The sequence below is a fragment of the Dipodomys spectabilis genome, unplaced genomic scaffold (assembly GCF_019054845.1).
Source record: "Dipodomys spectabilis isolate Male_0828 unplaced genomic scaffold, ASM1905484v1 ptg000002l, whole genome shotgun sequence".
Lineage (NCBI taxonomy): Eukaryota > Metazoa > Chordata > Mammalia > Rodentia > Heteromyidae > Dipodomys > Dipodomys spectabilis.
Genome location: NW_024870679.1, coordinates 1,620,901 through 1,907,906, shown reverse-complemented (window position 1 = coordinate 1,907,906; position 287,006 = coordinate 1,620,901). Strand labels below are relative to the sequence as shown.

General features: G+C 41.5%; 4 protein-coding genes, 1 long non-coding RNA gene and 1 other non-coding gene across 16 annotated transcripts; 3 read left to right on the top strand and 3 right to left on the bottom strand.

Moving 5' to 3' along the window:
- Nucleotides 1–1,705: 1,705 nt before the first annotated feature.
- Nucleotides 1,706–38,744, bottom strand: Adora3 (adenosine A3 receptor). 8 transcript variants are annotated; one of them, XM_042683313.1, is made up of 7 exons: nt 38,664–38,742; nt 14,482–14,588; nt 11,807–12,154; nt 8,754–8,820; nt 7,764–7,864; nt 6,472–6,539; nt 1,706–2,127 (listed from the first exon to the last, which is right to left on the bottom strand). In XM_042683313.1, the coding sequence occupies exons 1-7, from the start codon at nt 38,693–38,695 to the stop codon at nt 2,089–2,091; spliced, it is 762 nt and encodes a 253-aa protein (XP_042539247.1). In that variant the 5' UTR covers nt 38,696–38,742; the 3' UTR covers nt 1,706–2,088. The 8 variants fall into 8 exon arrangements, with proteins under 8 accessions (XP_042539247.1, XP_042539274.1, XP_042539297.1 ...); XM_042683340.1 differs by lacking the exon at nt 38,664–38,742 and adding an exon at nt 14,933–15,216; XM_042683363.1 differs by lacking the exon at nt 38,664–38,742 and adding an exon at nt 25,348–26,037 and having other exon boundaries at nt 1,752–2,127.
- On the top strand, nt 5,822–5,949 carry LOC122112972. The gene has a single exon (XR_006148347.1). It is a non-coding gene; the product is annotated as a small nucleolar RNA SNORA40 (small nucleolar RNA).
- Nucleotides 38,745–122,110: 83,366 nt separating the features above from the next.
- LOC122110742 lies at nt 122,111–140,820 on the bottom strand. Its single transcript, XR_006147910.1, has 3 exons — nt 140,634–140,820; nt 129,724–129,954; nt 122,111–122,243 (listed from the first exon to the last, which is right to left on the bottom strand). It is a non-coding gene; the product is annotated as an uncharacterized LOC122110742 (long non-coding RNA).
- Nucleotides 140,821–152,765: 11,945 nt separating this feature from the next.
- On the top strand, nt 152,766–226,517 carry Rap1a (RAP1A, member of RAS oncogene family). Of its 4 annotated transcripts, none has more exons than XM_042675284.1 (8): nt 152,766–152,858; nt 201,140–201,223; nt 208,840–208,908; nt 212,100–212,156; nt 214,607–214,747; nt 217,138–217,281; nt 222,107–222,222; nt 225,828–226,517. In XM_042675284.1, the coding sequence occupies exons 2-7, from the start codon at nt 201,167–201,169 to the stop codon at nt 222,191–222,193; spliced, it is 555 nt and encodes a 184-aa protein (XP_042531218.1). In that variant the 5' UTR covers nt 152,766–152,858; nt 201,140–201,166; the 3' UTR covers nt 222,194–222,222; nt 225,828–226,517. The 4 variants fall into 4 exon arrangements, with proteins under 4 accessions (XP_042531218.1, XP_042531227.1, XP_042531236.1 ...); XM_042675293.1 differs by having other exon boundaries at nt 152,777–152,854; XM_042675302.1 differs by lacking the exon at nt 152,766–152,858 and adding an exon at nt 186,223–186,233.
- A 12,325-nt stretch (nt 226,518–238,842) lies between these two features.
- Nucleotides 238,843–253,334, bottom strand: Inka2 (inka box actin regulator 2). The gene is made up of 2 exons (XM_042682489.1): nt 253,163–253,334; nt 238,843–240,616 (listed from the first exon to the last, which is right to left on the bottom strand). Exons 1-2 carry the CDS (start codon nt 253,196–253,198, stop codon nt 239,777–239,779), a joined length of 876 nt encoding a protein of 291 aa, XP_042538423.1. The 5' UTR covers nt 253,199–253,334; the 3' UTR covers nt 238,843–239,776.
- Nucleotides 253,335–273,427: 20,093 nt separating this feature from the next.
- Nucleotides 273,428–286,340, top strand: Ddx20 (DEAD-box helicase 20). The gene is made up of 11 exons (XM_042681859.1): nt 273,428–273,866; nt 274,333–274,427; nt 277,631–277,799; nt 278,765–278,879; nt 278,979–279,121; nt 279,255–279,393; nt 279,481–279,539; nt 281,072–281,154; nt 281,478–281,583; nt 281,705–281,806; nt 284,848–286,340. The coding sequence occupies exons 1-11, from the start codon at nt 273,575–273,577 to the stop codon at nt 285,996–285,998; spliced, it is 2,454 nt and encodes an 817-aa protein (XP_042537793.1). The 5' UTR covers nt 273,428–273,574; the 3' UTR covers nt 285,999–286,340.
- The last annotated feature ends 666 nt before the right edge of the window (nt 286,341–287,006 follow it).

Genomic DNA, 287,006 nt, shown 5'->3' with positions numbered 1-287,006 from the left:
AAGTCATAAAACCCTGAGTTTGAATCCTCAGGGTTTCCAAAGAGAAAAGCAATCAATTTATTTTTCACTAGGTAAGTTTAATCTAAAATTCCTAAAATAATAAGAAATCAAATCCAGGAAAATTCATAAAGAGAAGTTTGTAATAAATAAAAGTAATATGGGAAGGCTAGCCCTAACAGCTAACTAAAATTACCTGTTTTCCTAAACATGATTATTTAAAGCAACATGTTTATGGGACATGAATAAACAAATCTATGGAATAGAATAAAACAGCTAAAATAGATCAACACACAAAAGGAAATGTAGAGTATGATGAAGATGGCATGTCAAGTAACTTGGAGGAGGTTGATTTATTCACTAAATGGTGTTGACATTTTTAAAAATGTAGCTAGGAGACCATTCACTCCTATCTCAAAATAAATTCCAGATACCCCAAAATATGGTTTGATTATGAAATGCTTCCAAAGCTCATGTGATCTGGCCTTGGTTACCAGCCGATGGGCTTTGAGGGAAGCAACAGATCCTGAGAGCCCCAACCCAATGAATGGATTAATCTCTACATGGATTTATAATTTGATTATGTTTTTGGAAGATGAAAGAAAGTGGAAGATGGAACTCAGCTGGAAGAATAAGTCACTGGAGGTTTGCTCTGCAAAAATATACCTTGTTCCCAATTCCCTTTTCTCTTTGTTTCCTGGCTGCCATGAGGTGAACAGCTCAACGTCATACCCTCTCTACCATGATGCTTTGCCTCACCTTAGGTCCAAAACAGTGGATCTGGCTGATCTTAGATTGAGACCTCTGAAACTGTTAGCCAAAATAAACTTTTCCCTATTTAAAGTTATTTGTCAACAACAACAACAAAAACTAACCTAAAAATTTAACTATAAAACCATTTAAGTACTAGAAAATCATGGGAGAATTTTTTTAAATAATTTCAGCATAGAGCATATCTTTGCATATATGACACAAAACCTGGAAATCAGAAAAAACTAACATGACATAAAATATCACTTAAAAAAGGCAAGTAAAAAGCATGGAAAACATTTACTTCATCTCATAAACAACTCATTTTCTTTTTTTTTCTGGGTCCAGTCGTGGGGCCTGAACTCTGGGCCTGGGCGCTGTCCCTCAGCTCTTCAGCTCAAGGCTAGTGTGCTACCAATTGAGCCACAGTGCCACTTCCGGCTTTTTCCTTTTTTGCTTATGTGGTGCTGAGGAATCGAACCCAGGGCCTCATGCATGCAAGGCAAGTGCTCTACCACTGAGCCACCTTCCCAGCCCAAACAACTCATTTTCTTAATACATTTTTTAAAAAAGAATAGGAAAAAATATCATAACTCAATAGGAAAACAGAACAATGAATATCAATGGTTCTTAAACATATGAAAAGCTTCATTCAGAGTAAGTGAAATAGTCATTAACACTACAATTAGAACTACAATTTGATGATGTCTATCAAAAAGTTTGCCAACAATCTGCATTTAGGGCAAACCAAGATACATACTGTACAGGGCAAGGCAAGTTGGTTCAACTACCATGAATAGCAGTTGAGCAATAGTAAACACTTTAAATTCTATTTCCAAGAATTTCTAAAAAATCTAAGGATTTATCCTACTTACCAATATAGAAAGGTACTATCTAACTTTAATGACAGTGTTAATCAAGTTAGCTGAAACTTAGACTTGTAGGCATCAAATCATGAGCCATGTATTTACACAATCATCACAGAATACCCTGAGCTTAAAATTAGTTTCAATTTAGGTACAGAAATAGAGGCACAATGAGGTTAAATAACTTATCCAAGTTCACTCTACTAGATGTGATAGCAGTAGAACTTTATTCCATTTGAGTGGATGCTATAGTTCACACATTTACCCATCATGCCCAATTATCTATAATCGCAAAAGACTTGAGGATCTCTCAATGTCAGGTGATAGGGATTGGCTCATGGAGTACAATGTAGTCATTAAAAAAGAATGACGACACGCAATATATTCTAACAAAATAAGCTCTCGTCCGGTGTGATGGCATATACCTGTAATCCCAGTACTTGAGGTTAAGACAGAAGGATTACTCACACAGTCTTCAGAGCATTGGCTTCCAGTATTGAATTTGAGGGAGAAGCTAGTGAAACAGAGTTGGATAAAGGCACAGACTCTGCAAGACTAGTTTAGAGAAATAATCCCACAGAAAGGCTGCAACATCAAAGAGAAGCCAGCCCCAGGAGGGCAGCAGGGCCCTATGCTCTTCTCCAGTTGGCTGACTCCAAGGAGCACAAACTCCAAGAGACCTACCAGTTTTGCCAGCATCAAATAGTTCTGCCAACTCTGGTTCTGGAAGCCACTTGAGGTTTCCAGTTTACAGCTAGAGCCTTACAAACACAGCCATAGGAGCATGCGTATGCATGAGTACTAAGGCTTTCCACTTGTATGTGGAACATCCAAACCCATTACTCTCCCCTCTTTGGCTTGAAGTTGCCCCCCTCCCTTTTTTTAACAGCACATGTCAATTTTAGTCTTCAGATTTTCTGTCTCCCAACCACAAGAACTGGTATGTAGCAGGAATTACTGGAGGAGAAAAGGAGTAATTAATCCATCACAGACTCAAAAAGTACTTTGCTAAGGAAAAAGAGGGAGAGGAAAAAAAAAAAAAAAAGCTCTTGAATCCTGGATCATGGCAGCAGAACAACCTGAGGATTTCTCAGGAAAACGGTTGCATGGACAGTGTAGGTAAGAATCTATCAAGACAACTAAAGATGTCTGTCTCTGTCATGGAAATCTGCCATCCCATCTTGTCTACTAGGGTGTCTTGAGCACAAACTGAAAAGCTGAGTGCAGAACCAGTGGATGGTGGCCCCTTTGTGGAGATTCTTTACATGGCCACATGGAGGGATGGATGAGAGTTGTTTGGGGGCAGAAGAAAAGCAAGCACTTTGTGTGTGTGTGTGTGTACCCATGCATGTGTGCCAGTAGTGGACTTGAACTCGGGGCTTGGGCACTGTCCCTTAGTTGTTTGGTTGTTGTTTTGTTATTTTTGTTCTCAAGGCTAGTGTACTACCACTTGAGCCACGCTTCTGCTTGCTGCTTTTTGATGGTTAATTGGAGTTAAAAGACTAATGGACTTTCCTTCCTGAGCTAGCTTTCAACTTTGAACTTCAGTCCTCAGATCTCAGCCTCCTGAGTAGCTAAGATTACAGGTATAAGCTACCAGGGCCCGGCTGAGTGAGCACTTTTAATGCTGAATGAACCTCAGGTAGGGAAGGTGGTCATATAGAAACATGCACTAGAGCCTGGATGTGGTCCAGAAAGACACACAAGCAGAATCTTATCAACAGCCTTTCTCCTTGTCCTACCTCTGCTCAGACTAGAGGGCCATTGGATTTAGCCAGAAACCCCATTCAAGAGCAAGATTCTGATTGGGGCAGTGGATACAAGGTTAGAGAAGGCCTGGGGTCTCCCAGAAACAGAAGGAAGGACACTATAGGAAGAAAGGAAAACAAATTATGCAGATGAGGACATGATTTTTACCCTTTCTCATTGCATATTACCACCAATGCCCTCATCTCATGTTGGTAATTCTGGCACCAATAACAATGTATTGCATATATCTGTGGCAGATGTCTTGGTCTTCATTTGTGTTTCCTGATTTGGATGGATATTGCCACTTGTTACCCTTTCATCAAAATTGGCATCTATTTGCTCAGATGGCAGTTTTGACAATGTCGTTAATGAGCCAGTCTTCTCTCTAAAGGAATCTGAAAGCCATACTATTTCCTTTCTTTTGGGTAGGACAGCATTTAGGACTAATTCAGACATGAGTTAGACTATTTCACTTTTTTTTTTTTTGTCAGTTGTGGGGCTTGAACTCTGGGCCTGGGCACTGTCTCTCAGCTCTTCAGCTCAAGGCTAGCACTCTACCACTTAAGCTATAGCAACACTTCCGGTTTTTTCTGTTTATATAGTACTGAGGAATCAAACCGAGGGTCTCATGCATGTGAGGCAAGCACTCTACCACTGAGCCACCTTCCCAGCCCAGATTATTTCACTTTTTAAGGAACTTTAACAATACTATCCTGGGAGAAGTTAGTCATAACTCTGGAGTTTAACATTGGTCAGGAATTTATTAGTTAACAAAAAAAAAATACATGTTATTTCTGACCCAGATTCTGCACCTCTTCTTCACTCCTGGCCAATCAAATGCCAGCCAGCTAAGGTCTGGAGATGTTATTTGGTGGCGGCCTTGCTCAGCGTGGTCTGTCCTAGCTCTTCTGACTACCGCTGCTGTTGTTACCTGGCTTCGAATGAGGCTGGCAAGGTTTAGAGGGTCCTTCAGAGAGCCTGAGAGTTCAGAATCAATCCCTGAGATTTCTGGCCAGTTGTCATAGTGATTTTGCTCTAGCACCGTACTTAACTTATGAACTAAATAAAAGACATCTTCTGTTGTACATGGGAGGAGCTTCATGGTTGCCTACTTTGTTGGGGAATAGAAAGGAAAAGGTGAGTTGAGATCTATTGCCTGAATGTTTCTTCAACAAAAACTACACACTCTCTCCTATGGGCTTCTTGGGAATATACACCAAGGTTGTTTTGAGGGGCTGGAATCAGATGCCCAGAGTTTACCAGTGAGTTAGTAAGAATATTTGGGAGACAGGCTTACATTCACCGCTCACCATATTTTGGTGATAGAAATGCAACTTGATGTCTTCCCAAACCTATCGTGCTGAAGCTGTCAGGGACCTTGCTTTTCATTGGCCTGTGTGTGAAGAAGCAGGCCACAGCTAAAACAACTGGCTGTACAACCCCTGGCTATAATGAATAGAGTTGGATTTCACTATTGTATTTTGCATTGTACCCACTGGCCTCTCCTTTATTTAGGCTAATTTGATCATTTTACATTTGTGTTTATGTGTGATAGTCTAATCATACCTTGGTTTATGTCCTACACTTGCTTTTCATTGTATTCTTAGTATCTAGTATGTTCCTTGTTTGTGGAATGAATGAATGGGATGAATAATTTATGGAGAGGAAAACAGGCTCAGAAAAGTTCAGGTTGACCAAGCTCATGCCTTAAAGCAGTAGACAATGGTCTTTGTAAAGACAGACACCATAATTGTGTCCAGCAGGGAATGATCTCTAGCAAACCTGAGAAAGGTGTTGCTTTGTCTGCATCTTTCCTCCTCCATAGTTCCCAAAGTTACTAGATGACTGAGGCTAAGAATGCTACCAGAACCACAATTTGCTTTTCCTGGGGGTTCCTGACCTGGTCCCAGAGCCAAAGCATCACCGGGAAAACATGAGACTTCCCAGCCTAAGTTTGCATCCCAGCTTCTCCCAGCCTTTGGACCTTGTGTTTCTCTAAGACATCTTTCGGGGGGGGGGGGGGGTGGTCCTTAGGTTTCTTTCCCCCTTTCTGTGAGATGTTCTTTTGCTACAATTTTCTATCTAGAGGTAATAGGAATCTATTTCATAGTTATATTTACTGACTCTTCATTCCTAAGATGTTTTCTACAACATTGAAGCATTGGCATCTTTTTTTTTTTTTTTTCGGTCGGTCATGGGGCCTGAACTCTGGGCCTGGGCGCTGTCCCTCAGCTCTTCAGCTCAAGGCTAGCGCTCTACCACTTGAGCCACAGCACCACTTCTGGCTTTTTCAGCTTATATGGTGCTGAGGAATGGAACCCAGGGTCTCATGCATGCAAGGCAAGCACTCTACCACTGAGCCACCTTGCCAGCCCTGGCATCTATTTTTTTAAAAAGCAAAACCAAAAGACAGTGCTTGAGTGCATGCATGTGTGCATGCATGCACGTGTGTGTGTGTGTGTGTGTGTGTGTGTCTTTGTTTAATTTGTAACAAAGCCATATAGACAAGTACAAATCGTAAATCCTCTTTTGCAAGCCAAAACTCATTGTTGAATATGAGATTTTGGTATTTGTAAGAAGGAATATGATTCCTACAATAGTTGGCAATGGGGCTAGGAAGGTGGCTCAGTGGTAAAGTGCTTGCCTTGCATGCTTGAGGCCCTGGGTTCGATTCCTCAGCACCACATAAGCAGAAAAAAAAAGCCGGAAGTGGCGCTGTGGCTCAAGTGGTACAGTGCTAGCCTTGAGCTAAAGAGCTGAGGGACAGCGCCCAGGCCCAGTGTTCAGGCCCCACAACCGGACCCAAAAAAACCCAAAATAGTTGGCAATATGTGGGGGGGGGGGGGGGGTTGTTAACTCACATAGGTTGGCCCTGGAAATAAAGTTGATGTAAAAAAAAGAAAAGAGTGCTGCATTATATTGAACAGCAGTCCTGCTGTTTAGCGAATTCTTCAGGATTTAGCAAAATTGTCACATGGCAGCCTAGAGTTCTCTCTCATGCCACTAGCAAGTCACTTGGCAAAGCCTTATTTTTAAAAAGGGAGCCCTTCAGAAAGGACTTTGTGGGACACAGCATCCAGGACATAGTAGAATCAAGGAGGGAACTTACCAGAGGCGTGGGAATCACAGAAGCTTGGTTGATCTGGGAGCTTCTACTGAGGACTTTACCTGTAACCACTCAAGAGGAAAAGGAGACACACAGCTAGGCACCACACCCTTATCTAAGGGCAATCCCAAGGCTGAGGCCTGTGAGCCTGTTCTCGCACCCTGACCCTTTCAAGCTTTTGTTTGTTTGCTTGTTTGTTCATTTTTTGGTCAGTCAGGGGACTTGAATAGGGCCTGGGCACTGTCCCTGAGCTTTTCCCTCAAGGCTCACACTCTACCACTTTGGGTTACAGCTCTCCTTCTGGTTTTCTAGCAGTTTCTTGAAGATAAGAGTCTCACAGACTTTCCTGCTTGGGCTGGCTTTGAACTGTGATCCTCCGATCTCAGCCTCCTAATAGCTAGGATTACAGATATGAGCTACCAGCCACTAGCTCATGAGGATATTTTGATGCCTGCTTACCCAGGAATCCCAGAAGCTCCTGCCTTTGACATGAGCCTTGGCCCCAGTTCTTCCAGGTGATCAAACTACCTCATTCAAGGAAGAATCAGTTGGGGAATCAGTTGGCTCTGCAGATATCTATATCTCTATCTATCTTATGATAGATAGAGAGAGAGCGAGATAGATAGAGATATAGATATCTATATATATCTGCATATATATAGATAGAACGATATAGATAGATATCCATATATATATATATAACCTGCAGGGTAGTTTTTCTCTGGGCTTTCTTTCACTGTTTGCACAGTGAAACTGTGCACAGTGTTTCAAGGTTTTGTTTGTTTGCTTGTTTGTTCATTTTTTGGTCAGTCAGGGGACTTGAATAGGGCCTGGGCACTGTTTGCACAGTGACACTGTTTCACAGTTTCCATTTACAAAAGCTGTAATGTAGCCAGGCACCAGTAGCTCCTGACTGTAATCTTGCTACTTGGGAGGCTGAGATCTGAGGATCAGTGTTCAAAACCAGCCCAAGCAAAAAAGTTCATGACATTCTTGGATCAAGTGGTAGATAGAGTGCTATCCTTGAGCAAGAAATCTAAGGGGCAGTCCCTAGGCCCTTAGTTCAAGCCCCAGTACCAGAACACAAAAAATGGTACAGGGTTCTTTCGGTCACCTCTCACCAAGAGGTTGACTTTGTCACAAAGAGGTTGTTATCTTCACCAGCACGTGGTTTGGCAGCTTTGGTCTCTAAGTGACAAGGCAGTAAGAGGAGGGTCATATTCACTTGTTTGAAATCTGCTCCAGGCCTCCTCTCCCTAATTCCTGACCACCCTACCATCCACTGTGGCACTTACCTCGTCTATTCCTTTGAGTTCTCCTTCTTTTGGACAAATGACTGGTGATAGAGATGATTCCCAAACCAGTGATCAGTATGCAAATGATAAGAATGGACATCCTAGAAGGAATTACAGAAAACTGCAAGTCCCTTGGAAGGAAAACACTTGGTTTCTCTGCTCTGGCTCTCTCTCTCTCTCTTTTTTTTTTTGGGTCCAGTCCTGGGGCCTGAACTCTGGGCCTGGGCGCTGTCCCTCAGCTCTTCAGCTCAAGGCTAGCACTCTACCACTTGAGCCACAGCGCCACTTCCAGCTTTTTTCTTTTTGCTTATGTGGTGCTGAGGAATCGAACCCAGGGCCTCATGCATGCCAGGCAAGCGCTCTACCACTGAGCCACCTTCCCAGCCCACTGGCTCTCTCTTTCTGAGATCAACATCCCACCACTCTCAACCCAGTTGCAACCCATCAACTGTCTTTCTCTAGTCTACAGTGACCACATCGCTTTGACCTGGTGAGCATCTGATTGAGCTGGGCCAATCAGAGTACTGACATACTTCTTTGGGACTGGAAGTGAAAAAATAAATCATTTATTTATTTATTTTATTTGGTGCTAGTCCTGGAGCTTGAACTCAGGGCCTAGGCACTGCTAGCTCAAAGCTGGCACTCTACCACTTGAACCACAGCACCAAGTCGTTTTTCTAAGTAGTTCATGGGATATAAAGGGTCTCACAGACTTTTTTGTCCTTGAATCATTATGCTCAGATCTCAGCCTCCTCAGTAGCTTGGATTACAGGTATGAGCCACCAGTGCCAGGCTCCCTTCCCTCTTTAATTAAAGAAGCTACAAGCTACTTTTGCTGCTTTCAAATCAGAATCTCCTTTTGAGAGAAACATATTCAAGTGGGCAAATACCATGCAGCTGGAAATAATGAGTACAAGTGAATCATCTATTGGGTTAGGACCCATCCTACCCCATTACTGCCCTCCCAAACAGACCTGTTTCCTAACTCACCTGGAGCGATCTGCCTTGTGGACAATTTTGGAAGCCCTGCAACTTCTGTTCCTTTGGATGGATGGGTCTAAATCAGAAAGAATTTGCTGAGAGAAAGACTCATCAGGGACCCTTCCTTTGCCTTTCAGCTGCCTCTCTTCTGATCATTCTCTCTGTCTCCAGAAAGTGAGTACATTGTTGCTTTCTGACTAAGACAGAGGCATCCAACTGTTATATAAGTGTGCATTACACAAGGAACATGGATAAGGAACAAGTAGGATCTAAAATCCAACCTGCTGTCAATTTGCCACAGTGCCGCTGAATTCCATGCACGTGGAGGAAGGAAGATCTCCGGATTTTCACAAAGGCCCACAGGCTATAGTTCCAGGCTGAGAGCTACTCCCATAGGAAGGAATGCCTCCTGCATTCCTGCAGATGGCCAGTCTCATGCTTACAGAAAGAACCAATATGTGATCAGTTGCCACATCATGCTTCTGACAGCCACCAACCCAAAGGGAGGTCTTACCCTGGCCCCCACCGTGCCTCTACTGATACGAACTGGGAGAGGTCTTATTTTACTGAAAGGATGGATGGAGCACATTGAAGTGGAACTTCTTTCTTTCAAAGCCTAAAACTCAAGATTGGTTCTTATGAAATCTTAAGTCCTACATGTCTAGAACCATGGAGAAGTAACAGGCTGCAAAAAACATAAACAAAGCCAGCCTGTGCAGGAAGTTCCTGAGACTCTTTTCTCTTTTTGGGTCCGGTCGTGAGACCTGAACTCTGGGCCTGTGGGCCCTCAGCTCTTCAGCTCAAGGCTAGCACTCTACCACTTGAGCCACAGTGCCACTTCCAGCTTTTCTCTTTTTGCTTATGTGGTGCTGAGGAATCGAACCCAGGGCCTCATGCATGCAATGCAAGTGCTCTACCACTGAGCCACCTTCCTAGCCCTCCTGAGACTCTTATCTCCAAACTACTCAGAAAAAAAACAGAACTAGCCTTGAGTACAAAGAGGCTCAGGGACAGCACCCAGATCCTGAATTCAAGCCTCGGGACCAGCAAAAAAAAAGACCAACAACAAAACAAAACAAAATTCAAGTTCCCAGAAGCTTTCAACTTAAAATTTTTAATAATTTGCATGCTCTCAATTAGCTTTTTTTGCTCAAGGCTGGTGCTCTACCACTAGAGTCACACCTCTACTTGTATCTTTTTGCTGGTCAACTGAAGATAAGAATCTCTGAGATTTGTTTGCCTGGGTTGGCTTTGTGCTTGGATTCTCAGATCTCAGCTTCCTATGTAGCAAAGATTATAGGCGTGAGCCACCAGCTCCTGGCTAAGCACCCAGTTTTCCTTGTAAGGAATTGAGTCTTCTCTAAGAGGCCATTAGGAGTGTGGGGTTGTGACCAGAGCCTGCAGGATGACAGCTATATAAGCCAATCAATTGTGACTTCCAACCAGAGCTAACTGCGAAGATCCTCAAATACTCACATGCTCCTTCTGCTGAATGTTGGAAAGTGTGTGAGTGAGAGAGGTGGGGGGGGGGAGAGAGAGCTGGGGCTTGAAGTCAGGGCTTAAGCACTGTCCCTTAACTTTTTGTTAAAGGCAAGCATTCTAGCACTTGAGCCACAGCTCCACTTATGGCTTTTTGGTGGTTAATTGTAAGTAAGAGCCTCATGGTCTTTCCTGCTCAGGCTGGCTTTGAACTGTGATCATCAGCTTGCCTCCTGAGAAGGTAGGATTACAGGCATGAGCCACTGACACCTAGATCTGCAAACCTTTTGTACCAGAAAGCCTCTGTGTTTCCTTCAAGCAGTCAGCTCATGGAAGGGCAATATGATAGTTCATTTCTGCTTCTCATTGTTTCCATTTCTAAAAGCGAACTCCTTTTCTCTTACTATCCAGAGCACAATGCCAATTGAAATTGAGGAGACTCATACCCAGTCCACCTCCCCACCCCCACTCCACATTCCCCCACTCCCTCTACTAGAGCCTCATACTATCACATTAGGCCAACTGGAAACTGATTCAGCAAACTTCTCACAGAGCCCAGCACCCTATTAGCACCCCATTGCTTCTGCTTGGTGGTATGATACTCCTGTGTGTGTGTGTGTGTGTGTGTGTGTGTGTGTGTGTGTGTTAGAGAGAGAGAGAGACAGAGAGACAGAGAGAGAGAGAGCGCGCACATGCATGCCAGTACTCAGGACTTCACACTGTCACTTGGCTTTTTTGCCGCTTTCTTCCATTCATGCTTCTGTTTTGGTTAGAAGTCACGATCAACTGGCTTAGACAGCTGTCATCCCGTAGGCTCAGAGCCCAACCCCACACTCCTAATGGTCTCCTAGGGAAGACTTCCTTACAAGGAAAAGTGAGTGCTTAGCCAGGAGCTGGTGGCTCATGCCTATAATCCTTGCTACACAGGAGGTTGAAATCTGAGGATCGGTGTTCAAAACCAACCCAGGCAAACAAATCTGAGAGATTCTTATCTTCAGTTAACCACCAAATGATACAAGTGGAGGTATGGCTCTAGTCATAGAGCAGCAGCTTTGAGCAAAAAAGCTAATGAAGAGCAGGAAACCCAGAGTTTAAACCTTAGTACCACCACACACACACACACACACACACACACACACACACACAAAGAGTGCTGGTCAGCTCAACCACAACATTTAATCCATGTAAATTATTAAGATATTTAAGTTGAAAGTGTCTAGGCACTTGAGTTTTGTTTTTGTTTTTGCAGTCTCAATCACTTCTTCCAGGCTGATTTCATAAGAACCACAAAGCCTTTCCTTATCACTAACACAAAGATGTCATGTCTGTGAGATCCCACTGGCTTCTCCCAACGTCTGTGGGTCAGACTGCTGTGAAGAAGTTCTGAGAACACCCTAGGGCCCCAGATTCATCAATGACTATCAATCATCATCTTATGGGAGGGGGGTGTTAACCTCATAGACCTGAGGGGTAACCTGAGTTGGAGATCACTGGCCTCAGTGAATTTTTACATCATCAACAAGCAGCACCCACCACTGTGGGGTTACTCCCACAAAAAAAAAGACCCCTGAGAGCCTCTTTACCTTTCCCAGACCAGAAGTCATTGGCATCGCCTTCTGTATTGTCATTCACAATCAACTCAGTAAAATCCATGTCATCCCTGGCAAAATCTCTCTGGATGCCACACCAGTACCAGCCCATGTCCTCCTTGGTCAGGCAGGACACTGTGACAATGAGTTGGCTTCCTGTGTCCGTCAGGGCCACACGATTGGTGCTGTTGGGGGTGAAGGCAATGATGGTGCAGTAGTCCCGGAAATAACCCCGGCACCAGTATTTGGTGTGGTGTTTATACTGGGCATCATAATTACAGACAGCTGAAGCTGTGTCCAGCACGAAGCTTGCTTTGACCTTCTCATCCATGACCATGGCATCTGTGAACACAGGAGAGAGAGACACACACACATACATGCAGACAGACAAACGTATGTACATGGTTATTTCCAACAATGTATATATATATTCTTGACTTCCTTAAGGATAACTATCAAAGAATCAGAGACTGGTTTTCAGCTGTTTGGAGGTGATATGTGTTAGGGGATCAACTGTATTCCCTTAAAAGTCTTAACTTCCCCCTCCCCATCCATATCTCAGAATATGACCGTATTTGGACATAGGACCGTTAGCAAAATAAGTTAAAATTAAATCATTGGGGGTACTCCTTAATCAGATATGATGGTGTCATTATTTAAAAAGAGAGAGATCAACAGACCAACAGTGTGGACAGAAGGATGACAATGTAAGGCTAGAGCAAGAACGCCGCAAACCAAGGAGAGAGGCCTCAGAATGAGAACAATTCTGCAGAAACCTGGATCTTAGGCTTTGTGATGGTTAGTTTTGATTGTCAACCTGATTGGGTTGAATAGTAAAGCACACTTCTGGGTCTGCTTATGAAATATTTCCAGAGAGGATTTGTTAAAGGAGGAAGACTGAACCCATCTTGAATGTGAGGATGCCATCCCATAGGCTGGGGGCCCTGATGGAATTAAAGCAATAATGGGAAAAGCCTCAGGATAGGCCTTCCCTTCTCTGCTTCTGGGCTGCCAGAAGGTGAGCAGTTCTGTCCCCCTCCCCCACTCTTCTGCTAAGACATTATGCCTCATTATGGCCCCCAAACAAAGAAGCCAGCCAGTGATGGACTCTGAAACTGTGAGCAAGGTAGATTCTTCTTCTCTAAAATGGTGTCAGACATTTTGTCACAGCAATGACATACTAACTTCCATGACTGTAAGTAAATGAGCTTCCGTTGTTCAGGCTACTGAACTGTAGTGTTTTATTATGACAGCCTTAGAAAAGTGATGCAGCAATCCAGAAGTACTTTTCTCTAGTCTAAGGATGTATGAATGTAGAGGTAGGGAGCTTTAAAGAGCCTTTGGCTTACCATCAGTAGATCTTCTGTCCCCAGCTCCCCATCCCACCTTGGTAAACTCAAAAAGAAAACGAATGGGTAGAAGGCCACCTAGGCTCTTAGCTTCTGAGAGCTAACAGCTTCTATTTCCTCCACACAGGAGCAGCACAGATACCTCTATCACATCAGGATATTGCATAAGGAGCAAGATATGCACACCACACCCAGCTTGGCCATGGCTAGAAAAGGGACCAAAGAGAAGAGATGAGGCAGAAGAGCTCATCATCTCCTCTTAGCCTTCCAGAGGTGGAGAGGAGGTAGCTCCATCTTATGAAGCAAGTTTACCTCCCACATACCATTTTGTTCTAACCCCACATCCACAGGGCAGATCGTGAGATTCCCCAGTTCCTAGGCATGGATGCTGACCTAGAGGGAGGCAAAGCAACTCTATCGGTAACACAGCTGTGGGGTACTGGAGATTGGAGATATGATGAGCACAGTCCTCTGAGTCCCATCTTTGGGTGTCAGGCAGAAAGGGGATTGTAGTGTCCTATGTCCTCTTATGTCAATACAAACCTATCTAAGGGAAGAACTGAGAGGAGAGGGGGAACTGGGAGAAACTGAAGGAGAAAATGTAGAACTTTCTTTTTAGTCAAGGACTTCAAATTCCCCACAAGCTCTTATCTGAGATAAAAACAAAGACTAAAAAAGACCTCCTTTCTTTTCTTTTTGTCAGTCGTGGGGCAGCTCAAGGCGAGCCCCCTACCACTTGAGCCACAGTGCCACTTCTGACTTTTTCTGCTTATGTGGTGCTGAGGAACCAAACCCAGGGCCTCATGCATTCGAGGCAAGCACTTTACCACTGGGCCACCTTCCCAGCCCCCAAAGGGCCTATTTTCAACGCCAGGAAATGGAAACAAAGGGCTTTCTCTTCATTGTTGTTTTTGTTTTATTCTCTTTTTTGTCTTGTTTGTTCATTTATCTGTCTTTGGAAGGGTAAAGGGAAAGCAGAAATGGAGGGACAAAGAGTGAACAAATGTAGCAGTGGTATTCACTAGACACTATGTTGAAATAACTTGTGGGTGGAGATGGAAGGAAAAAAGTGACATTTTCCAAAAAGAAATGTACTCACTACCTGATTTATGAAATAATAACATCTTTGTACATCACCTTTATAATAACAATTTAAATTTTTTAAAGGGCCTATTTTCACCACCGTTTATTTTCCCATCCACCCTGCTTAGGGAGTATACATCAATAAGCAGGAACTCCATGTAGGAGAGAAGAAAACTACCGGCTGGGTAGGAATGTCAATGGCTTAGAGCACCAAGACGTTCCTTCCGCACATCTTACCTGAAAAGAGAGCCAAGGAGAGCAGAATGAAGAGCCCCATGAGGCGAATGAAGGGGACCTTCCACTGGAAAGACTGGAAGACCCGAGTTATCTCAGGAATCCTGGAACTGTTTAAGGGAAACAGATATGTTTGAACTTAAGATGGAGTTACACTGTTGTGAGAAACCCATGTAGAAGGAAATGGCCAGTTATCCTAAGCAATACTGTTGTGTGTGGCTGTCCAGGTTGCACACTGCACACTGCTTCTTGAAAGGGGCGTCGTTCATGGACATAAACTTACTTACGGGACAACTGAGAAAATCTGAGCTTCCCACAAGAGCCCCAAACAGCAGGGAAGATCTCCTTCCTGAATAAACCCACAGTGGCCACATAGACGTTTTAGACACTAGCAGGATGTACACACATGCACCCCCTGGCACACGTTCAGGTGTGCAATGGTGCCCTGTCTTACCAATGGCTCAGGTACCGTCTTCCATCATGCTTAGAGACCCAACTCTCATTCAGATGGAAAGAATCCCAGCAGAGAAATCCCTAATTCAATGTGGAAGTCGCAGCAACACCCATTGAGTGTGGCATGGTGAAACACACCAGCTGTTGCTTCAACATGAGCCTGTAATACAGACCATGTAAGTTTTGAGTATCAGAAGGTACAATAGTTGTCTTCAGATTTCCAGAAAGCTTTCCCAGGTAGGGTTCAGACCAGTCAGGAAGGGCTGCCCGTGCTGTTGCTGTAAGTTAAGGTCTCCTGGTTCGTGTGTTCTGACCACTAGCTTCAAAAGTTTGAATTCTCAAATCACCTTAAACTCTTGCTACTTATCAGAACCCAGAGATAGCACTTCCCATACCAAGGGCAGATGTGTTTTTCTAGATTGCAAAATAATGTTCTCTTTTGAGAAACAGTAGTTTCCTTTTTAGTGGGTGTGCTTGTTTCCACAGCACACATTCTAAAATTGGATTCGTAAACAGAAAGGGGAGCCATCCCATAATTCACATCAGTTCAGCAGACTGACCAGCAGCAAGCTTGCTTGCATCATGACAGGTGTAAGCTTACATTGTTGCATTTATTCCTCATCAAAATCTCTTCTATTTGGGTACTGGTGGCTCATATCTGTAATCCTAGCTACTCAGAAGGCCAAGAACTGTGGGTTTGAAGCCAGCCCCCACAGAAGAATCTATGAGACTCTTATTTCCAATTAAACACACACACAAAAGCTAGAAGTAGAGCTGTGGCTCAAGTAGTAGAGTAATAGCCTTGAGAATAAAAGGTCAGAGACAGTGCCCCAGGCCCTGAGTTCAAGCCCCAAGGACTGGCACAAAAAAAAAATAAATAAATAAGTACTCTCTCCTCTAAAGGAGAACCTATAAGATGAGGCCTTAGAGACAGAGTGAAAAATTGCAATACATGGAACTTACCTTGGTCCTAAGGAAAGCAAACACTTCAGAACTATTCAACAACAACTAGATAGTTGATATTACTACGAAATAATAGTTCCTTTTAATATGTGATACTAGTATTATCGTAGTTCTCAAGATGGGTCTTGGGGACCTGCTTGTATGTATCTGAGACTAAATTGGGGCTGTCCTGTATGATCAATGAAATATGGCAGAAATGATGGTGTGTGTGCATTCAGAGGTGGGGTCATAAAAGGTGTGCAACTTTACCCTAGCTTCTTGTACTATTTCTCTTGGGAAAGTAGGCTAGCACATTGTGAGAGCTCTCAAGCCATGGAAAGATCCATGGGAAAAGAATCACTTTGCTACACATGCAAGAGCCACCTTGGAGGTGGATCCTTGGGTCCCAGTCAGGCCTTTAGGTAACTGCAGATCTTGTAAGCTTGTAAGAGACCTTGGGCATGAACTACCCTAACAAGATGTACCCTGAGTTCCTAGCCCATGGAAAACACAGGAGAAAAGAAAAGTTTGTTGTCTTAAGCTTCAGAGGTTTGGAATTACTTGTTATACAGCACTGGAAAATCAATACAGACTGTGTGGTCATACTTGTTAAAAAACAAAACAAAGCCTGGCGTCGGTGGCTCATGCCTGTAATCCTAGCTACTCAGGAGGCTGAGAGCTGAGGATCACAGTTCAAAGCCAGCCCAGGCAGGAAAGTCTGTGAAACTCTTTTTTTTTTGGTCTGGTTGTGGGGCCTGAACTCTGGGCCTGAGCACTGTCCCTCAGCTCTTCGGCTCAAGGCTAGTGCCCTACCACTTGAGCCACAGCTCCACTTCCAGCTTTTTTCTTTTTGCTTATGTGGTGCTGAGGAATCGAACCCAGGGCCTCAGGCATGCAAGGCAAGCACTCTACCACTGAGCCAACTTCCCAGCCCCGAGTCTGTGAAACTCTTATCTCCAATAAACCACCAGATTACCAGAAGTGGCACTCTGGCTCAAGCAGTAGAGAGCTAGCTTTGAGCTGAAGAGCTGAGGGACAGCACCCAGACCCAGAGTTCAAGCTCCATGACCTACACACACACACACACACACACACACACATATACACACACACAAAAAACCAACAACAACAGTGCTATATCTGGGCATGGTGGTCTACACCCATAATCCCAGAATATAGGAGGCAGAGGAAGGAAGATAGAGTCCAAGGCCAATCTCAGGTATATAGGGAGACCATATCTCAAGAAAACAAATAAATAAAAGCAATCCTTGTCTTGGTCAATGCTGGATGCGAAACATTAGGGAATGCTTCATAAAACCAAAGAAAAGGCCAGCAGAAAGAAAAAAGGATTGTGCACAGAGAGACATCAGCAAAGCATCCAACACGTGGAAAAGTAACCTTCTAAAGCAAATTAAGAGCCAGGCATCAGTGACTTAAGCCTGTAATCCAAGTTATTCACAGGAGACTGAAATCTGAGGATCTCAGTTCAAAGCTAGCCCAGACATACAAACTGAAAGACTCTTCTCCCCAATAAACCAATAAAAAGCTGGAAGTGGAGATGTGGCTTAAGTGGTAGAGCACCAGTTTCAAGCAAAAAAAGAGCTGAAGGAGAGAAACCCTGGCCCTGAGTTCAAGTCCCAGTAACAGTACAAAAAAAGAAACAAAAAACTCCACTTAAGTGGAGGTCTTTGTTGACTTGAGTTTCTACATAGACAAAAGTATGACTCAACATATGTCAATAGCCAACACTTGTAATTAATCAGAAACTGCAAAACTAAGTCCTTATTGGGGGCTTACCATTTTAATCAATCAAATATGTTTTATTTGCCTGTTTCCATGAACATCTTATAAAAGTCCCCAGAACCCCCAGACCCCCCACAAATTCTCAGTGCAGAGCTAAACTACTTGTGGTCTGGTGCTACTGAACCCACAAATCATTGACTGCTGAAATAAACTTGTTAACATTTTAGTACACCTAGAGGATTTGTTTGTTTCTTGAAATGAAATGTCCAGGCTGGTCTCAAACCCACAGTGTTTGAATAGAGTTGAGTTGAGTCGGAGTTTTGGAGTTGAGCTGAGCTGAGCAGAGTTGAGTTGGTAAGTAGCTGGGATTATAGGCATGGCCCACCATACCCAACTTCCAAGTTTATCTTGTAACACCACTGTAAAACTTTCCTTACTGTTGTGCCTTGCTGTGAGCCAAATGCCAGTGCCAGAGCCTACTCCTCTTGCCACAGCAAGCACAGATTAAGTAGTTTCTGCTTGTTCTTGGTACATTACAGATTTCCACACAACTTAGTAAAACATAATAATAAAGCAATCACTTCATTTAACATCCACCTTTGTGTCTCAGCTTCTGTATATGGAGGAGGAGAAAGCTGTCCTCAGATTTGTCTGGGTGGTCTTTTTCAGAGTAAAAGACACTTCCTTTTCTACTTGCTGAAAGGGAGCTAACCAGAAGTGGGGCCATGGGTCAGGGGATTTCTGCCATTGTCATCTGCAAACCTGAGACTTCTAGCCAAACTTCTCACCAATGACTTTTGGTTCATCTTTTTTGAGTTCACTCCAAGTGCTTCTTTTGAGCTGGCAGGAGGGGTACACTTTGCAAAAGCAAAACCACACACACACACACACACACACATATACAAAATGCAATTCTCTGAAATCCACCAATCCATTAGTCATTGGGGGTAGGGGTGGTGTGTGGGGAGAACCAGGAGCAGAGAGATAAAATTGTAAATCAATAAGTGAGCTCCCTATGGGTTAGCTCTTCCAGTAACATTGACGGGCCCAGGGCAGTTCTTGACTTGAGGGAAATGGACACTTTAAATCAAGTTCCCCCCCCCCAAAAAAAAGTCAGGAGCTGAGAGTTGTTATAGCAACTGGGTTAGAGATTGAAAATTAAGAGGTATGGTGTGCAGGAAACTGAGAGCCCCACAGCACTTCCTCTTCCTGTTCCCAAACAGGGCAGAGGTCATGAAACCTTAAAACAAATCCAGGATCTCTTCCTGGAGCTGTGAGTCAACTAACGGTAAAAATGCAATAAAGGAGAAAAGCTTTGAAATTCTTGATTCTTTTTGGGAGAAGAAATAAAGATCCTTTGCTTCTAGGAAATGTTAACATGGGTAAATGTGGTCGTCAGGTTGTGGCCTAAGATTAGGTTTAGAATATACTTTTCAGGAATGGTGAAGCCTTCATTTCATACACCTTGTCTTTGTGTAATAGTAATCTCTACTTTGCTACATGGGCTCAGAAGTGAGAATCCATACACAGATGCAAATATGGATGGGCCAAAAGAGAGATGTCACCTTGAGTGTCTGGAGCCACAGTCAATACTTGAATGATGTGACACTCAGCCTTCTCAGTATTCTGATTAATGATCAGTAATAGTAGCTAAGGAAAGCCACAGGATCAACTTGGTTTCCCAACAACCAATAAATGGATCAAATGGATCAAGAAAGTATGGTAATTATACATAATGGAGTAAGGAAAATGGATGGAGCTTATTACCAATTGTGTTGGGGAGATAAGTCAAGCTCAGAAAGAGAATTATCAGGTTTTAACTCATATACGCAATTTAGACCTAAAACAAAATTAAAGGACATGATTGTAAAAGAGGGGCTGGTAGGACGGGAACAAGTAGGAGGAAGGAATGGGAAAGGAGACAGCAATAGGGTGAATTTGTTTTTGGGTCCTGGGGCATGAACTCAGTACTTGGATGCTGTCCATGAGCTTCTTTCACTCAAGATTAGTTCTCTACCACTTGAGCTGCCGCACCTCCTCTAGCTTTTTTCTAAGTAATTTATTGGAGACAAGAGTCTTATTGACCTTAACTGCCTGAGCTGGCTTGGAACCTCAATCCTCAAATCTCAGCCTCCTGAGTAGCAAGGGTTACAGGTGTGAGCCACCAGTGCCTGGCTTAGGGGTAGATATTACCAAAGTATATTATGTGTGTGTGTGTGTGTGTGTGTGTGTAGGTGTGTGTATGTCTGTGTATGTCTATGCAAAAAAATATAGCATAATGAAACTCACTAAAAACTTATAAAGAGAGGTGTTAAGAAAGGGTACTAGAAACTGAATGCTTCTATTACTGAGAATTATTAATTATTTCTGAGATCTGAGAATTACGGTTTGAGGCCAGTCAAGGTAGACAAACTCGAAAGACTCTTCCCTCCATTAGCCAGTAAAAGGCTGAAAGTGGAGGTGTGGCTCAAGTATTAGAGTGCCAGCCTTGAGGGGAAAAAGCTGAGCAAGAGCAAGAGGCTCTGAGTTCAAGCCCCAGAATTAGCATCAAAAACAAAAATAAAAAGAGTAATATACTTGGAGTGAACCTGATCACAGTACATTATATGTATGTACGTAAGCACCACAATGAAACCTCTTGTACAATTAATGTATGCTAATTTAAAATGTGAAGAATAAAATAGTAGCTAACATAAAAATCTCAAGGTCACACGCAAGTTTGAACCCTTTTGTGTGTTCATTGTCCAGGAGGGGTGTGTGTGTGCGTGTGTGTGTGTGTGTGTGTGAGAGAGAGAGAGAGAGAAACAGTTCAGATTTTGAAGTCACAAGCCCCTCCTTCTTGTCTAAGAATAAGTGGCCAAAACTTTGGAGAGCCCCATAATGCAGAGTGAAACCTAAATCAACTACTTGCTGGTCATGTGAGCTATAGACAAGTTACTTAACTTCTCTATGCAAAACGGAGACAAAAAATAAGTATAGGCTGGGCGCTGGCGGCTTATGTTTGTAATCCTCCCTACGCAAGAGGCTGAGATCTGAGGATTACATCCAACACCAGACTGCATAGGAAAGTCTGTGAGACATTTCTTTCTGATTAACTAGCAAAAAGCTGGATATGGGATATAGCTTAACGTGTCAAACACTCCCCATGTTGTCAGGACCAAAGGGAATAGAATTTGCAAAAGGCTCCGTGAAAAGGAAGCGTCCAACAAATAATAACTATCTGATCTCTTTTTGCTTTACATCCACTATTCCTCTCAAAATGAGTACCCTTCTCCCCAAAAGTGATTAGTACTGGTTCTCTACCAACAGATGAATGGTTCATAGAGCAAACAAATGTTTTCTCATCATGAGCCCAGGAGTGAGGAGCAGGGGGTTCTGGGATACTATCTGGCATGCTATCTGGCTCTGATAGCAAACAGGCCAAATCTCAAGAGCGTCCAGCTGGGTTTTCAAGGCCCAAATGACTAGCAAAGAGCTACTCAACAGTTTGCTATCATCTTTTATTTAATCAAAACACAGGTGACTTGAGTAGCCTCAGGGCCCCCCTTAAACCATTCCCACCATCTCCCAAGACTCTTCCAAGAGTGGATTCTCTGCTGAAATCAATTCACCATCACATACACTTCTAGCCCAACTTGAGCCATTTCAACAACAACAAAAACAAAAAACCTTTAAGATTCCATGGCTTCTCCTTCTGTTTTGGGAAGAAGGAACACAATCAGCCCCGAGTCAAGCTTTTAGAAAATTCAATTAAAGAAGAGCAAGAGACCAAGGCCAGGCACTGGTGATTCATGCTGATAATCCTAACTACTCAGGAGGTTGAAATCTGAGGATTGTGGCTAGAAGCCAGCCCAGGCAAGAAAGTCCATGAGAATCTTACCTCCAATTAATGACCCAAAAATCTAGAAGTGGAACTATAGTTTAAACAGTAGAACACTAGCCTTGAACAACAACAACAACAACAAAAAAAAGCTCAGGGACAGTGCCCAGTTCCTGACTTCAAACTCCTGGACAGTCACATGAATAACAAAACAAATTTGATAGAAGGAAAGAGTGGTAGTGAAGGTATGATTGTAAGCAACTTGTCAAATGCTCCCCACCCAGGCAATAGGAATCAAGGTCTGATAAGGCCCACGGTGTTTATTGACACTGAATCTGAAGGTTAAGGAGACAGAAAAGTCATCGTTCATAGGTGACTACTCAGAAATCTGCTCAATGCTTGAATCTATGCAATCAGAGGGTCGGCAGCTTCTACAGGCTTTAAGGATTAAAATGTAGGTCTCCTTGAACTTCTTGATTTTGTAAGCGTAGACAATAGGATTCATCATGGAGTTGGTGTGGGATAGCAGGATGCCCAGGAATATCACAAACTCTGGTACTTCAACTTCAAAATAGAGAACACAGTTGATGATAGACAAAGGTAACCAGCACAAAGCAAACAAGAAGAGAACCAGAAACAGGGATTTGGCTGTCTTGAACTCTCGCCCATAAAATGAACCTGGCTCTTTGAAACCAGACAGGTTCTGACTGAGTTTGTTCCGAATGATATAGAAGATGTCCAGATAGATGGCGCACATGACCAACAAGGGAATGAAGATCCAGGTGAAGAAGCTGAAGAATACCATATAGTCCATGCTCATGACGGAGGGGAAAGTGCATTTAATGGTGGTGACATTTTGGAAGTCACTTGAGGTCCTTTTCACATGCCAACCAAACATAGGGGTCAGTCCCACCAGGAAAGATATCAGCCAACAAAGGCCCAGGGCAAGCCATATTCTTCTTTGAGTTGTGACCCTTCTGTATCTGTTTGAATACAAAAGAGCCAAGTGAGTTCACAGCAGGAAATACTACATCCAGGAGCTGATGCTAGTGGAAAAAAAAAAAAAAAGAGTCAAAGAGCCAGGTGCTGGTGGCTCACGCCTGTAATCTTAGCTACTCAGGATGCTGAGATCTGAGAATCTCAGTTCAAAGCCAGCCACCAGAAAACTAGAAGTGATGCTGTAACTCAAGTGGTAGAGCGCTCGCCTTGAGCTGAAGAGCTGAGGGACAGTGCGCAAGCCCAGAGTTCAAGCCCCATGACTGACAAAAAAAAAAGAGTAGAAGAAAATAACAGAGCATACTCTCCAAATTTCTGCTAAGAAGAAAGGAGTGCATCAAGAGTCTACAGTGATTATGTCTGAATGCTGCTAGATATTTAAATAAGATGAACAGATAAAGATGAGAGAAAAATCCAGAAACTTCTCTGGGAGACACAGAATGGATCCAGAATGTGTGGCCAAGAGTTAGCTGCATGGGGCTAGGAAGGTGGCTCAAGTGGTAGAGTGCTAGCCTTGAGCACAGAGAGGCTCAGGGACAGTGCCCAGGCCCTGAGTTCAAGCCCCAGGACTGGCAAAAAAAAAAAAAAAAAGAGTTAGATACATGTTCTCTACTAGGACTCCATTTCCAGTTCAAGAATTCCTCAGTTCCTAAATTAAAGCATTAAACTAACTCTCCTAGGATCATTTACATGGGGAGACACACATTCCTAAAGCATGATTGCCTGCTCTACTCTGCTTTCTCTGCCCCTGGTGTGAGTCTCAGGAATTACACCCCTTCTCCCTTACCTCACCTGTACCTGAGCCTGCCCTTTTTGCCCAATGGGCATCGATTCTTGGCACCTGAGATAATGAATCATTGAGGTTGGAAGAGCCCTTAAATGACTCTCCCAGTGGAAGCCACCATTTGCCCTTGAAGAAGACCCTTCTTGTCAACAGCCAACACAAATGGCAAAAGTAGGGAAATAACTGGAAAGTACTCTTACTCAGAAAATTTTATTTCAATAAAGATATTTTATTGATAATCAGCTGGAGATATTTTAATGATGATCTCCATTTTACTGATGGCAATGAAAAACAATAATGTAAATACCCAGGGGCCAGTGGCTCATGCCTGTAATCCTAGCTACTCAGGAGGCTGATATATGAAGAATATGGTTCAAAGCCAGTCCAGGAAGGAAAGTCTGTGAGACTCTTATTTATTTATTTATTTTTTGGTTGTGGGCTTGAACTCTGGGCCTGGGCGCTGTCCCTCAGCAATTGAGCTCAAGGCGAGCACTCTACCACTTGAGCCACAGCGCCACTTCTGGCTTTTTCTGCTGAGCAATCAAACCCAGGGCCTCATGCATGCAAGGCAAGCGCTCTACCACTGAGCCACCTTCCCAGCCCCAAACTCTTATCTCCAATTAACCACCAAAAAAATCTGGAAATGGAGCTGTGGCTCAAGTGATAGAGTACTAGCCTTGAACCAAAAAGCTTAGGAGCAGTGCCCAGGACTAACAGGCATGTGTGCGCGCACACACGTTGCAAATATTAACAATTATAGCAACTATTTTTTATATTGCAGGAATTTTTCTAAGAACATTGCATGTGTTAATTCATTGAATCTTGTGAGGAAGGTATAACTATTATGGCCAAGCAGACCAGGTAAATACATACACGCTACAAGTGGTGAAGTTACCATTAAAAGAAAGGATATAAAAGGAAGCTTCTCAGGCCAGGGGCCAGTGGCTACTCAGGAGCTACTGGCTCCTGAGCTACTCAGGAGGCTGAGATCCTGAGGATCGAGTTTCAAAGCCAGCCCGGGCAGGAAAGTCCATGAGAGCCTTATCTCCAATAAACCACTCAGAAAACCAGAAATAGTGCGGTGGCTCTAGTGGTGGAGCACTAGCCTTGAGCTGAAGAGTGCAAGGACAGCACCCAAGCCCAGAGTTCAAGCCCCACGACTGACAAAAAGAAGAAAAAAAAGAAAAGATAAAAAAAACCTTCTCATACACTGACACAGATGAGAAAATGGAAGCAATAAAGGTTAAATAACTTGCTTAGGGTCATATCACAAGGACGTGAACCCAGACTTTATTGAAAGCTTCTTTTTAGCTTCTTCACTATGCTCTTTTCCCAAGTGCCACTTAGGACACTAAGAGATCTGAGTCCTCTCATCATAAAAAGAATAAAAAGAAACACTGAGAATTCTTATTCTTTCCAGGTGCAGGTGGCTCACATCTGTAACCCTAGCTACTCAGGTATCTGATGAACATTCTCAGCCCTATCAGAAAAGTGACAAACAGGCCCAGACAGAAAAGTCCATGAGACACTGATCAAATTAACCAGCAAAAAGTTAGAAGTAAAGATGTGGCTCAAGTGGTAGAATGTCAGCCTTGAGCAAAAAAAAGGCCAAGAAAGAGCTCAAGGCTGAATTCACGCACCAATACCAGAACAAGAATAAAAAAAAAATAAAAAAAAAAAAGAAAAGCAAGATCCTCTTCCTCAACATTGGGGCAAGCACAGACCACGGAAACAAGATTAAAATACTAAAAATCTACTTTTGCAAAGCAACGCTATCATGTTTACCTCTTATTCTTACCTTCCTGCTCCTGAAGTATGATCTCTTATCTAGTAGATTTCTATCATTTTTACCCTCTTTAGAACTACGCTCTTGAAGAACTATGCGCTTGAAGAACCATGCTCCATGGTCAGTTGGAGAAGGGATCAGAGCACTTTTCTGGTTCTCATTCCTGAGTCTCAGCTCATCATTGCTAAATTGCTCTCAGACTGTGGGTGAAAAGGCATTGAGTTCGCTCTTTGGACTTCAAGGGTCAATTCCGAGTCATTTCTCTCCTGGAATCTGAACTTGGTTAACCCCTTTCCCTGGCACCTCTATCACTGCCCCCACCCTAGCCCTCTTCAGGTAAGTTACCTGATGGTGAGCTTGACCCGCAGGTAGCGGTCTATGGCAATGGCCAGCAAGGACATGATAGAGGCATGGGTGAAGCTCAGCAGCACGGAGGTCATGAGCAGACAGCTGTAGAAGAACATTTCAATTCCCAGGCTGACCACAATGGCCACAGGTATGACCAGCAGCCCGACTGCAATGTCAGCCAGGGCGAGAGAGACAATGAAATAGAAGGTGGTGGTCTGTAGACTGGGGTTCAGCTTGACCACCCAAATGACCAGCACGTTACCCACGGTGGCAAAGAAGCCGATGAAGATCTCCATGGTAATGTAGATCATTCTCAGCCACAAAGGAGCAATGCTACTGGCTACCATACTGTCCCAGAGGAGAGTCCCAGGTGACAAGTGAAACCAGTAGGATTCGCTGGAGCCTAGTGGACCTAGCTCTTGGCAGACATCTTCTCAGAGCAGTGGCAGAAATTCACAGCTGGTTCTCTCTGCCTTGTCTTCGCTGGTGATTTCTTAGAGACCCTTCTCCTTAGAGAGGGGTCCACCCCAGGGTGATCACCTGCAGCCCTTGTGGGCCACACATTCTGGGCATGTAGGCTGAATCTGAAAATGTCGCTTCTCTTAGTTCCCCCAGACAGATGCAATCAAGGCCTCTGCCTCCCCCTGTCCCCAGAAGTCTTTTCGAGCTCCATCGAGATAAGTCTCCCTCTTTGGGGTGTTTCAGGAAGTGAGATAGGCCAAGAGGAAGAGAGAGCCAGGGGCGCTCAGCCAAAAGATGGACAGAACAGAAAAAAGGATGGCCTGAGATGTCCAGCAGAAAGGTCAAGATAACATTAGGTGTCAGCAGCTGAGAGTGTAGGTTTGGGTGGAAGAGGAGCTAGAAACCTGGCTACGTGATATCCTTGTTTTCTGCTTGCCAAACACAGATTCCATGATAAGGAGAAATAGAGGAAGAAGAATTAAGAGTTTGGTAGCAGCCGCCTAGTCTTAGCTGGAACTTGACTCCTACTTAGAGCAGAACAGCACTGAGGATTCCGCTGCAGAAGGAGACACTGTGGAGCCCAGCTGGAACCCAGCCTTTACATCAAAGATCCTTTGGCAGACCACTGGTGCCTCACACCTATAATCCTAGCTACTCAAAAGGCTGAGATCTGAGGAGCAAGATTCAAAACCAGCCTGGGCAGGAAAGTCCATGAGATTCTGATCTCCAATAAACTGCTCAGAAAAAGCCATAAGTGGTGCTGTGGCTCAAGTGGTAGAGCTCTAGACTTGAGCAAAAGAAGCTCAGGGACAGTGCCCTGAGTTCAAGCCCCAAGGACTGGCATGTGTGCACATGCATACACATACACACACACACACACACACACACACACACACACACAAAAGGTTCATTTTAAGACAAGCAAATATTCCCTGCTCAAGGTTTTACAGGCATTCACATACAGTGAGACCAAAGCAGGACACTCTCTTAGGAAAGGAAGAGAAAGGCACAATGCCTATGTGCATCTGATCATACAAAATAATATTTATGAACATGAACTCCAGGAAATAAAAACAAGAGTTTTCTTTTTACTGTTTTTGTTTTCTTTCCTTATTGTCTAGTTCGTTTGTCTGCGCATCTTTTGGGAGTGTAAGGGGGGGGAAGCACAGAAATGGAGGGCTAAAGGGTAAACAAATGCAGCAATAGTACTCATTGGACACTGTGTTGAAAATGAACTGTCCAATTTGTGGGTGGGATATGAGGGAAAAACAGAGGGAGAATGAGGGAAGGGGTAATATTGTATTCTTTGCCTGACTAACATAAGCATTTTCAAATAAAAATAAGGGGCTGGGGAAGTGGCTCAGTGGTAGAGCGCTTGCCTTGCATGCATGGGGTCCTGGGTTCGATTCCTCAGCACCACATAAGCAGAAAAAAGCTGGAAGTTGTGCTGTGGCTCTAGTGGTAGAGTGCTAGCCTTGAGCTGAAGAGCTGAGGGACAGTGCCCAGACCCAGAGTTCAGGCCCCACGACTGACAAAATAATAATAACAATAATAATAATAATAGAGTAAAGATACAGCACCACTTGTACACATCTCATTTGTTTTGTTTAGCTTCCATCATCAACTTCCCACAACTCCAGTAGTTCCACGTACTCTCCTACTAGCAAGTGGCCATGTCAGACCTCTTTGAGGAATAGCCAGAAAACAGTACAAACAGTTATACAGGAAGGAAAGATCATTTGTATACTATCTGCCACGCTCCCTCCCCAGATCCGAGCCTCCATCCTACTCCAATGGTCAGCAGCTTCTGAGATTCACCAACACTTGAACGCAATCATATTGGGTTCAGATGCTTCTTGGTGGCACCCACAGTGGTAACCTAAATCAGGCATGTTAGAAAGTCATCCAGGAGAACCACTAAGACCTGTGCCCACAAAGGCGACAAAAGGGCTTAACTGCTTTACCTTAAGCACAAATCTATGTATGATCCAAACCCAAATTTGGCAGTAACAACTGTTGTGATTCCACTTCTGGCTTTCTGCTGGTTAACAGGAGATAAGAGTCTCAGGGATTTTCCTGTCCCTGCTGGATCGGAACTGAGATCCCTCAGATCTCAGCGTCTTAAGTAGCTAAGATTACAGGCATGAGGCACTGGTGTCCAGCAAGCCAACACTTTTTAATGGGGTAGTTGAAAGATGCTTGAACATGGGGCTCTGCTGTACCCCAAGTTGGTCAAGTCCAAGGAATCTCATGCTCATTGGCCCTACAACTGTCACTAGTCCCTGAGCAAGTACCTCAGAGAGTAAGGGACACTCCTCCTTGGTTATATTCCCTTTGTTCCAGCATTTTCCAATGTTAGCTATGCCGGCATCCCTGTATTGAAGAATATGGAAGCTTTGCCAGCCTCGATGTAGCCTTTCTTGAAAAACTGCTCTCTTTATCTTTCCTTCAGAGGAGGAAATTACTGAGAGTACTTTTTTTGGCCAGTACTGGGTTTGAGCTCAGGGAATGGTGCTGCCCTTCATCTTTTTTAGCTTGAAGGGAGTCATAGCTCTGGTTCCAGCTTTTTTAACTTTGGGGGTTATGTGGGGTTAAGGATCTCACAGACTTTCCTGTCTGAGTTGGCTTTGAACAGCACTTCTCAGATCTCAGCCTCCTGAGTAGCTAGGCTGTGAGAGTAATTTCTACCACACTGCAAAGAAAAAAAAAAGCCTTTCTTATCAAAACACAATCTGAATCTTGCTTAATTAATATTAGAAATTCCTCACACAGGTAAGGTCCATACCTATAATCCTAGCTACTCAAAAGGTTGAGATCTGAGACTCTTATCTCCAATTAACTACCAAAAAGCCAGAAGTATAGCCTGGGAATGTGGCCTAGTGGTAGAGAAGCCCTGGGTTTGATTCCTCAGTACCACAAAAACAGAAAAAGCTGGAAATGGCGCTGTGGCTCAAGTGGTAGAGTGCTAGCCTTGAGCAAAAGCAGTTCAGGGATAGTGCTCAGGCCCTGAGCTCAAGCAAAAAAGCCAGAAGTGAAACTGTGGTTCACATAGTAGAGAGCCACCCTTGAGCAGGAAAAGCTAAAGGAACTACTCCCAGACCCTGAATTCAAGCCCCAGTACTAGCACCAAAAGAAAAGGGGTGGTTAATTCCATTTTTCCCCCTAGACACCCAGTACCACCAAATAGGTGAAAGAAAGACCTCTCTGGATAGAGAGAAATCAAGCTGCTAGGCGGTGATAATGATTGCAGGTAAAGGGCACTTTGCGGAAGAGTTTGACATCCACATACCTTCTTAACAGTCCAACCTAGGGAGCCACATATAGATCAAGTGGCATGGTGTCAGGGAAGAGAACAGGCTTTTCTCTCTGTTTAAGGAAAGGCAAGGGGAAACTCCTATATGGAGAAAGAAAAAAACGGTAGCCTGTGTGTAGCTTTGGTCCAAAAGCTGACGGTAGGAAGGCTGGGAACAATGGGTCCCATCTACCAGAAGTAGCTTTGCATCCTTAGGTATATGTGTATTCAGTTTCTTTTTCCTGTCCTTTACAACTTGGGTGAGTTGCCACTCTTCTATCTTAGCTAAATTAAAGACACCAAAGAGCTGGGAAGGTGGCTCAGTGGTAGAGTGCTTGCCTTGCATGCATGAGACCCTGGGTTCCATTCCTCACTACCACATAAGCACAAAAGCCAGAAGTGGTGCTGTGGCTCAAGTGGTACAGAGCTAGTCTTGAGCTGATGAGCGAGGGACAGTGCCCAGGCCCAGAGTTCAGGCCTTACAACCAATCAAACACAACAACAACAACAAAACAATTTATTTGCTGGGTGGCTCACGCCTATAATCCTATCTACTCAGGAGGCTGAGATCTGAGGATGGCAGTTCAAAGCCAGCCCAGGAAGGAAAGTCGGCGAGACTCTTATTTCCAATAAACCACTAGAAAACTGGAAGAGGCACTGTGGTTCAAGCAGTAGAGTGCTAACCTTGAGCTGAAGAGTACAGGGACAGCGCCCAAACCCAGAGTTCAAGCCCCATGACCGACAAAAAGAAAAAAGATGGGGCTGGGAAGGTGGCTCAGTGGTAGAGCGCTTGCCTTGCATGCTTGAGGCCCTGGGTTCGATTCCTCAGCACCACATAAGCAAAAAGAAAAAAGCCGGAAGTGGCGCTGTGGCTCAAGTGGTAGAGTGCTAGCCTTGAGCTGAAGAGCTGAGGGACAGCGCCCAGGCCCAGAGTTCAGGCCTCACGACCAGACCCCCCCCCCCCAAAAAAGAAAAAAGACAAAAAAGGCACCAAGATCAGGTTCCATCACTGTATGATTGTGGGACAAGAGCGCATAAACAGGGGACACATTTGCTAAAACCACACCCCTTCTTCTCATCTGGGAATTCCACTTCTGCAAGTTTTGCGTATCCCTTGGGGGTTTCTTTTCTGCAAACAAGAGAAACCTTTCCTTCTTGTTTTCTAGCTAAAGAGCCATCACTGCTGGAATGAGATGAGGAGGGGAAAGTCTTTCCCAGTCACCATATTGTGTCTACGACATATTGGGCCCAGTGTTCTGTTTACTCAGATAAAAATTGAATCGGAGTGAGGCATCTATCATGCTTAAACTCCTAGCTACGTGGGAGATGGAAATTGGGAGGATCTCAGTTCCAGGCCCAGGTTAAAAAGTTAGTGAGAGCCTTGTCTCAACGGAGAAGCTGGGCATTGTGGTGTGCACCTGTCATTCCAGCTACTGGAGGGATAAAGTAGTCAAATGGACGTTAAGGCCAGCCCAGACAAAACCACAGACTCTATCCTCAAAATAACTGAAGCAGAAAGGCTAGGAGCATAATTCAAATGATAGAACCCTGGCCTAGCAAGCATAAAGTCCTGAGTTCAAATCTCAGTACCACACACAACAAAACTCTGAAACCCTGAGAAAGAAGACAGAGAAACCAGGGCAGAAGGTCACATCATTTACCTATTCTCATCCTGTGCCTCAGTCCCACTTGGCTCACTTGCCTTGCCTTGTCCTATCTTCTCCACCCATCTCTGTGCCACTAGTTCCTAGCCCATGCCCTGAGGCGATCGGCATGCTCCTGCTGAAAGGCAACCTCTGCTTATACAGGACGGCCTGCTCCCTTCCTAAAAACTGGTTATTCTTAGTCCTCACTGCTAAAGTGCAGGCTCTCCTTGGAATGGTCCTCATCAGGCACCCCAAGGTAATGGGGTCATTCAGACTCTTCAGGCTCCTGCTACCTGTCTCTTCCATGGAAGCCATAAGAAAACAGGTGCTATAAACTTTCCCCTGGGTATATAATGACAACGTAAGGCAGCTGGGCCCTGCAAAGGTCCATGATACCAGCTCTCTGATGTTCTCTGGTGCAAAAGACACTTTGAGTACTGTTGAGTTAGCTGAGCATCAGAAGAGTTAAATAATGTGCCCAAGGTTGCACAATGAGGAAGTGGCTAGCTGGCATGCAAATCCAAACTCCTAGCCAGGCGCCAGGGGCTCACACCTAGCTACTCAGGAGGCTGAGATCTAAAGATCACGATTCAAAGCCAGCCCAGGTAGACAAATTGGAAAGACTCTTATTCAAGTGGTAGAGTGCCATTTGAGTGAAAAAAAAAAAAAAAACTAAGCAAAAAGCACTCAAGCCTCAGTACACACACACACACACACACACACACACACACACACACACACACACACACACACACACTCCAGGCTCCTGGCCTCAGAGTCTAGGTTCTGAATGTCAGCTTCAGTTAAGTGGATGAGCAAAAGAACAACCATACAATGCTTTCACAAGTACCAAGACCCCCGAGAGTGATATTGTCAGATTACCAATATTAGTAGGGGATCCGTATCTTTTTTTTTTGGGGGGGGGGTCCGGTCATGGGTCCTGAACTCTGGGCCTGGGCGCTGTCCCTCAGCTCTTCAGCTCAAGGCTAGTGCTCTACCACTTGAGCCACAGCGCCACTTCCGGGTTTTTTCTTTTTGCTTATGTGGTGCTGGGGAATCGAACCCAGGGCCTCAGGCATGCAAGGCAAGCGCTCTACCACTGAGCCACCTTCCCAGCCCGGGGATCTGTATCTTAAGATCTGGAAAAGTGGCCAACAAGACAAAGCATAGGTGTAGAAGCAGCAGCAGCTCAGAGTTTAGATGAGATGGCAGAACTAGAAAGACAACTGCATAAGCAGGATGTTGGTGGGGTTGGGCTCAGAGCTGGGAACTCTGAGCCAGAAAGGAAACCATTCATGGGGCCAGGGTACAGTACGGCATTAGTACAGCATTATTTTCAATAGTGAAATAAATTATAAGTCAGCTGGGATTCAGGAGATATCCCTCCTCCCAAAAGAAGGCCAGAACTCTTTTCAGTTCTAGTAAAAAGAATGTGAACTCCATGGGGGAAGAGGCAAGAGTCTGGGAGGGCTCATCATCCTGAATTTTAGGAAAAGTGACTGGAGTCCTGGGAAGGAAAGTCCTGGCCTGTTCCAAGCCCTGACTGAGTGTCTCCTTGGGCCTGATGCAACAGTCATAGGCCGCAGCCCAGGACATGCTGTCTCATATTTGGAGACACTATTCATTGGATCTTCTGCAGCTTCTCAGAAAACCTCAGCCACCAGCCTTCAAGGTTAGCAAGATGCAGTGTTAGCAGGAAACCCAAGAACGCGATTGTTGGAGGCCAGAACCCATCCCAGCAGCTCTGGAGACAGGATGTCAAACCGCCAGAAGATGGTAGCTGCCACCCAAATCTCGCACTGACTGGACTGCTGCTTGTAGACTTGCACAAAATCAGTCTTGCTCACTTCCTCTTGGTCTCATCACCACTTCCGCAAAACCTTGGTATTTTTATAGACCTTTATGGTTGCAAGCCAACAGCAGAGACTTAAGAGGAACTAGTTTCAGAGTTGCCTTGAACGTGGCTGGTGCTTGGGCCCCTCCCTTACCACCCTCTTTCCTCTCCTTTCTGTCTTAAACTCCTCTTAAGCTGAGGCCAAAATGCCATGATGTCTCCCAACATCTCCAGTACATGGAGGGTTACTTAGTGTCAAGGGGAGAAAGATAGCAAACTGAGATCTGGGATGCCAGGACAAGGTTCCTTTATCCTGAGTTGCAGGAAATCCTGCCTGCGGTAAAGGAACTATTCTAAGTGCCCCTGCCTCGCTTGCCAGACCCACACCGGTTAAGTCAGATCTCTGGGCTCAAGTGGAGAATCAAGGAGGTAGAGTAAATGCTAACCTTCATCCAGATCCTAGTTACTCGGGAAGTGAGGAAGACCTTCAACAGCCTGGTCTTAGGGACAAGAGTTCCCAATACTTGACTTTTCTGTGTCTTTGCTGAGGTGGTTTGCTTAGCAATGACCACTAGATGGCAGCACATTCCTACCGCCACAATAGACTCATGCGACCACAAAGAAAATGACAAGAGAATTTAAGAGTGGGATTCAGCCAGCTGTCTGCACAGACACTGCCTACAAGGAAAGAAGCAAGAACTAAGGGAGGGGAAGGGAGACAAGAATGGACAGAAAATGCCCACACTCAGTCTAATCCTATAGAAGATTCCTTGGCATACCAAATCTCATCCTATGTACTCAAGAGATCAGGGGGCAACTTGTCCCTTTCAACCCAAGCATGTGCCAATACAGCGCAAAACACCTTTCATCCTCCATGGTTAAATTCACACAACCACCCCTATGAGGCAGGTCCCCAAATCTGCAGCTCACAGAGAAGGAAAATGAGCAATTTGAGCAGACTAAGTTGCTGATGAGAATCAGCTAGAGCCTTGCAGCCCCAGCCCTGAACTCTTGGACTTTGCGGGAAGAATAGAGAAGACTCAAGAAGGGTTTTGTTGATCTTATCCTTGACATTTGCCAGTCCTTCACCCATCTTCCCATTTTCATGGCCATTATTTTCCTGGCTTTTTAAGGTTAGTTGAGATCTGGGGATCAAAGCTCAAAGCCAGCCTCAAAGGATGCAAACAACTACATCCATTGAGCACTGGCTTCTACATTACACCACTTGAACTTTTTGTGCACATTTCGGTATTATTTACTTATATGACTGCTTCTCCCGGTAGCTAGTCATCACCTTAAATAAAGTATACATTACTTATCTTTGTCTCTCCTTCCCACTCCCATTTCTTTTTTACAAACACCTAGAGCTTAAAATAGCAGTTAGTACAGAGGAGACCTGTGATAAACTCTAGGCGCAAATATGTAATGCACTATTCCCAGGTCTGTTTTCTTTCCACTTGCAAGAATGGCAACCATCTCTCTGTGTGTTCAGTGAGGAATCGGGAGGGATCTGGGGGACTTCGCCCTCAACAAAAATGGATTGTTTTTTTTTTACATCTTGTAATTTCCATCCTAAACCAGTACAGGTAGGAATACACCATGGGGTGTATTTGAGTCTAGCTAAAGGGGCCCTCCAGGAGAATATCTTGCTTTTACATGGCATTCAGTGACTTCTGCATTTTTACCTAGTGTGGCTCATTTCACTCTCTGTGAGTTAAAATGATGCCTTGCCAACCACCAGTGGCTCGTGCCTATAGCCCTAGCTACTCAGAGGCTGAGATCTGAAGATTGAGGTTTAAAGCCAGCCCCAGGAGACAAGTCCATGAGCCAAAAATGCTGGTGGAAGTATGGCTCTAGCGGTTGAGTGCCAACCTTGAGCAGAAAAGCTAAGCAAGAGTTCAAGGTCCTGAGTTCAATCTCCAGTACCAATAGAGAAATAAAAAAGTGAAATCAAGTAATTCTTCCTCACACATGCAGGCACATGCACATACCATCCTCTTGCTCTGCTAATTTCTGTTAGGCACTTTACAATCAGAACTCATTTATTCATTATCTCGCCCCTGCTTTCCTTTCTTGTCTACTCCATGCTTTAGCTGCAGGACCTGGAACCAGCCCTGGCCCTGGTTGACTGCTTAGCTTGACATGTTGTCCCTCATCAGTGCTCAGGTTGGGTTTCTCAGGACATAGTGGATTTGGAGAGGGAAGGAGTGCCAGAGGAAATGGATGCTCCAGCAGCTGGTTTAAGGTCAAAACTAGAACAGCTGCCAGGTTTCCTGGCTGGCTAACTCCTTCCCTGGCTCATTTCTATTTCTGGTCCCCATCAGTCCAGATTCCCAGCTGAACAGCCTGAAGTGTCCAACCAAGAATTCACTCGATGAGTGTTTCTTTCTGCATGATCATACTTTCTCCTTGGCCAATCGGTCTGACGGTCTATGCAAATAAACCCAGCAGTCGGGTCACTCCACATTGGCAGGGCCTTTTTAAATTGACAGCATCCAGAGTTATGGCCGTTGTGCACAGCTACAGTGAGATGCTTGCCACTCTTGCAAGCACACTAGTGCTTCTCCCTCCAGGTGTCAGGCCTGCTCCACTCTGCACTCACCAAGACACGTGCCGGGGAGGAGAAGTCACTCTCCCTCTGTCCCCAGCCAGCTGTCTCAGAACCTCTTATTTCCAAATAGATAACCTTGGCCATGTTGTTTAATTTCCTAGTGTCTTCAAGATAGTTCTCTGAGGATGGAGTGAAATAGCCCAGGCCCACGGCTGCTGTGGAATCCTGTGTCCCCCTTGGGTAGTCACAAGAAGAGACAGGGACTCTCCAAAGATAGCCATGGAGAGGATGCTTCCATACATGCTGAGCTCAAAGACAATCCCATCAAACCAACCACCCTGCCCCCAACCCTGCAGTCCTCTGTGGGAAGAGATCTTTATTTTTTTCCCCTTTCTTTCCTACTTCCTTCCTTCCTTCCTTCCTTCCTTCCTTCCTTCCTTCCTTCCTACCTTCCTTCCTTCCTTCCTTCCTTTCTTTCTTTCTTCCTTCCCTTCTTCCTTTCTTCCTTCCTTCCTTTCTTTCTTTCTTTTCTTCTTTCAGTCTTCTTTCCTTTCTTCCTTTTCTTTCTTTCTTTTTCATTCTGTCTCTTATTTTTCTTCCTTTCTTATTTTTTCTTGTGTATGTGTGTGTGTGTGTGTGTGTGTGTGTGTGTGTGTGTGTGTGTGTATGTGTTAGGGCTTGAACTCAGGGTCTGTTGTTGTTGTTGTTCAAGGCTAGTGCCCTACCAGTTAAGCCCCAGCTCTCCTTCCAGTTTTTGGTAGTTTATTGCAGGTAAGTCTCATGAACTTTCCCTGTCTAGGCTGGCTTTGAATTTGATCTTCTGATCTCAGCCTCCTGAGTGACTAAGATTACAGGTGGGAACCACCAGTGCCCACTGGAGGAGATCTTTTATGGTTCCTTATTTCCCAACAGGGCTCCTGGCTTCAGAAACTGGACACATCCCACAAAGACAAAAGGAAGTGAAGGCTTCCTCTCCCTCATCCCCAGTTGACTGGGCGAGGCTGATCAGCGGGAGAAGGGCTGCAGGCCTGGTTCCCCAGTAGCATTCTCCCTTCTTTGTAAGCCCGGGGTCTATCATTGGGCAGTCTCTAGGTATGTAAGCTGCTTGGCCACAAGCGCTACTCAGAACAACTCAGTTGCTGCAAGTGAGGCCTGCAAGCGAGGGCGGGATCTCAAGAGTCTGACTATTCAGAGCAATAATTATAGTTTCTGTTTCTCCCTCGTCACTCATTCTGCCGCGCTTGCCAGGTCAGTCAGCATTCCTCGCGGCTGTGAAGGGGCCTCCTCCTGGGCAGGGTGTGAAGATTGCCAAATAACAGCAACTGAGGCTATTACTGTCAGCTCCTGCCAGAACAGCTGCTGTGACAAGCGGGGGACGTGCAGGCCATAATTTCACTCATCTTGGCTCTTGACCTTCAATACCAGACGTCCCCTCATCACTTACTAACCCAAGAATCATTCCTGATTTCATAGGGGCGACGCAGTAGAGTTTTCTCTAGCTTGAGAGGGTGGCCTTGTGCTGGGCTATGAAGCCAGGCTCTCTGATCACACGCAGACCTCCCAGAGAACCCCTGTTCTGACCTTGTCTCTCCCTCATGGATGAGTCAACTGGCCTGTTCTGGTCATTCCCAGACACGGCCTCTGTGACCCATGACTTCGGCAGGGCCGACAGAAGTTTGGATCCACACAGATGGTTCAACCCATCCTCACTCTGCCCCAACCCAGTGCCCATGACTAGGTCTTTTTGTGTTGTCCTGGACTTGGCGCACTCTGTTTCCTGCCAATAATGCTTGCTGTTGTTTCTGAGCAGATGGAACAAATGACCAACGTGAACCCCATGCAGTCTGCAACTGGAAACATCTGCAGGGAGGCAGGGGCAGCTGCTGACTGGGGGTGGAGGAGCGGCAGGCTGCTAGAGGGGAGCTGTTGGTAGGGGCTGTGGGAGATGAGCAGAGGATGAGGGCACTATAGAAAGCTACTACCAGGTATAGTACAGGACATATGTAGGTCCCAAGACCACTCTGGGCTTCCCAAAGCCCCTTCTCCTTTTACTTACTGGCTGGAAGAGAACTCTTCCCTGTGTTGACCAAAGGGAAGGTGCTAAATATTATGTTAGCTGCTAAAATCTGTGTAGTCTAGTTGGCTGGATCTTAGAAAACGGTTAAGTCTTGCTGGGCACTGGTGGCTCATACCTGTTAATCCTAGCTACTCAGGAGGCAGAGATCTGAGGCTTGCTGTTCAAATCCAGCCCAGGCAGAAAAGTCTGTGACACTCACCTACAGTTGACCACTAAGAAGCTGGGAGTAGAGATGTGGCTTAAGTGGTAGAGTTCCTGCTTTAATTGAAAAAAGCTAAGCAAGAACATGACTTCCTGAGTTCAAGTTCCAGTACTGGCATGGGTAGGGGAGCAGGCAATCGAGAGAGAAAGGGAGCAAGGGAGGGAGAGAGACTAACTCTCTATTTCACAGAAGATAAACAAACACCTAACAAAGACCTAAAGCAAGTATAGAAAAAGATTAAAAAATCAAATTCAGCCAGGTGCCAGTGGTTCATGCCTGTAATCCTAGCTACTCAGGAGGCTACAACCTGAGGATCCTGGTTCAAAGCCAGCCTGGGAGGAAAAGTCCGTGAGACTCTTATCTCCAATAAACTATTCAGAAAAAAAACTGGGAAGTAGCGCTGTGGCTCAAGTGGTAAGAGTGTTATCCTTGAGAGAAAGAAGCTCAAGGACAGCACCCAGGCTCGGAGTTCAAGTCCCAGAACCGGCACACACACACACACACACACACACACACACACACACACACACACACAAGCACCAGTGACTCAGATCTGTAATTCTGGCTACTTAAGAGTCTGAGATCTAGGGCTGGGAAGGTGGCTCAGTGGTAGAGCGCTTGCCTTGCATGCCTGAAGCCCTGGGTTCGATTCCTCAGCACCACATAAGCAAAAAGAAAAAAGCCGGAAGTGGTGCTGTGGCTCAAGTGGTAGAGCGCTAGCCTTGAGCTGAAGAGCTGAGGGACAGCACCCAGGCCCAGAGTTCAGGCCTCACGACTGGACACCCCCCCCCCAAAAAAAAGAGTCTGAGATCTGAGGATTGCAGGTCAAAGCCAGCCAGAGAAGGGAAATCTATGAGAATCTTATCTCCAATTAACCACCAAAAAGCCAAAAGTGGAGTAATGACCAAGTGGTACAATACTAGCTTTGAGCACAAAAGCTCAAGTACAGTGCTCTTGTCCTGAATTCAAGCTCCAGGATCAGCAAAAAAGAAAAAGATAAAAGAAAAATTAAAGAGTATAGAACCCAGTACCTTCCCTACCCCACTACCCCAATGCGAAAGTGTGCTTGCAGGACACACACACACACACACACATACAGCACTGCCTCCCTTAGAGTTATATTATACTACATTTGAGAGTCATATCTGTCCTAAAGCTAGAGGCCATTCTGAGGACATACTTCTGTGGTGACAGGATGATCATAGCACTCTGGCACAATGCTGGCACGCCATCTACTCCTTTCACTAACCTTGGAACGACCTTCACCACCTTTCCCTTCATCCTTGAAGCAGCCCGATGGCAGAGCTTGTTGTTATTGTCACATCTACTGCTTTTGCAGACAAGGAACTGACATTGAGTAAAGTTATGCAGGGTGCTTCTATGTAGAGCCAGTCTGGCCAATAGGGAGTCACAGGTCCAGCCACTGTGCTCCACAGCCCGGAACAGCTCATTTCATCCAACTGTAACTTTGAGAACTGAGTAATCTTGTTTCCTACAGATGAGGGACACAAGTGCAGAGCTTAGAGTCTTAAGCTCCTAGAGTCAGCTCTTCCACTTCAGAGAAGGGTCCAATCCAAGCATCACCAGTGTGGTTATTTTGGTTACTGTGGTTATAGCTACTCCTGCCTGATGTCACAGAGGCCGCTCTACCAGGAGAGAACAGAGCCTGCAGAGAACAGAGTCTGGTGCTCTGTGCCTTGGAGAGGAAGTACCAGTGTTTTAAACTGTATTCTGGCAGGCCTCAGGCCCCTGTGTTTGATGAGCAAGTAAAAGACCTAAGAGAGTGGGAGAGGACGGGGCTTTCCAGATCTCTGACAGGAATTGAGGACCCTGACCATCTCCTTCCTGAAGTTGACAGCGAAGGAAGTCCCTGCCAGGAGCTAACTGTCCCTTGTATCACAGGCCCTAGCTTAGCTGCCCTTGGGGCCCCTTCCCTGTGGGCTAGGGACCAAAGGAAGCCAGAGGCGACAATGCATAGGGCCTGTGGCTGGGACAGTCCCCCAGAAGTCTCAGCGACGCCAGCTCCTCTCCCCTGCTCTACTATAGTGGGTGGAGGAGGAGAGAGACAGTTGCTGTGAGTCATCCAGGACACAATTTGAGGATGCTGGTGGAGCACCGGCCAGACATGGTCCCCCAAGCGCTCCCTGTGCTGAGGGACACAGGAAGGAGTGTCCCCACACACCACAGAGGTCAGCACATCCCAAGAGCTCCCTGGATGACTGGCTGGGAGACACCTCAACAGCATTCCTGTATTCATCTGGGAGGTGTAGATTGGGCCACAAGACTCCTGAATGACTGATCTGCCTAAGTCCTGTCTGAGGCCAGGACCTGGGCCTGGGGCTCCGAGTTCTCTTATACAGAAGACCAATGGGGTGCATGCTCTGTCTGCTCAGACAATGCTTCTGACCTTTCCTACCCTCACAACCATGTGGTGAGCCATGCCACTATCTACCTGCAGCCGGTCCTCACCTCCTAAGGCCTAGCAGCCCACACCTCTGCAGATCTGGCCTAGGCAGGAAGCTGCTGCTCTCAGGGCATTGGAGGAAGGGGAGTAGGACGCAAGCTGAAAGGAAGTCACAAACATCTGCTTCAAAATAACCCCCTGCGCTGTCTCAGTCATGAGGAGAAGCTTGCCGAGGAGCCAAGTTCTGCTGGTGAGGGTTCAAGGGGATGTCAGCAAGGCTCCGAAGGAGGTGAGTAGAGGCTGAGCTTGGAGCCCACCCTGTGTTTTTATCAGCCTTGGCAAGCCACTATCCAAAACCCTGCTCGCCTTAGAAACTTCCGCCTCAGCCAGCATCTGTTTCCGCTCCTATATTTAAACAACCAGGTTAGTGAACTCTCAAGAGCCTTTCTTCCTGGGAGGAGCAGAGCCTCCTGGCCTTGTGGCCCATTCAGTGCTTCTGCTCAACTTCTGGGTTAGTGGGAGCCTCGGGGGTTCCTGAGGAGACCTTACGACCCATCATTTACGCAGAAAGCATCCAAGTGGGGCCTGCGTGGCCTCTAGGTTGAGGGCGGGAGGGTGTGCAGCTGGAAAGTCCACCCAGATCTTGTCCTAGTAGAAGCAGCATGGAACATATTCCCACACTGGACTGAGTGGAGGGGACCCACAGGATACTCTAGGTGTGTGACGACCCCTGTTTCAGCTCCGGGCCTGAGGGTTGAAGGAGCTGCCTCCGTGTGCAGCGAGGCCTGAAACACATTTAGGCCTGCTGTCTGTTTCAGGCGCCATTCCTACCCTTAGCTGTCTATCTAGAACCAATTCTGATTCTATGGCCTCCTCTGTCCTAGGCAATTGTGATTCCATCTCAACAGACACAGATACAAGCATGCACACATACTAGCCTCAGGAGACATGTGAGGAGAAGAGGGGCGAATCAAAAACCTTTTCGAAAATCTCTCCTTGTGGTGAGTAACCTAATAGCCCATAGCAGCTCCAGGGGTCAGGCCTCAGACATTACCAGGAAATGATCTCGATGCCTGGCCCTGTGCCCCTGTGCTGCATGGCACTGCAGGGTGACTTCTCTGGGTCCAGCAGCCATTACTGGAAGAAAACAGAGAGAGAGAGAGAGAGAGAGAGAGAGAGAGAGAGAGAGAGAGAGAGAGAGAGAGTGTATAGGGAAGGCAATACACCATCTGCGTCCTGTTTCTGTCTCATCTCCACGTACTTGGGCTGTTTTGGCCAGGCAGGAAACAAAGACTGCTTTACACTTATCTTCCTGCTGGGCACTGGTGGGCTCACACCTGTAAACCTCCATACTCAGGAGGCTGGATCTGAGGATGGTCTGGGCAGGAAAGTCTGTGAGGCTCATCTCCAATTAACCATGGAAAGGCTGAAAGTGAAGCTTAGCCTTGAGGAAAAAAAAATCTCAGGGACAGCACCTGTTCCCTGAGTTCAAGCTCCAGCCCCAGCACAAAACAAAACAAAACTTAAAAAAGACTCAAAAATACCTCAGTTGTCCTCATTGCATTAAACACACAGAAATTTTCAACTAATTGAATGTTATATTTTGGGAATTTGACCTGAGTAAATATTTCTGAATTTCAGCCCATGAAATCACAGACTCCAAACCTCAGCCCTGCCACTCAGTGGCCATGTAAGTTAGAACGCATTGATTCAGGGCTGGGAAGGTGGCTCAGTGGTAGAGTGCTTGCCTTGCATGCATGAGGCCCTGGGTTCAATTCCTCAGCACCACATAAGCAAAAAGAACACATTGATTCAGCACCCATGTATTTTATGCCATAAATTTGTATGCAGTACTTCATTGTTTTTATTGTTTTGCAGTCCTGCAGGGCGTCATTCTTGCTAGGTAAATGTTCTACCACTTGACCCATGTTCTAGTCCTTTTCTTCCTAAGTGACCCTTAAGCCATGTGTTTATTAGGCACGTGCTTTATCACTTGAGCCATGCCACCAGTCTGTTTTGCTTTGGCCAGGCTGGCCTCAGTCTGATTCTCCTGCCTGTCTATCTCCTGTGTAGCTGGGATTCTAGGTGTGTACACTATCAGGCAAAATCTGTATACATTATCTATGCATTAGGATTCCTCAACTTTGGCTTCATTGACATTTCAAATTCTTTGGTGTGAGGGACTTTTTGTGTTCTTCTTCATGAAAGCTAGCACTTGGACTGGCTTCGAACCATGATCCTCAGATTTCAGCCTTCTGAATAGCTAGGATGACAGGTGTGAGCCATCAGGGCCCATCTCTATTTGCTCTTAAGCAATAGTATCAATACACCCAGGTTTCCCTCCCCCAAATTGCTCAAATTCTGGATTTACAGCCTCTGGCTGCTACTTACCAGAGCTCAGACTAGAAATAAGACTTTTGGAGCTGAATCAATGATGATCTAGGCCACCCAGCCTAAGCTAAGAATTTAGGGTTTCATTTACAACCCTGTGTCCCAAGAGAGTGTCGCAAGGCTGGGTTTGAGCATGCTCTGTGTTGTTTCTACTGGAACAACTGGGAAAGCCAAGGTCTTGGGGAAAAAAAAAACCCAGCTCTTCAATTTCTCATCTTCACATAGAGCAAAGGCCAGAAGCACAACTCAAATTCTGCCTGATTTTCATCTTCTTTTGGTTCCAGGTTTAATAAAATCTTTATGGACATAAAATGGACCTAATTTGCAAATTACACCACCCCCTGTGACATGGCGGAGAGATGTCTAATTGGAGAAACCACCAGGCACATAATTATCAAGTTGCATTCAGGAACACTAATTCACTGCAGAATTGAGAGTCTTCTAAGCCCAGGCTTCCTTCATCATTTTTCTTGTTCTCTGCTTCCTTCCAATAACTTCATGATTTCCTTCTATTTTTGTTGGGGCCTGTTGTACATGGGTATAATCAGCACAGCTGTACAGTAGCAAATAGGATCTCCTTTCCACCTGTTCTTCAACATATGGACAAAGCTACAAGGTCAGTTCTCTAGGAAACGACTAAGTGCTCACTAAGGTGGGTTTGCTCATAGAGCTTCCTTTTATGGGAGGGAACGGAAGCTAATAGCTGCTGCTCCCGTGTTAGTGAGTCCAAAGACCTTGGCCACCCTTAGTAGTATGTGCAGTCAGCAGTCGGGGAGCTGCTCGCTCAGTGCTCCCCAACGTCACTCATAGTATTTCCCCTGACCGTCGTCATCAGAGAATAATTTTCATAAAAATCATAAAATCAAGCTAGGAAGCTCAGATCTGAGGATCATGGTTCAAAGCAAGTCTGGGCAAGAAAGTTTAAGAGACTCTTATCTCTAATTAACTGTGTTTAAAAAGCTGGAAATGGAGTTGTAGCTCAAGGGGTAGAACACTAGCCTTGAACACAATGCTCAAAGACAACACTGAGGCCCTGAGTTGAAGCCCCAGGACTGGTGTACACATGTGTGGCCAGCACACACACATGCAATGCACACATACACACACAAAATAATTTTAAAAATCCCAAAGAATTAAGGTAGATGTGATATAGGGGTGTATATAAGTGTCAGTCTCCAATCTATGAATTGAATAGATTGGGATTTTGGCATGCGGGGGGGGGGAGGAGGAGGGCGAGAGGGTGCTGGTGCTAGGGTTTGAATTCAGAGCCTAGAGTTCCTTTTTAGCTTTACCACTCAAGGCAGATCCTACACTAATTGAGCCATACCTCCACTCTGGCTTTTTGCTGGTTAAAGGTAAGAATTTCACCTTTGTCTGCCTGGGTTAGCTTTGAACCATGATCTTCAGATTTCAGTCTCCTGCCAGCTCTGCATGGCACTCTGTTTTACAATAAACTCTGTCTCTGTCTCTGTCTCTGTATGTGTGTGTGTGTACTGATCCTGGGGCTTGAACTCAGAGCCTCAGAGCTATCTCTGAGCTTCTTTTGCTCAAGGCTAGCACTGTACCACTTGAGACACAGTGCCACTTCCAGCTTTTTCTGGGTTGCTTATTAAAGTTGTATTTTCCTTTCTATATATTGTTAGATTCAATTTGGTTAAATTTTAAGGAATTATTTTACATTTGTTTAATGAAGAATATTGGTCTATAATTTTTTCTTATACTGTATCTGATTCCTATATCAAAGAAAGGTTGTTTCCACAGAGTAAGTTTGAAATAATATTTTTTTCTGTTTTCTGGAAGAGTTTGTATGGACTTGACCATATTTCTTTCCAACTGAAGTAGATTTCTTTGGAGGCAATATATAAATGATTGATTTTTATCTAACCTGACATTCTCCACATTTTATTTAATATTTAATGTAATTAATCGATATGGTTGGGCTTAACACCTACTACCATGCCAGTTTGTTTTTACTTGTTCTATGTTATTCCTTTCTTTTCTTCCTTCCTCTTTACTGGCAGATACCAGTGGCCTATGTTAATAATCCTAATTTCTCAAAAGGCTGAGATCTGAGGATTAAGGTTTGAACTCAGTAGTTCAGGAAGGAAAGTCCATGAGATTATCTCCAATTAACCACCACAAAAGCTGTGGCTCAAGTGATAAGAACAACAGCCTTGAATGAAAAAGCCGAATGAGAGCACAAGGCCCTGAGTTCAAGCCCCAATAACAGCACTTCCAGCCCCAGTACACCCACAGTGAAAATAAATAGCACATTTCCATGAGTAATGTAGTTTCCATTCATGGAAAAAAAAATACCAGTTTTGGAAAACTACCTCCCTTACAGAATTCTAACTTGTCTTTTCAAGGGATGCAGTAACTTATACCAAGATTGAGCTTGAATTCAAGTCAGTTAAATAATTAACATGAGGTACAAAAGACAAAGAGAAACTGAGCCTAACTGCCCAGATCAGCTTTACTGTGGGAAGATACCATCAGCAGAGAAGCAAGTCTCAGATGCCAATCAGCCATGAATGACAGTCAATGATTCTTTTTTTTTTTTTTCCCAAGAACTGAGTTGAAAGCACAAGGACAGTGTTTTCTTGCCTTCTTCCTGGGTGACAGGGGGGGGGGGGGGGGGGGGAAGGGACAGATTTGTGTGGCTTATTCTACAGATCTTGGAATGCAATGAAAGAAATCCTCCTTCCTGCTTGAGCTAGACCTAGGCATTAATGAGTAACCTCTAGGAGTTCTTGATATTTAGTAGCTGAGTAAATTCAGCTTCTAAAGACACAAGTATAGTGTAAGAAAGATGAACGGGCTGGAAGGTGGCTCAGTGGTACAGTGCTTGCCTTGCATGCATGAGGCCCTGGCTTTGATTCCTCAGTACCACATAAGCAGAAAAAAGCCGGAAGTGGTGCTATGGCTCAAATGGTAGAGCGCTATCCCTGAGCTGAAGAGCTGAAGAGCTGAGGGACAGTGGGCCCAGGCCCAGGACTGGACCAAAAAAAAAAAAAGATGAACAACTAAGGCATTAGGTTTTACAAGGTTAAACTGTTTTTTGTTTTTTTTGGTCCAGTTGTGGGGCCTGAACTCTGGGCCTGGGCGCTGTCCCTCAGCTTTCAGCTCAAGGCTAGTGCTCTACCACTTGAGCCACAGCGCCACTTCCAGCTTTTATCTTTTTGCTTATGTGGTGCTAAGGAATCGAACCCAGGGCCTCAGGTATGCAAGGCAAGTGCTCTACCACCGAGCTACCTTCCCAGCCCCAAAGTTAAACTGTTTATTCCATGGCTCTGTTCACCTATTAGGAGGTGTTTGATTAGATAATAGTTCCCATCTGGTTGCTGTCAGTTTACATCTATAATCCTAGCTACTCAGGAGGCTAAGCTCTGAGGATCATGGTTTGAAGCCAGCATAGGAAAGAAAGTCTTATAAGACTCATCTCCAAGTAACCAGCAAAAAGCCAGAACTGGATCTGCAGATCAGCTGATAGAGCATCAGCCTAGAACAAAAAAGCCAAGTAGGAGTACAAGACTCTGAGTTCAAGCCCCAGGAAAGAACAAAGAAAGGAAGGAAGGAAGGAAACCATACTTTCAGGTGAAAGGTCAACCTACGATAAAGTATAATTTTTATGTCTGAAGTCAAACAAACCTGGGATTCAAATCACCCTGATTCTCAGTCTTGTGCATTCACCAGATGGTAATAAGCCCTACTGCAGCATTTGTTGAGAGAAACATTCAACATGGTATTGGTACATAGTATTCACTCAGCAAGCATAGCTATGATAGCTGTGTGGGGAAGAAACAAGGGACCACAGATAGAAGATCTTCATTTGTTAAAATGAAAACTTGCCATTCTAAATAAACTTTCATTCTAAACAGAAGTCTTCCAAACCTACTAAAACTAAAAGAATATTTGTGCTTCAGAAAATCAAAATAATCACAATTAGTCTAACTGAAGATGGCTGTTTGTGACCTAGCTGACAATTCTTTGAAGTCTACATTTTTTTTTGGTGCCAGTACTGGGGCTTGAACTTAGGTCTGGGCCTGCACCATAGTTTTTAGTTCAAGGCTGACACTCTGCCACGTGAACCATAGTTCCACTTCTGATGTTTTGCTGGTTAATTGGAGATAAGAGTCACACAAGACTTTCCTGGTTTGGCTAGCTTTAAATCATGATCCTCAGATCTCAGCCTCCTAACTAGCTAGGATTACAGGCGTGAGCCACTTGCACCCAGCCAAGTCTATCCCTTCTTCCATAGCTGACCCTGGTAAATAGGAGTGAAGGTTTCTTTGTACTGCCTAACCACTGTGTATTCCAAGAAGGCCTTGATAGGAAAGGAACAGCACAGTTCTGCCTCTAGAGTCTCAGCCTTGTTCAAAAGTAAAGTGGATGAGCTATAGCAGACCTGGTAAAGGAGCCAATGGGATGGGCCGTGATGGAGCAACCAACTCAGAGAGGCCTGTCAGCAAGCCAGCAAGGTATCTCAACAGCTAAGAGGTGACCCTCATCCTTGCAGGCCACTGTGGCTGTGGGCAGCCCTGTTTATCCATATGCTCAGCGGAAGAGGATTGATCTGTATCTTCCTTTTTCTGAGCCAGAAAGCCTGCTGTTGCTTAAGAACAGTAACCTCCTCTCCAAACTAGAATTCTCAACTCCAGGATGGAGCCAAGAATGTCATGACAGGAGGTTAATAGGAGACACGTGGGAGCTCTGCTTCTGGTTCAATTCATTAAGCAATTAATTTGACTAATCATTGGACATAAGAGTTTTACAGACTCTTCTCTTCAGCCTACCTTTGAACCACGATCCTCAGATCTCAGTTTTCTGAGTAGCAGGAATTACAGGCATGAATCACCAGTGCCTGGCCTTACTGGTCAACTTTTATGTGTTCCTCTCTAAACATGGTGTTCTGCCAGGCTCTTGGAAAGGAAAACTTCTACTTCCTGCCCCTTCCCACGACCTGGAGTGGGAAGAACTGATCCCTCAGGGCAGGTCTATGTATAACCTGGCAGGGGAGGAGCCTGCGGACCCGTGTGTGTGTGTGTGTGTGTGTGTGTGTGTGTGTACTCAGTGCCATGACTTTACCCTTCACTCTCTACTTTGTTTACTTTCCCATTACTTTTTTTTTTTAATTGTGAACATACTGTACAGAGGGGTTACAATTACATGGGCAGGATAATGAGCACATTTCTTATCAAGCATTGTAGCCTCCTCCTTTGTTTCCCCTTTCCATCCCATCCTCCCCCCCACCCCACCCCCCCAACCCTCCTCCCCCCACCAAAGTTGTAAAGTTCATTTTTGACATAACAACTTGTACATCTCATTGTTGCAATGGGTCCACCTGTATCCCTATTTAAACGATTTGTTTTTTCCCTTCCCCTCCACAAATTATAACAACATCAAATACAGTGAAAGCAGGGGAGGGACATACAAAGCAACAAAGAAATAATCTTATAAATGTGTTAGAAACAATCGCATGAAAGAAAAAAACATTTGAATACATATCTTAGGGTTCATTTCCCTAACTTATCTGACCTTTTCTGCTTGACTCAGACATATACTAGTTATTGTAAATAAGGGACCTATGTTTCTTTGGGCCTGGCTTACTTCACTTCATATAATTTTTTCCAAGTCTTTCCCCCATTACTTCTTATTAATGCCTGGACATCCACATGAAATCAGTGAGTGATTAGGAACTATATTCAGAACCAACACACACGTAGGTCATTGGGAAATCAAGAGGCATAGAAGTTAGGCAACACTGCTCACAGGAATTTAGTATGATATCTGGCTACTGTAAGTACCAAACTTAGAGCAGGTGCTAGTGACTCACACCTATAAAGCTAACTACTCAGGGCTGACATCGGAGGATTGATGTTTGAAGCCAGGCCTGACTGGAGAGCCCTCAAGACTTTTATCTCCAATTATCCAGCAAAAGGCCAGAAGTAGAGCTGTAGCTCAAGTAGTAGAGTACCAGCCTTGAGTGAAAAAGCCAAACAAATGTGCATGAGTCCCTGAGTTCAAACCTCAGTACTAGCGCGCGTGCACGCACGCGCACACACACACACACGTATGCGCACACATATCAGATTTAGAAAACTAATCTAACCACCTATTGGCTTCATGGTTTAGCCTCTTCATGCCTCAGTTTCCCCATATTTAAGGTGACAAAGGCAATATAGTGTCACACTGAAGATTAAACGCATTCAATTTAAAAAGGACTTCTAAAGACACTGCACACAGTGTCAACCAAATGTCAAATTTACTATCTTGTTATCTAAATGCATTTACCCATCCCCACCTCTAAGCCTCCATTTTCTTTTGCATCAACATGTTTAACTTTTAATCTGTTAAAAAAAAACAAAAGAGCTACGGCTGAGGTTTGGGGCGGGGGAGGGAGGTGAGGTAGGGAGAGCCGGGATTTATCACTCTAGGAATTGTTCCCAAAGAGAGGGTTAGAGCCAATTCAGGAACCGTCTGATTAAATCCTGTAAGCAGTAGGCACTGATGTCCCTCTGGACTTTGAAAATCAGATGGGCATTTATTCAACACGTTCCTGTAGGGGGTAGTTTACAAAATTAAACTAGCACAGCAAAAGGGCCCAGAAAAAAAAAAAAAAAGTCCAGGAACTTACCCACCTAAAATGGTCATCAGCAGCAGGGCAAAGATTTAAAGGGAGGAGAATGTGATTAATGACCCCTTGTCTTACTGGAAGTCTTTAGTCTTGTATTGCTCCTTGACTCACTGAGGCTGTGGGCTAATGAGGGCTGACAACTCCTGCTCCAGAGCATTCTGTTTCCTTGACTTTACAGCATGACCAACTAGAAATATGTGTGTCCTGTAAGGTAGGTCTCCAACAGAGAATCAAAAAGGAATCAAACAGACATTGGCCACTGAGCCCTAGAAATGCAGCTGCCGGCTCCCAGCCTCCGCACACACAACAGCTTCATTGTGTGAGGACAGAAAATGGAACTGAAGCTTTCTTTGCAAGCATATTTGAACTTGGACCTCTTGTGGACAGCCTAGCAGCCAACTCCTGGCCTGAGGAACCCCCTCTTCTCCTCTCCCCTCCTTTCTATCTTTGCAAGAGAATTTAGCTCCATTTAAGTCCAGGAGACATGGTACAACAGCAGCACTGGAAACACCATTTCCATTTATGGCCACGGAACACTCCTGAGCGATGAGGCACACAAGTCCTCCAGATCGCTGGGTCTCATCCATCTGTCTGCCTGCTCACACTGCAGGGAAAGGATGGGCCTGAAGAATTGGTGGTTATTAAGTTGTTCGTGAGAAGGAACATCACTATCAGTAAAAGAATTGTCACCATTATTAACATTACAAGGATACCGGCCAGCCACATTTACCTTCTCCATCTAAAAGCCCACACAGCACTGTGAGAAGTTTCCCTCAGATAAACCATTTCAGGTTGAAATCCAGGCCCTCCTGCCTCTAATTAATGTCGCTATTAGCTATATAGACGGTACTGGGGCTTGAACTCAGAGCCAGAGCACTGTCCCTTAGCTTTTCTTGCTCAAAGCTGGCATGCTACTGCTTGAACAGTACCCTCCAGGTTGGGCCTTTTGCTAATTCATTGGAGATGAGTCTCACCAACTTTCCGATCAAGTCTAGCTTCAAACAAACCTGAGACTTCAGCCTCCTAAATAACTAGAGGATTGCATGTATGAACTACTATTAGTTTCTTATTCATGTGTGGCTCCTACTGGATTCTTATTAAAATTTACAGATAAATTTCAGTATATTAAGTCCTCTACTCAGGAGGAGGAGCAAAACCTTGTCCCGTGGGACAGTTGACAGTGACTGGCTATTTGCCATCGAGTCAGCCTCTGCAGGCACACTACCACTAAGCCATGCTCCCAGACCAAGTACAATACATTTTGATCCAATTTGCCCCATCCGTTATTCTCCCCGATCTTTCCCAACTCCATTCATCCCCTCAAGGTACCTGGTTTTAATGTGTCTGTCCTCCCCCCACTATGAAGTTCCCACCCTTCATGGTAATAATGCTTTAGATTTATGCTGTTAAGCTGTAAGTTCATTGTGCAAAGGAGTTATACCACTGCAATTCTCCCCTGTATATACCATACTAGGCTTGGAACCTTGACCTCAGCTTCCTGGGTAGCTATGGTTGTAGGTGTGAATCACTGGTAACCAGCTTTATCCCTTATTATTACATCAACAACTCCTGTTACACATTTTAATAACATTTTCTCAGTAGACCTGTGTTTGTCTCTTCCATATGCCAACCACCATCCCTTCTTCTCCTCTCGATTCCTCCTTTTATCTCCCAATCCCACTCTATTACCTTCCATTCAGCTCGTGTTGCCAGATCTAGCTGGAGGTGTCTGTCACCAACATGTCCTGTCTAATTGTCACTGGTCATATCTTCTTTCTACTCCTCAGTCTACAGTTGATTGCTTCCTATTACTTATCAACTTAGGTTCAAATTCTCCCCGTTGTTCATATTTTTTGTATAATTACCTCAACTGCCCAAATGTATAGTCCCTACTACTGTCATCTGTTTTGTTTATTTATTTATTTTATTCCAGGCTAGCCTGGTCACAAACTCACACGTCTCAGCTTTTAATAAATAAATAAATATATACATATATATGTAAATATATGTATGTATGTATGTATATTTTGTTGTTATTACTAAGATATTATACCACAGAGGGGCTACCATTTCCTAGGTCAGGTATTGAGTGCATTTCTTTTTTTGGACAACGTCACCCCTTCTTCCTTCACTTTCCCCCAGTTCTGTCTCAGCTTTTTTTTTTGTTTTTTTTTTTTTGTTGTTGGTTGTGCTGTTCCTCAGCTCTTCAGCTCAAGGCTAGTGCTCTACCACTTGAGCCACAGCGCCCCTTCTGGCTTTTTCTGCTTATGTGGTGCTGAGGAATGGAACCCAGGGCCTCAGGCATGCAAGGCAAGTGCTCTATCATTGAGCCAGCTTCCCAGCCCCTGTCTCAGCTTTTTGAGTGCTGGGATTACAGGTATGTGCTACCAGAGCCAACTTAAAACTCATTTTTTAACTGACAAAATTACAATCATCACTTGGCATTGGTGGCTCATGCTTACAATCCTAGCTATTCAGGAGGCTGAGATCTGAGGATTGTGGTTCAAAACCAGCCAGGGCAGAAAAGATTCTTATCTCCTATTAACTACCAGAAGACCCGAAGTGAAGCTGTGACTGAAAGTGGTAGAGTAGTAGTAACCTTGAGTGAAAAAGCTCAGGGTCAGTGCCCAGGCCCAGTCCAAGCCCCAGGACCAGCACACACACACACACACACACACACACACACACACACACACACACACACACATTCTTCAAGGCCTGGTAGTGTCCATCACCTACTGTCTGTTAAGTCCTTCCCTTCCCCAACTGTAGCCCCTAGTTTAAGACTGCTAAACCTTTTGCATGCTACTTACTCCTAAACTTACCTGGAATTGGAGCTTTTTGAATAGAGGGACCATACTCTCCCAGCAGAGTATAGATACTCCATGAGTATCTTCCATTGGATTAGCCAATAGCTTGTAGCACAGAACTCAGTTTTCCACTGGTGCTTGACCAACATTTGCTGAGCACATGAAGGTAATTTGACATCAAAGTCTCATCCTGTGATGCAGACAGGTATGCAAGCAGCAATTATGACACAAAAATATGGTCATAAAGCATTGTTTTGTTTTAAAGGGGAAAATTCTTATTTGAGGAAACCAAAGCCATAGAGACCAAAAGTCAGAGCAGCCCTTTGAACCCTGCCTTAGGACAAACTATAATATTGTCTTAACAGAAAGGTCTCACAGGGTGCTGGTGGTTCACAACTATAATCCTAGCTACTCAGGAGGCTGAGATCTGAGAATCTCAGTTCAAAGCTAGCCTGGGAAAGGAAAGGCGTGAGACTCCTATCTCCAATTTACCACCAGAAAATCAGAAGTAGCTCTGTGGCCAGCCTTGAGCAAAAGAGCTCAAGGATAGAACCTAGGCACTGAGTTTAAACTCCATGACCAACAAAGGGGGGCGGTCTCAAGATATCAAAAAAGAAATCTTTTTGGCACATCATTTTTAATATATTTTTTATTGTAAAGATACTGCATAGAGGGCTTACAGTTACATGGGTAAGGTAATGAGTACATTTCCTATCATGCGTTGTTACCCCCTCCTTTGTTTTTCCCCTATCATCCCTTCCCTCCACACCTCCTCAACTCCTCCCTCCCCCCTCCCTGAAATTGTAAAGTTCGTTTTCAGCATAGTGCCTTGTACATCTCATTGTTACAATGGATCAACCTGTATCCTTATTTCAGCATTTTGTTATTTTCCTTCCCCTCCTCAAATTAGAAAAATGTGTATACAAGATGCAGGGCACTGGAATTAAATACAGTGACAACAGGGGTTATACCATGGGGGAAGTACATACAAAAGAAACAAAAAAATTCACATAGTACATTATAAGTACATTAAAAACAACAGCAACGAAGATAAAACCTCTTGTGTCCTTACCATGGGGTTCATTCACTTATCATCATTTTATATGGTCTTATGTGCATAGCTTTTGAACTTTTCTGCTTGTTCAAGACGTATACTAGTTATTGCAAATAAGGGAAACCATGGGACCTATGTTTCTTTGGGTCTGGCTTACTTCACTTAATTTTTTCTAAGTCTTTCCATTTCCTAACAAAAGGGGCAGTGTCATTCTTTCTGATGGAGGCATAGAATTCCATTGTGTGTGTGTGTGTGTGTGTGTGTGTGTGTGTGTGTGTGTGTGTGTGTGTGTGTGTATCACATTTTCTTGGTCCATATCTTAGCTGTGGTGAATAATGCTACAATAAACATAGTTGTGGCACATTATTTTTAAAGAATTAGAAAGAAGAGACTCTGAACTCACATATTGCTAAAAGTACTATAGTTCCAAAGAAACCATCTTAGCATGTCTACTAGAAAAATAAGTCTGGGTTTTTAAGAAAAGAAACAGCATCATTGTGACGTGAAACACATTGGGTTTGTCATGACCAAGGTGAAAATAGTTGTGATCATGTTCTACTGGGCTACTGTAATCACTGATTATCTGTACCTGTGCAACCAACTGTCTTCTTACTACTTACTTTCCTTAAATTCCTAAGCATTTAAGATTTTAAAGGACTCATTTGATCTTAGTTCATATAAGATTCCACAATGTTTTTGTTTTTCAAGAATGATTGGTACAGGGCTGGGAAGGTGGCTCAGTGGTAGAGCGCTTGCCTTGCATGCCTGAGGCTCTGGGTTCAATTCCTCAGCACCACATAAGCAAAAAGAAAAAAGCCGGAAGTGGTGCTGTGGCTCAAGTGGTAGAGCGCTAGCCTTGAGCTGAAGAGCTGAGGGACAGCACCCAGGCCCAGAGTTCAGGCCCCATGACCGGACCCAAAAATAAATAAATAAACAAGAATGATTGGCACAAAAGAAAAAAAGAATGATTGGTGAGCACTGGTGGCTTATACCTATAATCTTAACTACTCTGAGGATTACAGTCAAATCTGTGGCAAACAGATTCACAAGACTTTTATCTCCAATTAACTAGCAAAAAACTAGAACCAGATGTGTGGTTCAAGTCATAGAGTGCCAACTTTGTATAGAAAAAGCTAAGCAAGAGCATAAGTCCCTGTGTTCAAGCCTAAGCCTCCAAAAGAGAACGATTGGATCCAACAACTGAACATATAAAGATGGTACAAGGCACTAAGAGGTATACTTCCAAAAGTGAAAAGGAGGGAGGAAGGGAAGGGATAATGGTGGGGGAGAATAAAAGAAAGAAGGAAGGGAGGAAGGAAAGAGAAAGAAAGAGAGGGAAGGAAGGAAGGAGGAAAGAAAGAAAGAAAGAAAGAAAGAAAGAAAGAAAGAAAGAAAGAAAGAAAGAAAGAAAGAAAGAAAGAAAGAAAGAAAGAAAGAAAGAAAGAAAGAAAGGAAGAAAGGAAGAAAGAAAGAGAAAGAAAGAAGAAAGAAAAGAGGGAGGGAGGGAAGGAGGGAGGGAGGGGAGGAAAGGGTTGGGGGAGGAAGGGTGGGAAGAAGGAAGGGAGGGAAGGAAGGTTGGGATGGAAGAAGACAGCAGGCAGGAGGGGAAGGAAGGAGAGAGAAAGAGAGAAGGAGGGAAGAAAGGAAGGAGTGGGAAAGGAGGGAGGAAGAAAAAGAAGGAAGGAAGGTGGGTGAGTAAGCAGGCAGGCAGGTAAGCCAAACCTATCAAATGTATATGAAGACCAAGCAAGTAGTAGCCAGGGGAATTTTTTTTTTTGGTCCAAGACCAGGACTCCAATTCAGTATCTGATACTCTCACTCATTGGCTAGTGCTCTATCAACTGAGCCACACTTCCAATCCCCTGAGGGAATTCTTACTCTCAAATTTAGCATGTATGGAAGGAGGATTTGATTAGAATGTTTGTCGTTTGGTACTTTCATGTGTCTGCTCCTTGCTTGGGCATACCACATGTCAGTTTATGATTAACAGAGGTTGCTGGTAAGAAAGTCTATCTTTTGTCCTGGCTGCTGTAGCAACCTGCTCCCTTTCTCTGGCCATTATGGTGGGTGTCTATCATTCCTCATTCTTTCCTATGTTCATCTGTTCATCTTGGATGGCCCAGGAACCAAGCCCACTGCGACCCATAAAACAATGGCAGTATCTATAGTCATACAAAGACATTTGAAGAAATACTCTCAAGAACTCAGGTTTCATAAAACACGTTTCCATCTAAATGCACTGTAGAATAAAATAAATAAATAAAAAAGTCCCCAGGGCCTCTGGCATTCTTCCAGGAAAGGGCCACTATTCCACAGAGGAATTGGACTTTTGCCCAGTGGCCTTTGGAATGACTTGAACTGTACATACTTTTTTGAATAGAAGCCCTGTGTTTTGACCTGGTAGCAGGGGAATTTTCCAAATCTCCTCTGTAGAAGTCATCTGATACTTGGATTTCTCTATAAATGTTCCTATATTTCATGAGTCTGATACCCAGTATCAACATTAGAGGATCTTCCAATTAAACTTCTTTTTGCCATCCTTAGGAAGCAGGCCCTCCTCTGGAAGACACCAAATGCCTTTCAGGTCTAATTCGAACAGATGTTATCTACATATTCTAAACTGTGTTTGAACAAAGATCAAGTTCCAGAGTATGAAGAGTATATAGAAAACTACTATACAATACATCTTAACCAAACAGCATGAAACAGGGACCATTAGAACATAAATAAACAACAAACAAAAAAACCCCCGTAGGATCTTCATTCATCTAGCCCCTCCCCAGGGCCTCCCCCACATACATACCAAATAACAATTTTCTGGTGTTCATGTGTTAGCCTGTGACTTTTTCTAGCCTGTAAGTTATATCATTTGAATTCTCCCCTGCAAATACCATACTTCAGTTGATGTTTATATATACATGATACTACCCCATATGTGTTTACTTGTACATTTATAAATTAGATCTAACTTCTAGTTATGAGGAAAAATATGCATAGACAAATGAAGCAAGGGAGCGTAGGGAGTGAACATAATCATCATATTCAATGAAAATGAATATAAAATAATCCTATGAAACTAGGAAAATTGAAGGTATGGGTGGATGAGAGAGAAAGATAAAAGGAGTTATATTGATCAAGATGTGTTGTACTCATAAACTGACACAGAATGGTAAACCTAAAAAAAAAAAAAAAAAAGGAAAAGATAGATCTTACCCTACCTGGATGTTTGGGGAAAGATTCTTGGACAAAGGTAACATATCATCTAATTCCTGAAGGAGCAAGTAGAAAAACCCAATCACAAAACAAGTGGGAAGGGTGTTTTTGGCAGAGAGAACAGAATAAACTAAGGTTCAGCAGCATAGTGAGAATGAGCTGTGGTAAGAAGTACAATTGTAATTACAGCTGGCTCATGAGAGTATAGTTCTCGCTACTCAGAAGGCTGAAATATGAGGATCAAACATAAAATCAGGGGCTGGGAAGGTGGCTCAGTGGTAGAGTGCTTGCCTTGCATGCATGAAGCCCTGGGTTCGATTCCTCAGCACCACATAAGCAAAAAAAAAAAAAAAAAAAAAGCCGGAAGTGGTGCTGTGGCTCAAGTGGTAGAGCATTAGCCTTGAGCTGAAGAGCTGAGGGACAGCGCCCAGGCCCAGAGTTCAGGCCCCACGACTGGATCCAAAAAAAAAACCAACATAAAATCAGCCCAAACAGACAAATCCAAAAGACTCTTATTTCCAGTTAACCAGCAAAACATCAGAAGTAGAGGTGTGGCTCAAGTGGTGGAGTGTAAGCCTTTAGTTAAAAAGCTAAGCAAGCAAGAGTGTGAGGTCCTAACTTCAAGTTCTAGTACCAGCACACATGCACAAAAATAAGTACAAGTAGTTAGGCATCAAGGAAGAAATCAGAAATAAAGGCCAGACAGAGAACAAAGGGCAGCAGTCAGAGTAAATCTGGAGAACCTTGTCTGACAGGTAACAGAATATAGGCATTACTCAGTGCATGGTGTGCTCATTGGAGAGTTGTGATTTGCTTATGTAGGGGAATGTTTGACAGTGCAGCATTCTACTGAATTTGTCTTATAATGTTTTGTTACCAATAAAATTAACATTTATTTTATTTAAAATTATTTTTAAATCACAAAGAAACCTTTGGGAATAGCAATCCTGAGTAGCTAAATTAAGCTTGAGAAAGGAGCTTTTAGATCCCAATTTCAAAACTACACAAACCACAATACTCAAAACAATTTGAGTACTGCTCTCAAGACAGACAGACAGCAGACCAATGGGAAAGAATGGAGAGCCAGGAATAAATCATAACATATATGATTAGACCATTCCTTCCTTCCTTGCTTCCTTCCTTCCTTGCTTCCTTTCTTTCTTCCTTCTCTCCTTCCTTCCTTCCTTCCTTCCTTTCTTTCTTTCTTTCGTTCTTTCTCTCTCTTTCCTTCCTTCCTTCCTTCCTTTCTTCCTTATTTCCTTTCTTTTTCTCTTTTCTTTTCTTCTTTCTCCTTCCTGCCTTCCCTTTTTTTTTTTTGCTGTTACTAGGGCCTCACACTGTCACTTTTTTCTTCACTCAAGGCTGTCCCTCCACCACTTAAGCTCTACTTCCAGCTATTTTTTTTTAACTGAACAGAAGAGTGCCACAGCCTGAACCACAACCTCAGATCTCATTCTCCTGAGTAGCTAGGGTTAAGGAAGTGAGCCACCAGCATCTGGCTTTGTCAGATTATTTTCAACAAGTGTTCCAAGACTATTGAATAAAAAAATATTAGTTTTCAATAAATGGTGTTAGGAAACTGAATATTCACATCCGAAATGTAAAGTTGGAGCCTTGCCTATATCATGTACACAAATTACCTCAAATGAATCAAAGGTTTAAAAACAAAGAAGCTAAACATACAAAACTTCTTAGATGAGAACAGAGTGAAAAATTTTTGTGGTGTTGTATTTGGCAATGACTTCTCAGATATGATACCAAAGTCATAGGCAGCAAAAGGGAAAATAGACAAATGGTAAACAAGAGAATTTTAAGCTTTTATGAATCAAAAGACACAGTGTAAAAAGCAACTCATGGAATGGAAGAAAATATCTGCAAAGTATAGTATTGGTTAAAAATTAGTGTCTCATGCCTATACTCCTAGCTACTTAGAAGATGGATATCTGAGGATTGCAGTTTGAAGCCAGCTAGGGATAAAAAGTCCATGAAAAAAGTCTATGAGATTCTTATTTCCAATTAATTAGTAAAAAAGCCAGAAGTAGAGGTGTGTCTCAAGTGATACAGTGCTATCCTTGAATGAAAAAGCCAAGCAAAAATTCAAGGCCCCAGTATTGGGGCGCACGCGGGTGTGTATACACACACACACACCCATGCACATGCAATTAAGGACACAGTATTGGATAGGATCTAATAAAGGATATTTCAAATGTATAAGGATTCTAACAACTTAACAATAAATGCAATTTAAAAATGAGCAGAATACTTGAGTAGACATTTCTCCAAAGACCAACTTTAATGTCTGGTAAAAACATGAACAGATGCTCAACGTCATGAATGATTAAAGTAATATAAATCCAAGTTATAATGAGGTATCACTGAACACCCAATAAACAGCATTTTGAAAGTGGAATGATATTGGATTATATATATATTATTATAAATATATTATATATAATCCAATATCATTCCACTTTCAAAATGAATGAAATTCTAGCATATAGTTACTATTGACAAACTTGAAGAACCTTTGTTAAGTAAAATAAACCAGTCCCAAAAGGGAGGAATATGGTATATTTCTACTTGTAGGTATCACCTGCAATCAACAGACAAACTCTTAGGACAAAAAGGAGAATGGTGGACATCAGTGACTAGGAGAGAAAGAGAATGGGAATTTATTGTTGAATGGAAACAGAGTTTCAGTTTGTACTGATAAGGAAAAATCTGAAGGTGATGATGGTAAGGATTTCATGACAATATGTACATACTCAATGCCTAAACTAAACACTTAACCATGTCTGAAATAGTATCAGATAATTTCTATTTGGCCAGATTAAAAAAAAAAAGGTTGGGCATTAGTGACTCAAACCTGTCACCTTAACTACTCAGAAAATGAGGATCTGAGATCTAAGGATCAAAGTTCAAAACTTTCCCAGGTTAAAAAAAAAATCCCTGAGACGCTTATCTGCAATAAATCAGCAAAAAGCCAAAAGTAAAGGTGTGGGTAGAGTGCTAGCCTTAAGAAAAAAAAGCCAAGGGGCTGAGAAGGTGGCTCAGTGGTAGAGTGCTTGCCTTGCATGCATGAGGCCCTGGGTTCGATTCCTCAGCACCACATAAGCAAAAAGAAAAAAGCTGGAAGTGGCGCTGTGGCTCAAGTGGTAGAGTACTAGCCTTGAGCTGAAGAGCTGAAGGACAGCGCCCAGGCCCAGAGTTCAGGCCCCACGACCAGATCCAAAAAAAAACAAAAAAGAAAAAAAGAAAAAAGAAAAAAAGCCAAGTGAAAGTGCAAAGCTGTGAGTTCAGACAGTTTATACAATACCCCCCTACTCGCAGTCTCCATTACCAAGCAGCAAATTCTGCAGTAGTGAATGGCAAGATGCAAGACAGAGCTCCATTTGTGTATGAATTAGTTTTCTCCAGAGGTAGAAAGAATGATGAAGAGAAGTCCAAAGGCTGTTGAGGTCTCCCTGAGTAGACCTCCTCACCCCCGAGCAAGTGGGTACTAGGACAGATGCATGGAGGAACAAAATCAAAGTTCTAACTGGAGCCCAGGGAAAGAGCCAGGGAGTTGGTTAGGGCAGGGTGAGGGACAGGGGATCCTAAATCCAATACTCATACCCACGGCCCTACTCATCTGCAGCAGCAAGTGCCTCACAAGAGGGTACTGAGAGCTCTCTGACAACTCTAACTAGCAAGAACTCCCTGGCAGGAAGCAGCTGGCTGGAGAAGACCCTAAAGGGCTGGCATTCTCCCACCTAAGGATCAAGCAAAGTCAAAAGTGGCCAGTTTGTAAACCACAGAGGGAAGATGGGCTCTTCCCTTAAGTATAAAGTAGAAAAGCCAGAGTCTGGGGGGGACACCTCCTATTCCTCAGGGACAGAGTGCTTGCCTGGCCTGAAGTCAGGACAGACTTCTGGTGGGGTCAGCAGGGGGAGCAAGCTACTAACTCAGCTCTTTAAGAAAGTTAACACAGCCGCTTTTGTCCACATGTAGTCAGAACAACAACAAAAATAATCCCTTGGAATTGGGACTGGGGTATATCGAATGACAGAGTGGAGCCTCCAGCCTAGCAAGCCTGAGGTGAAACCCCAAATTAAAATTTACTAACAAATTAAATCCATAAATAAATAGGCTTTCCTTAAAATGGACTTAGAAAGTCTGATGTGAGACCCTGAGTCAAAAGCCAGGACCACCAATAAGTGAATGAATGAACAAATGAATTTCTAACTTGAAGTTTTGAATCTTTTAGTTTGCCTGTAGAATCATTTAATTAAAAATTAAGAATCTGAGTGTGGGGGTTTGCAATTTATCACCATAATCAAGATGACTATTTCTCTGGGCAAAGGTGTCTCCTGCCTGTAAGCCTAGCCACTCTGGAGGCTGAGATCTGAAGATCTCAGATCCTCCAAGTTTGAAGCCAGCCTAGGCAGGGGAAGTCTGTGACTCTTATCCTAGCAAAAAGATAGATATAGAGGGGTGGCGTAAGTGATAGAGTGCCATCCCTGAGGAAAAAAAAAAGCAAGTGAGAACACGGGGCTCTAAGTTGAAGGCTCAATACTGGCATCTCCACCCCCACCCCCATCCTCATCCCCCCCCCCAAAAAAAAAGACTCTCAGAATATCTATCTTGTATGTTCCTGGTTAGGATGAATCATGTGAGACACTATGGCTACTGCATAGTGTTTTACTGAGAAGGCTAGCAAAGGAAGCACCTTGGCTGGGGTGGCAGTCAGTCCTGCAGCTGCCCCATCTCCTAGATCTTGCTCAAGCTTTTCTAACTCCAGATCCAGGCAAGCCCTTAGCTACAAGACAAAGCGTGCCATCAACTCCTGTGGACATCACATCTAAATAGTGGGAGGCAAGCCTGACACATGCTCCATCCATCTTCATGCGTTCCAGCTGGTGCTCCTGAAATCCAGCTCATTTCAGCCTCCCCCACCCCACTTTACAGCTCTCTTCCCTTCCTAATTGCCTCCCTTACAAGTACAACAGCTTCACAGAGACTGCTAAAGGGCATCTCAAAACTATGGAGAGTCAAATTTCTAATGATTTTCCTTCTTTCATTGAACTCTGATAAGGAATTTCACATTGATAAGGATTTCAAGGGCATACAATCTTCTCTTTTTTTCCTCTCTCTCTCTCTCTCTCTCTCATACTCATTCTCTCTCTCTCTCTCTCCCTTGTTTTTTCCTCTCATCTGTCATGTTTGAACTCAAGGCCTAGGCTCAGCTCATACAAGGCTGGTGCTCTACTACTTGAGCCATACCTCCACTCCCAGCTGTTTGGTGGCAAAAGCAGATAAGAATCTCACAGACTTTTCTGCCTAGCTGAATAGTTAGGATTATAGGCATGAGCCACTGGCACCCATCTGGGTATAAAATCTTAAGGATGAGTAAGTTCTCTAAACAGGATCTGGTTATTTGGAATTCATTTTCTGATACACTAGATTTAAAGATGTTCATGGCCCTGTCTCATATGGGTAAGGGCCACAAATATTACACAGAACATAATGGTAAAACAATCATACATATCTCATATAGGTGTCTTTTGTCAAACATCTATAGAACAAGATCAGCAATGTTTTTCTAGAAAGGGTGAGTCACATGGTCTGTGTTACAACTACATAATTCTGTGATTGTATCATAAAAGCAGACAATTGGCATATGAATGGATATGGCTGGGTTCCATTGAAGTTTTACTTACATAAATGATTTGGCCCAGGAGGCATAGCTTGCTGAATTCTACCATAGAAGGTAAGGCCTTAGAAGAATAAGTACGTACTGCTGTACAATATTTTAGTGGAAATACAAACGATAATGAGATTGATTCATTGCTGCTTAGGGTGCTGGACAACTTGTGGCAAGCAAGTGAGCAGCTCAGAGTTTTATATTCTTAGCTCAAGATCCATCCATATAAGGAATCTGAACTCTTCTAGGCATAGCCTGGGAGTCCTGCCCGATACAGTGATGACCCAAATCAATGCATGATTTGAAACATGGGAGATATATTGCTTGAGGAGACAACTTGGGCTATTCTGAGTTGGGTCAGCCAACTAGAGATGCTTCTTTAGTAGGCAGTAGGATACATAGTCTCAAAGTTCTGGGAGAATGGTTCATTTGCAAACCATACACATGTACATGATGATCACTAAGAGGCTAAGGGAGAATCAGGAAAAGGAGACAGGGGGAAGAGCAGTGGGGCTAAGGTAGACTCTGTGGACATTCATGTCTCAAAAACAAACAAGCCAGGCACCTGTGACTCACACCTCAAATCCTAGCTATTCAGGAGGTTGAGATCTGAGGACCACATTTTGAATTCAGCAGAAAAGTCCCTAAGACTCTCATCTTCATATAACCGCCAAAAAGCCAGAAGCAGAAATATGGCTCAGGTGGTAGAGTTCCAGCCTTGAATAAAGCAGCTACGTGAGAGTGGAAGGCCCTGGGTTCAAGACCCAATGCTGGCACCAAAAACAGAAAATCTGTTTTCAGCAACAGATTGTCCTCCAGTCTGTCTTCCACGCAGCCAGTCTGGTCTCTTAGAAACATAATTGGGTTACATTTTTCTTCTGCTTACAACCCCTGGTGGAGAATGTTCACCAAAATATTAGCCCCATTGGTTCCTGATGTCTTATTGCTTCAGGAAAATGAAGAGTAGCGTCTCTAATGAGATAGTTGGACACTGCCTTATGGAGAAGGAGTGGAAAGTAGCCAAAATTTTATTTCCAGCCTGAATTCTCAGTAGACATATATTAGAAGTCACAATTACCCACCAAATGTCATCTTCAATTTGAAGCCAATATGTTCAACATCAATTGTGCCATTTCTCCTCAAAAGTCAAGATCTGAATTTATTCATCTCTGTCAATCAGATAGGATTTTTCAAAATTAACCCTGCTGGAAGCCCAAAGTTAATTCACTCATCTTTGGTCCATTGTTTTCCTACCCCCTACCTCTCCATTTTTGAGGCTAGGTCTCAATATGGAGCCCAGGTTAGTCTTGAACTTGAAACCCTCCTGCCTCTGCCTTCCACACTCAGCTTGTGGAAATCCATATATAACATAAAAATCACAATTTGTAAAGTGTACAAATCTGTATTTCTTAGTATATTCACAGTGTTGTGTTTTGCTTTGTTTTTATGCAGGAACTAGGGCTTGAACTCAGGGCCTCTGGTTCTTGCTTGGCTTTCTCACTCAAGGCTGATACTCTACCATTTGAGCCATACCTTCACTTCCAGCTTTTTACTACTTAATTGGAGATAGGAGTCTCATGGATTTTCATGCCTAGGCTAGTTTCAAACTATGATCCTCAGATCTCAGTCTCCTGAATAAACATGAGCTAGAGGTATTTTGGCCTTTTATTTTAAAAAACAAGCAAACAAATAAGCAAGCAAGCAAGGAAAAACAAAGATCTGGGATTTAAGTCAGCATTCCCAGAACTAGGTACATGCTAGGCAAGTACTCTACTACTGAACCATGTTCATATTGCTGTACAGCTATCTTCACAACTTGATTCTAGGATATCTCCAGATCCCCAGGAAGCCAAGTACAGACTAGAGCCATAGTACCCAGCTTAAAGTTGATGTATTTTCGCAGTGCCAGATGATTAGACTATTTCTCAACACCACAGAAAGCAGAGAAGTGTAAGTTCTTCAAAAGTCTGAGATGAGAAATAAGTCTACCTAACAATGGAAACTTGTAAAAACACGCGTGCATGCACACACACACACACACACACACACAAATCCTTTCTTTCAACTTATTTTCTGCTACTGGAGCTTGGGCCTTGTGCTCTTACTTGGCTTTTGGGCTCAGGACTGATATTCTACCACTTACGCCACACCTCTACTTTCAACTTATTGCTGGTTAGATGGAGATAAGTCTTCTCTCCAATTTGTCTGTTTGGGCTAGTTTCAAACTGTGATCCTCATATCTTAGTCTTCTGAGTAATTAGGATTCCAAGTGTGAGCCATTAGCACCTGGCACAATTTAAATCTTATAAAAGTAAAGGAGGGGAAAAAGAACTACAGATAATTAAAAACTACAACTTAGTAAATGGAACAAATTTCTAGAGGATTTACTTTAAGTAGTAGGGTAATATCAGAAAAAAAGTTTGAAATAACAGAACAAAACAAAAAACAAATAGTATGGAAAGTATGTTGGCAATTTTAAAAACAATTGACCACATAAAAACAATGATGACAGCAACTAATTTATGGAATAAGAAATAAATTAGGCAAGGAGGGTAGCGAGGAATGGAGAGGGTAAATTAGGACGAATATTACCAAAGTGCTTTATATGAATATATATAAACACAGAACAATAAGACCTGTTGACATTGTCAAAAGAGGGGGGGAGGGGTATAAAAAGGAGCATGACAGAGGGATGGAGGTTGATGGGGTACAGTGTGTGTATGTTTGAAACCCCCTTATACAACCAATGTATGCGAACACATCTTTTCGTAAAGATTCTTGGGGGAAATTAAAACAGGATATTGAAACATGAATAATTTAGCTGATTGTTCTTTATTATGGCCATGTGACAAAGTAAAAGATGGCCTAATCAGATCTGGACAGTCAGCTAAAAATATCAAAATAAGCTAATCATTGGTGGCTCATTCCTGTAATCCTAGCTACTCAGGAGGCTGAAATCTGAAATTCACAGATACTGGACAGGGAAATCTGTGAGACTCTCATCTCCAATTAGCCACCAAAAAAATTGAAGTATTGCTGTGGCTCAAGGTAATAGAGCACTAGCCTTGAGCAAAAAAGAACTCAAGGAGGGCTGGGAATGTGGTCTAGTGGTAGAGGGCTTGCCTAGCATGCATAAAGCCCTGAGTTCAATTCCTCAATACCACATAAACAGAAAAAGCCGGAAGTGGCGCTGTGGCTCAAGTGGTAGAGTGCTAGCCTTGAGCAAAAGCAGTTCAAGGACAGTGCCCAGGCTCCAAGTTCAAGCCCCAGGACTAGCAAAAATAAAGATCTCAGGGACAGTACTCAAGCTTAGTTCAAGCCCTACAACCAACAAAAATAAAGTCAAAATGCCTACCAGATTATGTGAAATGTGGAGTCAATGATGAACTTGACCCTAAATGTGCATTGTGCTTTGAGATACTAATAATACCAATTCATGTATCAAATTTATAAATAAATTAATATGACTAGTTTTATATATAACAATTTTGAGTAGTGATATTATATGAGCTGGGGGAGACTTATCTGACTAACACTCTAAGCTTTCATTTTTCTTTTTCTTTTTCTTTTTTTCCTGTCATGGAGCCTGAACTCTGGGCCTGGGTGCTGTCCCTCAGCTCTTCAGCTCAAGGCTAGCACTCTACCACTTGAGCTACAGAGCCTCTTCTGGCTTTTTCTCCTTATGTGGTGCTGAGGAATCGAACCCAGGGCCTCATGCATGTAAGGCAAGCACTCTACCACTGAACCACCTTCCCAGCCCCTCTAAGCTTTCTTATATTGCAGAAGGAAAGAGAATCTCAGGTCTATCACCCTAGCTAGTAATGATGCTGAGATCTGTTGATCATGATTTGAAGCCAGACTAAGCAGAAAACTATATGAAGCTCTGACCTTCAATTAACCACCAAAATGCTAGAAGTAGAGCTGTGCCTCAAGTAGTAGAGTGCCTTGAACAATAAAGCCAAACAAGAGCTTGAGGCCCTGAGTTCAAGCCCCAGTATTGTCATGCACATACATATACACAGAGAAAGAGAGAGAGAGAAGAAAAAGAAAAGGAAGGAAGGAAAGAAAGAAAGAGGAAGAAAGTGAGGAAGAAAGGAAGGAACGAAGGAAGGAAGGAAGGGAGGGAGGGAGGGAGGGGGGGGGAGGGAGGGAAGGAAAGGGAGGGAAAGGAAAGGAAAGGAAAGGAAGGAAAGGAAAGGAAAGGAAGGAAAGGAAAGGGAAGGAAAAGAAAAGAAAGGAAAGGAAAAGAAAGGAAAGGAGAAAAGAGAGGAGGAAGAAAGAAGGAAAAAGAAATCTATCAATTAGTATCAACTAAACTACATCTGCTAATGTTCTGGGATAGTTTCTAAGATAATCATTACAGAATGGAACATCTACTAAAAGGGAAGAAATGGAATAAAGGACAAAACTCCAAGACAAAAGGAAGAATAAGGATAAGGAAGCAGTAAAAGTAGTAGAAATAGAAATTCAGAGAGTAGAAATCCAAATTCAGAGAGCAGAATCAAATCTAAACATTACAGCAACTACAAGACACAAACTAAACTCTTTAGGTTAAAGTCAACATGAGAGCCAGTATGGTAAGAAACACATGGAATCCCAGCAACTCAGGAGCCTGAGGCAGGAGGAACATAAGGCTCCATGGAAACCTGATTTAAAAAACAGAACAAAACAAAACAATAAAACTACTAAACAAAACAGTCCATATGGATCTTGGGTAGAAGGATGTAGCTTAGTGGTAGAATGTTTGCCTAGTATGCATAAAGCCCTAGCACCAAATACACAAAGAAGCCAATATGAAAGGTGTTTTAAAAAAAGTTTCAAAAGTCTGTTTTTGACATTTCTGAGCAGAGCACTCAGAACACAGAGACAAGGAAAGGTTCAGACTTAGAGTATAGCAATGCAGGGCTGAAGACAGAGCTCAGAGTAAAGGGCTTGCCTAGGGTGTTCAAGGCTCTAGATTCAGACACCTACAAGCCCCAAGGGATATACTCACTGAATGAAAACAGGTATAGCTTTACTAATATCCCAAGAAAACTTACTAAGTACATGGTCACTCCTGAATCAACAAAGTTTCACTGTCCCTGCCAGGTTTAGCAGGCTCATGTTGTTAATCCTAGTTACTCAGACCACTGAGATGTTCAAAGCCAGTTCAAAGCCAGCTTGGGCATAAAAGCCTGGTTAGACTCATCTTCAGTTAACCACTAAAAAGCAGAAATGGAGATGTGGCTCGAGTGATAGAGTGTCAGCCTTGAGTGAAAAAGCCAAGTGCAAGTGCAAGGCCTTAAGTTCAAGCCCTAGTACTGGCATGCACACAGGCACACACACACATTCACGCACACACAAATTTCCATCCCATTTGTTATCACTCTTTGATACTTGAGAAGTACATCGGCAGCTGGACTTAAACATTTTCTTCTTTTATTTCCAAATATGTGTGTGTGTAGGTATATACATGTATACACACACACACACACATATTCCTTTAATTGGCTAAAGGCATTAAGGCCTTGAAGTGGGTTTATCTATAAGGTGATTCAAATACAGTGAGAGAGAGAGAGTGTGTGTGTGTGTGTGTGTGTGTGTGTGTGAGAGAGAGAGAGAGAGAGAAAGGGGGGGAGGGAGGGAGGGAATTCTGGGTCATGAACTCAGGGCCTATGTGCTGTCTCTGAGCTTTTTTGCTCAAGACTGGTGGTTCTACTTGAGCTACATCACCACTTGTTGCGTTTTGGGGCTGTCTTCAAATCAAGATCCATAGATTTCTGCCTCCTGAGAAACTAGGATTACAGGCGTGAGCCACTGATGTCCACCCGACAGTGACTTCAGATCTTCATGCTGGGAAAGGCTGAGTGTTTGGTCACCTGTTGCTTTGAAATCAAAGATACAACATAAGTCACTGAAGCTACTCTCCTAGATGCCTTGTTCTTCTGTACCTTTGATCACTGGAATTTTCACAGTGCCACAGTAGACTTCTCAGTTTTCCTGTCCATCACTTAAGATCAAAGATTCTTGCCACATCAGACATTGAGTTAAAAATGGCCTCTCCCAACACACTGGTGTTTTATTCAACACTCTTTTACTGAGCATTTCTTAGGCTGAGCACTGGAAATTCAGAGAGTACAATTTAGTAGACGAGGTTGAAAGAATAGCCTAGTACTCTCTCAACATAACCACATGAGAATCATCCCAGATAACACCCCGCTCCCACCCAGACCCAACCAGTTCCTACTATAGTTAAACTAACAAAGAGAACGAAGACAGAGGCCAAGGTGCTGCTTTTAATACTTATTCCTAGGGGCAGTTATAGTTTCCAATACAGATTAGTTAAGTATATATGCATATTTATAGTACAATCCAGAAGGTCTGGGCAGCAGACACATCTTAACTGATAAATTCTTGGTTCCTTTGGAGTCTAAAAAGATGGATTGTATCTTCCCCTCATCCTTCCAAACCCTTGTCAGGCCCTTCTCTCCTACCTCAGGACTCCTGGGCCCAATCAGCTCCATCTTTGCTTTCCTCCTATGAGAACCACACTGGATCTCTAGCTAGTCCAGAAGTCAGGTGAAAGCCCTATCACCAGCGAGCACTCATTCCATATAAAGCTGAGCTTTGTCATATATCCAGTGACTAAGGCTGACTTGAAAAACCCAAGCCTCAAAGGAGAAAAGCACAGGAGTTTGGTTAATTTTAGCTGGATGATCTGGTGGCCTGCTGGCCATGATTACTAACTGCCTATCTATCAGGGAAGCAGATGGTGTATTTGGGAGAAGAATGGAGGGTGGGTGGCACAGAGGTGTAGGCTTCATTCACATCAAGCCCATATGTTCAGGTCAGACAGAGCAGATGGTCAATCATAAGACACTGCTATTTTCTCCTCTGCTAACTACTGTAGAATTTTTCTTTTTTTTGCCAGTTCCAAGGCTTGAACTCTGGGCCTAGGTGCTGTCACTGAGCATTTTTGCTCAAGGACAGTGCTGTCTAGCCCTTGAATCACAGCTCCATTTCCAGCTTATTGATGGTTAATTGGAAATAAGACTCTCATGGACTTTCCTGCCTGGGCTGGCTTCAAATCATGATGTTCAGAGCTCAGCCTCCTGAGTAGCTAGGTTTATATGTGTGAGCCACCAGTGCCCAGCTTATGTAGAATGTGTGTGTGTGTGTGTGTGTGTGTGTGTGTGTGTGTGTGTGTGTGTGCGTGTGTGAGTGCTTCCTCCTCATTTCTAAAAATCTCCCTTAATCTGGATGCTGGCAAGTCATGCCTATAATCCTAGCTACACAAAGAATACCAAAAGACCAGAAGTGGAGTTGTGACTCAAGTGGTAAAATACTAGCTTCGAGCAAAGAAAGCTCTAGGAAGTGTCCATACCCTGAGTTCAAGCCCCAGGACTGACACATGTCTGTGTGTACACACACACACACACACACACACACACACACACACACACACACACACACACACATCATGTTGAACTAAATATCCCATGTTTTTGTGAATTTGTGGAAACTAGATCTAACACGCACATACATACATACATAGGAAATGGAGTTTCCTTCTCATATATAATCTGAAAAGGGCTCTAAATCAAGTCAATTACATCAGAAATGTTTCTAAAATTGTCCTCTCTCTATTCCCTTGAACACAGTTTTAACTCAAAACCAATCATCCTTAGCCTGGACACATTTCATGTTCTTCTCAATGTCCTCTCTCTCCTGGCTTTTCCCTACTCCATTTCTCCTTCACTGCTACCAAAAGTACCTTTAGAATCCCTAAATGAACATCCTGCAAAAGATCTATGTTGACTTCTTAGAAAAGTTCTACACAAGGTAGAAGTCAAGATCCTCCACATTGTGAACTCAATTAGCTTCCCAGTTTTCTTCCCCTAACAACACAACACCTGTGGCCAGTATGTATCCACATGCACTTGCAGGTCTTTGCTTCTGCCGATTCCTCCCCATGAAATGATCTTGTCCTATGGACAATGTGGCAAAATCTTAGCAACCCTCCAAGTCTACCATTACCTATATGAGTTTTGTACATAACCCTTAAATAATGCATTCAGCTTTTTAATACAGTTGTTTCTCCCCAATCAAAGCTTGAGGAAAAGGTAGGTATAGTGGCTTACACCTGTAATCCTGCTATTTGGGAAGCAGAGATGGAGAGAATCGAGAATCAAGGAAGGTCCACACAAAGTTAGCATGACCCCCATCTCAATCAACAAACCAATATAGTCGTGTTTGCTTATGATCTCAGCCATGCAAGAGGCCATAGGAAAGAGGATCAAAGTCTGAAGGGGTACCCACGGCATAAAAAAGTGAAACCCTCAAAATGAATACCAAGAAATGGAAACATGATTTTTAGGGAGGAGAGGAAGTAAAAGGAGAGGGCAGGAATGGAGAGAGGAAAGGTGAGCAAATACAGTCATTGTACTCAATGAAAATTGTAAAACAAAACAAACAAACAAAAAGAAGCCAGGCGCTGGTGGCTCAAACCTATAATCCTAGCTGCTCAGGAGGCTGAGATCTGAGGATGGCAGTTCAAAGCCAGCCCAGGCAAGAAACTCCGTGAGACTTTTATCTCCAATAAGAAAACCGGAAGTGGCACTGTGGCTCAAGCGGTAGAGCGCTTGCCTTGAGCTGAAGAGTGCAGGGACAGCGCCCAAGCCCAGAGTTCAAGCCCCACAACCCTCCTGCCCCCCCCCACATACATGCACACACACAAAAGAGAAACAACAACAACAACAAAACCCTATGTAACTTATGGTTAGAGACTGGGAATGGGTGTATGGGGAGATAACCAAGGAAAGTGTGACATTGTTCAAGAAGCCCTGTACTCATAACCTGACTTACAGAATTGCAACCCATTTGTATAACTGCTTAATAATAAGAATTTAAAATATTGAAACCCTACCTGAAAAATAAACTAAAAAGGGGTTGGGAAGGGCTGGGAATGTGGCTTAGTGAGAGTGCTTACATTCAGAAAGCCCTGGGTTCAATTCCTCAGTACCATGTAAATGGAAAAGGCCAGAAGTGGCACTGTGACTCAAGTGATAGAATGCTAGCCTTGAGCAAAAAACAAGCTCATGGACAGTGCCCAAGTCCTGAGTTCAAGCCCCAGAACTCGCAAAAAAAAGGGTTAGGGTGTGACTGAAGTGGTAGAGTACCTGTCTAGTGAGCATGAAGCCCCAAATTCAAACCTTAGTATCACAGAAGAGAAAAGATACACCAAAGAGATGACATTGTCCAAAAAGAAACACACTCTTTACTTGACTTCTGAAAGTGTAACCCCGCTGTACATCATTCTTATAATAATTTTTAAATTAAAAAATTAAAATGTGGACTGGGGATGTAGCCTGAAATATGTGGTGTTTCGGGTTCCATTTCTAACACAATAAAATTTGAAAGCAAAGAAGATATACACCAACAGAAAAAAATGAAGATAAGAATTTGGTCAAAAATTCTATGAAACAGGGCTGGGAAGGTGGCTCAGTGGTAGAGCACTTGCCTTGCACGCATGAGGCCCTGGGTTCGATTCCCCAGCACCACATAAGCAAAAAAGAAAAAAAGCCAGAAGTGGCACTGTGGCTCAAGTGGTAGAGCGCTAGCCTTGAGCTGAAGAGTTGAGGGACAGCGCCCAGGCCCAGAGTTCAGGCCCCACAACCGGACCAAAAAAAAAAAAAATTCTTTGGAACAGACCTGTAACCTCAGTATAGAGGAGATTGAAATAAGAGGCTGGAGAGTTTGAAGCTTGGTCTACATAGTCAGATTTTTGACTCAAACAAAATAAGAAAGAGAGAAAGAAAGAGAGTTAACTCACAATTGTGCCTCTTTGACATCTAGAACCTAGCATACAGCCTATTAAGAGTTCAAAAAGAAACACTTATGTGGCTATATTAAACAAATAAGTACCATAGTAATTATTTTGATGACCATACATAATACCTACATTTATGCTCATCAAAACTTCTGAACAATAATCAAAGAATGTGGCCTGAAAATGTGCAAATGATTTAAAATTGGGAACTGTTCTAGAAAATATGTGTTAAGCTGCCTAATAACTTCATATCCACAACTACCTCAGGAATACTTTAGGACTAATGTTGCCAATCATGTACCTAACCCACTACCATGTTCCATGTGAGATCTATCTGTTTTTATTGCTCTTTGAGTCTCTGCATGTGTCAGAAAGCCAAAAACCTTTCAGTTTCTATTTTCAGGCTGGGAGAATAAAGGCAAGTATAGCTTGGAATTATTCTGCTTTCATTGCTTTATTCAAAGTGCTCAATCAGGAGCCAGGCACTGGTGGCTTGTGCCTAAGCTACTAAGGAGGCTGAGATCTGAGGATCAAGGTTTGAAGCCAGTCCAGGGTAGATAAACCATGAGATTCTTACCTCCAACTAATCAGCAAAAGACCAAAAATAGAGGTGTGATTCAAGTGGTAGAGCATCAGCCTTGAGTGGAAAAGTTAATTGAAAGTGCAAGGCCCTAAATTCAGTCCCCAGTATTGGCACAAAAACAAACCAATTCTCAATCGCATATTTTAGAAAAAAACTCAATTCTATGCCCAGCCTTAGTATACACTGGTAGCTCATATGAATAGTTACGTTTGGCTACTGCCTTTGTATATATTATATACTTGGTTAAAAGATGCATTATCCCTTTTAATTCTCACAGCTACATTTATGCAAAGGATATTATTATCGTGTCACTCTTACAATAAGACTAACACTTAAAGAAATTAAGTAACCTACTCAAAGTCCTCCACCACCAGGAAAAAGCTAAGCTAAGCTTTAATACTGAATGACTCAGAAGTCTGTTCTTTAACAAGCAGCTTACTGTCTATATCTGGGGAGGGAGGTAAGCTGTTCACATACGAAATAATTAGAAAATAATATTTATTGAAATGTCAAGATGGCTTCCTTAAATCACAAACGGTGATGGTTCCCTTAGGCCGGATTGAGATTCAATCTGAGGAGCCTCTTTTCAGGAGGAAACAAGAAAGGCTGAGTTTTATAACAGAATAAAAGTTGGCAAGAACCCTGAGTTGTATACAATCATTAAACTCAATGATTGAGGGTGTAGTATGAGTAGACAAGAGAGCTCATAGACAAATGCCTCAGCTGTCATAACCTGTGCTTGTCAAACACATTCCCATTTACAGAGCACTCGCCCACGTATCATTCAAGCCATCTTCACAACATGGCATCCTACAAGTTATCCTCATTTATAAATAAGGACAGAGCATGAAGTCGCTTGCTCCACCTCTTTGAGCGGTCAGCATGCAGATCTTCACCTCCTGCTCCTACATGTCCTGCTACAACTCAAGGGCACTCAAGACCGGAGCAGACTAGCTTTCCCACCCAGCTACCCTTCATGAGAGCTTTCCTACCTGGCCCCCTCTTGTCCAGTGGATCCTGCTGGAGTCTTTCCCATCAGTCCCACTGGTAGTCTTTTCCAACTGCCATGGAAGCTTCCCATGGCCACATTCTGTCCCTTCAACCCTTCTGCCTCTTAAGAATCATGGGTGCCCTTGTTGCAAGGCCTGAGAATAAGACAAACTCAGAAAGCTTTCAAGCTGCTAAAACTCATGATTGTTTTGTGTGTGTGTATGTGTGTGTGTGTGTGTGTGTGCGTGTGTGTGTATGTGTATTTATACATGCGCACATGCCCATAATGAAGCTTAAACTCAGGGCCTGGGCACTGTCCCTTAGCTTTTTGCTTAAGGCTTGTGCTCTAGCACTTGAGTCATAGCTGTACTTCTGCCTTTTGGTAGTTAATTGGAGGTAAACGGTTCATGGATTTTCTTGCTCAAGCTGGTTTTAAACTGAGATCCTCATAGCTCAGCCTCCTGAGTAGCTAGGATTATGAGTGAGTCACTAGTGCCCAGCACAAGATTGTCCTTTTCAGTCTGTAACAACATGTGTACCGTGTATCAGGAAAAAACTGCTCATTGTGTGACTGACTAAGCATCTGACCATGAAACTCAAAAGGGAAGGGGACTGGTGGCTCATACCTGTAATCTTAGCTAGTTAAGGAGGCTGAGATCTGAGGATCCCGGCTCAAAGCCAGCTTAGGCAGGCAAGTCCATGAGACTCTTATCTTTAATTAGCCACCAGAAAATTGGATGTGGCACTGTAGCTCAAAGTGGTAGAGTGCTATCCTTGAGCCAAAAGAGCTCAGGGACAGAGCCCAAGCCCTGAGAAAATGCTCCATGACCAACAATAATCATAAAACAAAAGAATACTGACATTTCTGCAACACTGATTCTGAGTACCTTGTTTCCCTTTCCCTGTACTCCCTAGTGAAAAATAGTCTTTATTACTCTCAAATATTTATTGAGCACATAATAGGTATTATTCTAAGTTTGTGGCTATATCATTGAACATCATAGAAAAAGTGCTTGTTGTCAGAAAACTTGTCTTTTCATGGGGAAAGCCCAACCAGCTAAACAAATAACAGGCCAAAAGGTTATGGACAGGGCTGGGAAGGTGGCTCAGTGATAGAGCGCTTGCCTTGCATGCCTGAGGCCCTGGGTTTGATTCCTCAGCACCACATAAGCAAAAAGAAAAAAAGCCAAAGTGGCGCTGTGGCTCAAGTGGTGGAGCGCTAGCCTTGAGCTGAAGAGCTGAGGGACAGCGCCTAGGCCCAGAGTTCAGGCCCCACGACCGGACCCAAAAAAAAAAAAAAGGTTATGGACACTCCAAATAAAAATAAAGACATAGAATTAAAAAATTTCCAGTGTGATGGAATTTATTTAGGAAGGGCAGAGTAACAACTTTAATGAGGTACCTATAGGCAACAAGGGAGCAGACAAAGGCAACTGTCCCTCATAGGGAGAACTTCCTAGCACATAGTATATTAGTGCAAAGACTCCAAGGTTAGTTCACGTTTAGCTTATTCAAAGAATAGGCTATGCACCAATGGCTCACACGTACAATCCTAGCTACTCATGAGACTGAGATCTGAGGAACAAGCTTCAAAACCAGACTGAGCAGGAAAGATCATAAGACTCTTATCTCCAGCTAAGGCAAAAAGCCAGAAATGGAGGTGTAGCTCAAGTAGTAGTGTACCAGTCTTGAATTAAAAAAAAAAATCTAAGGGAGAACATGAGGCCTTGAGTTCAAGCCCCAATACACTCTCTCTCTGTCTCTCGGTCTCAGTCTCTGTCTCTATTTCTGTCTCTGTCTCTCTGTCTCTGTCTCTGTCTCCCTCTCTCTCTCTCTCTCTCTCTCTCTCTCTCTCTCTCTCTCTCTCTCTCTTTCTCTCTCTCTCTCTCTCACACACACACACACACAAAGGTAAGGAGGAGGACAATGTGTTTGGAGCACATGGACCAAGGGCCAAGTGGTGGGAGACGAGGTCAGGATGAGTGAGAGGCCAGATTTTGTAGTGCCTTGTAGGATCATAGTAGATTATTATTGTTCAGACAGTCAACCTCATTCAAATAAACAATCCAAGCAATTATTTTAGACCAAGATTGTTGGTTGCTGACAGTGCAGAAACAAATTAGACAAAGTCTTCATTATCAAGAAGCTCAGAGTTTAGTGGAAAAGAAAGACAAGTAATCAGGCAAGTATGTTATAAGATGATAAATTCTGGGATGGAATTAAGCACAGAACATTGGAGGAACTTTGGCCTAAGGGGACCTAAGCAGACTTAGGACTGTCGAAACCCGTGCTGCTCAATAAAGTGGCCACAGCCCAAGAAATTTAATAAGGATGCAAAATGTGACTAGTATAAATGAGGAAGTGAATTTCTAACGTTCCTTAATTTAAATATAAAACAGAAGAAATATAGAATTCGATTCCATTCATCACAGATACATCTGCTTTTACATTGCATCATGTGAGATTTTAGTGTTGGTGTGCAGTGTACGTGCATTTAATGTTTATTAAAATGTGTCTCCTTGAGTTGGAGGTGTGGCTCAAGTGTTAGATTGCCTGCTTAGCAAGTGCACACCCTGAGTTCAAATTCCAGTACCATTAATAAGCAAGCTGGGGGGCTGGGAAGGTGGCTCAGTGGTAGAGTGCTTGCCTTGCATGCCTGAGGCCCTGAGTTCGATTCCTAAGCACCACATAAGCAAAAAGAAAAAAGCCGGAAGTGGGGCTGTGGCTTAAGTGGTAGAGCGCTAGCCTTGAGCTGAAGAGCTGAGGGATAGCACCCAGGCCCAGAGTTCAGGCCCCACGACCAGACCCCCCCCCCCCAAAAAAAATAAAGCAAGCTGGGAGCCAGTGGCTCATACCTGTAAGCCTAGCTATTCAGGAAGCTGATATCTGAGGATCAATAAAGTCAGACTGGGCAGAAAAAATTCATAAGACTATCTTCAAATAGCCAGCAGAAAAATGGAAATGGGGGTATGGCTCAAGTGGTAGAGCATCAGCCTTTAGTAGGAAAGCCAAGCAAGAGCACAATGCCCATAGTTTAAGCTCCAGTACCAGCATAAATTTAAAAGAAAGAAAGCAAGAAAAAAAAAAAGAGGGGCTAGGAATGTGGCTTAGTGGTAGAGTACTTCCCTAGCATGCATGAAGCCCTGGGTTCAATTCCTCAGTACTACATAAGAAGAAAAACAAGCCAGAAGTGGTACTGTGGCTCAAGTAATAACCTTGAGTATAATGAAGCTCAGGGGCAGTGCCCACACCCTGAGTTCAAGGGCCAGAACTGGCAAAAAAAAAAAACCAGACTCTGGAAAGCAGTATGGAGGTTCCTCAAAAGACTACACATAGAGCTTCCCTATGACCCAGCAATCCCAGTTCTGGGTATTTATCCAAATGATCACAAACAAGGCCATGTTAAAGCTACCAGTACAACTATGTTTATTGCAGCATTATTCACCATAGCTAAGATATGGAACCAACTCAGATGCCCCTCAGTAGATGAATGGATCAAGAAAATGTGGTACAATGGAATTTTATGCTTCCATCAGAAAGAATGACACCACCCCATTTGTTAGGAAATGGAAAGACTTGGAAAAAATCATATTAAGTGAAGTTACCCAGTCCCAAAGAAATTTAGGTACCATGGTTTCCCATATTTGCAATAATTAGTATACATATAGGATAATCTTATCAGATGAGCTGAAAAGTTCAAAAACCATGTACAAATGACCATATAAGATGATGCTAAGTGAAATGAACCCCAAGATATTGACACAAGAGGTGTGTCTTTATTGTTATTGTTTTAAATGTAGTATGTGATTTTATTTGTTATTGTTGTTGTTGTTGTTTCCTTTGTATGTTCTTCCCCCTATGGCATATCCTCTGTTGTCACTGTACTCAATTTTGATACCCTATGTCGTATATATACATATGTCTAATTTGAGGAGGAGAAGGGGAACAACAAAACGCTGAAACAAGGACACAGGAAGACCCATTGCAACAAAAATACCCACAGGACAGTATATTGGAAACTGAACCTTACAACTTCAGGTGGGGAGGGGCAGTTGAGGGGGAAGGGAGGAGTGTAGGAGGTGAGGAAGGCAGGGATAGTGGGAAAACAACAGGAAGGGAAGAGGTAACAATGATGGACAAGTAATGTACTCATTGCCTTACTCATGTAACTGTAATCATTCTGTACAACATCTTAACAATAAAAAAATGTTAAAGGCTATTAGAAAATGTACAACGAAATGAATATGTGGTTCATATACTATTTTTATTGTACAGCAGTAATCTAAATAGATGACCAGGAAAGAGGACCTTGTAGGCTGAGGGGACTACCAGTGACCAAAGATCAGAGGGTAAGGAGACATGGCAGCTTTAAGAAATGACAAGGAGGGACTGGGAATGTGGCTTAGTGGTAGAGTGCTTGCCTAGCATGCATGAAGCCCTGGGTTCACTTCCTCAGTACCACATAAACAGAAAAAGCCAGAAGTGGCACTGTGGCTCAAATGGTAGAGTGTTAGCTTTGAGCACAGACAGGCTCAGGGACGGTGCTCAGACCCAGAGTTCATGCCCCAGGACTGGCAAAAAATTAAAAATGACAAGGACTCAGCATAGCATGTCCTGAGTGCCAATGAAGAGAAGATGAGAAAGCAGTGGCAAACAACAGAGTCTGGTTTACCTTAATGTCGTAAGAGCCAGCTATCAAGGGATTCAGAGTCAAGTGTAGTAGCCACCCAATCAGCAGGAATTGTAGAAAAGCTCACTTAATATACATTTTTAAGAAGTTTTGCATCAATGTTCATCAAAGAAATGGGTCTATAGTTCTCTTTCTTTGATGAGTCCCTGCCTGGTTTTGGGATGAGGATTATGATGGCTTCATAGAATGAGTTCGATAGTGAACTTTCTCTTTCAATTTCATTGAAGAGTTGGAGGAGTATTGGTGTGAGCTCTGCTTTGAAGGCCTTGTAGAATTCCGCTGTAAAACCATCTAGTCCTGGGCTTTTCTTAGATGGGAGGTCTCTTATTGCTGTTTCTATTTCAATGCTTGATATGGGCCTGTTAAGATGGTTTAACTCATCTTGGTTTAGTTTCGGCATGTCCATATTTGCTAGGAAAAGGCCCATTTCTGCCAAGTTCTCAAACTTATTAGCATAAAGTTTTGAGAAGTATTCCCTTATAATGTTCTGAATCTTGGTTGTTTCTGTGGTGAAGTGAAGTGAAGTAAGCCAGGCCCAAAGAAACTTAGGTCCCATGGTTTCCCTTATTTGCAATAACTAATATATGTCTGAGTCAAGCAGAAAAGGTCAGATAAGTTGATGTTATGGAAATGAACCCTAAGATATGTATTCAAATGTTTTTTTTTCTTTCATGCGATTGTTTCTAACACATTTATAAGATGATTTCTCCAGTTCTATTTTTTTTTCCCGTCCTGGGGCTTGAACTCTGGGCCTGGGCACTGTCCCTCAGCTCTTTAGCTCAAGGCTAGCACTCTACCACTTGAGCCACAGCTTCACTTCCAGTTTTTTTCTGCTTATGTGGTGCTAAGGAATCGAACCCAGGGCTTCATGCATTCAAGGCAAGCGCTCTACCACTGAGCCACCTTCCCAGCCCCTATATGATTATTTCTTTGTTGCTTTGTATGTCCCTCCCCCATGGTATAACCCCTGCTTTCACTGTATTTGAGGTTAGTATAATTTGTGGAGGAGAAGGGAAAAAAACAAATTGTTTAAATAGGGATACAGGTGGATCCATTACAACAATGAGATGTACAAGTCGTTATGTGGATAAACAAACTTTACAACTTTGGGGGGGAGGATTGGGGGAGCAGGGTGGGGGGGGATGAGAAGGGATGGGAAGGGGAAACAAAGGAGGAGGCTACAATGCTTGATAAGAAATGTACTCATTATCTTGCCAATGTAATTGTAACCTCTCTGTACAGTATTTTCACAATAAAAAAATAAAAAGAAAAAAAGAAAGAAAGAAAAGCTCACGGTGACCACTATGTGGGAGTACAAACAGAAGAAAGGCAGGAACAAAAGGAAGAAAACCTAGCTGCATAAATGAGGCAAGATTCCAGGACAGTGATGGTGGAGATGATGGAAGTGGACTAGAAAGGGATCAAGCTGGGTAGGCCTGTCTTTGAACAATTCTGAAGAGCAACTTGGGTGGGGGAGGGTTGATAATAACTTAAAGATTCATCCTGAATGACACAGGCTTTGAGGAGCAAATGACTCTCCAGCCCAAGACAAAGAGTCCAGACAAAGAACTGAGTCTAAAGGAACACCGGATGTCAAGGCAGAGCACAGGTTATCAACCTCAATGGCCACACTTCCTTTCTCCTTGACGATCCCCCTTGTCAGTCACTAGTGGAAAGCAAATCTTTCTGGAATCACACTTGAACACTTTGTTGTCTTTCATTAATATGATATTTGGAAGTCAATGTATTGCCTGCTGCCAGGCACACGGCTCCAGTCTTTTCATTTCCTTTGATCAAAGGGTGAGGAGTAGCAGATTGTTATCTCTCAAAAAAAGAAGAGGAGAATGTCTAGGGAAGGAGAAATAAAAGAGATGCACTCCCACCTCTAGTGGCAAACAAGAAAGGAACATGAAACACAGCAGAGAACCACACCCCATCTCAGCAACCCAGGGCACACACACCCAAGTTTTTTTGTTTGTTTGGTTTTTGGTGGGGTGTTTTTTTCGTTTGTTTGTTTTGTTTGGTCATGGGGCCTGAACTCTGGGCCTGGACACTGTCCCTCAGCAATTCAGCTCAAGGCTAGCGCTCTACCACTAGAGCCGTAGCTCCACTTCCAGCTTTTTCTGCTTATGTGGTGCTGAGGAATCGAACCCAGGGCCTCATGCTTGCAAGGCAAGCACTCTACCACTGAACCACCTTCCCAGCCCCACATCCAAGTTTTAAAGCTTTTATCATTGTTGCTTGGTTTTTGTTTGTTTTTATTTCCTTTATTCCTTCCTTTCCTTATTCCCTTCTTTCTCTTCCTGCCTTTCCTTTTTTTCCCCTCCTTGGAGACAGTCATGCTATGTAGTCCAGGCTGGCCTCTAAACTCTCCATATAGTTCAGACTGACTTCAAACTTAAGATCCCCAGGAAGTGGTGCTATGGCTCAAGTGGTAGGGCACTCGCCTTGAGCTAAAGAGCTGAAGGACAGCGCCTAGACCCAGAGTTCAAGCCCCATGACCAACAACAACAACAACAACAACAACAACAAAACCTTAGGATGCCCCTGCCTCCATCTCCAATATATTATTAAAGTATAAGTGTGGCCAGGAGCCAGTGGCTCATACTTGTAATCCTATCTACTCAGGAAGCTGAGATCTGAGGGCCATAGTTCAAAGCCAGCCTGGGAAAAAAAAGTATCTTATCTTCAATTAATCAGAAGTAGAGATACAATTCAAGTGTTAGAGTACCAGCCTTGAGCAGAAAAGCTCAGGAACAGCACCTAGACTCAGGATCAACATCAAGAAAAAAGAAAAAGAAAGACAGGAAAGAAGGGAGGAAGGGAAGAAGGAGAGAAGGAAGGAAAGGAGGGTGGGAGGGAAGGGAGGGAAAGAGGAGCAATGGAGGGAGGATAGAAAAAGAGAAAGGAATATGAGTATGCATATTTTGGAAATTATAAATTCAAAGCCACTAGGTAAGGAAGAGGAGAATGATAGAGGGGAGTTGATTGGAATCCTGTAGAAATATAACAGTGAAATCCCCCACAACCATGTAATTAATGTTAGCTAATTTTTAAAAGTCACTAAGTAGTTCCTTCTGCAAATGAGGTATCCGGACCTCATCTGCTTCCATATCAATATAGTTTTAGAAAGTCATTTTTCTCCATTTATCATCATGTATCAGATATCTAAGTCACATGCACTGAGCAGGCTACTTGGAATATAAACATGATTGATACCAGACACAGGCCTTTCTCTCAAGCAATCTATCATGTAGAAAAGGTGGATATGTAGACCAGTATAGAACTAACTAACCTTATGGCTAGAGCCATAAGGTTATGGATGCAGAGCAGACAGGTGCTCAAATCACCTGAGAAAAAGGGCTTCAACACTCATGACCTACTTCTGGGTAATATTTCTACCTCATGAAGCTAGGAACTTTACCACCTAAAAAGGAGAAGGGAAACCTGGGTTTTTGGGGGGGTTTTTCTTTTTTGGGGGGGGGGTCTGGTCATGGGGCCTAAACTCTGGGCCTGGGCACTGTCCCTCAGCTCTTCAGCTCAAGGCTAGCGCTCTACCACTTGAGCCATAGTGCCACTTTAGGCTTTTTTCTTTTTGCTTATGTGGTGCTGAGGAATCGAACCCAGGGCCTCATGCATGCAAGGCAAGCGCTCTACCACTGAGCCACCTTCCCAGCCCCAGGAAATCTAGTTTTTGCTAAGTCTTATCACTGCCAAAATGAACTGCTTAGTAATAGCCTGAGATTCTCCCCAGAGTAAAATGACAATCTATCATGGCTGAACTCTGTCCCACTTAAATTCATATGTTGAAGTTCTAATTTTCAACATGACTGTACTCAGAGACAGGATCTGTAAACGATTAGTTCAGGTTAAATGATGTTGTAAAGGGGGGATACACTAGGACAGGTGTCCTTAAAACAAGAAGCAGATTGGTCACTTGGTGTCTCACATCTGTAATCCTAGCTACTCAGGAGGATGAGACTGAGAATCACAGTTCATTCAGAAGCCAGCCTGGGTAGAGAAGTCCACAAGACATTATCAGCAGAACAAGAATAAAAGCTTGGACTGGAAACCTGGCTCAAGTGCTAAGAGTGCCTGCTGAACAAGCACAAGGCCCTGAGTTCAAGCCCCAGTACTGACCAAATGAGAAAAAAGAAGAAGAAAAGAAAAAAAAAGATGACGTGACAGAGACACATCTTTCTCTTTCTGTTTCTGCCCTCCAGCTTTGCCCTTCTCCCTCTACAGGGCCTAGAGGAAAAGATATACCAGGACACAACCATATAGAGAAGTTAACTGTCTGCAAACCAGGGAAAGAGTCCTCATTAGAAACAAAATTTCACCAGATACCAGTGGCTCACACTTGTAATCCTAGCTACTCAGGAGGCTGAGATCTGAGGAGCATGGTTCAAAGCCGGCCCAGGAAGGAAAGTCAGTGAGACTCATCTCCAATAAACCACCAGAAACCCAAAAGTGGCTTAGTGGCTCAAGTGGTAGAGAACTAGCCTTGAGCTGAAGAGCTGAGGGACAACATCCAGGCCCAGAGTTCAAGTCCCACAACCAAAACAAAAAACAACCCAAAAAATTTCCTTTTCTTTTCTTTTTAATCAGTGGTAGGGCTAGAACTTGGAGCTTGGGTGCTGTCCCTGAGCTTTTTTGCTCCAAGCTAGTGCTCTACCACTTTGAGCCACAGAACCACTTCTGGTTTTCTGGTGGTTGATTGGAAATAAGAGTCTCATAAGACTTTCCTGCCCAGGCTAGCTTCAAATCATGATCCTCAAATCTCAGCCTCCTGAGTAGCTAAGATTACAGGTGATAGAAACCAAATTTCTGATACTTCAGTTTTGACATAGAACCTTCAGTACTGTGAGAAAATAAATTTTTGTTGTTTAAGCCATCCAGCCTGAGCAGACGAATAAGTTCTTCTAGAAAAGTCATAATCCTAGCGCTATTATCTACCTGCCTTAAAATCTTAGTGTAAAACTATCTTGAAGTTGAAATATGCTTCCAAGTCTGATGAGGTGATTCATATGTTGAGATATCAATATGACTTTGAATTCTGCATTCTTTCTCCTGCATCTAAACCCCTACAGATCATTATTTTTCTTGGTATTTGGTATGTTTATTACTGAGTGATGTTTTCTGATACCAAATGTGTGGGAAATTTCCACATCAGCTCCCAAATTCTTCAATACTCAGTGTCCAATGAGATACTCAGTGTCCAATGAGTCAATTTATTCTGATAACTGCTGGGCTTGGTGCAGATTAGAACTGAGTCCTACAAAATCGCCTCCACTTTAGAAGCTAAGGCCACCCAATGCTTCTGCTAATTCAAGTGTTATGTGACTCTCCTTCCAATCTGGTCACTTGCTAAAGTAACTCACAGAATTTAGGAAAACACTTTGCTTACCTTTACTGATTTATTTTATATTTATATATTATATATAAATTATGTTTATATTATATATATATATATATATATATATATATATATATATATATGAATTAAAAATAGTGAAGGAAATGCTTAGGGCCATGTATGAGGAAGAGCATAGAGCGTCTATGGCTTCTCCAGGTAACCTCCCTCCCAGCACATCACTGGGTTTACCATCTGGAAGCTCCCCAGGTCCCAATGTCCAAATCTTTATAACAGGGGGATAAGAAATTTTTTTTTTGGGGGGGGTCCGGTCGTGGGGCCTGAACTCTGGGCCTGGGCGCTGTCCCTCAGCTCTTCAGTTCAAGGCTAGAGCTCTACCACTTGAGCCACAGCGCCACTTCCGGCTTTTTTCTTTTTGCTTATGTGGTGCTGAGGAATCGAACCCAGGGCCTTGAGCATGCAAGGCAAGCTCTCTACCGCTGAGCCACCTTCCCAGCCCGGGGATAAGAAATTTTAATCTCTGAAAATCAATCTGCATTCTAAAACTATCCAGGAACTAACCTGTGTCCAGTCATCAGCATAAACTCCTTTGTAGTATAAAAGAGTCCTTATGAGTAATGAAAGCTACTCCTGTCAGAAAACCTTAAGAGTTTAAAACTCTGGACCAGGATCACTTTTTTTTTTTCTTCTCCCTTTTCTTCCCTTTCCTTCTCTTCTCTCTTCTTTCTCTTTTCCTTTCTTATTCCTTCTTTCCTCTTCTCTTTCTTCTTTCTCCCTTTCTTTGTTTTTGTGATCATGTCTCACTATGTTCTTCTTAGCCTTGAACTCCTCAGTTCAAGTAATCCTGCCTAAGTAATCCTGCTTCTTAGTATCTTGGAATACAAGTTGAACACCACTGCACTTGGCAAATTTATTTTTTTATTGAACCATAATTATACATAGTATAATTATACACATACACACATACACACACACACACACACACACACACCAGGCAGTACAAGGGCTTGAATTTAGCACTTGGGCACTGTCCCTTAGCTTTTTATACTTAAGGCTGGCACTCTACCAATTGAGTCACAGCTCTGTTTCTGGACACTTATATGGCTAATTGGATATGAGTCTCATGGGCTTTTTCTGCTCAGGCTGGTTTTGAACCACAATCCTCAGATCACAGCCTCCTGAGTAGATATGATTACAAATATGAGCTACCAGCTCACAAAGTACATTCTTTTTGTGCATGTGTGCCAGTCCTGAGACTTGAACTTAGGGCCTGGGCACTGTTCCTGAGCTTTTGCATTCAAGACTAGAGGTTTGGGCTATACCTCAAAACACAGCTCTACTTCTGGCTTTTTTGGTGATTAAAGATAGGAGTCTATGGATTTTATTGTCTGGGCTAGTTTTATCACAATCTTCAGATCTCACCTCTCAAATAGCTAGGATTATAGGTGTGTTCCTTCACCCAGATCACAGTAGGTTCTTAAACTTGTACCTATTAGTTCCTTGACACAGGAGACATGATAACTAACTAAATACAGAGAGATTATTAAAGATCCTTGATTTTGTAAGAGATCCTTGATTTCTGCCAAAAGAATTTATAGCCCCATTCTATATATAATCTTGAATTAGGTGAGAAAATAGATAAAATGGCACACATTGACTATTTCTGTTGTTGCTACTGTTAAAGACTTCCATTTCCTTTTGGGCAGCTTTCCTAGAGCTAGCTATGCAATGGCCTCTCTTGAGTAGTTTTTATTCCATTGCCTCTTGCTGGAAGGCTACAGACAGTTTCTGTCTGTCTGTCTGTCTGTCTGTCTGTCTGTCTGTCTCTCTCTCTCTCTCTCTCTCTCTCTCTCTCCTATGTATATATGTATACACTAAGACTTGAATCAAAGCCTTACATTCTCAGATCTCAGCCTCCATTACAGGTGTGAGCCACTGTCATCTGGCTCAAGTATTAATCTAGCTTTTTTTTTTTTGTCAGTCATGGGGCCTGAAATCTGGACCTGGGCTCTGTCCCCTGGGCCTGGGCGCTGTCCCTCAGCTCTTCAGCTCAATGCTAGTGCTCTACCACTTGATCCATAGCGCTACTTCCGGCTTTTTCTGCTTATGTGGTGCTGAGGAATCGAACCCAGAGCCTCATGCATGCAAGGCAAGCACTCTATCACTAAGCCACCTTCCCAGCCCCCTTAATTTAGCTTTTTATTGCAACGGTATTTATCTACTAGGCCCAACAAGGGAGGCAGAACAATGCAAAGACCACAAGCTCTTTATTTAAGGAACACAGTCAAGTCTCTCTGTCCTCCTCAAGATGGCAAAATGATACCCTCTCACCACTTTCCACTATTAGTGTGGTGACTAAAATTGAGATTACCTAAGGAAGATTGGTCAGGTATGTGGAACTCAGAAATATCTGACTCATGCTTCTTTTGAGCATAGACAGCACTGTTCTGTTTATTCTTTGATTTGTTTTCCATCTCTAGAGGCCACAGAGTAAATCAAATTATTTTTGCTTTAACAGTAGAGAGAGTCTTGGATGAAGCTGATGTTGTATCACCCATCAATCCATCCTGATTCTGAGATTGCATTCTGTCGATATGTCATCTGCTCCTTTCTCTTTTGTTTCATCAAGGCTCAAGTCAGGAAACAGAATGACTAACTGTCCTGGTTTGCCAGGAACTGTGCTTTCAGGCTAAAACTGAGGAAAGCCCAGGCAAACTAGGATGAAATGCTCTCCATAGAACTGATTGCCAGTCCCACCAGGAAATAGCTGGGGCAGCCTGAAACAAATACAGGCCCAGAGATGTTCATATGAAGCCAGATTCAGATTGAAAGATAAATGACTGCTATGGTGTTCTTTGGGCTTAGCAATGAATAATAATATATGTCTGCAGAAAAATGAAACTCTATAGTAAGAGAGGTGATTGATAGGTAGACTCTAAAATCTGCTGGGGACTCACATTTGTAATCCTAGTTATTCAGGAAGCTGAGATCTGAAGATCACAGCTTCAAAGGTAGTCACACAGAAAGTCCATGAAACTCTTGTCTCTCTCAAGTGGCAGAGCCTTAGCTTTGAGCAAAAAAGCTAAGGGACAGTGCCTAGCTCATAATTCAGTACTGACATTTTTTTAAAATGTCCAGCTGGACACTAGTGGCTCATCCCTGTAATCCTAGCTACTCAAGAGGTGGAGACCTAAGGAACACAGTTCAAAACCAGCCTCCAATTAACTACCATTTGAGCCACAGCTCTCTTCTGGCTTTTGGGTTTTTTTTGGAAGATCAGACTCTCACAGACCTCTATGCCAAGGCTGCCATTGAACCTCATTCCTCAGATCCCAGCCTCCTAAATAGCTATTGTTAATCAATGTTGACTGGCGCAGAATTGGCCATTTGAAAACACAGACACACTAGACACTGCTACACACAGAGTGAAGAGGCTCTGAGAACACAAGAAGAAGGTGACCATCAGCACATTAAGGAGAGAGGCCTCAGTTGAAATCATATCTGCTAATACCTTGATCTTAGACTGGCAGCTTCCACAACAATGGGGAAACTTGTTTCAACCACTCTGTCTGTGGTATTTGCTAGTGGCACCCCAAGCAAACACTAAGACAATAGGATTAAAAGAAATAACATACACAAATCACCTAGCACAAGTGCTCAGTAATACTTACTGTACTTATTACTATTAGTAATAATAGAAATAGGTGAGTTGGGCAACAAAAACATGTAAGATATATAAAAACACACAAAAAAGAGATCAGCTGAGGGCTGGGAAGGTGGCTCAGTGGTAGAGCACTTGCCTTGCATGCCTGAGGCCCTGGGTTCTGTTCCTCAGCACCACCTAAGCAAAAAGAAAAAAGCCGGAAGTGGCGCTGTGGCTCAAGTGGTAGCCTTGAGCTAAAGAGCTGAGGGACAGTGCCCAGGCCCAGAGTTCAGGCCCCATGACTGGACCAAAAAAAAAAAAAAAGAGATCAGCTGAATTACTTTCCATTACCCAAAGGCCTTGGAGGTCAGATCCTACACTGGGATCTCTAGTCTAGGGTGTCTCCAACTCTAAGGTGCATATAATCTCAGATTTTGTTAAAATGCATATTGATACCTTGAGTTTGGGATAGGGTCTGAGGATCTTAATCCTTACGAGAATTGACTGTGTCTGTGTCTGTATGTGTGTGTGTGTGTGTGTGCGCGCGCGCACACACACGCGCATGCACGCATGTGTGTTCATACTGGGGCTTGAACTCAGCACCAGAGTGATGTCACTTCACTTTTTGTTCTCAAGGCTAAACAATTCCACTCCACTGAACTCTGAGGTGCTGGTCATAGGACCACACCAGCAACACAGAAGATATAGACTGCTAGCAGTCCTGAGGGGAGTTGTAATTTGATACACAAGACACAGAACCAAAGACATCTGGGTTGAGCTGGGTGTGGTAGCTCATACCTGTAATTTCAGCTACTTGGAAGGTGGAGATAGGAAAATCACTGTCCTAAGCTGGCGTCAAGCAAAAATGAGACCCTATGTGAAAAACATCAAGCAAACTGTACAAATATATGTGTGTGTTATGATATATGTATTTTTAGGGCCATGATCAGGTGAGGTTACATGGAAAAGTACTTAAGAAAGAAAAGTGGCATTCCATTCAACAGACAAAAATGAAGAAAGCATTCTCTGGAGAAGAACTCCTCTGGGCAAGAGCAAGTCTTCAAGTCTCCAGGTTTTACTCAGTTCCTTATTTCCCTATCCAAAGAAAGGCTGGAGTGGCAGATGGGAGAGAGGAAGAAGGTGTGGACATGTTTATGACATTGTTTACATTCTTGCTAGCTAATGTTTGGTTTCCTTATCTTTGCAGACTGTAATAGCTCTTGGTGCAGTTTGGAAGCCACCAGATCCCAATCAAGACTCCAAAGTCTTTAAGAAGCTACCAGCAGATAGGCTCCACAAGGATCTGTTTTCAGAACTTAGGGAAGAGGGGCATAGCCAGTGCCAAAATGGATTCCACTTTGGGTTACCTCAGATGAACATCATGTGTGTCAGGGTGTCCCTGAGATTCTTTTCCTTAAGGCTAGTGCTCTACCATTTGAGTCACATGCCACTTCCTGCTTTTTCTGAGTAGTTGATTAGAGATAAGAGTCTCATGGACTTTACTGCCCAGGCTGGCTTTGAACAACGATCCTCAGATCTCCACCTCCTGAGCAGTTAGAATAACTGATATGAGCCAACAGCTAGGCCCCTTAAATCTACACCACCAGAGTCCTCACTGTACTCTAAGTAGGGGTCCCTCCCAGCACCTGGCATACACAGGTCAGATTTTCTTTGGGGTGATCAGATGTGGGTCCAGCTACTTGAGAAAGATTAGTTTAGTTAGTTTTTGTTTTGTTTTTATTTTTTTTTTTTATTTTTTTGTCGGTCGTAGGGCTTGAACTCTGGGCCTGGGCGCTGTCCCTCAGCTCTTCAGCTCAAGGCGAGAGCTCTACCACTTGAGCTACAGCGCCACTTCTGGTTTTCTGGTGGTTTATTGGAGATAGGAGTCTCACGGTCTCTCCTGCCCCGGCTGGCTTTGAACCGCGATCCTCAGATCTCAGCCTCCTGAGTAGCTAGGATTACAGGTGTGAGCCACCAGCGCCCGGCTTGTTTTATTTTTAGAATTGGAAATAAGAGGATGGATCCAAAATAAATAGCAGAAATTTCAGCCCCTAAACACTGGGATTAATCATCTGAAATCTAATGTGGATAAAATCCGAGTCTTTGCTCTGGGTGTTCTTGGACCCAAGTTTCTTGTGTGTTAAGTGCATGATGATCCTTGGTAGTAATTTCTTTTTGAGTAGATTTTTTTTTAACAGCAACAAAGAAGTAACCTCTTGTTTCCATTTCCTGAATCGATTTTTGAAGGTTTCATTTGAACAATAGGGTCAAATTCCTTATTGTAAGTTTGAAGCCTGCATCTGGAAGCTTATTAGCTGGTCCACCTTAGGAAAATCACCTTATTGATCTGTGTCCCATATGTTCAAATAATGTTATTTATTTCCCCAAGTAAACCACAGGTTAAAGATCAAGGAATATAAAGTGTTTGGTTTTTATTATTACAATTTCTTCTTTTTAATATTTTATAATTTGATTATCTTATTATTAATTTTTATTTTACTATTCCAACTTCTTCTTTCTTTTTTTAAAATATAGTTTTTTATTGTAACCAATTTCTTCTTTCTTTACCCCAAATTTGTTTTTCTTCTTTCTGGTGCTGGGACTTGAACTCAGGGCCTGAGTGTTGGCCCTTGGTATTTTTTGGTATTTGGTGGTGCTCCACTATTAGACTCACATACAGATCCACTTCCAACATTTTGGTAATTAACTGCAGATCAGAGTCTCATTGACTTTATTGCCCGGCTGGCTTTGAACTTTGATCCTCTGATGTCAGCCTCCTGAGTAGCTGGGATCACAGATATGACCCACTGGCACCTGAGTCTTTTTTTTAGGGGTGGAAAATGAGGGCCTATTTCCTTCCCATCCTTCCTTTATTTCCTTCCCATCCTTTATCTTTGTTTCTTTGTTTTGCAAGGTTGGAGTTTGAACTTAAGGCCTTGGGCATGCTAGTCAGGCAATCTCCCACCAAACTATAGTTTCAGCCTTCAGCTACAATTTTTGTTTTGTTTTTGGGGTCCGGTCATGGGGCCTGAACTCTGGGCCTGGGCGCTGTCCCTTAGTTCTTCAGCTCAAGGCTAGTCCTCTACCACTTGAGCCACAGAGCCACTTCTGGTTTTCTGGTGGTTAATTGGAGATAAGAATATCACAGACTTTCTTGCCCAGGCTGGCTTTGAACCATGATTCTCAGATCTCAGCCTCCTGAGTAGCTAGGATTACAGGCGTGAGCCACCAGCACCCAACTCCATGTTCACTCTTAGTTAGGAGACTTCGATAAGAAGATTGGAGGAAGACTAAGTTTTTAGTTTTTGCCAGTCCTAGGGCTTAAACTCAGGGCCTGGGCACTGTCCCTGAGCCTCTTTGTGCTCAAGGCTAGCACTCTACCATTTGAGCCACAGTGCCACTTCTGGTTATTTTTGTTGTTCTTCATGTTGTTTTTGAGTAATGTTTATAGGAGATAAGATTCTTACAGATTTTTATGCGCAGGCTGGCTTCGAACCATGATCCTCAGATCTCAGTCTTCTGAATAGCTAGGATTAGAGGCATGAGCCACTAGCGCCCAGCTAATAAGACTAAGTTTTGAGAAACAATAGTTGATAGTTTGACAGGTATCCAGAGTGTGAATGGGCAGAGAAAGGAAGGTCTCCAAACACAGACACAGATACACACACACACACACACACACACACACACACACATATACACACAGAAAGAAAAAGTCCTCTGTAAGCAAAGACATCATGTAACTGCCTCTAAGATCTGACAAAGGTATGGAGCTGCCAGGGTGGGATGTGTGTGGGGAGGCAGCCGGGCAAGCGGGCAAGCAATCAAGCTTTATAATTAGACTAACGCTCACATAAGACTTTGGAAGCCGTAGTTAGAAGTTTACACTGGATCAAGAAGTCAACAGATGGACAAAAGAGGGGAGTGGCATGGTGTGTATAGCAGGATTTTGACAAAATATTTTCTTTAGTTGCAAAACTAGCATCTTTTCAATTGAAAGAAAGAGAAGAGAAGGCAAGAAAAAAAATACCACTCACAAACACTGCCATTACAAAATTAGAATGTAGCGGGGGGGGGGGGGGGGGGGGGGGGGGGGGGGGGGGGAAGAGAGGGGGGAGGGGAGGGGAACAAATTTAACAATCTCCTGGGTTTGACCTGTTTTCAAAAGCTCTGTGTAATGAAAAAGACTATGGAGGGACCTCATTAATGAAAGCATAAAATTTGGGAGTGGGTGGATACAACATGGCCCTTCGTATTCTAGAATAAAGACCTGTAGGTCATTGCCTCTTGAAAAAAAAAAAACTGGAATGTATATCAAATGAAAGAAAAAAGAAAATTTTAGTTCTGACTCTCTGCTCTTACTCAGTCAACACAGAGAACTTCTGTGGTCAGATGGGTGGGTGGTTTTCCACTAACAGCAAGCTATTCACCAACAGACACTGACTGGTATCTAATAATTTAGTTCTGAGACTATCTGGAGAGATGTCAGAACCCACAAGTTGAGGGCTCTGCTTCCAAGGGTAAGTCAGAGCCTCCCATATTTCTCACCAACTAGCTATAGACTAAGAATTTCCTTGGGTTCCACTATTTTGCTAGAATGGTGCAGGAAACTTGGGCAAACTCTTACTTTATCAGGTTATGATAAAGTATGTAAAAAAAAAAAAAAGTGACTCAGGAGGTTGAGACCTGTGGATTGCCATTTGAAACCAGCCCAGGTAGGAAAGTTCATAGGACCTTCATCTCCAATTAGCTTGTTCTTATGAGAACAAGCTAAGGGATAGCACCTAGGCCCTGAGTTCAAGTCCCAGCCAGAAGAAGACATAATTAGGGTCAGGGAGGCAGGGAGTGCAGAGTTCCTCTGAGTACCTCCCAGTACCCCACCTGTTCAGTCACTAGGAAGTTCATATAAGTCGTGTTGTTCACAAGTATTTTTATAGAGCTTGATCCCTAGCCCTGACCCCCTCTGCTTCCCAAAGAGTGGGTGGAACTGAAAATTCCAAACCTCTAATCCTGTAATCATCTGGCCTTTCTGGCAACTGGCCTCATCCTGAGGTTGTCTCGGGGCCCCAACCTAGATTGTCCCATTAGCATAAACTCAGATGTCATTAGGGGGCCCATTAAGAGTGTGTCTACTTTTTGTTATTGTTGTGTTTTGTTCTGTATACCCATAGGGTAATAGGTCTAGCAATTAGGAGCAAAGTCTCTAGATTAGATAGTTCATATTTCACATTTCCATTCCCCTTCTATTTTTTTGTCAATAACTGGGGTTTGAACTCAGGGCCTTGTACTTACTAGGCAGATACTCTACTACCTGAGCCACACCTCCAGCATTGTTTGTTCTTTAATGTGTCTACTTTATTCACCAACTTTATATAATTCTGTGATACCTGTCACTTAGAGGTTTGAGGAACTCCAGGACAGAAATCAGGAACAAAGACCACACATGCTTCATATTGACTATGCAGGAAAGGGTGCCAGTGAGCACACACTTTGTGCAAAGTACCTAATGGATGTTATTCAATAAAACATAAAGTTTTCTGGTAACATTATTCAAGCCACTGGCTTAAGAAGGGGGCCTATGGGGGGTAGGAAGCAACTTAGCTTTGTATTACTAAGTAACATGTAATAAATATATTTACAAATGTGCCAAGAATGTGTCACACCAGAAACTAATCTACCCCACTGGGTAGATGAAATAGAGCATGGGAAGGTAGGAAGAGAAGCAACTTTGCAAAGAAATCAGGATAGTAAGTTTTCTTTGAGATGTTCATGATATACACATGTGAATGCACAGGTTTAGTACTAAGAGAAACTTGGGCTTGAACTGGAAACTTTAGAATCGATGCTTTTATCAGGCACTGAAGACCTACATTTCTAATCCTAGCTACTCAGAGGCTAAGATCTGAGGATTGCAGTCCAACATCAGCCCCAGCAGAAAAGTCCAAGACACATCAATTGACCACCAAAAGCCAGAAGTGAAGCTGTGAGTCAAGTGATAGAATACTGGCCTTGAGCAATAAAGCCAAGGGACAGCACCCAAGCCCTAAGTTTAAGGCCCAGAACCAACACACATGAAAAAAGAATTGATAGTATACCCAACACGAGAGAAAAACAGACCAAGAATATAGCTTCTGAGGACTTCAAATTTTAAAAAGCAGAGCAAAAGGAGTGCCTACTAAAGTCTATGAGGAAAAGTCAAAGAAGAATCATGAAACAAAAACATCCCAGGGCTGGAAAGGTGGCTCAGTGGTAAAGCACTTGCCTTGCATGCATGAGGCCCTGGGTTCGATTCCTTATCACCACATAAGCAGAAAAAAGCCAGAAGTGGTGCTGTGGCTCAAATGGTAGAGCACTAACCTTGAACTGAAGAGCTGAGGGATAGCACCTAGGCCCAGAGTTCAGGCCCCATGACCAACAAAAGAGAGAGAGAGAGAGAGAGAGAAAGAAAAGAAAGAAAGAAAGAAAGAAAGAAAGAAAGAAAGAAAGAAAGAAAGAAAGAAAGAAAGAAAGAAAGAAAGAAAGAAAGAAAGAAAGACATCCCAGAATTCACCAAGTGTCAAAGGTCAGGGGTCAATCAAGAGAGCAGTGCAGAGAAGACATGTTTATCAGTAGACACCATGCCAGAGCAGCTCATGAGGGGCTGGGAGGAGCCTGCCCGCACAGGAGAAAAGATGGTGAAAAGTGATGGTCAATGCAAACTAATATTTTGTTTGGCATGCAAGCTTGATTTTATGAAGAAGGCTTTGTGGTTGATTGTTTTGTTTTATTTTTAAACACTAGAGAAAATAGCATGTTTTTGATAAGTGAAAGGAGCAAGAGACGTGAGACTGAAGGAGTTCTATATCCATTTTTCTCAACCAAAGGAGTCAATATCTAGAGACCTTTTAGATTTGTCACAACTAGGACCAGAGTTGTTTCTAATATCTAGGGAGTAGAGATTAGGGTACTGCTAAATGTCCTACAGTGCTCAGATAAAGAGTTATCTGGTCCAATGTTAATAATATTGAGGTCAAGAAATGCTATTCTAAAGAAGGAAACATCAGATCAAGGAGACTAAGGAAATAGAGCTTTGGCTCAAACTGGTAGAGCACTAGCTTTGAGCAAAAGAGTCCAGGGATGGATAGCACCCAGGCCCTGAGTACAAATACCACAAACAAAAATAAATAAATAAATAAATAAAAGAGTGAGGGGTGTGGGTGTTGTTCAGTGATAGAGCATTTGCCTTGCATGCACAATGCCCAGAATCTGATCCCAAGCACAAGAACAAGAAATACACACGTACACGCACATATACACCAGAATTAGTTACTATCTGATATCATTCAGTAAATATTTATTGAATCGGTAAACTCATTAATAATTCCATCCCATCTCTTTCTATCTGGAAACTGCAACCTAAGCAACTTAAGAATCTGAATACTTTAATACTGTAGACTCAAAAATAAGACTCAGGCATTTTGTGTTTTTGTATTGCTATGGTGTGTGTGTGTGTGTGTGTGTGTGTGTGTGTGTGTGTGTGTGTGTGTGTGTGTGTGTGTGTGTGTTGTATTGGGACTTGAAGTGCCTCAGGCTCTTAATTACTTTTTTCCACTAAAGGCTAGAGCTCTTCCACTTGAGCCACACCTCCAGTTCTAGCTTTGTGTTGGTTAACTGGAGTAGAGTCTTTCAGATTCATCTGCCTTGCCTGGCTTTAAACCATGAACCTCAGATCTCAGACTGCTGAGTAAGATAAGAGGTATGAGCCAGCAGCACCACCAGGCTAAGTCAGCAATTCTTATTAGCAATTTTGCTGATTCTGGAGCTTGAACTCTGAGCTTCTTTGCTCAAGGCTAGCATTCTACCAACTTGAGCCACAGCACCACTTCCTGTCTTTTCTGAGTAGTTTACTGGAGATAAGAGTCTCACCAACTTTCCTGCCCCAGCTGGAATCACAATGTTTAGATCTATGAGCCACTGGTCCCTGGCTTTTTATCAGCAATGCTAATTGAAGTCTACTCTGTGCCCTGTTGCAAATCATTTTCCTTTTCCCAAGTATTCTAAGCAATAAGATCTCTAAATATTGGTTTAGGGTTTAGTAAATCTTTTTCTGTTTGTGACAGCAAAAACAAGCTATATAACTTACATCTCTCCCTTGACTGAAGCACTCATATTACAAGGCAAATGAGTTATAGATTAATTTGGGAATATTTAAGCTCCTGTAAAGCAACAGTAAGCATACAAATTGCCCAGAACGTAAAACTAAAACCATTAAGGGAGAATCTTGAGCTTGTTAACTGTAATGCCAGTTAAATGTCATCCTCGGCTCATGCTTTTTAATAGTTCTTTAAAAATAAAAAATAGCAAGTACTCGGTTGTATTTCCTAAGACATTTCCTGTTTATGTGTGTGTGTTCTAACAGCTGTGTTAGAAATGGTGACTTACAAGCTTTTGGATCAAAAGCTCTAGTTTGTCCTTTGAAGCTCTTGGGTGCCAAGCTAAAGGATTGCTCCCACCCAAGCTGGAGCTTGGCCTCCTGGCTATTCTGGGTCCCCAGCTCCTACCTATATCAATTTGCAATCCTGGGATAATTCTAAGATGAGAATGGACACATGGAGATCTCAAGGCCAATCTACCCAATGTAACATGTCATTTAAAGGTGGGAAAGAATGATTTTTGCATTCTATTTTGCAGGAATTTCCATACTTCCTGGTCACAGATCAGAGGCTGACAAGCAGAGATCAATGCTGAACTCTCAACTCTTCTGCTCTCTCCCACCCTCAAGGACTTCCTCTGTTCTAGAAAAGTACAAAAGGGCAGGATACACCCCAAGCTCTGGACAAAGGCCCAACTACACTCTGGGACAAAGAGTCCACCTCCTTGGCAGTGATGGGCAAATGTTTAGGTTTATATTTTTTTATCTTTTTTTCCCCCATCTACTGGGCACTAGTGGCTCACGCCTGCAGTTCTAGCTACACAGAAGGCTGAGATCTGAGGGATAAGGTTTGAAACCAGGCTAGGCAGAAAGATGGGTGAGATTCTTTATCTCCAATTATCCATTAAATGGAGGAGTTGTGGGGGAAGAAGCTGGAACTGGCCATGTGGTTCAAGTAGTAGATTGAAAAAGCCAAGTGAAAGTTGAGTACTGGTAACTCATGCCTGTAATCCTAGCTACTCAGGAGGCTTAGATCTAATTTTACTGGCGGAAAAAACTAGATATGTCTTAGTCTGCTTGAGCTGATATAACAAAATATATTTCTTTCTCTCTCTCTCTCTTTTGCCTTTTCTATGGCTTGAACTCAGAGCCTAGGTGCTGTCCCTGAGTTTTTGTGCTCATAGCTAGTGCTCTACCACTTGAGCCACAGCTCCACTTCTAACTTTTTGGAATTAATTACAGATAAGAGATTTAGGATTTTTCTGCCTAGGCTGCCTTTAATCCATGATTCTCAGATCTCAGCCTCTTGAGTAAGTAGGATTACAGGCACAAGCCATCAATACCAGGCTGATTCCTGCCTGCCTGCTTGCCTGCCTGCCTACCTGCCTGCCTTTCTCTCTATTTCTTTCTCTCTCTCTTTCTTTCTCTCTTTTCTTCCTCTCTTTCTTTCTCTCTTTCTTCCTCTCTCTTTCTTTCTTTCTTTCCTTTCTTTCTTTCTTTCTTTCTTTCTTTCTTTCTTTCTTTCTTTCTTTCTTTCTTTCTTTCTTTCTTTCTTTCTTTCTTTCTTTCTTTCTTTCTTTCCCTTTCTTAAAATAAGATATGGGCAGGCACTGGTGGCTCATGCCTGAAGTCCTCACTACTCAGGAAGCTGAGATCTTAGGATCAATGTTCAAACTCAGCCCAAGTAGAAAAGTCTGTGAGACTTGGATCTCCAATTAACCAACAAAAAGCCAGAAGTGGAAGTGTGGCTCATGTGGTATTGTGCCAGCCTTGACAGAGAAGGAGAAAGAGAGAGACAGAGACAGAGACAGACAGAGAGACAGAGAGACAGAGAGAGGAAAGGAGGGAGGGAGAGAGAGAGAGAGAAGAGGAGAGAGAGAAAGGGAGGGAGGGGGGGAGAGAAGGCCGGAGCTAAGGAAGAGTAAAGGCCTGGAGTTCAAACCTCTGTATAGACACACGCACACACACACACACACACACACACACACACACACACACAGAGAGAACAGGATGTTACTGCTCACATATCTGGAGGCTGAAAAGTCCATAATCAAGATGTCTGTCATCTTGCCATGTGGCAAGGGCACATGCCTCACACAGGTGCCCTCCATGGACAGAGGGCCAGGGAAGCTTCCTAAGCCTTTTTTTTTTTTTTTTTTTTAATTTAACTGGGGCACTGATCCTATTCCTGATGGGGAGTCCTCATTACTTACTCACTTCCCAAAATCTCCACCTCATGCTATCATATTAGGTATTAGATTCTAATTTATGAATTGGGGGAGAACACCAACATTCAGCCATAGCTGAATTGGAAATTCACCTATATTGGAAATGCTTTAAAGATCAATGGAACCCAAGAGAGGAATAGGGCCTCCCATAGTGTCTTTCACATCCTTCCAATGTTTCTGGAACACTTCATTTAGAAGAAGGGAATGATTTTAAGGTGACCAGAGTCACCTTAAAATCAGTCAGTGACCAGAGCATAATTCTTTAGTTGGTGTAGGAAAAGTAGTTACATATTCAGAAGGCTGAGATCTGAGGATTGTCATTCAAAGCCAGCCCAGGCAGGCAAATACAAGAAACTCTTATATCCAGTTAGCCAGCAAAAACCAGAAGTGAACTGTGGCTTAAGTGGTACAGCACCAGTCTGAATGAAAACCTAAGCAAGAGGCCCTGAGTTCAAGCTTCAGTACACACACACACACACACACACACACACACACACACACACACACACACACACACAATTGTGTGAACCTGAATGCATAAACTCTAGCTACTGACCCCAAAACAATTTTTAAAAAATCTCCCCAAGCCTTGCTGTGGCTCAAGTGGTAGAACTCTAGCCTTGAGCTGAAGAGCTGAGGGACAGTGCCCAGGCCTAGAGTTCAGGCCTCACGACTAGCAAAAAAAAAAGAATCAGTAGCCTACTACTGAAAAAAATGAAAAAAATTGGGCATGTATCATATTTACTTTCACATCTTCTACCATAGTTTTGTACTAATATTAGAAACTGTGGGAGGTAGAGATTATTTCTCTGCCAATATGGATCAGAAGGAAAGGGCAGTAAAGAGATTAGTTTCTCTCGGCTTGCTCCATGTAGTTGTATCTGTTGGACAGTACAGCTATTGCCTCTGTTCTTGGTTTAATCCTCCTCTTTCAATTTTGGACACCAGATTCCTCTAACTATCTGCACTGCAGGGGAGGATACGCAGTGTGGTAACTTCGTTTTTTTTAGATATTGGGGGAAAAGTTACATCAAATAATACATTACTATCCATATCTATTTTAAAACTGCTTCCATGTGATTTTTAAATGTCATGGGCAAAATAAAAAAGGGACACGGAAAGAGTGTGCTTTATGAACTATTGAAACTATAAAATGAGCAAGGCCAGTGATTTAGGAGATTAAATAGAGATGATGGGAATAAATCAGGAGCATATTGTCAAAGATTAATAGTTACCAAAGCTGTTTATTGTCCTTCCAGTGGGGGGGGGGGGGGCAATCATAGGGGTTTTAATGAAATACTAGGTCATCAAGACATTATGTAATTTTTATCTATTTTTACTCCTTGTCCACAAGGCAAGACAATTTTCTCTGATGTAAATACATTTCATTTGCCTTTACAAACTGCAGGATATAATCCTCATCTAATTGCCCACCTCTTGGGACTCAGTTTCTTATTTTCTCAAGAGAAAACTGGCTCTTTCAGTTCAGATAATCTGTGTTTCTCTAAAAGCAAAGTTTAGACAGTTCTAGGAGGTAAACTAGCATCTATCATCTAATCTAAGACACGTTCAGTTCTCAAGAACACCATTATTTTATGCACCAGTAACAAAGAAGAAACCCCACCAACTAAACTATGACACACCAATCCAGGAATCAGTTGCATCAATCTATGCATTGAAAAATGAAGCAAATGCCTTCTACCTTCTATTGTATTACTTAGTTTATTTTATGAGGTTCTTCTTTTGTATATTATCTCAATAAAAATACAATATAGTTTTTTTATTTGTGAGTATCTTTCTTTCTCAGCTCCCATGAGGCCTTGACTCTCGTGAGTTTTTATTGTTGTTTTATTTTTGTAATAACATATGGAATTGAAATCACTTCAATGATGACTATTTAGTAATATCAAATTCATGTCTCACTCTTCATGTCTTCAGCCCATACTAACTTTTCATGGCAGTGCCAAGTCACCAAGAAATTTTTGTAATTTAAATTACAACTAAGCTCAACATGTTTGTAGCACAATGTACTTAACCCACTTGAAGTCATGACAACATGAAAGGATATGACTAAGTTTGAACCTGGGCAGATCATGACAAATACGTCATGACTACAGTCTGACTGACTTCCATTAGTGTAAGCAGTATTGATTTCAGATAATGTTAAAAAAGACAAGATAGGTAGTTTCAGGATGAATATAGATGTGTTTTATTTATTTGCTTGTTGTGCTGGTACTGGGTCTTGAACTCGAGACCTTGTCCTATTGCCTGACTGGCACTCTACCACTTGAGCCACACCTCCACTTCTACCATTTTGCTGGTTTCTTAGAGATAAGAGTCCCACAGGTTTGTCTTCTGAGGCTGGCTTTAAACCACATTCCACAAATCTCAGCCTCCTGAGTAGCTAGGATTACAAATGTGAACCTGGCCAGCTGTTTTTGAACAGATCAACAAAAATGTCTTGTTTACCTCTGATAATATTCTATCATATAAGTATTTGATAAATATTTTGGATTGATGAATAAAAGAATGAAAGGCTGGATGAAAAAAACAAAAAAAGGGGCTGGGAAGGTGGCTCAGTGGTAGAGAGCTTGCCTTGCATGCCTGAGGCCCTGGGTTCGATTCCTCAGCACCACATAAGCAAAAAGAAAAAAGCCGGAAGTGGTGCTGTGGCTCAAATGGTAGAGTGCTAGCCTTGAGCTGAAGAGCTGAGGGACAGAAGAGCTGAGGCCCAGAGTTCAGGCCCCACGACCAGACCCAAAAACAAACAAACAAACAAATAAATGTCTAATTGGGAATGCTGAGAAGTGCCACTGCTTTCTTTGAGGTATTTCCTTGTTTGATGGCAGATTGCCTGTCTGAGCTGGCTGAGATCATGAGCTCTCCAACCTTCACTTAGGCTAGAGCATTTACTTCACAGTTCATTATTTCCCCTGACATTTTATGCCTGCAAGAGACTGTGAAACTTCAAGGTCGATATACAAGACTTAGTCTAAAACAAGATCTTAATGTTTGGGGTTGGGAATGTGGCTTAGTGGGTAGAGTGTTTGCCTAGCATGCACAAAGCTCTGGGTTCGATTCCTCAGTACCACATAAACAGAAAAAAAAAGCCTGAAGTGGCACTGTGGCTCAAGTGAGCAAAAGAAGCTCAAGGACAGTGTCTAGGCCCTGAGTTCAAGCCTCAGGACTGGCAAAAACAAAAAACAAAAAAAAAAACTTAACATTTCCACCAGTGACCTTGATTTATCAGTGACCTTGATTTATCCTCTCTGTAATCCACTCTAAGCCCTCTTCCTCCTTGTTCTTTTCAACCATACTTAGATGTCCTATCCTTGCTCATTGACTGCATGCATCTGCGCTTCTGTGCCCAGGTGACCACCAGCCATGTAGATTCACGCTCCATCTTCAAGTGCTCTGGAGCTGCTGCGAACCTATGTCTTCTGCCATTTTTTTTCTGTCTGCAGTCTTTCCCATCCTCTCTCTCTTTTTTTTAATTGTACAGTGGGGTTACAGTTACATAAGTAACTGTACATTTCTTGTTGAACATTGTTACCCGCTCCTTCATTTTTCTCCCACTCTCCCTTCCCCCCTCACTCATTCCCTCACCCCCACCCCAAAGTTTTAAAGTTCATTTCTAACCTAGTGTCTTGTGAGAAAGTATCATTGCTGCCTTCGGTCATCCTTTGTCTTTGTTTCACCATTTTGTTATTTTCCCTTTCTTTCCCCAAATCAGATAAATGTATATACAAGACGCAGGGGACCAGAATCAAAGACAGTGATGGTCAGGGATAAACCAAAGGGAAAAAGAAAAATGACATAAAATAAAAAGAATTTGATGCAGTACATTGATGACAAGGTCAACAACAACAACAAAAAGACCTGTTGTTTCCATGTCTTGGAGTTCATTTCAATTAGCAACATTTTGTATGATCATATGTACAGAGCTATTGAGCTATTGTGATCTTCTGCTAGGACTATCCTAGACATATACTAATTATTACAAATGAGGGAAACCATGGACCCTATGTTTCTTTGGGTCTGGCTTACTTCATTTAATATGATTTTTCCCACATCTTTCCATTTCCTTACAAATGAGGTGATGTCATTCTTTCTGATAGAAGCATAGAATTCCATTTTTTTTAATTTTTATTTTTTTTATTGTGAAAATACTGTACAGAGGGGTTACAATTACATGGGCAAGATAATGAGTACATTTCTTATCAAGCATTGTAGCCTCCTCCTTTGTTTCCCCTTCCCATCCCTTCCCATCCTCCCCCCACCCCCTAGAATTCTATTTTGTATGTGTGTATATGTATGTGTGTGTGTGTATGTATATATATATGTATATCATTTTCTTGATTCGTTTATCTACATTTAGGTTGGTTCCATATGGTAAATAATGCTGCAATGAACACAGTTGTGCTGGTAGCTTTAGTGTGGCCTTGTTTGTGATCATTTGGATAAATGCCCAAGAGTAGGATTGCTGGATCATAGGGTAATTCTATGTTTAGTCTTTTTTTTTTTTTTTGTCAGTCATGGAGCCTGAACTCTGGGCCTGGGGGTTGTCCCTTAGCTCTTAAGCTCAAGGCTAGTGCTCTAGCACTTGAGCCACAGTGCCACTTCTGGCTTTTTCTGCTTATGTGGTGCTGAGGAATCAAAACTGGGGCCTCATGCATACGAGGCAAGCACTCTACTACTGAGCTACCTTCCCAGCCCCATATAATTAGTCTTTTGAGGAACCTCCATACTGTTTTCCAGAGTGGTTGAACCAGCTTACAATCCCACCAACAGTGTAGTAATGTTCCCTTTTGGCTGCATCCCTGACAGCATCTGTTATTATTTGTTTTCTTGGTAATGGCCATTCTAACTGGGGTGAGGTAGAATTTCAATGTGGTGTTGTTTTGCATTTCTTTTATGGCAAGGGGTGTTGAACATTTCTTCATGTATCTATCTATTGGTCATTCTTGTTTCTTCTCCAGAGAAATCTCTTTTTTATTCTTTAGCCTAATTTTTAATGGTGTGGTTGTTTCTAACGTTCTTTAATGAAACAGAAGAAGCAATCCAAAAATTCATATGGAATAATAGAAGACCCCAAATAGCAAAAATAATCCTTATTAGCAGGAAGAACAGTGCTGGAGGAATACCAATACCAAACTTTAAACTCTATTATAAAGTTGTAGTTATAAAAACAGCTTGATACTAGCACAGGAATAGGCCTGAGAACCAACGGCATAGAATTGAAGAATCAGACACGATCCCACAGAACTGTGGCCACCTAATCTTCAATAAGGGAGCCAAAACTATCAGATGGAAGAAAGACAGCCTCTTCAACAAATGGTGCTGGCAGAAATGGCTACACACATGTAGAAAACTGAAGTTAGATCCTTATATATCACCCTGCACCAGAATCAACTCCAAATGGATCAAAGACCTCAAAGTAAGAGCAGAGACCCTGAAAATATTACAGGAAGGGATAGGGGATATGCTAGAGCTCCTTAGCACAGGTCGAAACTTCCTACATAAAGATCTAGAAACACAACAAATCAAAGAAAGGCTAGATAAATGGGATCCCATTAAGCTGCAGGGCTTTGGCATGGCAAAGGACATATCTAGCAAGATAAATAGAAAGCCTATTGATTGGGAGATCTTCACTAGCTATACAACAAAGGCCTCATATCAAAAATTTACTCATCCTCTCTCTTCTTCAAACCTTCAACATCATCTTCTTCAAGTTCAGCAAATTATCTTCTTACTTTACAAGAAAATTAGAGCCATCAAGTTATAATTTCTTGAATCCTGAGATCCCTTGCTAGTTCCTAAAAAAGCTACCTAATTTTATCCTTTCCTCTTTCTCTTGTGTTGTAGGATAACTTTTACTCTGTCTTCTCCAGTTCAAGGCTAATCTCCCATCTGGTTTTACCCACACCTCAGGAAGCTCTTACTCTATTTAATTATCCCTTTATCTCTTTTGCTCTTAGCATCCCTTTACTTAAAAGTTCCTGACAGCAGATAAATATTCCCATCTGTACTCCACTTAAAAACAATTTGCAGCCAGTTGATGGCTCACACCTGTAGTCCTAGCTACTCAAGAGACTGAGATCTGAGGATCGAGATTCTGAAGCCAACCCTGGCAGAAAACTCTGTAAGATTGTTATCCCCAATTAACCAGCAAAAAGCTAGAAATGGAGTTGTGGTTCAAATGGTAGAGTGGCAGCCTTGAGTAAAAAAAAGCTAAAAGAGAGGGCTCAGGCCCTGAGTTCAAACCCTAGTATCAGCACAAACAAAAACAAAAACTGGCATCTTTCCACTCTCCTACCTCTGGCCTTTTATTCTTCAAAGCCATTAAAAAATCTCCTTTAGGTCTGGGAAAGGGCTCAGTGGTAGAGCGCTTGCCTTGCATGCATGAGGCCCTGGGTTTGATTCCTCAGCACCACATAAGCAAAAAGAAAAAAGCCAGAAGTGGCACTGTGGCTCAAGTGGTAGAGCACTAGCCTTGAGCTGAAGAGCTGAGGGACAGCGCCCAGGCCCAGAGTTCAGACCCCATGACCAGACCCCCCAAACAAACAAACAAACAACAACAACAACAAACTCCTTTCCTATCACCTGCCATTCACTGGAAAATCTGCAGCATTATGGCAAATATGCTCCCAATACCAATAAAACTTTTCTTATGTCTAATTACCTCCACATGGCAACCTTACTTGACATGATCTCCCTATGGTTTTAAATACTGGGAAACAGTCATTGGTGCATTTTCCCTTTTGGTTTTTGTACTGTTTTCTCCTATTTTCATTCCTTTCTTGGTTTAGTCTTTCATCAGACAGAAGGTGTCTCTGGCTTCAATTTTTTCTTCTGCTCAGTCTACTTAGGAGCTCTGTTGAGTGGTCTTCAATCAACTACACTACTTTTCTTCTACATTTGACTTATGTCCAGCTAAAAGTTCACTCCTCATTGATGAGAATACAAACATATCACCTTCCTTGTGAACAGCTTCTCTTTCTACTTCTTCAGTGACCAGGATCATCTTGCATGTTGATGTCCAGCTGACAATGTATACAAACCCTGGACATCCTTCTATCCCCCATACAACTGATCAGTTGCTTAGATCCATATCCTGTCATTTCTGGGATCCATTTACACTTCCAGTTTAGCTATGAGCCATGCCTTTGTCTCTTGAATCTCATAGTAGTTTGCTAATTATTTCTGCAATCGACCTTTCACTCTACTGTCAGGTGCCACACCTAGTAGAGGACTTTTTCTGTGTGTGTGTGTGTGTGTGTGTGTGTGTGTGTGTGTGTGTGTGTGTATCTCAAGGTCATGTAATTCCCCTGCTTAAAATGCTCTACTTCCTCCTCAGTTGCTTTTAGGGTAGAATTAAAATAACGAATGTTTTCCATGATGTACCCTTGCCTGCATCTTTTTTTTTTTTTGGTCGGTCATGGGGCTTGAACTTTGAGCCTGGGTGCTGTCCCTCAGCTCTTCAGCTCAAGGCTAGCGCTCTAGCGCTTGAGCCAGAACACCACTTCCGGTTTTCTGGTGGTTAATTGGAGATAAGAGTCTCATGGACTTTCTTGCCTGGGCTCGCTTTGAACCATGATCCTCAGATGTCAGCCTCCGGAGTAGCTAGGATTATAAGAGTGAGCCACCGGCGCCTGGCTCTTTGCCTATGTCTTTAACTTCTTGTTTCACCAAGAACTCTGAATGTTTTGTTTTTGCTGGTTGTGCTTGACTATGCTGTTGACTATACCTATGCTGTTTCAGATTCCTGAGCCTCCTCCTAAGATACTGTCTAGCCCCTCATCTCTGGTCTGGTTCACTAACTGCTAAACATCCTTTTCTGACATTGATGTCTCTATGGAGTGTTCCTCAGCTCTCCTTACGATGGGGATTCAATCAAGAGGCTTATGCATGCTAATCAAGTACTCTACCAATGACCTACATCCACAAGCCCAAGAAACCTCCTTTTGCTCTCTCAGTCTGAAGAGATGCCTCTCCTTCTACAAGAAGAAGTATGCTTACTTCTGTCACCTCTGTTTCATCTCTCATTTATAGGACTTATACTAGAATGTATACTCTGTGAAAAAAAGGGGTTCTGTATTATTTACCTTGGGTTATTAAAAAGATTAGTAGAATAAGGTGAATGAATGAATCACTGAGCTTTCAAGTTTAAAAGACAAGGCCAAGTGAATAAAAAGTTGTTTTATAGTCAAGATAAGGTAAAACCAGATGCCAATGGTTCATTCCAGTAATCCTAGCTACTCAGAAGACTGAGATAGAAGGGTCCAGGATTGAAGCCAGCGTAAGCAGGAAAGACTCTTGTGTTCAAATAGCCACCCCCCCACAAAAAAAAAGCCAGAAATGGAGATGTGGCTTAAGTGGTAGAGAACTAGCCCTGAGTGGAAAAGCTAAAGAACAAACCAGGCCTTGAGTTCAAGCACAAAGAGAAAAGAAAAGAGGGAAAGGAGGAAAGGGGAGGGAAGGGAAAGGGAGGAGAGGGGAAGAGAAGGGAGGGAAGGGAAAGGGAAGGGAGGGGAGGATAAGAAAAGAGAGACAGCATACAAATTATGGGAAAACAAAGTCATAATAACTAAAAGAACTGAAAAGCAAAGCACTTTACAAATAAATCCAGTTACTTATATCTTTCTCTAGGTTATACTCTCTCCTTAAGTATAAATGCAGTTATTATAGCACTTTAGTTTCTTAATAACATTCTAAGTTATGAGTTGACAATTTTATTTTATTCAACAAATACCTTAATCTGAACCCCAAATAAAATAAATATAAACGGAGCTGAGTACTTAAAATACAAATCCAGACACCATGGTATACTTTAATTAGCTTAGCTTTTCTCACTAATTACCTTAACTAGGTATTTAAATTTTTCAAAAATTTTATCCCAGACTATCTTTCACCATGATTCTTTACTCTGTCTATATTCCTGTGAAACTGAACTTATAAATATTCCTTGGGGATGTTGTGTGCTTTCTAATGCTTTGTGTTTTCTGCTAGAGCCTTAATTCCCTTCACTGAGAGTCTTACAGCTCAATTTCAATCTGTTTAAATATTAAGAATAAGTTCAAACTTGATTAATGCTTTGATTCCTTTTAAAAGGATTAATTTTTCATCTTTCAGGATACTAATTTCATACCTCTTGTCTTATTTGGTTTTATTTTTTAACTTCTATAGAACAAATTGCTATAAATTAAGCTTGCCACTGTAGCTCACGTTAGAATGATGTAAAAAGAATTACTGTAAATAATCATATTTGATTTTATATTGAAGTTATTTGCACATATAACTCTCCACCCCTCCAGAAATGGGGACTAGCTTCAGGGCCTAGCATATATAGGCAAGGACTCTACCATTTGAGCCATGCCATGCTTCAACACTTCTTAACATTTTTTAACTCTTAAAAATAGTATATAACAGGGGTGGTAATGTGGGTTAGTGGTAGAGTGCTTGTCTAGCATGCATGAAACCCTGGGTTTAATTCCTCAGCACCATATAAACAGAAAAGCTAGAAGTGGTAAGATGGCTCAAGTGGCAGAGTGTTAGCCTTGAAAAGGAGCTCAGGGACAGTATCCAGGCTCTGAATTCAAGTCCCAGGACTGGCACACACACACACACACACACACAAAAACAAACAAACAAAAAAACACAAAAACAAAACAAAACCAAACCATAGTATATAACTCTTTGAAGACAACATATTTTGAAAGTAGGGAATAGTATCCTTTATTTACCTTTCACTCTAAATCATTCACTTTAACTGATATATACTATTACATTGTTTGAATATTCTACAATCTATCCAATACCCTACTTCCAATTTGTGGCTGTTTTCATACAATAAACATATTTGAACCAATACACCAGACTGGAAGACTCAGAAATGAGCCCATATATCTATAGCCAAAAATATATTTTGGAAAAAATATGGGCTGGCAATGACAAATGCTGGAGGGGATGTGGAGAAAGAGGAACCCTATTACACTGCTGGTGGGAATGTACACTTATACAACCACTTTGGAAAGCAGTCTGGAAGGTCCTTAGAAAGCTAAAGATTGACCTCCCTTACGACCCAGTCATACCACTTCTAGGCATCTACCCTGAACAACAGGAACCAATATACAAGGACACGTGCACCTCCATGTTTATTGCAGCACTGTTCACAATAGCTAGGATATGGAAACAACCCAGATGCCCCACCACAGATGAATGGATCCAAAAATTGTGGTATCTATACACAATGGAATATTATGCAGCCATTAGAAATGACAAAATAATGGCATTTGCAGGGAAATGGATGGAGCCAGAAGGAATCATGTTGAGCGAGGTAAGCCAAGAACGAAGAGACAAACGGTACATGGTCTCCCTGATAAGTGGATGCTAAGTCCAAAATGTTAAGTGATAGGACAAAACTAACAGGACTTAAGAAACAAAGAACTCCCACTCATCTGGTTGAACCACTACTAAATATCCCCATGCTGCTGATCACATATATGGTATATAACATGTGAACACCGTTATATGTTACAGACTGTGATGGACAATTTGCTCCAGGAAAGTTAGAATGAACTTGTGACTTTAAATGAGCATCATTATTCCACAATACTGTGAAATTCCGGAAATTATGTAATCACTTAATCACAATCAAAAAAAAAAAAAGAACCTCGGGGAAGGGAGGGAGGGAGGGGATGGTAGGGGGAAAACAATGGAGGGGGTAACAATGTTCAAGAGGAAGTGTACTCATTACCTTACTCATGTAACTGTAACCCTCTGTATAGTATCTTTACAATAAAAAAAAAAAGATAATGTTGGTAAACCTCCATTCCCAAATATATGGTGAAATAAAAAATATATATATATGGGCTGGGAATCAGATGGATCAGTGGTAGAGTGCTTGCCTTGCATGCACAAGGCACTGGGTTTGATTCCTCAGCACCACATAAGCAGAAAAGTCCAGAAGTGGTGCTGTGGCTCAAGTGGTAGAGCGCTACTTGAGCTGAAGAGCTGAGGGCAGAGCCCAGGCCCAGAGTTCAAGCCCCATGACCAACAAAGAAAAAAAAAGAAAAGAAAAGAAAGAAAAAAAGTCTCTTCAACAAATGGTATTGGGAAAACTGGATATACGTATCCAGAAGACTGGAAATGTAGCTCTGTCACCTGATACTAATATCAATTCTAAATAAATAAAAGACCTCAATGTAAGACCTGAAACCTAAAAACTACTACGGGAAATTGGAAGAAACATTAGAAATATTATTGGCATAGAAAGGAATTTCCTGAATAGAATTTTAGGGCTCAACAAGTAGGAGAAAGGACTGGCAAGTATGATTACTTCATTTAAAAAATTTCTGCAAAGCAAAGGACATCTACATTAAAAAAGACAGCCTAATAAATCAGAAAAGGAGCTAAATAGAGACTTTTCAAAGGAAACTTATTATCCTTTTGATAGTATTGTAAACTAGTACAACCACTATGGAAGGCATATTGGAGATTCCTCAAAAAATTACACATAGAACTTCTCTGGGATCCAACAATATCACTCTTAAGAATTTATCCAGCCGGGCTCCAGTGGCTCATGCTTGTAATCCTAGCTACTCAGGAGGCTGAGATCTGAGGATCATGAATAAAAGCCAGCTCAGGCAGGAAAGTCCGTGACACTCTTATCTCCAATAAACCACTCAGAATACCAGAAGTGGAGCTGTGGCTCAAGTGGTAGAGCGCTCGCCTTGAGCTGAAGAGCTGAAGGACAGCACCCAGACCCAGAGTTCAAGCCCCATGGCTGAAAAAAAAAAAAAGGATTACTATTCACCATTCACCATAGTGAAGTTATGAAAATAGTCAAGAGTCCCTACAACAGATGATCAAGAAAATGATAGTGAGATATATTATAAATTTTATATATATTTACATGTTATGTAAATTATAGTATACATCTATTTGTGTTCATATATTATATTTAATAATATAAATAATAGGAAATACGTTTTATATGTTATGTGTATATATTACATATACTTATATTTATATATACCACATATATTATTCATCCATCAAGAAGAAATAATATGTCATTTTCAGGGAAATCAATGGACTTGGAAAATTTATGTTAAGTGAATTAGGTCAGGCTCAAAGAGTCAATGAACATTCTTTCTTTCATATGTGGAAGTTAGATCAAAATTATAAGTATACACAGGGTCATAAGCATATGTACACAAACATATTGACTGAAGCATGGTATACACAAGGCAAGATTCTAATGGTATAACTTCTCTGAACAACTAACTTTAGCAAAATGAATATGGAACATGGGTTTCAAGGGAAAGGTCAAGGGGAGGGTGGTAGATAAATGATGAGAAAGAATGGGTAAATGCAGTCATAATGGTCAATGTACATATTTAAAAATGAAATCGGAGGGAATGTGCAGGGTTGGAAAAGATTGGAGAGAACAATGCAAGGGGTGACATATGTCAAGATGCATTGTCCTGACAACTTGACATGTTAAATTGAAACCCCTTTGTACAACTATTTAAAGATAACAAAATAAATAAATAAATACCATATTTGGACATGATTTCATGTGCATCTGTGAAACAGATCTTCTAGCATACTTTTCTGGAGAATAATATTCTTTTTAATAGAGTATGATCTGCATCTTTAACTTTGCTACCTTTTATTCACACCTCCCTCGGTAGCAGGCACTATTCTAAACATTGGTATTAGTCCTGTGGGCTAAAGGAAATCCATGCCATGATGGACTGTACATTCCAGAGATGGTAAAGAAGGAATGCAAATAAACTATATCTGAGCTCCCACATCCTTACCAATTTCCTTGTTTTACTAATATGACAGATATAAAATGATATTTGGTTATTTTAATTTGTATATATCTGATTAGTAATACATAAGGCAATTTTTTTCCTAATTTTTTTTGCCAGTCTTGGGGCTTGAACTCAGGCCCTAGGCACTGAGCTTCTTTTGCTCAAGGCTAGCATTCTACCACTTGGGCCATAGCACCACTTCTGGCTTTTTCTGTTTATGTGATAGTGAGGAATTGAACCCAGGGCTTCATGCATGCTAGGCAAGCACTCTACCACTAAGCCACATTCCAGCCCTATTTGTTTCTTCTGTTTGGAAATGCAACTGATGTTTACATTATAATTAAGATTCTATGAATTTTTCAGAACTCTGTATATTTTCTTTAATTGTACATAATTACATTAAGTATGGATACAATAATTCTGTCTTTTGAAATCCTTACATATTTAATTTATTTTTATCATATAGGCTACTTAGGGTCTCCTGTGATGGTAGACATTTTTGCCTTAGTCCTAATGCTTCTAAGAATACTCAAATTACTGCTAAATATATTCAGTCAACAGTTTGTTGTAGATTTGAGGTGGATACCCTTAATCAAGTTAAGAAAATTCCTTCTAAAATAATTTGCTAAGAAGGTTGACTTGTGAATTACATTTTAGATAATTTTTCTTATCCATCCGTACAAATTTTTTTTTCCTCATTTAATGTATTAATGTATTAATATATTCTAATACTCTACTATTGCATTATAAACAATTATTAATTCTAATGCATTGTTGTATTTAATTTTCCATTATTCATTTAGGTCCTTTACAAGAAGATATAAGAGATCAAGAGAAATTTTCCTTTGCCATTTATTCTTTGTCTGATTTTAGCATCAAAATTTTGCCAGTATCATAAAACAAGTTGTGATCAGTCCAAACTCTTTATCCCTGTTACTCTTTTCATTCTCTTTTTTTTCTATATTCTGGAATGAATTGTACAAGATTATGATTATCTTTTTCTTAGGTATTTGGCAAAACTTACTTATGAACCTCTCTGGCTCTAAACTGTTTAATTTTGTTCTTTGACTTTTTAAAAATAGCTATAAATCTCAAGTTAGATTTTCTATTTCTTCTTCAACCCATTTTAGTAAGTTTCAGTTTTCTAGAGAACTGAATATTTCATATGTTTTCAAATTTAGTTATATAGTGTTTCCAACATCCTCTTATATTTTTGGTGGAACTGGGGTTTGAACTTAGAGTCTTGCACTTGCTAGGCAAATAGTCTACTCCCTGAGCCTATAGTTCATAAATTTTTTTTATTAAAACTTTTATATATGTAGTAATTTTCCTTTTTAATTTCTATTAATTTTATCATCTTTTCAAAGGATCACTTTTTTGTGTTATTATTTCAATTACACTTCATTTTTAATTTTATTTATTTCTACTTCTGATTTTTCCTTTCCTCTGCTTTCTTGTATATAAGCTATTATTCCTTTATTCAGTATCTTGGACACTTGGTTTGTTAATTTCTAGACCTTTTCCTTTTCTAAGTAGGCATTTAAAAAAATCTCTGCAAATTTCTCTGTACAGTTTTGAAATATATATTATTTATCACTCTGTATTTTCTCATTGTAGTTTTTTTTTGGGGGGGGTCCGGTCGTGGGGCCTGAACTCTGGGCCTGGGTGCTGTCCCTCAGCTCTTCAGCTCAAGGCTAGCGCTCTACCACTTGAGCCACAGTGCCACTTCCAGCTTTTTCTTTTTGCTTATGTGGTGCTGAAGAATCGAACCCAGGGCCTCATGCATGCAAGGCAAGCGCTCTACCACTGAGCCACCTTCCCAGCCCCTCATTGTTGTTTTTTTGACTTATCCATTTTGATCCTCCCCCGCCCCCAAAGCTACTTTAAAAATCCATTGTTTTGTTTTCGTTTCTTAGTGCTCTGTTTGTTTGGTTTTTGTTTCTTGGTGCTGAGTGTTGAACCTAGAGCCTCATGCATGCTAGGTAAGCACTCTTTCTCTGAGCTACAATTCCAGCTCATAATTTATTCCCGACACTATGGAGTCCTTTTAAAATTTCCTAATGTTCTGGGCACCAGTGGCTCACACCTGTAATCCTAGCTACTTAGGAGGCTGAGATCTTAGGAGGCTGAGATCTGAGGATCAAGGTTCAAAGCCAGCTCAGGCAGGAAAGTCCATGAGACTCTTATCTCAAATAAACCACTAGAAAACTGGAAGTAACACTGTAACTCAAGCTGTAGCCTGCTGGCCTTGAGCTGAAGAGCTGAGGTATAGCACTCAAGCCCAGAGTTCAAGCCCCACTACCGACAAAAAGAAGGAGGAGGAGGGGGGAGGGGAGGAGGGGAAAAGGGGGGGGAGGAGGAGGAGGAGGAGGAGGAGGAGGAGGAGGAGGAGGAGGAGGAGGAGGAGGAGGAGGAGGAGGAGGAGGAGGAGGAGGAGGAGAAGGAGAAGAAGAAGAAGAAGAAGAAGAAGAAGAAGAAGAAGAAGAAGAAGAAGAAGAAGAAGAAGAAGAAGTAGAAGAAGAAAATTTCCTAATGTATGGTGCTATTCTTATTTTCCTATTCACCAGATGTGAACTATGTGATACTGACTTCTTGCTTCCAGGTCTGAGATGGTGACATGATGCCAAAGGAAACCTAGATCCTCCTTTTCAGTGTTTCATCATCCAAACACGCAGTTTCCGTCCTCTATCTCTTGGTATTTTTCACTGTTTCCAGGAAGATGGTTTACATATAGCAGCTGTCAACCACACCCTACTGCTTGAACATACCATGCTGCCTCAGAAGGAAGCAACAGCCCATAACCCATCATCTCAAAATTCATTACGAATAATTTTCATCAGCTTCTTTCTTTCAGAATTCAGCCTTCACACTCGCATGCTGGAACTGCTCACCAGAAATCTGGGCTGCTGAACTTGGAGGGCTGGCTCCAACTCAACCCAGTTGTTGGGTTAAAGAATGCATAATTAGAAAAGAATGAATACCCCCAGCAGGCTAATCTTGCAAGCCTCAAACTAGAAACGAATGACAAATGTCACAAACAGTAATTCAATACTCTGAAGAAATCGGAGCCAGAACAAGGAAGGCTTACAGTACAGGCAGAGACATCATAAACTGCACATTCTTGGAGAGAATGATTCAAAGAAAATTAATTCTAAATAATAACATTCTGAAGCCTCTTAAATGTATATATTCACAAATCGTCTGGAGAGCCTGTCACAAGTGCTGTGTATTGTTCATAGCATAAGCAGGGTCTGTCTGCTCAAAACAGCAGCCATTCCACCCTAGATTTTATTCACAGAGCAAGGCTACATAGTTGAGCCAAAGGCATATGTTATTAGGGAGCAGGGGTCAGAAGTTTAGGGGGAATGATCGGATTGTGTTTTGTAGGCTGAGCCTGACCTCTAACTGCACCCCTTCCACCATACTTTTGGCTGGGTCAACATGGTTTTGGGTGTGGTGAACTCAAAAATATTCCCAAAGAGCAATGACGATTTATTTTATTTTATTTTATTTCTTTTGATGCCTGAAGACACCGTCTCTGCGGTGGGAGAATTTGGGGAGGTGTACCCAGGCCTCTCAATGAAGTTTTAATCGAAGCCTTGTTTCCTTTCCGTTGTTGCTTTTGGAATCGCCTTGTTTTGGAGTCCTGGCTTTGACAAGGGCACCTCCGCTGAACTTTTCCATAGCAGCTCTTGGATTTCTGCCCCCACCCCCAACCCCTCCCATCTGCACGCCCCCATTTCCTCTCTTCTGTGTTTTGGCACTGCGAGAGACTGCTCAGTAAAGTAGCTGAGGAGTAATGAACCCAAAATACCTAAGAAACAAATGAGTCACCGCAGTTCCACAGCAGAGCTCTGATGATCAGCAGACGTGTTGGGGAAGGGGGGGGGGGGGATAATATAGCCCAGGAGATGGCTGCTGAGAGAGAAAAAGAGAGGGGGAGGAAAATAGAAACAAAACAAGCAAGTTGGCCAAGGTGGCTGACAGGGGCCAAGGGGGCGGAGGGGATGGGGAACTCTGTCAGCTTGCAAAGGTGAGGTCAGTCCTGGGCTTGTCACACCCAGGCTGACTCAAGCTAAGCTCAGGCCCCCGAGGAACTAACTGCTCACACAGGCTATCTAGTAAACCTAAGCTGGACAAAGCATCACATTGCTCTCATCTTTTGTGTTCAAGCTCCGAGCCCTAGAGCTTGGAGTTCTTTTTATAAAGCTACAGATCAGGGACCAGAAATGATACCCCTCCAGGGCAATTCCCTTGCTAGTTATATGGCATCTGGGTACTCAAGAGTCAGGATTGAATTTGAATTTGTTCTTTGTACTTATGTCTTTGCTGTGTTTTTTGTTTGTTTGTTTTTAGAATGCACCTGTTTTCCAAGAGCTGAACTTGAAATATAATAGTGGAATTGGAATGATCACCTCAAGGTCAAGGCTCTGGGTAATACTGGAGAGGACCATGATGCAATTCTTCTGAGAGATACTGAGATGCTGCCCACTCAGGACCAGCTTTACTTAGAAACCACCAGGCATTCTCCCTGGTAGCTTAGAACATGAATCTATCTTCTTATATGGAGAAGGGGAGAAGTAGAGTAGGTTGAGCCCATATCTAACAGCCTGATTTTGTGGAGCTTTCCCCTGACCAGCTCAGAGTCCTATTCTAAGACTTAAACTTTCCAATAAGAGTCTGGAAGGAAACACACACGCACACACACACACACACACACACACACACACACACACACACACACACACATACGCAGGGAATAAGGACTATGATGTGGACAGTACTGTTAATATGCTATGACTATAAAGAGAATCTTAGAGGAAAAAAAATGACAAAATGTCCCTGAAGATAGGCTCCCTCCACTCATGACGGTGACAGGATTTGATCACAAGCTCTCTGGTTCTCTTTTAGATCAAAACCAGGAAGCTGAGAGACTAGCTTAGAAATAGAGGCAACCAAAGTTAGTTGATGTGGATTTTTAAGCCTTCAGCCTTGTTCCGCTTGGCTAGTTCCAGCCGTGGGGGCTGGTGTCAGCCTATGGTTTATCTCCTACAACTCTCCCACCCCTATCCCGCATAAGTATAAAACCAGATGCCATGACTTGGAAAGAGCAAAGCTATTTCTCAAGAGGAAGTGGGAAGACATAATTCTAACACGGCTGTGACAGAAAGAAAACAACTATAGCTCCTGTGAAGAAAGACCAGATCCAAAACTGATCAAGGCAAACTTTCTAGTCCCCATTCAATTGCCCTAAAAGTGCTACGTCTGCATATCTTAACTTCCACCCAGTTGAGGTAACTGTTGAATAACTAAAAAATCCTGTTTGGAAATGATTCATGAAAATCATCTTAGGGAAGTCTGTAGTATCTTAGCTGCAGAAAACTTCATTTCAAAATGCTTTCTTAAGACTATGTAAACAATACATATTTACAATAAAAATAAAAGAAAAAAAAAAGACCTCCCGCAATAACCACAGCCTATAGCTTCAACCTTCACATACTAATTTTTTGTTGTTGTTGTACTGGCACTGGGGCTTGAACTTGGGGCCTCACACTCTGGCTTGGCTTTTTCTACTCAAGGCTGGTACTCTACCACTTGAGCAATACCGCCACTTCCAGCTTTTTGTTGGTTAATTGGAGAGGAGCTCCTCAGACTTCTGCTTAGGCTGGCTTCAAACATCAATCTTCAGATCTTAGCCTCCTAAGTAAGTAGGATTACAGATGTGAACCACCAGTGGCCTGTCTGGGGGCTGTCTTTCTTAAAATGCATAGTTGTAATCATCATAAGAGCTCCAGTTTCATGACTTGAAGACTCTTCAAACACATGCCATTGGGAATTAGGTATCGACAAATAAATTTGGAGGGAAGGGGGAGGGCAGATGGAAGGGTAGATGAAGGCTATGAAGTCAATCTATCGTATAGATACTTAATAGGATGTGTTGAATGAGGAATGAATAAAAATAATATACTGAGCAAAAAGTGTGGGCTGGAGTTAAGGATGGCTCATGAACAATTCCCTACATACAGATGTATTTCTCAGAATGTATGTCTAAATAGAAATGGCCTGAATCAAGCCAAGCCAGGCAGAGTGTATAATATTTAACATCCACCATTAACTCTTGCTCTTAAGTAGAAAACCATCTGATAGAGAAATGAAGAGCATGCTTTTTCTCCACCCTTATTGCATGGACTACAAATCAACTTTCCTTTTTTCACTTCTTGAATTCTCAATCAAACTGGATTTATGCTAGGCTTAGTCAGACGATCCCTCCTAGAGAGTGTTTACAGCATCCTGTTTGTTTCTCAAAGGGAAAATTTGAGCTGAAAGTGTGCATTAAGCATAGTCTTCAGCAATTAATATCACGAAAAATAAAAAGCAAGGACATTACAAGTGGATTTTGTCATAATCCTACACCTCCCAAATGTATAAACTCTAGTCAAGTCCAGATCCCCAGCAGACACCCATCTGCTATATATTTCTAGTGTGATACTCCTCTGTTTATATTTGCTCATTTCCCTCACAGAGTGCCAGGAAAGAAAAAAATGATATTTTAAAAAATTCATCTGCTAGTATTTATGCAAACACATTTTTTTCCAAGAGTGGGTTGAGCAATGTGAGTGAAGCAAACACAAATGCTTCTGATGGTTCACAGTGTGATTTTTTTAAAAAATTTTTTGTCATAGGTCCTGAACTCTGGACCTGGGCTCGGTCCCTGAGCTCTTCAGCTAAAGTCCGGTACTCTACCACTTGAGCCACAGCGCCACTCCCAGTTTAATTGAAGATAAGAGTTTCACAGACGTTCCTGCCAGGGTGCTAACTTTGAAAAGTGATCCTCAGATCTCAGCCTCCTGAGTAGCTAGTGTAAGCATTATGCCCACCGTAGGTCCTCAGCTCCACCCAGACCTGAGCTCCTCCCAGCTCTGGAGTTCCTACCATACAGCTGGCCCCTCCCTCTCTCTGCCCAGACCCACCTGAGCTTCCACCTACCGCACTTCCTGCCCTCAATCTCCCCTGCTACCAGGATAGGGACTGATGCCTAGTGCTCCCTCTGGGGGGGGGGGGGGCGGGGAAATATGGCTCCTCTAATAAACCTTATAATAATCTTTCTCCTGTGCCTGCCTGCCTCTGGTGGTCCCCTGGGATGGAGGATGTGAGGGAGCCTTCCGCTAGGATTACAGGAGTGAGCCACCAGCACCCAGCTTCCACAGTGTAATCTCAGTAAAGATAATGGAAAAAATATATAAAGCCCGGGACATCTGAAGTTGTTGATGGAGTGCAGGAATTGTCCTCTGACCAGCAACACCTGATAAGAGAGAAGTCCATGGTTGAATCTGTAAATGACATTGAGCTGCTTCTGTGTGCTAAGCCAATATGGCAATGACAAAGGCTTATATCCCTGCCTAATATCAGAAAATAATGAAAAGACAGCAGTTATTGACATAGGGAGAAAGGTATTATGCCTCTGTTAGGTGTCACTCTTTCCTAATGTTTTTCATACATTATTTCTTTTAGGTCTCACATCTGTTTTATGGTATTTTATCCTCACTTTCTTTTTTTTTATGCAGATGGTGAGTCTTGAACTCTGGACCTGGGCGCTGTCCCTGAGCTCTTCAGCCAAAAGTTAGTACTCTACCACTTGAGCCACAGCATCACTTCTGGTTTTCTGGTGGTTAATTGGAGATAAGAGTGTCACGGACTTTCCTGCTCAGGCTGGCTTTGAACGGCAATCCTCAGATCTCATCCTCCTGAGTAGCTAGGATTATAGGTGTGGGCCACTGGTGCCAGGCTCACTTTTTTTTTTTTTTTTTTGCCGGTTGTCGGGCTTGAACTCTGAGCCTGGGCGCTGTCCCTCAGCTCTTCAGCTCATGGCTAGCACTCTACCACTTGAGCCAGAGTGCCACTTGCGGCTTTTTCTGCTTATGTGGTGCTGAGGAATGGAACCCAGGGCCTCATGGGTGCAAGGCAAACACTCTACCACTGAGCCACCTTCCCAGCCCTCACTTTTTTTTTTTTTTTAATGCCAGTGATGGAACTTGGACTTAGGGCTTCCAGTTCTTACTCAGCTTTTTGTTTTTTTTTTTTCTGAAAGCTAATGTTGGGGCTGGGAAATTGGCTTAGTGTTAGAATGCTTGCCTAGCATGCATGAAGCCTGGATTCAATTCCTCAGTACCACATAAACAAAAAGCCAGAAGTGGTGTTGTGGCTCAAGTACTAGAGTGCTAGCCTTGAGTCAAAGAAGTTCAGGGACAATGAGTTCAAGCCCCAGGACTGGCACAAAAAAAAGCTGATGCCGTAGCATTTGACCCATACCACCACTTCTGGCCTTTTGGTGGTTAATTGCAATAAGGGTTTCAATGTTTGTACTGTGTTTTAACTAGGATCCTCAAATCTCAGCCTCCTTAGTAGCTAGTTTTACAGGCATGAGCCACTGGTACCCAGCCTTATCCTCATTTTTTCATATCAAGAATCACAGTGGACATACAACTCGCTTAAGACTATGTAACAGTTGTGGGGGGGGGGGGGCGGGGGAGCAGGTCCTGGGGCTTGAATTCAAGGTATGGGAACTGTCTCAGCTTTTTCACTCAAGGCTAACATTCTACCAGTTGAGACACAGCCACACCTCTGGCTTTTTGGTAATTAATTAAAGAATCTCAGGAACTTTCCTGTTCACACTGGCTTTGAACTACAATCCTTAGTCTTAGTCTTCGAAGTAGCTAAAAATATAGGTATGAGCCACCAGTGCCTGCCCAGCTAAAAGGTTATTTTGAAAATTCATGATTTCTCCTGCCTCATACTTACGAAGTTTTTAAGGCTGTAAATGTAATTTTATTTATTTTTTGAATCTAAGTAGCTCACATTTGTTGTGGGCTTCATTTTAGATAGGCAAAGATTAAGCTTTGTAACTACTCCTATGAGGTAGATACTGCTATTATCCCCTTCTAAGAATAAGGAAACTGACTTTCCATATAAGTAAAATTGTCCAAGAAGAAATAGCAGAGCCCTTGTCTTTACATACTACACTCCCAGTTTTCTCCTTGAGGAGCATGTTGAAACAACCATTCCATTCCTATCTCAATAATATATCAAGACAACATGCAATATACACAGTATTTCAGTTTTTTTCTAAATCCTTCATCTTTTAATTTAAGTCTCTGGAGGCTTAACATTTCATTTTGTTAATACTGTTTCTGAGGGAAACAAAGAAGGAGGATCCCAATTTGAGTCTAGCCTGGGCCAAAATCAGTGAGAACCTTTTGCAAAAACAAGCCAGGTATAGTAGCAACGTAGCTGTAGTTCCAGCTATATATAGTTCGGGACGCTAGGATCATGGTTCAAGATCAGCCTGGGTAAAAACACAAGACCTCATCTGAAAAATGAGCTAAAAGCCAACAGACAAGGGGTATGGCTCAAGTAGCAGAGCACTTGCTTGGCAAGAATAAAGGCATGTGTATATGTATGTTCAACCTCTAGTACGAAGCTGTAAATAGAGAAGACCAGTACCGAAAACAAACCAGATAGTCTACACTGTGTTCAAGCTCAAGAACCAAGCTGTTGCTTTTAGAATTTCCCTTTAGGTTCAAGAAAAGTTTGAGGAAGAAACCTCTTCTTTCACTTGCTGCTAGGAACAGAAGAGAAGACAGTTACATGCCATGGAGAGAATCCTTTATTCTCTCCTGGCCTCCTCCTTTCAGGTTTCTGCCACAAGATGAAATAAATTAGAGAAAAATCAAGGTCAGAAAGCTCTTGCACCAGGCCTCTCGAAGGCAGCCATGTTGATAGCCCCATACCACCATGGAGGAAGTGGCCAATGGACCTAGTCTCAGAACAGAGGGTACCATTTTGGGAGACTCAAGCAGAAGAATGGAAAAAATGGAAAGACTTCAACTTATCCCAAAGACCAGAAATAAGTCTAAAGAAATTCTTTATAGTTGGGAATGATGGTTCAGACCTGTAATCCCAGCACTTTGGAGGCTGAGGCAGAAGGATCACTAGTTCTAGGCCAGCCAGGGCTACATGACAAGATCTTATCTAAAAAAAAGAAGAAGAAGAAGAAGAAAAGGAAGAGGAAAGAAAGGAAGGAAGGAAGGGAAAGGAAAAGAAGGAGGGAGGTAAGAAAAGGGAAGAGGAAAGGAGGGGGAAAAGTTGAGGGAAGAAGGGAAGGAAAAACTGCTTAAATAGTTGAATCACACTTTTTTTTTTTTTTTTTCCAGTCTTGGGGCTTGAACTCAAGGCCTGGGCTCTGTCCCTGAGCTCTTTTGCTCAAGGCTAGAGCTCGATCACTTTGAGCCACAGTTCCACTTCCAGTTTTCTGGTGGTTAATTGTAGATAAAAGTCTCATAGACTTTCCCTCCTGGGCTGGCTTTGAACCATGATCCTCAGACCTCAGCCTCCTGAGTGGCTAGGATTACAAGTGTGAGCCACCCTTACTAAGCTGAATCAGACTATTTTTAAACCTACGGTACTAAAATTAATTTTTCTCTCTTGCTACTCCGCAGATGAGGCATCACAGGGACAATAAAAGACAGCATAGTAATTTCGAGAAACAAAGAAACTGCATGTTCTTTACCCGTCTGAGTGAAATGAGTGATTCTGCAAGCCAAGTTTCCACAGGAAGGCTGCACAGATGTGAGTTTCAGCCACCTGAGGCTGCCACATCTCTTACCCTCCCTCTCTAGAACAGCAGAGGGTGGAATCCTGAGGCTTTTATTTTTTTTTAACGGCCTGATCCTCCACCCACTGAGGTCCACACGCTTATTTTTAGACAATATAAAAACATGTTCAGCCGGGTGCCAGTGGCTCATTGCCTGTAATCCTAGCTACTCAAGAGGCTGAGATCTGAGCCAGCCCAGGTAGAAAGTCCGTGAAACTCTTTATCTCATTAAACCACTAGAAAACTGTAAGTGGCACTGTGGCTCAAGTGGTAGAGCACTCGCCTTGAGCTGAAAAGCTGAGGGACAACGCTAAGGCCCAGAGTTTAAGCCCCACAGCGGACCAAAAAAAAGAAAAAGAAAAAAAGAACATGTTCATCAACCCCAACCACAGTTGTGCTGTTTTTGTTTTGCTTGGTTTGGTTTTTGTCGGTCATGGGGCCTGAACTCGGCCTGAGCACTGTCCCTCAGCTCTTCAGCTCAAGGCTAGAGCCCTACCACTTGAGCCACAGCACCACTTCCAGCTTTTTCTGCTTATGTGGTGCTGAGGAGTTGAACCCAGGGTCTCATGCATGCAAGGCAAGCACTCCACCACTGAGCCACCTTCCCAGCCCCAAAGAAATGTACTTTTTTTTTTTTTTTGGTCAGTCATGGGGCCTAAACTCTGGGCCTGGGCAGTGTCCTTCAACTTTTCAGCTCAAGGCTAGTGCTCTACCACTTGAGCCACAGCACCACTTCTGGCTTTTCCTGCTTATGTGCTGCTGAGGGATTGAACCCAGGGCCTCAGGCATGCAAGGCAAGCGCTCTACCACTGAGCCACTCTCCCAGCCCAGTTGTGCTCAGTTTTATAAACCGCCTGCCCCTCCTGCATGGAAGGTCGTATGATAGTGAACCCCCCACTTCCAAGGGATGGAGTTTCAGCCTCTCTAGTGCCTATGGGTGTCCAGGAAAGTGACTACACTAGAGGGTTCCCCGTGAGAAAGGAAACTCTCACCCACAGACAGCCCTTACTCCCAACACGAGAGCAAGGTACTGAAGACTCAGGAAGGAAAGAGAAGAAGAAAGTTGGAGTGAGGAGTTACAGCAGGTAGACTTACATTGCAGGTTAGCATGTCTGTGTTCAGGGTTGCAAAAGGTTGCTATTCCCCTAGAAATAGAATATGAGAAAAGCCTGCTTTTCAAGTATAAAACCACCTCTTTCTGTCATTGGAGAGTCTCCTTGAGGCCAGGTAGCAACAAGGTACCATTTAGAGGTACAGAAGCAGAAAGATGGAAGAATCTGGACAAACAAAAAACCTTCATCTTATTCCAAAGGCACAAAAGTAGATCTAAAAAAATTAAGTCCTGGCATGGACACACCTATTATCCCAGCATCTGGGAAGTTGTTGCTAAGGCAAAAGGATCATGAGTTCCAGGAGGAAGAGGAGGAGGAAGAGGAAGAGGAGGAGGAGTAGGAAGAAGAGGAGGAGTACGGAGAGGAGGAGGAGGAAGAGGAGGAGGGGGAGCTTGACACATAATAAATTGATACATTTAACTATAATTATTCTTTTTATAATAAGGGTAAGAATAACATATTTTGAAGGTCACTTTAGGTTAAAACACTCCAAAATTTATTGACAAGTGAGTAAGGGTAAGCTTGGGCTGAATTCTCAACAAACAAGTCATAGCGTATCTTCCCTCCATCGTACCTCATCTTTTGCCAGGATCCATGCTCCACACCCTGCAAAGAAATTCATTCATTTAAATAAGCAAATCCCCAGCCAACCAGAGTTTAGAAACAACCATTCATCATTTAGACCCTTCCTATCTATCCTTAGTATGATCTGATAAGCACTGACAAAGACAGTACCCAATGGCTGTCATGTTCCTCCTAAGAAGATGAGTTCAGGATCAAGTCCTTCATCATTTAGAACAGGCACATTAGCAAGATAACAGGAAAATAAATTGACTCTGGAGTCAGGAAGCTCTGAATTTTGAATCTTGACTTCACACCATCCTGACTATATGAGACTAAAAGCATTATCTTTTTAAAACGAAGATAATAACACCTGCATAATAGGGTCTTATTTTGGAGGATTCAATGCAATTATTTATGTGAAGTACAATTGCTTAAGGGAGTTGAGTTGGTGCTCAGTAAATGTCAAGTCCCTCTTCCTCTTTTCCACTTTCCTGCTGAGATACTGAGTTAGACTAGACCAGGGGAAAGGAGGGAGGGACACTCATTAATGGCATGTCAGTTCATTTTCCTCATACTATTTTAAGAAAAGAGATCATGAAAAAGAAGGGAGGCAAGAAGCTACCTACTCATCCAAACTTTTCTACCTACTGAACACTGCCCTCTTTTCTTACTTAAATAATGATCCAAGTTGGGCTCTGGTAGCCCACACCTATAATACTAGTTACTCAGGAGGCTGAGATCTAAGGATCATGGTTCAAAGTTAACCCAGGCAGAAAAATCCTCAGGACTCCTAAATCCATTTAACCACTAAAAACTGAAAGTGGAGCTATGGCTCAAGTGATAGAGCTCAAGCTTTGAGCAAAAAATGCTAAGCAAGAGTACAAGTCGCCTGTAATCCTAGCTACTCAGGAGGCTGAGATCTGAGGACTGTGGTTCAAAGCCAGCCCAGGCAGGAAAGTCCATGAGACTCTTATCTCCAATAAACCACTAGAAAACCAGAAGTGGCGCTGTGGCTTAAGCAGTAGGGCACTCGCTTTGAGCTAAAGAGCTGAGGGACAGCGCCCAGACCCAGAGTTCAAGCCCCACGACTGACAACAACAACAGCAGCAGCAACAACAACAACAAAAAGAGTACAAGTCCCTGAGTTCAAGCTCTCTAACACACACACACACAATCCAAGTCTAGGTAGTTCCGAATTATTTATCTACTATGTAAACTTAGGAATTATTGTACCGTTATCTCTATGAAAGATAGAAAAAAATAAAGACACAAAAAAATCTACCCAACACAGTCCTCTTCCAAAGTGGAGAATGTGGCCACACTGGGCAGAACATATCAAGTCTGGGTGGTGTCCAGTTTAGTCAAGGCATTCTGATGTCTCTTTTACAAGGGAGCCTGGACTGTAAGCTCTGTCAAGACCCTATTAGGGTTATGAGGACAAAACTGTCTCCTGTCCAATCATCTTTCATTATGCTACCTCAGTCACAGAGCATTCTACTTGCCTCCTACATTTCTATTAAAGCATCCAACCTTCAAACTCACTGAGATTTTGTCCTACTTCCTCACTGACTTTGTGTTCTTTATCAGCAGAGATCCCCAGATGAAACAGGGCCTGAGGACGTGGGGCCCCTGGGAAGGGAGTCTGAGCTGCTGACACACACAAGTGCTGACACTGGAAAGTACCTTACGGAACCAAAAAGCCACTTCCTAGAGATAACAGCAGTGATCAATATTTGATCACTGATTTGGGCTAGATCCTTGAAGCCAGCATCTCACCTCTGCCCTATGCCTCAGTTTCCCAGTATATGGGAAGAATAATGATAACAAAAAGAAATTGCCACTTACTGAACAACCTGTCATCACGATAAGTTTGAATGATTTGACCGACTTTGCAATACTCTGGAAATTAATTACTATTTACTGTGTACTCTAAGATGAAAGGTGCCCAAATGAAGTAGAGCTTAGGCCAATTGATAGGGTGTTTTGGAGGTGTAGTTAGCATTAACAAAATGTACCATTAAGCTTGTAAATGGAACTTTCATTCTTGTCCAGGTAGAAAATGTTAGGGCACAATTTTTTTTTTCCATTTATAAATTACTTTTTCCTGTTCCTTTCCAAGTTTTAGGAATTAACTGCTGTGTTGGAATTCAAACTCCACTCTCAGTTGAAATACTCAGGATTAAGATGTAAGAACAGGATTGTTATGAAGATCTTACTGGGAATTAAACTCATGTGCTGGGTGCTGTCCTTTAGTTTTTCTATTCAAGGCTGGTATCCTACCATTTACATTATGGTCCCACTTTGGGCTTTATTTGGTGGTTAATTGGAGATGAGTCTCACAGACTTTCTGTGTAGGCTGGCTGAGAACCATGATCCTCAGATCTTCAGATCAGCCTTTTAAGTAGCTAAGATTATATATGTGAACCACCAAAGCCTGGTTTCCCTCCCCCCCATAAATAGATAGATGATAGATAGATTGATAATCTGAAGATTGTATCTCTGTGAGATCCTGTTCAACCTAAACTCTGAAAATTGTCTTTGTCTCCAGTTGCAGTGTCAAGCAATCTTCATTTCAAAATCATTTTAGAAATGTAGCTAACTTTTTGCTCTTGGTCTTTGCCTCTCTGATCAAACTTAAGAGTACCAATAGAAAAGTTTGCAACAATCATTTACAATTTGCTATCTTCATCCTCTGATGGTAAAAGATAGGAAGTGGGCTGGAGCAGCTGTGATGAGCAGCTCTGATGAGAACCAGTGAGTACTGGAAGAAGTGGGAAATTTAGGAGGGGCCTAGGTCTGCAGGCTGACTCTGCTAATGCCAACACTGGCACTGTCAGCATCTACAGACTGCTGAAGGCAGCATAGGATCTGTGTAACACTCTGTATTGAAGCTGCCCTATCTGTGAACATCAGGATGGCTGAGGAGCCAAGTCCCTGCACCCTGCCTGCTAATCCTCACTCAATGCTGTCAGTCACACTGCCTGCTTTGAAGCTGGGTACCTGTTTCTTGTCAAACTACAGTCTCTGCCTCATTCACACTTTCTCAATGTTGTTCCTCACTGCCAGATTTCCATCCAAATTCTTTTTTCCTGAGAGGTCCCTATTATACCTTGGGACTACAAGAAACTAATTCCCAAAGGTCATAGTTAGGAGATCTGAGAATAACAGTTCAAAGCTAGCCCAGGCAGGAAAATCTGCGAAACTCTTTTTTTTTCCTTTGGTCGTGGGGCTTGAACTCTGGGCCTGGGCGCTCTCCCTGAGCTCTTCAGCTAGCACTCTACCACTTGAGCCACAGCACCACTTCTGGCTTTTTTTTTTTAATGTAGTGCTGAGGAATTGAATCCAGGGCCTCATGCATGCAAGGCAAGCACTCTACCACTGAGCCACCTTCCCAGCTTCCTGTGAGACTGTTATCTTTAATAAACCACCAGAAAAATAGAAGTGGCACTGTGGCTCAAGTGGTAGAGGGCTTGCTTTGAGCTGAAGAGTTCAGGGATAACACCCAGGCCCAGAGTTCAAGCCCCACTTCCAGCAAAAAGAAAAAAAAGTCATTATCATCTCCAAGAAAAATTAAATAAAAAATAAAATAATAATACATAATACATAATTCAATAATTCATTTTTAACACGTGGTTTTGGATTTCTTTGGTCTGCTTGGTATCTTTATTTGGTACCAGTCTACCACAAAGCTGGACAGAAAAATTCATTGTCTTATAAATGTATCCTCAAAACAATTATTAAATTAAGGAAGCCTCAAGCCCTCCATTGAATCTGATGGGCAATGTGTTTTGAAGCATCCACAAGCATGTCACAAGTTCAAGTTAATAGTGATAAATTTCCATTCAACTCAAGACAACTGACCTGGTTTCTTGCTGGAGAGAAGTCAGTGGCCACCAGATTGGGATGGTTTAAAGATCTGCCTAAGTAGTCCTCATAGCTCACAGATAACAAAAGAAGGGGAAACACAAACCCAGGCTATCCCGTAAGATGTTGAGTGGGTCTAGCGGGACTGGTGGTTTTCACAAGGTTGTGTTTTGCCAATCATTTTGACAAGTTAAACACCCCCAGTTACAAGCCAGGTATTGGTGTTTATGGCTTAAACCTTTAATCCTAGCTGCTCAAGAGGCTGAGATGTCAGGATCAAGGTTTGAAGCCAGCCCAGGAGACTCTTACCTCCAATTAACCACCAAAAAGCCAGAAGTGGAGTTGTGGCTCAAGTGGTAGAGCACTATCCTTGACTGAAAAAGCTAAGCGACAGTGCATAGGTGCTGAATTCAAACCCCAGTACCAAATACACACACACACACACACACACACACACACACACAAACACACACATACACACACACACAATTCCCCAATTGTAGCCAGGTGTTGGTGGCTCACACCTAACCCTATAATCCTAGCTATTCAGGAAGCTGAGATTGAGGTTCAAAGTCAGAGTGACCAGACATTTGTTTTCAATTTTATTGTAAGGGTGATGTGAAGTGGGATTATAGTTACATAAGTAAGCTAATGAATACGTTTCTTGTCAAACATTGTTAGCCGCCCCCCTCCCCTCGTTTTCTGAGCAGACAAATTTGTTGCCCTCTTATTTTCAGGTAACTACCAGAAAACTAGAAGTGGAGCTGTGGCTCAAGTAGTAAAGTGCCAATCTTGAGCAAAAAAACAAGCAAGAGCTTGAGGCCCTAGTTCAAGCCACACGCCAGCACACACACATATATACAAAAGAAATCTCTGCTAATTTTACCCTCCAAACAGCAATGCAAACTTTGCCGATGCAGAAATAAACAAACTCAACACATATTGGGTGAAAGAAAGAAGAATCCAACGTGACCACCAAAATGACCAGATGTCCAAATACATTTACAGGCCAAAGTCTTGGCTTCAGAGCAAAGAAAACTGGGCCGCAGCAATGGCCTGTGCCTTCAGAGATCAAGGTGACAGATTGCAGGGCCACGCTTCTGCTTGCTCAGGATACAGTCGGTTTAGGCCACGCAGCTGGCGCTGCAGGTTTTAGACACAAAAGTGTTTGCTGGTGAGAGGAGATCAAAATAATCCCCATTAAGTTCCCATTATCTTAAAATTTAGAAACTCTAATGAAAGGCTTCCAGAGCAAGCAGAGCAGCAGGGGGGGACCTCTGATGGACGCTGCCCTCTGTGCGGATGTCACTGTGGTTGCTGTGGGCATGCTGAATGCTGAGGGCTTGATGGCAGTTTCCCTGGAAGCAGCCAAGGTTGATCAGACACCCAAGACTCAGAATCCATGATGCAGAAACAGAGAAGTAGCCTAGAAATGAGGCTGGCACTGAAAGAGACCATTGGCCTGAAGGATGGCTTCTTTATGATTTCTGCTAGATATTTCTTACATCTGTATTCCTTGGATCTGTCTTTGGATAGATGTAATTTTTTTTTTTTGGTCCGTCATGGGGCTTGAACTCTGGGCCTGAACGCTGTCCCTGAGCTCTTCAGCTCAAGGTTAGTGCTCTACCATTTGAGCCACAGCGCCACTTCTGGTTTTCTGAGTGGTTTATTGGAGATAAGAGTTTCTCGGACTTTCCTGGCTAGGCTGGCTTTGAATCGAGATCCTCCAATCTCAGCCTCCTGAGTAGCTAGGGTTACCAGTGTGAGCCACCAGCACCTGGCTTAGACTTAATTTTTGATGCTCAACTAAATAACTTATTTAGTTATTTTTTGTTTGCCAGTCCTGGGGCTGGAACTTGGTGCCTGGATGCTATCCTAGAGCCTCTTTGTGCCCAAGGCTAGCACTCTACCACTTGAGCCACAGCACCACTTCTAGCTTTTTCTGAATAGTGTTTATAGGAAATAAAAGCCTCAGACTTTTCTGCCCAGGCTGGCTTCAAACTGTTATCCTCAAATCTCAGCCTCCTGAACAACTAGGAGTAGAGGTTCACACCTCATACCAGCACCTGGCTGCTCCCAGATTTCTTTTTTCTTTTTTTTTTTTTTTTTTTTGCTGGTCCTAGGGCTTGAACTCAGGGCCTAGGCACTGTCCCTAAACTGCTTTTGCCCAAGGCTAGCACTCTACCACTTGAGCCACAGCGCCATTTCTGGCTTTTTCTGTTTATGTGGTGCTGAGGAATCGAACCCAGGGCCTCATGCATGCGAGGCAAGCACTCTATCACTAAGCCACATTTCCAGCCCCTGCCCCCAGATTTTTTTAAATGAGGTCCTCCAAAAGGACTCTGTCAGCTCTATGGTTCTAAAGCTAGGTTTTCATCCTCTTCCAGACAGAGGGGCTCTTCATGAGAGATAAGGGTGCTTATTCTCCTGGCAATAAGTATCTCCTCTCCCAGAGCTGATAAATGACTGCCAATGTTTTCTGTTGAAATATGACATGTCAACCATTCTGTATCACATCTTGGCACTGCACAGCCCAGTCATAGCACCTCATCTTGTGGTTTTGAGCCAAGAGTGTGCCTGGCCGCACTTAGCCCCACAGAGGGAATCTGGGCCCTCTCTGCTCTCTCTACCGCACTCCTACTGAAACACAGTGGAGATTATCCAGCTGCCAGTAGTGGTGTTGTTATTATTACCCTGATGTGTAATAAATTAAGGCAAGCCTCTGTTCTCACTTTAAGGGCTGCCAATAGTTTTATTGTAACAACTCCAAGATGTGAGTTTTCCTTTTTAGGCCGAGTAGAGGAAGCTGTGAAATTTGAAGAGAGAATAAAAGGATACCTGAGTTGAGTTTGCAAGGCAAGTATTACACTTGTCCTTCAGCTCATCAGGACAGCCAATATCTAACTTGGTATGTGTATGCATGCGTGTGTGTGTGTGTGTGTGTGTGTGTGTACTGTGTGTGTGTACTGGCTAAGGGCTTGAGCACTGTCCCTTACCTTTTTCTCCCAAAGATGATGCTCTACTACTTGAGCCACAACTCCACTTCTGGCTTTTTGGTGGATAATTAGAGGTAAATGTCACAAATTTTCCTGCCTAGCTTCAAACTGTAATCTTCAGATCTCAGCTTCTTAAGTAGCTAGAATTATAGGCATGAGCTGCCAGTGCCTGGCAGAAACATCTTACATTTTTGTGCTTCATGGCATTAGATAAGTTCAAGATCTGACCCTGCCCACAGAATTTATTTGAACTCATTTTCCTATCAATGTTTCAGTGATGTGGTTTGTGGAGCTGATCTCCTCTATCACACTAAGATTCCCTGATAAGCCTGAGCTGACTGGAAGATCACAAATTGGTTCTGGAATTCATTAAATTCAGCAAATGACCATTAGTGAGATACTTGCATAGGCTGAAATCATAATACTTTGTTTTGGTGATTACAGCTCAGAGGGCACACATAGGAGCACTGAGAAACTCTCCAAACTGCAGGAAGATCACACTCTGGTTCAGATGTCTGTCAAGAGCCTGTGCCTGGCATTCTTCCCTTCACAGCATGCATTCTGGGTGTGGGAGGCACGGGAAAGACTTAAGACCTACTTCCCCTCTGCCCTTGACCATGTTTAAAACCCAAGCAAGACCTATAATTACATCCCCTACATACCTCATACTTCATTCATTATTATTTATTTATTTGTCAAGAGCCTTCCTTGTCAATAGCAAACTGTATTTCTGTTTTAGAACACAGTATTAAAAAAAGAAAAAAAATCTCCAAAGTACTCAAATGTTAGTCACTCAAGGTTTCTTAATGGGCTGGAGATGTAGCTCATGTAGTACAGTGCCAACCTATTAATGAAATGGCAGATTCTGAGTTCAAGTCTTGCTCCTTGACCCCCTGCAAAAAAGAAAAGAAAAGAAAAAAAAACATATTTCTTAGGCTCTGGTCTTTCTTCTATCTTTTTCTGCTATTGTTATCCCAATTCTTTTCTCCAGAGTGCTAGTACTGCTCTTTATATATTATAGCAGCCCCTCAACATATTAAGCTAGTCAACACATGGTTGATAATCCATGTATAAATGTTGATTAATTAGCTTTCAAAATAGACTTCCAGTTGTTTATTGCTGTTGTTGTTGCATAGTACTGGGTTTTGTTTCTTTGTTGTTTTTGTGTTGGTACTGAGACTTGAATTCAGGGTCTTATACTCTTGCTTAGCTTTCTTGCTCAAGGCTGACACTCTACCATTTGAGGCACACTTCTACTTCTAGCTTTTTGTTGGTTATTTGGAGATAAGATTTATTAGATTTTCTGTCTGGATTGGCTTAAAACTGCATTCCTCAGACCTCAGCCTCCTAAGTAGCTAGGATTATAGACATGAGCTACATGCGCCAAACTCAGTTCTGGGGTTTGAACTTAGGGTCTTGCAGTTCCTAAACAGGCACTCTACTCCTTCAACCATACCTCCAACCCTTTTTGTTTTTAGTTACTTTTCAGATGGTCTTGTATGCTTGCCTAGGGCTGGTCTCAGACGTCCATTCTCCTTTCTGTGCTTCCTACAGAGCTAACAGATGGTAGACCACCATACCCAGCTTGCTGTTTGAGATGAGGTTTTATTTTATTTTATTTTATTTTTGCCTCAGGTGTCCTGAACTTTGATCATCCCAAAACCCATCTCCAAAACAGCTGAAATTACAGGCAGGCATCACTATACCCACCCTCCACCAGCTTATTCTACCCCTAGCTATTATTTCCCTGGTGTACTACATTATCCCTGTACTGCCCTGAAAAACAATGCATTCCTTATGAATTTACAGTTCCAAATGACAAGCTCTCTTGGTAATCCCCTTGGTAAAACCCTCCCACTGGCCTCTCCCCCATTCCTCCTTGGAAAATACCACAAATATTGGTTGCTAACCTTGATGCAGAAAACAATTCTCTGACTTCAGTTATTTTCACGGGTTCAGTTTTTCCTTTATTTCCCCATAATGCACTCTACCTCTATTTAATTTGTAACAACTTAATCAGTAAAACATTGGAAAGACTGAGGTCATAATTTCTGAATCTGGTTTGAATTTGCGATATATACTCCCTTGGCTCAGAATTAATATTATAAATGTAGTGGAAGAACTACTCAAACGGGTAGTTTTTGGTAGCTAATTTAACAAGTTATCAAAAGGTAAATTAGAAACTCTTTGGGGGAGGGGCTTAACTCTACCCCACTATTGCCCCCTGTTACAAAACACACACACACACACACACACACACACACACACACACACAGCATGGAAGATAATAGGAGATGGATAAAGTCTTCCCTTGCATTCCCATTAGGTTGTATCATTGTTTGGAAGATACTGGCTCTCATCTAGAGGCAGATAAGGGCAGAGCAAGAAGTTCCAATTCAGCTCTAGCTTTTTGCTACAATCTTTTTTCTTAAGGTCTCTTTGGCTCACGGTGTTCTTTCTAATGAATCAACAGATTAGTCTGTACTGTTTTGTCTTTCATAGTTTGTCATTTAACTTAATTCTTGCTTTTAAAGATTGGGCTGGGAAGGTGGCTCAGTAGTAGAGCGCTTGCCTTGCATGCCTGAGGCCCTGGGTTCGATGCCTCAGCACCACATAAGCAAAAAGAAAAAAGCCGGAAGTGGCGCTGTGGCTCAAGTGGTAGAGCGCTAGCCTTGAGCTGAAGAGCTGAGGGACAGAGCCCAGGCCCAGAGTTCAGGCCCCATGACCGGACCCAAAAATAAATAAATAAATAAAGATACCTAGATAGATATTAGTATTCTCCACTTATATATGAGGAAGCAAATACTTAGAAATATTACGAAAGTTATGCTAAGAGAACTAGATTCTTTAGATTTCAAGCCTACCACTATAGTACTACCACTTCTTTGTGTGTGTGTGTGTGTGTGTGTGTGTGTGTGTGTGTGTGTGTGTGTGTCCATCCCTGTCTGTATTGATACTTGAACTCTGGGCCTTGCACATTTTTGTTGTTGTTGTGGGTTTTGTTTTGTTTTGTTGTTGTTTTTTTTGGCCTTGTAATCTTGCTTCGCTTTTTTGCTCAAAGCTGGATCTCTACTCCTTTAGCCATACCTCCACTTCCAGATTTTTGCTGGGTAATTGGAGAAAAAAATTCATGGACTTTACTGCACAGAGTTTGCTTCAAATCTTGATCCTCAGATCAGGCTTCAGCTAGTAGCTAACTATATAATTTTTTCCTATCTGGCATTTAACTTTGTGGTAATAACACTTTATATACAAGAATCAGAATTATCTATGGTTTTTCTTATATAATATATAGTGCACAGAAATCCTAGAATACCAAATATTATTGTAACAGAAACTCTTTCAAGAGCTGTCACTGGCTCCTGACTTTTACTCAATAAACATTCAAGGATATTTTATAAACATTTACACAAAGTTCTCATTGGAAACCTGAAGCTGTGGACATTTTCAAACATAGATTCAAAGATGGGTACATGTGGCTCATGCCTATAATCCTAGCTCTTCCAGGGGCTGAGACCTGAAAATTACAGTTAGAAGCCAACCCAGGTAGACAAATCCACAAGACTTTTATGTCCATCCAATTAGACAACAAAGCTCAAGAAGTGGATCTGTAGCACAAATAGTAGAGCATCAGCCTTGAGTGAAAAGCTAAAGGATGGTGTTCAAGCCCCAGTACTGTCTCTGTCTCTCTCTGTCGCTCAGTCTCTCTGTGTCTATCTCTGTGTCTGTCTCTGTGTCTGTCTATCTGTCTCTGTCTCTGTCTCTCTCTGTCTCTCTCTCTCTTTCTCCCTCATACACACACAGTAGGTCCAGTTGTTACACATCACATGAAGAAGGTTAGAATAGTAAAATGTTAGTTGTTGTTCCTTTTGGCCAAATATAGTGAATCTAAAAGTCACACTACTTCAGTTTATTGCAAAGCATCATCCTAAGCATCATGGATATGAAAGAAAAAAAATAAAACTCTACTTAGATCTTTAAAAAACAGAGTATTTAGAATCATACCAGGTTTTAAAGAGTAATTTGGTTAGTGACTAGCCATTTGTATTTTCTATTAGAAAAGACTTTTTTTGGTACTTACTATGTATCAGTTATCATTCTACTTTTTTTCCCTTGTTAATACTGAAATATGAACTCAGAGCTTCAGGTGACTATCAGCTCTACCACTCCAACTTATTTGTATAGGCTGGCTTCAAACTGGTATCTGTATGTAGGATTATGACTATTATTTAATTTAACAATAAGGTAGGCTAGGGGCTGATGGCTCAGGCCTGTTATCCTAGCTCCTTAGGAAGATGAGATCTGAGGATGGAGTTTTGAAGCCAGCCTGAGTAGACAGATCTGCAAGACTATTATCTTTAATGAAGTAGTAATATGCCAGAAGTGGAGGTGTGGCTCAAGTGGTAGAGCACGTTTGGAGCAGAAAAATCCAACCAAGAGTACAAAGTCCTGAGTTATATAAAGAAAAAAAAAAACACAAAGAAAAAAACAAGGTGAGCCAGGTGCTTGTGGCTTATGCCTGTTAGCTGACCTACTCAAGAGGCTAAGATCTGAGGATCACAGTTTGAAGCCAGCCCAGGCAGGAAAGTCTCTAAGACACTTATCTCCAATTAAATCACAGGAAAACTCAGTAGTGGAACAGTGGCTCAAGTGGTAGAGGGCTATCCTTGAGCAAAAGGAGCTCAGGAACAATGCCCAGGCCCTGAGTTCAAGCCTCAAGTAAAACAAAATAAAACAAAAGTAAAAGCAAAAAACAGGGTAAATATTATCTAAATTTTGTATTATAAAAGTAGCTGAATCATGTAATTTTAACTCCTTTGTACAACGTCTTTATAATAACAATACTATTACTACTAATAATAATAATGATAAAGAAAATTGAGTCCCAACAGGTTAAGCAATTTCCCTGGGGTAACAAAGCTAATAAGTATAATATTTTATTTATGTTTTTGTTTTTTACTTATTTTTGTGTGCCAGTAATGGGACTTGAATTCAGCAACTATGGCACCGTTTCTTAGCTTTGTCTCTCAAGTTTGCACCCCCTCATTTGAGCCATAGCTCCACTTCTGGCTTTTTGGTGGTTAATTGAAGATAACAGGCTCACGAACTTTTCTTCCTTAGGCTGGCAATCCTTAGATCTAGCTTCCTGAGTAACTAGGACTACAGACCTAAGCTGCTGGCACTCCAGCAAAATTGCTCTTCTAGAATTATTATCTAAATATTTAACCACCTTTAAGTTTTTCAGGTAAAATATGGGACATTCAGTTACATTTGAATTTCAGATAAATAAATCCTAAGTAAATATTACCTGAAAGGTATTTGTAGAAAAATGTATTTGTCATTTATTTGAAAATCAAATTTACCTAGGCATCCTGTATTTTTATTCACTAAATCAATTAACCCTAAATACAGTATTTTTGTTCTCTGTAAATTCAGGTGTCTATATGTTGATTTTGCTTAAGTTGCTTATGCTTGAGTTTTGCTACAGGAGAAATAATGTCAGTGCACCTCTGTAAAACCCTCCATTTATGCATTAATGGAGGCCTCCTTGTCCTGGTGATCACCTTCTCCCTGATTCAACAAGTTTATCTGCCCAATAAGGAAGACTTTGCTTACTCTTGACACTTTCTGAACCCTGTCTACCTTGGTCTCTTCCCACCTCTCCCTTTATTTTTTTGTTGGTCATGGGGCCTAAACTCTGGGCCTAGGCACTGTCCCTCAGCTCTTCAGCTCAAAACCAGCACTCTACCACTTGAGCCACAGCACTTTCTGCTTTTTCTGCTTATGTGGTGCTGAGGAATTGAACCCAGGGCCTCATGCATGCAAGACAAGCACTGTACCACTGAGCCACCTTCCCAGTCCCATTGCTCCCTTTTTGTTGGCCGGTACTGGATCTCAAACTCAAGGCCTGAGCACTGTCCTTTAGCTTTTATGCTAAAAGCTAGCACTCTGCTCCATTGGGTCACAGATCCACTTTCAGCTTTTTGATGGTTATATGGAAATAAGAGTCTCACCAGCTTTCCTCTAGGGTGACCATCAGATGATCACCAGATCTCAGCCTTCTGAGTAGCTAGGATTACAGGCATAAGCCATTGGTGCCCACTTATGGGCTTTCTCTTCTGTGTCCAGCTGTATGGAGCCTGATGGTACTTATCAACATCCAATTTCTTTACTGCAGGAATCCTTGACTCTTTCTAGGAGTTGCATAGCTGAGTTAGTAGCTGCTTCCTTCCAGATGACAAGATTCATAGGAGGAAATGGCAAAGAATGAGCAGGATAGAGCTTAGCAGAAAGAGACTTTGTGAGTCCGTTGTATAAAATATATAAATTGGCAACATATGTATTGCCAAGTAACTTTCTTTCTTCCAAAACTATTTTTATTGTTATTATAAAGGTGATGTACAGAAGGGTTACAGTTACACAAGTCATGTAAAGAATACTTTTATTTTTTCTGGTAGTGAGGCTTGAACTTTGGGCCTGGGCATTATTCCTGAATTCCTTTTGCTCAAGGCTAGCACTGTATCTCCTGAGCCACGATGCCATGTCTGGCTTTTTTTGTGATTTAATTGGAGATAAGTGTCTCCCAGATTTTCCTTCCCAGGCTGGCTTCAAACTGTAATCCTCAGATCTCAGCTTCCTGAGTAGCTAGGATTACAGGCATGAGACACCAGTGCCCAGCTAAGAGTACTTTTTTTTTTTTTTTTGGACAATGTCACCCCTTCCCTCACTCTCTCCAAGTTTTTCCCTGCTGTCCCCATTTATTTTACACATACTGTCCAGTGAATACCACTGCTGCTTTGTTCATCCTTTGTCCCTCCATTTCTGTGCCCCTCCACTTGCCTTTCCAAAGACAAAGGAACAAACAAGACAAAAAGAAAACAAGACAAAAAGAAAACAAGACAAATGTTTCCATTTCCTGGCATTCGTTTTGATAAATATTATTTTATATGATCAGAGGCACATAAGCATTATGCCTTTGTGTTCACTTCTTTTTTAAAAAATTGAACCTAGGGCCTTGTTCATGCTAAACATGCATTCCACCACTGAGCTACCTTTCCAGCTCAACAAGTTAATCTTGACTATCTGTGTGTTTTCTTCACTCTCTATAGCTCTCATGCAATGTACACCAAACACCTGACTGCTTGCCTTCTTTTACCAACCCATAACTTCATATGAGAAATAGAGTTCATTCCTTCTCAGCTTCCCTCTTTCCTTCCCTTTTTCTTTTCCTCCCTCTCTCCCTTCTTCCCTTTTTTTACTTCCTTCTTCCTTCCCTCCTGTCTCTGTCTATGGCTCTTTCTCTGTTGTTGCTGTTGTTGTTTTCCTATAGAGTTCCAGGCTGGTATTGAATTCACAATCCTCTGGCCTTACTCTTCTGAGTGTTGGGATTATAGGTGTGAACCACCACCATTCCCCATTTCAGAAACTGTCTCTAATGGCAACCTTGAAGCTAAATATATTATTCTTCAGATTACAGAATGCATTAAAAAACAAATACAAAGGTCTCTGAGAGTAGTTGACCTTTCTTGTCTAGCTGAGAAGTGACTGTCTATATACAAGCCTAGATATTCCTACGATTATCTCTATAGTGAAGGTTTTAAAATTTTGTCAAATAGCCTGAATTTTTATGATCTCAGCATAGAATAATGTTAACTATAACATAAAAGTAATATTTTGTCATAATGTACCAGTTTTTAATGAATGTTTTACATTCATTAGCTGTCTTAGTTTTTAACCAAACTCTATTTATTTATTTATTGTACTGAGGTTTTAACTCAAGGTCTTGATCTTGCTAGGAAAACTGCACCCACTGAGCCACATCTCTAGCCCTACTTTTTTTTAAGATAAGAAAACTGGGACTGCAAGAAGTTAAGCAATTTGCCCAAGTTCACACAGCTGGTAAGTGCCAGAACCTATACTTTAATCTGTATTATCTCACTCCAGGTACCGTATACCCCTTTGCTACACAACAATACCTACATATCACAAGATCAGTAGATAAGGCCTCCAAGAAGAAGAAGTTAAAAAATATATCACATCAGTTGCTGAGTTTCACTTCAAAGGCATGAAACCTTCTCCTTGTTAAACAGTAAATATCTTCAAGAAGAAGAAAGCAAAATGGGCAGGAAGGTAGCAAGTGACCTAGATGGTATGATTAAATGAAATAATACTATACTACTGGTGACTCTCCACATGAGCTGGACATGAGCTAAACTAGTTTGTACCCAGATTCAACTAATCAAGTGCACTGGTCACTAGTTTGAAGATTATAGCAATGTCAAGTTGCCAAAGAAGACTCTCAATGCTTCCTCATTTGCCACACTTACAAGGTCCACTGGTAATAAACAATTATTACCAGTAATAACGAAGAACTAAATTATGGAGCACATTATGAATAGCACCAATAGAGATAAGATGCACTTATCACATAATTAAAACACACAACTAAGTAAGGAACCAGATGGTTGGCTTATTTTCTTTTTCTCTCTTTCTCCGTTTATGAACATATGATCCTGAATTTCTATTGAGAATATTACAATGAACAAAATAGACTAAGTTTTTGTTTTCTAATACATTGATCCAATTGGTGATTTTTGTTGTTGTTACTCATTTTATTAATTATTGCTGTTGCTCTTTGTTTGGCAGTGCTGGGGTAGGAAAGAGCTCTACTACTTGAGATATGCCTCCATTTGTTTGCTTTCAGTCTGTTTTCAAATAGGACCTCTCATTTTTGCATGACTGTTCTTAGACTATGATCTATTTCCTTCTCCTGAGTAGCTGAGACTACAGGTGTGTATTTCCATATACAGTCCCTAAAGCCAATGTGTTGATTCTCAAAGAGTCAGGTACCACCTAGGGGCCTTTCCAATTTACTGCAAAATGAGGATGATAGTACCTAATTTAATACTGGGTTTTGATAGGATTAAATTAGTTATTGTGGGATCGTTTCAAAAACTATAACGTGACTAGCCAATGCCATATCATACTTTTACCCTCTGCAAGACAAGCTTTAATTTTTCCTGTCTACACCCTCAGTCTCATGAATGAGACATTGGCAAGTGTTAAGCTTCAGTTCAGGTCTGTTAAACCAATGATCATAAGGTGTTACATGTGTGAGGTATGTATTTTATTGAAAATGTTATCCCTGGGGATCAGGGTGTCACTTTACTGCCCCACCACTTGCCGGGCATGGATGTGACCTTGGATTTGACCCCCAGTACTGATAATAAATATCTAAATACATACATACATACATATATACATAGCTTTAAATTTCATAAAACCCACTAAAACAAGAGAAAACACATTAGGTTTCAAAGGGCATAGCCTGTGCAGTTTTCTCATGGGTTACAAGATTCTAAGAGTTCAATCCCTAAAAATACATTTTCTAAAATGGAAGGCTCCTTTTCTATTGATTAGTGTCACAATCTGAATGCTTTTTAAAGGCCTTTCTATAAATTGATCCTGAAAGTAGCTCTTCTGATCCTGCCAGGTCTGAACATCATACCTCCTAGAGTTACAGGCTATAACTGAATTGTTGAAGTATCTTAAGTGTGAGAGGCAATTTGAAAAGATCCTTAGCCAGTTGTAATATGAAGAGAAACAATGTCATCTAAGGGCATAAGGATATTCTCCTTGAGAGGTAGTAATATTACTATCAGCATTAGACAAAGTCTAAATTCTCAGATTTCATAAAAGCATATAACTCATTCAGTGGCTAATTGAGAAATGTTTCATTTCTTAAGGTACTGCAAGACCAACACTGCAGGAGGAATTAACATCATTAAAATGCAATAATCTGTAAGAAGTGGTATTTAGTAAGAAGAATGAAAAGAAGACGGGTACTAGTGGCTCACACCTGTAATCCTACCTACTCAGAGGCTTAGATCTGCAGATCATGGTTCAAATCCAGCCTGGAAAGATAAGTCTGTGAAACTCATCTTCAAATAACCACCAAAAGGCCAGAAGTGGAGGTGTGGCTCAACTGGTAGATAGTCAGCCTTGAGTGAAATAGCTAAGGGACAGCATTTAGGCCCTGATTTCAAACCCCAGTACTGGTACAATATTTTTTTAAGGAAAAGGAAATAAAGAATGTAGAATGAGGGCTGGGAAGGTGGCTCAGTAGTAGAGCGCTTGCCTTGCATGCATGAGCACCATATAAGCAAAAAGAAAAAAGCCGGAAGTGGTGCTGTGGCTCAATTGGTAGAGTACTAGCCTTGAGCTGAAGAGCTGAGGGACAGCGCCCAGGCCCAGAGTTCAGGCCCACGACCTGACCTCCCCCCCTCCCCCCCCAAAAAAAGAATGTAGAATGAAAAGGTCCCTATAAAATATACAAAGTAGCTTGTGTCATAGGTGAAGTAGCGTCAAAAGGTGGGACTTTAGAGGAGGAGAAAATTCTCCAGGTGGGAGGCTGTCCTTGAGAGATAGGCCTTCCAGGAATTCAGCAGATGGTATTGTTGGTGGGGGGTGGACAGTGGAGAGCATTTGTGATAGGCAGAGAGACAGAATTGGGACAGTTTGGCAGAAATTACATGTAGTTGGATATACATGTAAGGATACAGTGAGAAGTAAGTCTGGAGAAGGGACCTAGAAATACAAAATCGGGAGCAAGTGTCAGACTGAGTAGTTTGTGCTTAACTGGTGGGAAAAGTACTGATAGGACAGGGTCATGATTTAACCACTATGTAGGAGAGTGTTTTTGGCATAAGATGGATTTAAAGGGAAAGTAACTTGCTGCGCACTGATGGCTCACACCTGTATCCCTAACTACCCAGAAAACTGAGCTCTGAAGATCTTGTTTTGAAGCCAGCCTGAGCAGGAAAGTCCGTGAGATTCTAATCTCTAATTAACCAGCAAAAAGCCAGAAGTGAAGATGTGGTAGAGTGCCAGTCTCAAGCAAAAAAAGCCAAGTGAGAGCATAAGACCTTGAGTTTAAGACCCATTTCTAGCATAACACAAACAAATAATAAATGGAGTTCACCAAATGTTCAGGGATTATTAATACTTGACCTGGCACAGTGGCAAGGAAGCTAGATCAGCTTTGGGGTAGGAAGTAACTATACTTATGCTAAGCTAAATAAATATAGCATCCACTAGCCTGTTACCTGTTTAAGTTGAAATTTAATAAAAATTAAAATGTAAAATTCTGTCTCTCAGTTGCATTCCTCACATTTCAAATGTTCAATAGCCCCACGAAGACAGTGCAGATAGAGGATAATAACATCACAGAAGCATATTTTATTGGATAATTCAGATTATTACATTTTCCAGGTTAACTGGGCAGAGAGAGGAGGAAAAAGGATTAAAGGACACAGGTTTGGTGACAGCTTGGCTACTGACAAAGGGGATGCCATGAAGCAGCAGCTAGGAGGAAGTCAGGAGGAGTAGGAACTGGACTTAGGAAGAAAGATACCACTGGCTATTTCAAAAACCAGGCGAGAATAAATGTCTCCAGAAATAATTATAAGCCCATGATGTGAGGAAAGCAATGTGGCCAGTGCTTTGTAAAGCATTTTATGTGGCCACCCAAGCTTTGTATAGTCCAAAGCTTGTAAAGAAGCTGAGGCAGTACCTAATTGGCCGATTCCCTCCTGTGTGTTCAGTCTGTGTGGCATCCTGAAGATTAGGAGTGGGTGTTCCATTCTTCAGCTTCTTCCAGACCAATGGCTCTGACACTGTCAGGGAGACAGGGGCCGGCCGAATGGCTGTGCTGTTTGCTTAGTACTTTTTTTGGTCACAGATCTGTCATACTTCCTCTTCCCTGATGGCCTTACTTCCTCATGCTTGATCCTTGGAAAGTCCCCTGGCCCACATTTATTTGATTCCTTCCTCTAGGGGCCACCTCTTTTTACCCACCCTTTCATTTTTCCCAGCTTAGATTCACTCCAAGGTCGACCACTATAACCATTGCCTTGCATAGTGCCCTTCCCCCTCCAGTGAATTTCATCAGCCAAATCTTACCCTGATCAGATCTAACTTTCCTCTAAGCCCCAAGCACAGGAATGAACCTAAGTGAGAATCATACAATACTGTAGTGTGACTTTAAACTCTAAGGGGGATGGGGGGAGACAGTAAAAAAAAGGCCTGGATTTGATCTTCCTTCACCAATCCTTTGGGCAATAGTCAGCACTTAGAGCAAACTGAGGAAATATATCCATTATGTGTGTGTGTGTGTGTGTGTGTGTGTGTGTGTGTGTGTGTGAGAGAGAGAGAGAGAGAGAGAGAGAGAGAGCATGCACGTGCCCGTGTGCAGCACTGCTAAAAGGTAACACCCCTTAGATCAATTAGAAAAGTGCTTAGTTTCTACTGTGTTCAGTCTGTGCAGCATCCTGAAGATTAGGGGTGAGTGGTCCACTTCTCAGCCTGGTGGGCAAAATAAAATCTGGATTACAGCTCTGACTTGCCCTTTTTGCTTTGCCACCACTAAGTGGTCTGGCTCCCTCTTTGCTCACAAACTGTGCCTTTTGTGTCTCTGAATGCATCGTCCTTGTTCCTATTCAAGTCCAGTCCTTATTATTGCTGTGCTATGTCCCATTGCTTCTCACCTACACACAATCTTTCTCCAAGTGTCTCCTCTTTTTTGGGGGGGGGAGGGGAGGGGGCCTGATCGTGGGGCCTGAACTCTGGGCCTGGGCACTGTCCCACAACTCTTCAGCTCAAGGCTAGAGTTCTACCACTTGAGCCACAGCACCACTTCCAGCTTTTTTCTTTTTTCTTATGTGGTGCTGAGGAATTGAACCCAGGGCCTCATACATGCAAGGCAAGCGCTCTACCACTGAGCCACCTTCCCAGCCCCATATCTCCTCTTTTGTATGATCAACTTTACCTCTTTAGATATTATTCCAGCATGCCAAATATGATGAATTATCTCCATCTTAAAATGCCCTTCCACAATCCTCCTACTGCTTGGTTGCTGTTCTCAACAAAGTTCCTCAAGAAGTTTTTCTTCTACCTCTCATTCTTTTAACATGCCCTAACCAAATTTTCTTCTCCAAACTTCCACTGAAAGGTTATACATCAAAGCTACTAGCAACCTTCAACAGACCAATTCAGTGTTTTTACTTTCAACACTTGGCTAGAGATATAACTTAATACTAACTGTAAGGTCCTCTCCTGGATGGCGAGCAGACTCCACCCTCCTCGCAGCAAAGTCTCCGCCCAGGACCTGTGTTACCTAGGCAACTGGGACACCTGGAAGAGGTCACATCTGCATCCGCTGAGGTCACATCTGAATTTGATGTGGCCACACCTTTCTCTGCCCATACCCTAGATAAGGCCTAGCCCAGGCCCAGACCCCCTTTTTCCCAGCTCTCTCTTCTCTTTCCCTGCTCTCTTTCCTAAGCCTTTCCCAGCCGCATGGAGGGCCAACTTGGCCTGGTGCCAGCCAGAACGATGAATAAACCTACCCCTTACCTGAATACCACGTGCGTGGTGCTGTTCTTATTCATCACCTCTTTTTAAAACCTAACACTAACCCTGATAGGTGGAGAGCCCCGGGTTCAATCTGTGGCACCGGAAAGACAAAAACAAAATCCTTTAATCCTCTCAACTGAATTATTTTAGCAGTTATTTGATAAAGCTGATCACTTTCTCCTTCCTGAAACAATTCCTTTATCTTCCAAAATTCTACCTCTCCTTTTCTTCCTGTTTCTTCTCCTTAACCTCTAAGCTACTTCTCCCCAACAGATTCTGTGTAAAGGCTTAAAAGCATTTATGTGCTTAGGAATTCCATTTTTTCCCATTTATACATCCAACTCAGTATCTCCACTTGGATGCAAAACAGGCAAATTGCTTTATGTATTTGTTTATATTTAATTATATTGTGTATTTGTTTATATTTATTTATATATTATGTATTTGTGTAGTACTGGAGCTTAGCTTTTAAGCTTAAGGTTCATGCTCTACCACTTGAGTCACAGCTCCCATTCCAGCTTCTTGGTGATTAACTCTCACAGACTTTTCTGCCTGGGCTGGCTTTGAACTATAATCCTCAGATCTCAGCCTTCTGAGTAGCTACCATTACAGGCATGGGCCACTGGTACCCTGGCTAGGCACTGTTGTTTTGTTTTTTGTTTTGTCAGTTGTGGGGCTTGAATTCTGGGCCTGGGTGCTGCCCCTCAGCTCTTCAGCTCAAGGCTGGTGCTCTACCACTCACAGCACCACTTCTGGCTTTTTCTGTTTCTGTGATGCTGAGGAATTGAACCCAGGGCCTCATACATGAGAGGCAAGCCCTCTACCACCCAGCCACCTTCCCAGTCCCTAGGCTAACTTCTAAAGTGACAAATACGAAATAACTCTTGACTTCCTCTACTCCAACTCATTAAACAGCACCAGTATTAACACAGTCATTAAGCCCTGAAACTAGGAATCACCAAAGGACCTGTTTTCCCACACACTGTCATCTAGGTTCAAATCCATTACAATTAATATATATCTAACTAAAACTAAAATGAGTAAGGTTTAAAACAAAATAAGAATTTTTTTTTCCATTTTTGTCTTTTGCAACCATCTTTGTCCAAGCTAACATAGAAACTAGTTTCTCAGTGGGTGTTAGTTACTGCATTCTTAGTGTGCATTTCACACACACAGCAAGGCTAACATAGAAAATGTGATTCAGATACAGTCATTTCTGGGCTCACTCTACTCTAAGGACTTCCTGTTGCTCTTATAATGGCCTGTAGACTACAGGGGCTGTCTGCCTTCTGTCTGGTGGGTTGATTCCACTCAGCCTTTTGCTTGTTCCGGCAACATGGAACCCACCTATGGGTTCAAGGCTTATTTTTCTCTCAGTCTGGAAAAGGATTTGCTAGCCTGATTGCTTCATATTTATGTGTGAATGCGCACACAGTGGCGTGTGTGTGTGTGTGTGTGTGTGTCTGTGTCTGTGTGTGTGTGTGTACTGGGGCTTGAACTCAGAGCCTGGGTGCTGTCCCTTAGCATTTTCCACTCAAGGTCGGCACTCGCTGGGCTCCTAACACTGTTCTCAGATCTCAGGCTCCTGAGTAGCTAGAATTACAGGCGTTAAGCCGATGGTACCCGGCTAAGGGTCTATTTTTTTTTTTTTTTTGAGAGAAAATATCAGGGCAGCTATAAAGTTACTTTATTTTTCTTATGCCACTGATCGCTGTCTACCACTTTTGTCTGGTTTATTGTCTCTGTGCCCTCTCCTACTCCATGAGATCGCAAGCTCCCAGGGCCCCGTAGAGCTTCACACATCCCCTGTGCCCAGAACAGTGCAGAGCACCTTCCTAGGTGCTCAATTAGCACTAGTCCAAGGGCTGAGCTTCTTCCGAATTCTATTCTCCCAGGTCCTCTGACCCCTCCTCATTTCATTTTCGGTGTTTCCCCTTCTCCACCTCCTCTCCGTCCCCCCGCCGCCGCCCCGAAGCCCACGCTCCCAGCTCTCAGCCAAGCATAGTAATTCTCATCAGCGCCCACACCTTCACGAGCGTCTCCTTTAAGCCAACTCGGGAACGCCAGCGGGGGGGTGGGGCCGAAACCCCGCCGACGCGGACTCGGAGAGGCGGGGCGGAGCCGGGGGGCGGGGCCTGCGTGCTTGCGTGCGTGCGCGTTCTCGAGGCGCCGCCGCCGCCGCCGCCGCCGCTCCCGAGGCTGCTGCCGCTGCCGCCGTCGTCGCGCAGAGCCGGGTCCTGAGCCGGAGCCACGGCCGTGAGGAGGGAGGAGGAGGTGGAGGAGGAGGAGGAGGTGGAGGAGGTGGTGGAGGAGGCGCCGGACCGGGGGGGTGAGTGAGGGGCGGGGAGCCCCAGCCGGGCCCTGAGGGAGCGGGGGGCTCGGGTCGGCCGAGTCGGGGCTTGAGGCGGCTCGTGTCGCCGGTCAGTCCTTGGGCTCCCCCTTCCTCCTCCGCGTTTGCTTTCCACGGCGTCCGGGGCGGCGGCCCTGGCGGCCCGGGGGGCCCGGCCGGCGGGAGGGGCCGGAGCTCGGGAGGCCCGGCCGCGTCGTCGGCTCCGGAGCCAACCACGTCCGCGGGACCGAGCCGGTCTGCTGTGGCCGGGCCTGCGGGAGTCGGTCGGGAGGGGCCGGGCTGGGTGTGGGAGAGAAAGAGGACATTGTGTCCCCCACCCTCCCAACTCTCCGCGGTGTCACGGCACACAGCCGGGTCCCCTCGCGGTGTCCGCGCGCGGACGCGGCGCCCCGGCCCTGGCGGCCGCGGTTGCAGATTAGACCTCGCTGGCCTCCCCCCCCCCCCCCCTCCGGCCCGGCTCCGGAGCGGCCCCCGCCGGGGTCAGCGCTTCCTGCACACCCAGCGTGCCCTTTGCGGGGCACGCGCGGGAGGGGCTTGGGGGGGGGTGCGGGTGACTTGGAGCGTGGCCCTGTCGGTGTGCACTTCTGTCAAGGGTTCAGGAACCTCCTCGCCTTCCTTTATCCCCCCCCCCCCCCGCCCTTCCCGTGGAGAGGGCTGACATCTCGACGTCGCACTCCACCTCCAGCCCCTTTCCCGCCCTCGTTTCCCCTTGTCTTCTGTGGCATGCCATGTGTGCGATTTTTTCAGCATTGCTTTCTCTCCTTCCCCCCCCACATACCCCCCCCCCCCGATGTCTGCTGCTTACCTAAATTTTGTTAGGAAAGAGGTCACGGTGTTTCCGTCACACGAGGGATTTTGATGGGAGTGTCGCGCATTGGTGAGATTGTGGCTTGTCTCCCCCCCCCCCCCCCCAGGCAGGAAGTTAAGGACGGTGTCTTCAGCCGAATTGTGTAATTTACAGCTGTAGGGAGAAAGAGGAGGGAGGGGGGAGACCGACGAGATCTCCACGTACACTGAAAAATGAAAAGTTTTAAGGGACCTTTGACCCCCCCGGGGAGGAAAGAAAGAACTAGTTTGGAGGAACTGGGTATTCCCTTTTGAAAGGGAAAATCGTGTCATTTCTTTGAAGGGAAGAGTGTGTAAGGAATGGAATAACGGGGCAGGAGGTTAATGGGCCACTGCTTTGCAGGTAGCCACTGTGTTCTGTTTCTTAGGTGGCAGATGATTTTTTTTCCCCCTGCATTTTTATTTATTTAGTTTTTCTCACTACAGTAAGAAGTGTCAGTTCTTGGGGTGCATACCTTCAAAAGCGTGTAAAAAGGCAGTCTCTCAAGAGATGTTGCTGGAAACAGGATTTGGAAACTTTCTTTGGGTTTCCTGTCAGAATGTGTGGGGGTGGGCATGCCTTCGTGTAGTTTTCCTGTCCTTTTGATGTAGTTGATTTCTGCAATACTTTGACACAATAAAGCAGTATATTAGGCCCCAGATTCCTTTCTTTTGCTGTTTTTCTGTAACACTTTCAGTTTCGAAGTTGTATTTGTATTGATTGGTATTCTTTAGTATGACTTTGACATTAATCTTGTTTTTTTTTTTACCATTTTGAATTAGGTTCTACTTCAGATATGGTTAGAAGTGTAAATACGGAGTATAATACATGCTTGATATTTGTTGCACGAATTAATGATTACAAAGGTGTGCCTAGTAATTTTGAAAAATATTTTAAAATACTACAAAAATATGTAAAAATATTTTAATTCCAGTACCTAAAAGTGAGAGGGCTTGAGATGAGAAAAGTAGCTGGGATAACTGTAAGACATTGTAGGCCATAATAGTAAGCACTTTGGATTTTGCTTTGAGTGAGATGGAAATTGTTGGAGAGTTTTTTAGTAAAAGAGAGACCTGTTCTGACTTAAGTTTGTGAATATCATTCTGACTGCTCTGGAAATCAACTTGAGTTGGGTGCTGGGGAGAGTACTAGAATCCAGAAGACAAATTGGGAAGTAAATCTTTTGATTTCTTCCCCAGTGTTGGGGAGTTTGACCCCAGGGCCCTGTTACAGTTGAGTTAATTCCACATTACTGTCTTCATTTTTATCTTTTTAAAGTGATAGTAAAATAGCTCATCTTCTGGCTCTTGTTCATATAGGTAGTTCCTGTTCCTTTCCTCATGAAAATAACAATGAAATTGACTTGTGTAGGCAACATTTCTTTTCTTTTGACATAGTTCCTTGGGATTTATTTCTAAAGGGATTAAAGTATGTAAATATATTTGTCTGCTATTTATCAAAATTGCCTTAAAAGAGTTGATGTCCTAGTTTTTTCACTCACAGTTGTTGAGCATAAGTTTCAGGGCAGTTTCATTTTCTTTATTAACATTGAATAGTTTCAGCAGGGAGTGTAGATGGCTTATGCTTGTATTCCTAGCTACTCAAGAGGCTGAGATCTGAAGATCCCCTTTTGAAGCCATCTCATACAAATCTGAGAAACTCTTAATCTCTAATTAAGCAGCAAAAGGCTGGAAGTGGAGCTGTGGCTCAGGTGGTAGAGCACCAGACTTGAGTGAAAAAAACTAAAAAGGATTGCAAGCACCTAGACCCTGAGTGTAAATGGTACTGGTGTGCATTAATATGCATGTGTGTGCGTGCACATACAAACACGCACAAAAATAATGGTTTTAGACACAAAAATGAGAGCTGCTAGGTTAGGTTGAATTTAACTCACCTCTATTCAACATTTAAGCACAGAATGCTGATTATTGGGATATACAGATGAATTAGTCTCTGCTCTTGGGAAGTTTTTATGTTGGGTTCTAATTTGAAATATAATAAGCATTCCAGATATTCCTACTATTGTCTTTTACTCATAAACTTTATTAATGTGTTGTTGGTGATCTCTGTATAAAATAGGCATTCCAGATGGGCATCCAGCTTTTCATATTGGTAATTACTTTTTTCTTATAAAGGGATTTCTAGTGATCTCTGTAATTTGTTTGTTTTATCTGATGTTTAAAGAATCTTACAGATTTTGCTTAGAATCTTACAGATTTTGTCTCATGTTTTGTGCCTTGCAATGCATCAAGTGATGAGTATTTTGTTGAGTTTTTAGATTTTGTAAATTTTTAAATGTTATTGTAGAGGTGATGCACAGAGGAGTTACAGTTACATAAGTCTGATTAAAAAGTCCTTAAACAGTGTCACCCCTTTACTTGTGATTTTGTAATTTTATAACTAAAAAGATTTGGTTTTGTTATATAGGGTCAGCTTAACATCTTTGCAATTTTTCTTAGTTTATGAAAATGGATGATACTAGTTTTGAGAGAAATTAAACCACTGTGAGGCTTTGCTTGATATTCCTGGTTCTGAAATCTAGATAGCTTGATTTTGGCAATGAGCATGATTTGACCTCTGTAGAAAGGGTTAAACTAACTTGAGTTACCAGGAAGCACCTGACGTGTTAGAAACCCACCTCAGATTACTTCTCAGCTCATTTAAAAAAATTTAAATATTCGATAACATAACATGTATAAGGCATTTTATATCTTAATACTGTGATATCTTAAAAAAGTGAACATAAACTTACTTCATGTTTGTTTTTCAAATTAATCTTTTGTAAAGAGTTATGGTATATTTCCAAGTATTTGGGGTTTATTCTTATGTTATATAATCACTGTATAACTTAATGTCAAATTCTTGTAATGATATTAGCATTGAACAAAAATATTTAAGCTTTTATCTATTACTGAGACAGGCCATCCAACCATTTTTGTGTGGGGAGTGATTACAAGTGGTAGTTTTTTTGTGTGTGTTTTGGCATTCTATATATGAATGTAAGTCACATATTGAATTCTTTGTTGTTTGAGATGACTGTTTAAGAGAGCAATTTGTTTCAAAGTTAAATGACCCAGATAAGTATTGAACCTATAAGCTTAGCTTTGTTCATTATCATAATGTTCTGATCAACAAAGCAGTTCACCAGAGAACTGTGCCATATTCTCATTTCCTCTTGAAACTAGGCTTTTTAGAGAAGGTACAAGCATGCATATGTGTATGCATGCATACACACACACCAATTCAAAAAATTGTGTGTGATTATTAAGGTAGTGTTAAAAATTTCATGCTTTTATAATAGGTCTAAAAATAGTCCAATATAATTTCAAAGGTATATGGTATACACATGGATGATTAATTCTTTTAGAAATAAACTTCAATTATTAGGCAAGAAAATTGCTTTCTTTTTTTTTTTTTTTGGTCCGGTCGTGAGGCCTGAACTCTGGGCCTGGGCACTGTCCCTCAGCTCTTCAGCTCAAGGCTAGCACTCTACCACCTGAGCCACAGTGACACTTCCGGTTTTTTCTTTTTTGCTTATGTGGTGCTGAGGAATCGAACCCAGGGCCTCGAGCATGCAAGGCAAGCGCTCTACCACTGAGCCACCTTCCCAGCCCGAAAATTGCTTTCTTAAAAGTATTTATTTAGTTTATATAAGTTTATGCTAGCTAAGTCTGAATTTTTTCTTTTTCTTTTTCTTTTTTTTTTGGTCCGGTCGTGAGGCCTGAACTCTGGGCCTGGGCGCTGTCCCTCAGCTCTTCAGCTGTAGGCTAGCCCTCTACCACTTGAGCCACAGCGCCACTTCTGGCTTTTTTCCTTTTGCTAATGTGGTGCTGAGGAATTGAACCCAGGGCCTCTTGTATGCAAGGCAAGCACTCTACCACTGAGCCACCTTCCCAGCCCTAAGTCGGAAAATTTTTCACTATACCTCTGTCTAATATTCCCAGTCTTGTGTCTTTTACTTATTTAGTTTATAAATTGCTAGAGATGATTGAATCGTCAAAGTGTGGGATGGCCAAAGTTGACTAAATGTGAAATTAAATGTGTAATTCTGTGTTTAGTTTCAGAATATATTTAAATTAGGCCATATATATATATATACATATATATATATATATATATATATATAGTTTTTGCAAAGCTGTGCAAAAAGTAAGAACCTTTTTTGTTGTTCATGATAGGATGTAGTTTAGCTATAAAAGACATTTAAAAAAAATATATATATATATATATTTGTTGTTGGTTGTGGGACTTAAGCTATGGGCCTGGGCGCTGTCCCTGAACTCTTCAGCTCAAGGCTAGTGCTCTACTACTTGAGCCACAGTGCCACTTCTGGTTTTCTGGTGGTTAATTGGAGATAAGAGTCTCATGGACTTCCTTGCACAGGCTGGTTTTGAATCGTGATCCCCTCAGATTTCAGCCTCCTGAGTAGCTAAGATTACAGGCATGAGCCACTGGACCGGCACACGGCAAGACAGAATTTTAAAGACAAGCAAAGAGAACTAGATCCAAACTCCATTTGGACGAGTCCCAAGTGGAACTTGCAATATTCTAAGTCAGTAGAGGAAAGTCTCTTTCTGCAGGCTGAACATTTCAGATCTGTCAAATGTGTAATCCAGAGAGTAAATTCATTCACTGTATTTTCAGTGATATTTAAAACTTAGTTTATAAATAGAACCATTCTGTTCTAGACAAGTTGACTATATTATAGAACATTTAAAAAGCAACCACTAAGTTAATTCTTACAACAGTGGAATTTAGCACTAACCTTTGAATCTTATGTAGTTTACATGTTAGCCCAAATCTGTTGATACCTTTGGAGCTTCCCTTTATGTCCAATGTGCAAATGTTGCAAAATTTCATTAGGGGATTTTAGATTAAGTTATTGAACACATGTTTGATCCAAAATTAAGCTCTTTGATGTCTACTGAGATATAAATGTGTAGTTCTACTTTAATGAGCTTATAGTAGTTAGTGGTTTATTTTGTGTTTGATGATGCCCAACATGTTTATAAATAAATGTATTTTATGGTAGAATAAAAATGGAATAATTGTCATTTCTTTTTTTTTTTTTTTTTTTTTTTGGGTCCGGTCGTGGGGCCTGAACTCTGGGCTTGGGCGCTGTCCCTCAGCTCTTCAGCTCAAGGCTAGCACTCTACCACTTGAGCCACAGTGCCACTTCCGGCTTTTTTTCTTTGTGCTTATGTGGTGCTGAGGAATGGAACCCAGGGCCTCAGGCATGCAAGGCTTGCGCGCTCTACCACTGAGCCACCTTCCCAGCCCCAATAATTGCCATTTCTAAGTGAAATGATTATATAAAATTTTCTCTTACTTGTAAACCACTCTTTGTATGGGCCTATTTTCTTTTTTGTTGTTGTTTTATGTAGGTCCTGGGGCTTGAACTCAGAACCTAGGTGCTGTCCTTAAGCTCTTTTTGCTCAACGATACTGCTCTGCCACTGTGAGCCATAGCTCTACTTCCTGGACTTGTTCCTAACATCTTTTTAGTGCTAGAGAAAAATCAATTCCTTAGTTGCTTAAAATACAGCAAAATAAGAATTATAGGTTGGGGATACCTCAGTGGTAAAGTCTTTGCTTAGCATGTGTAAGGTTGTGGATTCACACTAAAATAAAAAAAAAAAAAATAAAGAATAATTTACTCAGCTGCTTGGTTTATTTTAGTCAAGGTATTTGTAAATAACTTTTCTATATATATACATATTCATGCACATAGTAGGGAAGTTATTTTCTTGTTTAGTTAGCAATTTTAGTTTATGTTTAATGTTGGAAGATTTTTTTTTGTAGAAAAGCTTGTTATATTTTCTTCCACATTGATTAAAACTGTTTTGTGCCACTTAAGCTACCCAAGTACTAGAACAGAAATATGTGAATATACAAAATGGATCAGTTGGCTGGGAATGTGGCTTAGTGGTAGAGTGCTTGCCTAGTGTGCATGTAGCCCTGGGTTCAATTCCTCAGTACCACATAAGCAGAAAATGCCTGAATTGGCACAGTGGCTCAAGTGGTAGAGTGCTAGCCCTGAGCAAAAGAAGCTCAGGGACAGTGCCACGGCCCTGAATTAAAAAAAAAAAAAAAAAAAGCATCAATTTGCATTCTTGTTGTGTTTTTGTTTGTGTCAGTCCTGGGGCTTGAACTCTGGGCCTGGGTGCTGTCCCTCAGATCTTAAGCTCAACACTAGCACTCTACCACTTGAGCCACAGCACCACTTCGGGCCTTTTCTGCTGATGTGGTGCTAAGGAATTGAACCAGGACCTCTTGCATGCAAGGCAAGCACTCTACCACTGAGCCACCTTCCCCTCCCCTCAGTTTGCATTCCTAATAAATATTACTTGACTGCCAGCTTTATTTCAAGTTCTCCTTGCCCCCTGAAGTGCTTATAAGTCAATAATAGTATATTTAGTTTGCAAAATGAGAGTAGTTTTTCTGGTCTTTCTTTTTTGTATATTTTGAGTTAGGATTAATTGAACATTTTTTTAAATTTTCAGTAGACATACACAATAAAAACAACCCATTTAACTGTTGTGCTTTCTTTTTTTTAATTTTTATTTTTATATTGTGCTTTCTTTTAGTGAATTGGTTGACTTTTAGATAGTGTACAGCCTTGTACAGTTTTATGATATCCTTTATACAATCTAAAAGTAAACATGAACATAATAGAAGCTGGAAACAAAGCAAGTATGATTTCTTTGTCCTGGGAAATGTAGTTCCTATTCTAAGTCATGCCTTTGTTAGGGTCAGGATCATTTTCAGTGTATATCAACTTTTTTTTCTGTTTAAAGAAAGCTATGTTACAAAAGCTGTGGCAAATTTTGACATTAGTGATCATCCATGATTCTATTATGCAGAGAAAATTACTATTAATGTTGAAATATATACATTTCCACCTCTTTCTTTGAATGTACAATGTTTTAAAATTTTTACAAAAATTAGAACTATAACTTACACTATTTTCTCCCTTCCCCCAAATCTGGATATTGGTCTCCTAGTATAGAACATTAAGGTTGATTCTTTATGGTATTACTATTTTAAATAATAGTGAGATGGACATTTTTGTACATTTGTCTTTGATTGCATCTGTTTTTTTCTTTCCCCCTTTAGGATAGATTTCCAGAAGTGGGATAACTGGATCAGAGGGGTGGTTATCCTGTATAAGAGTGTGTGTCTCACTGCACCTTCAATGCCATTGAGTAGGTCAGTTTTTACAATCTTTGCCAATTTGATAAATATCTTTTATATTCGTGGGTGGTAATCACAGAACCCTCATAAATACTTTTTAAAGCCATTATAGTGTGTGAGTAGTAATTTTGTAGTTTCTTCTAAAAGGTTGGTTTGATGGGTATAAAAATTACTTATGGAATCAATTTCGTCATTAACTAAAAGCACTATAAAATTGAAATTGAACATTTTTTTCAGAGAGAAATAGGATTTTGATGTTCTCTCACTAAAATAACAAACATGAAAAAGCTTGTTTTATAGCATGTAATGTTATGGATGACAAAATTATTTCAGATAGCTGAGGGGCAGTAATCACATGGTACTAACTTTATAAAGAGATGACTTTGGAAGTAGGCAAATCCTTCCTTGACTACTTACTAAGTGCATGCTTTGAGATAACTTATAGAATACTATGTGTTTTGATATTTCTAAACTTTGAGCTGTCCCCTCCTTTTTTTTGGTGGTTGTACTGGAGTTTGAGCTCAATGGCTTTGAGATTATAGGGATAATTGCTGTTACTTGAACTATGAGTGTCTAGCCTTTTAGTTTTCTTTTCAGATAGTGTCTCTCACTTTTTGCCTGGGGTCAACCTTGAACCTGATCCTCCTACCTATGACTTCCTGTCTAGCTGGGATAACAGGCACTTGACAGAATACTTGGCTGTTTTGTTGAGGTGGAGTCTTTCTAAAGTCACCTGGGCTGGCCTCACCTTAAATGGCAATCCTTCTGATAACCTGCTTCCTGAGTAGCTGGGTTTGCAAATGTGAGTCTCTGCACCTGGCCTAAACCTTGGCTTTCTTATCTGTAAAGGAAGAATAGTGATACCCACATCACAGGATTGTTGAGAGGATTAGAAACCATATGTAAGAATATTTGGCACATAGTATTTTCGGCAAGCTGTTTTTGCAGCATTCACAAGTGCTAGTGGACTGCACATATCAATTAAATGAGCAGAGTGACAGAGTGACTTTGTTAAGCAGCATAGAAAGTTAAGAAGCATAGTAAAATATGTAGCAAAAAATAATTAGGAGCTGAGTATATGCTCTTTACTATTGCTTTTATGTATTCCTGTTCTCCCCTTTTAATTTTCCCATTAAAAATATGTATATGAGTTGGCAAGTGCCATTTTAACACATTCTAATACCTAATTCTAGGTTTTAGTGTACTTTACAATGGCTGAATTAAATACATAAGTGAGTTGGCCTGAAAGTGATAATAATATTTCTTTTTGAATGATAAGGAAATTAACATGAATGGTGATTATCTACTTGGTATTGTCCACTCAAGAAAAGAAGCAACCCTCAATTTCTTTAAAATATAGGCTGGGATCCTTCTAAGACATTGTATTTTTTAAAACAGCAATTGCATAATTTCTTAACCTTTCTTTTATTTATTTATTTTTTTGCCGTTCATGGGGCCTGAACTCTGGGTCTGGGCGCTGCCCCTCAGCTCTTCAGCTCAAGGCTAGCGCTCTACCACTAGAGCCACAGCACCACTTCCGGCTTTTTCTGTTTATGTGGTGCTGAGGAATCGAACCCAGGGTCACCGTTGAGCTACCTTCCCAGCCCCTTTCTTTTATTTTTATATATTGTCTAAATTTAGAAATTAAGCCCTTATTATTACAGTGGGGTTTTTTTCTTCCATGTTGAGAATCAAAACCTAGAGCTTTATGAGTGCTAGGCAAGTATTTTATCACTGAAATACATTCTTCGCTTACTGTTTTTGTTCAGATCTCCTTTTCAAAGGTAATCTTACAATTTAAAAGAAAAGAAAAGAAAATGTAGCACATAGTGTTAGGAATTGTATATATGTGACTTTTTAAAAGTGTTCTCTTTTGGTTGTGTGAAATTGTAAAAACCCAGGTCTGGTCAACTAAATGATACTTCATTTTACTAAGGTAACCTCAGATATGTAAATGTCAGGAAGAAAGTGGAGCAGTGTTAAAATGGATTAACCTGTATCCCTATTTAAACATTTTGTTTTTTCCCTTCCCCTCCCCAAGCTAGAGAAGTGTCTATACAAGATGCAGGGCACTGACATCAAGTACAGTGAAAACAGGGGTTATACCTTGGGGGAGGAACATACAAAGCAACAACACTATGTTGAAAAACGAACTTTACAATTTAGGCGGGGAGGAGAGAAGGGAGAGTGTAGAGTGTAGTTGTGGAGGTGGGAGGGAAGGAAGGGTAGGGGAAAAACAAAGGAGGTAACAATGCTTGATAGGAAATGTACTCATGACCTTGCTCATGTAACTGTGACCCCTCTGTACGGTATTTTTACAATAAAAAAACGCATTTAAAAAAAAAGTGGAGCAGTGTGAAAATCGAAAGACTGACAGGTTTGGATTGAATTTTGAAGAAAAAGCTCTTTGAAATGGTGATATTTAATGTAGAATCTGAATGAGAAAATGATACACATGTAATGGTTTGCAAGAAGAGTGAACCAGGCAAAGGGCCCATTTGGTACAAAGACTGTGAACTAGGAAGCAGATAGTCATATATTTGAGAAATAACAAAAAGCCACAGACTGGAAAAATACTCGTAGATGAGGTTGGTAGGGGGAAAATATTAATTACAGAGATCCTTGGGAAATGGGAATGATTTTGTTACAATAATATAAAAAGAAGGTGGATAACATTTCTTTGTAAATAAATATGTAACTTCTAAATTTGAAGGTGGCATAATGGCTGACAACAGATCTATAGGGCAACTGGAAGTTTAGTTAGATATACATATAAGGAAAGACTTGGTGCGTTTAGACAATTATGATTTATAAGTTATGTTTTTCCCAGGGTCTGTGGAGATAAAAATGAATTATTTTTAGTATTGCAAAAAGCCTAGTAAACTTGTACATATGTTCTCAAGAGATTTAGACAAGCAAGATACGATCTTTTCTTGGACTAATAATTAAGTAAACTCAAGACTTTTGGTTATACCTTTTTAAACATTGTGGTGGTTTGCAGGTTGGTAATGAAGTAAAAATGTTGTGATTCCTGCTTAAGAACCTAGGGGGATATCGCATTAGTGGTAGAATGCTTGTATAGGATGTTAAAGGCTCTGGATTCTGTTCCCAGCACTGGGCAGAAGGTTGAGGATGAAAAATGGTAGAGGAAGACCTGAGTTTCATTAGTTTTTAAATCTTTGAAAAATTTGAGAGTTCTAATTAGCCTTTACTCATTTGACTAATAAAATAGCAGTGTAGTTTGTAGAAAAAGCTCTTTGAAGGTATAAAATCCATGGAGAATAAAAGATTTTTTAAACAGGTTAGTAACCACTGAAAGCGTGATAGTCTCTGGAGGAACCTAGGAGAGAGAGGGAGAGTAGGAGAGTAGACCTTTTTCATCCTATTTAAATTGCACAGTAAATCTATGAAGTAGATATTGATATCACCCGATTTTTACAGGTAGTAAAACTCAATAATTGTGTAATTTATGAAAATTCACACTTCTTTAGTTTTATATAGAGAACCATGCTGATGCCAAACTTACAGAAAGATTAGCTGCAGTACAAGTTGGAAAATCAATAAACATTTCTGTCCTGCTTACATAAAACATGAATGAATGGGTAAATAAATGACTACCACTGTTGCTATAATTTCTTCTTCAGTACATTGCACCATTTTTTTTTTTTTCTTGTTTGGGTCCAGTCGTGGGGCCTGAACTCTGGGCCTGGGCGCTGTCCCTCAGCTCTTCAGCTCAAGGCTAGCACCCTATCACTTGAGCCACAGCACCACTTCCGGCTTTTTTTTTTGCTTATGTGGTGCTGAGGAATGGAACCCAGGGCCTCAGGCATGCAAGGCAAGCGCCCTACCACTGAGCCACCTTCCCAGCCCCATTGCACCATTTTCTTAGATGGGTCTAGAAAGTTGTTCAGAAATAAGTGGCTTAAGCTCTTTTCTATCTACTACTCTGAAATTTAAATTACTGATAATAAATTACACTAGAAATGTTTAGGCAGATAATAAAGAACAGACAGACATTGTAACTTTCTCTTAGCTTTTGCTTACTAAGTAATTTGTAAACTTCAAATTAAAAAAAATCTGCAACCAAGGTACAACTGTTTTTGGTTCTGTTTGTAACTCTGAATTATTTAAAGTTTATTTTAGTATTCTGAACTGAGGTTATAGAATAACAAAGGTTTTCAGCTGACAATAATTGTCTGAAGTGATAGAATAACATTAAGTTCTTCAGTTGACAATAGTTGTCTGACCTTTACACTGGTGTATGTGTGTAATAGAGTTACATGTTCTTTCTGTCTTCTATTAGTCTATCAAATTGTGTAGTTTGTTTGGAAATATGAACTGATTATTAGGGTTTTAAAATAAGTGTATAACAGATCACCTGAAATCATGTTTAACCAGGGAGAACAGTAGTATATCTCTAAACCCCATGTTTATGACTTGTCTAAACCTTCAGATTAATACCTCGTAAATTTAATTTTACAGTTATTTAACCTGATTTTTTAATTAAACATAACTGAGTATAGTTATTTAAAATGCATACTTACTCTAACACAACTTAATTACTAGACAGGGATCCACTCCTATATTCATTTAAGTTGTGTTAGAGTAAGGTTGAGAAAGGTAAGGGACTATGATACACAATTTACCATTGGAGACTAGACTAGATAGAAAAAGAAACCTATTTTCACAAAAAGGAGAAATGAAAGCTAAAAGGGGTTGAATTAATGTAGAAGGAGGTAGGATACTTTGGATGAGATATTATAGCTTAATTAGATTTTCAAGAGAATATGAATATGATGTGTCTATCACTGTTGTGGCAGTGTAATGATTACTATTCCTTGAAGTGTGCAATCTGTCTCCTTGGTTTGAGTTGGAAGTACAATAAACCTAGATAGAATGAAGAGGGTTGTTTTTGTGAAAACTGAACATATTTTAATTTATTTTGAGTTGTCTGATACTAAAGCTATAATTTTACAAGTCTATAAAAATAACTTTGTAGGTATTTTGGTTCTTGATATTGTCAAACTTTTTTCAAAAACCCTGCTGGATTTCTGTACCACAGCTCTAGACTGCCCTCCTGCTGCATGCAGTTTCGCATTATAATTATATGATCAGTTTAATAAGGATATACATAACCTCTGATACATTTTTATGCTTCAGAAAATTGTTTTTATATGAAGTACAATGTCAGTTTGTCATATAAATGTTTATCTTTTTAATGTAAGATTTTTATAAATTTAATTATATAAAAACATCAGATTATCTTAAATCTGTGGTTAGTGATTTGGGAAGATGAATCTCATAATCAGATTTGCTCTTATTTGTATATTTTGATTTCCACATATTAGGATATATTATATTTACATGGGAAGTCTGGGACTTCAGTAACTCAAATAGTAATACCATATTTTTAAAAAGTTCCTCTTGTCTATTGAATACTGAGTTTCACTTAGGGCAAATTTGAGCTGTAAAATATCTCTTTGAACTATAAATAAATTTTTAGTAACTTCTGACTAATATCTCACTCAGATACAATTTTTAAATTGGAATATGTCAGCATTATAATTCAACAATCACCCAAAGTCTAATTGAAGCTATGAGTAAGGAGGGTTTTAGACAATGCAGTCATCTTATTATTCCCAGTATGCTTTATTTAGAACTGGACTACTGTCATCAATAGAACAAGCTTGAGATCATGTCACCACTCAGTGCCATCTGCTTATGTGGATGTAATAGTAGGTCTTAGAAAATGGCTATAAAGAATCATTGCTTTGTGGTTTTCTTAGCTGGCTCAACTTAGGTTCAGATGTGTCAGGCTGAATTTGAGTTTTACAGTGAATTACTAGTTTTGATCTCTTGTAGCCATAATACTTCTTTAGCCAGAAGTTTAACATCCCGTGTGTATTGACATGTGAAAAATTTTGATAGTATAAGAAAAAAAGTATATTTAATCAGAAAAAAGTTAATGAAAAATCTAATACCTATAGAAGTTTATATGAAAAATCCTGTCTCTTCCCAGATATGGTTAATATTCCACAGTAAAAATTATTTTCTTGAACGGGAGCCAGTGGCTCACATCTATAATTTTTTCTTACTCAGGAGTCTGAGACCTGAGGATTACAGTTCAAAGCCAGCCCAGGTAGGAAAGTCTGAGATTCTTATCTCCAATAAACTACTTAGAAAATGCGAAGAGTGGCAATGTGGCTCAAGTGGTAGCGTGCTAGCCTTGGGCACAAATAAGTTCAGGGATAGTGCTTAGGCCTTGAGCTCAAGCCTCATGACTGGTCAAAGTGTTTTATAGAAAATCAATCATAAAAGCACTCTTAAAGGGGAAAAGACAAATTACCAGTGTTTAGATGCTATAATTTTAGCTACTGTAATTTACTAGACTACATACATGCAAATTCCCTCCCCTTTTCCTTTTATTTTCTCCTTCAGTCTCTCCTTCCTTTCCCCTAACCTTACCCTTTCTTCCTTCCTCCCTTCTTTACCTTCTTTCAGATGGGGTCTTGCTATGCAGCTCAGTTTGGCCTTGGACTCTAATTTTTCTTTTTTTTGTGGGGAGAGGGGTCTGGTCGTGGGGCCTGAACTCTGGGCTTGGGCGCTGTCCCTCAGCTCTTCAGCTCAAGGCTAGTGCTCTACCACTTGAGCCACAGCGCCACTTCCAGTTTTTTTCTTTTTGCTTATATGGTGCTGAGGAATCGAACCCAAAGCCTCATGCATACAAGGCAAGCACTCTACCACTAAGCCACCTTCCCATCCCTGGACTCTAATTTTTCTACATCAGAGACCCCCACACAGATAGGCACTGTCACCCTTGGCTTATTTTCCTTTTTTTTTTTGGTAGGTTGGTGGGGCCTGAGCTCTGGGCCTGGGTGCTGTCCCTCAGCTCTGCAGCTCAAGGCTAGCGCTCTACCACTTGAGCCACAGCCCCACTTTTGGCTTTTTTTTTTTTTTTCAGCCATGGGGCTTGAACTCGTCCTGGGAGTGTCCCTCAAGGCGAACTCTCTACCACTTGAACCACCAATGTCACTTCCAGTTTTCTAGTGGTTTATTGGAGATCAGAGTCTCATGGATATCCTTGCAGGGCTGGCTTTGAACTACAATCCTCAGATCTCAGCCTCCTGAGTAGCTAGGATTACAGGCATGAGCCACCAGCGCCTAGTCACATTTACTCTTTATAGTTTGTAAACTAGAGCTTTTGCTGGACTCAAACAAGTTTCTTTAATTTGCTTTAATAAATGGTGTTTGTTTATTTTGTCAGTCATGGGGCCTGACTTTGGGCCTAGGCTCTGTCCCTCAGCTCCTCAACTCAAGGCTAGTGCTCTGCTACTTGAGCCACAGTGCCATTTCTGGCTTTTTCTGTTTATGTGGTGCTGAGGAATCGAACCCAGGGCCTCATGCATGCGAGGCAAGCACTCTACCACTGAGCCACTTTCCCAGCTCCTGGTTTTAGTTTTTTAGCACTAAATTTTTAGTGAAACAGTCTGTTTCAGTTATAAATTAACTACATATGCTATTATTAAAATCTTTAAATGTCAATTATAATACAGCAAGTAACTACTGCCTATGAACTGTGTGTACGTGTGTGTGTACGTGTGTGTATGTGTGTGTGTGTATGTGTGTATCTATCTGTATCTGTCTGTGTGTACGTGTGTGCACACGTGCCTGTCCTAGAGATTGAATTCAGGGCCTTGGGGCTCTCCATAAGCCTTTTTGCTTCAGACTAGTGCTCTACCACTTGAGCTACAGCTCCATTTGGCTATTTAGTGGTTAATTGGAGATAAGTCTCTCGTGAACTTTTCTGCCTAGAGTGATGGCTTTAAACAGGGATCCTGAAATCTCAGCCTCCTAATTAGCTAGGATTCTTTCAAATTAGATTGTAGATACTTTTGAATTAGATTTTCAGCCAGGCTTATTGGTATACATCAGTCATACCACTGTAATCCCAGCACTTGGAGTGCAGAAGCAGGAGAATTGCAAGTTTAAGAACCTGTCTCAGGGCTGGGGATGTGGCTTAGTGGTAGAGTGTTTGCCTTGCATTCATGAAGCCCTGGGTTTAATTCCTCAATACCACATAAACAGAAAAGGCTGGTAGTGGCGCTGTGCCTCAAGTTGTAAAGTGCTAGCCTTAAAAAGAAGTTCAGGGACAGTAGGTAGGCTCTGAGTTCAAGCCCTAGGACTGTGGCCCCCCCCCTCAAAAAAAAAGAGGGGCTGGGAAGGTGGATCAGTGGTAGAGTGCTTGCCTTGCATACATGAGGCCCTAGGTACGATTCCTCAGCACCATATAAGCAGAAAAAGCTGGAAGTGGCGCTGTGGCTCAAGTGGTATAGTGCTAGCCTTGAGCTGAAGAGCTGAGGAACAGCACCAGGCCTAGAGTTCAGGCCCCATGACTGACCAAAAAAAAAAAGAAGTGAACTGAGGTTTCCAAATGATCTCAGTGTTTTGGAATATTTGCCATTTAGATGAAGGGTAATTGTAATAAATAATACTTAGCACCCTGGCCGCTCAGACAAGATTGTTTTTAAGACAGGACTTTCTTGGAATTGAGTTGTTGTCACACATCAGTTAGGCTAGACTGATTGCAGAGAGGATAATCTTGATTTGGATATGTCAGGGTTAAGTCAGTGTGACATGGTGGCTCATACCTATAATCCTAGCAATTCAGAAGGTAGAGATTGAGGAGGGTGAGGTTTGAGGCAAGTCCAAGAAAAAGTTACTGAGACCTCATCTAAACAAACAATGTGGGCATGGTGATTTTGCCATGAAATCCCAGCTGGGTGGGAAGCATAGCTAGGAAAAGCATTGTTCAAGGCTTGCCTGCTCAAAAAGCCCTATTACAGAAATAACTAAAGCAAAAAGGGCCTAATCCAAACCCCCACATCCCACTTTTCCCTCAAAAAAGACTTTCACAAAATTGTTACGCCTCATAGGATTTTTTTTTTTTTTTTAGATTTTTGCTCCCCCTGCTTCAGCCTCCAGAGTAGCTGCAATTCCATGCCGATCATTCCATCCAGTTAGTGGCATTTTTTTTCATTAGCATGTTTGTAAAAAATAAATACCTTGCTGGGTACTGATGGCTGAAGCCTGTGATCCTAGCTACTCAGGAGGCTGAGATCTGAGGATCATGGTTCAAAGCCAGCCTGCACAGGAAAATCTGTGAGACTCTTATCTCCACTTAAACTCCAGAAAACCGGGAGTAGCACTTGGCTCAAGTGGTAGAGTGCTAGCCTTGCACTGAAGAGCTCAGGGACAGTTCCCAGGCCCAGAGTTCAAGCCCCACAACAGACAAGGAAAAAAATCTCAATTTTTTTATCTGTTGAGTAGGTTAAAAGTCTTATTCTTTGGTGCAGATTTTTTTTTTTTAACGTTAGTGCTTTCTGAATATATACATGAAACATCTTTATACCTCAAGAGTTGAGTCACAAACGACAACTCATTCTTGAACTAATATAGTTAACTTTTTTTTTTTTTTTTTTGGGTCTAGTCATGGGGCCTGAACTCTGGGCCTGGGTGCTGTCCCTCAGCTCTTCAGCTCAAGGTGAGCGCTCTACCACTTGAGCCACAGCACCACTCCCGGCTTTTTTCTTTTTGCTTATGTGGTGCTGAGGAATTGAACCCAGGGTCTCTGGCATGCAAGGCATGCGCTGTACCACTGAGCCACCTTCCCAGCCCCAAATATAGTTAACTTTATAGTTAAATCTTTAGGTTTTTCTATTCAAAGTATTATGAGAGCAATCTTTGGAAATTCTCTTGGTCATAATTTTTGAAAAGTGTTTTTAAATTAAGTAATACATTGTGAAAAGAGTAAATACAGATATGCAAAATATACAGATGAAGAAAAGAATACAAATAATACAAAAATAATTATCAGCTTGCTATATATGCTAACAGGATTTTCCTATAAAATATATGTAAGTCATCAAACACAAAGATGAGAATTGAAGATTAGAAGTGTTCTATTGTGGTATGCTAGTAAATAAAAATTTCCTTTTTCAAAGGAAAGTTCTGTTAGGATCCCCCTCTCCATATGTGCTCTTATCCCCTCTCCTGGTGCTAGGGATTCAGGTTCTTGTGCATATAGGTAAGTGCTCTAGCACTGAGCTACAGCCTCAGCCTTTGATTTTTTGAGACAGAACTCCTTGTATAGCTTAGGCTAGCCTTTAGTTCATTGTCTCCCTTTTTCAGACTATTAGTGCTGAGATTATAGGCATGCACCACCACATCAGGCAAATATGCATATAGTTTTTTTGTGTGCCACTACTGGGACTTGAGCTCAAGAGTCTCTTCTCAGCTAAGATGCTTTATTGAACTTCTAAGTTCATGTATGGTCTAGGGAAAAGCAAAGATTGAATTAAGGTACCCTCTGTGCCAGATTTTCTAAGGCAAATATATAGATGTAGATAGTTACAGATCTTTTGTAATTCCTATGATTCTCTTTTAAAATTTCTTCATATTCTCTGCCACAAACTTTCTCATTTCCAGTATAGCAATCTTGCCTTATTTATAAATGTATTACATGCCCAGTGAAAATAAGTTTTAAAAAATTTCAAAAACAGAAAACTTTTAATTTGGTGTATGTGTTACACAGATTTCAGTTAGTCCTTGTATCACTTATATTTAAATTGTCATATCATCTGTTGAATGTTTCCCTGCCCTTGATTTTGTGAAAAATCAGATTCCCTAAAAGCAGAGTGTCCAAAAGGCAATATAAAAGTAAATGTAGTTAATTGAAATGACAAAGTGAAAATTTTAGATTTGTTAAAAGGCAGCATGTCTTTTTGGGTGGAAGTTGGCCAGCATTACAGGAAAAATGAATCAGTGTTTACAACTATAGTACTGAACTCCTGAGCATACATGGTTTTTCTTGAGCATATATGATCTTCTTGTAATTCTATATCAAGGATCCACTATATTGGCTCAGTAATAGTTTGTAACACATTAATACACTACATAATGATATTTCAGTCAGTGATGGTTCACATATTCAACACTGGTCTCATTAGAATACAATGGAGATGAAAAATTCCTATTTTCAAGTGATGATGGAGCATCATAAAATTCTAGCTCAACTCCTAACTCGTTTGTGGTAATGCTGTTATAAACAAACCTGCATTGCCAGTCTTATAAAATTGTTACCTGATAATTAATGATTATTTCTGTTTTATGTATTTGTTTTATTGTGCTTTGAAAGGTAAGATGTGAAGAAATGTTTTATAGAAATATTCTATACTGCTGGGCTCTGGTGGCTCACACCTGAAATCCTAGCTACTCAGGAGACTGAGATTGGAGGATCACGGTTCAAAGCCAGCCTGGGCAGGAAAAGTCTGTGTGACTCTTAATGTCCAATAAACCACTGAGAAAACTGGAAGCGATGCTGTGGCTCAAGTGGTAGAGTGCTAGCCTTGAGCTGAAGAGTTGAGGGACAGCGCCCAGACCCAGAATTCAAGCCCCATGACTGACCAAAAACAAAAAAACAAAAACATTCTATACTAACGTACTAGTAAATAAAAATTTCATCTTCAAAGACAGCTTTAGTTGTTTCCCATGTATCTGCCCTTGCCTTTTTCTACTTTAAATAATGTTTATTTTAAAATAATTTGCTATTTTACACTGGCAGCAGCCTCCTACATATCATGTTAACCACAGCTTTTCATTGAGTCAGTTTCTTATGTGCTTGGTTTAATTGCATCTTGTTTTGTTCATTATAACCTTAGGAGTTAATATATTTTTCTATAAAACATATATGTATATATGTATGTATATGTGCATGTATGTTTATGTAACAAATATATACATACATATATGTCATATATCAATGTGTGAAGCAAGATTTAAGTGTACATGTGATACTTGGATGGCAATGAAAGCCTAGTGATTAATTTCTCAGAAGATAAAGTGATCATGAATATAGATTAAGGAAAATCTACACCATTTGGACACTGCTGATTAAACAGGCAAGAAGATGGCCAATAAAACAATATGGTGGTATGGTTAGCCACACAGATATTAGAGCCCTACTGCCTGGATTGTAATTCTGGTTCTATTATTTACTTCTATTGAATTTAAAGAAACAAAGTGGTTTGAACTCACAGGAATATTATAAGGATTAAAAATATTACATCTGTAAAGTGTTCAAACAATATTTTATACCAGGTAAGTAGGAAAAATAATAGCTACAGTAAATTGATTCTTTATTTGTATAGGCTAGCCTTGAACTTATGATCTTCCTGTCGTAGCCTACCATGTGCTGAGATTAGAGCCTTATGCCATCACTTCTGGCTTTGCTCTTTTTTTTTTAACCTCTTCTAAACAGTTCAAGAGTTTAGGACCATATGGTTGCTTTTGCAAATATATTGGCTCACCATGATCTGCATGTTGTATCTGTGGATTCTACCAACTGCAGACAAAAACAATTAGGACATTTCTTGAACATGTACAGACTTTTTTCTTGTCAAGACAGTATAACAATTATTATCAGAAGTGGTTCTGTGGCTCAAGTGGTAGAGTGCTAGCCTTGAGCTAAAGAGCTGAGAGACAGTGCCCAGGCCCAGAATTCAAGCCCCACAACCAACAAAAACAAAACAAAACAAAAAAACAATTATCAAAGCTTTTTCAGTATATTATTACAAGTAATGTCGAGATGATTTAAAATACAGTGTATAGATTTTATGCAGCTACTGTGCCATTTTATGTAAGGGACTTGAACTGGGCACAGTTGTTCCTTGGAACCAGTCTCTGGGAACAACCAAGGAGCAGCTGTGCCTAGCTCTGCTGTTAGAGATTGAAAGAGTAACCATAGACCAAATGGGTTGGACTGAATCTACTTATGGACACAGAAATATGAATTTGTATATTTTTTCAAATGTCAATGTATTTTTTAAACTTTACTTTTTTTTAAGGAAAAATTAATAATATAAAAACATTCTTAGTTCATTTGCAACACAAAAACAAGCAGTGAACTGGACTTAGTCTATGAGTAAAGTTTGCTGATCTTTGACTAAAGAAACCTCACATTCTGACAACTGTTTTAGAAACTTTTATCTTTCTTTACCATGCCTTAAAAAAATTTTTTTTCTTGGTATCTGTACTTGGTACAATAAGAAAAAAATATAAAAGGAGGAGGTGTCAACGCGCTATAGGAAATGTGTTCATTACCTTACGTAACTGTAACCCCTCTGTGCAGTATTTTTACAATAAAAATATATACAATAAAGCATAATATATATATATTGCATGAGATTTAGAATTTTAAAATGCCTTTTTAAATTTTAGTGATTTGAATTCAGGACCTTATGTAAGCATACTTGAACCAGGCCTCTGCCTTTTATCACTTTTTTTTTTTTTTTGATAGAGCTTGTGCTTTATGCCTGGAGTTAGTTTTGGCCTATTATCTTCCTACCTATGCCTTACATAACTGAGATCATAAGGTACACGATCATATCTGGCTTTTTTTTGTTAATATGGATTTTTGCTAATTTTATTTGTTTGTCGGTCATGGGGCCTGAACTCTGGCCCTGGGCGCTGTCCCTCAGCTCTTCAGCTCAAGGCTAGCTCTCTACCACTTTAGCCATAGTACCACTTCTGACTTTTTCTGCTTATGTGGTGCTGAGGAATCAAACCCAGAGCCTCTTGCATTCAAGGCAAGCGCTCTCCTGTTGAGCCACCTTTCCAGCCCTCTTGCTAAATTTGTGATGAGTGTTGAACTATGTTTTCCTAGTCTCTCCTTTCTGAGTAACTAGAATTATAGGCATGTGCCACCTACACTTGGCCCCTAGAACTTAAAATGTATAATCACAGCTTTATATTTAAACTGCTTTTTAACACATATGTGAAACAGCAAAAGTTTGTACTTTGTCCTCCTCAAACAATGTCATATATAATTATATTAGGGTTCTTGTGAAACAAGCAACAGAAGCACCACTAAGTATTCTTGTTCACTGTTCAGCAACAGTCCTTAGCAACTGTATATATGGAATCAGGTATCTGCAGCATCCGTATTAAAATACTAAAACTAAAATGCAAAAAAACCCTCAAAAAAATTAAAAAGCAAGAAGCTAGACCTTGGAAATCTTGAGAACTGGAACAGTTTGCAGAGGTGGAGCCTTGGTAGCAGTATGGAGCTAAGTCTCATTAGTATGCCAAAGCCCTCATGAATCTATTTTCACTTTGCTTATGATTGAGCTTCCTGAGAATCAGCCTGATTGACCTAACTTGAGTCTAGTTGAATGGAACACGTTGAGTAACCTTTCTGCCAAAACTGCACACAAGGATTATTTCCCAACAGAGTGAAGATCACCTCAGTTACCAAAAGAGGATGACATGCAAAAATAGCAAATACCCAATTGATCATAGATATCCACATTGAGAGTTAGCAGATAAAGACATAGCCATACCCATGTGAAATTGAACTTGAATCTTCACAGTCATCTTTGAAAAATTGAAGTTTTTGGATCAAAAGATTAAGATAGAGAAAAGGCAATAAGTACCATTAAGGAATTTAGGCAGCAGATACACACTAGTCAAAGTTGAGGAAATATTCAACATCCCTGGCCATAAAAGAAATGAAAATCAAAACAACTTTGAGATGTCATCTTACCCCGTTAGATTGACCAACATGTAGAATTTGTTTTTATTACAACAAATGCTGCCAGGGATGTGGGAGAGAAAGAACTCTATTGCTCTGTTTGTGGGAGTATAAACTGGTTTAATCTCTCTGGATGGCAGTTTGGAGGTTCCTTCAAACACTTAACACAGAACTTTCCCATGACCCAGCCATGCCACTCTTGTGCATCTACCCAGAACGTCACAAGCCTGGATATGGTAAAGACACTTGCACATCCATGTTCATTTCTGCACTCTTCACAATAGCCAAGCTATGTGAGCAACCCAAATGCCCTACAATAGATGATGGATCAAAAACATGCTGTATATAGACACAATGGAATTTTACTTACACATTAGAAAAAAAATGTCATTTGCAGGGAACTGGCTGGACCTAGAACAAATCATGTGAGGGACAAATGGCATGTTTCTCATATATATATATGTAATATAACAGACATATGATAACTTTTACAGGACTCTAGGCATTCATACACAGGGGAGGAACCCAAAGGGGTAACTCATCTGCCATTTAAAATACTATTTATCAAAACAAATTGTAGGAAATAGAAACATGGAGTTTTGTTGGGGGTAGGGGTGGTGGTTATGCTTTTAGGTGTTTTTTTTTTATTTTTTCCTAAGGGAGCCAAAGGGAGCAGAATGGGAAGAAGGAAGATTTTGCAATCATGATATTCAGTATACAATATTTGGAAAATGAACTTTGTGACTTGTGGATAAGGACAGTAGAGAGAAACTGGGGAAAAGAGAAGAAAATGTGACATTTTCCAAAAAGAATTGTACTCATTACCTGATGTATGAAATGATAACCCATCTGTACAACACCTTAATAATAAAAATAAAATTATAGTAAAAATGGTAACGGAAGGTTATATTAACTAATTTTTGAGTTATCTTGGGAACTGTTAGTCTAAAGATACTAAGATTAAAGCACAGCATTAAGTGCTAGTCATTTCACCATTTGTATGTAGCAACTTTCAAATTGCACTTTTTCAATGTGCTATTCTGATACTTCTGTATATGTCCAAGGGTGGTGATGTGTAGATATTGAGAAATTTTTCCTTGTCAGTGTGAATGAATTTAGCTGTTGCAAATGACATTGGTCTTTCTAATCAATGTTGTGCTGGGAATCTTGCTCTTTAATGAAAATAACTTACATATTTTGGTGTTCAGAATTCTGTATATAAATTCTTCTGTAATTATATTTGCAGGCATACATTGTAAAGTCATCATTCAACTGTGATACAATTTGTATTTGCAGAGATTGTGTTTGCTTAAAATTTTTATACCTTAATGTGGAAGTATTTATTTTTGACAATTTAAGAGGTTTTATTTTCAACCATATTAACTGCAGACTTAGAAGGGTTAGGCTTTGTTAAATGAATTCAGTCACTTAAAGGAAAGAAACCTCCTAAAATGGAGTTTAATTTTAAACTATAAAATATTAGAAGTGGTTATTAAAGTATGTGTATGTAGAATGAGGTAACTCCCTATACAGGATAGAGTTGGAAAGATAGAAACAAACATCTGACCTTTTTTTCCCCTCTTGATTCTCGTTCTTGTTCTGCTTTTACTGAAGAAAGGGAAATCTGATAAATATACAATTTAGTCAGTGTATAGAAAGGTAGCATAGAGTTTAAGAGTGCAAGCACCAAAGAGTTGTTACTGGGATCTGATCCTTAGCTTCACAAATTACCATTTCTGAACTTGGTAAGATATTTGGCTTTAGCTTTACCTTCTTTAGCTATAAAGCATCAAGGAGGCAATAAAAATGAATAAATCCTGTCATTTCCAACAGATAGAACTGCAGGTGATTATGTTAAATGAAATAAGCTTAGTCACATTTATACATAGAATATAACCAAGTTAATCTTACAGAAGTTGAGAGTAGAGAGTAATGTTTACTGTGGAAAGTAAGGGGAAGACAAAGATAGGGTAAGGTTGATCAGTGGGTATGAAGTTATAGTTAGAAATAAGTTCTGGTGTGCTATTGCACAGTGACTATCAGTAATGTGTTGTGTGTATATGTTTTAGGTATTAATTAAAGCTAGACGAAGGATGTTCTTACCATAAAGAGATAAGTGTTTGAGAAGTATGTTTACACTGATTTGAATATTACATAGAGAATATATCTTGTGGTACCCAGTTTTAATGTATCATTTTAAAGGTAATAACATGAATGATAAATCACTCACTACTTTATGGTCATAAAAATAAAATACTATATTCTATATAAAGTACTATTTTTATTTTATTTTATTTTTTTGCCAATCCTGGGGCTTGAGCTCAGGGTCTGGGCACTGTCTCTGAGCTTCTTTTGCTCAAGGCTCGCACTCTACCACTTGAGCCACAGCACCACTTCCACCTTTTCTGTTAATTGGTACTGAGGAATTGAACCCAGGGCTTCATGCATGCCAGGCAAGCACTCTACCACTAAGCTACTTTCCCAGCCCTAAAGTACTTATTATTGAATGTTACATATAATCCCATCTCTGCTGTGGATTACTATGTCTGATTCTGATTTCATTTTCAAAGTTACTGGCTGGTTCCCATAAAAATGTTTACAGCTTAATGTTTACAAAGAGTCTTTAATGCATTATTTCTTTTATGGAGAATAAAAGTACAAAAAAAAAAAGAATAGGACTTAGATTCCTAAAAACAGGGGAACCTGGACTAAATGTTCTACGCACTTTGCTAAGTACACTAATTTTTCTGATTTTCTTTTATTAGAAGGACTTTAAATAGACTTTCGTTGACGCTATTGGGACTATTAGGAAAAACACTTATTTTTAACTTTGAAGACTCAGTACTCTTCTTCATACTTTAATTGTAGAAACTTGGTTTGGGTTTAGAATTCTAACAGTGTGCTTTTTACAAGCCATGTCTCACTTGATCTTCACAGTTCTGTAAAAATGGTAGGACAGATGGCATCACTCATACTCTCAAAGTTGAGACATACTTTGAAGAAGTTGTAGCCCTAGAACTAAATAGTTAGTTAAGGTCTACTATCTCTTACATGAGTTTTCATTTTGTTATATCAGAGAGCCCAGCAGAATCATTTCCTGCTTTATAATTGACTTATCTTTTCCAGAAAGTAAAAGTTAGACTGCTAAATTGTTGTCTTTTTCGGATTTTCTAGAAATTTAATTTGTTAATTTTCTTAGAGCAGTTTTGAGTTTGTAGTAAAAATGTGTACAAGTAGAGATTTCCTATATACCTGCTGCCCCACAATTTATCTATTCTCAGCACTTTCCCAGGAAAGTGCTCCATTGTTACAGTGAGTGGGCATATCCTGAGTCATGGTCCACATTAAGATTCACTCTTGGTACCATTTATGGGTTTGAATAAATGTGTAAATTACATGTATCCACAGCATAGTATCATAGAGTACTTTAAAAACTCTTCGTGCTCCCATCTTTGAGTATTTACCAAGTAAGAACAACATATGACTAATTCTGTTGCAGTGCGTTGCTATGATTTTTACCTTATTTATTATAGCCTGAGGATTTAGAAATGCTTGATTTGGAAGAAAGTTCTTAAATTACACCTGATGCTAAAAAGTTAATAAGTTAATTGATTCTAAATGTAATTTTGATTTAGTGAAATATGATTCTCTGGTTCTTACATTATTCTTAGACAAGCTAAACTATCTTTCCTAGGGGATTTTTTTTTTTTTTTTGAGATACAGTATCACTGTAATCCCACCTGACCTCTAATTTAATTTCTCTGCTTCAGCCTCCCAAGGGTTGAAAATTACAGGTGTTCACCCAGCTAAGTTGTCCAGTTTCAAAACAAAAGTGATTTTAGAAATCCTTTGAATGAGTGCTAGCCTAGTAAGAAAGATCAAGTCCCTGAGTTCAAACCTTAGTACAAGAGTAGAGGCTGGGGTGGGGATGGGGTGACAGGAGGAAAGGAGGGAAAAAATCATTTAAGAAACAGAATTCATTACAGTGTATAATGCTTGCAGGGACATAAATTTTTTATTTATTTTTTTGTCATGGGGCTTGAACTGTAATATAGTCCCTCAGCCCTTCAGCTCAAAGCTAGTGCTCTACCACCTGAGCCACAGTGCCACTTCTGGTTTTCTTGTGGTTTATTGAAGATGAGCTTTCAAAGCCTGTCCTGCCTGGGCTGGCTTTGAACTGTGATCCTCAAATCTCAGCCTCCTGAGTAGCTAGGATTATAAGCATGAGCCACCGGTGGGCACCCAGACATACACATATTTTGAGAGCATTGTTTGCAAGAAATTCAGTTTATAAGTTTAGAACCTGCTCTTATATTAATCAGTCCTATGTAAAAGGGAATACAAGGAAGTCTTTTCCTTGTTTCCAACAGTTTGACACTGATAGAAGGCAAGGCTAATTATGAAACAATAGAGGGCAGGTCACCAAACAGGCCCAAGACCTGTTTTGTATGACCCTAAAGGTGAGACTGCCTTATACTTCTTAAAAGGTTAAAGAGCAATGAATAATACGTTACTTATGCCTTATGTAGCTTACAAAGCATAAAATCTTTGCTACCTACCCTGCACAGAAGGTTGTTACAAGAAATTGTGTCACATAAAATATTAGGTGACTGCAAATCAAAACCACAGTGACATATGACTGTATTATCACTAGAATGACGGTTTTATTTTGTTTTTCTAAATAACCAAAAGGCAACAAGTGTTGGCAAGGATATGGAGAAATTATAACATGTATGCATTCATTGCTAGTAAGAATGTTAAGTGGCACAGCTGTCTTGGGAAAACAGTTTGGCAGTTTCTTAGAAAGTTAGGTAAAGTTGCCATATGACCCAACAATTTCATCCCTATGTGAATTGCCAAGAGAATTGGAAACATGTTCACCAAAAAAAACTTGTGTGGAAATATTTATGACAATAAGAAGCTAGAGATGTGGCCCATTGGTAAAGCAAAGGCCTAGAAAGTGTGAGGCCCTGAGTTCAAACTTGCCAAAAAAGAAAAAAAAGATAAAATAGAAACATCTCAAAATATCCATCAGCAGCTGAAAAATGCATGAGCAAATTGTTGTATAGCCATTTATGGTATATTATCCATAGATAGGAATGAGATATTAACATGTAATATGGACAAATGTTAAAATTGAAAGAAGCTAGACAAATGAAAGGCCACATAAATTATATGATATTCTGATATATCGATGTAAATCTAGAGACAGATCTATGGGCAAATGTATAGAAAGTAGTTTAGTGATTGCCAGAGACAACTGGGAGAGTAAATGTGGAGTGTCTGCTAGAATAAAGGCATTCTTTTTAGGGTTATTAAAAAATATATATTGCAGTTACAAAGTAGTGATGGTTGTTATATAACCTTGTAAATATAATTTGGTTTACGTTTATATTTTGGGCAGTACTAGGGTTTGAATTCAGCATCTTGCTCTTGCTGAACAAGTACTGGAATACGGGTACTGAGCCATGGCCCCAGACCTTTTTGCTTTCATTTATGTATGTGTGTATATATTTATTTTTAATGGCGCTGGGATTTGAATTCTGGACTTAATGCTTGTTAGGCAGATCCTCTACTTGAGCCATGCCTCTAGACCTTTTTGCTCTGGTTATTTTTGAGATCGGGTCTCACTTTTTGTCTGGGCTTTCCTGGACCATTATCCTCACATTTATGCTTCTAATTTAGGTGAGATAACAGGTGTGTATCACTACACATTTTTTTGCCCTAACTATCTTTAAACCTAGGTCCTCCCAAATCTCTACCTCCTGTGTAGCTAGGATTATAGGTGTGAGCCACTGCTCTCTGCTTATTTCTCAGAGTCTTGTGTGCTTTTGCCCTGGCTGGCTTAAGACTATAATCACACCTCCAGCTTCTAAATAGTCAGGATAATATTGTGTTATACTCAACCCTTTTAATATAATTTTTTAAAAAATCATTGACTAATATACTTTAATTTAAAATTTTTTATTATTATAAAGGTGATGTACACAGGGATTACAGTTATATAAGTCAGGCAAAGAGTACATTTCTTTTTGGACAATGTCACCCCTTCTCTTGCTCTCAATTTTCCACCCCCCAACCCCCTCCCACAGGTTGTATAGTTCATATTCAACATAGTGTCCAATGAGTACCATTGCTGCATTTGTGAATAGTATACTTTAAAATGGTAAATTTTATGGTATGTAAATTAAATCTTCAAAAAGAAAATGCAACCAGATATTCAGTAGTAAAAAAGGAAGCAATAAGAGGTCAGGTAAAGACTATTATTTCAGCATGAGTTGCTAGATATCACTCTGAAATTAGGGCTTGGAAAGGGTATGAAAGATTTGTATAGATTAATGTATAGATAAACATCTCAGATCCTGTAAAGATGTGGTAAGATGCAAGAGGAAGGAAACAGGGCTAAACGGGAATATTAACTGACTAAGCCTGCCTTTGTATTCGCATTTTCATGGAATAAATGATTATCATTCTACCCTGGGGCAAGAATTGTTTTTCTTTCTTTTTTCCTTTTTATTATGAGCCAGTACTAAAGCTGTCTACTATGATACTTTTAACAGGTTAATCACAGATTGTACATTTCTAATCCTAAGAGCTGAAATGTTCCAAAGTTTGGAAATGTTGAGTGATACCACAAATGGAATTACTTGGCCTTATGTAACAAGTCACAGAATACAGGAACACTAAGAATATTGTGTAAAATTATCTTCATTCTCTTTATAAATTATGTACATAAGTGAGTTTTATTTGAACTAAGTCACCCCTAAGATAACTCATTGTGTCTATGTAAATATTTTAGGATTAGAAAAAGTAAACTGAAATTCAACACACTTTGATTTCAGGTATTTTAGATAAAGAGTACTCAGCCTGAATAAAGATCTTAACAGCATATATTTTGAGGAATTTTAATGTATTTCATTTTAATTTATTTTAAATCATACATTCTGTGTATTGTTATTAAAAACAAAATCCCTTAAAATTGTTTTTTAAACTTGCACTTTAACCCCTGTGTACAGTATTTTCACAATAAAAAAATAAACTTGTATTTCACTCTTTATAAAGTTCTTATGAGTATTATCTTATTTGATCTTTTATGTCTATAAGTGGTACCTTTTTTTTTTTTCTTTTTTGTCTTGGGGCCTGAACTCTGGGTCTGGGCACTGTCCCTCAGCTCTTCAGCTCAAGGCTAGTGCTCTACCACCTGAGCCACAGCGCCACTTCTGGCTTTTTTTCTGCTTATGTGGTGCTTAGGAATAGAATCCAGGGCCTCATGTATACAAGGCAAGCACTCTACCACTGAGCCACCTTCCCAGCCCCATTCTTATTTTAAAGATGAGAAAGAAGCTGGGTGCTGGTGGTTCCGCCTGTAATCCTAGCTACTTTAGGAAGCTGACATCTGAGGATCACAGTTCAAAGCCAGCCTGGGCAGAAAAGTCTGTGAGACTCTTTATCTCTAAACATCAGAAAACCGGAAGTGGCGCTGTGGCTCAAGTGATAGAGCACTCGTACCTTGAGCTGAAGAGCACAGGGCCAGTGCCCAGGCCCAGTGTTCAAGCCTCCCATGACCAACAACCCCTCTGCCCCCCCCCAAAAAAAGCACATTAGAGTGATTAGGAGTCAGAATGGGGGCACAGGACTCAGAAAGTCTAGATTCAAATCCTAGTTCTGCTCTTAACTAGTTGTGCGTGAAGTTCATGAATTATTTGATCTTCTTAGTACTTTCTCTTGTGTAAAGCAGTGCTTATGATATCATAAAGTTGTATTAAGTTGACAAAAAGTAAAATTCTTGGAATATTACACATAGTATGACTTTAATAAGTATCAAATTGTTAATGTTATTTATACATATGAAAGCTGAGTGAAGTTATTATGTTCAAAGTCTTTCAGCTGATATAGTTCAGCAGTTTAATACAGATGTTCTGAATTCTACAGCTACTTGTTATCTATTTGCTTTTACTTGATTTTATTATATACTCTTATTTATTAGACATGAATCTGTTAACTTTCTAAATGTTCTTTTAAGTGATGAACAGACCATGTACTTCATATGTAAAAGAAAAAAAAACAAACTTTTTCTTCCTAGCAAGTCTGTTGCTTTACTCTATGGATATATAAACTAGTTTTTAGCAATCAAAAACTAAATTATGTAGGAGAAATGTTAAGGGAAAATACAGACTTAATATAACTTTACAAGAATCAACTTGATTACTGATGGAAAAAAAAGACATCCCTGATAGAAGCCTCATGTTCTTAAGTGCTAAAACTCATTTCATTTTTGTTTAAAATACTCCCTATAGTTTATCAATAGATATAGCTTGTAGCTTGCTATATTATCTAAAATTGGCAATTTGGAAATTTTTTTTCTTTTTTTTTCTTTTTTTTGTGGGTCATGGGGCTTGAACTCTGGGCCTGGGTGCTGTCCTTGGGCTCTTTAGCACTCTGCCACTTGAGCCACAGCGCCACTTCCAAAATTGGCAATTTGGAACTTGATATGGTGTATAAGATTTTATATATATATGATATATATATATATACACATACATTTTGCTTTCGATATAGTATAATAGGAAGAGATTGGAAATTTTCATAAAATAAAGCTTAATATTTACACATAAAAAATGAACTTTATGATAAAAGCAAAGTATCTGAGGGAAAATTTTTTGCTCAATTAAAAGTATTCTTGGTAAAAAGAACACACAAGTTAATAGGAACCCAATTTTTTTCCAAGGATAAATAAGAAAAATCATGCACAAAAAAGAAAACATGAAATGGATATTTTATAGCCACTTTAATCTTGTTAATTGGAGAAATTTAAAATTTGATTTTCCCTTCCCTTCCCCCCCCCCAATTACTGAGGCTTGATTTCAGGACTTCACTCTCTTGCTTTAGCTTTTTCACTCAAGACTCAAACACTCAAGCAACCTGTCCACTTCTGGCTTTTTGGTGGCTAATTGGAGATAATAGTTTATAGATGGTGAAGCTCTGTGCTGTTAGGGAGATGGTAAAATGGAGCTCACGTATTCCTGATGGGATAGTAAATTGGTAAAAGCTATTACTCTGCATGAAAAGTATTAAAAATATTCCTTAAGTTTGATCTATACATTAATGTTCCATCTGAGAATGTAACTAAAAGGAATAAAACTGGGTGGGGGGTGGGTATTTGGGGTTGTGAACAGGTCACTTTGGAGGGTGAGGCAGAAGGACCAGAGTTCAAGACTCTGGGATACCTGACTCAAGAAAACATTAAAAAATATATGAATGGAAATTTATTGCAGCATTAATAGTAAATTATACCTAACCCAATTTCATGTTATAGGTTATCAGGTATATTGTATGGCTCTGCATTGAATGCTGTAGCAAAGATGTTGCGTTCCATTTGTTTACTTGTCCTGTCCTTGAATGCCTCAATTAGTTTCTTACATTCACCAGTATGTTCAAGAGTCATAGAAGGCTTTTGTTTTTCTAGAATAGGGAAATGTCCCATGCTATTCCTTTCCAGTTGCACATTCCACAGCCTTACTTTAGCCTCAAATGCTTTCACCTTTGAAAGCAGGGAGCTTAGAAGCTGATTGGGGTCCTGCTTGAAGTTCAGCTCTCAGAGAAACTTGAAAACGTTTGTATGAATACCAGGTCATACAGCCACAGCAAGTTTTTCCCTTCATCTCTATGAACTGCTTGGCTTCATCCCATAGTTTATAAAACCTCATGAACATATTTCTAAGTCTCAGCAACCACTCTTCACAGTAATAAGATTACCATATAGAATCAAAATCATTTAATAACACCTTAAACTAAGAGCTGTTAAACCTGCTTTTAACAAAATTGATGCTACTGTTGATAACACATTTTTGATATATAAGGACTATTGCAGAGACTTTCTTGGTGTGACATGCAGGGGTATATAATTAAATCACTTGAATCAAGACAGATGATACAGGATTTCTTATTTTTGGTACCAGGTTTTGAGTTGAGTTCAGTGTCTTACACTCTTGGTTCACTTTCTCATACATAGCTGGCACTTTTATCACTTGAGCCTTTCTCTGAGCCATGCTTCCAGCATAGTGTTTGGCTGGTTACTTAGAGATGGAGCCTGGCAGTACTTTTCTGCCCTGGCTGGCTTCCAACCTAAGTCCTCACTTCCAGGTCTCATCACATCATCACAGATGTGAGCCATCAGTCCTCAGCAATTCAATTCTCTTTTGATAAATCCATTCAAGCCAACCATGGCTGGAGCTCCATCTGTAGTAAGGCCACTTTTCATACAGTTAGCTCAATCTTTGCATTGATAAAACAAATTTTCTCAAGCCTTCACCTCTTGTCCATTTCTCTTAGAAAAGATCGGCACTGCATCAACTTTTCTTTGTAGTTGCCATTTGTAGGATGTTACACCATGTATTTTTTTTTGTTTTTTTTCTTTTTGGTAATGGGCATCAAACCCAGGGCAATGCACTTGCTAGGCAAGCATTTTGCCACTGAGCTACATCCCAGCCCACTAAGTAAGTTTTGATAACTATTGTGTTGCCAGCAACTCAATCATTTTGTTTTGATCGCAGGTGTGATAATTAATCTTTTTTTCCGTATTTACTTACTTATTTATTGTGAGGGGTTACAATTACATGGGCAAGATAATGAGTACATTTCTTATCAAGCATTGTTGCCTCCTCCTTCGTTTCCCCTTCCCATCCCTTCCCATCTCCCACCCCCCCCACTCACCCCCACCCCGCTGATAATTCATCTTGAATTTCAAAAATGTCCAACATTTATATCATCAATTCTCGAAGTCTTTTTTTGTGTACTGTGCCCTCATTAACCTTCATATGTGAAGATTATTGATTGTGGATATGTAGTTAAAGGTTGAATTAAAATTATCATCTTTGCTGCCATCATTGTCATCAGAGGCAAGGTCATCAACTTCAAGATCATCATCACATCATGTCATCTCATTACATCTCATTGTTACCCCATTACTGTAGTTTTGCCACAGTATGTTCACACTTCTTCAGTGTATGCGCCCCAGCTTGCATGGCACTGACTGTCTTCTGAGTCACCACAATACAGACAGATGGACTACAGACAGCAGACAAGAAACATACCTGTCTGTCCTATTCTGTCCTAAGGTCTCCTGTCTGTCCTGTAGTGAACATTCTTTTTTTTTTTTGGGGGTTTGGTCGTGGGGCCTGAACTCTGGGCCTGGGCGCTGTTCCTCAGCTCTTCAGCTCAAGGCTAGCGCTCTACCACTTGAGCCACAGCGCCACTTCCGGCTTTTTTCTTTTTGCTTATGTGGTGCTGAGGAATCGAACCCAGGGCCTCATGCATGCAAGGCAAGCACTCTACCACTGAGCCACCTTCCCAGCCCTCTGTAGTGAACATTCTTATTATTATGATTCACTTAATAGAAATTTATGTTAGTATGAAAAGGCTAGATTACTGAATTTTGAGTCTTAGCCATGGTTGTCTTGGCAGGACCAGACCACATGATAGCCCCATGGACCAGTGTGCCCCTTCCTGTGCATTTAAGAAGTTCTACCCTTTGGCCGTGCGCCGGTGGCTCACACCTGTAATCCTAGCTACTCAGAAGGCTGAGATCTGAGGATCCAGGTTCAAAGCCAGCCTGGACAGGAAAGATCTGAGACTCTTATCTCCAATAAACCACTCAGAAAACCGGAAGTGATATTGTGTCTCAAGTGGTAGAGTGCTAGCTTGAGCTGAAGAGCTCAGGGATAGCGCCCAGGCCCAGAGTTCAACCCCCATGACCAACCAAAAAAAAAGTTCTACCCTCTTCTCATTTCTTTTTTTTGGGGGAGGTGGGTCCAGCCGTGGGGCTGAACATCTGTTCCTGAACAGCTTATTGGCAGCCACTGCTATCTTCTTCATTGTCATTGTCATCATTTTTTTCCTCCTCCTCCCTCTTTCTCCCCTCCTTTCCTTCCTCTTTCCCTTCCTCCCTCCTTCCCGTCTTCCTTCCTTCCTGCCTGCCTTCCTGCCTGTCTTCCTTCCTTTCGCCTTCCTTCCTGCCTTTCTCCTCCTCCTGTTTTTTGGTTTTATTTTATTTTGTCGTTCATATCCTCTGCCTATGTTTTTTTCTTTCTAAAAACATTTTTATCCTCCTCAAATAGTTGTACAAAAGGGTTTAATTTTAATGTGTCTGTACAATGCATCTTATCAGTATCATTCCTTCCATCATTGTTCCCCCTATTTTTGCCATGCCCACCCATCTCTTAGTCCATTTTCACATACGTATATGGAGTAGTCCGACTGTATTTGCCCTTCTGCATGTTTTTTAATTAGGTTGTTTTTTAGTTTTAAATTGTAAGGATTTCTTTCTTTTTTTTTGTCAGTCATGGGGTTTGAACTCTGGGCCTGGGTGCTGTCCCTCAGCTCAAAGCCAGCACTCTACCACTTGAGCCATGGCACCACTTCTGGTTTTCTGGTGGTTTATTGTAGATGAGTCTCCTGTACTTTCCTGCCCAAGCTGGCTTTGAACTTTGATCCTCAGATCTCAGCCTCCTGAGTAGCTAGGATGACAGGTGTGAGCCACTGGTGCCCAGCATCCATGCACTTTTTAAAAATAGTTACTATAAAGGTGATGTCTAGAGGGGTTACAGTTACATAAGGCAGGCAATGAGTACATTTGTTTTTGGACAGTGTTACCCCTTCACTCATTCTCTCCCAGTTTTTCCCTCCCATTCCCCACCCACAAGTTGTATAGTTCATTTTCAACATAGTATCTAATGAATACCACTGATGCATTTGTTCATTCTTTCCATGTGCTTTTAAAAATAATGTCTTTCTTTTTATTGCTGTGTGAAATATTCTGTAAATGTCAATCAGATCTAATTGATTGGTGATGATATTTGGTTCAACTATGTCCTTACTGATTTTTCTGCATGCTGTGTCTGTGATTTATTGACAGGGTTTGGAATCTCCCAACTATAAAATAGGCTCATCTATTTTTCCTTGTAGTTTTATTAGTTTTGTCTTATGTATTTCTATACTTACATCTAAGAATTGTTATGTCTTAAAGAATTGGCTCCTTTGTAGTACCCTTTTTAAAAAATATAACTTTATTTACTCTAAAGTCTATCTAAAATGAATATACCTAATCCAACTTTCTTTCTTTTTTATCTTTTTCTTTTTGTTGGTTGTGGGGCTTGAACTCAGGGCCTGGACACTGTCTCTGAGCCTCTTTGTGCCCAAGGCTAGTGCTCTACAACTTGAACCACAGTCTGGCTTTTGAGCGGTTCATTGGAAATAAGAGTCTCACAGGGACTTTTCTGTCTGGTCTGGTTTTGAACTGTGATCATCAGATCTCAGCCTCCTGAATAGCTAGGATTACAGACGTGAGCCACCAGAGCCCAGCTTCAGCTTTCTTTTTATTAAAAGTAGCATGGTATATCTTTTTTCATCACCATAATTTTTTATTTTATTTGTGTATTTATATTGAAAGAATTTTTTCATAGACAACATATAAAGCTTTTATTTTTCATTTATTTTATTTAAATCTATTTCTGCCTTTGACTAGTGTATTTAAAACATTGACATTTAAAGTGATTATTGATATAGTTGGATTAATTCCAGCTGTAGTTACTGTTTTCTCTTTGTTGTCCCTGTTCTTTTTTTTTTTCATTCCTTCTGTTTTTTCTGCATTCTGGTTTTGAGTGTTTTGTATTTTATACTTCCTTTTTTTGTACTAATCCTGGGGTTTGAACTTAGAACCTGAATGGGCTGTCCCTGAGTTTTTTTGCCCAAGGTTAGTGCTCTACTACTTGAACCACAGGTCCACTTTTGGCTCTTTTTAGTTAATTGGAGATAAGAATCTCACCAACTTTCCTGCCTGGGCTGGCTTCGAACCTCAGTCCTTAGATCTCAGCTTCCTGAGGATTAAAGGGGTAAGCCACTGATGCCCAGCATATTTCATCTTTTCTCTTTGTCATATTGATTATGATATTTTTAAGCTTTTTTAGTGATTGCCCTTAGATTTACAATATACATTTATAACTAACACAAGTCTTCTTTCAAATAACATTATGCTATTTTATAGGTAGTGCTAGTTATCCTGAAAGTCATTGTCTTCACTTAATCCATATGCTATAATCACATAATTAATTGTTGTGATTATTATAATAAGAAAAATGAAATGAAAATTTATGATTAAACTCATTTTCCTTTCTGAAGAATTCGCCTTCACATATTCTTGCAAGGCAGAAAAATTCCTTCAATTTTTGTTGAATCAGCATGGGTCTCTCCTTCATTTTGCAGGAAAATTGACCTGGAAGCAAGACATACAGTCTGGCTGGCTTTTTCTTTCAACGGTTAAAACATTTTATTTCACATTCTTGCTTACTTGCTTTCTGATGTAATTTTTATCCTTATTCCTCTTTTCCTCTGTCTTCTTTCAACATTTTCTTTATGTGTTTAATTTTCTGTAGTTTAAATGTAGGCCTAGGTGTAGGTATTTTAGTATTTATTAGTGTTCCCTGAACTTCCTGAGTCTGTGGTTTGGTATTTAACCTCCGTGTGTGTCTGTGTGTGTCTGTGTGTCTGTGTGTGTGTCTGTGTGTGTGTCTCTGTGTGTGTCTGTGTCTGTGTCTCTGTGTCTGTGTGTGTGTGTGTGTGTGTGTGTGTGTGTCTGTGTCTGTGTCTGTGTCTGTGTCTGTGTCTGTCTGTGTCTATGTATGTGTCTATGTATGTGTCTCCATGGTTTTGCTCCCCTATCCTTAGCTCCTCTCTCCTTTTGACCCTGTCATCAAAATTTATGTGGAAGCTAACTAATTCTTACCACCTCCACTGCAGCTGCTCTGGTCCATGTTGTCTTTGGTTGTTGCTGTTGTCTCCAAATTTTTCTTCCTGCCTCTGCTGTTGAGCTCTTCTGTCATAGCAAGAGAGTTTTAACATTTTTCAGCAGAAACTGGTCATCCTCTGTTCAGAATCATCAGTGGCTTCCTATTATACTACGTAAAGGTAGTCTTTACCTTGACCTAAAAGATTAAGTTTAACACCTTGTTTCATGTCTTACCTTACTTCCTTACTAATCAACCCCTCATTGCTCTCAGATTACAGTGTCATCTGTGTTCAGAAAGTCACCAAATATCTAAAGGCTTTCTATCTACCCTCCTCAGATTTCTGTTTTATTCTATAATTTTCTAAGTCTGCTTAAATATCACTATGAAAGGATGAAACCACATGCTCCATGAATTGTGTTCATTTTTCCTACTTGATTGTTCTCCAAAACACTTGGGTTTTAGTGTATTTTTTCAATGCTAAGATTAAGGGCCTTTAGTGTGCTAGCCAATAGTTCTATCAGTGAGCTATGTCCTCAAACCCTCTCTAAAATTCTTTTCCAGCTGATTTGTTTCTTTAGCAAGAGAAAGCATAGGCCACACTGGAAAAAGATGAAAGAAGGCCACTTTGTCTGGAGCACTTAGAATAAAGCAGTATCTTATCAAATGAGGCTAGATTGAGATTTGGGGATCAAACTACATAGGCCTTTTTGTAATATTTTAATATTTATCCTTGTTAATATTTTAGTGTTTATCCTTCTTAATATTTTAGTATTTATCCTTATGAGCAATGGCAACTGAAATATCTTAACTGTAAGGAATAGGGAGATTACTAGTGTGATATTTTTCTTGTTGTTGTGGGGGGGAGAGTGTCAGTTATAGGGCTTGGACTCAGGGCCCTGCTGCTGCGCTGACTCTTTTACTCAAAGCTAGCGCTCTACCACTTTGAGCCACAGATCCACTTCTGGTTTTTGAGTGGTTAATTAGAGATAAGAATCTCATGGGTGCTTTTCTGCTTTGGCTGGCTTCAACCCATGATCCTTAGATCTTAGCCTCCTGAATTAGTTGGATTACAGACATGAGCCACTGGTGTCCCGCTTTAAATTTTTTATTTTGTAAAGATTATTCTAGCTTCCTTAGGGAGCCTGTTGAGGGGGAAAGATTGGGTATGACAGGGAGATTCAGGAGTCAGCTTTTAGCAAGTTACTTAGTCTGAAAGAGTTGATGGCCATATAAAAAGAATATTTGAGTGAGGCACTCGTGATTTACGCCTGTAATCCCAGCTACTCAGGAGTCTGATATCTGAAGGTTATGGTTCATAGCCAGCCAGGGAAAGTCCATGAGACTCTTTATCTCCAATTAACTATAAAACTGAAATAGAGATTCTTTCAAGATAGCCATTTATAAACATCCAAGGGCATCAAACTTATATCTGGCCAAGCTGATAGATTTAAAGCTTTTAAAGCAAGCAGCTTATAAACAGAGATTCTGATTGTAATCCTTCCTTCCTTTCTTCCTTCCTTCCTTCCTTCCTTCCTTCCTTCCTTCCTTCCTTCCTTCCTTCCTTCCTTCCTTCCTTCCTTCCTTCCTTCTTCCCTCCCTCCCTCCCTCCCTCTCTCTGTCTCTGTCTGTCTCTCTCTCTTTCTTGCCTGCCTGACTTCCTGCCTTCCTTTCCAGTATTAAGGCTTAAACTCAGGGGCTGAGCTCAGCTTTTTTTCTTGCCTTCTTGCCTTCCTGCCTTCCTTTCTTTGCAGAATTAAGGCTTAAACTCAGGGACTGAGCTCAGCTTTTTCAGTCAAGGCTAGAACTCTACCACCTGAGACATCATGATCTTCAGATCTCAGCCTCCTGAGTAGCTAGGATTATAGTGTGGGCCACTGGTACCCAGCTCTAACTGATTTTCTAATGTAACTTTTTTAAACTTCCTTTATTCTATCAGTTATAAAAATTAACTGATACAGAAAAAGAGTTTAGTCAGCTGGAGAGAAAAGAAAACCCAAATGTCACACATGAGAACGGGTAGCTCCTCTGGGAGGAACCAGGATACAATAAGAAAAGAGCACTGCAACTTAGAGCAAAAGCCATGTGGAAAAGGGTGTGCCAAGTGTCTGATTGCCTCAGGTGTGAAACCAAATCCTTGTGTTACTTAGCCCTTCTCCAGAAAGAGGTACTGGGATACGGGAAAGGGATTGTTTTTAGTGATACAGCCATATTTTATCAGGGAGATTGACAAAACAGGAAGTTTAAAATGAATTTTTCCATCTGACTTTATTTCCAGATACTTTTTTTTGTTTTTGTTTTTCTTAAAAAATCGGTACACTCAAAATGCTTAAATAGGGATACAGGTTGACTCATTGTAACAATGAGATGTACAAGATGCTATGTTAAAAACAAACTTTACAACTTGGAGGAGGGGGTAGTTGTGGAGGTGGGAAGGAAGGGATGGTAGGGGAAAAACAAAGGAGGAGGCAACAATGCTCCATAGGAAATGTACTCATTACCTTGCTCATGTAACTGTAACCCCTCTGTACAGTATTTTTACAATAAAAAAGTACAAAAAAAATGGGCATACTTTCCCCAAAACTGTAATCCTCAAATCTCAGCCTCCTGAGTATCTTAAGATTACAGGCTAGACCCACAGCCCCTGGAAAAGCATTAGCTTCTTACTTAAATATTGTTATGTTGTCTAATTACCAGAAACCAGTGACATATTTAATCTCAGCTACATTTTCTTAACAAGGAAGTTAATGAGGTAAATGTTTTACCCAGTGGTAAGTTGTGTTTGTAACTTAGAGCCTTGTATAGAACTCTTATAGTCTAATTAGATAGTTTAATTTTGGTAGTTAAAAATTACACAAAATATTTCATTTGCAACAGTGACAGGCATTAGTAAGGAAAAATACCTGTATCTGTATAGTGAGAATGTATAAGATTTTTGACTCAAAGGGATCAGGAAAGTACTTCTTAGGAATAACAGGCATTGTTTTATTGTTTATCTCTAGTGCTAGGGATTGATCTCAGAGCCATTGCTCAAGCCAGGCAAACACTGAGCTATATAGCCCCATTCTCAGAATTGGTATTTTTACCAGACCTACTCAAGGCTGAGAAGTAAGTCAAAGGTAGGACCAGAATACAGAGGCCATTGTCTGAGACCATTTACTGAACTTGGTAAATGATGAGCTTAGGGTTCCATTGCCTTGGCAGACAGAGAGGATAGGAGGGAGATTAAGGTCAGCCTAATAGGAGACAATCCATTAAGTATCTATGTGCCATTACTCCCCCAAACTACTAGGAAAATTGTCTCAAATTTTGGCACTGGATTTAAGTGGCAATTCAGGTTTGGGGAACAGTGTTTCTCTAACATTTTAGTCAGAACCTAGCCCCTTCTTTGTTTTTTCCCTACTATCTCTTTCCTCCCTACCTAAGTCTTCCCCTCCCCCTTTCCCCTTCATAATTTTTTTTTTTTTTTTTTTGGGTCCGGTTGTAAGGCCTGAACTCTGGGTCTGGGCGCTGTCCCTCAGCTCTTCAGCTCAAGGCTAGTGCTCTACTACTTGAGCCACACCACCACTTCCGGCTTTTTTCTTTTTGCTTATGTGGTGCTGAGGAATCGAACCCAGGGCCTCGAGCATGCAAGGCAAGCGCTCTACCACTGAGCCACCTTCCCAGCTCCTTCATAATTTTTTAAAATACACAATTCAGGAAGAAATAAGATGCCAAGCACCTTAGCTTCCACTTATAATCATAGTTACTTGGGTAGATCACTCACAAAAAGTGTGTTAGACCCTCTTCTAAACAAACACAATGCTTGTTACAGTGGTGCATGACTGTCATCTCAGCTGCACTGGAAATGTAAATAAGAAATTTGTGGCCCATATATATGAGAGTGACAGAGACAAAGAAAGAAGAGAGGAGAAGAGGGGAGAAGAGGAAGAACACCAGCTTTGAGCAAAAAGCTAAGGGACAATACCTAGGACCTGAATTCTAGCCCCAGTACTAGTATAAAAAAAGAGACAGGAGGAGGAGGTAACCATGCTCGATAGGAAATGTACTCATAACCTTATTCATGTAACTGTAATCCCTATGTACAGTATTTCTACAATAAAAAATATAAAAAAGAGAAGAGAACTAAAATGAAATACACACATGTGTGCATGTGCGTGCACAGATAGATAGATAGATAGATAGATAGATAGATAGATAGATAGATCATGATGTGAAAAGTCAAATAAAGATAGCATTTAAGATTACATTATAAAATTTTCCTAAATTTATGGATTTAAATTCAACAAGTGAAATGGCTTATCCCTATAATCCTAGCTACTCAGGAATATGAGATCTGAGGACCGTGGTTTAAAGCCCAGAGAGGAAAGTCCATGAACAAGTTAGCAGTAGATAATATTAGAAAATTAATGAACAGGAAGACAATCTAAAAAATAGATTAACCAAAAAGTAAGAGATGGAAATACATGAGAAGAAAAGAATATTTGAAAATTGTGGCAGAAACTGCTAGTTTTTCCTGAGAAACTTTCTCCCTATAATAGTGAAGGGATGTGTTAGGAAAATGCCTATGCTGTCCAGATAAAACTTCCATTTCACTGCCTTCTTGGTAGTGAGGTATATGTGTCAAGGTTTTAGCAATTCAAGATGCAAGTGGAAAATGGATGTGTAACTTCTAGATCATGTCGAGGAAGGGGTATGTTCTTTCCTTCCTTGTCTTCCCATGGACTGACTGGCATGTAGCACAGTTGGTGTGCTATTTTTGGCTATATGGAAGCAGTATTTTAAGGGTAACAGAGAAAAGGATATGAAAACTTGGCTCTCAAAATGCTAAACTGCCAAACAAACCTTGAACTATCCCTTCCAATTATTGCATGAAGGGGAAAAAAAAGTTTATGATCTCGTTGTTGCACTCTAAGTTATATAAGAGAAGACTTAGAGTTGTCTAGCCAGAATTCATGATGTGAAGAAAAGTCAAGTAAAGATAATATTTAAGATTACAGTATAAATTTTCCCAAACTGTGTGCAAATGGATTTAAATTCAACAAGGCAAATCCTGCTGGGCACCTAATGGCTTATGCCTATAATCCTAGCTACTCAGGAAGCTGAGATCTGAGGACCATGGTTGAAGCTTAGAGAGGAAACTCCATGAGTGTCAGTTAATCACAGAAAAGGCCTGAAATGGCACTGTGGTTCAAGCAATAGATAGAGTGCCATCCTTGAGCAAAAGAAGCTCTGGAACAACGCCCAAGACCTGAGTTCAAGCTCCAGGACCAGCACCAAAAAAGTCAAATCCTTAGCAAGATAAATAGAAATCTAAACCAATCAACATTTCATAGTTAAATTTTCAAGCAGTTCTATCTCAGAAACAGCCAGAGGAAGAAGACAGATTCTTTGAAAAGATATGCCATTAGTAGGATCTGAAAGGAAAATAGAAACCAAAAAGACAATAGAATGGTAAAGTGTATTGAGAGTATCTTGCAGGACTAAAGGAAGTGGAAAGTTAATGTAAGGAGACATTTCAGACAAATAACAGCTGGGAATTTTCACCACTTATTGGGCATCCCTAAGAGAAATTTCCAGAATATAAATGAGCAAAATAAACTTAAGAAAGGGGGGAAATCAGCATAAAAATAGAAAGCAGAGAAATAGAAGCCAGCAGTGAGATATTAACAAAGCAAATAGTTTCTTAGGAAAAAAAGAATTAACAAAATTAAAAATACTGACAAAATTGACTTGAAAGAAAAAAATTACATATCACAAAAAAGGAGATACAACAATGTGCTTCCAGAGTTGTTTATTATTATTTTGGATCAGTAAGGTGTGAACACAGGGCTTTGTACTTGCTAGAAAGGTATTCTACTTGAGCAGCACTTCAATCCCAGAGTTTATTCTTAAAAAATATATGTACTAACATTATTTTGTTCAGGGAAGTAGATTTTTATATGTTGTTTGAATAGTATAACCTTTCAAGACCACTTGTCAAATTTGTCAGAAGTTTTCCTTTTGAGTAAGAGGATTGATAAGAGATTTTGATAAAGTTTAATTTGAGAGATAAAGATTTATTTGGGAATAAAAATGGTATGTACTGTAGTGTTTTCTTTCTTAAAAAAAAAAAAATTAAAGCCAGGCACCAGTGGCTCATGCCTGTAATCCTAGCTACTCAGAAGGCTGAGATGTGAGAATAACAGTTCAAAGCCAGCCTGGGCAGGAAAATCCATGAGACTCTTAATGTCCAATAAACTACTCACAAAACCAGAAGTGGCACTGTGGCTCAAGTGGTAGAGTGCTAGCCTTCAGCTGAAGAGCTGAGGGATAGCACCCAGGCCCAGAGTTCAAACCCCACCACTGACCCCCCCAAAAAAAAATCAAGTATAATCATCAGACCTGTAGTATTATAGTTTAATATTGTTCGGCTGAGCTAAACATTATGCTTGTGAAGATATAGATGTACTGGCAACAGCTTTATTTTCTGAAAGAATGGTAACAAATAGTAATATCATCAAGTATCTCTCATGTCAAAATCTAGAATATTCTAAAACCCAAAACTTTTCAGGTATTATAATTTTGCAGTTTTTGAGCATTTAAGATTTCAGATTTTAGATGGGATATGCTTTACCAGTAAAGTCTATATAAATACTTCAAAATTAAAAGCAAAACAAAATCCAAAGTCTTAAGTATTTCTGGTAAAGAATACTCTTATTTGCAGCTATTTGTATGTAGGTACTTTGAAGTACACTATTCTAGAGGAAAGTCCTGAGTTGACAGCTATCTGCAGTTGCCTAGAAGGCTACTAGGACACATTATAGTAACCTCTAGTAAAGATTTTTTTTTTTGAAGAGTGAGAGGAGCAGTATAGAATAGGAAGGAGTGGAAAGAAAAGGGCATGAAACAGATTGACCAATTTGAGTGGTACATTAGGTTGACATTCCAGAATTAACACAACTATTATGTATTTGTACATATAGAAATATTTTACTATGTATTTAGAAAGTTAAGATTGTCATCTGCTGTAATCACAGTATCCAAAACCAGAGATAAAGAGAAGTATGTCTTATTTAGAAATGCAGAGGGAGGTACTCAAAGAAGCAACTGAAAGTTTAGAGTAATTGTAAATTAGGGAAATACAGTGAATGTTCTTTTATGTTAAAAGCTGTTGATAATACTCCTGATAGTGCTAAGTAAACATGAAGTAGTTGTTTTGTGGTGTTAGTGACTGAACTCAGTATTTTGGCATTCTGTGCACGTGCTCTACCATTGAGAGCTTAATCCTCAACCCCAAGCACACACTACTTTAAAGAGACTAAGAAAGACTGAATGAAACTTTATCAAAGGAGAACAGAATAATAACTATGTAAAATCTCATTTGAAGGAGTATAGAATGTAAGAGGAATTGTCTTGATTTTGTTTACAATAGTAGGTAGAACTGAAATCCAGCAAGTGGCCTCTACAAAGACAAATGGCAGTGTAAAGAACTTTCTGATTATTAGAACACCCATCAGTGAATGGACTATTTTGTGGTAGTAGAGTTCAGAGGGCTGAATATCTACAGGTGGCTTTTAGAGTGGATTGCTACAAATGAAAGTTTCTTGTGTGTTTCAGAGATTTTACATTAACTTATATTTGGATCAAAAGAAAACTCATAAAAAAATAACCCCAGCTATTTGTATAAGATTTGCTACATGTCATATAAATGTATTATTTTCTAGGTACTATATTTGTCAACATAGACCTTTCATAAAATCACCTTTTACCATTTGTGGATTTATTATTATTATTATTATTACACTGATTACTGATCTCTTTTGCCTTGCTTCTGTTACCTACTTTTATCACTCTTTCATATTATTTATTTTTCAGCTTCCAACCATGACTAACTTTGTCTATTTTTCCAGGTGGTTTTTAACTTTTATTAGTCTAGTTTATTGACGTTAGATTTTTTTACATGTTTGTTTGTACTTAGATCCTCCCCCCCCCCCCCCCCCCAATCTAGAAAGAGAAGCTGAGTGACAGTGGTACAGGCCTGTAATCCACTCAGGAGGCTGAAATCCAGAGGATCAAGGTTTAGAGCTAGCCAGGGAAGAAAAGCCCATAATATACTATCTCCACAATAACCACCAAAAAGCTTGGCTAGAGGTGAGGCTCAAGCCCTTTAGACCAGCCAAGCAAGGAAGCTGGGCAAGCACAAGGCTCTGAGTTCAAAACTTAATACCAACAAAAACAAGGGAAAAAAAGGTTCAATATTGTCATACATTTTCCAATAAAAACTAGTATACCTTTACTTCCTTTAGCTTCTCCCAGTTCAGAATGTTGAAATATTCAGTTTTTTTCCCCTCTAGATTTTTTTCATATATTATACAATTAGGGTGTTCACTATACTTTTTATGAATTGATTTGCTTGGTATGATTTGTGTTCTTATGTTTGTAGCTTAATGGTTTGAAATTCCTACTACAATATATTTAGGTGTGTATTTTTTTTCTTTTCACTGTGTTTGAGATTCATTATGCATACTTTGCACCTGAAGATTCCTAACTTTCTTAGTTTGCCTCTGTTCTTGTTTGTTTCCTCTGTCTTAATTTTTTAATTTTTAAAAATTATTTTTGTCAGTTGTGGAGCTTGAACTCTGGGCCTGGGTGCTGTCCCTCAGCTTTTGGACGCAAGGCAAGTGCTCTACCACTTGAGCAACAGCACCACTTTCAGTTTCTTGGTGCTTAATTGGAGATAAGAGTCTCATGGAGTTTCCTGCCCCACCTGGCTTTGAACCGTGATCCTCAGATCTCAACCTCCTGAGTAGCTAGGATTACAGGCCTGTGCCACAAGTGCCCAGCTTGTTCTCTTTCTAAACTTGGTAGCTGGTGAAACTTTGTGGTATTTCCTTTGTTGTTTCAGTCTTTTCTGTTGTTGCTGTAACAAAATAACTGAAACTGGGTGACTCAAAGAGAAGCTTGTATTTGCTTACATTCTAGAGGCTAGAAAATTCAGGAATGTACCAGTATAGGAATCTGCTCAGTTTCCTTGTGAATGCTTTAGAACATAGCAGAGGGTATCACATCGAAAGACAAGGAAGACAGAAAGAGCTTGCTTTATAACAAAGTCAATCCTGAGATACATAACCCAGAAATTCTTTAATTTGTGAGTTATTTGAGCTCTCACCACTGGGTCACCCTCCCCAAGGTCTCATCTCTCAAATGCCATTCACAATAAGTCTTTGCGAATTAAATATTTACTATTTTTTTGTCAGTCATAGTTCTTGAACTCAGCTAGGTGCTGTCTCTCAGTTCTTTAGCTCAAGGCGAGCGCTCTACCACTTGATCCACAGCACCACTTCTGGCTTTTTCTGCTTATGTGGTGCTGAGGAATCAAACCCAGGGCCTCATGCATGCAAGGCAAGCACTCTTATCACTGAGCCACTTTCCCAGCCCTGATAGTCACATTTTATATCTACAGCGTATCTTTTATATAGATATGACAACTTCAAGAAGTTTTTAAGCAGATTTTATTTATTTTATAGTTTTCTACAGCCTCCCTTAACTTTGTTAATTTTGTCTTTCTGTTTATTGAATTTATTGCATTTGAAAAATTGTTTTCCTCAGATCTGTGATTGTCAGCTCTTTTTGAGAATCACGGTTATCTTCTATTTATAGCAACTTACCATCCTTCATTGTGGGAATGAGTAGAAAGTGCATTTGGGCTGGCATGGTTTTAGTAGGTTAAAACTAATTTATAAAATTTACTTTCATGGATAATCAGTGCTTCATCATTGTTTAGCTTAGTTCATTTTAGTTTCTGATTCATCCATAAAAATGAAGATGAAAGTCCTAGTTCATTAGAATGTTGTGAGAATTAAAAATGTCAATACACATAAAAGTACTCAAAACAGTATTTTGCTTGTGGTAAGTAGGCACTAATCATTAAAGCTAATTTCTTCATTTGCTTACATTTTTTTCTAACTTTTTGTTACCTTTTATTGCCCAGTGATAAATTAATGTTTTCTTGACAAACTTTCAGAGGCCAGGCAGTAAATACTTTAGGCTTTTAGAACCATATGGACTCTGATGCAAATCAACTGACTTTCTGCGTCCTCAGGTTCTGTGTCCTGTAGATACAACCAACAATGTGGATTGAAAATACTCAGAAAAGCCGGGCGCTGGTGGCTCACGCCTGTAATCCTAGCTACTCAGGAGGCTGAGATCTGAGGATCGAGGTTCAAAGCCAGCCCAGGCAGGAAAGACCGTGAGACTCCTATCTCCAATAAACCAACAGAAAACCGGAAGTGGCGCTGTAGCTCAAGTGGTAGAGCGCTCGCCTTGAGCTGAAGAGCTGAGGGACAGCGCCCAGGCCCAGAGTTCAAGCCCCACGACCGACAAAAAAAAAAAAAAAAAAAAACTCAGAAAAGAAAGGCTCATCTATACTGAAACATGTATAAAATTTATTCTTGTCAAAATTTCCTAAACAATGCATTATACAGTGTAACAACTATTTATATAATGGTTAATAACTTCATGTAACATTAATATTGTATTAAGTATAATACCTATTGGGAGGTTGTTTCTTTGAGGATTTGTTGTTAGGGGAGTTAATTTTTTGAGTTCTTTTTAGATATGTGGCCCTTTTCCGTTGTATGGCTAGTAAAGATCTTTTTCCAATCCGTGGGCTTTCTATTGATCTTGCAACTATGTCCTTTGCCATGCAGAAGCTCTGCAGTTTCATGCAATCCCATTTGTCCAGCCTTTCTTTGATTTGTTGTGTTTCTGGGTCTCTATTAAGAAAGTTTCGGCCTCTGCAAAGGAGCCTTTGAGTTTCTCCTATTCCTTCCTGTAATGTTTTCAGGGTGTCTGCTTTGACTTCTAGATCTTTGATCCATATGGAGTTGATTCTGGTGCAGGGTGATATATATGGATCTAGCTTTAGTTTTCTACAGGTGTTTAACCAAATGGGCTAAAGACTTAAAGAGAGACTTCTCTGAAGAGGAAATAAGAATGGCCAGTAGACACATGAAGAAATGCTCAAATTCTCTGGCCATAAAAGAAATGCAAATCAGAGCTGGGCACCAGTGGTTCACGCCTGTAATCTTAGCTACTCAGGAGGCTGAGATCTGAGGATCATGGTTCAAAGCCAGCCTGGGCAAGGAAAGTCCGTGAGACTCTTAACTCGAATAAACCACTAGAAAACCAGAAGTGGCTCTGTGGCTCAAGTGGTAGAGCGCTTGCCTTGAGCTTGAAGAGCTGAGGGATAGCGCCCAAGCCCGGAGTTCAAGCCCCACAACCAACCAAAAAAAAAAAAAAATGCAAATCAAAACAACATTGATTCTACCTCACCCCAGTTAAAAAGGCCATAATCAAGAAATCTGATAACAGATGCTGGAGGGGATGTGGCCAAAAGGGAACCTTATTGCATTGTTGGTGGGAGTGTAAACTTGTTCAACCACTTTGGAAAGCAGTATGATGGTTCCTCAAAAGACTCCACGGAGAGCTCTCCTATGACCCAGCAATCCCTATGACCCAGCAATCCCACTTTTGGGCATTTATCCAAAGGATCACAAACAAGACCACACTAAAGCTACCAGCACAACTATGTTTATCGCAGCATTTTTCATCATAACTAAGATATGGAACCAACCCAGATGCCCCTCAGTAGATGAATGGATCAAGAAAATGTGTGTACACACACACATACACACACGCAATGGAATTTTATGCCTCCATCAGGAAGAATCACACCACCCCATTTGTTAGGAAACAGAAAGACTTGGAAAAATTATACTAAGTGAAGTAAGCCAGACCCAAAGAAACATAGGTCCCATGGTTTCTCTTATTTGCAATAACTAGTATATGTCTAGGATAACCTTACCAGACAAGTAGAAGAGGCCAAAAGCCATCCACATATGACCATATAAGATGGTACTAAGTGAAATTAACCCTAAGATAGAGACACAAGAGGGTTTATCTTTGTTGCTGTTGTTTTTAATGTACTTATATTGTACTATGTGATTTCTTTTGTTTCTTTTGTATGTTCCCCCCTATTGGTATAACCCTTGTTTTCACAGTATTTGATTTGTGTCTTGTATATACATTTTTCTGATTTGGGGAGGGGAAGAGAAATAACAAAATGCTGAAACAAGGATACAGGCTGACCCATTGTAACAATGAGATGTACAAGATACTATGCTAAAAACAAACTCTAGGGCTGTGAAGGTGGCTCAGTGGAAGAATGCTTGCCTTGCATGCATAAGGCCCTGGGTTCGATTCCTCAGCATCACATAAGCAGAAAAGGCTGGAATTGATGCTGTGGCTCAAGTGGTAGAGCGCTAGCCTTGAGCTGAAGAGCTAAGGGACAGGGCCCAGGCCCAGAGTTATGGCCCCATGACTGGCCAAAAACAACAACAACAACAACAAAAAACAGAACTCTATAACTTGGGGGGGAGTGAAGAGGTGGGGAGGGAAGGGATGGTGGCGGGGGAGACAAAGGAGGGGTTAACAAGGCTCAAGAGGAAATGTACTCATTACCTTACTCATGTAACTGTAACCCCTCTGTACAATATCTTTACAATAAAAAATATATATTAAAAATACCTATTACGGTCAACTATTTATATAATTGTTAATAACTTCATGTAACATTTATCTTGTATTAGGTATAATACCTGTTGGGTAATATAGATATTATTAAAGATGATTTAAAATATATGAGAGAATGTGCAGTTTTTATGTAAATTCTATGCCATTTTATAAAGGAGACTTGAGCATCTTTGGGCTTTAGTGTCCATGTGGGAATTAGAGGAACCAAGCAATCTCTGCATTATGTCTCACCAGTCTTTGTATACAGCCTTTGTTCAGAATTTACCTGTCTAGAGGATTGGGAACTATATGAATATGGAGATAGGGAATTGGTTTTTTTTGTTTTTTGTTTTTTCAGTCTGTATATAATGAGAACTTTTACAGTCCTCTAAGCAACTAGTATCTGCTTTTTAAAGATATTATTAGTAACCAGTTGAACAAAGATATTACAATTCCCTAAGTCTGGGTATAAGTATCTGGGTATAATGTATCTTGATCAGTGTCACCCCTTTCATCATTCCTCTCTATTCCTCCCCCCATTCCTCCCCTTGTTATAATTCTATTTTTACATAACTCATATATAGGACTCCATTTGCTCACCCTTCCTTTCTCCATCTTTGTGCCTCCCTCCCATACCTTCCCCTCAAACATTTTTTTTCAAATTCTTTATTGTGATTGATTACATAATTTCCCAAATTTCACAGTATTGTGGGATAGTGATGCTTTTAAAGTCACAAACACATTCCCTCAAACATTTTTAATGAAATAATATTTATATGACTTTGTATTATCCAGACGTTTGAGGGTTGGGAGCATGCGCTTAAGTGGGACAGCCTATCCCTGAGTTAAAACATAGGATGCAAAAGGAAAAAAAGTTGTTTTTCATGATGGTACACTATGAAAGGGGGGTAGTTCATTTTAGAAAGTTAAATCCTATTGCAATTTAGAATGCTGTACTCCTACCATGCTGTGGTAACAGGTCAGAGTTTTCTTCTGCAGTACTATGAACCCAATCCAGGGCTTTATGCTTTGTGCTCTACCACCAAACCCTGCTAGCCCCGCTTGTCTCTTGAAATATTCATGGTATCTGTAAATGTTTAAAGATAACAAACAATATGGTAAGAAAGTACCTTTGATAGTCCTTAACTAAAAGATTTTGTTACACAATTTCTTATTGCAACGAAATTTTATTTTAATGAATTTGTCTTCTAGGTTCAGTTCTGCAGGAAAAACGTTTGTCTTGTAATTCTTTAGTTTATGTATTTTGTGTTATTTGCTTCACATGGGCAGTCAAGCTACTTTAGAAGTTGTTTTGCCAAAGGAAGAATGAAAAATTGTTACATCTTGGACCATAATGTTAAGGATTTAAGATTGACTTAAAGCCTAAACATAGTGTAATGTTTATTCCTGTCCTTTGTATTTGTCAGGAAATCTTAACCAGAGTAAAAAGTTTTTGGTACTGTTTTGGGAATGCAGAGCATAAGAGATTTCCATAAAAAGGCATAGGATTTGCTTGGAAGACCATAGTGGTTTTCTAACTTGGCAGTAATGAGTTAGAACTAACTCCCTTTAGAAAGAAAATATTAATTCCAGTTATTCTTTTTTTAATTTTAATTTTAATTTTTTGTGAACATACTGTACAGAGGGGTTACAATTACATGGGCAAGATAATGAGTACATTTCTTATCAAGCATTGCAGCCTTATTCAGAATTTATGTGTGTGTTTTCATTTGTGAGCAGTTTTAATTATATTGATAAATATGCTTATGTTTACACAGTGATAATTCTATTACATTTGTAAATATTGTAAAATTTCTGTTTATAGTATTTAAAAACGGCTTTGAAGTTTAAATATCTTACCATTTCTTTTTTGGGGGGGGGTCCGGTCGTGGGGCCTGAACTCTGGGCCTGGGTGCTGTTCCTCAGCTCTTCAGCTCAAGGCTAGCACTCTACCACTTGAGCCACAACGCCACTTCCGGCTTTTTTTTTTCTTCTGCTTATGTGGTGCTGAGGAATTGAACCCAGGGCCTCAAGCATGCAAGGCAAGTGCTCTACCATTGAGCCACCTTCCCAGCCCTTCCTAGCCCTATCTTACCACTTTTGTTAAGGAACAGAGAACAAATATTTTGTTGTTGAGGACTATCCCAAATAATTTGATCATCTCTAAGTTCATTCCCTAATTTCTGCTACCCTTGAAAAACTGTGGAGGTATTAGGGGATGTAAATGAGTTTTGGTGTCTTAGGATTTACCATTTGGAAGTTACACATTTTTTTAACTACAGAGATGGTGAATTTCCATACTATTATAGTAAGAGCAGTCCCCAGACTTAAGAGACCTAGAAAGAAGGTTAAGAATAGGATGATCTTTCTGCATAAAATGTATGTATACTGTATTCAACTGTCAGTATTTTTATGTAAATGAGAGAAACACTAATACAAATTTGGTAGGCAATCAGACGTCTAGTGTCCAATACTCCCTTTTGTTTTTGCTTTTTAAAGTATCTGCTATGGTTTCAATAACTACCTTCTTCCATAACAATTACTTAAGAGCATATAAATGTATATGTATATATGTATGTGTATATATATATATATATACATATATATATATATATTTCATTAGTTTATTGTCCTTCCAGACTTTGTTTCTGTTAGGTGCTTTTTTGAAAGGCATCACAGATTTAATTTCTCCAAGAAAGTATAGTTTTTCTTTCCAAACCCTCTTTTGAATTTCTTGCTTAATTGAAGGTCTATTATAAGCAATTTGTTTTCTCAAGCTAGTTAGACAGTATCCTTTACTTTTCTTTCTAGTAACTTCTGAACAGTTACAGGGTTCTGCCAATCTTGCCTTGAGAAAAACACTACCCCTCATCACCATAAAGCTATGGTAGAGTCATGCCATCTCCCACCTGAACTATTGGCATTGGCTTCTGAGTGTTCTTTCCCGTTTGGTCTCTCCTTTCTTCTATCTATTTTATGTACTGTTACCAATTATTTTTCCAAAATGTAAGTGTAACCATAATAACTTTTTGAAAAGGAACTATTTTCTCCCCCTTGCTTACTGGATAAAATGTAAACTGACATGGCAGATGTCTTTGCAAGCATAAGTCAGTTTTAGTACCCAGCTCTATCTTCCATAGCTTTTTTATAAGCTCTGTGTTCGAACCACACTAACCCAAGTTGTATTCTGTGTATGTGTATATGTGTGTGTGCATGCACAAATGTGTGTATAGTGCTTTTAATTTATTAAGCTATTTCCTCAGAATTGAAAAACTATCATGGGAATCCTCTATCCTTTCATCCCTCCCTAAAACTGTGTCTCTATATTAACTTTATTCATATTATATTTTATTAGTTCTTTCTCCTGTCTAAATTTCGTGAAGATGGGAAGCATATATTTTTAAGTTTTTATTTCTACTTCTACTTTTCTGACTCATACTGTGGCAACCAGACCTAGAATGTAAATATTTGATTTAGATTAAAATAATCATTCATGTCTGCTATGTATATAAACTAGTACTGTCAAAAATTCTCCACTGAATTGTCTTAAACCAGTTCTATTAAACAACATGTAATAGTGTACCGTATAATAAAGCACACATATTTTAAACGTACAGTTTAGTAAATTTTAATACATGGGTATACCTATGCAGTTATTTCTGAAAACAAGACAAAGGTTACTTTCTTCATCTAGAAAGTACCCTTGTGCACCTTGATAGTCAGTCATCAACTCTTAAACCACCTGCACTGGCCTTCTGACATACTAGCTTAGTTTTGTCCTTCTTTTAAAGAATTTAGTAGGGCTGAGAAGGTGGCTCAGTGGTGGAGTACTTGCCTTGCATGCATGAGGCCCTGGGTTCAATCCTCAGCACTACATAAGCGAAAAAGCTGGAAGTGGCGCTGTGGCTCAAGTGGTAGAGCGCTAGCTTTGAGCTGAAGAACTGAGGGACAGTGCCCAGGCCCAGATTTCAAGCCCCATGACCAGCAAAAAAAAAAAAAAAAGAATTTTGTATCAGGAGAATCATATAGTATTTGTTCGTGTCTGGCTCATTTTCTTAATGTTTTTTGAGAATCATTCATGTTGTGTTCATTCCTTTTTATTACTGAATAGTATTCCATTAAATGGATATATTACCATTTACCCATTCTTGGATACTTGGATTGTTGCTAGGTTTTTTGCTATTATGAACAAAAATAAGAACTGAAGTGCATTTATCACTTAGCATATTTTTTTTTTTTGGTCGGTCGTGGGGCTTCTGGGCTTGGGCGCTGTCCCTACACTCTTCAGCTCAAGGCGAGTGCTCTACCACTTGAGCCACAGCGCCACTTTCACTTAGCATATTGTTAAATTTGCTGAATTGCTTTAGCTCTCTGTTAATGTTTTGTTGTTACATAACAGGTTAATAATTAGTCAGATGCTGTTGGCTCATGCAGATAATCCATTCAGGAGGCTGAGATCTGAGGATTGTAGTTCCTAGCCAGCCCAGACAGGAAAGTCTATAAGACTCTTATCTCCATCAGATAATCATCAAGAAACCAGAAGTGAAGCTGTTTCCCAGATGGTAGAATGCTAGCCTTGAACAAAAAAGCACAGAGATAGTGCCCATGTCCAGCACAGGGGAAAAAATTAGTAACCTATTTTATTTACTGGCTTTTTACTACAAGGGTGGGGAACACTTAACCTGATGGCTATACAGGTACACAAAATCATTTGGTCCATGATGAGACAGACATACATGATTTTTATATCCTTTTCATCAGCTGCCTGTGGCTGTCTGCCATTACTGATACATTTTGGGTGGCCACAAATGATGTTATAAATATACAAATGGCCTCTTGGCAGCAAAAATGTACTCCATCCCTATGACATGGAGATTAAAAAAATTAAGTTTATATTCCATTTGTCCTCTGTAACAACTTGACCTTTTGTTGTTGTTGTGGGGCCTGAACTTGGGGCCTGGGTGCTGGTGCTGTCCCTCAGCTCTTCAGCTCAAGGCTAGCATTCTACAATTTGAACCACAGCACCACTTCTGGCCTTCTCTGTTTATGTGGTATTGAGGAATTGAAACCAGGGGCTCATGTATGCACTCTACCACTGAGCCACCTTCCCAGCCCAACAATTTGACCTTATACAGTATATTCCTTTTTTTTCTTATTTTTTTCTTTAATTGTACTGGGTTTAATAGTACTTGCTAGGCAGATACACTACCACTTGAAACACAGTTCTAGCCTTTTTTTTTTTTTTTTTGCCTTAGTTATTTTGGGGATAGGATCTCACATTTATGCTTGGTTGCTAGACTTGTGATCCTTCTGTTTATATTTTCCATCTAGCTGGGATGATAGGTGCATGCTACCACGCCCAGCTTTTAGTTGTGATTGGGTCTTGCTAACTTTAATATTTAGGCTGACCTCAAACCACCAACTTCCTAATCTCTGCCTACCAAGTAGTTTAGATTAGAGGTATAACCAACAGTACCTGGTCAATATATTACTGTGTGTGTATGTGCGTGGGTAGATACATGGGTGGTAATTCTCAGGTGTATATTCAGGACCTTGCATCCTCTAGACAATTGGTCTACCATTTGAGCCATGCCCACCATCCTTTTTGTTTTTAGTTAATTGTTGGATAGGGTCTTGCATTTTTGCCAGGTCCAGCCTTGGACCATGATTTTCTTACCTGTGCCTCCCACGTAGCTGGTATACAGGCTTAAAACATTACACCCAGTTTGTTAATTGAGATAAACTCTTACTAACAATTTCCCGTGGGGCTGGCTTCAAATTACTGTACTCTTAATTTCTGCCTTTTGAGTAGCTGGAATCATGTTTGCTCTACCATATCCAGCTTAAAGTATATTACTAATATCTTCCAATACTGGTTAGCAATTTATCTGTTCTCCTGTTCATGATTAATAATTTTAAGGGTGACCTGTTTTCCTTGGTTCAGCTATAGTGATGGACAAAATAGTATAGAATTACTAGATAATACTGTTTAGGTAAAACAATAAGCAAATGAAATACTATGCGCTTTTATATTACAGCTCATGAGTGAACAGTTCAAGAAAATATAAATGGTTTGAATTATGACTTTGCAAAGAATTGAGTAAATCATCTTGTCTTTTAATCAAGCATTCTTAGAAGTAACTTGAACAGACTAAAGATTGGCAGAGATCTTCAACTAGTTTGGATGTCTAGCAATAATTTTACAAGTCTTTGTGAAAATACACATGATTTTTACAATATGGTCTCTAGTCCAAAATAGATAGTATCAAGGAAAAAAAGAAAAGCAAAACAAAATCCCATATTTGTTTTAATAGTTGTATATTCTTTTACTGTTCCTAGTATGTTTGTTAATTCTTTTTTTAAATTTTTTTCAGAGTGTCAGAATTTAAACAAACCACACCATGCGTGAGTACAAGCTAGTGGTCCTTGGCTCAGGAGGCGTGGGGAAGTCTGCTCTGGTAAGTTATCCACTAACTCATTAGCATTTAATATATAGAATTTTGATTTTTGTCTGCTTCCATGTTTCTAGCACTAAAAGGAAAATGTGGCACTTTTTGTAAACATAGTATCTGATCTATATCTATAAAGACACATCATTCAGTAAATGTGGATAGTTCTATATCTGTTATTCACTTATTCCTTTATTAAATATTACTTATCAAACATCAGTATTCATGTTTCAAAGAGGAAGGTGATTGTTTTCATTTTTAAGGAATTTCACATTCTCATGGGGAAAGTGTTCATTACAGATTCTAACGAAATCATTTTTCTTCTTCCTGCACCACAAATTTGCATGGAATGAAAGTTACTTTTTAAAAATATTTCCTGTGTTGATTTGTTAAATGATTTTGAAGATTCTATTATTGCCAGATTCTGGTGTCACAAGCATAAAAAAAAATAGTCACAGTCTCTCATACCATAAGATGTGGTATGATAACCATGATAGCATGTGGTACACATACAATCAAAGAACCACTTAGTTGTAAATGTGAGAGGAATACGCTGAAAGAAAAACACAAACTGTTAAAAAAAAAAAAAAAAAAAGAGCCTTGTGACAAGTGGACCTAAGTTAGCCTTGAACAGGTGAGAGAAAAGATTGGGATAGCTGAGACAAAGCTAGCTGAGGAAGGATTAGAAGGAAGTGAAAGAACAAAGGACCAAGTCATGACAACCCTATCAGAACCTGAAAGTTATTTCTGATGACAATGAGAAAACATTGAAGGTAGCGGTTAGTGGGGTGGAAGTGGGGGAAATTGGTATGTTTTAGTGAGTGCACTTTTTTTTGACTATTTTGTGTAATTTAAGAGAGAGACAGGGAAAGTGGGAGGATTAGAAGCTAATGATCTAGATTATTGTTCCTGAAAGTAGGTCCCTGAGGAAAAAGAGGAATGTTGTTATTTGAGGATAAAATAGAACGTAGAATTAACTTAGTGATAGATTAGTGGGAGGACCTATAAGAAAGGAATAATTACTTCAAACTTCGTAAGATAATTCAAGTAAATACATCAAGTAAACACATGGATCTTCAAGGTCAGAATTTAAGAGACTTGTGATTATTTTAGGTGACATTAATATATTGGTAGGACTTAATTTCATAATAATGACATTATAAATATAAATTAGTACTTTTATAAGAATGTTTGAAAATATCTATTTTTCAAATATATAACGTCCTTTAATTTTTTGAAAAACTAGCTTACTGCCAGTTTCTTACTGGTAGCTTTTGCCTGTAATCCTAGCTACTCAGGAGGCTGAGATCTGAGAATTAAGGTTTGAAGCCAGCCTACGCAGGAAAGACCATGAGATTCTTAGCTCCAGTCAATCATCAAAACCCAGAAGTAGAGTGTGGCTTGAGCCCTGAGTACAAAAGCTCAGAGACAGCACCCAAGCTCTGAGTTCAAGCCCCAGGACCAGCACCAAAAAAAAAAAAAAAATGGATTTGCATTAGTTGCACAGGGAGAGATTTCATTGTTAAATTTTCAAATTTGTTTTTATCATGTATTCTACTCACTCTCATCCCCTCTGTCACTCTCCCTTCTTGCATCCCAAAATAATTCATCAGGTTACATTGTCCTAATTTCATAGTTGCAAGCTTAGTATTTCTGTGGAATTCAAACCTCTTTTGTACTGCTTTTAAATTTACTGCAACCCCTCAACAGCCTATTTCTCTTATCCCATAGCCCATACTCCAGTTAACCAACAGCTTTCCTTGAGGTTCTTAATGCTGTTTTCGTAGATACTTGCAATGTATTACAAAGTTATTCACACTTTTTCCTTTCTTCCTTCTTCTCGTAAGTAGTCCCTTAAATTTATGTTGCATGTATATCCATATATATAATTATGAATAAATATGCATGTACATTTTTGAGTATATATACATGTATGTTTATGTGTATATAAGTATAGGTCTAGCTTCCACATATTAGTGAACATGTACAATATTTTTTTTTCATTTCCTATGCTTAAGTAGTCTTGCTTCTTCAATTGCGTGTCCAATAACATGTCCTCCATTGTATCTATTTTTATGTAAATGTTATGATTTTCATTTTTCTTTGTGACCATAGTGTTATGTTCACCACATTTTCTTCATCCATTCATCAGCTATAGGCTTCTCAGCTGATTCTATCATTTGGCTATTTGAACAGTGCTGCAATTAGCATAAATACCTGCTGACTTTCTGTATGGTGGAGTCAAAGAAATGTTAGAGGTTCAATTTCAGTATCCTATAGGTGAATAGTTTTTCCAGCACCATTTATTGAAGAAGCTATCTTTTTTCCATTGTATATTTTTTACTCTTTTGTCAAAAACTAGTTGGCTGTAGAATTGTGTTTTTATCTTGGTTCTTTCTATGAATAAATTCTGTTCCGTGGGCATGCTGCCAAAAGCAATGTACAGATGTAATGCATTTCCATCAAAATCCCAGTATCATTCTTCACAGAATTACAGAAATTAATCTAAAGTTTGTATGGAGGCATAAAAGACTCCAAGCAGAAAAGGCAATTCAAAGTAAAAAGAGCACTGTTGATGGTTTCACAATACCAGAGTTTTGAACAATCCTCTGTTATTCTAATGGGATTTCCATTGTAAGTTATTTGTCTCCTCCTTTGTAGCTTTCAATATTCTTTAATCTGCATATTCAGTGTTTTTACTATAATGTGTCTAAGATTGTTTCTTTGATTTTGGAGTTCTATAAGCCTCTACGAAACTGATGACACTCTGGAGGTTAGGGAAGTTTTATGCCATTATTTGGTTGAATAAATTTTGATGACTTTAGTTTTTATTCTGCCTTGTCTTTAATTCATGGATATGATCTGGTAGCATCCAAAAGATCTTGTAAGTCGCTTTTAATATGTTCTGAGTGTATGGGGTTTTTTAATGTCTTTGTTTGATCTAATTTCTCTGCTTTATTCTCGGTCTCTGATACCCTATTTTCAAACTTCTGTTACCTACTTTTTGATTAAGTTTTTCTTCCTCTTCACTCCTTTGTAAGTTTGTCGTTGTGGTGTTACTGGTTTTTACAGGATCTTTGTTTATTCATGAATTTTATGGTCTTCCATTGGGGCTTATGCATCTAGGTCTAGGATTTGCAGTGGTTTTAATCCTCCATATACTTTCTCTTTGTGGCTTCTTGTTACTTTTTTAAGATGGAGTGATGACTGGGTTGATGTATAGATTGGGAAGGTAGGTCTCTGTTTTCAAATAATCAGTTCCAGTGCTCAAGACACCACTGGTACTCCACTTGGTGTGAGGATGCTTGGCTTCAAAGGCTTTTGCAGGTGGTAAATCACAATCTTGTGTTTGTGTTAATTTCTAATGACAGGTTACTGATTCTGCTCTGATCTTTTCATATGAACATAGAACCTAAAGTATACTACTGGAATAACACTAGGTATTTGGGTATATAGGGTGAGAAATGGTGGGAACTAAGCTTTATGGAGATACAGGAGCTGTGGTAGGAGATAGTTTTATGAATTAAGAGTTCTCCTTGTAGATACAAAAAAAAATATAAAAGGAAGGGCTGTGGGAAGGGGCCAGAATGATGATTCAAAAAGAATATTAAAGGTAAGTAATATGGCCAGGTGCCAGTAGCTCATGCCTATAATCCTAGCTACTTAGGAAGCTGGGAACTAAGGATACCGGTTAAAAGCCAAACTGGGCAGGAAAGTTCATGTAATTCTTATCTCCAGTAAAACTACTCAGAAAAAGCTGGAACTGGTGCTGTGGCTCAAGTGGTAGAGTGCTAGCCTTGTGCACAGACAGGCTCAGGGACAGAGCCCAGGCCCTGTGTTCAAGCCCCAAGACCAGCAAAAAAAAAAAAAAGTAATGTGATTTGGATATGATGGTTTCACATAAAAGTAAGGAAGGAGGCAAAATATGATTAAATGTGAGAGAGTAACAAGTCTATGCTAGAATACAGAAGTTAACAGGTAAATATTTTTAAGTAATTTACAGAAGAGAAAAAAAAACCATACAGTTAAAACCAACACTTAAAACATTTGAACCAATATAGGAACAAAGACAAACTATGTACAACAAATAGGAATTTTCAATTGTTCATGTATGTCTACAATTTATATAGATAGAGATAATTTCTGCAGGTTTCAAATGGCTGTTTTAGTAGTAAATGTGAGGGCTTTGCTTTCCCAGAAGACTTTATATGGAGAAAGGGCCTTCACAGTTCAAGCTGTTGGCTAATGGCTAGTGCCTCTATTTGGCTCATCAGGCAATCCCAAGGCAACTTAGTTGTCAGTTGTGGTGCAAATGCCTCTGTCTAATGGTGGGCTCTGCCAGACACATTTGAGCTGCCTTAGCTTGGCAACACATCCCACAGATACACCAAGTTTATGAGATACAGCAACATTTTCCATGTGCTCTTGTTTGCTGGCTTGTTGGGAACTTTACTCCTCAGTCTTCCACCTGTTGAGTTCCTGTACCATCTAGCTTCCCGATGGCAACCTGTCTTCCGACAGTATAATTTTTTTCTGTTCCTTGCCAGCCACTCTTCCCTCTCTTCCCATGCCTCTTCTTCCCTACTTTCTATGGCAAAATGTCCTGTAGATTGTGTCTTGACTCTTGGCTTTCAAAACATCCTTCTCAAGGAGCAACTTTCTGTCATTCTTGGATACAGAAGACACAGAACATCTAAATTACCATAATCCAGTCTCTCTTAGCAGATTAGTCCTCACCTTCCAACTCCTTGAGCTGGCAATAAGATTTGCTGTTTGAAAGTTTTCCCAAAAGCTAAATTTGATAATCTCTCAGTGGGACTTTCTGTTTCCCTGTACCAGCTGGGAGATACTGATAATGGGCTACAAATTCTTTGCCACTTTTCTTGTACATTGATTCTCTTTGTGATTTTTCTGGGTCCTGTGAACTGCTTGTAGCTTCTCCTTTCCTCTCTTCTTTGTCTCCCTAAACTCAGTGTGTGTGAGTTCTGGTCCTAGGGCTTAAACTTGGCCTGGCACTTTCCCTGAGCTTTTTTTGTTCAAGGATAGAGCTCTACCACTTGAGCCGTTACTATACTTCCAGCTTTTTGGTGGTGAATTGGAGATAAGAGTTTTATGGACATAAGTTCATATGTGCACAATATCAGTCACTCTCAAAGATACATTTTTTTACATTTTTTACAGTGACAAATTTTTCAAAATGTAATGCCTACCAGTAGCAGTTACAGAATTTTGACACATAGAGTAGAATACTATAAAAGCCACTAACCTGTGCACAAGAACTCTATATAAACTTAATATAATAACATTCAAGATGTATCATTTAGAGAACATATAAGGAAGTTACTAAATAGTGTAGAATATCTTTTGTGCTTTATTGTTGTTTTGTAAAGGAAGAGATTTGAGGAGAAATGCTTAAAAAATAAAAGATTGTTTCTGCAAAGTTACGTAAACAACAGCTAACATCAATTGGGCATAGGATTGAGTAGCTAGGAACAAGGGTTGTAAGTTAGATAAAGTTGTAAAAATTCTTAAGAATGGAGGTTATCTAAAGAAAAGAATGACAGGAGAGTCCACAGCTGAGCTCCATATGTGTTAAAAATAGATAGATAGATTAGATAGATAGATAGATAGATAGATAGATAGATAGATAGATAGATAGATAGATAGATAGATAGATAGATAGATAGATAGATAGATAGATAGATAGATAGATAGATAGATAGATAGATAGATAGATAGATAGATAGATAGATAGATAGATAGATAGATAGATAGATAGATAGATAGATAGATAGATAAGATTGAGCCTGGCATCTGTGACTCACAGTGCCTGTAATTGTAGCTACTCAGGAGGCTGAGATCTGATGATTGCAGCTTGAAGCCAGCCTGTGCAGGAAAGTCTCTTGAGACTCTTGTGTGCATTAGCCAACAAAAAAGCCCAGGGAGCTGTGGACCAAGTGGTAAGCTCTAGCATTGAGCAAAATTACTCAGGGACAGTGCCCAGGCCCTGAGTTTAAGCTCCAGGATCAGCACCCCAAAAAAAAGAGTATTTAAGGATTCATCATAGAAGAATGTTATCTTACGCTAAATCCAAAATGTTAGGTGATACGACAAAACTAACAGGACTTAAGAAACAAAGAACTCCCACTCATCTGGTTGAACCACTACTAAATATCCCCATGCTGCTGATCACATATATGGTATATAACATGTGAACACCGTTATATGTTACAGACTGTGATAGACAATTTGCTCCAGGAAAGTTAGAATGAACTTGTGACTTTAAATGAGCATCATTATTCCACAATACTGTGAAATTCCAGAAATTATGTAATCACTTAATCACAATAAAAAAAAAAGAACCTCAGGGAAGGGAGGGAGGGAGGGGATGGTAGGGGGAAAACAATGGAGGGGGTAACAATGTTCAAGAGGAAGTGTACTCATTACCTCACTCATGTAACTGTAACCCTCTGTATAGTATCTTTTCAATAAAAAAAAAAGAATTATCTTATACTTCGCTTAAATATACAGAATATTATCTACTTGTCTTCTTGGAAGTTAGGTATAAGAGAGGAAAGAAACAGGTTAATGGGCCTGATTTTATTTTTAAGGTATAATAAGATTAAGCATAGTGACTCATTAAAAGTATTTGATTATTTTTCCTTTCATTTTGTCAAGAATGTTTACCTTTTTATTTAAAGAAAATACTTTTCAGTTTCACATCACAACCCTTAAACTTTGGTTTTACTAAGTAAAGTAAGGAATGCTTGAATACAAGCACTACAATACTTCAATAGTTGCTACAAAATGATTAATAGCTTAGGGATAGTATATACAGCATGGATACATAGGACATAGGAATGATTCATGTCCTATGTGGAAAAGAGCCAGATGGCATGAGCTTTCATCATTGTATTTGGAATGTAAGTATAAAACTTATGAATTATGGGCTGGGAAGGTGACTCAGTGGTAGAGCGCTTGCCTTGCATGCATGAGGCCCTGGGTTCAATTCCTCAGCACCACATAAGCAGAAAAAGCTGGAAGTGGTGCTGTGGCTCAAGTAGTCGAGTGCTAGCCTTGAGCTGAAGAGCTGAGGGACAGTGCTCAGGCCCCAGAAGTTCAGGCCCCATGACCGACAAAAAAAAAAAACCAAAACTTAGGAATTATTTATTTCTAGAGTTTTCCATTTAATGTTACTGGATTATAGTGGACTAAGTACATGAAACTATGGAAAACTTTAAACTTTTACTTCATCTTTTGCTCATTGGCTGGCATTCTGCAACTTGAGCCTCACTTGCAATTCCCCTTGATTTCTTCTTTTGGTAGCCAGGATTAAACTTACTATAGAGAGCTAAAATAATATATTACTTAACAGTGTAATAGCAACAGCCATATTGATGACAGTTTTTCAAACATAAGAATCTTTTTGTAATAAGTATTCTTATATGTGTATTTGTATTAGAAATTAATAATGATACTTCATGTGTTACCCAGAATTTTAACATAATTTTTATTTAATCTTTACAACTTTTGTGAGGTTAGGCAACATTCCAGGTTTGATTTTTCTTTCAAATCTTTAACTTTTCTCTTTCTCTTTTGTTTTGTTTTGTTTATTTTCCTCCCAGACAGTTCAATTTGTTCAGGGAATTTTCGTTGAAAAATATGACCCGACGATAGAAGATTCCTACAGAAAGGTAAAATTTAAACTATGTACATACATACTTAGAAATAGTTCATTGTGGCTTTAAAACTTGATCCATAGAATTACATCTTTAAAATATTTTTTTTTTTTTTTTTTTTTTTTTTTTTTTTTTTTTTGTCGGTCGTGGGGCTTGAACTCTGGGCCTGGGCACTGTCCTTCAGCTCTTCAGCTCAAGGCGAGTGCTCTACCACTTGAGCTACAGCGCCACTTCCGGTTTTCTGGTGGTTTATTGGAGATAGGAGTCTCACGGTCTCTCCTGCCCGGGCTGGCTTTGAACCGCGATCCTCAGATCTCAGCCTCCTGAGTAGCTAGGATTACAGGCGTGAGCCACCAGCGCCCGGCTACATCTTTAAAATATTTTAAGAAAAATATTTCAAGAAAGCCAAGTGCCAGTAGTGACTCATGCTTGGAATCCTAGCTACTTGGGAGGCTGAGATCTGAGGATTGCGGTTCAAAGCCAGCCCTGGCAGGGACATCCATGAGACTCTATCTCCAATTAGCTACCAAAAAATCTGGTGTGGCTTAAGTGGTAAAGCACTAGCTCAGGGAGAGCACCTAGGCCAGGTAGGTAGGTAGGTAGGTAGGTAGGTAGATAGATAGAGAGATAGAGAGATAGATAGATAGATAGATAGATAGATAGATAGATAGATAGATAGATAGATAGATAGATAGATAGATAGATAGATAGGTAGGTAGGTAGGTAGGTAGGTAGGTAGGTAGGTAGATAGATATAAATTTTTTTAAAGAAATGGTATAAGTGTTTGGTATCTACTTTTAGAAGTTTCACCAGCTACTGCTTACATGTAGAGAGCTCTATGTTCTATTGATTATTTGTTCTTTTTTTTTTTGGTTGGTCATGGGGCTTGAGCTCTTCAGCTCATGGCAAGTGCTGTACCTTGAGCCACAGCGCGACTTCTGATTTTCTGGTGGTTTATTGAAGATAAGAGTCTCACACTTTTACCTGCCCAAGCTGGCTTTGAACTGTGATCCTCAGATCTCAGCCTTCTGAGTAGCTAGGATTACAGACGTGAGCCACCAGTACCTGGTGATTATTTGTTCTTTAATGGATACTTTTTAAAAAGTACCCTTTTTTTTTTTTTCTTGCCAGACCTGGGACCTCCCAGTACCTAAACTAAAATTTTTCATGATTTTGTTTTACAAGTACATTTGGAGAGTGGGCACTATAAAAGAATAGCAGTTGAAATTATCCCACTGAACCCCCCCCCCAAAAAAAAATAATTTACTTTCAACAGATAGGAAAGGATTACATTGTTAAATAATCTGCTTTTAGAATTTATCTTTAGTAGTCGTATACCTTCAGTTAAGTTCATCAAGATGTAAGCTGGAGGCATGGCTCAGGTGGTAGAGCTCTTGTCCAGTTCAAAGTCCAGAGTTCAAACTCCAGAACCTAAATCAGTCCATCAATTACTCAGTCAGTCAAGTCAGTATACCGGCAGAGCAGTTTTGCTATTCAAAATATAGTTGTGCTCTAGATACATGTGAAACTACAGACCTGGCTCAGTATTTCCTTTACATCCTCTATGACAGTTTTACAGGTAAACCACATTGCCCCACATCTGGTGGGATGTTGACTTTGTAGCACCACCAAGTGCTTCTTATCAGTCTCTGTCTTGACACAGAGGCAGAGGTGTAACAGCTTGACAGTTAAAACATTTACTTTTAGATGACTTTTTTACTGAAATTTCCCCAAAATAAATTTATAATTACATCTTTAGCCACAAAGCAAGGTCTCTTTATAGAATGCTGAAGGACTTTATTAATTTCTTCTTTATTAAGTTTATCACATAGTTGATAATTGATACTCTTTATGCCAGCTTTCTCTTCTTTTATAAACAGTGGGAAAATGGAATTCATTATACTCAGTTTCACCTTTACACAGTTTTTCTAAAGTCTTTGTTTGTTTGTTTGTTTGTTTGGGTCTGGTCGTGGGGCCTGAACTCTGGGCCTGGGCGCTGTCCCACAGCTCTTAAGCTCAAGGCTAGCGCTCTACCACTTGAGCCACAGCGCCACTTCGGCTTTTTTCTTTTTGCTTATGTGGTGCTGAGGAATTGAACCCAGGGCCTCATGCATGCAAGGCAAGCGCTCTACCACTGAGCCACCTTCCCAGCCCTGGTGCAGAAAAAGCTGGAAGTGGTGCTGTGGCTCAAGTGGTAGAGCCTTAGCCTTTAGCTGAAGAGCTGAGGGACAGTGCCCAGGCCCAGAATTCAGGCACCATGACTGGCAAAAAAAAATAAATAAAAATTTGAATTTGTACAACTTCCAATCTATAATAAATTGGCAAAAATTTCTTTTCCCTAAAATTTTTTTGCATGCACTTTAAGCCACCTAATACTTTGTACTTCATTTTCTGTGAAAATTACAGAAATACAGTATGCATGAGTACATGGTCTGAACACCTCTGATAAGAAAAATCATACATGTTTAGGATGGATAGAATTCAGCACTGCACTGTAGATGCTTGATAGAGCTTTCTCCAACTTCTGCTAGTGACATTGCTTTTCTTTTCAGTGTTGGTATTGGATTTTGAACCACAGACCTTGTGCTTGCTAAACAAGGGCTCTGCCACTGGAGCCACATCTCTAATCCACTATTTGCTTTGAGGGAGGCAGATTTTCCCAAAATTAAGGGCAGAGAGACAGCAGGTCACACAGTGATTTAAACACAGTTGGTGATAATGCAGGGCAAAGAGTGTCTCCACATAAATGGAGCTGTGAAATGAGTGACTAAGAATTTGTTTTTCCTTTTTAAATTTCTTTTGATTTTTTTTAAATTTGTTTTTTTTTACTACACTCAGTCAAAACTGTGTGTAATAAACTCACAAATAAGATGAGATTACTGTATCATACAATATTTTCTTTTGTTAGAATCATATCTGTTTTCAGTTTTTCTTAAATTCCAAAATACATCCATTTCTCTTCTAATAAGAACAAATAAGAGAATATCTACATTCAACATTAACCATCCTGGCTTCTTTAATATTTAGGCAAATGTACTTAAAGACTCTTGTTATTTATTGTGGCATCAAGTTTAGTCTTCATTAACATAGCAAACTTTGAACTGAAGGACTATTTCTTAGTAGTTTTGGATGAAAACATGTAAAGAAAGTGACATGCTGATGTTAATCCCCTCCCCCCTTTTTTCCTTTTCTTTTTACCCCCTCAGCAAGTTGAAGTAGATTGCCAACAGTGCATGCTGGAAATCCTGGATACAGCAGGAACAGTAAGTTATTTTGTCTCATTTTTTTTTATATATTTTAACTTTTAAGTAGGTTTTATCTGAATAATTCTATGTAGAAGCACTTATCCTCACTAAAAAAAAAAAAACCTGGAAGTGGCGCTGTGGCTCAAAGCGGTAGTGCTCGCCTTGAGCTGAAGAACTGAGGGACAGCGCCCAAGCCCAGAGTTCAAGCCCCATGACTGGAAAAATAAATAAATAAATAAAAAATTTTTTAAAATTAAAAAATTCCTTTCGTGTAGGACTTCTTAAATTTTCCTAGGTATATTTAAATTTTCTTAATAAGTACTTAATGCCCATGTATCATGAGTCAGTTATATACTCATTTTACCTTCAGAATCTATTTTGTCTTTCTTCTCCTTGTATTAAATAATGTGCCTAAAACAAAAACAAAAGTTATTTTAAATTCAGAATTTTAATTAAGACAAGTATTTCTCTCTCCGGGCCTATTCTCTGAGTAGTTAACTGATTCAGTGAATCCAGCCTCTCCTATAGCTTTTCAGACACTATACATGTTTCCTCTCAGGGTCAAGCATTTTCTATTCCCATTTGCCTGCAATACTTTTCCTCCACATACCCACAGAGCTTACTTCCTCACCTTCCTAATACCTTCCTGTGAGCCTTCCTCTTTAAAATAATAATTTCTGTTCTTGCCCTCAAAAGAAACTTGCTGTCCTCTTTCCCTTTAGTTTTCTCTGTAATATTTATTACCATCTTTATTTATCTTTGTGTGTCTTCTCTATTCATCCAGATACTTTAGCAGCTTACTTTTACCAACGTATAACTAGTGCTGCAACCATGTCTGGTTAGTAGAGAGCACTATGAATAATCTTCAACTTTAATCTGGCAAAATGTCCTTAGAAAAGAGGTTGTGATTCTCAGCAGGAGGTAATACCCATCATAGCATTTCCGTAAGAGGCCTGGCTGTTCTTAGATTAGATTTTAAAACTGATTGGCTATATGTATTTACTCTGATAATAAGTAACAGAAACCATGATCTCAGGAGAATGTGGTAAGAGTAGTAGAGCTAGAATTTCTAACAGCTTATAAATGAAAAACCCAGTGAAACCCAGATTTTTACATCTTTCCCAGAAAAACCCTGGTATCATCATAGTATCATCATAGAAAGTTCATCTATAGTTCTAGACACACCAAAGCCAGGATTTAAGGCTAAGAAAATGATTAAGTAGTAACCTAGCTGCCTACTTGAAATACAAATTGAGTGCATCGACCAGGTGGAAGAAGTAGAAATATTTTCAAGTGTGGCATACAGAATATAGGTAGTGATGGTGGGAGAGAGCAAACCAAAAACACAAAATACCTCATAAGCTTTATGGTCTTCAGTTTTACATTTAATGCTTCCAAAGATGAGAAGATTGAATATGTGTAACTAAAAAGAACCAAGATGTGCATTTTTAATATTCTGCTATATGTGCCTTGTTAATACTACATATAAAAACCAATTCTATTGCATATTAATGTCTACTTATATGTTTTAACTATACAGTTACATTATCATTATCAAATAAGAGTTGAGTTTAAAATCAAAATAGAAGTAATTTTTACAAAGTATGACTATGGGGGCTGGGAAGGTGGCTCAGTGGTAGAGTGCTTGCCTTGTATGCATGAGGCTCTGGGTTCGATTGCTTAGTACCACATAAGCAAAAAGAAGAAAGCTTGAAGTGGCGCTGTGGCTCAAGTGGTAGAGCGCTAGCCTTGAGCTGAAGAACTGAGGGACAGCGCCCAGGCCCAGAGTTCAGGTCCCATGACCGGACCCAAAGTATGACTACGTAGCACAGAGACTAAATGTCAATGATTAGTGAACTATTAGGAGATGATAGTTGTTTTTCTCATATCTTTTCCAAAGGTTTGAAATGGAGGGATAAAAATACATGAACAAGCTCTTATAAAAAGTGTTAGTATTAGGACTGAGGCTGTAGCTCTGTTGTAAAATCTTTCCCTAGCATGCACAAGGGGTAAGTTTGATCCTTAGCATGTAATAATAATAATACTAATGATAATAATAATAATAGTTGTAGTCAGGATGATTGAATTTTCCAGGAGAGATATTTGAGACTGTCTGTGCTGGATGATTAGGTTATAATTCAAAATGTTTCCGTTTGAGCAGCAGTTACGTTATAAATCATCCAAAAAATTAATTAGGATCTGTATATAAAAAGGAAATTACATTGAGATGTACATACAAAAGAAAATTGAGATACTTCGGTATTCCTTCTAATTCTACACTTTGTTATCATTGTTTCTAATCATGCAAATGTAAACATGAACATTCACTTTATTAATGTTTTACATTTTCTGACATGATTGTTTTTAAAAAAGCTATAGAGAACCTCACTTGTGATTATTCTGTTTAAAATTATTCCAGTATACAGTCAAAATGTATATATTTATAAATTACTTCTTTTTTATTATAGGAGCAATTTACAGCAATGAGAGATTTGTATATGAAGAATGGCCAAGGGTTTGCACTAGTATATTCTATTACAGCTCAGTCCACATTTAATGACTTACAGGACTTGAGGGAACAGATTTTACGAGTTAAAGACACAGAAGATGTAAGTATTTTTCCCTCTAAAGCATAATGCCGTCTCTCTGTGGCCCAATTTTTTTTTAAAAAGCTGCTTTTTTATCAGTAGAGGATATGAAAGATATCTCCTACACTCCCAAAAGAACTTCTGTGACACAATGTATTTTAACTTTCAAAACTAACCTACAGATTATATGCCGAGATGTTTAGAAAATGAAGACATGTGGCACTCATTATGGCAGAGAAAGAACAGGAGTCCTTCAAAGAAGAAGTAGAACTCTAGTTAAGCTTTGTCAAATTGGAAAAATATTCAAATAATTCAGGACCCATAATGTTATGATCTTATTTTTTAAATTATACTGGTATAGCATTTATTTACATGCAGTTTTTCCTTTTAATTGTGTTAAAGATTTTAACTAACTGGATTAAATTTTTTTTTAATTTTGCTTTAGAAGTTTTGCCATTTTTTGTTGTTGTTCCAGTATTGGGGCTTACACTTAGGGCCGGGGAGCTGTTTTTTATTCAAGACAAGAGCTCTATCACTTGGCCATACCTTCACTTCAGCTTTGTGCTTCTTAATTAGAGATGAGTGTCTCCTGGACTGGGTTGGCTTCTAATTGAAGTCCTCAGATCTCAGCCTCTTAAGTAGCTAGGATTACAGGTATGAGCCACTGACATTTGGATTGGTTGCTCTTTTTAAGGCAGGATATTGCTGTGTAGCCCAGGCTGGCATCATCCCCTCGATGGTCTTGCCTCTATCTCCTAAGTGATGGGATTACAGATGAGTGACCACCCTAGAGATCTTAATTGATAATTGAATTTAGCTGATGGGGGAAGTGTATCTTTTCCTCATCTTTGTAGAAAAACAATGTATATTTTATACTACATCTGAGGCTTTTCAGTTGTATAAATTAGGATAGACATTTTCAATTTCACTTTTCTGTTTTGGTATGTTCTCTAATTATTAAGGGGTGCATGCATCTGTTTAGGATTTTAATCTTTATAGTATTGTATGTAGGAAGAATTTGTACCATATGACTCAAGACTACCCATAACCTAGTGAATAGTTTTCTTCTTTCTCATGACTAATTTTTCTGAGAGAATTCTGTTTATATAGGCAGTTAGACCACTGAGCCCTGATAATGTTAAACCCTTTTATCTCATGTAATAAAGGAAAAAAAGTTAGGCTGGTGCTAGGCTGGCTCCAGTTTATAATCCTAGTTGCTCAGGAAGCTGAAATCTGAGGATCACAGTTCCAATCCAGCCTATGCAGAAAAGTACATGAGACTTTTATCTCCAATTAACCACCAAAAGCCAGAAATGGAGTTGTGAAAAAAAAAAGCAAAAAAGTTCCTTGAGTTCAAGCCCTAGGACAAGCACTAAACAAGCAAAAAAATAAATAAATGGAAAACATTGTTGTAAAATGTTTACTATCTCTTAAATTCTTTTTTTTAATAGTGTCCATCATCTCCCAAACAAAGGACTTTGTTCTCTGAACACATGTTAACTGATAAAGTTAATACAATACAGTTTCTTAACTACCTGTTTTACAGAAGTCAGGAGTATATAGTCAAGATACAGCCAAGCACATGTGACATGGAGAAAAAGGAAAAAAACATACCTGTTTTGTGGCTTCATTTTTATTTTTAATCTTCCTTTACTATTTCACCTTCACTATTTCACTTTAAAATTATTTAGGTGAAATAGTAAAGGAAGATTAAAAGATTCTCCTGTACAAGTAGAGCTAGTATACTGTGTTGGTCTTGTCATCCTTTGAGGTGTTTATTACACTGTGAGATAAACCACTTAGTCCCAGTGAGTACACTTTTTTTTCTTTTTCTTTTTTTTTTTTGGTCGGTCTTGGGGCTTGAACTCTGGGTCTGGGCACTGTCCCTGCACTCTTCAGCTAAAGGCGAGTGCTGTACCTCAAGCCACAGTGCCACTTCCGGTTTTCTAGTGGTTTATTAGAGATCAGAGTCTCACAGACTTTTCTGCCTGGGCTGGCTTTGAACCGTGGTCCTCAGATCTCACCTCCTGAGTAGCTAGGGTCACAGGCGTGAGCCACCGGCGCCCGGTAAGTACATTTTTTTTTATGTTGTAGGAGATTCCTTTTCTTTCAAATCTTTCTACTTGGAATCTACTGGGTATTTGTAGTAGTCTGTCTGAGAAATTTAGGATTATGCTCTTAAAACAATTTGACATATGAATCTGGTAGGGTCTCTTTCATAATGGTTTTGTGTTTTTTTTTTTTTCATCTTCTCTCTAACCCTACACCCAGACAGTTTTTTAAATGTTGGTAAAGTTTATAGTGTGACTAATTTCAGTTGGTAGTAGTAATTCTTTATTGAGACTAAGTAATTGAGTATGTTATAGTTCATTTTACATTTTTTGTTATTGTTGTTTTTTTACTTCCCACAGGTCCCAATGATTTTGGTTGGCAATAAATGTGATCTGGAAGATGAGCGAGTAGTTGGCAAAGAACAGGGCCAGAATTTAGCAAGACAGTGGTGTAACTGTGCCTTTTTAGAATCTTCTGCAAAGTCAAAGATCAATGTTAATGAGGTAACCTACAACTGCAGGGGGCACAATTTGGATTTTCTTGGAAATAACATCCAGAATTTTTAAGAAAACATTTGTAACTGTTATTCAATTGTTTATTAATAGATTGTAAAATCAAGTAGGAAAATACAAAAATTAGTCACTTTTATAGTAAACCTTTGTTGTCTAAAACTTGAACATCACAGAATTTGGCGTTCTGAGTTATGCCTCACTTTTGCTGTTGCATGCTGAAAAGTTTAGTTAAAACTCAGTCCTCTAGGTTTGATAAGCCAGGTACACAAGGTTTTTTTTTTGTTTTGTTTTTTTGTTTTTTTTGCTTTAAATCAAGCACTCTGTCTTGAGAACCTAACTGACTGGAGAGCTTATGTAAGCTGCATATCTGTATGTAAAGGGCCAATAGTTTGTTGATCCCTAAAAAATTAGTACAATTCCTAATTGCCCCAACCAATCAGTCAACCTGAGATTCCTTGGCTTTTACTAACTTTACCAGAAGCCTGTAAGAAACAACAATAATAACAACAGAGTGAGCCTTTTTTCCTTTCCCTTGTCTGTGTGCTTGCCATTGGTATTATCACAAGTACTCAGAATTTAGGCCACCTAAAACACAGATTTAGAGTAAGTGCATTAGTATTCAGAGCCTGTGATTTTGCTTGGGGTTTCTCTCTGACCTCTGGTTCTATAAGTTACCTTTTCTTGGCTGATATGTGCTTATAAACTATTATCTATGTCTCCGTCTTAAAATGTCTAAACTACTTTACACATCTGGCAGAAAATAATTCATGGATGCCAAAATTTTTTTAGATGAAATCGTTTTAGTAAGTACATTAAAACAAGGAATCCATTAATTACATTTATTTAGCAAATATTTGTTGAGTATCTTCTGTATGTCTGGCACTTTTTTAGGTGCCCTGGTAACATTCATCTGGGCAGGTGTTCCCACTCCTAAGTTTACATCTCATTAGGGGAACAAGTCCTGCTGAGATCTTCTACAACAATTATTTCTTATTTCATTGTCAAGTAAATGAAAGGAAACATATTCATCTAGCTTCAACTTTTTCTATTGAAGTATTAGTTTCCCAAAGGCTGTTTGGAAAAATGTGACTATGATAAAATTTTGTTAGTAGTCCTTTTTATATTTTATAATTAACTTTGATAAAAAGGATATGTTATAATTGGTGGATGCATTTGACTAATACAGCAGTGGTGCTTAGTCACTTTCTGTACCATGGTTGGCCTTAGGGATCTGACTTCTTACTGTTTCTGTCTTTACCACTGAGCTCATTTGGTCAGCTGGTTATAACTTGGGACAGAGCCTAGTGGAGAGGAACTGTTCCTTGCCTTTTATCATTATATGTTTATGGGAGCCTATGACGCCTCCTTTGGGTTGCAGTTTCCAATGTAGCAGAATGACTTCTTAGACTCTACCTTTGGTAAGAAGGTTTATAACAACATGAAATGGCATTGGCCATTTTAAGAAGTTTAACTTTTTTGGAGCCAGATGCTAGTGGCTCACACTTGTAATCCTAGCTACTTAGAAGACTGAGATCTGAGAATTGCATTTCAGAGCCAGCTGGGACAGACAAATCCAAGAGACTCTTACCTCCAGTTAGCCAGCAAAAAGCCAGAAGTGGAGGTTTGGCTTAAGTAGTAGAGCACCAGCCATGAGTAAAAAAGCTGCATAGGAACATGATGCCCCGAGTTCAAGCCCTGCTATATATATATACACACATACACCTTACCTTTTTGAGAAACATGGATTTCATGCTAGAATTTCTTGGGTATAATTTGAGGGTCTTTTGATGTTGTAGTTATTTTAAATCTAATGGCCTAATAATCCATTACAGGATTTCTTTGATAGCAGTTGCTCAGAGAGCTTAAGCTATCTTGTAAATGTTCGTGTGATTTGCAAATGCCCAAAGATAGAGGGAAAATTCTTTTAGTCTTCTCAACTTTGGATTCAACTTTCAGCCTCAAATTAGAAAATAGACAAGGCACATTGCTTGTCCAGAGTCCTCTAATTCTCTGATTGTATTTTTTCTTTAATTCTTATATGTGACTTTTGCTATGTTTTACAAGTAGCATATAGCTGTACCAGAATCACATCCATCCTACTCAATAATTAATTGTTCTTTACTGAGGCTGGAATAATAATTGGAATCAAGTCATCCCAAATTAGGAATGGGAGAGGGATTGAGAAACTCTATTCTGTGTTCCCTTTAGATTTTTCTATAGTTCAGAGAGATGAGGAAGAACCTAGGCTGGGGACTTTCAGCATTTCTAACCAAATATTATAGTTCGAACTTGCCCTCATCACTGAACCATCTGCTGCTGTGAGGTAGGCAATATTTTCCAAAGAAATAATTTAGATTATTACGAAAATCAGTTACGTCCTGTCTAATATGTGCCAGAAACTGGAAAGTGGCATGAAGAAACTGAAATCATAACTATGTATGTGCTTGATGAGTGAACTGTCCTGGTTTATCTTTTTATTATTTTTCATGTTATAGTTCACACATTGAGCCTCCAGAACTAATGAAAGTTCATAGGTAGCATATACACATTAAGTTCTTGAAGGCTTCAGAGTTGTGACACAACTTGGACTTGGGAGTTGTTAAAACAGCTACATTTTATTAATTAATTTTGTGCTTTCAAATTATTTTTAGAAATGAGATGAGAGAGTTAAGTAGTTTCAAGAAGATAAGAATCAGAGGATTAGGCCTCATGAGTGAGTTATTTAGAGCTTTAGGATAAATTAGTTCTCTTTTTTTTTTCCTTTATAACAATTTAGTCTTGAAATCTTTAGGCCACTAAAAACTAAAGAAATTATCACCATCTTTACATGTAATTTGCTTACTGTCTTAAAGAAATGTAAGCCAATAGCTTACATTTACATTTAGCTATTTTACTTTTTAAATTCACTCAAAAGATCAATAAATAAAATCTGTTTAACTCTTTAACCATATTCACCAGTTATTAATATTTTGCCATATATTTGCAAAAATCACATTACTCCTAAATATATGTATCCTTGAATCAAAGACATCCTCCAAGAAAACCGTAAGTATTAAAGTTAGGAAAATTGGGCTAAAGGTGTAGCTCACTGATTGATTCACATTGCCTGGCATATATGAGATCCTGAGTTTTGTTCCCAGCATGGCAGAGTAGTGACAAGAAAAAAATTAGGAAAGTTGACTTGATTCATGTTTAATATATATTTAAAACTTGCTTATATGTCCCTATAGTAATAGTCCTTTTTTTAAAATCCAGCTTTGCAAAGTACTGTTTATTCCACAAGTAGCAGTAAAGGACTTCTATAATAATTGTTCTATTCCACATCATTAGTGAGTGAGTGCATTCATAGCAAAGAACCAAATTCAGTTGACCCTAGTTCATATTTTAACCCTTTGGCATACTTGGCAGTATGAAACTGTACAAGCACATCAGAATTAAAATAACTTGTTTTTGGGGCTAGAGGCCAGTGGCTTACCCCTGTAATCCTGGCTACACAGGAAGCTGAGATCTGAGCATCATGTTTTAAACTAGCATGGGCAGAAAGGTCGAAGATTCTTACCTCCAATTAGCCAGAGATAAAGCCAAAAGTGGAGCTGTGGCTCAAGTGGTAGAATACCAACCCTGAGCAAAAAAGCTAAGGGTAGTACCCAAGCCCTGGTTTCAAGCCTCAGTACTCACACAAAAATAAACATGTTTGTGATATGCATACAGTTGTGTTTTGTCTTTGGTTCTTTGTACTTTTCATCCAAAAGTAAGTCCACAAGGTTTATTAGCATATTACTTGTCTCAATTCACAGTAATTTTACTTAAAGCAAAATTAATATAACCAAAAAGGAGAAAATACCTTTTGCCTTTCTCTGTGTGACACTTGTAAGAAGAACATGCTAATTCTTTTATATTCTTCATATATAAACATAGAACCTGAATCTAAATGTGAAACAAACTCAAATGAAGGGAAAATCTGTAACTCTGCTAGCATTTATTCCTCAGAAATGACAATGCCCTGAAAGACATAATCTAAGAAACTGTTTCCTATTTTAAAAAGACTAAAATCTTTAAGAAGAAAATGCAGTATGTTATTCTGTTATTGTGTCCCTAGAGGGGAATCTTTTTAGCACAGTTTTAGGATAGTTTACAAAACTGAATTCACACGAGAGATAATACAAGGTAATATATCAGTGGTTATATATCAGTGGTTAAGTATCTTGAGTGAGAGAACTAAACTGAGGTCACATAAGAGAATATCCTTGTTCTTGGAAATACACACTGGACTACTAAGGGACCTGTGATATGTATACCACTCTCACACAGTTCCAAAAATAAATGTGTATATAGTAAGAGATAAATAGTAAACATGGCAAAATATTACTGATTGGTGGATCTAGGGAGACTATACAAAGTTATTTGGTACTATTGTAGCTTTGGTACTTTTGTAACTTTTATGTAATTTTAAGTTTTTACTGCCTCTTTTTTGGGGGGAGGGGAGAGTGGGAATGGAGTACTGGGGATTGAACCCAGGACGTTGCATTTGTGAGTCAAACGCTTTGCCACTGAGCTATATCCCAGCCCTCACTACCTCATTTTTCACTACTGATTCTGTTTTCAATTTACATTGAATGTCTAAGAGCACGCATATTCCTTCTTTATGAGTTAGTTAACTCCTGCTTTATTTACTCTGTGAGTTAGCAAGGGCTTCTACAAAATCTGACAGCAAAACATAAACCTCAAAGCAGACTAATATTTAATAGAACCAAAATTGTTTTGTAAACAAGGTCTCAGATAATTGTTAAGTAAGTATTTTCTTCTTTTTACTTAGATATTTTATGATCTGGTCAGACAGATAAATAGGAAAACACCAGTGGAAAAGAAGAAGCCTAAAAAGAAATCATGTCTGCTGCTCTAGACCTGAAGCCAGCAGCAGCTCTGAGCCAGGTAAGATACCAAAAGCCGAACAGATGCCTTTTTCATCATCTTTTTTTCCTGTTCTTCATTTTATCTATTGTGGCTATATCTGTAGCTTGTACAGAAATACACTTTCAGAGATACATTCATCTGTTTTAATTATTTACCTCTTTCTCATGGGATTCTAAGCTCTGTGAGGATGAGGATTATATCTGATTTTCATACTACAGAGTCTTGGCACTTATGACAGAGTATTCAAAAAACAGAGCTAGTGAGTGAAGGAATAGTTCAGTGTGGTAAAGCACTTAACCTAGCATGTGCAGGGTCCTGAGTTTGGTACCAAGTACTTAAAAAAAAAATAGAAGGTGCTGTCATAAATTAGAGTGCCTTCCTAGATGATTGCCAAACTTATGCTGAATTAAAACAGTAGTTTCTTTGAAAGAAAAAAAGTGCATATTTAATCCATTATCTCAAAGTGAGCACCCTATTTATGAATAGTGCTCACTTCTCCCTAAATGTTCTAATGTCATGAATTAGTTTGCCCCTCTTTGAACTTAACATAAACAAAGCCCTGCAATGTATTATTTTATAGCTTCTTTCATTCAAAAGTATGTTTTGAATATTGTATGTGACAAGTTCATTTTTATTCTCTGATAACAAATCATTTTGTATCACTATTGAGACTATTAAAAGACATCTATGTTCCTTTTTTTTTTTTTTTTTTTTTGAGCCTGGGTGCTGTCCCTCAGCTCTTCAGTTCAAGGCTAGCACTCTACCACTTCAGCCACAGTGGCCACTTCTGGTTTTTTTCTTTTTGCTTATGTGGTGCTGAGGAATTGAACCCAGGGCCTCATGCATGCAAGGCAAGCACTCTTATCACTGAGCCAACTTCCCAGCCTCTATGTTCTTTTGGGGAATTAGTATGTATAATTTTGTACATGTTTTGTAAATGGCTTTGTATTTAGATACATGCATTTCTGTTGGCTACATGTATAGGCCAGCTCACTGGTACAATCACTCTGAAAGGCTTTTTAGTAGTGTCCACATACACCAACAGTTTGAGTTCATATCCTCCCCAAAATTTGTACTATCAACCTTCCTTACTTGAATCTCTCTTTTTTAAACTTATATTTGCATATTATTATAGTTTTGGTACCTTGGTATGGGTTAATTACTTCTTAGTAAATATTTCATCTCCAGTTAACTTCAAGTACCATTTAGGATTTATTAAGTGAACCCACTTGAGAGAAATTAGTGATAGCATTTAAACTATCAAGTCAGAAACAAGGCCCTGTAGGAATACTTATTTGCTTGCTTTTAATTATGTAGTTGATGAAGTTTCTCTTTATTAATTATAAATAATAACTTAAAATAGTACTTTTATTGGGTAGATTTACAATGTAGTTTGAGTATATAACTATTACTAAACTTTAATAGAGTTAAAAGAAAAAGTAACCCAATTGAGAACTGACCAATTCAGTATTGTCTGTCTTTTGTATCTATTTGGTAAATTGCCTCTTCCAGATCTCCAGATTAATTGATGTATACTTTTTCAGAGATATGGATAAGTAAATATATGTCTTAAAACATTTGAATTATTGTAGCCTCCTTTTTAAGTGAAAGTAAATGAATATGCAGAAAGGAGAAAAGAGTATGAGAATTGTCTAGTAGTTAGGGAAGACAGCTTCTAGCTTTTGATTCAGTAACTATAATCAGTTCCACAAAGTGATTAGTGTTATGATTGCTAGTGTTTGTTTAGGGAATAGTACAAATAGAGGGAAAATGAATACAATTCTTAAATATTTTATTTACTGTTTGCTGGCTTGACACCATTGCCTTAAGCCGACCTTAGCTTTAACTCCTTATTCTCAGAAAACATCTTTTTAACATGTTTAAAGAAAAAGGTGACATTGCCTAACGGATTATGGTGTTAAAAAACAAAACTCAGCCATACATGAGTTTTACCTTATAGGAGAAGAATCTTAGGCTAGATCTAGAAATAAGAATTTTATCCCGGTTGCACCAATTTATAGACTCTGATTTATAATTCAACTATCTAAGGTAACAGAGTTACCTGAGATCTCTGAATGTTTGATAATACCAAGTAATAGATGACTTACTAGTCAGAATGCTTTGCAATACATTTTATTGTGATTGTAGACCTGAAATGCCATGTTGTTCATATACTTTTAAAATAACTGAGCTAGGTATCATATTACATGTCTGTTTTTCCAGCTACTGGAATGGCTAAAGCAGGAGGAATACTCAAGCCCCAAGAGTTTAAGGCCAGCCTGGCAACTTAGTTAGACACAACTAAAAGCAGATTAGTAAGAATTATGAATCTTGAGCACTACTTGGCTATCCATAGCCTTTAAGGCAAAATTGTATTAAAACTTGTTAATCTCCTATGTCCCATTTTTAAAACCTCTGAGAGACATTCAACATCAGCTTTTCCTTTAACCTAATTTGCTTCTGCTGAGTAATGACTTGCTGATTTTTCTGCCCTTGAATATGAGTTCTATCTGTGTCATGTCTTGTCTTAGCCTGTAGTCCTAATACACACAATCAAAATGATTCAATCAGGAATTCCCCATGAAGTTTATGCAGTAGGTGTCATTTCCTTAGTGGAAAAGAACCTTTAAAAATAAGATGGGCTGGGTGCTGGTGGTTCATGCCTATAATCCTAGTTACTCAGGAGGCTGAGATCTGAGGATTGCAGTTCAAAGCCAGCCCGGGCAGGGATATCTATGAGACTATATCTCCAATTAGCTACCAAAAAATCTGAAAGTAGAGCTGTGGCTCAAGTGGTAGAGTGCTAGCCTTGAGCTGAAGAGCTGAGGGACAGTGCCCAGTCCCAGAGTTCAAGCCCCCTGCCAACAAAAAAATAAATAAGATGGTATGAACAGTGCATATATTCTTTCATATGTGAAGGCTAGATCTAATATACAAACTATGCCTTATAACATATACAGGGTTCAGTGCATTTACACACAAACAGATGGACGAGAGGAGGGTGTGCTTGAGGCAGAATCAAAAGGCACAACTCCTCTAAAGACCTAACATACTCTTTATCAAAATAAAAACCAAAAGTAAAACCGTGTCTTAGGGGGTAGACAAAAGCAGGCACGGCTTGGAGGGAAGAAGAGTGAGCAAATATAGTCATTTTATCCAGGGTATAGTATGTAAAAACTGAGGGTAGGGAAGGGGGGAGAACAAAGGGGTGACATTGCCCAAGAAACATAACCTAACCTGACTTCTGCAATTGTAACCTCTTTGTACAACTACACCATCGTCATCTTCATCATCATGATACAATATGATAGAAACAGAATACCACTTTCAAACAGTGATATTTGCAAACAGAACTGCTAATGATAGTAAAACAGATGATAAGCCAAAGCTGATCAGTAATACTATTCCTGCCTGTGAACTCAGTTTCTTATATTTAATCATTTTTTAAACATTTAAAGGAAATTTCAAATAGCCCTTTTACTGTAAGTGTTTAATATAATTTCATTCCGTATTAATGATCAGTGAATATCAGTGTTTCTAAGTTATTGAGTATCTGCTAATTTACTAGCATCAACATCAAGAGATATATTTGTAAGTATAGCTGAATCTATTTAATGTTCTAGATTACAGGAATGAAGAACTGTTGCCTAATTGGAAAGTGCCAGCATTCCAGACTTCAAAAAACTAAATCCGAAGAGGCTTCTCCTGTTTTATATATTATGTGAAGAATTTAGATCTTATATTGGTTTGCACAAGCTCCCTGGAGAAAAAAAAAAATCACTCTGTGTATAAATCTCTTGGAAAATAAGACAATAGTATTTCTCCTTTGCAATAGCAGTTATAACAGATGTGAAAATAAGTATACTTGACTAATACAATTATACAAAAGAGCATGGATGCATTTCAAATGTTAGATATTGCTACTATAATCAAATGATTTCATATTGACCTTTTTATCATGATTCTTCCCTGTCAAGCACTAAAAAGTTGAACCATTATACTTTGTATCTGTAATGGTATAGATTATAAAATTTCCCCTCAAACTCATTGCAGCAAATAACTTTTTCAAGTCATTGACTTCATTTTATATTTAAAAATTATGAAATATCATCTGTCATATTCTAATTAAAATTGTTTGTGCATAATGCTTTGGAAAAATGGGTCTTTTATAGGAAAAAACTGGGATAACTGATTTCTATGGCTTTCAAAGCTAAAATATATAATATACTAAACCAACTCTAATATTGCTTCTTGTGTTTTATGTCAGATTAAATTACAGCTTTTATGGATAATTAAATTTTAGTACATTTTCATTTGGTTTGTGTGTTTTTGTTATTGTTTATAGAGTTAAAGCATTTATTTTATAATGACCACATTGTTTAAAATTCGACAGCAGCTCCTTTTCTGTCTGGAATCTGCAGAACACTTGGCTTTAAACTACATTAGGTGGTGATCTCTCTCTTAAGAACAGACCTAGCACTTTCTGTTCTAGATATATTTATTCCTACTCTACACTCAAGTACATCAGACAACATGGAATAGTTTTGTATATTCTCTCTGATGTTAAAGATTGTATCTTATTGAATAAAATACCCCACTGTGTATTATTTTTATATGTAAAAAAGATAAGTTTAATACTGTATCAGGGTTTAACTTTTACTATTTTTAAATCTTCCACGGCTTGTAATTTCATTAAGGGAATCCTTTTGCCATGTTAACTTGTTGGGTATGGCTCCACCAATGAAGTATTGTGTGAAAAATTTTTAACTTGCTTTATAACTAGATTGCAGAACTTGAGAGAAGTGAGTGAAAGTTAGAATACATAAAAGGAATGTATTAGTTACTTTTGCTTCAACCGTATATGAAGTAGCATATTAATATAAAAATGCTAAATTAGAATTGTAGTTGGCTATATAGTGGTGCTTTGCTTTTTCCTCCCAGTTATATGCATTTTTACAAGAGATAGAGCATAATTAGGACATGGACCCTGGGTGATAATCCATTCTCCCTAAAGAGAGGTAGAACAAACAGCTTGTTAACCAGTTCATTACTGGAGAAAGAAACAAGCAGGCTTAGGAAACCCCGTGCCTTGTCCCCGAATATCAAGGAGACCAGTCCTAGAAAGTCTAAATCATTGCTCAGGGATCTAGCTACTGTCTTGTTGCAACTAGGCATGAAGATGTGCTCAGCCTTGCGGAATTTTCCAGGAGTGTGGTCTGCCCATAAGTTACTAAATTAAAATTTAATGTCAGCATTCAAATGTAAGCTCTGAGAAGCCTGAAGAAAATGTTAAAACTATTGTTCAATAAACTGGAAATTGTATTCTTTTGAGTTTCTAATAAACTTAGTTACCTAACATTTCCTTTTTACTGATCCAGTTATGGATGTCTGTGATTGAGGGGCAAGAAATACAATAAATTGCAGAAGTACTTAAAATAGCAGGGCCAAATTGTTTAGGTCAAAAAGGTTTGTTGTTGTTGGATGTTTTTTAGTGGGATCTGGCTATATTGCCCATGCCGACTTCAAACTTCTTAGTCCAATACCAGCCTCTCAAGTAGCTGGGACTACAGGCACATGCCAATGTGCCCATCTAAAAGGAGTACTCTATTTTAAGGTCCTCTGAAATTATACTTCACATCTTTTTTTTTCCTGAGGTTTTTTTTTTTTTCAAATTTTTTATTGTGATTAAGTGGTTATATAATTTCCCAACTTTCACAGTATTGTGGGATAGTGATGCTTAGTTAAAGTCACAAACACATTCTAACTGTCCTGGAGCAAATTGTCTATCACGGGCTATAACATTTATGAGTTCTATGAGCTTTGCGATAGTTATTTCTTCCACATTGGGTGATGTGTACATTTCTTTTGTTTTGCATAGCATCAGCTGTTCCCTCTTTTCCACTTGCTCCCTCCCTCCCATCGCTGCCATTGAGTTGCTTAGTTCATTTTGGTCAATGTCCAGTGCAGCTGATGGGTCCCGCTGTTAAATGTTTTTCCCTGATTCCCTCTAGTTCTGTGTTGTCTTCCTGGTTCCCCTCCTGTGTACACATATATACCATACATTATACTTCACATCTTAAACATTTCTTTAGACTTAGAAAAACATAGACAAAGATCTTACAAACCAGCAAAATGGAGTTTCTTGGAACATTCGATAAGACGAATTTAAAGTTTCAGTCTGCTTGAGTGGAAGTATAAACTCAATATCTTTTATTTTGGAATTTTGTGAAGAAAGATGATTTTCATTGGATTCCTTTGCCACATCTTTCACTATGTATTTGCGCTACTGATGGAACTACCTTTTTGGCACATATCAGGACCAGCTAAAATCAGAGATACGCATTACTATCTCAAAGAAATCTGGGTGCTGAGTAAGCCAGAAAAGAATCTTTAGAAAGTAAGAGGAAAGGTTTGTTCTTAAATTGTCCTGGTGTGGAAGCCTTTTACTATTTACTTCAGTGTAGAAAGGGTTTCTGAAAACAGGATGTATTTTTATTGCTGAGAAATCGTCTTTAGGATATTATATGAATTACATGATAAACATTTAAGAATTCTATATTAATATTTATCACTTTAGGAGTAGCATATCATTTAAAGAAGGCTTGATGCCACAATTGATAGTATTTTAATTTGTTTTTTTTCAATCCATTGTAGAATGAACAGTAAATATATGATCTCTAGCTATAATCTTTTCGTCCACCAGGGGGTGCTGCAGGATCAGTGCTTCTACAAGCATTATATTGTAAGTATTTAAGCCCATCTAATTCATGCAGGCTCACCCTCCAAGAGTTTACTATCTAATGAGCAGGAAAGATATACAAGTAAGATTTGGCAAGGGTATGGCTAAGTAACTTCCTGAGTGAACTGTGACCACGTGAACAGTTCCCTTACTAATTTTCTTGAGAATAGAGATATACAGATACTAGTGTCTTCCTCCTTTCTCCCCCAACTCTGAACTCCTCTTTCTTTGGTACCTTAATCTGCCATCATCAATAGCTACACTTTACTCAGTAAAAAGGTTCACTTTCTCTAGAGTTGCAGTGTACTTGGAAAGGTTAATACTTAGGAAAAAGACTGACCTTTATATTTGTTACCAATTTCATGAAAGCAGATGACTTGATTTGGGAGTGGCTTTTTTACATATGAATAGCAATAACACATTCTTGCATTTTTATATCTAATTTAAAATACTCTACCTCTTTTTTTTTTTTTTTTTTGTGGGTCATGGGGCTTGCATTTAGGGCCTAGGCACTGTACCTAAGCTCTTTCATTCAAGGTTAGCACTCTGCCACTTTGAGCCACAGTGCCACTTGTGTTTTTCTAAAGGTTAATTAGAGATAAGAGTCTCACAGACTTTCCTGCCGAGGCTGGCTTTGAACTATGATCCTCAGATCTTAGTCTCCTGAATAGCTAGGAGGCCACCAGCACCTGGCTAATACTTTATCTCTCTATCCTTATGGGTACACATATGTTTGTCAGTTTACATACCTTTATTTTATGAACTATGGGGAAAGTAACAAAACAGTTAAGATTAAGGACTACTCGGGTATTTTCTGAACAATCCTCATAAGATAATATTAAGAATAAGAAGACATAAGCAGGTGCTTCACACTACTCAGGAGGCTGAGGTTTGAGGTTCAAAGCCAGCCCAGGCAGAAAAGTCCCTGAGAATCATATCTCCAGTTAGCCACCAGAAAACTGGTGGAATTGTGGTTGGTAAGAGCACTATCCTTGAACACAAGAGCTCAAGGACAGAGCCCAGGCCCTGAGTTCAAGCCTCATGACCAACTAACTAAAATAATAAAAAGACATAAAACATGTTCTTAGGAGCTGGCAATGGCTCTAGTGGTAGAATGTCTGCCTTGCAAGCATGTAATCTTGAGTTCAAACCCTGGTAGTGCCAAAACAAAAGCATGGTCTTATAAGTTACATGTGTGTCTAATCCAAGTGTGAAGACTTGTTTGGGTCATGTACTTAATGTGCTAATAAATACATGTTAAAAAAAATATCCCCACTTACCTGGTGAGTTGCCTGTAGTTTATACCTGTAATCCTAGCTACTCAGAAGGCTGAGATCTGAAGATTATGGTTCGAAGCTAGCCTAGGCAGATTAAATCCAAGAGATGTTTTTCTCCCTAATTAACCAACAAAAAGCCAGAAGTAGAGATAAGATTCAAATGGTATAGTGCTACCTGTGAGCAAATGCTAATTGAAATGTACAAGGCATTGAGTACTGTGTCTGTCTCATTCTCTCTTTCTCTCTTTCTCTCTCTCTCTCTCTCTCTCTCTCTCTCTCTCACACACACACACACACACACACACACACCACTTGAATCATCTACAAACTTAGAAGGGCAGAGTTGATTCAAGTGTTTTTCCAGGAGCTGGGAAAGGCCAGTCTTGTGGAGTGGGAAATGAATATGAGCTTTGAGGCAGTCTAGCCACCCAGCTATTAACATTCCCCAAAATGTAGTACAGTAATACATTAGTTGTAGATTTCTCTTGACTGCAATTTCACCTTGGAGTTCTGGAATGTACAGCTTGCTTAATGCTAGAGACTTTGAATTGGGTGCCTCATTCTGTTTTCTGGGAAGGCAACATGAATTCTGCTGCAGATATTTAACGGCTTTAAAAGGATATGGGAAAGGGGAACACAAGTTCTTTGGATTTGTTAAGGAGTGTCCTCTGGTTCCAGGCGCAAGGTATGACATACATTTCTTGCTAATTCTTTTAAGAAGCAAAAGATTGCCTGTTCCTTTGAGAGAAAACCCCTTCAATAAACCTTCCCATTTTGAACAATAGTGTGACTCTGTTGCTTTGAACTATTGTCTTCAATATTTTTTTAAAATTAACTGTACCCAAGTTCTTGTAATAGATATTGTAGGACCTACAAAAACAACAGAATCCTTACTTATTAGTCAGTCTACATTGGTGCTGATCTGTATGCTACGAAAGATACAACAGTGAACAATATGGACCAAAATCCTTTCCCCTGTACCTTTAATCTTAGAAAATGACAGATGATACATGCATGCACTTCCATGTTTGTAATAATGCTGTAAGAGAAGCTGTATAGTGCAAAGGAGCAGGAATGCCAGGGAAAAGGAATGAGGTAAGAGTGGGTTTGAAAGATTGTGTCTCTCAGATGGTTATTTGGAATACTGGAAATGTATACCCTGAGTACTTGCCTGGGACAAAGAAGGGCCTTCCATGCATTGGCAAAGTCAGTGAATGCCTTAGGTGAACATGTGCTGGGGTGTTAGAAGACTAGCAAAGAGATCTGTGTGGCCAGACCAGAGTGAGCACAGGGGAGAATAGTTGTAAATGACAGAAGTCCAAAAGTTGACCCAGAGAGACATTTCCTTCATCATCTGCTCAGGGAAGTCCATAGGAAGGATTTCAGCAAAAGGTAGAACATGATCTCACTGCACAAGGATGTATCACCTTGAGTTACCTAGATAGGGGCAGACCTGGAAGCAGAATCATTACAAGCCTGAATGGGAAATGATGGGAGTGGTGGGGTGTTGATATGCTAGGTACATTTTGACAAGAATGTGATATAAATTGGTCATGGTTGACTCCAACACAGTTGACTTCAAGGTATGATAGGAAGACTATGAAAATTATGATAGGAAGTTGGAGAGTGGAATACAAGTCAGGAGTTCATCCTTCAGCATACTAATTGTGAGACAAATGTCCAATTATGGAGAACTGCAGTGGGAAATTCAGGGGGAAAAGGTCTGAATAGGAGATGTACATTAACACTTTAAAGCATGAAGTGAGGCTGGACAAGAGACTTATGTGTAAAGAAGAGTGTTGGAAGACGAAGGGAGTTCGGAAAGGGAAACATGGAATTTACTGGACCCTGATGGAATGCCAGTGGAATGATGGCATGTCAGGATCAGGTCTAGAAAAGGAAGAAAGATGAGACATCAGTTGTCAACTGCCTGTTAAGATGCATGAAAGACATGTGTGCTAATGGGGATGATCAGTTGGGAAGGAGATCTGAGTAAAGTCAGTGAGTAGGGAGCATGAGGGAAGACAGTCTAGAGACAGGAAGTGACACAAGACTAATGAAGTCCTAGGAAGTTTTCAGCAAAATGTGTGAAGCTGGGCACTGGTGGCTCACTTCTGTTATCCTAGCTATCCAGAATGCTAAGACATGAAGGACCTCAGTTCCAAGTCAGCCTGGGCAGGGGAAAAAAAAATTGACCAGCAAAAAGCAGGGCTGGAGGCATAGCTCAAGTGGTAGCGCACAAGCTTTGAACAAAAAAGCCAAGAAAGAGTGTAAGGCCCTGAGTTCAAGCCTCAGTACCAGCATGAAAAGAAAAAAAAAGTGTGTGATTCAAAGGGACAGATACTTTCTCTAACAAAATCATCACTGAAACATGTGCTTTAGTAGTCTAAGGCTGATAGCCTTAGACTAGCACTCAGTTTACACTAACAGTAACACTGGTACCCAGAGATGTTGGATGGGGCTAGAGAGGAACCTCCTTTTCTTGTTCTTACTCTGCTTTGCCTGACATGGTTCTGCTCCCCTAAGGACACTTAATGAATATGAGATAAGTTGTTTCCATCCCTGCTCCTTCCAGGTTGCCATCTATTCTTCACAAATGAGACAGCATCCCCTCCCTCTGCATGCTTCCTGAGAGATATTAGGGTCTGCCTCATAGTACACATGCTTAGTTATAGAACTATTCCTTAATCCATGCCTATCCAGTAATACCAACTTTCCCACCAAGATCCCATCATCTGTTGTGATGGAGAAGAATAAAAGCCAAGCTCCTCATCCACCATTTGTCTATCCTGGCCCAATCATCACAGGGCTTCTCTAGGATGGTTGAGAATTTAAAGGAGCCAGGCAATCTTCCCAGTATGGAAAATAGGACTTGGAATCATGGGAGCAGAGAGGGCTGGGCCCTACCTGTCTCCTTGGGGCACAGATGCATTTAATTGGGGGAAATTCAGTGATGATATTTGATCCCATGCCCAGCCCATCAGGGTCCCAGAAGTTCACACCAGGATTTCTGTAGACTCTTGGAACCTGTGGTGTGAAGTTTGCTGCTTATATCCTGGGCAAGGAGTTGACTTGTCTGAGCAGGTGTTTGGATCCTCAGGCCAGGAACTCCAACAGCTGCTCCAGTCTTGGCCCAGTGCTCTATGATAGCAAACAGACTCCTTAGGCCAGTGAGTGTAGGAGCTGAGCCTACACAGTTTCAGTGCTTATACATGAATGTCCACATGCTGCCACCCCTGCCTCACTGGCCATTCTGTGCCTGGTAGGGAGACAATGCCTGGAGTGAGGCCAGAAGTGGGGCTGGAAGTAGAGAAGGCGCTCAGCACCCAACTCTAACTTCCTTCCCTGTTACCCTGCCCTCTTCCACCCCTAGCCACAGTCGCAGCAATAAGGGAGAAGAAGCTGGCAAGACTCAGCGTCCCCAGCAGAGGTGGGACTGTCAGCAGAGCAAGTTAGAAAACAAACAAAAATCCTAGAGTTCATGTGAGATCAGATGGGAAAAAGGACATGAAGACAAACCAGGTCAGGAAGGCTGGTGGAACAGACCGGGCAGGACAAGAAGAAAGCTTGAGGGCCTGGCATAAAGGTGATAGCTCTGGGGTGACAGTGGGAATAAGCGGGCTGGGCAGTGGCTATGATCATTTGAAGAGCCAGAGCAGCCCGATGACTCATGAGAGAGGATTGGAACTGCAGAATGGGAGAGGACTGGGCTGGGAAGGTGGCTCAGTGGTAGAGCGCTTGCCTTGCATGCATGAGGCCCTGGGTTCGATTCCTCAGCACCACATAAGCAGAAAAAGCCGGAAGTGGCGCTGTGGCTCAAGTGGTAGAACGCTAGCCTTGAGCTGAAGAGCTGAGGGACAGCTCCCAGGTCTAGAGTTCAGGCCCCACAACTGACAAAAAGTAAAAAAAGAGTTGGCCTGGGAAACCCAAGAAGCAAACCAGCAAGCTAGCGTCAGGGGACCACACTCCCACGTGGAAAGGGACAGACACTCTGTGTTCTGAAAATGGCTTTGGCTGCAAGCTCTCTTCCTAGGAAATGGGTTGTGTAGGGTGGAAAGTTGGCCTCACAATGCAGCTAAGGAGGCTTTGCCTGAGCAAGAGATGTGTCAGCTTGGGGCTCACCTGGTGGTGTGGAGAGCACATTGGGGACCCTGTGCTCAGTTCCATGCTAGACACACAAAAGCAAGTCTAGAAGGGAAGAGAAGCAAGAACAGGAGCAACTTGTACTATAGTGTGGCCAGAGATCAGGCCTCTTGAGAGGTCTTCACAAATAGGACTGCAAACCACTGGGGGAAAGGTTTCTAAAACCAGTCTCAGGGAGTAGGGAACTGCATCTCTCAGGAAGTAACACAGGACCATGAAGCTCACAAGCTTGGAGCAGTGAGTCAAAGTGTCCAGAAACAAGGCCAAAGCAGGTCAGTAGGGGATCTATTTGTGCAGCACTGAAGCAGACAGGAAGAGTTGAGGATGAAGTCACAGGAGCTGACAGATCCTTCGTCCCTTTGTGTCCTTGCAGACCTGAGCAGCATTTCCTGGCAGCTGTAGGCTACTGCATCCTGTCAGGAGGAGGTGAGGAACAGAGCCCAGAGGAAGGCAGGAAAGAGGATTCCGGCATCAGGTGTGGGGGTGGGGGTTGGGGGGTGGAGGGTGAAGGATCAAGCAAGCAAAAGCCCTGATTCTTTCCTAGGATGAGGGCAGATTCCTTGCAAGCCAGCACCTACCACCCACCAGCAGCCTCTGATTGGGTGCCTGAACCACCGGCCTTGGCCGGTGATAGAGGCAATCTGCTGGCTGGTGGCTGGGACAGTTGGGAAGCAGACAGTAGAGGTGCAGAGCTCAGAGGTGACAGAGGAGAGTGACGGGGGTAGCATCCATCAGTGAGTGGCCCTGCTCCCTCTACCCAGGCTTGACTAAGTTGCAGGGAAAAGGAAAGCATAAAAGATAGTGTGTCCCCCATTCGATTATTTTCTGGGTTGCCATCTCATTAGGAGTATAGAGGTGCTTGTAGGAAGCATTGGCAGGGCTGAACGGGAGAAAGAGAACTCCAGTAGGGGACAGGAAAGTAAGCATGAGGACTTTACAGCAGGCCATGGGCAGGATTGACTTTACCATGAGGTGTGTGCATATGAAGGTTGGGTGGTCTTGGCTCTCAGGTGGCAAATGGAAGGATTTGTCAGGACTAACTGGAGTAGAGAGGCAGGAAGCAGGTCCTGTTAAATTTGGAGGGGACCTAGAATGAGGGCTTCCTCACACTGGTTGTTGAAGTATTAGCAGAGGAAGGGGAACTCAAGGGGCAACCTGGGTCATGGTCCTAGGGGTGACAGCAGGGTGAGGCTGTGGCCTGGGGCTTTTCTGGACCACCAGCCCTCCCATAGGCAGTGCCAGTCTGAGTTCTGGACCCAATCCCAAAAGCAGATTTCACAAAGGAGGACAAGTCACTGGCTCTGCTGGCTGAGGAGAAGGAGAAAGAGAAGGAAAGATGTGGCCAGTCTGGGACTCCCAACACCAAAGACAAGAAGCAGAAAGCCGACTGAAGCTGGATTCTTCTCAAAACCACCAGGACTTGGCTCATTAACTGCACTCCTGGCCAGGAATTGAATTCCCCGAGGTTGCTCCTGGGAGAGCTGGGGTGGGAGACAGTGGGAGTGTCCTCAGCCCAGGTTACTGCCTTTCCCCACACAAGCTCCATAGGTCTCATCCCTCCACAGAAATGTTTGAATGTGTCATTTGGCAAACAGTAGCCCACAGAGCAGTATTTCTACAGTGCTTAAAAACCCACATCTGATTCTTGTCACCTTCCTGTTAGATAAAATAGAGTGAGTGTGTGTGTATACATACATGTGTATATATATATATATATATATATATATATATATATATATATATACACATATATCTATGTATATAGATATATGTATATACACACATATTTCACAGAAAAGGAGACCAAGACTTAGTAAAAGCATTTATTTGTCTGGTTGGTTGGTTTACTGTGTGCCTGGGGCCACCCAGAGGTGAGTGTTGAAGTGTGTGAGCTGTCTTGTGTTCTGGGCAGTATACTTGGCCATTGGATACATTATGTCCTTGATCTCACAGCCACCCTGCAGTATACCTTCATAGTTGAGAAAAACAAGACTCAGAGAGGTCAAGCAACATGGCTAAGTTTACACAATAGCGAAGTCTACCATTTGACTCCAAATCCAGTGCTTATACCCCATGAGTGGGAAAGTGAGGCTGGGCTCCAACTTCTATCCAGACCCGATGTGACTTGGGAAAGACAGGAGTCCCTCACCTGAGGCTCTTGGGAACAAGTTAAAGGCAGGGCACAGCTAAACCAGGCTTCCATCCTCAGGACAAGTTTGTGTTCAAAGTATACCTAAGGGGCTGACTGAGTATAGAAGGGAAAGAGAGGTCCTAGATCTAAAAGGCTGGAAAGAAGAAGAAGAGAAACTAGGCAGTCACCACCAACTATGCGCAGCTGACATTCTGAAAGGTCCAACTAGGGCTAGGAGCATGTACGGACCATCCATCTATGGGGCCACAGAGACAGGTGGAACCCCGAGCAGATGCCTGGGCCAATTAGGAGCCCCAGTACCTGCCAGGGAAGTGGGCCAGGTGTAGGGTGGGCCTGCATGCCAGAGAAGGTATTAAATGAGCTTCCAATTCATTTGCATGTCCTAATTAACCATAAAATAAGCCCCAGAAGCAGAATTAAGCTGTCAGTTTCTCTCTGCTCACTTCCACTTTCTCCCCTCCCCCACCCTCCTAATGGTTTCCTGCACCCTGCATGCTTAGGTAGTTAGCAATCTCATTCATCTTCACTCTGGATCAGCCAAACAAAGAGCCTCCATCCTTGCCCAGAGCCCAGAAGGGGGCAGAAAAGTAAAGATTATGAGAGGGGAAATGAATCATATTCTTTCATCTGCACAGTGTAATTAGTAAGATATTACATAAACCCCTTCAAGATCTGAGCAAAGTGAAGCTGTGGCTCAAGTGGTAGAATGCCAACCTTGAGTAAAAAAGATGTGGGCAAAAATTCCTTCATTGAACACTCAGCATTTCACTTACTATGCATGCAGATGTGTGTTAAGTGAGCAGGACAGGTTTTGCTCTTCATGTGCCTGTGGTGCAAATATAATTTGCCAGATAACGTGAAAAGCACAAAATTAGAAATCAGTGGCAATTGTTTCAGTCCCAGTCCAGTACTGCGTGACTTTGGACAGGCTGCTTCACTTCTCTGACCTGATCTATGTAAAGTAAGAGTAACCGCAATCACTTCTACGGTGTAGTACAAAGGAAATAAGAACCCAAACTTGAAGGTGCCTGGTACCTGCAGATTAGGTTGGCAGCAGATCTCACTTCCTAATTGTTTTATTCTGATCTAAGTGAGGATGAGTCTTCCTTCTCAGGACTCTTGTGGGTAGGTGATGACCAAGAATCTACTTAGTTCTTTTCCCCTGCAGTCCCCCCGGTTAACAGCTGGGTCCTTGTCCATCCTGCTGCTTTTACTATCCCAATACTTGGCCCTGGGAGGAGCTCACTAAGTTTTGTTCAGTTGATCTACCAGTCCACAAAACAGACGAGTTGTGAGATGAATGATCAGGAGGTGACTTGGTCTCCTACAGAATCATTCCAAAAACACTGCTGGCTATCTCTTTGAATGACTTGCCCACCCAGTGGTCTCTCCTCTGGGGAAACAGTGTGCACACTACATGTCTAATCTGTGCATTTTGCCTGACCCCCCGCCCCCAACCCATATAAGAGCTTCCACTGATGTATCCGGAAAATAATTTCTTCTAGGCTCATTCTTAGTTTAAAAGAATGGCCTTAATCATGCTTTGCCAAGCTTAGAATGAAACCCCACACTAGCTACACTTGACTGCGTGGGAACTTGAGGGTGCCCCTAACCCAGGCTGCTGCATCCCTGCCCCCCACTGAAGCTGGAAGCCCCCTCCCCTCTTTCCCTGTCCCCTGGGGATCCGGGCTTGCAGGCAGAAGAGCCTGTCTGGTTATTTTTCTTCTCCAATTTGCTCCTAATGCCCCGGAGGCGGGAAGGCATCTTGCTTCTAATTGCAGCTGTCACACCCCATCAAGGCTGAGCGGCTGTCCTCCCGAGAGGGAAGAGGGAGCCGGGAGGGTGCCTTCCTGGGCGGGCTTGTTCTGAACAGGGACCCACATTGTCCTTTCCTGGCCAGCAGGCGTTCCCTGTTCCCTCCCGAGGCCAGGAGGGGGCCCAAGCGTCGGGGAACCGCGTGCCTCTCGCCGTGGCCACGTGCGCAGCCCCGGGCACCGTCCCTCCCTCCCCTAACCCCCCCACCCCCCCACCCGCCGGTGCACCGGCGGAGAGCAAAGCAGCAGCAGCAGAATGGGGCTAGGATCTTTTCTGTGGGGCTTGAAGTCAGGGCTTGGGCGCTGTCCCTAAGGTGGGGTTGGTTTGGTTTTTGTTGCTCAGGGCTGGGGCTCTACCACTTGAGCCACAGCTCCAACTTCTGGCTTTTCTGGTGGTTAATGAAGGGAAGAGTCTCATGGACTTTTCCTGCCCTGGCTGACTTCGAACCTCCATCCTCAGTTCTCAGTCTCCCAAAAAACTAGGATTACAGGTGTGAGCCATCAGAGCCCAGTTCAGGATTGTTTTTCTTTCTTTCTTTCTTTTTAATGAAGGAGTATTTCTTCTGCACTAGCCCTTGCCTCCCTGCGAAGTTTAGATCTAATGCCCTTGGAGAGTTAAGTGCTGGAGACAGGGTGTGTTTGGATACGGGGCCCTCAGAGCTGCTGGGGGGTGAGGTGTAATGCTGACTAGCCAGCAGTTGGTCAGGCCTGTCCCCTTCCTACCAAAGTCTGTTCTTGGACAGTCAGCAAGTCCGGGCTGGGGACTAGATCGTGCCCACTGTGCCCCTTTACAAGACCAAGTGACTGTGAAGAGGCCTTTAGACATGCACAATACTGCTCATCACCTATACCTTCAGGAAAACCCAGAAGCATCCGGGCTTCCTTCACTGTCCTCCTGGATTAGCCGATTTTCCAGGATCCAGGAAAGGTCTGGAATCTTCATGACCACAGGAAGGACTATGGAAGGGATTTCCTCCTATTGCTCCACCCACCCAAGAGGGCGCGGCTTCAGTACTGGGGACCTGCAGTCTTGATCTTGCCAGGAATAAGATTGGGGCACTAGAGACTGGCCATTGAAGTTGGGGGGGGGTGGCAGGAGAGAGGCTCTCTGAGATCCTAGTGCCCTTGTTCATATTCTGTGTTCACTGAGGTCTTTGAGGGCAGCAGAGGAATGTCAGAGGCATTTGCTGGCACACACACACACACACACACACACACACACACACACGTGCACCTTGTCCACGCACAACCTTTCTCCAGGAGCTCTTACCTCCTCCCCTCACCAGTCTTGTATATTTTGGTCAGCCCTGTCTGAACTCTGGCTTCTCTCTCCTTTCTGGGAGAAAGGAACATGGATTTGGGCTCTGAAGGCTACACCACCTACCCTCCCGCCTCCCCAGGGGCCCAGTTTGGGGACTGGCCTTTTGGCTACAGCCAACATCAGGATTTAGACCCAAACAGCTGTGTTAATGTCAAAGCCTGCTGGTGAGGGTTCCATGGCCTTGGAGCTACTTGAAGGGGTGTCCCCTCGTCTGGGCTCCCCGGTGCTTGGGAAGGGGAACCGTCCGGAACCCTTGGAATGGTTCCGCTTCTTGACTTTCTGGGAGCGTCCAGCTCGGGGCTCGGAGACCATGGGTGTCACCCAACCTGGCTTCTCCTTGAGCAGGCGGTCACGATCAGGCCTCACACTACGTAAGAACTTCCTAAAGATGTTGGCTGTTAGGGCAAACTTGCGGCCCAGCTCCCGGGACTGGCCTCTCGCTGCTTTGGCCTCACCTGCCCCCCCAGTCTCACCCTTCTCCCCACTTTTCTCCACTTCTGGCAAGTCTAGCCAGTTGCCCACCAGGTCTGCAAAGACATTGTCCCCTAATACCAGAGGCTGCCGATTCCTGCCCCGAGACATCAATGTGGAGGTCCAGTCATCAGGTTCTACTTTCTCTGACCCCTGCTGGGCACAGCTTTGGTGCTCAGGCAGCTGTGTCCTGGGCAGGGGGCCATGATCATTGGCACAGTCACTGCTATGGCATGGAAACTTGGTGCTGCTGCCAAAAGAAGGATTGCTGGAGGAGGAACAGGCTGTAGGCCTGGCAGGGTGGCTGCCACCCTCCCAGCAAGGGTGCCCAGGCTGTATCTGTGGACTTTCAGGGCAGCTGGGGGCAGGACTCCCTCCAGAGATCTCCAGCTGTTCCAATGCCGTCTGCACCTGCAGGAGCTTCAGTTCTTGAAGTGCACCCATCATGCAGTTCATCTGGTCCTGCAAGCCATCACCCACCTCCTTCATGGACATCTGCAGGGGCAGAGGAGGTACAGGGCCAGTGAGCACAAGGGTGGCAGGAAGAACGGCCCCTCACAGCCTAGGACCTAAATCCCACAACCCTCCAAACACACACTCCCTAGTCATCCCTTACCTACCACTAACCCATTTCTTTACAGCTCAGTACTGCTTAGATCCAGGCTCAGTAAAGGAAATAATGACAGCAAAACGAACCAAAGTATGTCCTTAGTTATGCAGATACTCCTCCATTTATGATGGGATGGTGGCCAGGCTACACATATTTATCTATATTTATTTTTGGTGCTGGGACTGGGACTTGAGCTCAGGGCCTTGTGCTCTCTCACTTGTCTTTTTTGCTCAAAGTGACCACTCTACCACTTGGGACACAGCTCAGCTTCCTAAACCCATGCCACACAACTTTATCTAATTTAAATGTGCTCTGAACACACTATATAGTTAGGCAAAATCATCCAACACTAAGCCTAGTTTGTAAGAAAGTGTGGGATGTATCTCATATGCTGAGTATTGTACTGAATATGGAAAACAGAATAGTTTTATGGCATATTTTTTTTTGGTGGGGAGGATGCTAGTACTGCGGCTTGAACTCAGAGCCTCAGGCAATCTTGCCTGACATTTTTGTTCAAGGCTGGTGCGCCACCACTTGAGCTATATCTCCACTTCCAACTTTTTGATAGCTAATTGGAAATAAGAGTCTCACAGATTTATCTGCCCAGGCTGGATTCAATCTTTGGTCTTCAGATCTCAGCCTCCTGAATAGCTAGGATTACAGGTGAAAACCACCAGCACTCAGCTTTATGGATATGTTTTACAGCATGGTGAAGTCCAAACATCATTAAGTAGAGGGGCTCTTATGTGTGTGTGTACAAATAATTTATCTATACACACATTAAGCTATATTTATCTCTCTCTATGAGGTGATGACTATTATTGTCACCACTTGACAGAGTAGGAATCCAAGGCATATAAGTTGCCCAAGATTAGAGAATAAAAGGCAGAACTGAGATCAGTTTGAGAATACACAAAGTTGTGGTGACCATCTTTGTCATTTTCTGTGTCTGTGTCCTCTCTCTCTGATGGATGAGGGGGAAGTTGGCGGCAATAACAAATTGTGCATTTAATACGTCACAGGAATCATGCTAGGAATTCTATGTGCAGCATGTCATTAATTTTTATAAAAACCCTAAGAGGTTATTAGTATTTTCACTTTAACAAATAATAAGTTGTAGTTGAGGTGAAGTAAACCTATCTAAGGCCACACAGTTCATAGAGCTGGGGCTCAAACCAGAACTGTGTCCTTCCAAATACTGTAGTCCTGACCAGCAAACGCTGCCTGCAGCTGGTTAGGCAGTGGGGCTGGGTTTGAAGTCTATGCTTCCCTCTACAGGGCACTGGAGAAGAGTTGAAGGGGACATTACAGAGAAAGAGTGGGCCTGAAGCCTTAATTCCTCTTCATTATATCTGACCGGGAAGAGAAGGAAGGAGGCCTGGCAACTCCTGTTTGCTGTAAGCCTTTACCCGCTCTTTCTAGCCTGTCTGTTCTTCCCAAACACCTGTCTCCTCTCAGCTGCCCTCGGAGTTGGCTCCGGTGTCCTTTCTTCCTGCCTTCTCAGCCCAACTGTCTCTGTTGCCCTGGCCGTATCAGAATGGGGGTGTTGGAGCCAATCCTCTCAACTCCTTTGTGGGGGGTGTCTGAGGCCCAGGTCTCAGGTGCCATCTGGAGGGGCCTGAGAGCTTGCCTTGGGTGAGGGCCTTATTTGAAGACTGGGGAGGAGAGTTTCTGTCTGATAACATTCACAGAGTTCCCCAGACCCTGGGTCCAAGCTGCCTTGGTCCTGCCAGCTCCCTTCCCAGCTCCTGATCAAGTTACTCATGGCAAGCCTCCTGTGCGGAGACCATCTGTTTCTTAAGCCCCTCGGAGACCAGGAGGATCATCTTACCTCCCAAGCTTGTCTTAATGCCCAGAGCTAAGCCCAGCCAGTGGGGGTGGGGAACTGGAGTGGGAGGGGCAGAGAGGCATGGCCAGGGAGAAGTAGGCTAGCAGCTGACCCTCTCAGGCCTCTGGATCAAATCTCTTGTCAACCCTGGCTCTGGCAAGAAGCGGGGGAATCTGAGCCAGAATCTCAATGAGCCAGAAGCACCAAAGGACAGGAGGGGACAGGTTGCCTCTGAGGGCAAGGAGGCCTTTACTGGGGTGTAGCCACACAGAGCCCATCTAGGGTAGCTGTACCTGTGGTTCTTGCTCCGACCGCTTTGTTTCTGTCTTTCTGACCCCTTCCTTTCAGGGCCGCTCAGCAGCAGCTGTGCACCCCGGTTCCTTCCTGGAACACTGCTTCTTCCTCTGATTTTCCCTGTTCCTCTCCATTCTCCAGCCCTCTTTCCTGCACCTGTGCCTGGAACCTCAGAGGAGTCATTTTCACTTCTCCAGTCCATCACCTCTGCTCTGCCTGACTTAATTGTGGACTGTGTGGGAGTCCTGTCCTACGGGCGTTTGTATCTCTCCTTCCTGCCCCAGCTACAGAAGCTCAGAGAAGGCCTTCTGGCCATCAGCATGAGAGTGCTTTGGCTAATCTCCCCAATACACATCTCCACCCTATCTCTTCTTCCCTCAACACGGCTCTTCATTGTTTAAAGACGCTAATCCAAACTACTTGGTCCTGCAGGCAAGATCCATGAGTGGGTCTTCAATCTCAAGACAATCCCTGGCCCTCTCACTTGCCCTCCATGCTCCTCATAGAGCCTTGTCTCTGTTCCTTAAGATGTGCATCCTGAAGTCCCGATAAGTATACATGTGGCTCATGTCATCCACAAACCCTTATGAAATGTTAACTGATCATCTACTAGAGAGCCAAGACTGAGATCATCTGCACATCATTCCATTACCCCAGACCCTTGCTGGCACCTTGTACTTACTATATCACCCCTCCAGGAATATCATTGATCCTTTGGATGACCATCTGCACTGCCGCGACCTTCGGTCACTTGCTACACCAAGATGGTCAGAGCCATTTCCCAAGGCTTCAACACACTGAGAGGCAAGGAATCTGAACTGGCAGACTTCCCTCCAGAAAGTGAAACATGGTCCAGGTCAGAGGCAGGGGGAGGAATAAAATGACCCCATTCAGTCTCTTCCAGTGTGGAAAAATCCATAAGATACAAGGCTGACATTTTGTACAGTTTTCCAGTGAGAATGAATGTGTGGGTATGCATGAGTTCAGAGCTACCTCCAAACAGAGGCTCCATTTAAGTAAATAAGGGCTGAAATTGTACACATATTAATAATTATATTCAGTACTGGTTAAGAATTTGGGTTCTGGAGACAAAACAAACAAAGTTTAAATTCCAGCTCTGAGACAGGAGCTTCCTATGTAGCCCAAGCTGTCCTCAAACTTAAGGTCTTCCTGCTTTGGCCTCCTGAATGCTGGGATTACAGGTGTAAGCCACTGCATTTGACTCAATTTCTCCATTCTTTAAAATAGGAGTCATAGTTCCAGCCTCATGCAGCTATTGTGCAGATTGAATGAGCTAATGTCTATTTATGTGGCACCAAGAAAGAAGCACCATGAGCTGATGAGCCAAAAGTAGCCAGAAACATTGTCTGTTGAGATATTCTAGGTACTTTGAGGACATTTCTTCCTCAGTGAAACTTAATACACGCGAATGATAGGATGCCACACATCAAGGGGACCCCGCACTTAAGGGAAGGAGAGGAGTGGAAGGAGAAGCTTCTTCACCCTTTTGTCCACTTTCCAATGGTCTCACAGTGAGCCCAGACTGGACAAGGTGCTGGCACTGAAGGGAACGTTGTGAGAGGATAAAAATAGAAGAAGGATCTGAGTTGGGAAATCGGGATGGCTAGGGGCAGTGGGAATTGGAGCATCCATTTAGTCTTGACTGCAAGCAGAGCCAGCAGGACAGCTTTTCCCACCAACCCCAAGGGGATGATGTCACTCACAGAGAAAGAGCCAGAGGCCAGCTGCTCCTTCACCCAGAGCGTGGGACCCTCTTGTCTTAGGACCAAAAAGGAAGCAGAGAAATCAGTATAGTTTGGAAGCTAAGAAGTACAGGCAACTGAAACAGAGACCAACATGAGATTCAACTGTCACTGAATCTCCTGAAGACTGAACCCTAGTTTCCAGGCTATAGGCTGCTGAGTTCTTCTCGGGCCCCTAGTTTCTCAAAACCTTTCATTCTCCCTCAGATAGGGACCAAGTTATACCTAATATGTTCCCAGGAGTAGCTGGAGAAGTCATAAAAGGGTCTGACTGGTCTACATTCAATTAAGTGGAAACAGAAATGGATCTAATAATCATCTCCCCTCCCCTAATTTAGAAACTCTGTGTGTGTGTGTGTGTGTGTGTGTGTGTGTGTGTGCGTGCACAGAGGCCTATCCAGCATCAAATGATAAGTGCATCCCAGTGAAGGTTGTAGGAATCCTTTTAGAGAAAGGCCCTGAAAGGTCTTCTCACCCTCCTCCGTCTTCTTTTGTTGTTGTTGTTGTTGGTGGTCATGGGGCTTAAACTCTGGGCTGGGCGCTGTCCCTCAGCTCTTCAGCTCAAGGCAAGTGCTCTACCACTGGAGCCACAGTGCCACTTCCGGTTTTCTGAGTGGTTTGTTGAAGATGGAGTCTTGTGGACTTTCCTGCCTGTGCTGGCTTTGAACCTCAATCCCCAGATCTCAGCCTCCTGGGTAGCTGGGATTACAGGCGTGAGCCACTGGCACCTGGCTTCACCTTCCTTCTTGCTGCCTCACTTCCCCTTCATATCCCACTCCAGTACCTCCTGAGACTTACAGTTTCATCCCAAACGTAACTTTAATCTCTCCAATGTGATTTGCACCAACTTATGGCTGCCAGTGCCCTCCTGGTGTGGGCAGAAGCCTTCTGCAGTCTCAGCAGATGAACTCAGCTATTTGCCATTGGACTGATCCACCAGTGTTTGGTGAAATGCTAGCCCCTCCCCCTGTAGGTAGCCAATGCCAGGTCTTCTGCATTGCCAGAGCCCCACCTCTGCTCTGGAAGGCTGGCTAGGAAAGTGGATCAGCCTCACTGGATGAGTTAGGAAGCTAGTGGTCCTCTCAGATCTTAGATCATCATCTTCTTCTTGGATCATCTTCTCCCTTGGTGCTGCCCTAACATTCTTCTCATAGTTTTGTTACTATGATCCCTATATCTATCTACACATGATCTACACTTTTTTTTTTTGGCCAGTCCTGGGGCTTAAATTCAGGGCTTGGGCACTGTTCCTGGGCCTCTCTGTGCTCAAGGTTAGCACTCTACCATGTGAGCCACAGCACCATTTCCGGCTTTTTCTGAGTAGTTCATTGGAGGTGAGAGTCTTGTAGACTTTTCTGCCAGGGTTGACTTCAAATCTCAGTCCTCAGATCTCATCCTCTTGAGTAGCTAGGAATACAGGCGTGAGCCACTGGCATCCAACTTACACTTCTATTTAATGTTATTTAAATGTACCATTAGTGCAAATAAATGTGTTTTATAAAAGAACTTGTATGGATATATAGGACTCACCATCAGCAGGTGGTATCCATAAGTGTGCATGCTATCTTGATGACCCCCAAAGGCATCACTACTCTCTGGCTTAAGGTCCTGAGCCTTCTGAGTGGGAGAACTTCCAAGACTGGCCCTTTCCTCTGGACCAATGGCTCTCCAAGCTATCACAATCCTTGACCACTCAGCCTCATGGAGTGTTGTGAGAAGAAATCAAGAGGGTCAGCAGGAAGTACAAAGGATAATTACCACCAGATGGGGAGGAAGAGCAGGAAACCATCTTCTGAGGGCCTCTGAGACCTGATTCAGTGTCTTTCTTGCATAGACTACTAAGAAAAAAAGAACTGCCTGCCTGGGGCAAAAGGGAAAGAAGGCCTTGGGAAACAGATCTCATCCCAAGTTCTCAAAGGGGTGGTCTGGGGTCAGCACCCTGGTCTCTGGCACTTGCTAGACCCTTTGTGTTGTGGGAGGAGTGAGGATGGAAAAAGATGCCAGCATCCTCGGCTCCCTTCCCAAGCCCTGCCCTGGGCCCCTGACTGATCCTGCAGCTGTGCCCTCCATCTATCCATCTCACGCCCTCTCCCAGCTCCACCGGAATCCTTTGACACAAGCTCAGCTTTGCCCATGGACTTGGCAGTGTGCCCACCTCTATTCCCCACCCCACCCCCATTACTCACAGGATCCCCACACAGTTTCTTTCAGCCCTTGGGGAAGCTAAGAGCAGGCGCTCAAGGCCGGAAATGGGAAAAGCCTCACATTTGCCAAGTGGCCCATTCTCCAGTTCAGTGAATAGGGACCTTTTTGGCTCTTGGCTGGAACTTTCAACAGGAAGGTAACATGGAAACAGGGCCAAGAGCTGCAGGAGGGAGGAGGATAAAGAAAGGAGGAAGTGAGCGATGTGAGCCTACTTTCCCAAATGAACCATCTTTTGGGAGTCACAAGCTCAGGCAAGAGGCAGACAGATGGAGAGAAGGGTCCAATGTTACCTTCTTCCGGGGGTTCACTGCTCTGCCTCTTCTGGGAACCAAGGGACCTCAAGAAGTTACTTCCTCTTCTTTTTCCTGATTGACACCTCATTATTCTCTAGTCTTTGTCTGGAATTTTTGTTTTGCTGATCTATCTATAGATATCGCACGTGTGTGTGTGTGTGTGTGTGTGTGTGTGTGTGTGTGTGTGTGTGTGTGTACTGGGCTTTGAACTCCAGATTTAATGTCTTCAATTAGGTTTTTGCTTAAGCTCAAGCCTGACACTCGCTCTACCACTTGAGCCAAACCTCTACTTTTGGCTTTGTGCAGGTTAATTAGAGATAAAAAAAAAAAAAAAAAAGAAATCTCTGGAACTTTTCTTCCCTGGGGGCTCACTTCAAAGTGCAGTCCTCAGATCTTAGCCTCCTGAGTAGCTAGGATTACAGGCATGAGCCACCAGTGCCCAGCTTGTTTTTGTTTTGTTTTGCATACTGAGATTTGAGTTCTGGGCTGATGAATCGTTAGGTGAGTGAGCACTATGCCATTTGAGCCATGCCTCTAGTCATTGCTTAGCTTCTTCTAATAACCTTCTCATGTATGCTCCTGCCTCAGTTTACTCCCTCCCTCCACATCCACTCTACATCACTTGCTAGGTTGCAGAGTATTTCTTTTTTAAAATAAATATGCATATATTTTATTGTTATTGTAAAGGTGATGTACAGAGGGGTTACATAAGTCAAGTAATGAGTGCATTTCTTTTTTAACAGTGTCACCCCTTCCCTCACTCTCTCCCAGTGTTTCCCTCCTCTCCTCACCCATAAGTTATCTAGTTCATTTTCGACATAGTGTCTAGTGAGTACCTGTGCTGCATTTGTTCCCTCTTTGTTGCAGAGTCTTTCTGATGGTGTCACTCGCCAGTGTGCCCAGAAAGGATCAGGAGTTAGCCAACATTCAATTTTCTCCACAACAACTCTTTCAGCCCTGCTGGACATTTCTCTTAGCCAAACTCAAGTTGGTCCTCAGACATCGCCCTACTTCTGCCTCTGTACCTTCTGCTTGTGTTTCATTATCTGTGTGCAATGCTGCCCTTCTCCTATGCACATCCCTTTAGATCCCTCAAGGTCTTCCTTACAGGCCAGCTCTTTCATGACAGGAAGCTTTCCCAGCCTTTTCAGTGGGTCACCCTCTCCCTTCTCAAAGCACTGGAACCATGCTTCTTACCCAGCATGTATCCTCCATTTCTATATTAGAGGTTTCTAGATATATTCTGCATTGGTTAGAAGAGGAAGCTCTTGCTCAGACTGGCTTAGTTTGAACCCATAATCAGCTTTGTGATTTAAGCCAAGTCAATTAACCCTTCATTTTTTTTAATGAAACAGTGAAAGTATAATTTATGAGTGTTGATTGGACAAATGAATGATATGTCTTGCATATTGATGCTAATATTAAAGTAAAGGCTCCCTGAAGATAGAATCTGGGTCTAGTTTTATTTATATCCACAACTCCGGTGGCTGCTCAGTGTCTTAAGCACAGAATGAACTCAGTAAACATGTTCTGGGAATGAATGACTTACTCAAACTAGTCTGATCAATCTAACATCAAGAGTTTACCAAAGCAGGTGGCTCATGCCTATAATCCTAGTTACTCAGGAGGCTAAGATCTGAGGATCATGGTTTGAAGCCAGCCTGGGCAGGAAAGTCCTTGAGACTCTTCTATAATTAATGAGAGAGAGAGAGAGAGACAGAGAGAGAGACAGAGACAGACAGAGACAGAGAAAGACAGAGACAGAGACAGAGAGAGAGACAGAGAACACTTAAGTGGAGTTGTGGCTCAAGTAGTAGAGTGCCTTGAGCACAAAACTCAGGGACAGCACCCAAGCCCTGAGTTCAAGCTCCAGGACAGGGAGGCACTTCACTTAGGTTGCCATTTACTAGCTGTATGAAATAGGTATTTTTAAAACCCATTTTAGAGGAAGAAAACTAAGATACACAAGAGGTTAAGTCGTGACAAGATTACACCGAATCAAAATATGAGCTCAAGTTTGCTGGTCCTCAAATGCACACTTTTTTTTCCTGTGTGTATGCTAATACTGGGGTGTGAACTCAGGGCCTTATGCTCTCATTTGGTCTTTTCATTCAAGGCTGGTGCTCTACCACTTGAGCTACACCTTCACTTTCAGCTTTTTGTTGGCTAATTGGAGATTAGAATTTCATGAACCTTTCTGCTCAGGCTGGCTTGGAACCATGACCCTCAGATGGGATTACAGGCACTATCCATCACATTTTTCTAAATGATCTTAGTCCTGAAATCCTTGATTCCAACTAGGAAGGGAGACTAAATCCTTTGGAAGAAAAATCTTTTTTCTCCTGCCTCCAGAAATTTGCAACTTTTCCCTAAAAATTGAAAGCTGTAGCTACTGTAACTTCTTTTCTTCTCACTTTGCATTTAGGACCTAGTTTTTTGCCTGAGTGCCAGGTCTTCCTGAATTTCGTACCTACTAGAAACTGGAGAATTATTATATTTTTATAGTTAGGACCTTAGCAGGACCTAAGAGAAGTTGCTTCTCCAGGCTCAGCCAGGATGGATATTCCAGAAGGCAGTCTTCTCCAACCTCCCCATCCCCCAGGAAGACTTCCAGGATGAACTTCATAAACCCTGATCACTCAGTCTTTATGCATTCTGTTGGTTCTACATTGTCCTGAACTCATAATGAATGCCTTGTGAACAACTTACATCTGCTTCTCCAGTATGTCTGTGTCTACCCCCATTGGTTGGAAGCCCACAAGGGAGAGGTGTGTAAGGAACAGCTGGTCCCAAGGCCTGTGTTCAGGCAGGGCCTCACTTTGGTGGCTGGATGGAAAAGAGATGTGCACTCCCTGCTGAGTCCTTCTAGCCCAATTCCCTATTTTTAATGAAGAAGTGTGTCAGCTGCTGCTCCTTCTCTAGCCACTTTTTACCCATGAAACCTGACTCCTGCTCCCTCTGCAGGCTGGGAGACCAGACCAGCACTCCAGCCATCAGCTTAATTAAGCCAGGATCCCCAAACCCTAGCCTTTCTCCAGTGCTCCCTTGTTACGATGCAAATTTTCTGCTTCAGGAAGTCAGAAAACTCTTGCTACTTTTGATTTCCAGGAACAGGCTCTTCTTGTCCTAATTTTCTGGGTCAACCTGAGAGCCAGGATGAAGAAGGAAACTACAGAGCACCCTGAAGAAAGATATTTTCACAACCTGTTAATGTTTGTTGCCATTTGCAGCAAGTCTGTCTTATAGTGTCTGCAGGATGGATACTTCTTGAAGGGGATTTAGTGAAATAAATGAATGTAGAACTTGACGGATGTTACACAAGACCATTCCCGGGCATAAACCAATTTAGGGCAGAACAAGGCAATATACCATCCTCCTGGGTGGAACTAAGGATCCTGTCAGAGATGACAGGCACCTCTCTCCTTCCCAGCTCATGACTGCATGTATTTCCCACCCTATTGAAACCCTGGGTATAAACATGTCAATTACTCCTTAATCCAGCCATTTCCAAGCTATTCTGAACTCAGTCCCTAAGGTCTGTGTGTATTAGTGTGCACACACATGCACGCAGGTACTGGCGATTGAACAGAAGACCTAGATATTGTCCCTTAGGTTTTTCACTAAAGGCTAGTGCTCTACCATTTGACCAACTCCTCCACTTCTGACTTTTTGGTGGTTAATTTGGAGATAAGCATTTCATAAACTTTCTTTCCTGGGCTGGTTACTCGCTGGGATCCTCATATCTCAGCCTCCTGAATAGCGAGGTCTACAGGCATGAGCCACCAGTGCCCAGCTTCATCAGTATAGTCTTTAAAAAAAAAATGACAGCCAAAGGACTGACCATGGACTAACTCAGGCATGGTTCCCCTTTACTTTCATTGGATACTAAGGTGTGGAGATTTGGTCCTACTATGTAGGCATTGGGCTGAGGTGTCAGAGAGGGAGAGAGACTCAGATAGCTCTGCCTGTCTCTCTGCTCTGTCTCCTCTCTGAGTAAGCTGGCATCGGGGAGGGGGTGGAGCACCAGGAGGAAGGGTGCTGAGCTCTCCATCTGAGTGCCATTCTGGGCCTGAGGCCAGGCATTTGGCTTCCTCTCCAAGAGAGTCAAAGGCTCAAGCTGCTCCCACAAAGGGCCAAATGAAAGCTGATGGGGAACTGGGTGACTTCAGCCTCTCCCCTTCCTCAAGACCTTTGGCAGGAGAGGGTGCAAATCAAGATTTAGAGCTCGGCTTGGAGCAGATTCCTATTTGCCTTTTTAATTCTCCTGGCATCCACAGCCTGTCTTCCTCCCCTCACCACCTCCAACCTAGGGTGCTGTAAAAAATGCAAATCAGTAGGATTTTTAAAATTCGAGCCCATGCCAGGAACACCCACAAACCCTCCATGAAGGCAGATCCTGATGTGGGTGGTGCAGTCCCCTATTCCAAGCACAAAGAGGAGGATTCTATTAGATTTCTTTCTCAGCATAGGCCTTGAACCTCAAACACTATCTGTGATGACCCTGACCTTTGGACACACGAATGGGAAAAATGAGAGTTATTTGTGGGGGCTGAGGTCACCATTATAAATTGGCATGAGAGGCACGTGAAAAACGAGTATAGGAAAGTTATCTGGGCCAGTAGCTTTGACATGTCAACACTGACAGGGCTTTTGGAGGAAGGAGGAAAAGAATTGATCATGAACCTGGGCAAGTAGACCATGGAGTTGGACAGTCAGGAAGAGTGTCAGGATGATTTGTTCCAGAAGTATCTAGGAGAACACCTGCCTCTCCAGGCTGATTCTCTCCTCCACCAGGCCCCTCTCCTGTCTCCTCAAGTTGGTCCCTAGCACACTGCCAGAATTCCCTCCCAAGCAGGAAGAGTGTAACCTCTGTAGACAGAAGTGGCGGAGGCTGTCGAGCAATCTGGAGAGCCACAAGCTGAAACTTCCTGGATCCAGGTCTGGTGTTGTGTGTTTGAGTGCCCCTAGCTCTGCGAAGAAGAAAGAAGGGGAGAGCAAAGGAAAATGGAAGAGGCCGCCTCCAGGAGAGACAACCTAAAAGAGACACCTAAAAGCAGAAGGCAAGAGTTCTGATTGACGAAGAGAAGCACAGAGCAGAGAAGGGGGAGGAGTAATATCTGAAATCTGGCTGAATTCATGTGGTTGAAGAAATGCTAAAGGTAGAAGATGAGGGCGGGGATGGGGGCGGGTGGAATATGAAATCAACCCACCTGGCCTACCTAATATAGCTTTAGCAGTCGCTAACTCTGCCATTTCACTTCGGTGATTCACTCTCCCACCTCGCCAAACTAAGCTACTTCGCCTCCCCAGCACCCCGGGCCTTCTCGCGCTCCCTGCGTACTCTCCCCAAGCCCAGACCTGACATCTGGCAGGGCCTCCGCAACTCCCTCTTGCGATCTGCCAGTCGGCACCCCGCCTCCCCCGTCATTACAGCTGCCAGCCCCCCTCCCTGCTGGCAGACAAGCCCAGGCAGACAGCCGGCCCAGCCTGCCCCCGCAGCCGCGCCAGCTCTGCCAAGCCGGGAGGGGGCCAGGGCGGAGCTAGCTGTCCTCCGAGGAGCGGCCGGTCCCCGGTGACCTCCGGCTCCAGGCAGGGATCTGTTCCGCGCACCCTACGGGCTCCATTTGCCCGCGCGCTCCAGAAGCCCAGCGCAATCCGAGCACCCCGGGACCCGCACCCACTGTCTGCGGCCTGTCATTCCCGCGCCTGCGGGGCCCTGGCGCCTGAGACTTATTTGCCTGTGTAGCTGTCCTTTCTGGCCTTTGCTCTCTTTTCTCCCCCCCCCCCCCCAGTTGCGCTGTCACACTTAGACGGCCTGTCTGTCACTTGTCCTGCTCTCATCCCAAATCGTTGCCCGAAGTTTCCGCAGGGTCCCTTCCTCTGAGCCGCAGGCCCTGCCTTCTGCCTGTCCGTTCGCGTCCTCTCCACCCCTTTCCGATCTTTCTGTGCCCGGCGCACGTCTTGGCTCTCTGGAGCCCAGGGTGGAGAGCAGATGCCCGTCGGGGCTCAGCAGTCCGCCCGGGCTCCCCGCGCCAGCTCGGCTCTTACCAGCTCCTGTTTGAGGCGACGCAAATAGCAGTCCATTTCTCTGCTGTCTTCTTTCTTCAAGCGCCCATTTGCAAGGCTCCGCTCTACCAGAACGTCCCCAGGTGGGAAAACCGACTTCACTGAAAAAATGCGCGCCCGGCGGGTTTCTAGCCGCTCCCGGAGCGCGCGAGTCCTGCCTTGGCGCCACCGCGGGACTCAGAGCCGCGGTCCCGGCTGCCGCGACGCGCGGCCCGTGCGGGGGCGGAGAGCAAAGTGCAACAGCCAATAAGAAGTCAGGGGGAAATGTCTTCAGCCAATGAGAAGAGCGGCCCTAGGGGCGCGGGCTCCACAGCCCTGGGTGGGCTGCAGGGGGCCAGCAACCAGTGTTTGCGGGAACCAGATACTACGGGGAGACTCCTGTGTCTGTGTTGGTAGGGGACCGCCCCCCCCCCCCCCAGTCCTGGTCAGCGCAGCGCGGAGCATCATGACCATAAGTTGTGCCAACACCCTCAATAAAATCAAGTGACCTATTTGGTTTTAAAGGCAAGCCCAGTTTTCTGGATGAGGACTGGGGTGGGGCGGGGGGGGAGGGGGGGAGGAAGGTTCTCAGATAGAAGTACCAGACCCGAATTCTTCCCCAAATTCTGATCAGAGACATCCCTCCCTCCTCCCAGAAGTACCTCGGAAGCTCTTTTCTTTCAGAAGGGGGTCTCAAAGTGTGATTCCTAGTGTGTGTGTGTGTGTGTGTGTGTGTGTGTGTGTGTGTGTGTATCCGACAGTTCAGTTATTTAATAGCAAACAATAGAGGGTCTGCTGTATCGAGGATACAATATGACAAGCAAGGTCTCTGCTCTCAAGAATGTACCATGGGAGAAGGGGAGATAGGACAGACAAGTAAACATTTTTAAACTATTTTTATTAGCATACATTAGTTGCACAGGAGAGTTTCACCGCCCAGCGCCCAAGGGTCACTCTCGTCATCCTAGCTACTTAGGAGGCTGAGATCTGAGGATCGTGGTTCAAAGCCAGCCCAGACAGACAAATCCGAGAGACTCATCTAGCCAAAGCAAAAACAAACCCAAACAAAAACAAGAAGCAAAAGCAAGCCCCCCCCCCCAAAAAATAAAACCAAGCAGCACAACGCTGAAAGTGGTGATGTGGCTCCGATTTTAGAGTGCCAGCCTTAAGCGAAAAATCTAAGGGCGAGCACAAGGCCTTTCGCAGTACGGGGAGGGGGGACGGGGGAGGGAGAGGGAAAGAGAGAGAGGAGGAAGGAAGGGAGGGAGGGAGGGAGGGAGGGAGGGAGGGAGGGAAAGAAGGGGGGAAGGAAGGGAGGGAGGGGAAGATCAACTCATCCCTTCTAGCCCTCTCTTGCTACATCCCCCTTCTTAAAAAACAACTGTCATATATGCAAATAATCTACTTGGACCATGTCGGACAATGATCTTTAATGAAATGAGGTAACGGGAGGGGTGGCGACTGCTTTCCCGAGTTGGTCAGGGGGTGGAGAAACAGGCCAAGGCTCCCCAGAGCTAGGCTTTGTAACGGAGGAAGGGGGGGCTCGAGGATGCTCAGATTCTCCTCGCAGGGCACCGCCGAGGCGTCTGGGGGCTCCAGCCTGACCCCAGCGGGTGGGGGGGGGGGGCGCAGGCAGACCGGGTGCTTCTCCTGGCCAACTCCTCACCTGCCACACTACGGTTCTCCCCGGGGCCGAGACCGCACGCCACCGGCCTGGCCCGCCAGGGGGCTGGCCCGCCAGGGGCAGGGTGACCGGGCCCCAGAGCAATTAGGGCAATTAGCTACGTTTTGTTTCAAAGTAATTAACGGGCTGAAGTTTGCCCCCCCCCCCGACAGGATTCTAGAACTGTGCGTGGGACTGAACCCTCGGGAGGCCCCGGGAGCGGCCCGGGAAGCATGCAGGCTGGAAGCTCATTGGTTCTGGGTTAGCTCGCAGCACCTCTCCGTGGGGAGCGGACCGGGAGGAGGGGAGGCCGGCGGGCACGTCCCAGCTCGAAGCCCGCGTCTCTGCGGCCGCTCTCCCCGCCCTCCTTTCTCGGTGGCTGCTCAGCGTGCAGCGTCGATCCGTGGGGACCCGCAGGAGACGGGAGCCGCGAGCCTGCGCGCGTGGCCAGGGCCCTCTCGGAGAGCTGAGATCGCGTTTCCTTTTGCGGGACACGAGCCTGCGCCGCAGATCCCAGCAGCTTCCGCCTCGGGCTGCCTGGCGATCGGGAGGGAAAACTTCACAAAAGGTCCGTTTCCGTGGGACCTTCGGCGGCTTCCGCGTGGAAGTCACTCCGCCAAGGACAGACAGACGTTTCCAGCCCTGTGGAGCAACTCCCGGAGTTGAGCTACAATGGGATGGTCATTCATTCACACGCTGTTCACCAAGGGACCCTGTTGGATTTGTGCTTGAAATAGTCAAGTTTTGAACTCAGGGTCGTAGTCCTCCTCCTCCTCCTCCTCGTCCTCCTCCTCGTCCTCCTCCTCCTCCTCCTCCTCCTCCTCCCCCCCCTCCCCCCCTCCTCCTCCTCCTCCTCCTCCTCCTCCTCCCCCCCTCCCCCTCCTCCTCCCCCCCTCCTCCTCCCCCCCTCCTCCCCCCCTCCTCTTCGCCCTCTCCTCCCCCTCTCCTCCTCCTCCTCCCCTCCCCCTTTCTTCTTCTTTACAGTATTGGGTTTGAATTCAGAGATCATGTTAAGCAGGCTCTACCACTTGAGCCCTAAACCCAAGCACTTTTATTCCATTTTGGTAGGGTCTTTCAGGTTGGGTTTCAGTTTTGCTCTTGGTAGCTTCTGACCTTGATTCTCTCATCTCTGCCTCCCACTTCACTGGAGATTATACACATACACTACCATGCCTGACACAGATTCTTTCACTGGGCCCCAATTTCTCTTGTTTGTGGTTTGAATATATGTCAGTCTATATTTCATACTTCTTCCAAAATGCCCTTCTCTCTCTGTCTCCTCTTTGTCTTCCTCCTTCTCTTCCTTTTCTTCCTCTCTCTCTCTCTCTGTTATTGCTGTTACAGCAGGCAGTGCCTATAGTTCAGGTTGGCTTCGAACTTATGAACCTCTTCTTCAGCTTCCCTAACACTGGACAGGCACGTACCACTATGCCTAGCCAAAAAATTATCTTCTGGTGACCATCTGTGAAGTAGTAGTGACAGGAAAACATGTATCCCATCTTACAGATGAGGAATACATTGTTAGCAACAGCAGCTCACATTCCACCCACTTTTCTTTCCTTCTTTGAACTCAGGTTCTTCCCTTTGCTAGGCAGGGTCAGTACCACTTGAGCCACACCCCCAACCCCTCCATCCAACTCTAAGGTGGAGGAGATGGCAAGAAAGGACTGACAACTGTAATTTCAGTGCACAGCTCAATAGAGGAGTCCCAGACAAGTCAGAGGTACCTATATTACTGTGTTGTTCCCAATCTTAATGGTCAACTTGATTAGACTCAGAAATTCCTGGGAGAATAATGAAGCACACTTCTAGATTGTGTTTGAGGACATTTCCAGAAAGAATATATCAGGAGGGGCTGGGAAGGTAGCTCAGTGGTAGAGCACTTGTCTTGCATGCATGAGGCCCTGGGTTCCATTCCTTAGCACCACATAAGCAGGAAAAAAAAAGCTGGAAGTGGTGCTGTGGCTCAAGTGGTAGAGCGCTAGCCTTGAGCTGAGGAGCTGAGGGACAGCGCCCAGGCCCAGAGTTCAGGCCCACGATCGGAACCCCCCCCCCAAAAAAAAGAATATATCAGGAGGGCCCAAACCTAATGAATGAGTTGATCCCTTGATAGAGTCCTAATATGACTACATTAGTAGGAAGTGGTAAAGGTAAGAAATGGAATCTAGATGGAGGGCACAGGGCGGGGTGGGGGGGAGGCGGGAAATGGGGTGTGAGCACTCCACCCTGGGAACTATATTTTTTTCTGATTCCTTCCTATCATCTCTGCTCCCTTCCTATCATCTCTGCTTCCTGTCCAAAATGAGATGAAGAAACTTCTCTGCCATACTCTCTTGCTGCCATGATGTTCTCTGCCTCATAATGGGTCCACAAGCACAGAGCCAAGTGACCATGGACAAGTGACCAAATAAATAAATCCTCCCTTGGGTTCTTTGGTTAAGTATTTGGTCACAGCAATACAAAAGTAACTAATACAGAAGAAATCCTGCCATGATGATGGGCACTGCAAACCCTGAGAAAGCCAATGTCTTTCCAAGCGCATGCGTCCGTGTGTGTGTGTGTGTGTGTGTGTGTGTGTGAGAGAGAGAGAGAGAGAGAGAGAGAGAGAGAGAGAGCATATGTACACATGTGCATGCATGTTTCTGAGGCTGTACGTTTCTCATTTCTGAGGCTATATGTCTTTTTGGAGCAGTGAAGGAGACAAGGGTAGAGAAAGAGCTGCCGCTTGCTATTTCTTCTTCTTTTAAGGGTTTAAGTGACAGAGAATAAAACCTGTTGCCATGGTTATATAAACATGGGTAAATATTCCTGGCCTGAAGATGGGGATTGGATGGCATGATTCATTTTTGCTGAAGAGGACTCACATGGATCAGCCTCCCGCTCCCCTGAATCTCAGCCTCCAGGGGAATGAGATTATCTCATTTGACAATAAGAAATAATAATTTTTAAAAACCAGAGGTCTTGAGACTGGCAGTGAACACATTTCTCCAAGCCATCCAGAGCCGAAGACACCTGAGCCTTCCTTCTCCGCTAGTGGAGATACGTGGGTACTTTTCCCAAAAAAGGAGCAGTTGGGGCATGTCCAAGATTGTCAAACACTTGGGACTTGCATCCAGTCTAGTCAGAAGAGTAGCCCTCTTTGTCCCACTGCCAGAGCCTAAAGGTCTTGGCACCTATGGAGCAGCTCAAAGAAGAGGCAGAACCAATTATGTCCAAACAGAGCTCAGCTCTTGCACGAAACAATGGAAACCCTGCCATTCTCTTGGCTTTTGCTTCTATAGCTTCTACCTGGAGTCCCCACCCATCATCTCCTGGCCAGCCCTGAGTCAGGTGGGAACCCAACTTCCCATCTCCCCTAATGACAGAAGAGCTGGGAGATGCATGGCTCCACACATTGTAGAAAATGCAGCATAATAATTAGCAACCACCCAAGGGTGAGGTCCAGGTCCCCATTGCCCTCATTCCTCACCTCCTGTGACTGCCAAAGACCATTATCCTCATCCTCTTGTCCCTCCCCCATACCTCCTGAGCATCAACAGGAAAGGCCGACCCTAGAGATAAACATGTGCTGTTAGAATGTGTTCTGATAGCACTGCAGAACTGCAACTGCGCCTCTCCAGGGAGAAGACTTGTCTGACAAGCTGCCCAGAGGTGTTCCAAACATTGTGTAGTGTTTGAACAAATGGGACAGGCAGGGGTGAGGAACTGCACTGAGACCTCACTGTCCTGAGGGAAAAAAACTCCTGGCTTTCATGATGTCTGCTACTGCCCAACTGAGACAAGGAATGGGCTTCTCTGCGTTTTATCATCCCAGCCCTGGTGTGGTGGGGGGGGGGGGGCGGCAGGGGTGGGGGAGCAGAAGCAGAGTGGAAGGAATGGTCACTATGTCTGAGAAGCCACACAGATACAGTATATGGCCTTGGTCATTTATTGATTGTGTGTGTGTGTGTGTGTGTGTGTGTGTGTATGTGTGTGTGTAAGAGAGAGGGGGGTGGGAGGGAGGGAGAGAGAGAGAGAAGGAAAGAGAGAGGGAGAGAGGGAGAAAAAAGGGAGAGAAAGGGAGAGATTGAGAATGCTGGGACTTGGACTCAGGGCCAGTGTTCTCTTCCTTAGCTTTTTTCACTCAAAGCTGGCAGTCTAACACTCCTAGCTTTTTGCTGCTTAATTGGACATCACAGACTTCTATTTGGGCTGGCTTTGAGCTGTGATCCTCAAATTTGAGCCACCAACACCTATCTTCCTTCCTTCCTTCCTTCCTTCCTTCCTTTCTTTCTTTCTTTCTTTTTTCTTTCTTTCTTTCTTTCTTTCTTTTTTTCTTTCTTTCTTTCTTTCTTTCTTTCTTTCTTTCTTCCTTCCTTCCTTTCTTTCTTTCTTTCTTTTTTTCTTTCTTTCTTTCTTTCTGTGCCAGTCCTGGGGCTTGAACTCAGGGCCTGGGCACTAACCCTGAGCTTCATTTTGCTCAAGGCTGGTGCTCTGCCACTTGAGCCACAGCACCACAGCTGGCTTTTTCTGAGTAGTTTATTGGAAATAAGAATCTCACTAACTTTCCTGCCCAGGCTTGCTTTGAACCACGAACCTCAGAACTTAGCCTCCTGAGTAGCTAGGATTATAGACATAAGCCACCAGCACCTGGCCTTTACTCTTCTCTTTAGTTCCTTAGAACTGGATAAAGAAGCTCTGATTATAAAGCCCCACAAGCTTTGGGTATCTTTAAACAAAATGTGTCTTTGTCCCAATTTGTAGACAGAGCATCTGAGGCCCAAGGAAGTTGCTTTGTGTGGGGATGGAATAGAGTAGTCTGGTTTCCAGGAGTTTTTCCAGCACAATTTGCATTACTGTTCTGTGTAGAAGGTAGGGAGGAGGTGCCGTAAGGTACCTGTCATTGAAATGAACAAGTGCCTGTGAGGGAGACAGTGGTGCAGGTGCACATCCACAGAGCTGCCATCACTTTCTCCTGTGCCGTCTGCATCATCACCATTCTCCCGGCCTTAGCCTCTTCCCAGAATCACCAAGATGAGGCTATTAGCTATGCAGTCACTAACACAGAGGAAGGTGTTGGAGGAAGAAACAGCAGGATTATATTTTTTGAGTGAATGCATATGAATGACTCTTAGGCTGTATCACTCAAACATTCCAGTGGGAATATTGATAGATTAAACAATAAACATTTACTCACTGGGCATAGTCTTGATGCTTATGGTGCCTAAGCAATGGTGTCATCATTACTTGGGGAGCAAATATTTCTATTTTGTCCATGTTTGTTGGAAAAGCAAATATTTTTTTCAATTATGAAGAAAGCTTGAAGAAGACAAGTGTGGTGGTTCAAACCTCCAATCCCAGCTATTTGGAAGGTAGAGGTCAGGGGTGGGGATCATAGTTTGAGGCCAATCCTGCCAAAAATTCACAAGACTCCATCTCAACCAGTGACTGAGTACAGTGGCACGTGACCAGCATCCAGTAACACAGCAAAGCACAAATAAATGGATTACAGTCTAAGCCAGCCCAGGGATAGAGACCCTATCTAAAATAAATAATACAAAAAGAGGATGGCAGAGGACGCAAATATTAGGGCACCTGCTTAACAAGCACAAAGCCCTGAGTTCAAATCCAACCGCCATTTTATATATATATATATACATATATATGTATATATATATGTATATATGGAAAATGTCAGTGTACAGCTCAGAGAAATATAGATTTTATTTGAGCAAAATACTATCAAGAGATGCAAACTGTACTGACTTACATTCAAAAACTTCCTTCTGCAATGCCTGACTCTCTAGAGGCCCAGCACTGGATTTCCTGTAATCTTACTACACCTGTAACTCGGAGCAAAAGCCCTGGCTACTGAGGGACTGACAGTCTGCCAGAGTAAGACTTGCTAGCAAAATGAGGGAAAAGGCTATATGTTTCTCCTTCCAAAACCATACAGTGAGGAGAAAAAGAGGTCCCCTCTCAGGTTTGGCTTGTCCTGTACTTGATTTCAGCCAAGCTGGCTCCTAAGTCTCTTTTGGTATTTTGTAGGACAAGAGAACGTGCTATCGCCAATCAGATGTTCGTCTGAATATCATTATCCTTTGAATAACTAACTTACATAAGTTTAGCCAAATGAATACCAGCAAGCTGCAACATCTTTGGTCAGGGGAGCTAAGGGGAGGGGGAGATAAATGAAGAGAGAAAGAGTGGGCAAATACAGTCTTCATCTTCAATATACATGCGTGACAATAGAACCAGAGGATGGGTGAGTTGGGGAAAGCTGGGGAAGAATGATAGAAGGTGTGACATTGATCAAGATGCACTGTACTCATAAATTGATAAGTTGAATTAAAACCTTTTTGTAAGCCAGGTGCTGGTGGGTCATGCTTGTACTTCTAGCTACTCAAAAGGGTGAGATCTCAGGGTCACTGTTCAAAGCCACCTCAGGCAGGAAAGTTGTGAGACTCTAATCTCCAATTAACCAGCAAAAAACTAGAAGTAGAGGTGTGGTCCAAGTGGCAGAGTGCCCAAGAAAGAAAGAGAGAGACATCTTTCTGTACAAGTAATAAAAGTTACTTTAAAATTTTTCTTATTGCTATTATAAAAGTGACACACAGAAGGGTTACAGTTATGTAAGTCAGGTAATGAGTACATTTATTTTTGCACAATGTCACCCCTTCCCTCATTCCCTCTTAGTTTTTCCCTTTCATCCCATATTGTTCACTCTAAACATAATGTCTAGTGAGTACCACTGCTGCATTTGTTCATCTTTTTTTTTTTTTTGTCGGTTTTGGGGCCTGAACTCTGGGCCTGGGCACTGTCCCTCAGCTCTTCAGCTCAAGGCTAGCACTCTACCACTAGAGCCATAATTCCACTTCTGGCTTTTTTTTGCTTATGTGGTGCTGAGGAATCGAATCCAGGCCCTCATGCATGCAAGGCAAGCACTCTACCACTGAGCCACTTTCCCAGCCTCATTTGTTCATCTTTTGTCCCTCCATTTCTGTGCCCCCCTTTATCCTCCCAAAGAAAGGCAAAAAGAAAAGAAAACAACAAAGTAAAAGAAAAAAAAAAACTTGCTTCCATTTCCTAGAGTTCATTTCGATAAATATTATTTTATATGATCAGAGGCTCATAGGCATTGCACCTTTGTGTTTTTCTCCTAACAGTATCCTCCTTTGGTCTCACTGTGTGTGAATGCCTTGGGACCTATATAATTTATCATGTCCCAGTGTATTTTAGATATAGCTTCCACATATGAGAGAAAACATGTATAAGATAATATTTTTAAGATTAAAAACATATAACTAAACATACACCATGGAGATTTCTGCCTGGACACACTGAAAGGAGCCAATGCCTCTCAGGATTGCAGGCAGAATTCAAGACTCTCCCTTGGGTTAGTGACTACTATCAGCAGTTGTTGGTTCTGAGAAAAAGCCTCAAATTCCCAAATAGGAAAGGCTTCACAGTCAAGAACCAATATCATCAGTTAACAAATGAGGATGCATATTGAAGGATCAAAGCTGAGTGTGCTAAGGAGTGTGGGCTTTCCTAAGCCCCCCTTTCCCTCCAATATTGGGCAGGTTTTCTTTGCTGTGATTATTCCCCATGAATCATCATCGATACAAAGTGACAGGAGAAATGGGGAGTGAATAATAAAGCCTCCTCATGGTCTTTTGTGTCTCTGCCCTGGAGGGATTTGGAAATAACTAGCATTTTAATCTTTCTGACTTAGAACCATAGAATTAGAGAGCCAAAATAAAAGGGGGACCTGATGGGTAAGGAAGAAAAGAATGAAAAAGGAGGTGTATATGGGATTGAATGTCCCATACAGAGCAGAGAAACACCTGACTTGGAATATATGGAAGTCCTTCCTTGTGTCAGACACTCATGTCTTGTTCTCCAGCCCTCTGTTCTGAAGATGAAGGAGGAGAGATGAGGAGACCATACTTGATCCAGGTCACTACAGTACTACTTCAGTACTCCAGTGCTGTGATGGAGCCATCAAGTGGACCTGGATCTGGCTCCAGGACTCACATTATATCTGTCATTACACTCCTTACCATGTGGCTGTGAACAATAATTTAACTTGGTTTGGATCTTAGTTTTCTTCTTTGTCATCTTATTTGAAAAAAAAATTGTTTGGGCTGGGAAGGTGGCTCAGTGGTAGAGTGCTTGCCTTGCATGCATGAGGCCCTGGGTTCCATTCCTCAGCACCACATAAGCAAAAAGAAAAAAGCCGGAAGTGCCGCTGTGGCTCAAGTGGTAGAGTGCTAGCCTTGAGCTGAAGAGCTGAGGGACAGCGCCCAGGCCCAGAGTTCAGGCTCCACGACCGGACCCTCCCCCCAAAAATTGTTTTGGTGCTAATACTTTTTTGCTCAAGACTGGTGCTCTACCACTTGAGCCACACCTCCACTTCTGGTGCTTTGCTGGTTAATTGGAGATAAGTCTCATGGACTGTTTTTCCCAGGATGGCTTTGAACTATGGTCTTCAGATCTCAGTCTCCTGAGTAGCTGGAATTACAGGCCTCAGCTATTGGCACATAGCTTTCTAATATATATATATATATATATATATATATATATATACACACACATATTATATATTTATATTGCTATATAAATATATAAAATTTACTTATTTGTAAATTATTATATAATATGTAAATTTATTTGTGAATTATTATATAAGTAAATTTATATCATCATATAACTATATGTATAATATATAACCGTATATATAAATATATATACATATATATAGTTTTTTTTTTTAGCAACAGTATACTCCCTGCCTAACCAATAATTTTCCAGGTCAGGAAAATAGCATAGAGGTGTTAGTGACTTGACCTAGGTCATCAAGTGGTTAATGGTAGAACCAAATCCTTGCCTAAGGGAGACTTGTTCAATGGTTTTGGGTATGCTGGAGATGGTGGCCTTGGGTATGGCAGACCAAAGACAAGTTCAGAAGCATACTTGTCTCTCTAAGTACCTCCAACCTATGTGTTGGTCTGCTATTTGTCTTTTTCAGATCACAAGCACAGGCCAGCCTGTTAAATCACGTGTGTGCTCTCTCTTGGAGTGATTCTGGGGGTGATTCTGGTAATCTTCCCCAAGCAAATTTTACCATCTGGCCAGAGCTTTTGCTCAGCTTCCTTCTGGGTGTCTGTCAGTGGGGCAAGTCTGCTCCTGTCTCCCCCTTCCATGCTCTTTACTCCATCAGTCCAGGAGGCCTGATCATTAACTGGTTTGCAGCCCGGGTATAAAGAATGTGCCCTAGCCGGGCGCAGATGGCTCATGCCTGTAATCCTAGCTACTCAGGAGGCTGAGAGCCGAGAATCACGGTTCATAACTAGCCTGGCAGGAAAAATCTATGAGACTCTTATCTACAATTAATCACCAGAAAACCAAAAAGGGAGCAGTGGCTCAAAGTGGCAGAGTGCTAGCCTTAAGCAAAAAGAGCTCAGGAATAGTACCCAGGTACCAAGTTCAAGCCCCATGGCCTACAAAAATAAAATAAAATAGAATGTGCCCAAGAGGAGGTAGAGTACAACCAGGATCCCCGCCTTGCTCTGGGGACTAGTTTGGAGACTATTTTGTCAGAATCTCCATCCAACTGTCCTCCCTACTGAAGAAGAGATGGAAAGGGATTGTTGTGTCAATAAACACATCACCGGATGCATCTGAGGTGACAACAAGGGCCTTCTGGCTGAGGCGTTGCTCTATTCACAATCGTGCTGCAGGGCATCTATGCTGCATGTGAGGGTGTATGGCTCAGACACTCTGAAATGAGCTCTCACCCACTGGTGAGTGGAAAATTAGTTTTGGCAGGTGAGGAACTGGGTGACAGGTGAGGAAGCCAGCAGGGTATCGATGTCATCCTGCTGCTACTGCTATTTGCTGGTGTTGCTAACAATATCCCCCCTGCACCCCCCCCCTCCTCTGATTGGCAATTAGGTAGAGTGTAAATGACTTGGGAGGGCTTGAACACATGGGTGAGGGTGTTGGAACGGTTCTGTGGTCTTGGAAGCTAGCTGTGGTTCTGTAGGTAGGCTCATAGCAGGCCGGTTGGAAATGGACTTTTTTTTTTTTTTTTTGATGGGCCATGACGCAAACTGTGTGGTTTCCTTTCTACTGCGTGGAAGGAGAGATGGCACCTCAGAGACTAAATCCTAGGAAATTCTACCATATGGCATAAGGATGGTGGCAAGGTGTGCCAAGACCGGAAGACAAGAGACCTGGGTTCTTGGACAGATTTTAGATGGGGCCTTCCTTTAATCTCATCTGCCTCAGTTTCTGTAGCTGCAAAGCAGGACAAATAAGCCTATGGCTGCGTGTTTGTCTTGAAGTGGAAGTATGTAAAGGCCCCCTTTGAAATGTCAAGAGCAATCTTCTAACTTCAATGCCTGGCTGCCGGGAGATTTGCTAAACCTCCTGGGAGGCTGCAAGCAGGCCCCTGTGTCAGTTTCTACTGTTGTGTGCTCTGGGAGTCCTTAAGCTCTCACATTCATAAATCGCATTGCCTATCTACAGTGAGCAAATAAGGCAAAGGGCAGGCTGGTGCTCTGCTTCCCATCTGATCATCTCACACTACCCTCTGCTCCTCTAACCCCCTCCCCAAACAGCAATCTCACAGCCCTCCTCGGCTCTGGGCCTGTCAGTTTAATTTAACAAGGTTGCAGGAGCATTTGCTGTATCCATCTCCCTCAGAGGTCCCTCAGTGTCACCACTGAGGCTCAGATTAGACAGTGACAATTACTTCTTCCCTGTTCTCCCCTCCCTTTCTCTTCCTGGAGGGAACAACGAGGCAGACCAATCTCCTGGGACCTAAGAATAGATGAGGGAGGATCAAAAGAAGAAAACAGGCTCAGCCCCAGAAAGCCCCTCTCCGAGCCTTACATGGCCTTGTTTAAGGCAGAGCCACAGCCCAAAGGGTGGGGGCAGGAGAAAATGTGAGCTGAGCAGACTCCCCAAAGCTCAAGGCTGCCTGAGGACAAGGCTCTGTCCAGGGGAGAGTTCTGTTCATTGATGACCCTCAGAGATTAAGATTATTCTCCCTTCTTGTGGGGAATTTAGGTGAAGAGGTAGGTGAAGTAGCTACATGCTCTACACATACCCCCAATCACATTTATTTCTAGATTCATAGTCTGGATTAGGAGGGGGGGGGGGAGTGATGGCAGTCTTCTCAGTGTCTATGGCTCTGTAGTTGTTAAAGTTGTTAAGAACAATAACAGGAAGCTGTGTGTGTGTGTGTGTGTGTGTGTGTGTGTGTGTGTGTGTGTATTGGTGGCTGCAGGGGAGTTCACCAGTGTAGAAAGTTTAAAATTCCAGCAAAGTATCCTTTTTTGCCACTTAACTCATTGATTTCTCCCTCCCTCTTTCTGGGAAACGGGTGCTCAGAACCTCTTGTCTCTTGAACAGTTCAGAGAAAAATGACAAAGGCTTTTCAATGGGGAGCCCTCAGTTACTGTGTTGCAATCTTTTTTGTCCATTTGTGTCACATTCTTCCATAGCTTGGCAACTGACAGGTGCACCCCTGCCTGGGCCCCTTCTAGAGTCTCCTTGCTGCTATTTGTCAACTCACCCAGATATCCAGCGGACTCCACCATCCACAGGAGGCAAATATGATTAGCTGAAACCCATCCTGACAGTTCCAAAGAGAATCCTCTAAATGCATATTCTATTGAGTGTATCTCATCACAGCTGACAGGCCGCTTTATCAATTAAATTCCACAGTCCCCGTCTTCAGAGCTGCCATGAGCCTTCCTACCTAATAAATCATAGGCCCCCAGTTATTGTTAAATGTCCCATCAGTCTCTAATAAACTCCCTGCCAAAAAGGGCAGGTTATTTATTATGCTGCGTGGACTAGAATTGGGCCCCTTTCTCACAAGGAGAAGAGCAAATGTGCAGCCTTCCTCCCTAAAGATCCAGGAGTGGTTTTAAATGGGGCAATCAATCAACTCAGACCCTGGGCAGAGGTAAATCTGATGTGGGAGGGTTGGAGATTGTGTGGGATTCTGCTTCCTAAACCAGAATGGAAAATCACCATAATCAGAGGTGGCTGTTCAGAATTCAAGGGCTTGGGCCTCTGTAACATCTCACCCTCTCCTAATACCTGTCCTTAAAGGTACTAAAGAAACCATTGCCATGCCCCAGGGGCACATGTAAAAGAAGTAGTCTTCATGTTGAGAGGTGCCAACCAGAATTGAGCAGGTTCCTGAAACAATACTCAGCTCAAAGAACAGATTGTGTGTGTGTGTGTGTGTGTGTGTGTGTGTGTGTGTGTGTGTGTGTGTGTGTGTGCGCACATGAGCCAGTACTGGGGCTTGCACTCAAGGCCTCACACTCTTGCTTTTTTTTGCTTAAGGCTGGTGCTCTGCTACTTGAGCCACACCTCCATTTCTGGCTTTTTGCTAGTTAATTGAAGATAAGTGTCTCACAGAATTTTCTTCCTAGGCTAGCCTCAAACCAATGTCCTAAGATTTCAGTGTCCTGAGTAACAAACACTTACAGATGTGAGCTACCAGAACATAACCAGATTGTATAAATATGGGAAAGGAGCTAGGAAGTATGCCTTTAGCTAGGGATTGCTAGGTAAGCAGCATGTGGGTAGGGATAGCACTCAGAAAGCAAGACCCAGGAGCTGTCAGTGTGATGTAGAAACTGGGCATTGGTGGCTCAGACCTATGATCCCAGTTATTCAGGAGGCTGAGATCTGAGGATTGTGGTTTGAAGCCAGCCCAGCCAGCAAAGTTCGTGGGACTCTTATCTCCAATTAACTACCAAAAAGCTGAAAGTGGAAATATGGTTCAAGTGGTAGAGCACCAGCTTTAAGTGGAAAAAGCTAAGGGATAGTGCCTAGGCCCTGAGTTCAAGCTCCAGTACCAGCACACACACACACACACACACACACACACACACACACACCAATCAAACAAACAAATATAATGGCCATATGTAAAGAGGAACTTGTCATTACCTGCTGTAAATCAGATCCCAGATTTAGTGACTAGCCCAGATCTGCAAGTTAAGATCTGAACTCCTCAGCTTTGCCATGAATCACGCTCCAATCTCCATTCCCAACTCTTCACTGTTACATAACACCGTCCTCTTTGGAAGAGCATAACACACTCATTTTCTAGTCCTTCTGGTGGCAAACAAGGCGTACCATCATGTGGGGCCAATATATCCCTGCAGCCTCATTTCCTGGTAACTGCTGCCATGCTGGCCCCCGTTCCCACAGAAGAACTTACCTTCTTTAAACTGTTAGGGGTTTTCATGCTTCCACGCCTCTACACAAACTGTTCCTTCACTAAGAATAGCTTTCTGAGCCATGTCTGCTTGCTGACTCCTGCCACCCCCACTGCCTGAGGTGCTCCTTGTTCAGTCCTGCAGGAAAAGCTCAAGAGCATCAGCTCCCATCTCTCTCTGAAACTTAAGTTTTATCTTTGGATGCTACCGCTTTGGCCAGAGTGCTGGACTCTAGGGAGTGGGTCAAGAATGATCTTGGGCATGCAATTTATTATCAGAACTCCATGCACACTTTAAATAAACCACTTTGATTTAGAGTGAGGAACTGAAAGGATGTAGAAAAGAAAGTAATTGCTCTCTGAATCCCAAAAGCTATTTCCCTCAATTTCTCAGTTCTCACTCTCTCCCACATGACAGCCATACTTCCAGCAATGAAGGCCCTGAAAAATTTTAGGACTGTTATAATTTTATACCAGCTTGTGCTACTTGCATATTTCATGCTTGATCATTTCCCCAGCTGGGCTGCCAACTCTTTTAGGATAAGGGGATAAAAGAGGCTAGGCTGTTAGGCAGAGCCAAGTTCCAACCCACTTTGAGTTTAGCAACTGTGAAGATTCCATATTCTTGCTTTGCAGAATTACCTGAGGGCAGCAACTCCTTCAGCATCTGACACAGAAGCTCTTAGAATAAAATAGTCTCGAGTCTAGCCTTCCACTCATCTCTCCTGCCTCCTTGAAGCTCATTCCCCATTTGCACCCTAAACTCTTGTAGAATGTACAATGGACTCCTGGTCTCCCCACTCTTGTTTTCTCCTTCCCTGTCAATGACTTCTATTTAGTCTTTAAATCTTCTCTTAGCTCTTACTAACTCTGGGAACTCGGGCAGACTCTTAGTTGTCTTTAGTGTTCTTTCCCAATTTTTCTATTGTAATAGACGACTTTTCAACCAGTGCTTAGCTGGGCATGTGATTGTTTAAAAAGTAAGTGTATGTTCCAGATTTTCTTGCAAATTAATATGAATGTATGGTTGAGTTCTGATCAATGAAATGTCATGTAGGAATGTGGCAGCGTAGGGGAAGGTTTTTTTTTTTCTTTTGTGTCCATCCAGAGGTTTGAACTCAAGGCCTAGGTGCTGTCCTTGAACTTCTTTTGCTCAAGGCTAGTGTACTACCACTTGAGCCAGAACTCCACTTCAGGCTTTTGGGTAGTTTATTGGAAATAAGAGTATCACAGATTTTGTTTTTTTGGGTCCAGTCATGGGGCCTGAACTCTGGGCCTAGGCACTGTCCCTCAGCTCTTCAGCTCAAGGCTAGTGCTCTACCACTTGAGCTACAGCACCACTTCTGGCTTTTTTCTTTTTGCTTATGTGGTGCTGAGGAATCGAACCCAGGGCCTCATGCATGCAAGGCATGCGCTCTACCACTGAGCCACCTTCCCAGCAGCCCCAGTATCACAGATTTTGTTGTTGGTCAGGTTGACTTCGAATTGTGATCCTCAGATCTCAGACTCCTGAGTAGCTAGGATTACAAGTGTGAGCCACTAGTGGCTCGGCTGGGAACAGTGTGTGTGTGTGTGTGTGTGTGTGTGTGTGTGTTACTGAACTTAGGGCCTTGAGCTTTTGCCTGGCTTTTTCTCTCAAGGCTAGCACTTTACCTCTTGAGCCACATCTCTACTTCTGGCTTTTTGCTAGTTACCTAGAGTTAAGGGTCTGATGGACTTTTCTGCTTGGAACAGTATTCTTGGATCTCAGTCTTCTGAGTAGTTATGATTAGAGATATAAGCCACCAGCACTGGGCTGTGAGAACATTTTAAAAAAAGGTTGCTGACATAATTACTTCTTTTTTACTTTCTACTTTTACTTGTCCTCCTTCCTGCTGGCTGCAATAAAATCAAGATGGCTGGACTTAAAACAGCCATTTGAATTGCAAGAGAGAAGCTTGGGTGTCTGGGAACTTTTGAGGCCAGAGTTGTTATGTCAGTCCTACCTCTATACATCTCCAAAGTGCAAAACTAGCTTCTGTCCTGCAGAAGTAAGCTTGCCTTGAGGACTTATTTACAATCAACCTAATCTTGATACCTAAGTCTTTCTTGGCTCCCAATACCTACATTAGCTCTTCCTCCAGGACATTAATAGTACATTGTGCTCTCATTTGAAGACCACCTGTTCCTGTGCATCTTTCTCCTTGAAGTTAGGGCCTCTGTTCATTTTGTTCTATTTTAGTGTCTCTAGCATTTGGCCAGTTTACAGTAGGAATTGAATTTTTTTTTTCTTTGCCAGTCCTGGGCACTTTCCCTGAGCTTCTTTTGCTCATGGCTAGCTCTCTACCACTTGAGCCACAGGCGCTGCTTCTGGCTTTTTCTGTGTATGTGGTACCGAGGACTCGAACCCAGGGCTTCATGCATACTAGGTGAGCACTCTACCACTAAGCCACATTTCCAGCCCCCAGCTATCAAGTTTAAGGGAAAAATGAGTATATTTGTACATGAACGCAAATAGCATTACCTACCTTTTGTTGCCTCAAGTGTCAAATGAGAAAAAGTGGTTCCAAAATCTTAGCTTGCTTCCCTTCTCTCTACATTCCCCCACTTGTTTCTCACATATCCAGGGGTGCCACCTGATGCGATGTCTTCATTTACATTACTCCCTCTCCACTGGAAAATGACAGGACTACTGTGTATCCAGCATCTATTGTGAGTACAAATCACACTTCTATTTCTTCTGTTCACAGAAATCTTTCCCTCTTCTGTCTGGGTAGACAGAACAAAGGCGCTGAAGTGTTTCAGGTTATGGATATCAAGGACTTTGGTTCAGTTTGGTCTGGCTGGAGGAGGTTGGTAGGCTTTGATGAGGGAGAAGAGGCTAAGGGAGGTGTGGAGGGAGATGTAATCGTGTTGATTGCTACTGTATATCTGTTACATCCTACCTAGTTATAAAATGATCTTTTGCTTCTGTGTTTTATCTTTACAGCACTAAAATTTATGGTCAATAACATTGTGACAATTTTTAACTTCTGAGAAAACAATTTTCTATTGATCTGTGATTTTAGCTTGAGTAATAGTTTATTCCCCATAACACTACTGCAATAATTGTATCTGTAAAACATCATATGCAACACATGCAGTAACAGAATAGATATAAAACTGCAAATGTTCTTTTTTGAAAGGTAGTCTCTTGGGATAAGACCCAGACTCTTTGACAATGATTGGTATGAGCATACTGGAACCACTACTGTGTGTGTGAAGGCCCAATGATGCTATGTAGTGCTTGTTAGGTCTACTAAATGCCTGATCCTGGGCTAGAGGATGGGGTCATGCAGTATGAAGTGGGAGACTGGGGTGGGGAGTAAAAGAAGGTACCCAAAGGAGCAGAATCTGGAGCTTGCCCTAGCAACCTAAGGCATTCACTTTAGAAAAGTCATTCTCAGCAGGCCACTGGTGGCTCATACTTGTAACTTTAGCTACTTAGGAGTCTGAGATCTGAGGATTGTGATTCAAAGCCAGCCCAAACAGACAAATCTGAGAAATTCTTACCTCCAATTAACCAGAAGAAAGCCAGAAATGGAGGTGTGGCTCAAGTGGTAGAGTGGCATCCTTGATTAAGCCCCAGTGTCTGCACAAAAACTCTGGCTGGTGATGTGGCTCAGTGGGAAAGCATGTGCTTAGCAGGCACAAAGCTCCACATTCAATCCCCATAACCAAAGGTGTGGGAGTGGGGGGGGTCATTCCAACACCTGTTGAGTGCATAGTCAGAACAGAGAAGAAACTCTGGGCAGGGAGACCACTCAGGAGGACTTTTCAGTAGGTTCACTACAGGGCCTAAAACAGATGGTGTGGACTTTTCAAAAGGAACGGATGAAGCATTTGGAGGCAAAATTACTTGGCCAATAAATTGCTAGAAAGGGAAGAACAGATTGGTGATTAATTTCCACATTTGTAATTTGTGGACTTAGGTAGATGAAGGTTTGGGTATTAAGGGGAAGTTCAGGGAGGGACCTTTAGTGTTGCCCACTTTTTTTTTTCATAAGAACAGTGGACATTTTCTCAATGTCTTAAACATTTCTAAGCAAGGCTTCTCCTTCCGATAGGATTACCATGCCCAAAGCCTCTCCTCCACTGGCTGGAATGCAGGCCATTAGTTATGCGTGTGTGTGGGAAGCAAAATGCCAGTTATATTTTAAAGGACAAATTTGGGGGTTGGATGCAAAATGTCTTTTACAATGTGGAATTATCATCAAAACTTGGTTATAGGAACTCATTCAATAAATATCGATAATGTATTGTGTCAGAGTCAGAATATATTCCCCTGCCCCATCAGCCTTCAAAGAGAGAGCAGAGAGAGAAAAAGAGAGCATAAGACCTTGTCCTCAATGAGCAGGGGAGACAGACAACAAACACATGTCATTGTGTAATTTCAGGTCGTTATAGGTATCTTGAAGAAAAAAATAAAGAGGCAGGGTGTGGTTTGCACGTCTGTAATCCCAGTACTTGGGAGGCCGGGGAGGATGATTGCCAAGTTGAGAGGCCAGCCTGGGCTGCACAGCAAGACCTTGTTGCTAAATAAGTAAGTAAATCAACGGCGGGGCGGCGGGCGGCTCTCGCCTGCGATCAGAGGCGGAGATCTAGAATCAGGGTGCAAAAGCTAATCCGGGCAGGAAGGTCGGTGGGGCTCCAATCTCTCATTAACCACCGAAAACGGTTCGGGGTGCTGTGGCTCCAAGGGGTAGAGCGCTGCGAGCCTTGAGCCCAAGAGCTCGGGGACAGCGCCCAGGCCCTGAGTTCAAGCCCCGCGGACCCCCCCCCCAAAATAAAGAGAGGAAAACAAAAAGAACAAGGGGGCTCGAGAGTGGTAGGAAGGTCCGGGAGCGAGCAGGCTGGCCGTTAGGATTTCAGCAAAGACCTCTTGGGCTCAGACGGTCCATTTCGGAGATGAGGAGCAGCAGGAAGGAGCCGCGGCGGCCTCCGTCCGGTTCTGGGTCCGCTTCCATCCTTGCTGTGAGCCGCCTGGCCTGCGCGGGGCGGGGGGGGGGGGGGGGGGGGGGGCCGAGGGAGAGGACCAAGCCGGCCGTGCGGCCCCGGATCCGGGGGCCGGGGGTGGGCGGCCAGGCCGCCGCCGAGCCGGGCGTCAGGCGCCGCGCGCGACGTGCGGGCGGCGTCACAGAGCGCGCGCGCGACGGGCGAGTGCGGCTGCGCGCGGGAAACGGGGGGGGGGGGGGGCGCGCATTACCGGCCCGGGAGGTCGGGGAGGCGGGCGGCGCCCAGCGCGCGCACGCGGCGCCCCCTGCAGGCCTCGGGCGGGCGGCACACCGGTATTCTCCTTCCTCTTCCCGTCTCTTTCAGATCACGCTTTCGAGTCGGTGCGCTCGCAGAGTCCAGGCCTCCGACTCCCGCCCCTTCCCTCCGCTCCCAGGCCCGCCGTGTCAGTGTCTGGCACGGGAAGACTGCCAATAAAGTTTTTCTTCTTCTCGCTCCCAGCAGGCCCGCCTCGCCCCCAAGTATCGCGAGATCTGGCGGCGCGGCTACCATGGCTGCGGCGTTGGAAGCTCCCGCGGCCTTAGCGACCGCCGAGACCGCGATGGCCGCGGAGCGTGTAGCCGCGTCCCCCGAGCCGACCCTCGGGTCTGTGCGGAACCTGAGGACCGCTCACGACATCGGCGGGCCGCGGACCCGCACGGGGGACGTGCTGCTGGCGGAGCCGGCGGACTTCGAGTCGCTGCTGCTGTCGCGGCCGGTGCTGGAGGGGCTGCGGGCCGCGGGCTTCGAGAGGCCGTCGCCGGTGCAGCTCAAGGCCATCCCGCTGGGGCGTTGCGGGCTCGGTGAGGCCGGGGACCCCGGAGGGGCTGGGAATGGCTGTGTGTGGGGGGGGGGGGCGGCCTCGGGGAGGCGGGATCCCCGGGGAGGCCGAGACGGCGGGTTCGGTGTGGCCGGGGTCCCCGCGGAGGCTGGGAGGGCGAGAAAGGGACCCGGGTGAAGGGGTAGCCGCGGGGTGAGTGGCCCCCGACAGCCGTCCGCGCGCGCCGGGTTTGCGGGCTGGGCCCGGGGCACTGTGAATGGGGAGGATCGTTCAGACCCTGCCCCCGGCCCTGATAAACGGGAGATCCACGACGTCGATCCCGGGGGGCCGGACACCCTTGTCGGTGGTGTAGCCTCTAGCGTGTTGTGAGAGTCAGCAGTGAAGGTGCCAACGAGATGATGATCTCTGGAGACCCGGGAAGTTGTTGGGTTACCTGCGCTTTCAAGTATTGGCCAGTGATTGATTTTTTTCCCCTTCTTCTTCTTCAGACTTAATTGTTCAAGCTAAGTCTGGCACTGGGAAAACCTGTGTATTCTCCACCATCGCTTTGGACTCTCTTATTCTTGAAAACTACAGTACTCAGGTGAGTGTTTGCCCAGAGGACCCTTGGGGGAAAGGTGTGTTCTGTGGACTTTGCCACTGATTAGAAGAAATATCGACAGCTCTTCAGAAGGACGTGAATTTGCTGAATGGAGCAAAACCGTATGAACATTTAAAAAAGTAATGCATTAATAAAAATCAAACGATAAAAGCAGACATTAATGTCTTTGACTGTTGGTAATATGAAGCATGACCCAAGGACTCTATTACTAGTGTTTTAAAATTTGAATTTTCTATTTCTGCATCTTAGATGTGCGTCTACCATATGTGTCAGTTTGTAAAAACTATTAAAATAATTTAGTTTATATTAGTTATGTAATAGGGGTTGGGATTATTAGCAATCTAATTTGTAATATAATTAGATAAGGGGGATTTGATTGTTTGGGGATTTTATTTCTTTGTTACACTTTCACACATATTCTACACTGTATTCCACCAGTCTCACTCCCGCTGTCACTCCTTGCCCTCCTTCCCACCAAAAAATTATCCCTAACAGGTTTCATGTTCCATTTTCCTTTCTTTCTTCCTTTCTTCTTCTTTCTTTCTTTCTTCCTTTTTTTTTTTTTTTTTTTTTTGGGTCCGGTCGTGGGGCCTGAACTCTGGGCCTGGGTGCTGTCCCTCAGCTCTTCAGCCCAAGGCTAGCACTCTACCACTTGAGCCACAGTGCCACTTCCGGCTTTTTTCTTATGTGGTGCTGAGGAATCGAACCCAGGGCCTCGAGCATGCAAGGCAAGTGCTCTACCACTGAGCCACCTTCCCAGCCCCTCTTCTTTCTTCTTTTCTCTCCTTCTTTCTTCTTCTTCCTTCTTCTTCCTCCTCCTCCTCCTTTTTCTTCTTTCTCCTTTTCTTCTTTCTTTCGTCTTCTTCCTCAGGGCCTGGACACTGTCCCTGAACTTCTTTTGCACAAGGCTAGCACTCTACCACTTGAGCCACAGCACCACTTTCAGCTTTTTAAAAAAATTTATGTGATACTGAGGAATTGAACCCAGGGCTTCATGCATGCTAGCAAGTACTCTACCACTAAGCCACATTTTCAGCCATTACTGTTCCATTTTCATAGTTGCAAATAATCTATTTTGGCAATATTCAACTTTATCCTCTCTGCCATCATTATCCATTTTTAAGGATTCTTTTATGCACTGACTAGATTTCAGTCAGACTTAGTGTTTATCTTGATTCATGGTAATGTGCTTTGACATGGAACATAAACTAATTGCAGGTGAATGCATCATATTGATCTCTCATTTCCTAGGTTGTCTTAGATTATTTCTAAGATTACCTTACCTAAATTAGTACAAGATTTGAATTTGGGGATTGTTTCTTCAAAGATTTGTTGAATCAGTGCTACAGCCATTATAACAAATAGTGGACCTTCAAGGATAAATTAGATTTGACCCTCATAGTTTTAACTCTGGAGTTGAGTAGCTATGGCAGACTATTTCAAGTTCTCAGTCATTTATGCCTTCCTTTCTCCTCCCTCCCTCCCTCCTTCCCTCCTTCCCTCCTTCCCTCCCTCCCTCCCTCCCTCCCCCTCTCTCTTTCTTTCTTTCTTTCTCCGTTGTGGGGCTTGAACTCAGGACGTGGGCGCTGTCCCTAAGATTAACACTTTACCACTTGACCTACAGTGCCCCTTTGGGTTTTTGAGTGGTTAATTGGGGACAAGAGACTCATGGGGACTTTTCTGCCTGAGCTGGCTTCGAACTCTGATCCTTGGATATCAGCTTTCTGAGTAGCTAAGATTACAGGCATGAGCCACCAGTGCACGGCATCAGTTGTGTATTTCTTATGTATCTTAAATAGTGGTTTTTAATCTTGGATACCCATATCTAGAAAGTCTTTTCAGTCTTTATATTTAACAAATCTCAAGTGATATTGCTCATAAGCAATCTTTCTTACAGATGACTTAGGCCTCCTAGATAGGATGTATTTGAGATTTTGGCTTGTAATAATTTTGGCAGTAGATCAAATGCTCTAAAAGAGTTCCATAAATGATGTTTTTAAGGTTTTTATATTATCAGACTTATCCTCATTTTTCTTTGTATATGAGAGGAAGTACCAGAAAACAAAATCTAAGTTACCCAGAGATGTTTGTCAGTCTTTTTTTTTTTGTTGTTGTTGTTATAGGGCTTGAACTCAGGGCCTGGGTGCTGTCTCTGAGCTTTTGTGCTCAAGGCTAATACTCCACCACTTGGAGCCACTGTGCCACTTCTGGTTTTCAGGTGGTTAATTGGAGATAAAGAGTTAAAAAGTCTCATGGATTTTCCTGCTAGGGCTGGCGTCAAACTTCCATCCTCAGATCTCAGAGTAGCTAGGATTACAGGCATGAAACCACTGGCACCTGGTCCTTTTTTATTTTATTAAAAAATTTTTTTAAAGCAGTATGTTCTTATGGTTGAGAACTTGGATACTTGTATATTTTCTCTTCTAGCAATTATAAAGTTTGCACTGTGGTTTTCAAGGCCTTATGTAATCTAGCCCATAAGAGTCCTCAACCTTGTTTATTTTCCTTATAAAAATCTGTCTAGTCAAATAGGCCTTTTCTGTTCACCAAGAAAACTACTATTTTAAGGCCTCTGCATTTTTTTCTGTTTCCTCTTCCTGAAACATTTCCCCAGGTATGTCCCACAGCTAGCTATGCTGTACATTTAGGTCTCCTTAAATGTTACCTCCTCAGAGGTGCTTTCTTGATTACTCATTTAAAATGATTCCTCTTGTCACTTCATTACCTACTGGATTTTCTTCACACTTTTTATTCCATATATATGTTTATTATTTATCTTACAAGTCCAAGAATGGAAGTACTCGGAGGTAAAGACTTCATGTTGACCCCTAGCAGCTTGTATATTGTCTCACAATCAGATACTTGGTCTGGCAATAAAAATCTTGACATTTTAGCCAGGCAGCCCAGGCAGGAAATTCCATGAGACTCTTATCTCCAATTAACTAGCAGAAAACTGGAAGTGGTGCTTTGATTTAAAGTTGTAGAGTGCTATCCTTGAGAAAAAAAAGACTCAGGGACAGCACTCTGGCCCTGAGTTGAAGCCTGAAGACCGACAAACAACAAAACCTTCACATTTTAAATGATTGTTTAAGGGAAAAATAGTATATAAGTTAATTGTGTTATTTATATCTGTGTGAATGTGCCATTCCTTTGACTTCTTAACTGTATATTTTCTGTTTTTATAGATTTTGATCTTGGCTCCTACAAGAGAAATTGCTGTGCAGATACATTCTGTTATCACATCCATTGGAATAAAAATGGAAGGTTTAGAGTGTCATGTTTTTATTGGAGGGACTCCATTATCACAAGACAAAGCTAGACTTAAAAAGTGTCATATTGCTGTTGGCTCTCCTGGTAAGATATGAGTACCTCTTAGTTAACTGTAACTCTCAAACAGAATACCATATCTTGTATTGGGATTTGAACTCAAGGCATTGTACTTGCTTGGCTTGCTTGGCTAGCACTATACCACTTGAGCCACTCTTTCAATGCAGCTTTTTGCTAGTTATTTTGTAGATGGAGTATCCTGGACTTTTCTAGTTGGACTGGCTTTGAGCCACGATCTCTGGACCACAGCTTCCTGCATTACATGCATGAGCCCCAGCCACCTGTCTAATGACACTTTCAGTATGACAATGAGGATGGAGGGATTTTTGATAATTGTGATCATTATTTTGAGTAAAAGTGAAGAACATTAGCTAGAGGTGGTGGTATAAGCCTTTGATTCCCCCTTCTTGAGAGGCAGAATGGATGATAAGAGAATTGAAGTGTGAGGCTATCCTGAGCAAAAGCACGAAAACCTATTTGAAAAACATAGTGAAATGAGCTGGGGGCAGAAAAGAGATGGGGTGTGACTCAAGTGGTAGATCACTTGTCTAGCCTTATGGCAAAGAGAACAGTAGAAGAGTGAAAACTGGATTACCAACAGAATTTATGAAGCTCTAATTTTTGAAGATGTTTAAGAAAACTTATGGAAAGAATCTGAGAAGAGTAGAAATGATGCAACTTTTAGGATGCCCTTCTAAGTCATGGATTGAGATTTTTCTGAATCAGAATCTAGCATTCAATTTCTTAACACTCAGGTCTTTTGATGGGAATGGTATTTTTCATACTGATGAAAACATGAAAAAATAATGAATTTATTCATAATTTGTAGTTTAGTATACAAATACATGAGAATTGACTCAGGAAATTCAGCAGTGCAGCCTGTGAATAAATGGTATAAAACAGTCACATATTGTTTAAAAATCTTAGACTTTATACAGATTTGCTATGTCATAAATATTTCAGTGATTTTTTTTTCTTTTCCTGGTATTTAGGCAGAATTAAACAGCTCATAGAACTTGACTATTTGAATCCAGGCAGTATACGTCTCTTTATTCTTGATGAAGCCGATAAGCTTTTAGAAGAAGGCAGCTTCCAGGAGCAAATAAAGTAAGAAAATTAACTTGACTATAAAACTAGTGTTCAAAAGCACATGTCTTTCACTTTTCCATCTTATTTCCATGCACATATATTTTTTCTGTTTTGCAGTTGGATTTTTTCTTCCTTACCTGCCAGTAAACAGATGTTGGCAGTATCAGCTACTTACCCTGAGTTTTTGGCTAATGCTTTGACAAGATATATGAGAGATCCTACTTTCGTAAGATTGAATTCCAGTAATCCAAGTCTCATAGGTAGGTAGAGATTTTGGGTACTTCCACTATTGATTTGTTCATGGCATTCTGGAATTTTTACTTGCCTTTTTCACTATTGCTGTTTTCTTAGTATAACATATATTTGTTTTAACTGATACCTATTTCTTTGTAGGTCTGAAGCAGTATTACAAAGTTGTCAGTTCATACCCTTTAGCCCATAAGATTTTTGAAGAAAAGGCTCTTCATTTACAGGAACTGTTCAGCAGAATTCCATTTAATCAAGCTTTAGTCTTTTCTAATTTGCATAGCAGGTAATAAAACTTGATACGGTCATCTGGGGAACTTTTGAAATAAGATAAGCAGTACTAGTAAATGGTAAACCTTTCTTATTTTTTTAGAGCTCAACATTTGGCTGATATTCTTTCTTCTAAAGGCTTTCCTGCTGAGTGCATATCAGGCAAGTTCATTGCTTTAATATTTGTTTTAATATACTGATTTAAGGCCTTGAGTCAGGAGGAAGAAAGATCGCTTCATACATTGTCTAGTAAATGTGAGGATACACTGAATTTTCAGAGTGGAGGAAATTTTGGGCTGAAATTTCATTGGAATTTGGTATGTCTATATTCTGACCTTTTAAATTGTCTTGATTTTTGAAAGGAATAACTAGTGGCCAAAGAGACTTAAGTTTTTAGTAGAATTTCTTTGAGTTTTATCTTCAAGGAATTCTATAAAACAGATTTTGTCCTGAGACAAAACAAATTTTTTTCCTGAGATATTTTATTTCTTACATACTCTTTGTTAAAATGCTGAGTATGGCATGACATACAATGTCATGCCAGCACTCTGTAGGCTGAGACAGGAGGCTATTTGATTGAGTTCCCCTGAACTATATAACAAAACTTTTTTTTCAGAAACCAAAACCAACAGGGCATGGGTCACTCACACCTATGATCCTAGCTATATATCAGATCTCCTGTGGGAGATCATCCCGTGTAGGAAAAGTCCTTGAGTCTTTGATCACCATTTAACCAGGAAAAAAAACTGGAAATGGAGTTGTGGCTTAAGTGGTAGAATACTAGCCTAGAGCTAAGAGGCTAAGGGACAGCATTGCTGAGGCCCAGAGTTCAAGGGACAGCATTGCTGAGGCCCAGAGTTCAAGTTCCAATAGGAAGCGGGCTCAGTGGTGGGTGCTTGCCTCGCATGCATGAGGCCCTGGGTTCAATTCCTCAGCTCCATATAAGCAGAAAAAAAAGCTGGAAGTGGTGCTGTGGCTCAAGTGTAGAGTGCTAGCCTTGAGCTGAAGAGCTGAGCACTCAGGCCCAGAGCTCAGCCTCCACGACCGACTCCCCCCTCACCCCCCAAAAAAAAATCACTCTGAGAATTGCTAAGTTAATTGATTCTTCTTTTTGTGGTGCTGGGGCTAAAACTTGATGCCTTGAGCATGTTAGCCAAATGCTCTGTCATTGAGTTAATGCTTTTAAGCCTTTGAATTTTGACTGTTTTATGTTCATGTAGAAGGAAAAATGACTCAGTCCTTGACACAAAGTTTATTGCTGCTGGCCTAATGGACATGCGTGACTTAACCAGTGAGGTCCTTTTTAGTTTTATTTTGTGTCTCCTCTTGTTTTTGACCCTTTAGCTTGAGCTTGTTTAGTATGAGATATTGGGGAGACTCTTCTATAATGGGCAAGTATTTTGATTGAATCACATTTCAGCACCAAGTTTATAAACAGTTAAGAGTTGTTTGCTGTACTTGATATGTTGTGATATGCAGGCATAATCTGGTTACCATTTAAAAATTAAAGTTGCCTAAACTCTGTTTTAAAATTTCTCACTTTAGATCTTACCCCAGATTTGCACAGAACAGAATTAACTGTGCCTGGTGTATTTAAAGTGTTAAGACTCGTACTTACGATTCCTGCTTTTTGTGGACCTGATAAATATGTATTACCTTAGATGTTTTTATGGTTTTCATCTTGGTCTTTTTAGGCAACATGAATCAGAATCAGCGTCTTGATGCCATGGCAAAGCTGAAGCAGTTTCATTGCAGAGTCCTCATTTCTACAGATTTGGTAATTTTCCTGTTTGATATGGATGACTGCTTGATACATATATTATCAGATGTATAGATTGCATCTAGTATTTTATGTGGGTGCACCTTAGAATACTAAAAAAGATAATTATCTTTCCAAATCTGGGGGAATCTTAAACAGGTTGTTAATATATTATTAATTCTTGTTTTTTAAATCAGTTATTAATGCTAATTTTTCTTTGGGTTTACTCCTAAATATTCTCCTGCTCTTAATTTAGCTCTTGGTTATACAAGAAGTCTCTAGTGAGCATTGGTAGCCATGCTGTAATTAATGTAAACAAGTAATTATTAATCTTCTTCAAGACTTCCCGTGGCATTGATGCTGAGAAGGTGAATCTGGTTGTCAATCTGGATGTACCATTGGACTGGGAGACATACATGCATCGGATTGGTAGAGCTGGTCGCTTTGGTAATGAAAAACAATTTTTTTGCATACTTTCATTACAGGGAAGGATCTATATGGTGAAAGGTGGATTTGGAATGTAACTTACGTGAAAATGATTTACTATTTGATACTTTCTCTGCTTTAGGTACATTGGGACTGACAGTGACCTACTGTTGCCGGGGAGAGGAAGAAAATATGATGATGAAAATTGCCCAGAAATGTAATGTAAATCTTCTCCCTTTACCAGGTACATTTTTTTTGATGAATTCTTTTTTTTAAATTATTAATACATTTTTTAATTGTAAAAATACTGTACAGAGAGGTTACAGTTACATGAGCAAGGTAATGAGTACATTTCCTATCAAGCATTGTTACCTCCTTTGTTTTCCCCCTACTATCCCTTCCCTCCCATCTCCACAACTACTCGCCCCCTCCCTTGCCTAAATTGTAATGTTTGTTTTTTAACATAGTGTCTTGTGCATCTCATTGTTACAGTGGGTCAACCTGTATCCCTATTTAAGCATTTTGTTTTTTTCCTTCCTCTCTCCAAATTAGAAAAGTGTATATACAAGATATAGGGCACCGACACCAAATACAGTGAAAAACAGGAGTTATGCCGTGGGGGAGGAACATACAAAGAAAAAAAAAAATCACATGGTACATTATAAATACGTTAGGGTCCCTTGGAGTTCATATTGCTTAATATCATCTTATCTGGTCATATGTACATAGCTTTTGACCTTTTCTGCTTGTCTCAGACATATACTAGTTATTGCAAATAAGGGAAACCATGGGACCTATGTTTACCAGGTACATATTTGCTACATAACAGTTGGAGTGATGGGGAAAATATAACAATAAATACATAGTGTTTATGACATGTTGGGTATGTGAGTGTGTGTAAAATATATATATAAATAACCATATATATATATAAATATATATATATTAACTGACTTAGTTCTTGTGGCAGTCCTGTGAGATATGTACCATTGTTATCTATGTTATTTAGGCATAAATAGGTTAATTAAAGGTGTTAGAGCTGATAAGTTGCAAAACAGGATTACAAGCTACTGGCATGTGAAAAATAAAAAAAAAAATCTATTACTTTGTATTCGTTACTATTTTTAATTAAATTGCTTTTTTTGCAATTTGATTTTCTTTCTTTGGTAAGAGTGAGTGTATTTCATTGCTTCTAAGTTGATGTGAAGGTAATTTTTGCCATATCTTTGATGTCATGGGAAAGCATTTTTAATTTGAATACAACTTTGAAGAATTTGAGTGAAGTATTTTTCTTTTTCTTTTTTTTTTTTTTTGTCGGTCTGGGCCTGGGTGCTGTCCCTCAGCTCTTCAGCTCAAGGCGAGTGCTCTACCTCTTGAGCCACAGCGCCACTTCCTTTTCTTTTGATTTTTTTTTTTTTTTGTCGGTCATGGGGCTTAAATTCTGGGCTTGGGTGCTATCCCTCAGCTCTTCAGCTCAAGGCAAGTGCTCTACTGCTTGAGCCACAGTGCCACTTCCCGTTTTCTAGTGGTTTATTGGAGATAAGAGTCTTACGGAGTTTCCTGCCCAGGCTGGCTTTGAACCATGATCCTCAAATCTGAGCCTCCTGAGTAGCTACGATTACAGGCATGAGCCACTGGTGCCAGGCTTTTCTTTTGATTTTTAATGACTCATTTATAATGATGTTTTTAAAGTGCCTTCTTGGAAGGAGTGCATATTTGAAACTTAATGATCTCTTAAAAAAATCTTAAAAGTTCTGGCTTGATATATGTTATATGTGATAAGTATATACACTTAGAATGATACACATATATTTGTACATTGAGAAATGTGTATATATGTTATACATAGTAGGTACATGACTTAGTAGAATATGAGATATGTAGTTATTGAATAATCTGAGTATTATCAAATTTTTATTTAATTTCTCTTGTTTTGCAAACCATTTACAAGTATTAATACAAATTATTTACAAATTTGAGAGTGTGGTAGATTCTAGTTAGTTCTGGCTTGATAATTGTATGATCTTTTACAATTAAAAAAATGTTCATAAACTCAATGTCCTGATTTGCAAGATATTTCACAGTAGATAGTGTTTAGGTTCTGTATCAGATGTTCTAGAACTCTCATTTCTTTCTATACACATCAGTTGGTGATCTGATACAAGGAAGAATAAATTGGACATTGGTAGAAGAGGATTAAGAATCATGTAGGATTTAGTATATAGTATCTAGTGATAAAAATAAGGTTTGCTTTTGGATGCTGGAAAATGCTATATTTGGATCTTTATGTAATGTTAACAGAGCCCTGAAATTATGAGGGAATGATAGTGATGGTGTAATGGCCTGAGAACTTGTGTTACAGAATCCTGTTAGATGAATTCTGGGGGCAGCTCTAGGTGGAGAGTTGACCTGGATGAGAGAAAGTGTTAGGCCCACATTAGAATCACATTTCAGTGGTTAAACACCTCATGGAAGAAAAACAGCAGCAACAGGCAAGAGCTTTATAAAGCTGGGATTCAATATATCTTGTCTTCCTAAGATGAAATACATTTGCACTTTGGAAAGGTTGAATCACCAGAGGAAGGAAATAGTCATATCTGTTTGGAATAGAACATTTAGAGAGTCAAATCCAGCAAATTTAAGAAGAAAAAAGAAAGGAAACAGAACAAAGGAAAGAAAAGAAAGCTAGGTGCTCGTGGCAACACTGAGCTGATCAGGAGACTGATCAGCTGATCAGGAGACTGAAGTTAGCCCAAGCTAGCTTCCAGTGAACCACCAAAAAGCCAGAAGTAGAACTGTGGCTTAAGTAGTAGAGTACCAGCTTTGAATAAAAAAACCCAAGGAATAGTACTCAGGTTCTGAGTACTGACCCAGTACTAGCTCACAAAGGAAAATTAGAAAGTTTGTTGGTACTATAGATCTTTTCATAGTCATATAGCCTTGCTTTTTTCCCCTCACCTGTAGAGGTGGATTGATTTTTTTTTTTTTTTTTGTAAGACTATAAAGTAGCAGATTTAGGTGGATGCAGATTTAGTATTGTAATATTTCCAAGTTGATAGCTTTGGCGGGGAGCACAGTTGATTTTGGAATACCTGGTTTTGTTGTCAGTGGCAAATAAAGGAGGGGCTGGAGAGGAGGACAGGAAAGATGGGAGTTACTATATGGACTTGTATAGCACTCTTACAGTAAGCTTCTTGAGGAAGCGTAGGAAGAGACAGCTAAGTGAGTATGTGATTGGTGAAAAGTAGCTTGAGAATTTTAATCTTTGTTCTTCTTTTTATGTAGATCCCATTCCTCCTAGTCTGATGGAAGAATGTTTGGATTGGGATGTGGAGGTGAAAGCTGCTATGCATACATATGGTTTAGCAAGTCTACCAAACCAACCACCCAAAAAGCAAACTCAAAAAGTAGAGAGGACCTTTCAAACTCCAAAAGCTCATGGTAACCACATGACTTCCTCTAGACATACTACTGTATCTACACTATCAGTCAAATCAAAAAATGCCAAACAAAAACTTCCTGTGAAAAGCCACTCAGAGTGTGGAATCATAGAAAAGGCTATGTCACCAAAAGAACCAGGGCATGGCATACAATTGGAAGAACAAATGAAGAATTCTGTTCAGCCTCCTGCTGAAAACGCCACCAGTAGTCAGCATCAGGACAAACAAGCTTTACCTGAGTCACTCCCCAAAATTCCTTGTTTGTCATCCTTTAAGATCCAACAGCCATGTACTTTGACTTTTGCAGAACTGGTAGAAGATTATGAGCATTATATTAAAGAGGGGTTGGAGAAACCTGTGGAAATTATCAGGCACTACACAGGTCCTGGGGATCATACTGTGAACCCTCAAAATGGTTTTGTGAGAAATAGAGTTTCTGAAGATAGAGTACAGATGTTGGCAAGTAGTAGCCAGTCTGGAGACTCGGAGAGTGACAGTGATTCCTACAGCTCCAGGACCTCTTCCCAGAGCAAAGGAAACAAGTCCTACTTAGAAGGCTCTTCTGATACTCAGCTGAAAGACTCTGAATCTACTCCTGTGAATGGCCATACCTCTTTGGAACAACCTTTGAATGGAAAAGACATTCCTACTCCAGGAGAGTTACCTGAAATCCAGATAAAGGCAAGGCATAAAGAAGGGTCTAACCAGAGATCTAAGCAAAGCCGGAGAAATTTACCCAGGCGTTCTTCATATCGATTACAGACAGAACCCCAGGAAGACGGTTGGTATGACAGCCATAGGGAAACCCATCCGAGTTTTTCTGATACCTACCAGGATTATGAGGAGTACTGGAGAGCTTACTACAGGGCATGGCAAGAATATTACGCTGCTGCATCTCAGTCATACTATTGGAATGCCCAGAGACATCCGAGTTGGATGGCTGCCTATCATATGAATACTGTTTATCTACAAGAAATGATGCACGGTAACCAGTGATTCTAGGACTTACTTGGTGAGAGGAACAAACAATTGATAGTTGGATATCCATTCTCCTTCACCTAGAGCAGAGTAGCATATAGTGGCATATTTGAGGAACTTGAAAAGACTCAAGGCTTTCCACTGGGACACATCTATTTTTCAGATTATTTTGACTTGCTCCAGGTATATTACCTCTCTTTTTGAAAGAAACTTCATCAAATTCTCAAAAGACAGTTTTGGGGGCAAACAACAAAGATCCCAAGGTGCCATTTTCTGGAAGCTGTTTCCAAAAGAAACATTTAAAAAGATGACATATATACCACTGTTTACTTAAATAAAACAGCTAAGATTTGAAAGTAATGTTAACCTACACTGTGGAATTCTTTACAAATGGATTGGGCTGTTTTTCCATGTTGGTGCATTCTTGAAGAGATTTGTATCTTGGTAGATCCTTTAGGTTTAGCTAGTGAAGAATATTTGAAGATAGCTTCAGAATTAGACTTGATTTAATCTTACTTGCTTCCAGTAAAAAAAAAAAAGTCCCCAGTACAGCAAATGTAGCTTAATATGGTGGCATTTATTGTTCACATTTTAAATGTTTTTATTATTGAGATTTTTACTCAACACATGTTTTTACTGTGTATTAAATAGGTACAGGTAATGCTCTGTAGGAACATTATGGGAACAGCTCTTTATTTGGTTGGTTCTTGGATTTTTTTTTTTTTCCTGGTGCTACGGAAGTTTGAACTCAGTTTCATACTTGCTAGGCAAGTACACTACCACTTGAGTCATGCCTCAAACTTGGTTCTTGGATTCTTTTTTATGATTCTGATGAAGGCTATAGGTTGACTATAGCCAAAGAATTTCTCATTCTATAAACACAGAACTGTGCTTGAAATTTAAAAAGGTTCTAGACTCTCTGAAGTGCATCTGTGAAAAGAACTGACCCTCTGCTGGTAAGCAGGTGGAGTTCTAGCAGATAGTAGGCAGTATTTTTGGAAGCTGGATTTTATTCTACTCACTTTT

What these genes read in the sequence shown, in the direction of transcription:
- Adora3 (XM_042683363.1), bottom strand. Translation starts at nt 25,697, where the DNA reads ATGGTAGCCAGTAGCATTGCTCCTTTGTGGCTGAGAATGATCTACATT. An exon ending in CTCCTTGGCTCTCTTTTCAG is followed by an intron (nt 12,155 to 14,481) that starts GTAAGATGTGCG and finishes CTGTGTTCACAG; the next exon opens with ATGCCATGGTCATGGATGAG. An exon ending in CTGTGATTCCCACGCCTCTG is followed by an intron (nt 2,128 to 6,471) that starts GTAAGTTCCCTC and finishes CTGTTTCACTAG; the next exon opens with CTTCTCCCTCAAATTCAATA.
- Rap1a (XM_042675284.1), top strand. Translation starts at nt 201,167, where the DNA reads ATGCGTGAGTACAAGCTAGTGGTCCTTGGCTCAGGAGGCGTGGGGAAG. An exon ending in GCGTGGGGAAGTCTGCTCTG is followed by an intron (nt 201,224 to 208,839) that starts GTAAGTTATCCA and finishes TTTTCCTCCCAG; the next exon opens with ACAGTTCAATTTGTTCAGGG. An exon ending in TAGAAGATTCCTACAGAAAG is followed by an intron (nt 208,909 to 212,099) that starts GTAAAATTTAAA and finishes TTACCCCCTCAG; the next exon opens with CAAGTTGAAGTAGATTGCCA.
- Inka2 (XM_042682489.1), bottom strand. Translation starts at nt 253,198, where the DNA reads ATGGACTGCTATTTGCGTCGCCTCAAACAGGAGCTG. An exon ending in GTCGCCTCAAACAGGAGCTG is followed by an intron (nt 240,617 to 253,162) that starts GTAAGAGCCGAG and finishes CTGCCCCTGCAG; the next exon opens with ATGTCCATGAAGGAGGTGGG.
- Ddx20 (XM_042681859.1), top strand. Translation starts at nt 273,575, where the DNA reads ATGGCTGCGGCGTTGGAAGCTCCCGCGGCCTTAGCGACCGCCGAGACC. An exon ending in GCTGGGGCGTTGCGGGCTCG is followed by an intron (nt 273,867 to 274,332) that starts GTGAGGCCGGGG and finishes CTTCTTCTTCAG; the next exon opens with ACTTAATTGTTCAAGCTAAG. An exon ending in TCCTGCTGAGTGCATATCAG is followed by an intron (nt 279,540 to 281,071) that starts GCAAGTTCATTG and finishes TGGTCTTTTTAG; the next exon opens with GCAACATGAATCAGAATCAG.